This window comes from Mauremys mutica, chromosome 5 (assembly GCF_020497125.1).
Source record: "Mauremys mutica isolate MM-2020 ecotype Southern chromosome 5, ASM2049712v1, whole genome shotgun sequence".
Taxonomy (NCBI): Eukaryota; Metazoa; Chordata; order Testudines; family Geoemydidae; genus Mauremys; species Mauremys mutica.
The window spans coordinates 30,743,354-30,978,706 of NC_059076.1; the positions used below are offsets into that span (position 1 = coordinate 30,743,354).

A 235,353-nucleotide genomic window follows, 5' to 3' on the forward strand; every position below is an offset into this window, starting at 1 on the left:
TTCAGATGTAGACCCACCCCCTATGTGACCTAATCTGTCCACCCTGTACAGATTACACCCAGGTATGATGCAGTCCTAGTGCTCTGATGTGCTTGTGAAATTGAGAGTCTGATGGGGTCCCATTGATCAGTGTCATCACACCACAGTTCAGCAATGCATGTTTATAGAGTCATAGTCATAGAAATGTAGGGCTGGAAGGAACCTCAGCAAGTAACCTAGTCCAGCCCCTGAGCCACAACAGGAAGTTGGCAGGGTGGGGTGCAGGCCCTTTGCTCTTTCTGTTTAGAAACTGTTGTCAGCCAGGGGGCTGAGCATCTCCAGTGATCCTGTTCCCCACTTGGCCTCCCAAGAAGCAAGCCATAGTGGGCTTGAAAGCTGCTCGGCTCTGGCCTTTGTTCACCGTGCAACAGTGGACAATGGCTGAGAGCCTGGGGAATTAGCTCCAGTGGTTAAATGCTCACTTTACATGTGAGTGGCACCAGGAGAGCAAGTCTGGAGGAAACGGAGACAGACAGGGATCACTGATAAAAAGCTCGGTAGGAGTTGGGGTTCAATCTGGCAATCCTGAGGGGGGGTCATGGAGAAAAAGGCTCGAGGTAGAGAGGGTCATGCAAAGATCAATGAGGGTAGATGTGCAGGCAGTGGGGTAAATGATGCCACAGCAAGCAGCACTGGAGGTATTGGGGGCTTTCGAGAGGTCACTCAGGATCAACTCAGAAGCAATGGGGTCACAAAGAGTGAAAGACGGAGCCAATGGGGGCTGGCACAGAGGATACTAAGAATCATTTTAGCCTCAGTGGGGTCACATGACACAAAGAGGAGAGATACATACAGAGGTCAATGAGGATCAGATTGGATCCAGAGCGGGCGGATAACACAAAACAGGCTGGGGAAATGGAGCGTTCGCTGAAGTAACATTCAAATACAGAGCGTCCACAACAGCTCACAGACAGTATAGCGGGAAGGGGTGTGGAGTCAGGCAGAGGTCTATCATGATCAACTTTGATGCAGAGGGGGTCAAATGAGGAAGCAAAGCAATGCAGGGGTCATTGAGAGAACACGGAGGTTCAATTTGAAGACAGGGGGTTAACAGGAGGTCACCGAGAGTAGGGCTGCAGGTACAATGAGCTAATGAGGATTAATTTGAATACAGAGGAGTCAAATGAGTAGACACAAAGCAATTCTGGGGTCATGAAGAGGTCACGTAGGATGCATTTGAAGGCAGAGGGTTCACACGAGGTCACACAAAGCAGGGATGAAGGTAGTGTGAGATCCTGGACAAGTCAATGAGGATAGTTTTGGATTCAGAGAGGTCAAATGAGGACCCAGAGAGTGTGGCTAGGGTCATGAAACATTCATCTAATTTAATTTGAAGGCAGAGGATTCACACAAGGTTACAGATTACTGTGCTTCAGCTACTGTGGGGTCACACAAAGGTCAATGAAGATCAATTTGGATTCAGAGAGGTCAAATGAGGACCCAGAGAGTGTGGCTAGGGTCATGAAACATTCATCTAATTTAATTTGCAAGTAGAGGGTTCACACGAGGTCACAGCACTACTGCAGGTACTCTTTGAACAAAGGGGGGGGCAATGAGGTTCAATTTGGCTTGATAGGGGTCAAATGACACAGAGAGGGAGGCTGGGCTCATGCAGAGTTCAGTGTGGTTTCATTGGCAGCGGAGGGTTCACACAAGGTCAAAGAGACCAGGGCTGCAGGTACTATGGGTCACCCAAAGGTCAATGAGGATGCACTTGGATTCAGAGGGGTCAAATGAGGACACAGAGCTCATGGCTGGGGTCATTCAGAGTTCATCTAATTTAATTTGCAGGCAGAGGGTTCACACAAGGTCACAGATAGCAGTACTGGAGGTACTCTTTGGACAAACAGGGTCACTGAGGCTCAATTTGGCTTCATAGGGGTCAAATGAGGAGACAGAGAGGGAGGCTGGGGTCATGGAGAGTTCAATGTGGTTTAATTGGAAGCTGAGGGTTCACACAAAGTCACAGATAGCAGTACTGGAGGTACTCTTTGGACAAACAGGGTCAATGAGGCTCAATATGGCTTCATAGGGGTCAAATGAGGAGACAGAGAGGGAGGCTGGGGTCATGCAGAGTTCAGTGTGGTTTCATTGGAAGCAGAGGGTTCACACATGGTCAAAGAGACCAGGGCTGGGGGTACTATGGATCACCCAAAGGTCAATGAGGATGCAACTGGATTCAGAGGGGTCAAATGAGGACACAGAGAGGCAGGCTGGGGTCATGGAGAGTTCAATGTAGTTTAATTGGAAGCAGAGGGTTCACCCATGGTCACAGAGAGGAGGGCTGAAGCCATCATGGGGTCACAGAAAGGTCAATGAGGCTCCCTTTGGATTCAGAGGGGTCATATGAGGACACAGAGATCATGGCTGGGGTCATTCAGTGTTCATCTAATTTATTTTGCAGGCAGAGGGTTCACACGAGGTCACAGATAGCAGTACTGGAGGTACTCTTTGGACAAACAGGTTCAATATGGCTTCATGGGGTCAAATGAGGACACAGAGCGGGAGGCTGGGGTCATGCAGAGTTCAGTGTGGTTTCATTGGAAGCAGAGGATTCACCGAGGGATACAGAGAGGAGGGCTGAAGCCATTATGGGATCACACAAAGGTCAATGAGGCTCCACTTGGATTCAGAGGGGTCAAATGAGGACACAGATATCCTGGCTGGGGTCATTCAGAGTTCATCTTATTTAATTTGCAGACAGAGGGTTCACACGAGGTCACAAATAGCAGTACTGGAGGTACTCGTTGGACACACAGGGTCAATGAGGCTCAATTTGGCTTGATAGTGGTCAAATGAGGACACAGAGAGGGAGGGTGGGGTCATGCAGAGTTCAGTGTGGTTTCATTGGAAGCAGAGGGTTGTGGTCATGGAGAGGTCAATGTGGTTTAATTGTAAGCAGAGGGGTCACATAAGGTCAAAAAGAGCAGGGCTGCAGGTACTCTTTGTTCAATCAGGGGTCAATGAGGCTCAATTTGCCTTCAGAGGGGTAAATTGAGGCCACAGCCTGCAAGACTGGGTTTGTAGGCAACCGACTGGTGATGGCAAGGCTGACGGCAGTGGGAGTTCAGTGGGGGGGGCCCACATGGCGAAAGGCTGGAGGTAATGGGGGTTAAGGGCTATAAATTTGTCAGCAATGAGCCTCATAAGGGGGCTAGTTAGGGCAAGTAGCAAGGCAGTGGCCTTATGCAGAGTTAAATGAGGATAAATTTGGAGACAATCAGGGTCAAAGAGTGTGAATCTGGTGCTCTTAGTGGTCACATGTGGTCCCACAGACAAGCCTGAAGGTAATGGGGGGGCACTTAGTGGGTCAGTGAGTAAAAATTTGGAGGCAATGAGGCTCACTGGTGATTGAAGTGGGGGCACGTGTTGGGGTCATGCAGCGGTCAATGAAGAAAAATTTTGAGGCAGTTTGTGTCACAGCAGGGTCAATGACGGCAAGTCTGGAGGTAGTGGGGCATCTCACAGGGGTCAATACTTGAAGGCAGTTGGGTTCATGCAAAGAGTCAATGAGTGTGAGTCAGGAGGTAGTGGGGTCAGAGAGAGCAAGGCAGTAGGGTCAGAGAGAGCAGGCTGAAGCCCGTGAGGGTGAGTCTGGAGGCAGCAAGGTTGTGTAGGTATCACTAGCCCCATGCTCTAAACACTTGCTCTAGCCAGCCCACAAGAAGTATGCCTCCCTTTTGACAGGAGCAACAGGCTGCTCGGGGTTGGGGGGGGTCTTTGTGGCCTCTGGCACAACATGGGCTGGTTGGGGCCAGTGTCTCATCAGGGGGATTAGCGCTCGCTTTACATGCAAGAAATAGTAAGATTCATGCCTACATTCTTGAGGTGCTGGAGCAATGGATCTCCCCTGCTCTCTGGGGATGGGAGGGTGGTTTGCCCACCTCCTTCTCTTTTGTTTTAGCCCTTTGCCTGTAGCACTAAGGGTGAAGCCAATCTACAGGGAGCTAACAGCCAGCACAGAGACTCACACCTGCACTGCTGGTGTTATTAATGCTCTACACTTACCAACTGAGATGGGCTGCCTGTGTCAAAGGCCCTTCCCACAGCCATTTCAGGTACAGGAAACAGGCTGCAATGGGTTGACCTCAGAGTGGTATTTTTGTCAGGTGGCTTAGATGAAATGGCAAAGTGCTCCCTTTGCATCCGAGCAGTAATGGAACTGATGGCTGCATTTTCCAGCCTGCTTTTCTGTGCAGGGGGAGCCACACCTTGCTTTGCTCAAGACCCCAGAGCCATCTCTTTGTATCAGTGGCGTGAGGCAGGTTAACTGAAGGTGGAGCATTAGCTCACGCTGGGGTGTGTTGTCTAAGTACTAGGGTGAGGAGGACTCTTGCTAGCTCCATGTGAGGTAGCCAGTCTGCCTCCATCCCTATTTTTGGCCGCCTTGCTCAGAGCAGTAAGACAAAAGGGCAAACCCCACTCTCCTAAGGCCTGTGCCCACTATAGGGCTCAAACCTTAAGAGCACCTCACTCTGACCACCTGAGATAGCCAACCCACAAGAAGAATGCCCCCCTTGGCCACTTCAGAAAGGAGTAACAGGCTCCTCCAGGGTCCTTGCAGCCTCTGGCATGACATGGGTGAGTCAAAGACCTATTCAGGGCAGGGGAGTAGCTAGAGTGGTTGCTTAGCATCCAGGCAGTGATAGGACTGGAGACCAGGTGGTGACCCAGCTAGGCTGTGAGGAGAGGCTGAGACAAAAGGGATCATTTTACATTTTTAGAACTTTGTAAGGGAAACCCCCAACATTGTAATATAGAACATTACCAAAGACTTACTAGTTGTTGTTGTTATAATAATAAATTCTAGATTACAAACTCTTTAACCTTGTGAGCTTGTGCACACTGTGCAGTTAGTACTGGTGCTTTATTAACAAGAACAAAAGTGTTTCCTTAACAATAGACTGTGTCACTTCAGAGAAGAATCAGCTTTTCCACTCCTTGGCTGTAAGTCCAGCTCCACTCTTGCTGTCCTGTTATTTGCTTCTCTTCACCTTGAAGTGCTCCTTAGATTTGAAGTTCCTGTGGCTGCACCTCTTTTCACCGAGTTTATCCATCAGCAGAGTTTCTTCTCCTACTGGGCCCTCACTTCTCCATTTGGCACCTTTGAACTGTGTTCTGTCAACAGAGGTTCCAACCATCATTCTCTCTGTTCATATATTTCAGGTCCTTTGTGGATGGGCTTCTCATTTACCATTTTCAGGATCTGTTTTCACTAACAGCTTTTAGATCAATTCCTTTTTTCACCAACTATATTTCCTTCTGGGTTTTTTCCCCCTTGAGTCTCCCTCTCTCTGGTAAGTCTGCAGATTTTATTTCCCTCTACTTCCCTTCTCTAATAGTGCCTGCTCCCATATCCAAGTGTGAGAGAATGAATCTCTGTGTTTATGCCCTACATGCTATTGTAGTAATCTGTGTACAAAATATGCCTTGTGAGGTATAATTTGAAAACTAATAACTTCCGGCTCATGGTGAAATGTGTGCAGTAACACTATATGTAAAGGTATGAACAGAAGCTGAACTTATGACTGAAATGTGTTTACCAGACAACTCTGGGATTGGAGATAAACCTGTTCCTCAAAGACAAAGGACAAGCTGATACCTCTAGCCAGGTGTCATCAAAGTGAATTGGCAATCACAGGCCAAATGGCCATTCTTTGTCAGCAAAGGGGGGCAGAAAGAGATGGATCTGCATTTTTAGCAAACAACAACATGGAACCTCTTTTACCACAGTACTCCATATCTCCATCTTCACAGCTGGAAGGAACTTGATCTAGGAATAACCCTTGGTGGAGATGCCTTTCAAAGGGTGACTGGCCTATAAAAATGAGGGGCAAAAGCACCCCAGGTAGACTTTCTTTTTCTCTCATTTTTTCATCTAAGATGACAAAGGAATCAGCCCTTTGACTATGGGAGGCATCATGACCTGAGAACTTGCTCAGGCCAGTTGCTTGAGAACATGTGGTAAAGGGTTTTACCTTGAATCAAGTGCAGCTTCTTAAGCCTTAGTTATTGGTAAGTGTTTTATCTTTCTTGTTCTTGTAACCATTTCTGACTTTAATGCCTTATACTTAAAATTTCTCTTTGCTACTTTACTTTGAGTTACCATACAAAATACAAGTTTATTTAACTACAAACAGACCTCTAATATCTGAACTGTCCAGGTGAGCGGGGCTGGACATGTTTTGGGGGAAAATTTGGGACTGGGAGCATGCTGACATTACCCTGCAGCTAATAACCAAGGTTGCTTGAAGTCAGAGCGTGTCTGGAGTGTTGCAGACAGGCTGCTGGGGTCAGAGTTGCTGGACTAGGACTGCAGTTATACACAGACACTCAGGGTGTGACTTAAATGCTGTCTGGCTGTGTGTGAGCAGCCCAGGTTGAGAGCTACAGCAACAAAGCACTGTGAGGCACCCAACGTTTTAGGGCAGATAGTGACGTAGCCCTTCACTGGTCTGGATTGCACCCCACAACATCTCTATAACTATGTTAGGTGGTGTAGTCCCAGACAGCACCAGGCAGCACTTCCCATAAGACTGGAGGTAGGTCTGCCTGAGTGGACTTCAGGACTCTGGGACTACACTATCCACTAACACCAAACACATTGAGAGTTAGCAGATGGGGAAGGAGAAGTGACATGGTAAAAAGACATTTGTCTACTGGAAGTTCACACCCATGGGTAGGGAACCGAGTTAACAGACTATGTCAGAGCTACCATCAGGGAAAGTATTTTACTGGTCATTCACATAGCTCTATCCCTGGTGTGTTTTTCCAAGTTAATGCTGTCTTCCCTTTTCCTTGTTTCACACAGTCAGTGCTTGGGAAATATTGTCTACAGGGGCACCCAGGCAAGGTATTTAGTGATCCCTGAAATTCTGTATGGGGCCCAAGCCGAAAATGTGCTAATTTTAAAAAGAACCCTGCCTGCTTGAACCTGACTCATGTTGCTGCAAACAGATGAGTAATAATAGTAATCCAGATCCTAGTCAGTGCTTTTTCAACACTGACTTATTTAGTGGCAATCAGAAAAGATTCCTGAAAGCACAGTCCATTGGGCAGAATGAAGAACAATGTCTCCAATGAATATGGAATAATCAATGATTTCTATTTTCTGAGCAAGACTACATTCAGTTGTGTTGTAGGCAGAATTCCCTCTGGTTGAATGAGTTGCTGAAGTGGAAAATTTTATTTAGCTGCATTTAGGTAAGAGTCTCATGAGCCTCTGTAGAGTGATTAGAGAGGCACAAAATTCCTCCTTCTCTATGAGTCAAATTCTGGCTGCCCTCCTGGGGGAATACTGGAGGCGGAGCAGGCCTGTAGCAGCCAAGTGGAGGTTGTCTGACCCTTTTCGCCTACACAGACCAAATCCAGGCAGAATGGGTCAAGTGTGGTTGGGAGAATTTTCCCAGCACTGAGCCCTACCCTTGCTTCAAAACTAAACCACAAGCGTTCCTCTCACTGAGAGACAGAAACTGCGGTTTCTCCTGATTTACACTGGTGTAACTCTGTTGAAACCAATAGTCACTTCAGTTTAATGTCCGCAAGATCACAATAATGCCCTGAGTTGTTAGAAATGGCAGGTGGGTACGTCTGAGGCCTGGCCTCAACCCTTACCAGACTATGTGTGGAGCAAAACTGGTTACATTAGCTGGACTCCCCCACCCAGTGCTCAGGATCACTAAAGCATCTTGCACGTACTTGCTAAGAATGAAAGAGCTTCCCTGTGTTGTCCTCCTTGAGCACAGCAGAATAGATATAGCTTTATGTCTGACAGATCTGTCTGAGGAGTGAGAGTTTAAAAGCTTGTATGTGGTCTTTGTAAGAATGGAGACAATGGTTCTATTTGTAAATCATGCAGTAGAAGAAAGTGTTGTGTATACAGGCATGGGAAGTTGTGACCCTAAAAACCACTCAATGCCACCAGTCACCTGTTCACTGCTGTGTAACAGCAACTCTTAATAGGTCTGACAACCACACTACACCTAGAGCATTGCTTTCATGGTATTTATCCATAAATGATATCATGTGAAATCTCCAATAAAAGCTTTTGTCATAAGGATCCTCAATCTTTGTGATATACATACAGATGATATTTAAGAAACTGTGTATCTACTGAAAATATATTTTAAAAGTGTGTCAGCAACCAAGGAGAAAGTTTCAGACAGCATGTAAAATGGGTTCCTCTCTGTCAAATGTAAATTCAGTATTGTAAAGCAGCATAACCCAACATAGTGGTCTTTTACATATAGAGTCAACAGGAAAGGAGCACACAGGCAAAACAAGCAACAGGAGTGCTACTATCTCTGAGGACAAAGAACTTTGGGGATACAGGTAGAAGGCATGGAGACTTCCTTTATCCAGCAGCTGAGGAAGTAAATGGAGAGCATGTTTACATTCATGAAAACAGGGTCTCAACGAGGCTTGGGTGAAAGGCTGCGAAAGACATTTGGGGTGAGGATAAATAGCTTGAGATAGAAGGTTAGCGGGCTAAGTTAAGGTTAATCTTTAGAAAAACATGTTATGATGTTGTTTTATATAAAACCTTTGTTTCCATTATCCTTAATCACTAGCTATTAAATCTTAACCTTTGATAATAAACTTATATTTGCAATGAAAACGATCATATCTCAATGCGGTGAGGTTATAGAGGAGCTGATTGGGAGTTGAATCAACAAATTGATTTGTATACTGGTGATTTGGGGACAGCTGCCCTTGTAATTCTGTAAGTGTTCTGTGGATAAGTGACTGAATACTGTAAGGGAACACTTCAAAAGGGTTTAGGGACTGGGGTATACCTATGAAGGAAAAACCAGGGCTGACATAAGCCCAGAGGAGAATGCTTGAGTGAGTGAAGGGCTGGAGGTGGCAGGGGGCTGACTACCAGCTACCACAAGAGAGACTCCCTTTAGCTAGAGGCTGGGGTGTAACAAGGAGACTCTCATTCCAGGGCACTATGAGAACCATGAGAGAAGTACAAAAGCCACAGCTGTGAGTAAAGATGCACCTCTTAGGCTGATGAGAGGACTAAAGAAGTGGTCAGAGAGTCAGCAGAGAATAACAGTTGTGATTAAGAAGTGAGACCTTGGATATTCTGCACTTTTGTCCTGCTTTGTACAACAAGGGTGTTCCTGGTGTCTCTTTCAGGTTACTCTTTTGTTCGGGTTGCAGTAAACATGGCTGCTGTTCCTTTGTGCTAATGGAGAACACCACAGAAATGTGTGGTGGTATTTTCTCACACAATGCTAACTAGATGTAGTACTTTCTTGTCTCTGGATATACACCCAATTACTGTCAGAGTGAGTTATACTACCTAGGGCCTTGTGCTAGCATTATGGTGTTGCTTCTTTTGGGGCCAGATTGAGCCCAACTGAGACAAAGGAGTTAGCAAGAAACCACCTCCTCCTCCCACAGCAGCTGAACTCACAATAGCAATCCTTGTGCTCCCCTGAAAGCAGGCACTGTTCCCTGTTGACCTGCCCCGGGGACAAGACAAATGAGCGGGACCTAAGGAGTAATCTGCTTGAGTAATGAAGATTGCAGCTTGCAGGGTTAAAGGACAATCACCACCTGCATAAGAAAAGTTTCTACTGTGCTATATTTATCGTGATTTCTATAACATTTTGAGTAAAACTGGACATGAAAGGCCAATTCAAAATGTTAAATTATCTATCAGTCTAGTCCAGGGGTCGGCAACCGGTGGCTCGCGGCTCGCCAGGGTAAGCACCCTGGCGGGGCGGCCCGGTTTGTTTATCTGCCGCGTCGGCAAGTTCGGCCGATCGCGGCTCACACTGGCCGCGGTTTGCGGTCCCAGGCCAATGCGGGAGGCAGGAAGCGGTGCGAGCCGAGGGATGTTCTGGCCGCGGCTTCCTGCCTCCCACATTGGCCTGGGACCGCGAACCGCAGCCAGTGGGAGCCGCGATCGGCCGAACTTGCCGACGCGGCAGATAAACAAACCGGGCCGGCCCGCCAGGGTGCTTACCCTGGCGAGCCACGAGCCAGCAGTTGCCGACCCCTGGTCTAGTCCATGGTGTTTATATGGCCCCTATTATCCTACTGTCCTAAGAAAAAGGGTAAAACGAAAGAGATAATGGGAAGAATCCCTAATGAGTGATACAGGACACAAGTCTTTCACAATCTCAGTGTATTTATCATCATGGTATCCCATGAGGTAGGCAGGTGATGGTGGTATATCCTCTCTTGCAGATATGGACCTGATGCATAGACAGCCTAACTGAGTTCCCCTAAGTTATCTTAAAATAATGTGATTATATCCTAAAAAATGACAATGTAAATATGGCACTTTGGGTTCTTTATTTGCTGCCTATCAATGATTTCCAGACTAAACTTGCTCAGTTTGCCACCCCAACGAACTCACCTGAGATCTGCAGCTCAAACTAGGATTTTTTGGTGGGGGGCAGAGGCGGTTTGGCTTGTGCAACACCACCAGTAGTAAAGATAGGTACATAGGTAACTATTCTGATAGTCTTTCTAGCTGTGTTGGTTTCGCTGGGATAGCATGAGTGCCAAGTAGGAAAGCACTACATCAGTTAGAAAATATGCATATAAGACTGAAAACACATAGCACATGTGTGCAAATAAAAAAAGTACCAGGTGAGTTTCAAACGTGCTCAACATTGACCTAACTCTGCTCCCATTGAAGTAAATGGTAAAGCTCCTTTTGACTTCACGGGAAGACATGCCAACTCTGAACATTCGTTTCAAATCCCTCCCATAATCTATGTATCATTCATAACCTCTTTTTGGACCATAAGTGTGTTTTAAATTCTCCTCTCAAAATTGTTGATCCTTAAATTCTTTGGTGAGATGGGGTGGAGAGTTAAACTAATCTGTCTGGCCTTGGCTGTCTGCTTTATGACACTTTTATCCATTTTTATTTGTTTGTTTTACTAATCTATTTTCTAAGCTGTCCGTAGAGGTCTCCTAAATCTACCAGATGCCATGGTCACCAATAGGAGGCAGGCAGATTTACCAACAGGACTCTGTGCAGTTGGTTAAATAATATATCTCCTAGGTTAGCATGGTAATGCAGGCCATATTTCACAGCAACCCCCTTCACTGTTTGCTCTGTGTGGGAAGATTAGCATGCTGTGTTGCACAACTCCTCCCAAACGAGTATTTACTGGGGGCTAGCCTGAGCCTTTGCTCAAACCCCTTAATAAGGGTCAGTGTGTACCTCAGACTCGCAATTCCTTCTCTAATGTCCCCTTACACCTTAGACCAAGTATTTTACTGCAGCCCTTTACAGGATGCAGCTTACTTTTCCCTGCCTCCCAATACGGCCCAGCTCTAAATAAACCTTATCTTCCACTGAGCTATGAATATCATGAGGAGTTGGAGATAAAGTATCTTTCAATTAGACAAACCCATTGTTCATCTTCTGCTGCCAGTGTATAAGTACAGTTTTAACCACTATAAAGAGGCAAGACGGCATGATTTTAAATGTCACTGTAAAAGAATTATGCACCCTGCTAAAAACACAACCTGAAATGACTCTTGCTTTGGTCCTGTAATTTTATTTTCTTCATAATGAATTTCCGTGCTATCTGCTGCTGCAACCTATTCCTGTGGAAAAGGGCTTCTGAGCAACGTGTGGTTAGCTGTGGAAGATTATCCAAAAAGGCTAGAAGGGATCATAAGAATCAGGCTAGAGTAGAGTTTCCTTTTTAAAAGGGTGCGGGAGCACAAAATTCACCTGTTTTCTGGTTTGAGAGGTTAGAGCAAATCTTTTTACTGTTTGTCACCAAAAAGTGGGAAATTGATACTAGGTTTACCTGAAACAATATAGCTTTGTTACTGAATAATCTCAGTGGTTTTGTAGCTAAATTATTGGTACTCACCAGTTTCATGACTGATTTGAAATAACTCAGTTTCATGGACTCTGGAGCTGCAAGTGAAACTAGGGCATTGCAAGAACACATGTCCCAAAACTACCCAAAAGGTTGGCTGAAACTCATGCACGTTTCACGGCTCCACAGTACTTTCCACATAATGTCCCCAGTCGCTGCCTCAGCAAGTAACTGCTTTTGCCAGACTACACAATTAAGAAAAGATTGTGTTAAAAACATAGTTTATTTTGTAGGCCTTTCACAGGATCGCTCTTCTGCCAATATGTAAATAAGATGCTAATCAAGACGCGTGCTGGGAAAACACATTCTGGCACATTGGCATACAACATTTTCAGGCAATACACAGCAGATTTATCATTATGTTAATGTGAGATCCCAGAGGCAGCATTGCCTTTAAGGCATACTTCAGCATAGCAAGCTTTTTCTTTTTTCTAGAAGATAGAACAGAAGATAAATATGTCATTCATGAAAATGCAAAAGCTCCCTGGGTTATGTGGAGCATTCATATTAATACACTAATGTTGAGTTCACTAGCATGTTTTTTTTTATTTGCACGTTTCAAAGCAATTTGGAAAGCATTATTATTCCATTTTACAGAGGGCATAATTGAGGCATAGAGAGGTTAAGTCCAACATTTTAGAAGTGCCCTCTAAGTCTGATTGCCCAACTTGAGACACATAGGACCTGATTGTCAGTGGTACTCAGCACCCACAATTCCAATTGATTTCAACTCAATGTATGGGTGCCACTATGTCTGAAAATAAGACTTTCATGTCTCAAGTTGGACACTTGAGGGACCCAAAATCAATGAGAACATTTGCCTACGTAACTTGCCCAAGCTCACACAGCAAGTCAGTGCAATTCAGACAAGCATCTGAAAGCACAAATGCTGCTCCAAAGTTATACAAACTTCTTTAACACAGAAGGTGCAAATCTCTCAAGAACAGGTTTCATGGCAAAAACCCAGTACTCTTTATGCTATTTCCCTTGAGATAAGCACAAGAATGTTTTTTCACATGTTCTCCTTAGTGATGGACCCAATACATATTCCCTCATCTGTTCAAGATCTCAGCAAATAATTGGTTTTTCAGTTTGGGGGAAAATTCAGAGACCAAAAAATGTCTAAACTCTAAAATTAAATAAAAAATAAAATAAAAAAAGAAGAAGAAGAATAACTGATTTGACCAAAATGTTTTGAATTGACTCAAAACATTTTTTTCATTTAAATTCAGCCATTTGGGGTGGTTTTTCCTCCCTTTTTGTGTTTTTTCTTTGAAAATGGTCAAATTTGAAATGGAACATTTTGACATTCTCTAAACAGTGTTTTGAAATGAAGAAATCAGAATGAAATGTTTTAAAACATTTGAAATTAAATGTTTCCATACATTTGCATTTATTTTTCCTCAAGAGAAATTAATAATTGAACTTGACAAATAGTTTTTGGCCCTGAATAATGAATTTTTGAAGGAAAAAAAATCTGTCAAAATGTTGTCCGGCTCTAATCTGTACATATCCCAAACTTTCAGGTGTTCAAAATATGCATCTGACTGCAAGTCTTGAGGTTTGAGCCCATCTCTAATTACCTTTGTATGTTTGCTTCTGGATACACAGAGCTATATGAAAATAGACAATATGAAAATTAACTGAACTCTTTGTAAAAGCCTAGATGGTTCAGATCAAGTATCAGATAAAAGTTTGGACTACATTTTATTTTAGCTAAACCATTTTGTACACGTTTGTTATTAAGACCCAATTTACTATTGCTGCTAATTACGCACTGCACTCTGCTTTTGTTGTCTGTTGACAATGGGCTAAATTTTCAGAAAAATGCTCCTTAATGTCATGGACAAAACAGGTAATTGTGTGTCCAGCTGGGACCACTTACATGCACTTCTTTATTTTATTTTGCTCTGAGCACATACAAAGACAGACAAGATGCCTACCCAAAGGCTGTGGATGCCTGAACGATAATTAAAATCACACTTGGTAAAAACAACAAAAATAACAGCAGCCTAGAGATTAATGGGTCCCTATACACCAATCTCTACTCCCAACAAATAATTCTGCAATAGCACTTCCTGAACCCATAGAAGTTCTCAATCCCAAAGAGAGTCCAGTATCTCACCAAAACCACTCAGCTCCTCAAAACTCTATACCCAGCATATCTCAAACACCTGCTGAAATATATGGGATTTTTACAGTGGCCTGAAATTCAGAAAACTTAGATTATTTCAGACCAATTAAATTCTGAAGTAGATATGCCTTCTATAGGACACCTTGCCAACAGCTTCCTCTCTTTTCAACTCAGAGTTCTAGATCAATGTTCTCTGCTGATAGCAAGAGGCTGGTCACTCAGGGGGGAAGGTCCCAGGGTACTGAGGGCTTTATAGGTCAAACAACCCCTTAATCTCCATGTGACATTATGATAACATTTTGAAGACTCAAAATGCACTGGGTCGGGTTGGCGATTGCCAAATAAGACTGCCTTCTTTTTCTTTTCCCTTATAGTGAAACATTTGAATCAGTCCTTATGCAAAGCAAATGCTTTTGGCCAGATTCAAAAATAGAAAAATGTGCTAATATTCTTGTAGGTGGGAAAACTTTTAGTTTATTTTTTTATCTATATGTGTCTTATAGCTTTGATCACCAGGATTAGGTACTTTAGAAAGCTAAACAAACCAACCGAAAAAATAAGGTTTGAGGAATGAAATATTCACTGGGAACTTTAGACTGGATTCCTGTAGCACATAGGGAATCTGCACTAAAGCGAGACTTATTTATGAGACTGCCAGAAAGACTGCAACTGAAATTCACACCCCCTCTCCCCCCCCCCCTGTTAAATCCAAACAGAGAGAATGGCAGCAGAGGCCAATCTGGTTAAAGAGGGTTATAAAGAATGATATAAGCAGTGGCCAGTAGGAGGGTTTTTTAAATATATAAATAATCTGTTAAAGAGGACAGGAAGAGCTATAAAACCTAAGTAATAGAAAATTAATAAGATATTTGAAGGAGCATAAAATAAATATAGAATAGCTGATTGGACAGAAAACTGGCCCAGAAGGAGGTAACTGAGTGACTTTGATTAGTTGGGTCTTTAACTATATTGAGGTTACCCTGTCAACTTTGTTGCCCTAAAGGTGTTTTTGAGGCTTCTCTTATTTATATGTACAGTAGTATTGGCACAAGCTGCAGAACTTGGATCTGGATTTGAAACTCTTCAGTCTAGAGCTATTCAGATCCCAGATTTTGGTTTGGGCCTATTTCAGTTTATTAAAGCAAAATAAAGAAAATGGCAAAAAAAAAAGTGAATATCCTGGTGTATAAAACACACCAAATCACACTGCTGAGACCCACAATCCTCCTCATTCACTTATTTGTAAACCTTAGCATGAGTGAAATGTTATTCATCAGAACGTTCATAGGAAGCAAAAGCATCACAAATACCCGCGGAAATAAATATTCCCCCTAGAAGTGCTCTGGCAGCCATTTTGAAGGGACTGCATAAGGGCTTTGCTGCGGGGATGTCGGGCCTTTAACTTCCTCCTATACTTACCGCTCTACTGGATCCTGATGACGTTGCTGTACTAGATCTACTGCTTTACCAGCTGATGCCACACAGGTGGCAATACATAGGTGCCAGTAAGACCAGCCTCCCCCAATCAAGCCCACTCTTTGCTACTATTCAAAAACTGATCTGGAAGCACAGTATTTTTTTCTCTTGTATATTTATTTCTTCCCCTTTAAAGGCATATGTATTTAAATCTAATATTCATAACTGGCCTGATTTTTATAGACAATGAACACCACAGCTTCCTTTGCCTAATTGTTGAGCTGAAGGTCTGATTTGAGGTGCCCCAGTTTGAAAGTATTGAGGCAAGGTGGGGGAGGTAATATCTTTCATTGGACCAACTTCTGTGGGTGACAGAGACCAGCTTTCAAGCTTATACAGAGCTCTTCAGGGCTTCTGCAGTCACCCTGCAAATAAGGGGAAAGGAAGGGCTGCTTGTGCTAGTGAAAGTTTACTATGCAGTGTTCTTTGCTGCATCATAGTGTAGATCTTCACAAATTCATTGATGGGCAATTAAGAGTAAATAATTACACAAAGGTGTACGTTTTTAAGACTATTATAATTATTATTTGCATTACAGCAGCATCTAGAGGCCCAGCCAAGATGGAGGCCCAATTATGTGAGATGCTTATGTACACATAGTAAGAGACAGTTGGAACAGCTTACAGCCTAAATAAACCAGACAGCCAAGTTGGGGAAGGGAAACTGAGGCAAAGTGAAGTGTCTTGCCCAAGGTCACACTGCGGGCTAATGTCAAAGCCAGGATTTAGTGCCCTGACTCCAAGTCCGGTGCTGTATTCACTAGATCATGCTATTTCCCATGTAGTTATGCAAGACTAATTTTAGATATAATGTTTGGATATCAGGGCCTCGCAGCAAGAGACTCAATCTCAGGGCACAGGGATTAATTGCTAAGAATGTCAAGTGAGAAATGCTAATGATGGGCTTAAAGAAATTTCAATAATGTTGCAGAGCCAGCTGATTACTTGTGATACACTACGGAACTGTGCAAAATACACTTTAATGCCATCACCATTTCTAGCGGCATATAGTCAGAGGGGTTAATTCTTTTCTTATATCCTCTTTTTAGCAGCTATTGAGGCCTGAAATAAAACCCCCACTATTTCTTGTCAGTGCTGAGCTGCCAAGACGATGAAAAGCAGCACTATGAAAAGTTAGACTCTCTCAAATGGATTTTATCTCTCTGAGTGCTGACCTGGTGCCCATTTCCCTTAGAAACTGCTGAAGCTTATGAAGATTTTTAAATATTGCTGCTGCTTCACATATGTCTGGAAGGTTCCTGAATCTTCAGCAGCTTTGAGTTATTTTAGTCATCCCAACAGCAGTGCAGACATGCCAGTAAAAATGTTGGTACAGAAAAGCACTGTGGATTGAATGGCAAAAGTTAAAGTGATACTATGTACTTCTCAGCTGAAGACATTATGAGCTAATACATTATATACTTAAGCTTTCCAATTTTGTTGATTTAATGGGCATTTTTTAGGAAATATAATGGTCATATTATGCCTCCCCATATTCTGAGCACTTTGGGGCAGTTTTTCACATTGTTTGTGATTTGCATGTCTTCATCACTGTTCTATAATACTCTCTAACCAAAACATTGACCCTCATGACTCATTGCATAGAGGACTGTCATGCAATTCTGTTACACCGAATCCTGATTTGGACAGGACCACCTCCAAAATATACTACCTACACTCTTCTGGCCCTCCAACACCCTACAGTCATCCCATCCTCATAGTTACCAAACAAAAAGCACTCTGTGCAGAATAATGCATATGTAATGGAGAGAATTAATAATAATTATTACATGAAAGGCAGGGATAATCCATCACAACATTTATTACAGTAGCAACTAGATGCCTCAGAATCAAAATCAAGGCCCCGCTGTGTAAAGGCTATATAGGAACATGGCAAGAGACTATCCCTGCCCTGTAGAGCAGTCTATCTAGACAAAACAGACCAAGGGTGGTGGAATGTACCATCAACGTACAGAAAGACTGAACAACTTGCCTGCTATCACAGAGGAAGTCTGAGGCAGAACTGAGAATGGAAGCTAGATCTGAGTCGAGTGCCATAACCACACGCTTACCCTTCCTCAAGAGAGAAGCAAGGTGGCAATGTCACAAGTGGTACAGAGACAATCCAGCACTTGGAACTGCACTGCACATATTTATTTCTCATAATCTGCTGTTGACTGATAGCTGTCAAACAAGTTGCTTCCTGCCTTTGTCCAAAGAAACGCAGCGCTAATGAGAGAGCTCACAAATCATTTGACTTGACTGTGAAAGTCCTAACTTACTTAAATGTTGTGATTCTATTCTTTTCTTTTGAGAAAATATTTGTTCAAAGCTGTAATACAAAATACAATATTCTTTCCTTAATAGTACAGGGTTTTTATTTTATTTTTTTTAAAAAGACAGAATTGGTACACAGTACATATTTCTACCATGAATTAGAATGCTATGCTACATTTAGGGCCTTTCTATGTTACCTATTTTCCTAGTCTAGATAAGACCATAGAAGTCAAAGTTTAGTTCTATAAAATTCAAGAAATGTTCCCATTTATTGTCATTGCAGAATCCCAGAAAATGGAAATTCATGCAAGAGAAACTGGCAGGAAAGGAATTGCAGAGGGGATGCATAAATGATCTGTGCCTAGGACAGGGAGACAGAACCCCCACATTTGTAATCATAGCTTTTTCAATCCCTTTTTTTTTTGGTGTTGGGTAACTCTCAAACATTTTACCTCAGCTTCTCTACTTATATCATAAGGATAACAGTACTCACCGATTTAGAAGGATGACGAGGATTAATGACTAATGTCTGCAAGCAGTTTTAAAGATAAAAAGTGCTACGTATTTTCACGGCAACACATTAACATCAGTCCCAGGGCAATTAATCCTATTATAGTGAAACAAAATGAGCTAATATTCTATTCAACTCAGGGAAAGAAGCACTGAGGCTTACCTCGTACACAGCTGCAGCCTGTTCTAAAAGCAAGTTCTTGGTTACAAAATGTTACCACTGTTGATGTTTGTGGGTTTTCTGTCACCTTATGAAAAAGAATTGAAAAGTAGTTGAGAACCCACAACTGTAACCAGAAAGACTGGATGGAAGTGAGGGACAGGGGCTATTGAAAGCATAAACAAACTTAGGCTTCCGGTGGCTATTAGGTACTCATTACTTAAGGAGCTATTGCTAAGACCAGAATAAGGCGAACCTTACTGTATTACAGTTGATTGAGTTTGTCAGAATTATTCTGTATTTTATTAATGGGCAACAAGCTTCCTTGTAAATAATCATCCTTACAGGTCTTTTGTTTATTTCTCTGTATTACAAGACAGACAAAGGAGCATACCAGTCCTCCCTTCACCCCTTGTTTATCATTTGGAATTATCAGCTGACTTCTTACATGGGAACTGAGAGCCCCAGTGAACACAGTTACTTCTATAGACATTCTTCTGACAGCAAGGACTCCATCTTCTTAAAAATATCTGTAGAAATAAGGGAAAGCATTCTTTGCTGAAACATCTGGACCAGTAAATCATATCTGGGATGTTTATTTCACAGCCATCCTAATAGAGATACTTATAATCCACTTGAAAGGCTATGAGTCACTTCTCTCATATTAAATATTATTAATCACTTGCTACTGGGAGCGCGCACACACACACACAAGCTGGCTTTTTTCCTTAACTATACTGTTTCAACGGGAAAGCTATATTTCTTCATTTTCACATTACTGCATTTCTCAAGTTTAACTTATTGCTATATAATTACCAAACATATAAAAATAGAACAGAAAGGAATTCAGTCCCAGAACATATCACAGAGGAGTCTTAACCAGCATGAGACGTGTGTTTAATCACTACTCTGAATTGTTACAGTTCCTGCAGGAAAACCATGGAAAGATTTGCCTTAAAGTCAAACCACAGATAATGTCGCAATTGCCAGTGCCTGGCTTTCTAGAGGGAAAACATTCCCAGAACTCACAAATGAAACATCCGCTCTGTGACATCATCTTTACAACAGACACTTTCCCATCATGGTACAAAGGGATGCAGTAGTTTTTCATTATAAGCACTTAGCCACCTATTTTTTTAAACTCCTCTCTAATAATTTGCTGTGGCCTGAAACTTGAAGTTCAATTATTCATCACAAAGTTTGATGCATATTTTAATATAGATACCACGTGCCCTGAATAAATAACAGGGGGATCAATCAAAACAGTTCTGAACAGGCACAACTGGGGCTTTCTAGTGCCAGCGCTCAGTCCACAGCTGCACACAATAACTGTTGATTAGAGCAGAAGAGAGGAACTGCAAAGGAACCATTTGCTGCTACTTAATTCTGGGACATGTTTCTCCTCATGTCCAATGTAGTTCAGAGCAGCTTGAGGGCAAGTTATCTATTGCCGCAGGGGGGCTAATATGCCAGCCTAGGCTCATCACAGAGCTGTAGTACCTGGTCACAGCCCTTCCTTGTGGTTATGACTCTCCACACACCCTTTTTCAATGGGAAGGATTGGAGTAGGAGCCAGCTACACCAGCTTTATGCTATCCAGGGACATCCCCCACTGCACCCCCCCCCCCCGAATCAGGAGAATCCCTGGGTGGCCAATTGTGCTGGTTTTCTACACTACTTGTACCACCAGAGTGCATAGCCAAGGATCTGACTCACTGTTTGGTTTTTTTAAAGTCATAGATATGGATTATTCAATACTCTGCACTGGCTCTGCTCTCATATATAATACATGTTTCTAAAACCGCTTAAATGCTCTATTTACTCTAGAGGCTAAAATGACTCTGAAGTAGCCCTTCCCATCCTTCAGCAAATAACGTGCCAGCCTTCATTTTATGTTCAACTCTTAAAAGATTTTTTATCTAAAAGACTCTGTGTACAGTATAGCAAAGGTGCTTTTTTCCTGTATGTTACATCTATATCAGGTCTGTGATATCTGTTGGCTTCCGGGAGGCTCCCTTATCAGTGAAAGACACTAACTCACATTCTGTATAAGCTTGTCAGGATTTACCAGCAGTGCTTTGTGCAGAGTTTCTCAAACACCCGGTAGAGCACATAGGTCAAAGCTCATTCTCCAGGGAAAACTAGGAAAGCCCTTCTACTTTGCACTGAGAGGTTTATTTTGGCTGGTGTGCTGGTGTATTGGTGGTGGTGTTTTTTTTTTTTTATTCTTTATTAAAGTGATATGCAAATATAATTTTGGTTGTTGGGTCAAGCCTGGGTGTTGAGTTGTATTGGTGACCTGTGATATATACAGGTGGTCAGGCCTCAAAGTGTGAGTATATGATTTTATTATTAAAAAGTCACCAAGCAATGTGTTGTTATTGTTATTATCATCTCACTAGCGGTGGGTACAGTGTATGGCAGGTATGCAAAGTAGGATGCCCTGGATTTTGTCCTCTACACCAGTGCTTCTCAAAGCCAGTCCGCCGCTTGTTCAGTGAAAGCCCCAGTGGTCCGGGCCGGTTTGTTTACCTGCTGCATCCACAGTTTCGGCCGATCGCAGCTCCCACTGGCCGCGGTTCACCGTCCCAGGCCAAGGGGGGCTGTGGGAAGCGGTATGGGCCGAGGGATGTGCTGGCCACCCTTCCCGCAGCCCCCATTGGCCTCGGACAGTGAACCGCAGCCAGTGGGAGCCACCATCGGCCGGACCTGCAGACGCAGCAGGTACACAAACCGTCCCGGAACGGCGGGGGCTTTCCCTGCACAAGCGGTGGCCCGACTTTGAGAAGCACTCCTCTACACCACACTTATTTTCATTCTGCTTTCATCTTGTGGTAATAGAATCTGGGGCTCTACTTTCACTCCAGCAGGGGACTGAAGTGCTGAAGCTTTGGGACTGATCAGAGACTCATGTTTTCATGACAGCTGAGTCCCTTCCCTTCAGTTCTCACTGGGAGTAAAACCAGAGCCAGGAGGCCTCTTGGGAAGCAGGAGAATGAGGCAGTCCTCTTCTCCTGAGGAAATACTTAAATAATCCAAATGGGGAACGGCAAGGCCTGAGTTAGGCCTAGGTAAGGCGCCTCACACCTGGGAGATCTGAGGAAGGATGGGACAGAAGGGGAAAGCCTCAGCACAGGAGCACAATTTGGCAGTGGGTCCCGGGGTGGAAGGACCCCCCCACTGCTGAATCGCCGCCGAAGACCCAGAGCGGAAGAAGCTGCGGGGGCCTGGGCCCCGCATGAGTTTTCTGGGGCCACGGAGCGAGTGAAGGACCCTGCTCCAGGGGCCCCAAAAAACTCTAGTGGGGGCTGCTGCGAGGCCCGGAGCACATTGCCCCACTTACCCCCCTCTCTGGGCAGCCCTGCTCAAGGGACACCTGGGGACTCACAGGTTTCACTGTCAGTGGCTGGCTATCATCAGACCTGTTACCTCTGCTTGTGTTTCACCATTATTTAATTCTGTTCATTGTAATTTCATTGAACTCACCTACATGATCTCAGCCAGAGTGGGCCTAGGGAACCTTGCTCTCCACAGACCCTCTCCTCTAATAGATGAAGCACCTATAGTACTTGCCTCCAGAATCTGTGGTACAGTTGTCACTGTAGGGGACTGAGGTGTAGGCAGTCTTGTCTAGCGGTCACAGCTGGGCTGAGGTCTGCCCAGCAGGGATGGAAGATCAGAGGTAGCACCACATTAGAATCGAAAGGCAGGAACCAGGGTCAGTGTCAGGCTGGAGTCGCAGACTGGAGCTTAGAGTCAGTACTGGGTTAGAATCGAGAGGCAGGAAAAAGGGTCAAAGTCAAGTTGGAGTTAGGGACCAAAGATCAGGCAACAAGCAAAGTCTGGCATTGCAGCCAACCAAGATCTCTATAGCTGCCCAGACAACTTCCTGGCCCAACTCCAGGGGTTAAGCAGGGACAGTTGGCGAATCAGAGGACCAGAGGCTATTGTTACTCTGGGTCTAGTGGGCAGTACGTCCTGCGACGTCTACTCTCCACAGTGCTCCCCGGCTATGCATCTAGATGCCCTATTTGTGGCCCCATGGGAATATCAGCTATCCCAGGCTTTGCAAACCTGGACTCTAAGGACCTGGGGACTAGAATCAAGGCAACCAGCAGTAGTGAGTTTCTTTACCACAGCTCATGCAGTTTGAGTATATAGCCTACCTAGGTCACTTACAATACTGTCTGAGAACCAAATCCTGAAATACTTATTCTCATGGGCCAAAATTTACCCCCTTCATGCTGTCATTAATACTCTAATAAATATCTTTCTTATTTGTCATGTGGTTTGAGAGGTTGCCTTCTAGAGTAGAAGCTTTATCAAAATACGTGTCAAAGGTTTTCTTTACACTTTATGTTCACCTGACCAACAGGGCTGGATCTGCAGGCTACCCAAGACCATGGGTGTGCGTTGACCTCACACACATCCTTTCCAAGGGCATGAGCCACTGCCCATCAATAGTGATGGGAGTTGTTCCATTGACTCTAACAGGCTGCAGATTGGGCCCCCATCAGAGCTTGAGCTTGGTTGCATTCACTTCGCTGGTGACTAAAGGGGTATAGAGAAAACATGAAATTTCTTCTCACTAGAATATTCATGACGACAGCAAGGAGGTGGTGTTGCATGCAATTTGGAGGATATCTGCCTTGCTTTCTGCTAAGGCAAAATCAGCATTCTCGTTCTCTACTGAGGCAGAACATTGCTGTAATTGGAACAGAATGCTGTGAAGATGGGTGTGAAACCATTTACACCTCCAAATCTCTATAAAGCCTATGATTTGATGATATATTAGGATTTAATTTCCTTGTTGATGATCCACTGTAATACATGAAAAGAATGTGTGTGCGCGTGCCAATCCAATGCAATACAGACACAACATTTTGGTCTCTGGCATGGAGTCAGGGATACAATTGTACATGTAGGGGTGAACTTAACATAGCAGAAAACTTTCCAAACGAAGCAGCACTGTGGTTTGTGGCTAATGACCTCAGATTGTGACAATATATATTTAAATAATGCTAACCAAATTCTCCAGTGATTTATAGCCAATGGAATTCTTGCTTTCAGTGGGACTACATGGGTTAGTTACTGGAGAATTTGGTCTATTTTTTTTTAAACAGTTCACATCTTTTTTTAGGGTAACCAGGGGTATTTATGAGAAAAAAAGGTCCCCAAAGTGATTTAGCAACAATGAGTTTATTTTATAGTGAGCTAACATTTGTAAACTTCATTATGATCATGCGATTCTGCTAGCCCCTGTTAAGCGCTAGTTCTAATCCAAACTCATGTCCATTTGCAAAACTCCGAGAAGAAACTTTTCCTGTCCATTTCTGACGTGGTTTGCTTATACTCTCAGAATGTACTGTACAGTGTGAAAGAAAAATATTGATGCAAAAGCACAGTAATGTCTGTTGTGCTAGTTTGAATATAAACAGAAATTTCAATTGAAGGATGACTATTTTAAAATGGAGACTGTGAAACGGTTTTGGTTCAAACTGTGACCCACTTTAAAATTGTTAATATACTGGGGAATGCATCCTGGAATCCAACAACCAAACTCCTACTTATATGAAAATCATCACTTATGTGCTAAGGGCCTGATTTTTTGACCCCCTGCTCTTCTCTTGTACTCTCAACTTTATGAATGCCCAAGCTTACACAAACGCCTGGGCAGATAGATGACATAGATTTCATCACCTTGAGCAGGGAGGTGTTATTACTGGAAAAGCAAGTATGGAGGCTGGTCTGCAGGAGAGATGCTTCTGCACAAGCAGAGCCTAGATTGATGCCTCACTGAAAAATCAGACACTGAGTATTAGTGGCTTTTTGCAAGAGTGTAAAGCAGCAGAGCTGCTAGTATTTTGCTCTTTCATTTTCGTCTATATTTATGTCAGAATAGATGTGATTATGGGTGGAGTTTCCAGATATGTACGTCTATCAAACATGGCCAATGTTTACCCAGACCTGAAATTCTCCTTATCCTTTTTTATATCTGTCATAAGCCTCAGTCTGAACATCAAATTTAGAAAGGATTTTTTAAACTTCGCATAATCAGATATAATACAGATTACATCAACAACGCTTGAATCAGTGTGGTCCTAATAAATTGTTTAGTTTATTATGTATTGCTAAGAAATTGCTGATAATTAGACAGTTTACCTCTAATTCTTACATCCTAATTGTGATAGTTAAAAACACAATATATTTCTAGACATCAACATATGCTGTAATAATTTGTATTAGAGGTTGCAACGTATTGTATCACATAGCATATTCTGAAAAAATAAAGGATTACTGACACATCTGTTAGAAATGTTTAAAAGAAACCACATCAGTGGATCAGCATAATCTATTTACTGCTTTCTTAAGGGTGTTGCTTTAAAGGTAACACATTTTCTTCATGTCTCTGAGAAGGGCTTATCTTCTGTACTTGCCTATGTTGAATGGTGAAAGACTAAGGCAACTGGGAAATGAAAACAGAGAACTTTAATATCCTCAACAAAGGTAAAGTGTTTTATAGTTCACCATGTTTCTACAATAAGTAGACTTAACATCTTGAATATAAAACAAAGAAAAATACCTCCCTTCCATTACCTAGTAAGGTACAAGTTCTCTAGATGTGACATAAAATACACTGGCACCTCTGAGAGAAGAGGAATATCATGTATCACGTCCTGTCACATTTTTGTCCACTCCTTTTGGACTGGGCACTGTGAAAGTTTAGAATCAAGACCTTGGAATCCATTGTGAATGCCAGTAAGTAAAATCTAAGTAAAGGTATTTGTAACTGGGTGGCTAAGCCAATCCTGATGACAGGATCAGCCATCCTTCCGTGAGGAATCACCTGATTCCACTACAAAAGGAGCAGGAAGTTGCAGTGAAGAAGGAAAGCTCAGGAAACTGCAGCTGTAGAAATACTGCAGGGTGTAAGAAGGCTCTTGCAGGGCCCTGAGTCAGCAGTGGAAAATTCTCAAGAAGCAGGGGAGAGTGAGAACAGCTCTCCAGGCAGGGAGGCTTGGGAGAGACCCTGTCCAAGCAGGGGAGAGACTGCAAAGGCCCAGCTGGAAAGGTCTGTGGAGAAAGACAAACTCCAGGCTGGAGGTGCTGGAAAGCAGAACAACAGTTACTCGGGGAGGCAGGGCTGTGCCCAGCTGAACCTGGGATGAAGCCCATGTGAGTTTGTGTTTTATTTTTGAAAGACTCTTGGATTATCAGGAGCGAGAACTGAACTAGGGTTGCGGTCTAGAGGGTCAATATGCACCTGAGGACTCAATGAATTGGATCCCAGCAGGGGGCTCTTTGAACTAGCTTTGAACTGGATGAGTTCTTTAAGTGCCTTGCAGAGGGGGAAACAGAGGTAAGGTACTGCAGAATTACCTGTGGCCATGAGAGGTGCTTGCGAGGTGTCTGCCCACGTTACAGCTTTAATACAGATTTTTCTAGCTTTACTATAAAGCTGACCACCCTTACTGGATGGAGTGTGAACACAATAAAGAGCTACTTTAGGAGCTCTTCTGGTTAGGCTGAAATTGAGGCAGTTAAATAAATTATCATTTTCACTGCCAGATTTTTAGGACATGAGGAATGGGTCTCATAACTGAGGTGAAAAACCTTGGAGCCACATACAGGCTTAATTCCCAACCCCTCCTACTGTACAGTATTGCTTTCCAGGAAGTCTCCTGTAGCTCATATATCTTCTTAGGGATCTCCCATAGCATAACCATGTATCCAAGCTACCAGAGGCTTTGCTCAGATCTAGTTTTTGCTGGAAAATCCCCATTGTAAACCATGGCTTTGAGCTTTTCCCTGCAAAACAGCTGGGCAGCCATAAAGAGGTTTAAGGGCTTTAGATTTAAAACTGGACAGTATACCCCAGTGGACTTGGGAATTGAATATATACAGCTTAACCGTCCCTTGGAGTTTTCTGTTGGCGCTCACTCTAAAGCCTGAAACACTGGACTTTGTCTTATCTCCTTCTCTAAGGCTAACAAGGTATGTAGGTTTATTTCTGAAAGGGCATCCTTTGTAGGGGGATGGACTTGGAAATATAATTTTAGCCCCTCTGATACCCACTGTAGGACTGATAAGCCTTTCCCAGATTTGAGCACAAAGCTGAAGCCTCCCTGCAGTTGCTAGTGACTGGATTGGCAACGGGAAAGAGAGAACCTCTCCTAGAAACTGCAGAGGGACTGCCCCAGTGGAGCTTTGAAGGTTTGATTCTCATAGGAATTTTTGCATGGATTATAGATAATCTGCTTCTGTTAGATATTTAAAAAAAAATTCTTTGAAGTGCGATATGCATCTGATCATTAAAGTATCATTATAATGCAAAATGTCTGACTTTGGAAAGTATTGGTATGTCTGTGTAATTATATTGTGTCCTTAATTGATCAAAGGACTATATCTGCTCATTTTTAATCAAGCAATTGATTAAATCTAGTAAAACCAAAAATGTCCCACTCGTCAAACAAAAATAGGCAAACTCCTAGGGGAAACAGCAGACTGTCACAAAGTGAGGGTGAAGGAAGGGAGAATGGTAAGTACTCAAGAACATTAGCAACTTTTGTCCATATAACCATTGTGTGAGTAAAGTGATTGACTATTTTCATGAAGGTAAAATTGACTGTGAAAGAAAAGAGATTTATCCAGGTAGAACAACTAGGATTTGTGATTATTCCACAGAGATTAAAATAGCATTTCTAATTGCCAGCCCTAGAAAAACAACTTGGGAGCTGAAAGTGAAGCTGGGTTCTTTTCTTCTCATGCTTCAGCAGCAGTTATAAAGATTCTGCAGGCCAAATTCTGTCCTCGGGTTTACCTGATGCAATTCCATTGTCTTCAGTTTATACTCTACTCTGTTCAGTGGAATTGCACACATGTAACCGAGGGAAGAATTGAGCCCTAAAATTTGAATTTAGTTAACAATTCTTTTGATGACACATGAGAAGAAATAGAATTCAGCTCCCTCTCCCATTACTGCTCATTCGGCAAGACTACCTATTTTTTTATCAGGGACTATGACTCTGAATAAAGGGAGTGGTTCTCTTGTATAAGAAGATATCTGTTTTCATAGTAGAACTGACTTTAAGGATATAGCTCCACTGCACACTCATGTACAGTACGTACACTGTGTGTCTCACCCCCAGCAAGGGTATAAATAGCAGTGTAGGTGGTAAGGCATTGCTTAAGTCAGTAGAGCACAGATATGTCAGAACCTTAGGGCTTGTACCCTACACGGCTCTCTGTGCATACAACCAGTCCCTCCTCAGTTTACACTGCTATTTTTAGCAGTGTAGGGTCATGCTGCCACAGCCTTTCCAATGAAAATGAAAGAATCTGGCATTGGGGAAAGACTTTGGCAGTGGGGAGGCATTGGCTGCAGCAACACAAGAGGAGGAGGAGAGGAACAGGGGGCCAAACTGCTGCAGTCTCAACTGTAGGTTGTATAGTCCAGTTCTCTCCCTCCTGGTGCCTGAGGAGTCAGTAGTGGGAAGAAGCCTGGATGCCAGTTCCTGCAATGACCCTTCAATGTAAAACTCACTCCACACAGCATCCTCACTTGCTTATGCGCACTCTCACCGACTAGGGGAGACTGCCCACCTGGCCATCCACCCCACAGCCAGAGACCACACGATGACCTGACAACTACTAATTTGCCAGTAAAGGCTGCAGGACAACTACTTGCTGCTGCAGGAAAGGAATCCCACTAAAGGAGCTTCCATGAGATGTTAAGGATGGGGAAAGAATACGTCAAGGGTACTAGGCTGCGGGTGTGGGTGGAAGGATTAATGGATTCAGAGGGGGCACTGAAACAATGGAAAGATTGTTTTAGGGGAAGAGTATGGAACTGTTGGCTTTGAGGGGGATAGAGTATGGAATTGCTTCATGGGGGGCAGAGCGAGAGTTTGACTGAGGCAAAAGAATTTTGAGAGAGACCTTTTTTAAAAGGTTGGCAGCATATCATTACATCTTACTCTTTTTATATATAAAAGCATTCAAAAAGATCTATCAGTTTTGATACATTTCATTATTAATGCATCATACATTACCATTAAAATCTGGGAGGAAAACAAACCCATTCCTCCCAAAATAAAACGTTCCCAGCTAATGAAAAGTGTGACAGAGTCGTTACCGCAGTAGGGGTTCCAATTATATTTGTGGATAAAGATGGATTTTTATCAGCCAACAGCCATCTCTGCAGAGCAATCCACAAGCAATACCGCTCATGGGAGGCTATTTTAGAACCACTGACCAAGGTGGAAATGTTTGCTTTACTGTTTTTTGTGAATGATCCCAGACATTTTGGTGCCTGTGTAAGTACAGGGCTAGCCAAAGGCAGGCAATGCAAGTCATAAAATATTGTAACTAGAGGACTTCCATTTCAGCTGTGGCTCTCTCCTGACTTAAAGGTGGCTGATTCTGAAGCACTGTACTTAAGGGTGTTTATGATTTGGGAGATATTTTCAGCCCATACAGTAACTGCTTCTTTTATCTCTTCAGCTTTGATCTCCTCTATATCCTCAAATATAATGAAACCTGCCACAGCTTCTGCAGTCAATTTTTTTCTCCTCTCAGTCTCTGAAACAAAACATTCATGCACAAATTGGGAACATTAAACAAAAGAATTTCCAAGGTGCATTAAAATCAATTTTGGGCCACTTCAGCTCCATCTCAGGCAAAGTCCCACGGCAAACATGCTATCCTACCTCCTTCTTAAGCCATAACTTGTTGATTTAGTCTTTTTAGCATAATATATGGCATTTAAATGTCTCTCTATTTTGGCCATTGAAGAAGTTAGAACTGATTGTGAATGTTAACTTATTTTCCCAACTTCCACAGAGATAAAGGAATTTGATACTCTTGGTGTCAAATTACACAAACTCCATGTTGTATCTACCTTGGATTAAAGCTGTATGAAAATTTCACATACGGAATCTTTCCGGGTTTTGGGATTCATTACTAACCCAGATTTTGCTGTGCATTTTCACAAAGTTTTGATAAGTTCTGAGGTGACCTGGGCTGAGTTTTGAGTCAAGTTAAGCCTATTTATAGTTTGGGGTGGAATATTTATCCAAGTTCAAAAAGGAGGTACTCCTACTCTACTTTATATGGTCATGAATCAGAACCCAAATCTGGATGTTCTGACATGGACACATCTCTATTATTGTGTGCGAGTAATTGTGCACGTGTGCTCAGAAGAACACCTTTTTTTAAAACAAAAAAGGTATTTTGAAAGAAAGCATACAAAACCTGAATTTAAGTCCAGCCTCAGAATTTTTGCACCTCACACAAGGAGGTGGTCTCAACTTTGTATCTTCTATCAAAATGTTTGAGAAATGAGTCAAGTAACTGGAAAGTTAAAATCACTGGATACACCCTAGTTTGGAAAGAGAGAGTGGGTAGATGGGAAGCAGGATGGAACACTATATAACATACACAATTACCTAGTTTATAATAACTGACAATTCAGAATGACAAAACTTGGAATACTTATGGATCACTGTACTAACTGATAAATCACACAATGGGGTACTGTTAGGACTCTGCTAAATACCAACAATTCAGAGAAGGGAATAGGATCAGAACCTCTCTAAGCATCTGAGTAGAAATGAGCAGTTAGGAATGCAGATAATTGATAATGGAAGCTAAAGGTATCCATGAAAAAAATCTATGGCCAATAGAGTTAAGGACGTAACATTTTTGTAATATATAAAAATCAAAATTCTATTAATGGTATAGTCTGATACTAGGCATGGATAATATAGTTATCAATGATGTAGAAAAGGTAGAAGTATTTGATAAATATTTCTATATTGTATTCAGAAAGCAGCAAGATGATGTATTCATATCTTACAGTGATAATTAAATCCTTTCTATTCCATCAGTAATCAGTAGTGAGGATGTTAAACAGCAACTATTAAAGTTAAGCTATTTTAAATCTGCAGAATCAAATAGCTTGCACCCCAGAGTATTAAATGAATTTGAGAAAGGTAACTGTGTTGACATAATATACTTAGACTTCTGTAAGGCATTTAACTTAGTCGTCCATGACATTCTGAGTAAAAAAAAAAATTAGCACTATATAAAATCAACGTAACCCATATTAAATGGATTTAAAAACCGGTTAACTCTTACATTGCAAAAAGTAAATTGTAAATGGAGAATCATCATCCAATGGGGGTATTTGTAGTGGAGTATGTCGTGGGGTAGACACATCCTGTCATGGGATGTCAGGTTGCATATAGTCAATGAGGGGTTATGCCTCAGCTGGCTAAAGCCTATAAAGTGGGGTAGTACAGACTAGCAGCCAGAGTCCCTTGGGCCTGCCCTTGCTCTCAGGGCAGCATGACCAAGTGGCCAGAGTCCCTATAGTTACCCCCCTGTGTGGGGCTTGTGGCCTAGCAGCCAGAATCACTATGGCTTCCCTCCTGTGTGGAGCTGCGGGGCCTAGTTGCCCGAGGAAGGTGATGGCTGAGGTAGGGTGACCTAGGCCCTCCCTACTCCACTGGGTCTACCCAGGGCCCTGACAGTGGCAACTGCATTCACCATTGGGTCAGCAGGGATCTGCCAAAACACACTGTCCTATTTCCCGATCCTACAACCAGATCAATGTCGATTTCCCCTGGGCTACCTCCTACCCTGTCTTCCAATGTAATAGTCCATGGGTCCTCTGGGGCCGTCGACCAGCGAAATTCCTGAAGGCTCAATCCCATCTCTGGCTTCCGCAGCCAGCTGCGGATCTGTCTGGGGCTCAGCATGTCTGGCCTCTGTGGTCTGGGGCTCCAGCAGCTCCTGTGAGGGAACCTGCAATCCTTCCTTCTCGGCAGTCTGGACCAACTGAATGGAGCTACTTTCTCTTATATCTTGTCTCCAGGTTGAGCATGCCCAGCAGGGACAGAGGAGTGTGGCCTTCTCAGCCCACAGTGCACAATTAACCCCTGCTGGGCCAGTGTGTGGTAGATACACCCCGTCACAGGGTCCCACGGTCCAATGCCATTCAGTATCTTTATCAATGATCTAGAAGAAAATATAAAATCATAGCTGGTAAAATTTGCAGTTGACACAAAAAATGGTGGAGTGGTAAATAATGATGGGGACAGCTCAGTTGTACAGACCAAGCTGGATCATTTGGTAAAATGGGCTATTTGAACAACACGAGGTTCAAAACAGCCAAATGCAAGGTAATAATCTAAGAACAAAACAAGTAACTTGGGGTAATGATAAATAACCAACTGAACGTGGGCTCCCAGTGTGTTGCTGTAGCTAAGAGTACAAATGTGGTCCTTGGATGTGTAAGCACAGGAATATCAAGTAGGAGTAGAGAGGGGTAGAGAGGTGGTAGGACCTCAGTATATGCCATTGGTGAAACCATTACTGAAATATTGTGAACAGAAGGGTTTAGCAAAGAGCTCCAAGAATGATTCAAGGTCTGGAAAACATGCCTCATAGTGACAGACTTAAGAAGCTCAATCAATGTAGTTTATCCAAGAGAAAGTTGAGGCGACTTGATAGCAATCTAATTGTACCTATGTCGGGTAGAGATTTCTGATAGAAGAGGACTCTCTAATCTAGCAAAAAAGGCCTAATGTGATCCAATGGTAGGAAGCTGAAGCTATACAAAATCTAGTATTGCCAAGGCTTGCAATTTTAATGCAAATTCCACAATGTGGGTTTTTTTCTCAAAGCCAGCTTCTGAAATCATCTTATCACTTGAGAATCTCAGCACTTTTTTTAGTAAGCTTCTAGCCCTCAGAGCTGCAGAGAAGGGCTTGAAAATGTAAAACCTAAAGTCTCCAACCACAGAAGAGAAAAAACACACACTTCATTTAATATTTTAAAATTCAAGATTTGAGCACCTAATTCATGAATTTTGAAAGCATGGGGTTGGCGATATTGAAAATTAAACTGGAAATAAATTTTAAGTGAGGGAATTAATTATTGGAATAACTTACCTCCAACTTTCCATAGTGGTTCCTCAGGTCCTATCCTTGATTCCCTTCTCTTTGCCCTCTACACCTTACCTCTGGGTAGTCTTATCCACAAACACATTCAGTCACTATGGGTATAATAGGCATGGAGAGGCTCAGTCTCCCCTGGCGCTGCTGTGGCCGCCAAACCCCTGGTTGCAGGGTTTTGGGGGGAAGTTTTTGATTTATTATGCCTCATGCAGGTTCTGGGGTGGCTGAGGAGAATAGAGATGCACGCTTTTCTCCCGGCAGCTTGGGGTCTGGGGAGGGGAGGCGAGGCTGGGGGCTCCTCCGGGCAGGTGTGTATGGGGAGGCTCGGGGTTCCCCTTTTTTCTATTGTATCAAACATAAGCCACTTGTCTTCACTCTCAAGGCTGTTCACTACCTATTCCCACGCTACCTATACTTTCTCATTCAGAATCAAAAAGTCAGCTCCCACCTCGAACTGGCCCATGATACCAGCACCCATTGCCCACTTGTTAAATTTCCAAACAAGCATTTTTGTGTTCTCTGTCATACTGGCCTTCACAGTTGGGAGGACACCCTCATAACCATCCACAAAGCGATCTCATTATCTTCCTTTAAATCCCTCTTTAAAATTCTGCCCTGCCATGATGCTTACAAAATACTTGACAATGTTTGGCTGCTGGTGTGCTGAGACCACTACCTAGCTTGTTGACAAATACTGCCTCACTGTTTCCTTGTACTCCCCTGTCTGTAGCCCATCTGTTGTTTCTTGTCTTATGATTAGAATGTAAGATTTTGGGGCAGGGACTGTCTTTGTTCTGTGGTTTGTACAGCGTTTGGCACAATGGCATCTTGGTTTGTTGCGTAGGGCTCCTAGGCACTACAATAAGACCTATAACAACTACCTAGGGGTGTGGTGGAATCGCCCATCACTTGAAATTGTTAAATCAAGAGTGGACGTCATTCTAAAAGATATGCTCCAGCTCACATAGAAGTTATGGGCTTGATACAGAAATTACTGGGTGAGGTTCTTTGGCCTGTGTTATGCAGGAGGTCAGACTAGATGATCACAATAGACCTGCGGACCTTAAATCTGATTCACAGTCCCAGTCGCAATCCTCCATCTTGAGCTACAGCCACCTCTCTCACCTCAAATATCTGGTTACACAGCGGAAGTACATTCTTCAAGTACTTGCCATCTCTCTGTCAAGAGCAGGGTTTGTGATCCAGCTACTGATTAAAAAAAAAAAAAAAAAAAAAACTAGAGGCTTAGGATGAAGGGGTAAGTGAAAATTTAAGGAAAAAGGAGAGAGAGTGCACTTTCTTTTAAGGCTGCTGCCAGGTAAGCTCACTCACACAGCCCTGATTTACCTCTGAAACAAGGGCTCAGAATATTCGCACGTTCTCAAGGTATTTCTATTTTGAAGTGACATAATCCAGTCCTGTCAAGCACATGTTGTGTAAGGCTTTGTTTTGGTAATGCCAGACATGGTATGATGCAACAAGATGTGCTGGTGACATATCTTGATTGGCAGCACAACATGACATATCAGAACTTCAAAGCAAGTGATTGTTTCAGGTGTAATTTAGAAACACCTTTCACCAGTTCCACACTCTGAAAAACTGCCAGGCTCAAGGCTTCTATTTGCAGCTGATAAGCAGATTCAGTTTGCTTAGAGAAGCAGATTTTTTTTCCTGCACTGACAAGATGATGGTCTTTCTAGACACAGTCTGTGAAGCATCAGGGACTGTTGCATGCGCCTCATTAAATGAACTGATATGCAGAGATGGTGCATAAGCTGCTGTTTGTAGTAGCTTTTATTTCAGTTATATACAACAGGGGCCTAATATTATGCAGAACTGACCATATATTTCATAGCTATAGTATTGGGATGTATGAATTCTGGAGCGGTGAGTGAAGATTGGAGAATAATGAAGCTGTGATAAAGAAGCAGGAGGGCTGTTTGTGAATGCTATCTCCCCCCCCCCCCAAGGCAACTGGGGCACTCTTTTTGGGGGGGGGGCATACCTCTATTATGTCCTCTCATTTGTCTCTTATCTATCTTGACCGGGGTCCAGTCTGTTCCATCACTGCTCACCTGGTAAAATTTCCATGACTCTAATCACTGCCTCACCCTATCCCAGAAAACTGACTTAGTGCCTCTACCCTATCGCAATTTCATCCCATGCTCCCTGCCCTCCAACTTACCTCTTACCTTCTTTCTGGAGTGGTGTGGAGGCTGAGGGAGAAGACGTCTTCCTTTCCTTCCTCCTCCTGCCTGGCTACACTTGGGACATTGCAAAGCACTGATCCTGCTCCCTTTCCAGGCTCTAGTCCAAATATCACACCTGGATGGGATGTGGGGGGAGGGGGGGAAATAAGGCAACTAATTTCCTTTCCCCTCACACCAATGCAGCAGGGAACTAGTGGGGATGCTGCTGAGCTGTAGCAACAGGGTATAGAGAGCAGGTGCCACTTGGTATCCTCACTCACATCAAGGAGGCTTCAGAGCATTCCGGGGTCAGAGAGGAGCTGGTGAGACAGGATTGGAGAAGTTGTGCTCCCTGCTACCTTTCCATAGCGATGGGCCTAAGCTCGGGTTTGGTTTGTTTGTAGTACTTGGCAAAAGTTAATGTCATTTCTTAAATTGTCCAGCCCACTATACAAGAAAAAAATAAAAGGACGGTGTCACACTGGATGTGAATGGCACAATCTGATTGCCAATGTCTGTCATTATGGGGCAGGTTTATTTCCATTTACAAGGACAGGCAAAATGAAAGTCAACAACAGGTTAATCTATTGATCAAATAAGATTTAAGTACTCATATATGCAGTCCGTCTTAGTCCCATTGACAAGCACTTAGTCTTGCAAGTGGTCCATTAAAGTCAGTAAATGCTCATTACTGCGAGTAAGAGATGTGCTAACTAGCACTCAAGCTGTATGAAGAGAACACAATGACATTTAAGAACCTGCTTCTGATCTCACAAAGTGGTGTTAACCAGGAACACCACCACTGAAGTCAATGGTAGTTTTATAGAATTGGATCCAAATTCTATGTAGCTCAGACTGTTTCCAAATTGACTGGCCTACTAATCTACCAGGATCGGCTAAGTGAATGGGGACTAGATATGAGCAATCAGGTTTAAAATATATAAGGCCTGGTCTACACTAGGACTTTAATTCGAATTTAGCAGCGTTAATTCGAACTAACCGCTCAACCGTCCACACCAGGAAGCCATTTAATTCGAACTAGAGGGCTCTTTAGTTCGAATTTGGTACTCCACCCCGACAGGTGGAGTAACGCTAAATTCGACATGGCTAGCTCGAATTAGGCTAGGTGTGGATGCAAATCGAACTTAGTAGCTCCGGGAGCTATCCCACAGTGCACCACTCTGTTGACGCTCTGGACAGCAGTCGGAGCTTGGATTCTCTGACCAGCCACACAGGAAATGACCCGGGAAAATTTGAATTCATTTTCCTGTCTGGGCATTTTGAATCTGACGTCCTGGCTGGACATCGGGGCGAGCTCCGCAGCACCTGCAACGATGCAGAGCTCTCCAGCAGAGGAGTCCGGCCAATCCAAGAATAGAAAGAGGTCCCCAGCAAGGACAGACCGGGAAGTCCTGGATCTGATCGGTGTGTGGGGCGAGGAGTCTGTGCTGTCGGAGCTGCGCTCCAGCAAGCGGAATGCAAAGACCTTCGAGAAGGTCTCCAAAGCAATGATAGAGAAAGGATACAGCCGGGATGCAATGCAGTGCCGCGTGAAAATCAAGGACCTGAGACAATGCTACCAAAATGTCAGAGCGGCAAACGGACGCTCCGGAGCCCTGCCGCAGACATGCCGCTTCTACGAGGCACTGCATGCCATTCTAGGTGGGTCTGCCACCACTGCCCCACCAGTGACCGTGGACTCAGTGGATGGCATAGTGAACCTGGACAGTTCCTCCTCGATGTTCGCCGATGTGGAAGATGAGGAACGGTCTGTGGAGGACGGCGCAGGCGACAGCGAACACAATACCGCTTTCCCTGACAGCCAGGATCTCTTCATCACCCTCACAGAGATCCCCTACCAACCCTCCCCGGCCGTTAACCCGGACTCTGAATCAGGGGAAGGATCAGGCGGTAAGTGCTATAAACATGTAAACATTTATTTTTTATAAAACAGGTATAAAAAAATAGAAATACTATATATAAAATTTTCAATGAAAAACTATATGAAAAGTAGGTCCACACATATAGGGATTGAACAATAATCCTCCAGGGACAATTCAAGAAAGGTCTCATTTAGGTCCTCGAAAAGCCTCCGCAGGAGGTTCCTGGGGAGACGTGCCTTGTTGGGTGCTCCATGGAAGCACACTCTTCCGCGCCAGGACATCCTTATGTAGATGGGAATCATCGCCTCCACAAGCATGGCCGCATATGGTCCTGGTCTCTGCAGGGCTTCCCTTAGCATCCGCTCTTTGTGACTCCGAGGGATCCGCATCAGGGTGATCTCGTTCATGAAATGCTGCATCTAATTAGGGCAATTAGTGTATTGTTACTGTTGTGAATGGTTGACCTTTACTTTGCATAACAATGACCCTCGCTTAACAGCCACGTATTGTAGGCCACATAGGAAAAGCATACATTGATCTTTCCCGTGCACTGGCGGGAGTGGCTGGAAAAGGGTCAGAGTATATGATTTCCAGATTGCCTTTAGCGGGAGGGCACAGCTATCCATTAACTGATAAGCAGAATGTACTGTAAGGCTTACCAGGACTGTCTGCTAGACGGATTCAGCTGTCTCTCCCCACTTGTCCGCTCTCCTGTGCAATGCCGCAGCCAATGAGAGCGTATTCCGAAATCTCGAACTTGTCCTGAGATCTCGTGAGACTTGTTGCCCTGTATGGTCTTGTTCAGAGAAACTGACTAGACTGTGTTCACTGTTCGCAAACATGTATCTGTTCAAGGAAATCAGTTACTTTTCCCATCACACAGCTTCGGGTCTTTCCCGGACTGCCCCGGCATCCCCCTCGCAGAGGCTGGCGCAGATTAGGCGGTGAAAGAAAAAGACTAGGGACGAGATGTTCGCGGAACTGATGGCTTGCTCCAGAGCCGAGGCGGCAGAGCAGAGACAGTGGAGGGAGACCCTATGTCAACAGCATCCCACACACATCGAACGGGAGGACAGGTGGCGGCAGGAAGACCAGCAGGCGACTCAAACGCTGCTTGGGCTAATGAGGGAGCAAACGGACACGCTCCGGCGCCTTGTTGATGTTATGCAGGACCGCAGGCAGGAGGACAGAGCCCCCCTGCAGTGTATCTGCAACCGCCCTCCCCCGCCAAGAAGTCCTGCCCCCCCCTCACCCAAAAGTACAAGACGGCGGGGCGGTAGGGGCCGTGAGAACTGTCACTGCACCACTGCATAGCGCTAATGTAGCACACACCTCTCACGCTATACATTTGTAGAAGTGCTTCCCTTACAGGCTCACCCAGTCCCAAATCCAAGTTTCATCCCCCCAGTGTGTATTAGATTATTAAAAGCTGTTTGCTGTTATTCACTGTTTCGGTCACGTCTTTCGTGTCAGAGGATTTTTTTGTGTATGGGGGGAGGGGATTTATAATTGCACGGTATAGCCTACATTACCAGGGTACAGACTTGGGGCCATGATCAACTGCAGGGCACACACACACTGCAGTCAGTAGGCACCAGGGTCACTCTGTGTGGTGTATGCTGCCCCGGGTCATTCTGTGATGTGTATGCTTGTCCAGGGTCCTAGCGCCTGCCACCCCCTTAATGTTAAGGCACGCTGCCCTTACCATGAACTTCCACCGTAGCAACGAGCCTCTCCGCTGCCCTGAGCCCCAACAAGAGCCCTCATCCACGGACAGATACTCACCCTTCCCCCACACCCCTCACCCCTTCCTACGCCCAAACCCGCAGCCCACTGCCGTCATCCAAACCCCTATCCAAAGAAGGCACCACTCGCCCCTTCCTGCAAACCCACCCCTTCCTGCAATCCCTCCCCTTCATGCACAACCACTTGCAACCGTCCCCCACCCCAGAGACCTACGTAGGAGCAGGAGGATGTCATTCCTCTATGGAACAAGCAGTCTGTACATCAGTGCACACCGTGCCCAGCACAGTATGTGTCCATGTTTCAACACCTGAACAGAAATGCAAAGTAAAACAAAGATTTATTAATAATGAGTGTTACAAATAATTTGCTTTAAAACGTGCTTTGGAAGTGGGGGAAACTTGGAGAACGGGGTATGTAACCGCAGATCGAAATCGACACATACAGACACAGGCCCAGGGTCAGTTTCTCTTGAAAGCAAGTGGAGAGTCATAGGTTACCCTGCTCTCCGAGGAAACTTGCTTTCAAAGCCTCCCGGATACACAGCGCTTCCCGCTGGGATATTCTCTCGGCACGGGTGTCTGGCTGAGCGTAAACTGCAGCCAGGCGATTTGCCTCAACCTCCCATCCGGACAAAAAGGTCTCGCCCTTGCTCTCACAGAGATTGTGTAGCACACAGCAAGCAGCATTAACTACGGGGATATTCTTTTCGCTGATGTCCGAGCGAGTCAGTAAGCTCCGCCATCTCCCCTTGAGACATCCGAAAGCACACTCCACCACCATTCTGCACTTGCTCAGCCGGTAGTTGAAGAGTTCCTTCTCTCTGTCCAAGGCGCCTGTATAGGGCTTCATGAGCCAGGGCATTAGCGGGTAGGCTGGGTCCCCGAGGATCACTGTAGGCATCTGCACATCCCCAACCGTTATTTTGTGGTCCGGGAAGAAAGTACCTGCCTGGAGGCGTTTAAACAGACCAGAGTTCCTGAACACACGCGCGTCATGAACCTTGCCCACCCACCCAACGAAGATGTTGGTAAAACGTCCCCTATGGTCTACCAGTGCTTGCAGCACCATTGAAAAGTAGCCCTTTCGGTTAATGTACTCGCTGGCCTGGTGGGCTGGTGCCAGGATAGGGATGTGAGTCCCATCTATAGCCCCACCGCAGTTTGGGAATCCCATCGTGGCGAAGCCATCTATGATGTCCTGGACGTTTCCGAGAGTCACTACCTTTGAGAGAAGTTGCTCAACGATTGCGTGGGCTACTTCAATCACAGCAACCCCCATGGTAGATTTGCCCACGCCAAAGTGGTTCGCTACTGACCGGTAGCTGTCTGGCGTTGCAAGTTTCCAGAGGGCTATGGCCACTCGCTTCTGCACACTCAGGGCTGCTCGCATCCGGGTGTCCTGGCGCTTCAGGGCAGGGGACAGCAAGTCACAGAGTTCAAGGAAAGTGCCCTTACGCATCCTGAAGTTTCGCAGCCACTGTGATTCATCCCAGACCTGCAGCACTATGCGGTCCCACCAGTCCGTGCTTGTTTCCCGGGCCCAGAATCGCCGTTCCACACCATGAACTTGACCCATTGCCACCATGATCTCCACGGCGCGGCGTAACCTGCTTTGTGAGAGGTCTGCGCCACTCTGTGAATTCCTGTCCTCACCGCGCTGCCGGAGCCTCCTCGCACGATTTCTCAGCAGCTGACTGTGGAAGAGGTGGACGATAAGGTGCGAGGAGTTGACAACGGCCATAAGTGCAGCGATGATCGCAGCGGGCTCCATGCTCGCAGTGCTGTTGCGTTCGCGCTGTAACCGACAAGAGAAGGGCGCGAACAGATTTCCTGCCGGAGCTTTCAGGGAGGGAGGGCGTGATTGACGGTTCAATGACAACAGTTACCCAAAAGCACCCTCGACACATTTTTCCCCCAGGAGGCATTGGGAGCTCTACCCAGCATTCCAATGGGCAGCGGGGACTGCGGGAACTGTGGGATAGCTTCCCACAGTGCACCGCTTCCAAAGTCAACGCCAGCCCCGTTACTGTGGACTCAGAAATTCGAATTAGTGTATTTACTGTGGATACACAAATTCGACTTCATAAGGTCGAATCCACAAATTCGACTTAAGTAGATTCGAAATAGTCTTGTAGTGTAGACAAGGCCTAAGAGACTTGTTTGTGCAGTAAGGGAAGAAGGAAGTAAAGTCATTTACATGCTTAACAGTAAAATTTAAATAGAATAATCAGGACTGTTAAATATCTAAAAATAAAGCATTGCCTAATATCAGCCCTTGGGGCTGAAGAGAAATTCTTTAGTGAGATGCAATGAAATAACTTTTCAAATAAAAATCAGCTAGGCCACATTTCCATAATTTTATAACCAGAATTGCTCCTGAAGTACATTATATATCAGATGGAGAAAAAATGGAAAAAAATACAATTGAAAGCAGACAGCTGCCCAAACCTTAGAGAACCTGTATATCTTTGACTAGCTCCCCTGGAGAGAATTTCAGTGGGAGATTTATAAGTAGATACTTTTGTACGTAAGCTTTTCAGTCTAAATAGACTCACATCTTTCTAGTAATGGCTGGAGAGGTATGAGCATTACACACATTTTAGGCCTCATTCCAGCTGCCTTTTATGTAAGATAGAGGAAGAGCGTGAGGAATCTCCTGACCCATTTGTGCCCAACACAAGGGCCATCTACAACCAGGACTGATCCAGGCTACTGCAGCCAGCAGTGCTAGCCCTTCCAAAGGGGATCGAGGTGAAACAGGGCCATGGCCCTGTTTCACACCAGCCTACAGAACTGCACCACTGCGAAGGATGGTGGAGTGGTAGCTCCACCACAGACTGCTCTAAAGCTACTGGAGAAATTCTGCATGTCATCCAGAATTCCTCTGAATGCAGCACAGCCCCTTCCAACCCCTACAAGTGTTGTGGTTGTCTGTGGTTGTCCAATAAGGAACAGAGCTGCACGTACCTTGGGATTCTGGGGGAAAACTGTCCAATGTGCTAATGAGGGTTGCTTAAAAACTGGTTCTTGTTACTTTGAAACACACTGTTCTGGAGAGAATTTGCCATCTTAATTCCTTTAGAATTCTTGTAGTGGCAATAAACATTCTTTACACATTCACAGCACCCAGGGTTTTCAAAATTCTTATAGATCAGTGTGGAGAACAAGGTTCCAGAAATCCAAGAGTGGGATAAAAATCACTGCAAATTAAAGACGGACATTCTGTCTGTCTGTCTAGCTACATCTAGAGAAGCATGCAGCACTATATAAAATATAGGAGAGACAAATTATGAATCCTGACTAATATTTTAAGGTGTTTGCCTTACAACAGTATGATGCACAAGTAGGCATAGTATTTGTAAGTTGTCAATATTGAGCAGTGTCTCAAAGGGGCTGATCTTAAGCACAGCAGGCAAAAGGTTGCATGTTTGGAGAACATCAGTGCTCAGAAGAAGCCATTTCTGTATGGTATTCTTTACAAATTTATCTAGAGGATCAATATTGATTTATACCTACATTTCTTTTTCTTTCATTTTTTGTTTAAATAAGCAGGATTAACCGAGATGAAAGCACTTACGTAAAAAACCTCCATTACTAAGTGGGTTTTTTTCTAATCTTCCCACCTGTAGCCAGAGTCAAGACTTGCATTAATAAACACAGTCCTTATACAATCAGACTTGAAAGGACATAGTAAGTAGAAAGAGCCACTATAAAAAGCTGAATTTTGCTTAGGAAGTTTTTCCTCATTTTTTCCCCTAAATGTTTCAGAATTCAATATTTTGAAACTTGAAATTTTTTTAAATTGTAGCTGGTTAAAAATTGGACTGAAAACATAGTGCACTTTTTTTAAATGTCCAATTTTGACATTTGAAAGTCACAATTTTTGTCCATCTCTAAACATAATTGTTTTAATATAAAGAAACGTATTGTCATTGACTCACTACTTGTGGGCACTGCAGATGAAATGAGTGTGCAGTGGCCTGGTGAATTGGAACTGGGAGAGTGCTCAGTGTGTGGGGTAGAGTGGCTGTGATAGAAGGGGGTTAACAGGGCATTCAGGCTAGCACAATTTGAGGCACCTAGAATAGATAAAAGATAAGGCCAGAGCTATAGCTGGATGTACTGTATTTCAACCCAGTTCTTCTTCATATGTACGTATCTCCCATGATTGTTTTCTTGCATGCTTTGGTCCATTATCCTTACTTTTTTCCAAGGAATTTCTAAAGTAAAAGTGTATGGTTTCCACTGTCCTGTGAAGTGCTGAGCACCTCCTGTGAAATACTGAGTTCCCCCAACTTCATAGAAGCTAAGGAAGTTTAGTGCCTTTCAAGATCCGGTCCATGTACAGTAGTAGGAATTGATTATACCATACACAGATGTGCAGTGAAAATCCAAGGGGAGATTAGAACCTTTGTCCTCTTTTCTGAATCTAGAACTCTACTAGATGAGGTATAAAAGCAGCCGTTCAGATCCTTAAAAACATAATTGCTCTTATTTGTCAACCAAACCCTACTTGTTACTAAATCGGATACATAATTTTTTGATGTGTGACAAAATGTTTCCGCTTTCACTGACGAATGAGATCATACTCCTTATAGGGGAGGATCACAAATTAGGTTCTGTAAAAGAGAACATTACCGCTCTGTGGGGGTGTGGAGGAAGACAGCATGAGACAGAATAGGCATTTTTCCATTGGGACTGCTCCATTACAAACCCAGGAAATGACTGATCTGTGCTGAAAGATTTTACAATCATTATTAAGTATAAAGCAGTAAAGTTTACAGTCTTATTGAGCAGATTAACTTGCACCTGCATGGGGAGCAAGGTCTGTTCTTTGAATAATCTGGTCTTTTTAATATGTGAACACTGACAAATCATGCTTTCATGGCAGTGGCTGCATTTCAGTGCAGAATGTATTGATTGCTACCCTACATACATACATACATACTGGGACAAAGTTCCTCCTCTACCTTGGTGGGTCCTGCGCTTATTGGCAGATTTGCTCACCTCAGAGATCTTCCCCTCTGGAGGAACCCACAGTCTGGGTCAGCTCCTCCTGTGTCTGATCAGGAGTTGGGAGGTTTGGGGGGAACCCGGGCCCACCCACTACTACGGGTTCCAGCCCAGAGCCCTGTGGATTGCAGCTGTCTATAGCTGTCTTATAAAAAAGCTTGCCTCTTGTAACAGCTGCATGACAGCTACAACTCCCTGGGCTACTTCCCCATGGCCTCCTCCAAACACCTTCTTTCTCCTCACCACAGGACCTTCCTCCTGGTGTCTGATAATGCTTGTAGTCCTCAATCCTCCAGCAGTGTACACACTCAGCTCCTTGCACCTTTTGCTCCCAGCTCCTCACACACGTGCACCTTACTGACTAACTGGGAGACTTTTAACTAGTTCCAGCCAGCCCTTGATTGGCTTCAGGTGTCCCAATCAATGTAGCTATCTCCACTGCCTTCTAGAAAGATCTTAATTGGCCCCAGGTGTCTTGATTAACCTGGAGCAACTGTCATTTGGTTACCATGGTACCAGGGATTTGTTTAGCCTGGGGCTAACATACCTGTTCCTCACTACTTTACTGTAGCCATCTGGCCTTGCCCCATCACAATACATATATACACATTCATGAAAAAGTCCATTTTTTAAGTTAAAAATAATCACTTAATTTTATTTGTTGAAACTTCCTCTTTCCCTTGGGCCAGGGGTGGGTTGAGGCTCAGTATTCTGAAAAATCAGGTAGGCCAACTCCTACCACCTCTTCCCTCTTATCCTCCTGCTCTGTTCTTAAAACCAGTGTCTCTGGTTTTCTTACCACATGGATTTTTCCTGCAGAGGGCTAGTGTCACACTCCTGTTGAAGGTTGGGGTTTTAACTTTATTCCTATCAGCAGATTAATTCTACATGCCTAGTCAAAATATGTCACAGACTCTAAAGACAGTGTCTTCAGGAAGAAGATGGAATGGTTTTGTTTTTTAATGTATTCTTAATTTCCTCTACTCTGCATTATAAATCAAAAATATAATCTTTAGGCACAGTGCAGAACCAGAGGGGGAAGTGATTGAATGCCACCGTTAAGCTCCTCCCAAGCCTGGGGTTAGCTGGGGTCCGATTCGGCCAACCACAATTCAGAATAATCCTGATATTGCTCTAGCTTGTACTAGTTGTAAGTGGCCCCAAAATGTCATTATACCAGCTGGAGATCCCCTCCCATTGTCATGCCCCCATACTGTTCTGCCAGAAATGGAAGTGCACTGGAAATCCAGGGAGATGAAGTGTACTGTTTTGGTTCATGCTCATACATTTTTTGGTACCATTGCAGACTTCTCCTCCTTTCCTACATTTGATCTCACTCCTGCTCACTGGTCCAGGCTCTTTACTGGTGGTTCTCCGGTGGACACAGCTCAGGTAACCAGCGTTTTGCAAGGGATGAGCCATTTTGTTTTGATAAGTGGCCAGCAATGATCACAAAGGGCCTAGTGCTGAACACACGCAACTCAGATTTTCAACAGTAGCTAAGCACCTAACCAGGTAAGGGACTTTGTAAAGCCTACTAGCGCCTACTTGTATCTTTATAATCCTGCAACCTGTGTGAACGTTTGTCATGTCAGAATGATATAACCCTTCAAACAGCACATGAAACCTAGTGTTCTCTTTGTGACTTGATTAACAAACTCAGGGGACTTGTTCTTTTGCTTTATATTTCACACACACTATTTCTCTGATGTCAACGAGAGTTTTGACCCAGTGAGGAATGAGTAAAACTGAAAAAGGACCTCCGGATTTGTCCCATTGTTTACTATTGCTATATGCAGAGGAAATAGCCTCTCAGGCAAGGGGGTCACAGTGAATAGTTGCTGCTTCCTTTCCATCATTTCAGAGACGGGCTCACTTGAGTTTATGAATAGTAATAGAAGTGGATGGAAAACTTATTGAAATTGCCCCCATTCCATGATGTAGGATAGCAGCTGCCATGGCACACCACTTAGTGATCACCTGCATGATATTCATTAAGCTGTGCATTGTATTGTTCCCTCTTGTGCCTCTAGTCTAAAAGCCCCTTGAGGTAGGAATTGCGTTCCTCATCTGGCATATTTGAGACAATTATATGATGCTGTGCACACTTAATTACACTATATGGTGGCTTATAAGGATAATCTAATATGTATTCATATTTGGATGATAATTACTTTAGATACTTCAGAACTAATGTACAAGTGCCTACTTTTGGGGATAGATGCTTTCAAACTATATCAAAACAAATAAATACTATAGCCCTCGATGACAAATAGTACTACATTCTGCGTACAGTACACTGTGCTCAAAATGAGTGGGTAAGGATGCAAATACTGTTAGATTATTGCCCATCATACCAAACATGTGTAAGTAGATGAGATTCTTCATACCTATGTGGCACATTGGCTGTGGTCAAGTGTAGTGCCTGCTGCATCCTCCATCAGGGGACTGTCTCCTGCATTGGCAGGGAAAGGTAGTTGATGATGATCCAGCGGCGTCTCTTCTTCTTACACCTTCAATGAGCTGATTCTCAAATCTTCTTCTCCAAACACATTGCTGAGAACAAATATATATAAAAAAATGAATAATACCTTAACTTGTAATGAAGACAAGGCTGAGCAGAATAGCTGGGCTTCATGATAAAAAGCCTTAGCAGAGTACCTACTTTAGAAATGGGAGGAGGGAATGAACCAGATTCTAAAAATAAAAACAACCCCTTGACCAATTTGGTGGTGTCACCATGTCCCCATGACCACATTTCAAACAGCGCAGGAATGATCACAATGGGCATGAGGGCAAGAATGTTAATGGTAGGTTGAGATAAATGATAACACGGGCAAGGAGTTCAGAACTGAAACCTGAGCTTGGAGGGGCTTGCAAAATTAGTTGAAATGGGTAGCGATGATGCAAACAGAGGGCACGCTGTATCCCAGCCTCTTTATTGTTTTCTCTGGTGGGGATAAAACACTGCAAAAGTCATCCCATATTTGCCGAGAGGAAGTCTGAACCTTGGTGTTGCCGCTTCTCCCCCCTCCATCTCGAGGGAAGCCCGTCAGGTATTCTTCACCTGTTTGAGTCTCTGGGGGATGGAGGAACACGTTTGGGCAAAGAGAACTTAAAGCCAGGGATGCTTTGCAGCACAGTCCCTCCCACACTCAAGACAGTTGGGATTTTCCCATGAAAGACAGCCCTGGCCTGTCAGCATTGTCTTATGTGGATTCTTGCACATACATTGAAATCCCCCCATCAAGAGTTAAAGTTTAAGGCAATACAGGGAGGGAACTCAGCTGTCATGGAGTGGGGAGTAGCATGGAAGCAGCAGTCCTCTCTGCTAATGCCACATCCACCCACAGATGCCTCAGAAGTGCAGGATTTCACCATGGATTTGGGGATTCCCACCGGTCAGAAAGGCCATGTCCCCACCTTTTCTGTAAGGATGAAAGGCAAACCAGCCTATCCCTCCATTTCACCTCAGCATGAAGATACCAAGAAACCTATTTCCTAGGACTTCCATGTTTTTGTTTTTTTCCCCTAGAGAAAAGATGATTTGTCTCAGCCGTAAGCCCATATCTTGGCTTTGATCAGAGAGACTGTTCATCTCTGACACAAACAAGTCATTTTCTTGCCCAGTAAGGCCACTTGTTTGACTTTTCCTGCAACACCGGTCTTACCCTTGACATGTTTTTATTAATTCATTGCCAGTTTTATCACAATTTCCAACCCCCTACTATCTCTGCCTTATCTGAGTCCGAATCAATAAATGGCAAACAGTGGCTTCTAATGATTATTTACATAATTTTATTTAAATACCTGTTATTCTATTGTGGAGGTCAGGACTGAAATGCATCAATCTTTTAGGGGTAGAAAGTGCACGTGCAAAACACTAAAGAGTGAGGGAGCTCAAGGAAATAAATTCACAATGCAGTAATGACAGATTACACATTTGAGACAAGTATGACAGATGAGTTTTATCAGAGTAAAATTGCAAAAGCACTTTGCTGTCCTTCTTAAAGGGGATTATGGGTACTGAAAACCCAGATTTCATTATCCAGTTAGATATAATACAGGAGATATCTCAGGCAACTGTTAACATTGGAATAGCAACCTTTATACAGGAGGCGGAAGAGAACAGAAGGGAGAGGACAGAAAGCTTTTGTTTCTTTAAGAAGGGGATCTAACTTCCTTATGGGGTCCTGAATTGTTGCTGCGTAACCAGGAGAGAGACAAAATTACTTAGAACAGACAGACTAGATAAACAGGAAAATCAGTGGAGAAAGAAGAGCCTTTAACAGACTGGCTTGGAGAATACCTATAAGCTTTCGTAAAATTTTCGGCTCAGGGTGGACAGACAAGAGATGTAAGATTTTTGTCTGGTCTGGATTATTTTCATACTGGCTTGCCCAAACTATGTGCAGCATTTTCATAATTGGAAATATGGGGGCGGTTGTGTGTTTTAAGATTGCAAAGCTATAACTGAGTTGTTGGTTTTTGTTTTTAAGATGACCATTAGTGGTAAACTTCGTGACAGAGGTCACCATTTAAAAATTCAAAATTTGCCATTCTGCAACGATGTGGTACTAATGTTTTTGATATTCAGATACAGGAAGATAATCTGGTTATTGCAGGTACCTGGGTTAATGAATACTGAGTTTTTAATGGTGACCCTTGTAGATCACACACTGTCGATAGCATGGTACACCAATGACATAGCTATATTATGCATAGACTGCAAGAGGATCATTACAGCTTGAAAGCATAGGAACTCACTTAAATAGTATTGTACAAATGAATGCTATTCTCCTTCCTAAACACAGATAATTCATCTAGTGGAGATGAAATAAAAATTGCACCAAATCCTTGCCTAAAGTATAAGCTTAATCTGAACCAAACCTTTGGTTTGAGTTTTTGTTGTTGTTGTTGAAGGTATCAAAAATTTGATTAGCTTTTAGTTTTAAATTATTAATTGACAAAGTACTCATTTAGGGCCCAGTCCTGTATAAACGCCTCTACATGAGAAATATTTTTACTCTGAGTCCGACTGATGTCAATAGCACTATTCATAGTAGTAAGTGCTACAACGGGGATTTTCAAATGGACCTAAGGGGATTAGGCAACTGTATGTTATTAAAATTCAGTGGGATATGGGCACCTAAATCCCATAGGCTCCTTTGAAAATCTAAGCCTATGCCAGTAATAATCATTTGCTGGAGCATCTAGCACTTTTTTGTTTGCATGTTTGCACAGCTATTGATTTGATGGTATTTTATTTGAAAATGCTAAAGGATAAGTTACATTATTTTCTGCATTTTCATTATTTTGCACTTCTAACTTATTGCTGGGACTGAAAGCGAAAGTGACAACATGTTTTGAGAGGGGTTATTCTCTCAGCTTTTCCATTTAACTAAAAGAAGGAAGGAACAAAAATGCTATGAAAGTCTGTTCTCACAAGATTTCCAGTTCTGGGATTGGTTCTTTTTAACCACAGACTTAAGAGTTTTATATACACTTTTTATAACCATCCAAACTTTGAAATACTTTTCCAACTGAAATGTCATTATTTATGATTTGGATATATTTATTTAATGAAATATATTAGAAGCTTATAGTAGCTGCCTTTGTTTGCATTCAATTGATTAGCACTAGAATTGATATGTACTCACCTCTATTCCACTATATCATCCTATTCCTTATTTTTGTTCACCACAGAGGCATTTGGTTTGAAGGGAACACTCCCCTTGAAATTCTGTACAACAAAGGCAACACTAGACCACACTGATTACATTAGGTTGACAAATGACACAAGCATTAGTTACCCTCTGTCTCTCTCTGTGTGTCTAAAACCCAGGTGCGTTATGTCACTGTAGAAAACTGTATGAAATCAATAAACTCAAGGAAAATGGCTATAAAACTACAATTCTTTAACTCAAGAGAAAGTAAATTGCTCATGCTGCTCAGGTCGTTTTGGATTTGTCGCCTGTTTCCATAAGAGATTTTCTTTCCAATAACTTAAGTCTCAGGAATTAGAGTTAGTCACTATAAACCTAAAAGTTGGATGCATTAATCTTTATATATGCTCCCTTCCATTGCATCTTGCTTTATTTATGGAAATCATTTTGCCAGAGTAATACTATAAGCCATACAACTTGTTTTCATGAGGAATTGAAGTTTTAAAAAATAGCTCAAAATAAAACTAGACATGAAATATCATTTGAAAACCACCACATAAAATTTACAAATATTTATTGCCCCAGTTCCTAGGCAGGTGAAGATTTTTAATGTAATATCACTACAAGTCTGTATCCAAAGCCTTTCTTTGTAGTTAAAGCATGTAAAAACCTTTCAGTGCTGCCTCCCCAGTGTCAGAATTCACAGGCCACCTATATTATCTAACACACCACCCATTTTAAAAACCAGATTGATGGCCTTGGTCATGAATGCATACTACAGAATAAAACTATGCTTGGTGTATAAGACAGATATCTGCTTCATATTCAGACCTGAATGGGACGGGGGAAAATGTGAATTTGTTTGAAATATTTGAGTAAACAAATAACGTTGAGACCAGTTCACCGTCATTCACAAACACAACTCTCATCTGCTTGGGAGCCAACTACAATGTGGAAAAGCTATCTTTTATCCCACGACACTATGGAACTGATTCTGGTCTCTCACACTGGTTTAAAACCATTTTACTAATAAGTGAGATCAGATCCACATCCTATGGGGCCAGATCAGCTTATGGAGGTCAGCATGCCTTTGTTTCAAAGCAGTCAACAAATTGCAATCATGTCTGGTTCACGTATAGTAGGTTTTGTAGACCTTATAGATCCAGGTTCATAAACTATCTAGGAAATGTGCCTAAAGGGCAGATTATGAGATGTGTGCACAAGCGTCTGTGCATAATTTGCACATGCAGCTACAGTAGTTGTGTGTGCATATGGCCAATCAGATGTATAAGTAGTAATGTGCATGCACAAGCACCATGTCTATCTATGCAATCACAATACTGTGACTCAACTAGGCAAATATGTATTTTTGCACATACAGCTGAATGAAAGATTTTCTGAGAAATTGGACCTAAATATTTATGGAGCGCCTGATGCCAGTTCTTTCCTCTTCCCACCAATCTGTGGTTTACCTGACATCCAGAGGCCTCCATCCAAACTTTCCAAGTTACCTGGTGGTTTAGTGGAGTTGCAGTCTACAAGCCTCCCAAGCATCTAAAGTCACACTAAGCTATTGACACAATGGAGCCAATGTCATAGCTATGCTACAGTGTAGGCCCTATCGGGTATGTCTACACTGCAACTGGGAGCAAGCCCCCCCAGTTCAGGTCCACAGACTTTTGTGTTGGGGGCTGGGCTGGTGCTAATGTACCAATTATAGCTGTGTGGATGTTGCACCTCAGGCTGGAGCTAGGGCTCTCAAGCCTGGGGTGGTGATGGGGAAGAGGGGGTCCCGCCAGTACAAGTCTGTGGACCCAGCCTGGCAGGCTAGCTCCCAGATACAGTGTAGCCATAGCCTTAGTGTCACATAAGTGCAGCTTTACTACACCTACAGTACAGGACAATTTATTGAGTTAATCCAAAAGTGTGTTTAAGACCACTACATCTTTTGAAAATGACAAGTTTGTCATGGAAATGAATGATTTAATGCATTAGGCTTTGATCATGCAAAGATTTAAGCACACAAACAGTCATTGATGTCAGTGCACCTACTCCTGTGCTCATAGTTAAGTGTATATGGAAGTCTTAGCAGGACCAGGACCTTAGCGGCCTTGAATAAATATCACTTCCCCATGATGCTAACTGCATTATATTTTTCAGATACTGAAACACTCTGAACTCTGTGGTGAGGAGTTTAAAATAAAGATCATAATTAAGAAACAAACAAAACACGTGAGTGGGTGTAAAAGTGACTCAAAATCTGATCAATGAATCTTCTTTTGGGAGTTGTTTTAGAAAACAGCCTCAGGTCATTAATTTACTTGGGCAATTTTCAGTCTGTTTTGATGGATCAGTAACTTGATGGATTTGACTTTAACAGGCCTCTATAACGTGAAACAGTGGGGCTATTTCATCTTTGTTGGCTCACTTCCTACTAGTTATAATAAATTAGCTATTAGTTATTGGTTTAATGTGATAGCACCCAAAGGTGCCAATCTGGATTAGACTCCATTGTCCTGGGCATTTCTTAAAGCTACAGCAAGCGCTTATAACATACAGTCCTGATCCTGCAAGTTACTTCATGCAGGCAGACCTCTTTGCCCATGCATAGCCATGCTTGAGTCAATAGGCCTCCATGAGACACACCCGCATGGAGCAATTTGCAGGAACAGGACATAAAATTAAAAAACAAAACAAACCAACAAAAAACAAATGAAGGGTGGAGGAAAAAGAACACAACATACAAGCTGAGTTCTAACGCAGAAAGCAGTCTTCTCAAAATAACTTCCAATCCTATTGGTAGGAATGCAGACCTACAGCTGTATTCTTCCTTTTCAGCAGCTTTCATTTTGCTATCCTAGCGTATCTTTTTTCCCCTGCCTGTCCCCAGTGCACAACTCACCCTCCCCTATCAGACCATTTACAAATTCTCTGCTCTCGCCCAGCACTCTGCAGGCCTTGCCACCTGTACGTCCCTCTGAGGGAACCTGACCTGCTTTCTCCAGTCACTGTGCCCACCTGCCCATGATGAGAATTTAAGGGCTTTCAAGCTTGTGAGGGAAAGTACATATTGTAGGTATCTCTGTGGGGTTTTGCATGGACAGCATTTTACGGCTGTTCCACAGCAATAGAAACTTCAACCAAGAGCTGGTCAAATTATTCATTGTGAATTACATTTTATGTAAATTTAACCCTTTCTTCTTGTACCTAAGTCCTTCTGGCACTGATCCTGATTTCTGAAAAAGGATGTGTCACTCAGAAATATTTCCTGACTATTTTTGTATGAACAATTTTCAACTTCTGGGCTGTTACCAGATTGTTCACTTTGACTATTCACTATTCTTTAGTCATGGAATATGAGTGACCACCTAAGTTACATGCGCTTGTTTCTGTTCCCTGATCAGATGGTTAAATCTCTTTGAACTCGAGAATAATGAACGACAAATAGGAAATAGCACAAAATTCACTTTGGCTATAAATCTGCAGAAAATATTCATTTGTGATCATTTTTGCAATACTTTTTGGATAAACATCTTTACAAATGCCTGGATACTTGTGAATAATAACAAAGAACCGGATTCAGTGCTTTATTGTGAAATCAGATGCTAGTACTTACAAAAAGCAACATCCTTTCCTCATATTGTTAATTACTATAAACATTTCAGATAGTGTAATACTATAATGTTTATAGGCCTGATTCTGCTACTCTTACTCACATGGAATAGTTCTGTGCTCTGCAAATAGCACCATTGGAATGTGACTCTTGTTATCAGTTCACTTTTGATGCTTGATTATAAATAAATATTATGGGCCATATTGTCAGCTGAATCATAGCTCCAGTCGACATACCTGAAAAGTGATGAGAGGGGTAAAGGTGGCTTAGAGCCACCTTTGAGTTCTCCCAGTCCCCAGCATAATGTAGAGCAGCCTCGGGGCTTCTTTAAATGACTCCCATCTGCAACAGCCCCCAAAGGGCCATTTATGTAGCCAAGACCTGCTGAAGTACAGCAGCACTCTGGCCACGCTTCCTCCCATGGCCTTCCCCCTTGTATGCTCCTATACTAGGGCCTAGATCAAGGGAATCCCCATATTGCTGGTTAAGCTTGCCTGAAACAGAGGGCCAGAACAATTTAACATAGTGGTATGAGCAAAGTGCTTACAAAATCCTAAGAGCCTTGGCAGCACAGCTGCTATTCTGGTAATGAGGAAACATGTTTGGTGTGTGTGTGTTGTGTGTGTTTCTAGAGCATCATGAACAGAGTCTCAAAGTAATTCCCTATGTTTTTCCCCTCTCATTATCATGCATGGTATTTGGTTGCTTATTATCGCACAGTTTTGTTTATCTTGACAAGTGGTATTACAGCAAAGCTGTGTTTAAGCCACAAACTATCAATTCCACCTTATTTTCTCCCAATTTATGTAAATAATCTCAGTTAAAGAGAAATGATGTTTATCAAAGGCAAGCTGCACTCTAATTACATTTAAAAACAGAGTCCACCCAGCATGCTTAGAGGCACTACATTTTGAGGATATGCAACTATTTAGTTAGCATACTGTATGTCCCCCAGCATCCACAGCATGCCAAGTTGCTTCTTTATCTTTCTCTTGAATGGCAGTCATTGCAGCCAGAGGCTAAGCAATGGAAGATGTTCATTCAAAAGCAACATCTGCTTGCATTGCAGACTGTGCATTACATTGGTAGCTTTTGCTTTTCTTCAAAGCTTAATTATGAAGAACTTAGGCATTTTGTACAGTATTTAAGAACACGTTTTCATAAAACACACAAAACCAACTCAGCATGATATTTAGAGGCAAAATAAAATGCAGTTACATATTTTCCCATTCACATCTATATTTACAATGCACAGGCCGATAACCTACCACTTCCTACAGATTCCTGAGCTCTCCCTAATCATGGATAACAATTGCCAAGCTCATGCTCCAAAATGTCTGTTAGTCTATAAGGTGCCACAGGACTCTTTGCTGCAATTGCCACGCAGTGACATTTTTCACATTCAAGGTGTGCACCTGAAAAAGAGCCTTCTTGAGTTCTTGTGATTAATATTGCTGGGCAAAGTCCTCAACCAGTGTAAATCTACACAGCTCATTAACTTCTACTGTATGGAGTTACGTTAGCTTACATCATCTGTGGATCTGATTCTCTATCTGTACAGAACCTGCTAACCAGATATTAGCGGTTCTGGTCATTGACTTCACCAACTGTAGAAAGACTCAGATTCACAGCTCTCTGGCCAAATCCTCCAGTGGAGAAAATTGGGATAGCTCCACTGATTTAAAAGGAACTACACTTATTTACAGCAGCTGGGAGTCTGGGTGCTAGCTTCTTGTAATCAAAGCCAGCACAGGTATCATGGCATATCTTTAGGGGTTGGAGATGGTTTAGGTAAGGCTTATAGTTGATGAAAAATGATGTGTGATACTGATCAGGTTTATCCTTAATAAAGTTCTAATGGGAGTTCAATCTAGCTCTCCTTGAGGGGAACAGTCAGACCTGAATACTTGGAAGAGGCGAGTTGCAAGAGAGAACAAACCCTTCATGAACAGACTGAAAGCTCAGGAAACATGCACTGAGATTTTTCAAAAGTGACTCGTGATTTTGTGTGCCCAACGTGAGACATCTTACAAAAACTTGATTCCCCCACATCACCCGTCGCCCCCAGAAACTACTGAAAACACACCTCACTGAAGATTTCACCTTTATGACAATCTTGGTCAAGATTTAAAAAAAAAAAAGTGATTAGTGATACATTACTCACATTCCATTCATGCTTTAAAGCATATATTCCTGCAATGACTTATGTCCCTACTAATGAGGCTGTGGGAGGCATTCAGCACAGAAACAAAATTTAACTCATCTTTCTAAAATCCTTTTTAATTTTCACACTCTGAAATCCTTGTGCCACATCTTGGTTCACATAGAATATCCCAGAACGTATCATTCAGTGACATCACAAACATCAACTCACGCCCTGCGGAGCCATGCTCAGAGGGACTCCTTGTGTACCTATGTCCCCCTGAGCACATAGACATCACTGCCACATTGTATCTCTACCTCCAGACCTCACAGAGGGTCCTCCGTCGGAACCAGGGAGCTGCTTGGGCTGTTTTAACTTTCCTGTAGAGCCCTTCCATAATGTGAAAATCCCATTGGGACCACACTGCCAAAGAGCTGGAAAGAGGGTTTTAGGGAGGAACCCCAGCGCAGGTGTGGAGACCTCTGACTCATCCACAGAGATCCACATGGATTTCATGAAGTACCTTTTACTTTTATTATGGGTTGGGACAAACTCTGCCTTGCTCAGATGGAAGAGATCAAAGGAAACTCCACATGGGAAACCACGCGGAAATTCCCGGCCCCCTACACTGTTTTTTTCCACATAAGAACAAAATCTGACCTATGGGTCACACTGAATGCAATAAAAACTTAGAATGTATAATGAAATAGGAAGTGCCAATAAGATTTCACAGAGAGGAAACAATAATTTGAAAAAAGTTAAAATTATTTCTGCTCTGAGCCTTTTCAGAGGAGATGTTCAGCACACACATTTGTGCTTAATTCAGATTTTGTTTTGTTTTGCAATTCACCTATAAAGCAGAGAGCTATTGCTTTTTGTCATGTATGTCACAAGCTGCTGAAAACAAAGCTGCGAAAGCTCAGTGCAGTCTGTTGCAGATTCTTTCTTAGACTCAGCATTTGTGCAGCTACATCTCCATTGCTATGTCCCTGAGGATTTCTCAAGGGCAGATTATCTATTTTTTTTCTTCCCCAGTGTCTCTAGTCATCCTAATTAGTTTGAACCTGGCTATAAAGATTAACCCGATCCCTTCATTAAGAGGCTTGGAGAAAAGATTGACCTCATACCCTGCCACGTCCTTTGTGTGTGTGTGTGTGTGCGCGCGCGCGCACAAGTGCAGATATCTGAAGCAGCAATGTAGGCAACTGAGCAGTATATTCAGAAATGGCAAGTGAGACTATTATGATCTTTCCTCTTTAATCTCCAGCAAGCTGACACCCGATTCTCCTCGTGCGTTAGTTTGGCACCTGTGTAAACTCCACTGAAGTCAATGGAATTCTTCCTGATTTACATTGGTGAAAGAGAGAGGAGAATCAGGCCCCATATGGCTGTGCTGTGGCCTTTGGGCTTGGCATGCTCTCTCTGTATAATATTGCTTCATATACCTTTTCTCTAGGTTATCTGCACCGTATGGACAGCGATGACAGTAGGACAGTATCTAAGTAGGACAGATTTTTTTCCTCTTGTAATTGGTGATGGTGACGCATCCTCCCATGGCCTTAATCAGAATACCAAGAGGCACATACCACTGAAGTGGAGGCTAGAATGGCTGTCTGGAGATGCCAAAAGGGAATAAAAACATAATGGAAGCTTTCTGAAGCAGGAAGGAAACCCTGATGCTAGAGGTGATGACACAGAGGGAAAATGTGATGAAACTGTAAGTTATGTATTTGTTGGTGGAGTTTGACAAAAGTCGAAGGCTAGGAAAAGGGCATAAACTGTGACTGGAAAACACAGCATACCTCAGACTAATAGATTTACAAAAAGTAAGATTCCAGAAGTCCTGTAAAGCCCTGATCCTGCAATGAGCTTTATGGGCAGACTCTGGCAACCCATAGTGCTCCCCCCAGGCAAAGCCATGCACTGGTAGGGAGCTCATTGCAGAAGTCAGTGGGGTTCCAGCAGGGACAGGGAATCACCCCACACAGAGCTCATTGAAGGACTGGGATCTAAGAATGGTGTTCTCTCTCTCCTGTTTCCATAAACTTCTCATGGCAAAGATGAAGACTTGTCATTGACTAAATGGCCCATCTGTAGAACATTCAACTTGGGACTGACTCTGTTCTCATTTACTCTGGTGCAATTCTGGACTTCAGCAGAATTATTCTGGGTTTACACCAGTGCAAGTGAGAACAGAATCTGGCCCTTTTCAGCTGGCCTGAATGTTACTATTTTTAGGTAATTTTTTTCTATTTTTAGCTATTTTCTAACTGCCACTCAATTGTACTAAACAAATGAATGAAAAATGTCCCTTCCCTTCTTTCCCATTATTTTTTCCCCTGCTGAAAGTTCTGTTCTTGTTGACTTTCTACATCATTATTATTAAATGAGTAATTTGACTTTTGTGCCATTGATAAAAGTCTTTATTATTTAATGTGGGTACAGTAGTTACCTACCTCAGATTATACATACTGCATATGGATCTGAGCTAAAGCCCATTGGAGACAATGGGAATCTTTCCATTTATTCAGTTGGGCTTTTGATCAGGCTCTGTGTGTTCGGTCTCTTTATTATACAAGATATTATATATAAGGGTATCATATTTCCTCTTACTCATTGTGCGTGTGTGTGTGTGTGTGTGAGAGAGAGAGAGAATATCCCATCAACATCTATATACTATGCATCATATCCCCTAACATTTAGTTTAGTTGTGTTTTTAGTTGCACTCCTTTGAATCTTAGCTAACTTTTCAGTGTCATTTTTATAGTGGGAGGCACCAAATTGCATGCAGCATTCAAACTGCACTATACCAAGGCTGCAGAAATCTGCTACTGTTACAAAAGAAAGTGATTTATAGCAGTCACTCATTCTTATCCTCAGCAAACCAGGCTAGGCTGCACCAGGGACGTCTGCTTGTGTAGTAGGCTTATCCAAATGTTGAATCTCATATACCATATTACATTTGTACTGTAGTTATTACCACTTAATACTCCTGAGAATGGCAGGATTAAAGAGATATGATTGCTTTACAATACACAACGCCACACTATTTGTATCTACGTGGCTGTTGCTTTTGCTACAGTTAGTTCATAAGAGCCCTTTAACGATTTCATTTTTTATTGCTCCCACTGTATCTGTTATGCTGTCATCATTCATTAATGGTCCACTGAAATTAATGCCAGGGATAGGATGCAAGTGAAACATTCAGAAGCAGTTAAGTGACTAACTATTATATAAAGGAAAAGGATGGTGGTGTACATTCCCTCTCGTGGAGCCAAATTCTGCAGTGCTTACTCTGAAAAAAAAAATCTCCTGTTGAAGTCGGTGGAAATCTTAGCTGAGTAAACACTGCCAAACTTGGCCCTTGATTGCTCAGTCGGGGGGAAGGTGGAGCATGGGGGTGAGGAGGGGTGCTGCTTGTGTGCAATGCCTCTCACCCAAGTGTTTGCAGGCTTGCCCAGCACAGCTTTGCTCTGAAAATCAGTTCTCCATGTGCTCTGCCCACTTTGTGAGTGGATATCAGCACTGCTCCTAGACACACTAAAGTAATAATACAGACTCCCACCTTTTGCCTTAAAACTATTTCCCTTCTTTCTTCACCCAATAACAAAGATCTCTCCATGATGTTGGAGGGCCGAGCTGGGGTGACCGGATGTCCCGATTTTATAGGGACAGTCCTGATAGTCAGGGCTTTGTCTTATATAGGCACCTATTACCCCCCACTACCTCGTCCCAATTTTTCACACTTGCTAGCTGGTCACCCTAACTAAAAAAAAAGCCTCCCCCATCCCAGCAGCCCATGCATATGGACAGAAACCTAAGGATATAAGTAGAGGAGCAGGGTCACTTTTATCTCACTGGTCTTAGAGTCCAAGAGAACTGGATATCTATCCGCCGGTTCCAATAGCTCAGTGAGATAGAACCTGCCATTGAGCTTCATTGAATTTTTTAACCACAACTCTGGTTGTTGCCACAGCCAGCTTGAAGCCTTTCAAATTAAATTCATATTAGTATCTGGAAAAAATGTTTGGGACAGAAACATTTATTGATTTGTTACTGCACCAGGCACTAGCCCTCCTGAAATGTGGGATAAAGAAAGAGCAGTACGCTTGAAATTTACTCTCCCCATGATGGAGAGAAAAGGCCCCGTGGGGTAAAGAATGACATTGACCTTTATTTGTATCTTTCTCCCCAGGGGCCCAAAGTCCTTGACAAACTATATCCAAGTAATACTTCACCAAGCAGTGAGATGTATCCTACATGCCCCCTTGGGAGTGCAACATTGAAACTGCTTAGCTGTGTTGAAGAATATGATAGCCAACTGAAACTGCTCAGGGAATTCTATGTAGGATACAATTAGAACATGACAACCCATAGGTATCTGGATAGGATATGGGGTCAAACATCTTTACTTTTCTAAAAAGAGCTGGGAACCAATAACCTCTGGCTTTCCAGAGGGGAACTTTAATGACAAAGAGCCAGAGTTTCAAGTTTTCTGTCTCATCCAAAAAGTAGCACTTCCAGCAGCACAGGCAGGCTGAGGTATTGGTGCAAAAGTGACTCAGAGAAATGGGGGCCCTCTACTGAGTCCCCAAAGCCATTTCCACAAGCATCCTGCTTTCTGGGAGTGGTCCAAATATTGACCAGTTGCAACCATGCTTAGTTAATAAAATAGTATGGAAATCATAGTTGGAAGAACCATTTGAAGGAAACAGGTTCATAAAATTGATTCCGCGCCCCCTTGTCCCCCGCCAAAACACACACCAAGAAAACCAAATGTGTTATCACAGCAATAGTGGTCCTCAGCTTAGATATAGCCAAGGTAATTTACGACAGGTTAAGGGGTAATCGTCCCAGACTTCACATGAGGCCAACAAATTTCCTAGACCAGTGCTTCAATCACATTTGCCTGATGACATGTTTGATGTTTAGGGTTTTTTTGTTGTTGTTTTTTTTAAAATGTGAACATTGTATATAATTTATGACCTACAAAATAAGCCACCAAATAGCGTGTATTCCCATTTATATTGCAGTGAACTAGAGAGTGTTATATGACAAAGATGATTGAAATTCAAATATACCATAAATTTAAAATGTTTGTGTTTACTGTGAGGGTTAAGATTTTTACATTATGTAAAAGATATAATTGGATACTCTATGCTGACAGAAATGATAAATTACATTATAAAAGCTCCAGTACATGTAAATATGGAATGTTTCTATCCCCCCCCCGCCCCAAAAAAAATAAATTACATTGCTTTATATGAAAGCCACAAACATAATATCAGAAGAACAAATTTAAATTGTTTACTTTAATCCAAATTCCCAAGGCCGAATTCTAATTTGCTCTGCCAGTGGGATACAAAGGGGCCTTCATTTAACTGCGGATATGATTCCTAGGGTGAGATTTTCAAAAGTAGTTAGCTCCCATTGAAGCACCAAAGTAAGTGGCCAGGTTTTAAAAGAGGGCAACTTGTTGAATGTGGAGCACTTTGAAAATCTTGCCTTAAGTGTCACAGCAGGAGCTTCCGGAAGCTGACAGCTTTAAAAATCCAGCCCTTGTTTAGGTACTTGACTGGGAACTGAAAATCTTTTGAAAATCTTGCTCCCTTGCCTATGTTCCCTAAGGACCTGAGCCTGTTTCCATTGAAATCAACATCTAACCCAGGGGTCGGCAACCTTTCAGAAGTGGTGTGCCGAGTCTTCATTTATTCACTCTGATTTAAGGTTTTGTGTGCCAGGAATACATTTTAACGTTTTTAGAAGGTCTCTTTCTATAAATATATAACTAAAGTACTGTTGTACGTAGAATAAATAAGGTTTTTAAAATGTTTAAGAAGCTTCATTTAAAATTAAATTAAAATGCAGAGCCCCTTGGACCGGTGGCCAGGGCCTGGGCAGTCTGAGTGCCACTGAAAATCAGCTTGTGTGCCGCCTTTGGCACGCGTGCCACAGGTTGCCTATCCCAATCTAGGAAATAGAACCCAAATAAAGTTTGCCTTCTTAACCAAGTGTGTTTAAGCAAAAGTTTTCATATTAAAATATTTTGCATGATGGACGAACCAGGTTGTTGACACTTCCCTCTGGCAGCTTCATTTCAGAGCTGTGACATCCTTCACATTTACAACATCACCCTTACTGTGCTGGTTTTTTCACAGTATGTTGGGTTTATCACTCAGCTCAGTTAATCAGTTCAATGAAGGCAGGTATTTGTTTATCAAAAGCCTGCTTATATAGTGAAGTATTTTGCATTTTTAATATCTGATTTCTATCGTGTAGAACATTAAGCTGCAGTCACTGTGAAAGCAGTTACCACTCTGGAAATGAGAATTCACACAGTGTAATAATCCTTTTAGGGAAACAACAGTATTTAAGACACTTGCTGAAGCGTGGCTTATTTGCTTCTGTCATATACAATTTAAGAAGGGAAGGGAAGAATGAAAAGCATTGTTATCCCTTCCCAAGTGTTTTACAGAGAGCTTTTCCTTCAACATCTGCCTGTAGTGTTTGCCAGTCAGCAGGGACAGATCCTCAGTTGGGGTAAATGGGCTAGCTGTACTAGAGGTTTGCTGATTTACACCACCTGAGGAGTGGCACCATGTCTGCACTGCGTTTGGACACGGTGACCTACAGCACTCTGATCTCCTTCCCAGCACGCCGATCCTGCCCACCACAGAACAAGGTCTGGGACCATCGAGTGATCTCAGACACTAAAACTGAAACTCAGCAGCACCATTTCTTCTACTGATGCCTGCGTCCATTTCAATTGGCTCAAATAATTTAGTAATGCTACACTGAGTTCCACCCTGGCAACTACTCTCAAAGTCACAAAAACACAACAGAAAGCCCAAAAAGCCAAATGAATTTCTCTGTGGATTCTTGCTCAGAAAGACGTGTAGTAAGAGCAAAAACATGCATGTGATGGCTCACTGGTTCTAGGCTCTGTAGCCTACCATGGGCCACTGTAAACCCTGACCTCACAAGCTGAACTTGGCCCTTCTGAATTTTTTGTGTCACACCTATCCCCATTCCCTTCTATTTTTTTCCTCAAGGACTCTGGTATCCAGTGAATGCTGGAATGAGCTAAACCTTGTTCTTACACAGCCTGGCATGTCCCAGAACTGAGAGCAGCCTATGACACCAATGCAAATTCACATGTTGAGCTCTATTGCTCCATTGGCAAGTGGACATGACAGCTCTGATCCCCTGCTTAAGAAGCACGTGGTTACAGAGTCAGAAACGTTATCTTATCTAGATATTTATATGGCCTCCATCACAGTAGTGTCTGTGCACTTCCCAAGTAGTCATGAATTTATATTTGAAACATTCCTGTGAAATAAGGGAGTATTATTACCTCTGTTTTACAGTTGTGGAACTGAGGGATATGGAAATTAAGTGAGTTGCCCAAAGTCACACAGGAAGTCTGTGGCAAATGCTAGGAATTGAACCCAAAGTGGCTGAATTGCAGTCCAGGGTATTAACCACAAGATTTCTTCTCCTCCTGTATAGTACAAACTCAAAAATAACAATGTGATACATTCACAGCTCCTACAGGCTCAAGAAGTCAAGCTTACTATAGGAAGCTTGAGAGTGTTTTTATTGAGAAGTTTTTGGAGGAGGAATTTGAAAGGGAAGAGAAGGTTGTTCAGCATATAAGAGAAAGGCACCCATTCCAAATGTAAAGGGTGATGTGGAAGAAGGCACAGAGGCAAATGTGAAGATATAATTTGGATGATTAGGAGAGATGTGTAGGAGAAGCAAAGGAACAAGAGGACAAAGGAAGAATAGAGAGAAAGACAAGAGTGGAGCAGTTCAGGAACTTGAAGGCGGAGCATGAAGCTTGAAGCTGTTGTGAAAGGTGAAAGGAAATCAGTGAAAGTATTTGAAGATGAACATTGTGAGAACAGCAGGAGAAAATTATTTCAGCAGTGGTATTTTGGATGGACGGTAACGGCTTGAAATGAGCTCTGAATACAAGTAAGTAAATGAGTTTCAGAGAGGTAGCCATGTTAGTCTGTTTCAGCAAAAACAACGAGGAGTCTTGTGCCACCTTAAATACTAACAAATTTATTAAAGCATAAGCTGTCATGGGCTATGACCCACATCTTCAGATGTATGGAGTGACAAGTAAATGGCATTCTGGTTTACAGACAGCACAATAAGGTTTCTTGGTAATAGAAATCATGGTATTCTCACACACAGGCTGCATACCATAAATGCCATTAGCTAGAAACATTCCCTAATTCAAGGTCTTGTTTTGTTCTCTAAGAAGGTACAGAAATAAGGGGGCAGTATTCATTGCAGAAAAGGCAAATCTGAGGTGTCAGGCTAGTCATTTTTCAGCTTAGTGGCCTATTAGATCCAGGAGTTCAACAAGAAGGCCAGTGCCCAGGGCAATGTTGAAAGGTGCTGATTCAGTGCTGTAGGTGGCACTGAAAGATGTACAACAGCAACTTGATGCATTTCCAGGCCTTTTTGGATTTAATTGGAAGGCCACCCACTGTAATCATTTCCTGCTGTAATTACACAAAAGGGAGCTTCCTCCTTGTTCATTTGCATCTATTTCTTGTCCCGCTTTTTTTGAGCCCTATGATTAAGCACCAGTGTCTGCCGGCTTTAAAAAAAAAAAAGCTGATTAATGTGCAGCAGCTGACACTGTAGCACATGCACTTATGCAAGTGATGGAAGACTCTCATATAATTGGATCAGAAATTGAATAAAACAATGCAAAATTTAATACAGCGTTTGTCTTTACGTGTTTCGGTGGGACAGCTGGGAGGTCAGGGGAGTGGGAAACAAATAGAGGTGTTTTATATTCTCTGCTAGTAAAATTTTGTTCAACACAGTCCCATGATTAAAAGGAATGTGGTATCTCACTGTGGCAAAAAGGTAGAAAAGAGGGAATAATAAATTGGTGCCATTGACAAGGTGTCATTTGTTATCTGCTTTAAAATGTCAGGTCATGTCACTGCAGTGAAATATTTTCTGTCTTGATGTATGTCTTACAAAGCAGGTTCAATGTTTGGCACATTTCGATTTCAATAAAAGAAAACAGCTTTTAATCTGGAAAGCACTGTCACTGGGAGGAAAAAAAAAGGCCATTTCAGACTCTCATTGGAAAGTCTTTCCCCAACCCGCCCAAAACAGACTAATTCTAAGTGGTCCAGTTTTCCTGGATCCTGGTTTTTCCTTTTTCCTAAAGTATGACCTACCATTCTCATGGCAAAAGAATGCTAGCTTCCAAAGGAGCTTGGGAGTTATGACAAGTACCCCAGCTTTTCAATCATAATGTAACGTTTCTCAACTCGTCATGTGCCGTTCATTGGAAATACACAGGGGGAATTTAAATAAATTACGAAGTGACACTGATGACAAAATCTATTAAAGCAAAGATTTTTGCCCCGGGGGGGGGAGGAATGAGTGTTTGTTGGGTGCATACACGCTGCTTTTAGTAATAGATAGTTACAGTTGGGTGAAATATTCATTACAAAAGCTTTTTCTCCTACAGCTGATTCTAGACTTGTGCAGCTTTGCTTTTCCCTGACACAATTTTGAAATAAAATATTTTCCACTAGCTGGCTGTTTGAAAATTCACTTTCTTTTTTTAAACAAAAGTACTCGCAGAGTAAAGAAGAAACGGCAGACCTGGAAGCAACCCTGGGGCCTGATCCTAAGAGAGGCATCGATCAACTGCAACTCCCACTGCAGTCAAGAAATGCTAGTTACATCTCACAACTACTCGCCAAGGAGTGCTTACATTTATGACATTTGATAGATGGGGAAACTGCAGCTGAGAGTGTCAGTGACCTGCCCAAGGTCAGTGTCAGCAGCAAGATTAGGTTCCAGGACATGTGTGTTTGCCCAAGCCTGTACCAAACCCCTAGTGCGATGGTTCTTAACTTTTTTTAGGTCCACGATCAGCCAAAATATTGTATAATCCACAGTGTGTGTATAGGAGTCTGAATTTGGGGTCTGACTTCTTTGTGTGTGTGGGGGGGGGCTCCTGACTTAAGAGCTTATGGGGGTGCCTGAATGGTGTGTGTTTGCTGCGTGGGGCTGTGTGTGTGTGTGCTTGTGCATTTGCACCTACATCTGAAGGTTCTCTTCCTCCCCAGCATCAGGCCAGCACTGCTGCAAGAGGCTGTAAAACTGCCTTCTCGGCCTCTTGTAGCAAGGCTTCTCCTGCCACAGAGATGCGCATGGTGTGGCGAAGGCAGAAGGGGGAGACCACTGATGTGATCAGCTTAAGAGTGAGGAGGAAGCAACAGAATGAGGAGGAGAGGGAGTTACTCCTTCCCTCCCCTGCCCAGGTTCCTACAGGCTCATGCTGCCCTTGTATTTTGCCAGTTTTCATTCACCTTTCCTCAGTGTGATGCTTAAAACCCATGATGCCCTTTTATTTGAGCAGGACTATCCTCGATCACACTTCCTCCCAAGGAAGAGACAAAACATTTCAGAAGCTTAATTCACTCATCTTTGAAATGTGGGTAATGATATTTCAACCAAGCAGAATCTGGAAATATACAAGCTTTAAGACGTCCACAGCCAGATGTCGGTATGCTGTAAACTGTTAGCAGTCCTGTTTGGCATAAAGGAGAACTGAGGCTCAGTGCTGTTGGGTGGCTTCCCCGGAGACTGATTAGATATTGAACTAGCACTCAAGAGATCTCAGTTTTAAACTTTCTTTTGGCACTGACTTCCTGTGTGATCTTAGGTATGTGACTGGGCCAGATTCTGCTCTCCCTTTTCACCAGTATAAATCCAGAGCAACTCCACTGAAGTCAGTAGTTACTCTCTGTCTTTACATCAGCCTGACCAAAACCAAAATCTGGCCCAGCAAGTCTCAGTTTTCACACCTCTTAATACAAAGAAAGTCCAGCCACCTCTCCCCACCCCATGCACCCTCCTCCTTCCCCAATATTTCATAAAAAAACAATTTAGGGAGGAGATGAAATCTTATAAGATGAAAGCTTTCACATAGCTGTTCATAAAAGATTCACCATTTCCTCTCTGGGCAATAAAGCAAATAACTGTGCAGTCTACTTTTGCAACATTGTTGCAGATGTTAATGGCCAGATTGCAATACATAATATTGTGTGGGGATTTCAGAAAGCCTAATGTATGGTAGGATCTCATATCAGCAAGCTTTCATATATATTCCAACTAGATTTTTTTTCCATGTCACCCTGTACTGAATGTGAATTCCTTGAAAACACAAGACAAAGCAAACACTTTGAATTATGGCGCACCATTTGGTTTGCACTAGAAGATTAGAATTGTAGAATAGCAAAATAGTAGAAAAACAAGTGACCCAGTTGTTAACTGAAGTGTATAGAGTTGGGGAGGAGGTTAATTAATGAGATATATTAATTTAATGCCCAGTGCAAAAATTTACAAGAGGGACTGTTATGTCTGCATGGGTAAAACAGAGATTATTCAGATTACAGTAAAGAAGGAATATTTTATTTGTCAATAGTAGATTATATTTCTATATACAACTGGCATCAGATACTTTTTTTTTATGTATTCCAGTAGAGTATATTCCAACAGCTCCTTTTATGGACTGATCCTGTTGATGTCCAGGGCCGGCTCCAGGGGTTTTGCTGCCCCAAGCAGCCAAAAAAAAAAAAAAAGCCGCGATCGCGATCTGCGGCAATTCAGCAGGAGGTCCATCGCTCTGAGCGGGAGTGAGGGACCCTCCGCCGAATTGCCGCTGAATACCTGAAAGTGCCGCCCCGCTCAGGAGTGGCCACCCCAAGCAGCTGCTTGATAAGCTGGTGCCTGAAGCCAGCCCTGTGATGTCAATGGGAGTTCTGCCATTAACAATAAAAACATGATCAATCCCCTCCAAAAGAGATATAATAATACAGCCAGGCCTGCCTACTCTACGTTTCAGTATGTCAGTAATTTATATTATTAGTGAAATAGTGACTGGCTGAGAAAGATGGATATGCTGCCTTCATTTTGGGAGGTTATCAATGTTAAACACATTTGTGCTGCGAGGTAAGCTGTTTTAAAATGTAGGTATGTAGGCAGATGTGCATGTTACATAAATTCGAAAACACACACCCGATTCTCATCACTAGTAGCAACTCAGCAGTATAAATTAAAAGCTGCTGCCTTTCAGTTTGACAGGTCCTCTTGTTGTGCAACAGTTCACACGCTCAAACTCTTTACTTGCCAGAAATTCCCTAAAGGGTTAGACTCACCAGCCTTTCCTACATTAGCGTTTGAGAGGCTCATAAATGAAATTTAAAAAAAAAAACCAAAAACCCTAAAATGACCATGAATTACTCGTGTGTAATACACAACATTGGAAGCTGTTACAATCCCTAGTGCTATTGGGATACACGTATTGGAAATGCTTGATATGTTAACATGATGATGGCAGCCTTTTCACTGTTCATGCTGCCTGTAGGGTATGTTCCCTTTCCCCCTATCATTTGTCTGTCTGTTTTGTCTATTTAGATTGTAAGCTCTCATTTGTTTGTACAGTGCGTAGCACTACAGAACCCCATTGGCAATCAGCCTCTAGGCACTACTGGTACAAACAAGATTGATGATAATCATATATATATTGATAAGTAGAATATAAACAGAATAAGTTAATTTTAGCCAAAAATTTTACTTTTCTTATTGTAAAGACTATATTTTAGAAGTTTTAACATGCTTTCCAGCCTTTAAAATATAGATTAAGTGGGAGCTAGATCATTCCTAGGCTTAGTGTTGGCTCTGTGCGCTGAAGTGAATTTCACAGCCTGGGAATGTTCTTTGAACAGAAAGACATCCATATGAATGTTTGTGGAAGAGAAAAACAAGGGGGTTGAAATTACTGTAAAAGTGAGCTTGCAGTTCTTATTTGCCTGTCTGTGTGAATTCTTTTTTCCAGTATGTCCTCAATTCCAATTGTATGGGTTAGTTCAAATGCTAATTAGAAAGTTGGAGGAGAACCATAAATATGTTGAAGCTCATCCTGATCCGCGAATCTCCCTGCTGTGACAAAAATATAGTTTTGCTATTGGGCCAAGCCCTGAGGTCCTTACTCAAATTTTTAATTTAGTCCTTACTTGGGCAAAACTCCCATTGACTTCAATAGAGGCTTGTCTGAGTAAGCTATTGAGTCTTCACTGTAAAATGCTGATACAAAAAGAGGAAATAAAATTTCCTTTTCATGAATAATCTTCCCTAGCCTTCCCCAGATACTTTGGAATTAACTAACAGCAGTGCATCTTGCAGTTCATTGAAAATATGACCATTATTTAAAAAATACCACCTTAACCTTGCAGGATATAATGGTATAGATTCAATCTTAAATGCCTTCAGAAGCTTTTGGATTGGAATTAACACTACATTGCTGTAAAAGCAATAGGCTTTAATCAACAGAAGAATAATAGTGTTGTGTAATAAACTTCATGCAACATACAGTAACTCCTCACTTAAAGTTGTTCCAGTTAATGTTTCGTTGCTACGTTGCTGATCAATTAGGGAACATGCTCGTTTAAAGTTGTGCAATGCTCCCTTCTAACATCGTTTGGCAGCCGCCTGCTTTATCCTCTGCTTGCAGGAAGAGCAGCCCATTGCAGCTAGCTGGTGGGGGCTTGGAACCAGGGTGGACCGGCAGCCCCCCTATCAACTCCCTGTTCCCCTATATTCCCTGTGCAGCAGCTGCCCAGCAGGCTAGCAATTGCAGTTGTCCCTCCCCCCACTGCCATGTGCTGCTCCTGCCCTCTGCCTTGGAGCTGTTCCCTGAGACTCCTGCTTGCTGTGCGGGGTGGAGGGGAGGAAGAAGGGAGCTAATGTCAGGGTACCCCCTCCCCCCTGCTCCTGCACCCCGCTTACCCCCTCTTCCATAGAGCAGGGGAGAGACACGGCAGGGCTCAGGATGGCGGGAGCTTGCTGGCAGCAGCTGTGGTCTCAGCAAGCTGACCTAATTAACAAAGCAGTGTACTTAAAAGGTGAAATACACCTCTCTCTCTCTCACACACACACACACACGGTGTGTATGTCTGTCTGCGATGCTGTCTCCTTCCATTCCTGCTGCCTTGTAGAGTGTGAGAGTTAACCCTTGAGGGCTCAGCCAATTGCTAGTTCATCATTTAGCAATAAGGCATTCCCTGGGAAATATCCCACTTTCTGACTCCTTCACCTCAACCAAGCTTCACAATCATCGTCACTGTGTGCCAGTATTAAATTGTTTGTTTAAAACGTATTGTGTCTGTGTGTGTGTGTGTGTGTGTGTGTGTGTGTGTGTGTGTCTTTTGTCTGGTGAAAAAAAAATCCCTGGAACCTAACCCCCTCATTTACATTAATTCTTATGGGGAAATTGGATTCGCTTAACATCAAGTCGCATTTTTCAGGAACATAACTACAATGTTAAGTGAGGAGTTACTGTACTTGATTCCTTTAAAATTTCATTCCTTAAAGAGTAAGATACATGTGTTAGAAGCACAGATACTGCTGAAATGGTATTTTGTTTTAGAATGTCTATATCTGGCACACAGAAATTATCCCACTCAAAAGTATTTGGGATCCAGTCAGAAAAAAAAAAAAAAAAAGGACTTGATTTCCCTGTTCCAAATTTTTAGGCACATCAACCTCCTGCACATTTTATGATCAAGCTCAGCTAATTTCTTTCTCAGCACTTTCTTTGGAGGTAAAAATAACCACGTCTCTTTAAGAGTCTACTTTCCGTTTAGTTCAAATACTGACTTACCAATGCCCGTGAACAAGTGAGTTCTCTAACTTAATTTTCCAAAACATTAACCTATTTTTGAATAGAGTCCAGGTTTTATATTTCATCAAGGGTCAAATTAATGCCTGTGAAAAGGGCCAGCATGAAGCGTTTAAGCACTCAAAACATGGCCTAAGTAGGACTTGAATGGCATATACACCTTGTGCTGTACAGGCAGGGAATTTCACTCCAGTGAATATTTCTGTCAATACTTTCCAACCCTAAAAGGAAAACATTTTAATGTTCTTCTTTCTTGTTAGAGCAGAGCTAGGTGAATTCCTTTATCATTAACCATAGCCCACCTGAAATACACACATTAAACCCAGCAACACATTTCTCAAACCTTTCACACTGATATTAAGACCTGACTTAGATGGGGCACAGGAACAGATCAGGAGTTACACCACTGAAGTCAATGGATGAGAGACTGATACCAGTTTTTGTCAGTGTAAATCCAGAATAATTCCATTAGTGTCAATAAAGGTATTACAGATTAACACCAATGTCAGGAAACTGAGATCAGAATCTGGCCTAGGGGAGACATAGGGTATGTCTACACTACAGGAGTAGTTCGATTTAATTTAGGTCGAATTTGTGGATTCGACCTGATGAATTCGAATTTGTGTATCCACACTAAGGACACTAATTCGACTTTGTGAGTCCACACTAATGGGGCAAGCGTCGACATTGGAAGCGGTGCATTCTGGGCAGCTATCCCACAGTTCCCGCAGTCCCCGCTTCCCATTGGAATGCTGGGTAGAGCCCCCAATGCCTTCTGGGGGAAAAATGTGTCGAGGGTGGTTTTGGGTAACTGTCATCATTCAACCGTCACTCCCGCCCTCTCTCCTTGAAAGCGCCGGTGGGAATTCTGTTCGCGCACTTTTCTGGTCAGTGACAGCGCGGACGCCACAGCACTGCAAGCATGGAGCCCGCTGCGATCATCGCTGCACTTATGGCCGTTGTCAACTCCTCGCACCTTATCGAACACCTCTTCCACAGTCAGCTGCTGAGAAATCGGGCGAGGAGGCTCCAGCAGCGCGGTGAGGACGTGAAGTGTGAGAGTGGCACAGACCTCTCACAAAGGACGGTACGCCGCGCCATGGAGATCATGGTGGCAATGGGTCACGTTCATGCTATGGGACGGCGATTCTGGGCCCGGGAAACAAGCACGGACTGGTGGGACCGCATAGTGCTGCAGGTCTGGGATGAATCACAGTGGCTGCGAAACTTCAGGATGCGTAAGGGCACTTTCCTTGAACTGTGTGACTTGCTGGCCCCCTGCCCTGAAGCGCCAGGACACCCGGATGTGAGCAGCCCTGAGTGTGCAGAAATGAGTGGCCATAGCCCTCTGGAAACTTGCAACACCAGACAGCTACCGGTCAGTAGCGAACCACTTTGGCGTGGGCAAATCTACCGTGGGGGTTGCTGTGATGCAAGTAGCCCACGCAATCGTTGACCTACTGCTCTCAAAGGTGGTGACCCTGGGAAACGTCCAGGTCGTCATAGATGGCTTCGCCGCGATGGGATTCCCAAACTGCGGTGGGGCTATAGATGGCACTCACATCCCTATCCTGGGACCGGCCCACCAGGCCAGCCAGTATATTAACCGAAAGGGCTACTTTTCAATGGTGCTGCAAGCATTGGTGGACCATAGGGGACGTTTTACCAACGTCTACGTCGGGTGGCCGGGCAAGGTTCATGACGCATGTGTGTTCAGGAACTCTGGTCTGTTTAGATGCCTGCAGGAAGGTAGTTTCTTCCCGGAACAAAAGTAAGTGTTGGGGATGTGGAGATGCCTACAGTGATCCTCGGGGACACAGCCTACCCGCTAATGCCCTGGCTCATGAAGCCCTATACAGGCGCTCTGGACAGTGACAAGGAGCTCTTCAACTACCGGCTGAGCAAGTGCAGAATGGTGGTGGAGTGTGCTTTCGGAGGTCTCAAGGGGAGATGGAGGAGCTTACTGACTCGCTCGGATCTCAGCGAAACTAAATCCCCATTGTTATTGCAGCTTGCTGTGTGCTCCACAATCTCTGTGAGAGCAAGGGGGAGACCTTTATGGCGGGATGGGAGGTTGAGGCAAATCGCCTGGATGCTGATTACGCTCAGCCAGACACCCGTGCGATTAGAAGAGCCCAGCGGGAAGCGCTGTGCATCCGGGAGGCTTTGAAAGCTAGGTTCCTCAGAGAGCAGGGTAACCTATGACTGTCCAGTCTCTTTACAGAGAAGCTGAACCTGCCCCTGTTTCAGTTACTATTGTCTTTTTTCAGCGTTTACATACCCCGTTCACCAGGTTTCCCCCCTTCCAACAGACGTTTAAAAATAAAGTTATTGGAACATTTTTAATTAACAAAGTTTTCTTTACTAACGAATTCTCGTTCAAGGGTTACAACAGGGACGCAGACTGTGGTGGGTATGGTGTGCAGACTGTGGTGGGTACGGTATACCGCTTCTACACTCGAGGACTGACAGGCTCCTGCTCCTACAGCGGTCTCTGGGGGGAGGACGGTTACCGGAGGGTGTGCAGGAAGGGGTGGGTTTGCAGGAAGGGGTGAGGGGTGTGTGGGAAGGGTGAGTAGGTGTGGGGGGATGATGGCTCTGGCTGGGGCTCAGGGCATCGGAGAGGTTCATGGCTAGGGTGGAAGGGCATGGTAAGGGCAGCCTGCCTTGCCATTTGTGGATGCCAGGCGCTCGGACCCTGGGGCAACATACACCTCCCAGACTGACCTGGGGCAGCAGACACCTCGCACAGTGACCCGGGTGCCTAGTGACTGCACTCTGTGTGTGACCTGCTGTTGATCCTGCCCCCATGTCTGTACCCTGTTAATGGTGGCTGTCCTATGCAATTAACAAACCCCTCCCCCACCCTTCACACAAAGTCTTCTGCAAAGAAACATGACGGAAACAGTAATGAACAGCAAACTATTTTTAATACTCAACTACGCAGTTGGGGGATGAAACTGGGATTTGGGATCGGGTGAGCCAAGAAGGCAAGCAATTCTCATACTTTAGGGAATGAGAGCTGTTTGGTACATGAGCGCTCTGCTGGGGTGGAGTGACAGTTTTCACGGCCCCTAGCGCCCCTCCTTCTTGTGATTTTGGGTGAGGGGGGACAGGACTTTGTGGCGGGGGAGGGCGGTTGCAGATACAGTTCAGGGGGGCTCTCTGCTCCTGCCTGCGGTCCTGCAGAACATCCACAAGGCGCCGGAGCGTGTCCGTTTGCTCCCTCATTAGCCCAAGCAGCGTTTGAGTCGCCTGCTGGTCTTCCTGCCGCCACCTGTCCTCCCGTTCGCTGTGTGAGCGCTGCTGCTGAGAAAGGGTCTCCCTCCACTGGCTCTGCTGGGCTGCCTCGGCTCTGGAGCTCGACATCAGTTCAGAGAACATCTCGTCCCGAGTCTTTTTCTTTCGCCGCCTAATCTGCGCCAGCCTCTGTGAGGGGGATGCCGGGGCAGTTTGGGAAAGAGCCGCAGCTGTGTGATGGGAAAAAGGAAGTGATTTCCTTCCAAAGATACATGTTTGCGAACACTGAACACAGTCTACTCAGTTTCTGTGAACAAGACCATACAGGGCACCTAATCTCATGTGCTCTCAGGACAAGTTCGAATTTTCAGCATTCGCTTTCATTGCCTGGGGTCTTGCACTGGAGATCGGACAAGTGGGGCAGGACAACAGAATCCGTGTAGCAGCCAGGCCTGGTAAGCCGGAAACTTTAGGCTGCTTAACAGTTAATGGATAGCAGGGCCCTCCTGCTGCAGGCAATCTGGAAAGCATAAAGTCTGACCCTGTTCCAGCCCCTCGCGGCTGTCCCCGGGAAAGATCCCTGTATGCTTTTCCTCTGCAGCCTACAACACGTGGCTGTTAAATGACGGTCATTGTTATGCAAAGGAAAAGTCAAGCATTCACAATAGTAACATTAAAGTAATTCCCCTAATTAGATGCAGCAGTCGCCGAGCAAGATCACGCTGAGGCGGGTCTCCAGGACAAACAGAGAGCGAATGCTGCGTGAATCCCTGCACAGACCAGGGCCCTATGCTGCCATGCTGGTCGAGGCGATGCTCCCATTATACCTCCTGATGGCCTGGCACAGAAGAGTGTGCTTCCACGGAGCACCCAACAAGGCACCTCTCCCCAGGAACCTCCTGCGGAGGCTTTTCGAGTACCTCTCAGAGAGCTTCGTTGAACTGTCCCAAGAGGATTTTTGTTCCATACCTATATGCATTGACCTTCTTTTTATATAGTTTTTATTCCTGTTTTGTTAAGAAATAAATGTTTACATGTTTATAGCACTTACCGACTGATCCTTCCCCTGATTCGGAGTCCGGGTTAACGGCCGGGGAGGGTTGGTAGGGGATCTCTGTGAGGGTGATGAAGAGATCCTGGCTGTCGGGGAAAGCAGTATTGTAACCGCTGTCGCCTGCCTCGTCCTCCACAAACCCTTCCTCATCTTCCCCATCGGCGAACATCGCCGAGAAACTGCCCCTCGACACTATCCCATCCTCAGAGTCCACGGTCACTGGTGGGGCAGTGGTGGCAGACCCACCGAGAATGGCATGCAGTGCCTCGTAGAAGCGGCATGTCTGGGGCTGGGCTCCGGAGCGTCCGTTTGCCGCTTTGATTTTTTGGTAGCCTTGTCTCAGGTCCTTGATTTTCACGCGGCACTGCATTGCATCCCGGCTGTATCCTCTGAGTGCCATGGCTTTGGAGACCTTCTCGTAGGTCTTTGCATTCCATTTTTTGGAGCGCAGCTCCGAAAGCACAGACTCATGGCCCCACACAGCAATGAGATCCAAGACTTCCCGGTCAGTCCATGCTGGGGCCCTCTTTCTACTCTGAGATTGCATGGACTCCTCTGCTGGAGAGCTCTGCATCGCTGCCAGTGCTGCTGAGCTCGCCATGACGTCCACACAGGAAATGAGATTCAAACTGGCCAGACAGGAAAAGGAATTCAAATTTTCCCGGTGCTTTTCCTGTATGGCTGATCAGAACATCTGAGCTCGGACTGCTGTCCAGAGCGTCAACAGAGGGGTGCAGTGTGGGATAGCTCCCGGAGCTAGTAAGTTCGATTTGCATCCACACCTAGCCTAATTCGACATAGCCATGTCGAATTTAGCGCTACTCCCCTCGTCGAATTCGAACTAAAGAGCCCTCTAGGTCGAATTAAATGTCTTCCTGGTGTGGACGGGTGCACGGTTAATTGAATTAATGCTGCTAATTTCGAATTAAAGTCCTAGTGTGGACCAGGCCATAGTGGTATCAAAAGAATGAATGTGACATCAGCATCTCAGGGTATGTCTACACTACAAGACTATTTCGAATCAACTTAATTCGAATTTGTGGAATCGACCTTATGAAGTCGAAGTTGTGTATCCACACTAAATACACTAGTTCGACTGTGTGAGTCCACAGTAATGGGGCCAGTGTCGACTTTGGAAGCGGTGCACTGTGGGAAGCTATCCCACAGTTCCCGCACTCCCCGCTGCCCATTGGAATTCTGGGATTTCCCCCCAATGCATGCTGGGGGGAAAAATGTGTCGAGGGTGGTTTTGGGTAACTGTCATCATTGAACCGTCAATCACGCCCTCCCTCCCTCCCTCCCTCCCTGAAAGCGCCTGCGGGCAATCTGTTCGTGCACTTTTCTGCTCAGTGACAGCGCGGGCGCCACAGCACTTTGAGCACGGATCCCGCTGCAGTTATGGCCGTTGTCAACTCCTCGCACCTTATCGTCCACCTCTTCCACAGTCAGCTGCTGAGAAATCGGGCTACTTTTCAATGGTGCTGCGAGCACTGGTGGACCATGGGGGACGTTTTACCAACATCAACGTCGGGTGGCCAGGCAAAGTTCATGACGTGCGTGTTTTCAGGAACTCTGGTCTGTTTAGACGCCTGCAGGAAGGTAGTTTCTTCCCGGACTACAAAATAAGTCTTGGGGATGTGCAGATGCCTATAGTGATCGTCGGGGACCCAGCCTACCCGCTAATGCCCTGGCTCGTGAAGCTCTGTGCAGGCGCCTTGCACAGCAACAAGGAACTCTTCAAGTACCAGCGAGCTGTGAGCAGCGTGACCTGTGACTGTTCAGTTTCTTTACAGAGAAGCTGAACCTGCCCCTGTTTCTTTACCAAGTGACTGTTGACTAGCATCTGCAGTTACATACCCCGCCCACCCCGCTTCCCCAACTTCCAACACACGTTTAAAAATAAAATACATGTTCCACTGTAACTTTATAAAGGTTTCTTTATTGATGACTTTGCGTTACAGGGTTGAAACAGGGACACGGACTGTGCTGGGTAGGGTGTGCAGTGATGTAAAGACCGCCTGTAAAGTCGAGGAATGACAGGCTCCTGCTCCCAGAGCCGTCTGCAGTGCTGGACTGGATGTTTCAACGGAGCCTGCCATCCCTCCTTTTTGGGACTCTGTGTGCGGGGGCTATGTGGCCTTTTGGCGGGGGAGGACGGATACAGATTCCTCTGCTGCGTGGCTCTGTGGTCCAGGACGGGGACCGTTGCATGAGATCTGTAACCCTCCTCCCCCGCTACAAAGTCACGTACCCCCCCACCCACACAGAACCTGCAAACCACCTCCCATACTGACCAGGGTGCGTCCTGACAGCAGTGTGTGTGTGACCTGCTGCTGATCCTGCCCCCCATGTCTGTACCCTGGTAAAGGTGATTGTCCTGTCAAATTACCAACTCCCTTCCCCCCCTTCAAACACAGTCTCCTCTAAAAGAACATGACGGAAACAGTAATTAACAGAAAAGTATTTTTTATTATCAACTAGACAGTTAGGGGATGAAACTGGGATGGGGGCTTGGGTGAGGCGGGAAGGAAAGGACTTCTCAAAATTTAGGGTATGAGAGCTTTTGGGTACTTGAGCACTCTGCTGGGGTGCTGTGACAGTTTACACGGCCTCTGGCGCCCCTCCTTCTGGTTATTTTGGGTGAGGGGGGTATGGGACTTTGTGGCGGGGGAGGGCGGTTGCAGATACACTGCAGGGGGGCTCTGTCCTCCTGCCTGAGGTCCTGCAGAACATGCACAAGGCGCAGGAGTATGTCCGTTTGCTCCTTCATTAGTCCAAGCAGCGTTTGAGTCGCCTGCTTGTCTTCCTCACGCCACCTCTCCTCCCGTTCGCTGTGTGAGCGCTGGTACAGAGAGAGGGTCTCCCTCCACTGGCTCTGCTGGTCCGCCTCGTCTCGGGAGCACCCCATAAGTTCAGCGAACATCTCGTCCCCTGTCCTTTTCTTTCGCCGCCTAATCTTTGCCAGCCTCTGTGAGGGGGATGCTGTGGCAGGTCTGGAGACAGTCGAAGCTGTGTGATGGGAAAAAGGGAGTGAATTCCTTGCAAAGATACATTTTTGCGAACAATGAACACAGTCTAGTCTGTCTCTGTGAATTCTGGGTTGAGATCCCAGTGCCTGATGGGGCAAAAACCATTTTTGCGGGTGGTTCTGGGTAAATGTCGTCAGTCATCCCTTCCTGCGGCAAAGCTACAGCAGACAATCATTTCAAGCCCGTTTTCCCTGGATTGCCCTGGCAGACGCCACAGCGTGGAAACCATGGAGCCTGTTTTGCCTTTTGTGCCTGTCACCGTATGTGTACTAGATGCCGCTGACAGAGGCGGTCCAGCAGCGCTACACAGCAGCATGCTTTTGCTTTTGCATGACAGCAGAGATGGTTACCAGCCATACTGTACCATCTACCATACCATAAATTGGTAATAAGATGGGCATGGTTACCAGTCCTTTTGCACTGCACCATTTGCTGCTGTCATAAGTGCCCCTGGCTGCTCTTAGCCAGGGGCGCAAAAGCCAAAATTGGGAATGACTCCCTGAGTCAATCCCTCCTTTTTGGTATCTAAAAATAGAATCAGTCCTGCCTAGAATACGGGCAAGTGTACTAGAGAACCACTGTATCAGAGAACCAGAGAGCACAGCTGCTCTGTGTCAGATCCTGCATAGATTATGAGCTGTATGCTATTCACAGGGGGTGCTCCTGCAACAACCCCACCTGTTCATTCCATTCTTCCCCAGCCTTCCAGGGCTACCATATTATTGTCCCCCTACTTGTGTGATGAAGTAATAAAGAACGCAGGAATAAGACACAGTGACTTGTTAGTGAGAAATGAGTGGAAGGCAGCCTCCAGTTGCTATGATAGTCCAGATAGGACACTAAGGAGTGTGGAGGAGAGGAGCCCAGCATCCTGCTGCTAGTCCAGGGGCAATTGAATCTTTTCTTGACACATGAAGGGTGGGGGCTGATGAAGCTCAGCCCCCTGTTGCTATGATGACGATGGTTATCAGCCATACTGTACCATCTACCAGGAAAAATTAGGGCCAGGCGCCCTTGATCAACCTAACGGATGGTAGTCTGCATGGTTACCAGTCCTTTTGCACTGCCCCATGTGCCAATACGCTGATGATGACGATGGATATCAATCTTATTGTACCATCAGCCATCCATAGCGTGGGGGGAGCAAGGATGTTGGTGTTGAGTGCTGCACCATTGCGTCTATCTGCAGCATTCAGTAAAGATACGGTGACATGTAAAAGAGTCAAGAGAGGATTGTTTTCCCTTTCACTTCTGGGGGTGGGTGGGGGGCTGCGTAAATTGCCGAGCTATGCCCTGACCCACCGCGGACACTGTTTTTGACCCTAGAAGCATTTGGAGCTCAGCCAAGAATGCAAATCATTTTCGGAGACAGCAGGAACTGTGGGATACCTTGCGTCCTCAGTCCCCCCTCCCTCCATGAGCGTCCATTTGATTCTTTGGCTTTCCGTTACGCTCGTCACGCAGCAGCGTGCTGAGTCTCTGCTATGCCGTCTGTCCGGAGATTTTTTAAAAATACTTTGGACCAGGCGTAACATTACAGTAATTCCCCTAATTAGATGCAGGAGTCTCCGAGCGAGATCACCCTGAGGACGGTCTCTGATGGAGATAGAGAGCGCATGCTGCGTGAAAGCCAGCACAAACCAGGGCCCTATGCAGCCGTGCTCGGGGAGGCAATGCTCCCTGAGTACCTCATGAAAGCCTCGCGCGGAAAAGTGTGCTACCACGGAGCACACAATAAGGCAGCTCTCCCCAGGAACCTCCTGCGGAGACTTTTCGATTACCTCCAGGAGAGCTTTGTGGAGATCTCCCAGGAGGATTTCTGTTCTATCCCCATATATAGAGAGACCTCCTTTTCACATACTTCAGATTCCTGTTATATTAAGAATAAAAGTTTACATGGTTAAAGCACTTACCGACTGCTCCTTCCCCTGATTCAGGATCTGGGTTAATGGCCGGGGACGGTTGGTAGGGGATCTCCGTGACGGTGATGAAGAGATCCTGGCTGTCGGGGAAACCAGCGTTGTAAGCGCTGTCGCCTGCCTCATCCTCCACAAACCCTTCCTCATCTTCCCCATCCGCGAACATCGCCGAGGAACTGGCCGTCGACACTGTCCCATCGTCAGAGTCCATGGTCACTGGTGGGGCAGTGGTGGCAGGCTCCGTAGCGTCCGTTTGCCGCTTTGATTTTTTGGTAGCCTTGTCTGGGGTCCTTGATTTTCACGCGGCGCTGCGTTGCATCCCGGCTGTATCCTCTGTCTCTCATGGCTTTGGAGACCTTCTCGTAGGTCTTTGCATTCCGTTTTTTGGAGCGCAGCTCCGAAAGCACAGACTCCTCGCCCCACACACCGATCAGATCCAAGAGTTCCCGGTCAGTCTATGCTGGGTCCCTCTTTCTATTCAGAGATTACATGAACTCCTCTGCTGGAGAGCTCTGCATCGCTGCCGGTGCTGCTAAGCTTGCCCCGATGTCCAACCACGAAATGAGATTCTAACTGTCCAGACAGGAAAAGGAATTCAAATTTTCCCGGGACTTTTCCTGTGTGGCTGGTCAGAGCATCCGAGCTCGGACTGCTGTCCAGAGCGTCAACAGAGTGGTGCAGTGTGGGATAGCTCCCGGAGCTAGTAAGTTCGATTTGCATCCACACCTAGCCTAATTCGACATAGCCATGTCGAATTTAGCGCTACTCCCCTCGTCGGGGTGGAGTACCGAATTCGAACTAAAGAGCCCTCTAGGTTGAATTAAATGGCTTCCTGGTGTGGACGGGTGCGCGGTTAATTCGAATTAACGCTGCTAAATTCGAATTAAAGTCCTAGTGTAGACCAGGCCTCATATAGTTTGATTTTATAATAGTGTAATTCCACTTGGCCACATTCAGAGACCAGCCTCTGTACAGAACTTTGATGCCTGCAAGTCAATCACAGCAGGAGGACTGTAATTAAAAAGGAAAGGTAGAGGATTGTCAGAAGAAGCAGTTGTACTTCATCTGAGCTCCAGTTGGCTATCACTGCTGTATTAATAGCACAAAGACAACATAAATTGTTCTGAATGGCAAGTAACAAGTACACCAGGAAATAGGGAAAAGTAAAGACAAACTGGCACCAGAAGATGTCATCCATGTGGTGAGTTGTGCACCCGCACAGCAAGGCCCACTGAGATGTGGCCTGTAGCAGAGTGAGAGTCTTCCAGGAGATCACAAAGTCATTGGATACTGAACTGCTGAAAGAAGTAAAGGAAACATCAGGTGTTTCCCGGACTGGATGACAAATATGAACAGCTATTACGTAGGATCAATGAGATGGAAACCCACATGGTCAAGATGAGACAACCTGCAAAGAGCCTATAAAAGAACTCAAGCAGCAATCACAGGCAAAGCAACAGAGGAGATGAAAATTATAGTGGATAGAATTAAACCACTACAGAATTAAATCCCAGGGGGTATAAAGATTAATGAACTACACACATAGAAGGACCTTCTGAAAGCTTAATGATAACACCCTCACTGGCTGACAAAACAATATCTCCTGCCCCCATGATGAAGACAGAACATCATAGTGCAATGTAAGGAAAGAAATTCTGTATGAAATGCTAAGAATCACAGATGTTCAACTCCAACACAGGTTTGAAGATGATCCAGGTTGCCATTAAGAAAGTACTCCTTCTGGGGAACACAAAGGAACCTCTACTTTATTCTGAACCAACAAAGATGCTCATCATCCTGACAAATATTATCTCATTGTTTCCTTGTAATTTCCTGTTGGTCTGCCTATCTCCACCTCTCGTCTTACATTTAGAGTGTATGATCTTTAGAGCATGGACCATCTTTTAGTGCTGTGTTCGGATAGCACCTATTATAATGTGGTGCTATCCACGATGAGGGCTCCTAGGCACTATCATAAAACAAGTATTAGTAAAGATTAAACAATATTGGCCTAATTCTCCATTGCCTTATTCCTTGTGTTGTCATTTACAGCTGTAAAAATTAGTGTAAATTGTTCCCAAATCAGAATAGTAGCACTTTGCACAGATGTAAATGGTTATACAAAGTGTACTGCAGTACAGAATCCAGCTCTATTTTTTTGCTGGGATGAAATGGAGGAATGATACTGCAGAGGCCAAGACCTCTGCAAGGGCTACCAGAGTGACAACCGGAATGGGATTCTAAAACCGGTTTGGAGCAAAGTGACAAAACTGATGGTCACATTTTCAAAGAGCTGAAACTAATCTGTATAGGGACAAACAGGGAATGAAATTTAACCCCACCTCACCCAGGCAAAGGGACAGCAGAAGGTCTATGCACCCTCAAACATCCTATTTTGAGAGGTAATCTGAATTTCAGTATTTCATAGGTCTTCTGCTGGTCTTCTACACAAAAGAGAATTTCACCCTGTGCACTTACACAGTACACCCACATTTGTGGATATAAAAATGCTTTGTCATTTACATATTACCACCAATGTGTGTATGATTAAATGCCCATTTGCACATGTAATTACACAGAAATAGTTCTTTGTATGCAAAAGATGGGTGTATACATATGCACACATTTTTTGAGCATGAACCTAGCGCTCTACTCTTTGAAAAGTTTTTCCTGATTATTTTAGGCAGCCATGCTGCAGTTAGTCTGAACTTAAAAACGGAATTGCAGTTTTGTATCAGTTCAATTGTAAATTGTTTTAGGAAGGTAGTTTTGAAATATTCAGAATGACTGACATAAATGTAATAAGTTTCACTACAAAATAGTCTACTAGCAAATCACTGTTATAAAACTAGATTAGATATTTACATGAATAGTAAGATCATCAATAGTAACAAAATAAGCCATAAACCCTGATGCTTCAGCATATAAACCAAACACTAACTACCTGGGTTTAGAAAGAAATTTGCTCCATGGACAGACTTTTGGATTATGATCAATTGGCCCTGTGGGGGAGATGGCACTCTGAAGAATCTGAAACAGATTACCAGACAGGATTGAACATTTTTCAATCTAGTACATCAATCCAATACTCTTATGCTATTTAATAATAATAATAGGAGATATACCAATGTCTTAGAACTGGAAGGGACCTTGAAAGGTCATTGAGTCCAGCCCCCTGCCTTCACTAACAGGACCAAGTACTGATTTTTTGCCCCAGATCCTTAAGTGGCCCCCTCAAGGATTGAACTCACAACCTTGGGTTTAGCAGGCCAATGCTCAAACCACTGAGCTATCCCTTCCCCCCAACTGAGGTGCTATTGTCCCAAAGGACTGGTAATGTGTACATAAATTGCATTAAGTCTCACAATGAGGTAGGCATTATTTATCATCCTTTTACAAATGAGGGAACAGATACAAATAGGCTATATAATTTGCCCAAGGACACTGAGCAAGTCAGTAGCACAGTCAAGAATAGAAACAGATTCTCCTGACTCTCAGGTATGCTGTTTTAACTCTTAGGCAATGCTCCCTAAGGAAAATAATTGACAGTGAAATATTACCTATATACTGTTCCTCTATCAATAGCAGAGGACAAAGTGAGGCCTTATAAATGGCAACACATTGTAGTTGCTTTGTTGGAGCAATATGTACAGAGTTTGATATATGCTTGGCTAACATGCTCTCCTAATTGCCTCAGTGTAAAAGTTACATTTGGAAAAATATGTTTACATTCATAAATAAATAATTTGAAGAAAAAGAAAGGGGAAAATAATGCTATTAGTATTATTGGAGGTTTTCTAAAAGTATATACTGAAGGGTACTAAAAGGAAGAGGTTACAGTAATACTTTAGTATAATCTTATTAACAGGACAGCAGTGCAGGTGTTGATCTTTTCTAGACTCTGTTGCATAGTTGCAAAGTAAGTTCTAACTTAATAATAATTTTTAAACTGGAATTTCCACTATAGTAAAATAACAACAAGGAGTCCGGTGGCACCTTAAAGACTAACAGATTTATTTGGGCATAAGCTTTTGTGGGTAAAAAACCACTTCTTCAGATGCATGGAGTGAATATGACAGATGCAGGCATTATTCTACTGACACATGAAGAGAAGGGAGTAACCTCACAAGTGGAGAACCAGTGTTGACAAGGCCAATTTGATCAGGGTGGATGTAGTACACTCCCAATATTTATACCAGAATTTTAGTTCTGCAGGTTCTCTTTGAAGTCTGTTTGAAGTCTACCGAATTTGCGCCAATCCCTCAGACAGACAAAACACCTACAAGATCTTTATCAAGCATTTAAACTACAATACCCACCTGGGGAAGTGAGGAAACAAATTGACAGAGCAAGATGGGTACCCAGAAGTCAGGCCAACAAGGAAAATAACAGAACACCACTGGCCATCATATACAGCCCCCAGCTAAAACCTCTCCAGCGCATCATCAATTATCTACAACCTATCCTGGAAAATGATCCCTCACTCTCACAGACCTTGGGAGGAAGGCCAGTCTTTGCTTACAGACAGCCCCCCACCCTGAAGCAAATACTCACCAGCAACTACACACCACACCACAGAAACACCAACCCAGGAACCAATCCCTGTAACAAACCTCGTTGCCTACTCTGTCCCCATATCTACTCTAGCGACACCATCAAAGGACCCAACCACATCAGCCACACCATCAGGGGCTCATTCACCTGCACATCTACTAATGTGAGATATGCCATCATGTGCCAGCAATGCCCCTCTGCCATGTACATTGGCCAAACCGGACAGTCTCTACATAAAAAAATAAATGGACACAAATCAGACATCAGGAATGGTAACATACAAAATCCAGTAGGAGAACACTTCGATCTCCCTGGACATTCTAGAACAGCTATACTTGAACAAAAAAAATTTCAGAAACAGACTTCAAAGAGAAACTGCAGAACTAAAATTCATTTGCAAATTTAATACCATTAATTTGGGCTTGAATAGGGACTGGGAGTGGCTGGCTCACTACAAAAGCAGCTTTGCCTCTCCTGGAATTGACACCTCCTCATCAATTATTGGGAGTGGGCTACATCCACCCTGATCAAATTGGCCTTGTCAACACTGGTTCTCCATTTGTGAGGTAACTCCCTTCTCTTCATGTGTCAGTATAATAATGCCTGCATCTGTAACTTTCACTCCATGCATCTGAAGAAGTGGCTTTTTACCCATGAAAGCTTATGCCAAAATAAATCTGTTTGTCTTTAGGGTGCCTCTGGACTCCTTGTTCTTTCTGTGGATACAGACTAACATGGCTACTGATACTTTATAGCAAAATAGGCACCAAAAAGAAATGTAAACTTCAGTCTAAGAAAATCTTCATTTTCTCAGGATGCCTTGTTTAACCAGATGCTAATTTAACCAAAGTTGAGCATACATAAACAAATAAGAGGCACAAGATTTCAAAATTTTTTCCACTATTAGTCTACTAGGTCTTACAGCTACTTCTCCTCCAATAGAAATAAACAAAGACTAGTTGAAAGAACATAATGGAGCAGTGCTGGGATATATGATAAGATTAGTTTTCGATTTCTTTCCATTCAAAGACCGTTCTGTTGTTCCAAAACTCCAGCCGAAAACAAGAGAGAAATGCCTTGGTTGCATCATGGTGAAATTTGGCAGCTTTGAATTTGGGTTTTTGTTTTTTTAGTTTTGGGGCTGCAACCAAACAAAAATTTAGAGGGAAACTCAGGGAGTGCAAATCCACCACAGATTGAATCTGAAATAGAGGTTGCAACCCCCATACCAGCCAAAACTGCTTCATTTCATAAAGCTCTATCAAATGTATAATTTTTAAAAAGTTGCTTAATTCTGTTATTTCCTCCTAGATTACCCCCCCCTTAATTTTACTTTTTCACCAACACCATTCATATAAAGTCCCATCTGCTTAAAATTCTTCTTTTTCAACAGGATGAGATTCTCCTGTGTAACAAACAGTTAAAAAAAAATAGTGTTATCCTCTGAAACTCAGCCTGCGGAGAAGGAGACATTTCAAGTAGCCAGGACTGAAGCTACTTGAAATGTTTTAGCCTCTCTCAATCTTTTTTTTTTCCCCCTTTTATTAATTTGCTGTGGTTCATTTTGGGGGAAGCCCACTACCCACCCTCCCCCTGAAAAATAAGCATGTTCTGCTTTGGATGTGTTACAATGAAGCATTTCAATGTACTTTTGAATACACCATCACCACAAGTGGCTGTGTGTGTAAAGTCAAGAAAATAGCCAGACTTTGTTAATACCAAGAACAGGTCAAATAAAGGACACCATGCACCTTTCCAGCAGCACCTTTCTTCAGCAGTCTGAACACAGAAAGAGCCAACATTATTTGGCTAACAATTTCTCCTCCAGCTTTGACCCAGATCCACTGGCACTAGTGGCTGCTGTAGGTGTCCTGAATCAGCAATGCTGCTACACTCTTGGTCCTTCAAGCTGTGATTTTCACCTCTCTCTCTCTCCTTTCTGTGAAATAGCAATTCTTCAAACAACAGCCTTGACCTACCACCACGTTTGCTTCAGCAGGGACAGGTAGGGAAAGGGTTAAGTAAGTCTGAGAACAGTGATCTCCTCCCCTTCTCACGCCCTCACACCCCAAATAAAGATCTCTATTAGCTCTAACTGGGGCAGAAGTTTGTTTGTGGGAGGATCAGGAGGACATTAAACAAAGGAAATCCCAAGTTCAGAATTGTCAGAGATGGACAGCAAACAAAAAAACAAAACAGATAAGAAACAAAAATTCCAACCCCACAAACCATCAGAAGGAAATCAGAAAGAGGATAATAAGAGATTACCTTGTCCTTAAATAAACCTATCTACAAGTTTCCAAAGAGAGAGAGAGAGAGAGAGAGAGAGAGAGAGAAAATCCCAAAAACCAATTCTTTTCTTGTCAACAGCTTCCTGTTCTTCAGATTCATCTGTGCATCCTGTAACCCTTGTGAACATATCATGTAAATCCCTGTTTTTTTTTTCCCTTGGTGAAAGCTTATTAAACTTAGGCAGAGGCATCTAACACATTGTGAGCCAACACGCCAGCTGGTTATACTTAAACAACTGTTTCATTTTGGCACATTATATTCAGAGTGGGAGATATACAGTATCTGTATTATTAATGCAATGTAATCTTGCAATGCCTGGCCTGGCTCTCTCCACCCCCACCACCCTTTGTTTTTAAAATCTCAAATTCCCTAGCTTGTTTCAAATGGCTCTTTAGACCTTCACCCAAGGTTCTTTGTAGGGCATAGTAAGAATGTGCCTCCAACATGGTTAAAGCATATCACTTTCTCTTCTTGATGCTAATGATTAGTTTTTTCCCCCCGTCTCCGGGGTAGATTAACATATACATCCTGAAATTCATTATATTGACATTGATGATATGTGATATACCGTGGGTCTTGTTCATGTGAGGCCTGATTTTACAGAAATACATAGCAACAGCTGCTCCCATTGACTTCAGTGAGCGCTGCAGGTGCTTGCTTAGCTGTTCTGAGAATTGGAGCCACCTTGTATTGGATACATTGGGCATGATCCTGAGAGGGACTAAGCTCCTGCACCATTCCTGTAGTTCAAACAGGAGTTAATTCAGGGAAGTCCTATGGCCTGTGTTGTACAGGAGGTCAGACTAGATGATCTCAGTGGTCCCTTTTTAACAGGAGGAAGGATAGTGCTATAGTTAAGGAACAAGACTGAAAAGAGAAACCTGAGTTCTATTACCAGCACTGGGCAAGTCACTGAGCCTTTATGCCTCAGTTCCCCGATGGTATTATTATCCTCATTTTACACATCACATAGGAGCAATCTGAGGCTTAACTAATGAATGTTCAGTGCATGGTGAGATCCTGGGAAGATGGCTATGTAGAAGTTCACAATACAATTTATTTGTACTGGGCCATATCATAACAATTGTTTGCAAACAAAGTGATGCCATAGTTTGGGCCTTCATTATTTTAATTTGCAGTCAAACTGAATAAATTCTGCACTGAACCAAATTAAGATTTTTCACACATTTACCCCAGATGAAATATTCTCCTGGGGAAATTTTGTGGCTTCCTTCTAACCCCAGATCTTTTTAGATTCCAAGGCCCGAAGAGCCCATTGTGATCATCTAGTCTGACCACCTGTGTATCACGGGCCATAGAACCGCCCCAAAATAATCTTTACTATCTCTTAGAAAAACATTGAGTATTGGTTTGACTTAAAATTGGCAGTAATGGAGAATCCATCACAGCCATTGGTAAACTGTTCCAATGGTTAATTATGCCACTATTAAAAATGTTACGCCTTGTTTCCAGTCTGAATTTGTCTAGCTTCAACTTCTAGTCATTGGATCACATTACATCTTTCTATGCTAGGTTGAAGAATCCATTATAAAATATTTGTTCCCAACATAGGTACTTATAGTCTATAATCAAATCACCCCTTAACCCTCTTTGTTTAGCTACATAGATTGAGTTCCTTGAGTCTATCACTATAGAGCAGGTTGTCTAATACTTTAATCACTTTCACGGTTCTTCTCTGAACCCTCTTCATTTTTTGTAGTGAAATATGCATGGGGCCTGGGTGCAGGGGAAATCACAAAATGTTTCTCACTAATATCTTTTTGTTTTGTAAACACAAACTATAAAAAGAAAAATAGGAAAATCACTTGTGTTATCTATACAGGGATATGGAGTCCAGATTAGACAACCCTGATTGTTGGCCACTGAATTTCTAAGAGAAACAATAGGAAAACTCACATAGTACTGTTCTTTTCCTCCTGTTAATCATCATCATCTCCTCTGTAGAGATCTACCTACACCAAAAGATTGCTGCCTTTTTGTCCAGGCTAAAATATTTTGGCCCCTCTATTTTTTTTAATCAATTGGTCCAGAATATTTTGCCCTATTATACTCTCCAGGGCAGATTCTGATCTCATTTACCCTTTTGTAAAGCTGGAGTAGCCAGGGCCGGCTCCAGGCACCAGCCGAACCAGCTCGTGCTTGGGGGTGGCAGATTCTATGGGGTGGCATTCTGACCAATCCTAGGGTGGCACAGCCACTTTTTTTGTGGGGGGTTCGCCCATCCGGCTGCCCTATAGGGGGCAGCGGCGTGCTCTGTCTGCCCCAGCTGGTGGTAAGTGCCCTGCTGAAGCCCTGGCCACCTTTCTCCCTCCCCCCTGCTCCCTTCCCATCCCCTCCACTAGCTGGGGCACATCTGCAGCGCAGGGAGTCCCCCTGCACCCTGGCTCTGGCTGCCCCACAGGGTTCCCCTCCCCCCCCGGCTTTGCCACTCCGGCCACGCCGCAGGTTGTTTTTTGTTTTGTTTTGTTTTGTTCCCCTGCTTTGCTGCTCCAGCCGCTCCGGATTTTATTTTATTTTTTGCTTTGCCGTTCTGGCTGGCCCCCCCCCCCGCACTTTTTTTTTTGCTTGGGGTGGCAAAAAAGCCAGAGCCGGCCCTGGGAGTAGCTATCTTGGTTTCAGCTGAGTTACTCCAGATTTACACAAATAAACAGAGTAGGATCTAGCTCTCTACCTAATGTGAGCTATTTGAATTCACTACTGCATTTTAATTGGTACAGTAGGGTTGATGGCTACCCCACTCTATAATGAAAATGAATCGAATTATATTCTGCGTGGAACATAAGGGAAGAATCTTCCATGGGCAGGTGCAGCCACTTCATCAACTCTGCCTTTGGTACAATGTATGCGAGCCTGCTTTTCAGAGCTGCTGGACAATCTCAGTTCATCATCACTGCCCATTATTATGACATAAGCTTATTCAATATAATAATGGGTAGCTTGAAAGACCTTTAAATATGCTCTGCATGATAATTTTATTAGCTTTATGCATACAGCCTTGGAAATTTGATTACTGGTGTGGAAAAAAATATATAAATACAAATTATAAAACAATTACACTCAGAGGAGATGAAGGCAATATTTGGCTACCTCCAGTAGAATAGCCTGTGGTCACCTATTCTATAATGTGTGATCTTTTCAGAAATTTAGCTATCTGGCTTTAGGGTTCAAAAAATCTGACACTATCTATAAGTAACTATTGAAGGCAGAGGTTATAGCCCCAAACAGCTGGCATAAGATCCCAGTTCCACTAATCCAGACACACACAGTTTTAAGAAACTTTTGATCTCTTATCTCAATAAGCCTTCATTATAAACTCAACTGACATGGTGACTGCTCAGTGTTGCCATTTAGCATTGAGCATCCTGCCTTACATTGTCTGTATTGAAGTAGAACATGTTGAAATAAAATTGTAGAGCTACCATCCCCCTTAGGGCCCTCAAAAGAACAAGATGTGCAACACGCAATGCTATCCCAGTAAACAAAAAGTAGATACATTAGTGCCCACCCATCCAAATTCTCACATTTAGCACAGTGAGTTTGTCAGCTTCAGAATGTTCTAAAAACACTGTTTTCTCAAAGATCACCAATGCAATAAATACATATATATGTATAACCCGAAGCACATGATTTTAGAGGAGTCCTTGGAAGTGGGAAGCCTGCTTACTATGAAATTGGTTTGGATTGGGAAGGCAACACAACATCCACATTTGCAGTTTGCTAATGATGAGAGTAAAAAAAGTAAAAATAAAAATAACTGTAAGCACTGCTCATTTCCCTTCCATCAGAATAAAACCAGCAGAGTATTCCTTAATCTCACACACTTCTAATCAAATTTGCCTATTTTATGCAAAGGAAAGAGAGTGATATTATAAACACACCTGGAATCCTAAATCCTTTGGTTTTATGCATGATTCTACTTGGTATACATTTTAAAGAGATAATAGTAAGACTGTAGCTAACCCATCCATTCTGCATGGCTCTTGCCACCTATCACCTGTAATTTACATAATAGGGCATGTAATTTAAGATGCAGCTGAGCACTTGCTCCTCCTCACCTTCATTCTCAGTGTGACACAGTTTACTAGTCAGGTCGGGTAACAGGAATTTATCAGTCTTAGACAAATTGTCTTACCAAGGGAGCAAAATAAAATCTGAAGCATGAGTGTTTTGCTTAACATTACAAACTAGCACACAGATTCATGTAAAACTCGTGTATTCATTTTTTTGCAGTGTGATTATTAACTATAGAAAAACATAATGAGTCTGAGCAAAGATGAAACTTCTCTATAGTTGAGGCTGTGATGCTGTAGTTCCTTTACCAAATGAAGATTTTTTTTCGGAGGCATTAACGTCCTGATTCAAAGCCCGTTTAAGTCAATGGAAGTGGATTCTCTCACAGCAGTCTGCTGAGTGCCCAAGAACAGGTGTTCAACTAGATCTGCGACAGAGAGAGGGGGAATGGTTGATGTTTAAACCAGCCCTAAAGTTAATAGTTGACACATTGAGGTGACTTTAAGAAAATGGGGCTAGTATATAGCTATGCCTGAGGATTTCTGTACTTTCTCCTTTCCACCCTCATTAAGAACAGACTTTTATACTCAACTTACTTACCCTGAACTAAAGATTCCAAGCTATGTGTAACTTGTGGTTAAAGCAAAAACCAGGAAGCTAGGACTCCTGAGTTCTGGTCCTAGCTTTGTCACTCATTCACTATGTGAATCCATACAAGTCACTTACCTCTTGTCTCAATTTCCACTGTATGCAGCACAGATGCAATAAAATTCACCTGTCTCACCCAGATGTTGTGAAACTGGCTTGGTCAATATTTATAAAGTACATTCACTGGGACAGCAGGAAGATACTACAGAAAGCCAAAGTATTCATTGTAAATTATTATTATGACAACAAATTCCCTCAAAGAAAACCAAGGTCAACAGGAAAAGATTAAGGTCTAATCCTCGCTAGAGGAGCATTATGTTCTGATGTGCTTTTCTGGCATAAGGTAAAGTAGCCTGATTTGTACCTGCTCAGGGCATTGAATCAGTCATGGATTCCAGAGGTGCAGGGAAGCCCTGACCATGCCTTCAATGCCAGTTGCAAGGAGGGTCACATAGAAGCCACTACACTGGATCTATGTTAAAGAGGATGTTCTGAGGTTATATACACCAGGATTAGGGCCTCTTTGCACTTGCAAAACAGTGGAAAGTAGGCCCAGTGCAGTCAAGATTGGGGCATGAAGCTTAATGAGGCCAGCACTGAACAAAAGCAAGAAGACCTAAAATTGTGTTTCAGGAGAATGGTGGTAGTACTGAAAAATTAAGTTATATCCATGAATCAGGGACAGGTGGGAGAGGAAATATTGCTAGGAAAAAGATACTGGATGCCCACTGCAGATCTCATGGTTTGGCTCAGCACATCTACTGAACAAAAGAAGTCTCCGAAACAGTATAGGACCTTTAATGGGTAGAGATTGTAAAACTGTTAACGATGAAGAAAAGGCAGAAGTGTTTAATGAACATCTCTCTTCTGGATTTGGAAATATGCAGGATGATGTGCATGTATCACATGAGGAAGATGAAACATTTTCCAGTCCATTAGTAATTAAGGAAGATGTTAGACAACATTTAATAGGAATAAATATTTTAAAATCAGAAGGCCTGGATAACCAGCATGCGAGAGTCCCAAGAAGAGTTGGATGAGGAGATCTCTGGCCTTCTGATGTTCTAATAATAAATGCTGGAATATTGGGAAAATTATGGAAGACTGAAAGAATGCTAGCATTGTTGTGTCAGTATTTAAAAAGGGCAAGGGAAATAACACATAACTATACGCTGATTAACCTGACATCAGTCCCGGGGCAAAAACAACAGAAAAGCTAATATGGAATTAAAATGACAAAATTAAAAAATATGATTAATATAATTAATGCCAGTCAACATGGTTTTGTGGGAAGTATGTCTTTTCAAACAAGCCTGATTTCATTATTTGACAAGATTACAAGTTTGGTTGATAAAGTTAACAGCATAGATGTAATATACTTAGACTTTTGTATGGTATTTGACTTATTACAGCACATTTTGACTAAAAAAATAAGCAATATACAATATCCAAAGCATACATAAAATGGATTAATAATTGGCTACCTGACAGTTCCCAAAATGCATTTGTCAATGGGACATTATCATTGAATGGGAGTGTTTCTAGTAGGGTTCCACAGGGACTGGTATTAGACCCAATGCTATTCAACATTTTCTGGAAGTAAATATAAAATCACGGCTGATACTCGGATGACACGGAGATAGTCAGAGTGGTAAATAACTAACAGGACATGGCAACTGTACAGAGTGATCTGGATTGCTTGATAAAATAGCTTATTCAGATGAAATGTGTTTTAATACAGTCAAATGCAAAGTCATACATCTCACTTAATCATTTTCATGCCTTTGCAGGGGCCTCAGGCATGAGGGTCCCTCCTATCTGCTGTCTGTGGCACATAATATAGTCTCCTGTGGGCTGCAATACTTTGGGCTGATTTCAGTTATTGGGTTAAGCATGAGGGTGAGGTTGGTGTCCTGTGATGTATGGGAGGTCAGACCAGATGATCTGGTGGTCCCTTCTGGTCTTACATTCGATAAGAAAAAAGGAATATAGAATGAGAGGGACTGTATCCTGAAAAGCAGAGACTCTGAAAAGGATTTTAGGGTCACATTGGACAAACAACTGAATGTGAGCTCCCAGGACAATGCTGTGGCAGAAAAGAACTTAGATGTCTAAGGCAAATATGAGTAGGAAGATGATTTCACCTCTCTGTATGTCACTTGTGAGATGGATACTGGAATATTGCATGTAGTTCTGGTGTCCACATGTTTAAAAGGATGTTGAGAAATAGGGGAGGGTGCAGAAAAAGAGTCACAAAAATTATTGGGGAGCTGGAGAAACTGCCTCATTGTGAGAGACGTATGCTAAACACATGTAACTGTTTATAAAAAAAGATCCCCGGGTGACTTGGTTAGTGTGTAAGTACCTTCACAAGGAGAATGGTATAACCGGTGCCAATGGCTAGCAGCTGGAGACAGACAAATTCAAAATTAGATAGTAGGCACAAATTTTTAACAGTGAAGGAAATTAACCATTGGAAAAACTACTAAGGGAAGTGGTGGATTATCCATCTCTTGATGTCTTCAGATCAAGATTGGGTGCTTTTCTGGAAGAAATACTTTAGCCAAACACCAGTTATGCTTTAGTCAAACCCAGGCTATTGGTCTCAATACAGGGGTAACTGAGTACAATTGAATGTCCTGTGATATGCAGGAGGTCAAACTAGATGATCTTCCTTTCTGGTCTTACGCTCTGAATCACTGGCTGTTATCTTTATCAGCCATTGAAGTTTGCAGATTCTGGGCATTTATTTCCTAAAGAAAGTGCTATAGAGAATCATTTGCAGATTTAATAGCAGACTTACTCTCTCCATATCAAATACCTTAGGGATGAAAACAACCGGACATAGATAAGACTGCTGAAAATTAAAATATTGTGTTGCTATTACAGGAAGATGTCAAGAAATATATTCTGATTTTGATGTTCTTTTGCTTGAACCATATAACTCCTCTTAGCATTAATGGGAACTAGCAGCAAAGTCCCGTGCATCAATACGAGAATATACCCCCTTATTATTTCCAAATGCAAGATCAGTATAGGATTGCACCTAGTAGACTGTACAATGCTAATAAAGTTATAGTCAAAGACAGACTAATACCAGCTTCGGTTCTCTATTTTTTTTTTGAAGCCAAGCCTGTTTATAATCATTCACATTTGCACTAAAATTCATAGCCCTTAGAAGAGTTTGTATTCACTGACAGCTCAAGGCATTTGGTTTTGACTCTGAATAGCTGAAAGAGGATGTATTGGCACTCATTGTTTGATGCTGTAAATAAAAATTCAAGTCGGGGAGCAGGGGAAATCTTTCTTCTGTACTCTTTTTTGTGCTTTCCACCGCACATTGTAACATATATCCTGTCAAAATATTATAGCACCTAACTGAAGCCTGCAGAAAATATGAGCTAGTTCCTACTTATGGGTTGGGAGTGGGGGGGGTTGCCTCAAATCTCTAGGAGTCTCCAGAGAAATCTAGACAAATCCATAAAAGCTTTGGTTGAGTCGTTTTGTCATTTAATTATATACTGTAATGAAGAACCAAGGCTGTATCAGTAGAAAACTTATGCCAAGCTGCTTTCTTTTTATTTATTTAGTTGCAAAAATATAACCCTGCATAGCAAACTAGCCTGGTGACACACAAAAGAAAAATGAAGCAAGCTTCCAGATCCCCTTTCATCCGGAAAGTCAACACAGTCCAAAATCCTGGTATGTAAGTCAATTCTCTCAGCCAAAGTAATTAGCAGCAAAAAGCACTCTCTGGCAGTTCTAGGAGGACAGGAAAACAAGATGCCAGCAATTTGGAAGAAACTTCCTCTGGTTTGCTAGCACTATGGAGGGAGAAATGGTTTATATTAAATAACAAAGTGACGCTTTGTCCAAAATGATACTTAAACAGAACAGAGCTGCCTTTAAAAAAAAAGTTTGAAATAGTTTGGTTAATTTCTATTTTAATAATTGTTCAGTGTGTATGTGCGCACCCACATGCTTCAGGGTTGTGGCTACGATCAAGAGCAGACCTGCTGAAATACCATGACGGGATTTCCCAAGGTTCAGTTCTTCTTGTGCTAGATTTTGAGTGACAGTTTCAGAAGTCAGTTACTTTTATCCTGATCCAAGAAGAGATGGACCACTGGTGTTCCTGACCTGATGGGAAAGGGAGTCCTATAAGAAATCTTCAGCCTATTCTAGCAAGATTCCCAGGCAAATTTTGCAAGCCTAAGAGATTAGGAAAGTTTACTTACAATTTAGATAATCTTCCAAACACTTGGGTGCTTATCTAAACCAAATCTATTACTATGGGGGGGATTTAACCTTTTGGTAGCAACAGCAACTAATGCTATCAACATCAATATAAACAGTTGATACAAGTGCGTCCATGCTACAGAGCCGCAGTGATTTAGTTAGACTGTTTTTTAAACCAATTTAGTTAAATCAGTGCACAAACAGTGCGAGGACTTTAGAGACTGACAAGCAGAGAAAATTTGGGATTATCCTCCCCATACCTTTCTACAATATGCACTTTCAATACATAATATAGTAGGAGGTTCTACTACACAGCTATCATGTAAAAATATAACCCCCCAGAGGGAATTTACTTACTGAGGTAAGACTGTACTAACTGGGTTACGAGGGTAAAGTGCACAGAGGTTGGGAAAAAAACCCAATCCCAAGCCAGGACCAAAGACGAGGCCTTCAGTGCTTGGGCTGCTATTCCAGCTATAGCAGGAATGGTTAGCACAGAATGGTATGTCCACTGGATCCATGTAACTGCATATCCACTGACACCTGCCCTCCTGCCATGGTACCACCTATGTGTAGCCAGTGCGGAAATGCCCTTCACAGCACATAGATGACCAACTGTTACGTGCAAGCTGCACTACCGCAATACAAGTGGAGGATATTGCATGGACACACCACACCCGGGTGAATTTCATTTTAAGTGATGAAAACAGTAGCTTGGACATATAACCTTCACTCAGTGCTTTTGTCTCTTTTTATTTTCTCAGTGAATAAGGAGATCCCTTTTCCCAGCCTCTTCAGAACCCTTCCCCTCCACATGTACCAAGAAAGAAAAACAGCAAGAAAATTCTTAGTGCTGTGATGGGAAGAGATTTTGGGTCCTTTTAAAATAATTTCACAACCAGTCCATTAGACCATTAACAAATATTAAACTGCACATAGCTTTTAACATTTAACAGCAAAAATAACAGGAATTGCCAAGTAGTTTCTACCTAGAAGCAAGAAAATGTTAATTTTATTAGCAGGTAGATTCTGCTAATGAAACACATTCAAAACATTAACATGCCAGTATGTTAGCCTCATTTGCACAGCTCAATAAGAGTTAATGAGAACAATAATTATTTGAGTGCAAGTTGCTTTGGGCTTTATTAATCCTCTCTTATATTTTTGAGCTTCTTTGTTTTGGACACCCTAGAATGGTAAACTAACTATATGGCCTAGTAATTGAATTTCTCTTATTACACAAACATGCCATAAAGTGTTTGCCATGCAGGCAGGACTTGTACTAAATTTGGTTTTCTCTGAACCATTCAAACTCGTTTAGTGACTAGGAGCCAGATTCTGATAACAGTCACACTAGTATAAACCTGATGTAACTCCACTGATTTGTACAGTTACTCCACATTTACAGGAGGTCTGAGCAACTGAGATCAGAATTTGGGCCAAAGACTGCATATTCAAGCAGAATGGAGGTTTGTAGCAGGCATGAATTAATTAGAAAAAAATCACATTAACGCCTGATCTTAATAATAAACTGGTACTGTATTAACATTTTGGTCATTAAACCTGCTTAATTAAATTTAATTGAGCTCTCCCATTATTATGGCTACTGCAAGCTAAATAACCACATGTCATCTTGTCCCCTCCTCCTCAGACACCCCCCACCAGAGAAAAAAAGAGCTTCTTTCAGTGCAAGTCAAAGTTTGCAGGCAACCTCTTGTGTCAGCAGTGAGCACAATGAACTCATAGAATAAAGTCATTACAATCAGAGATGGAAAATATCACTCAGGTCACCTAGTCTAACCTCTCAAACCTACTGCAAGTGCAGGACTGTGCCCGTTAGTATATTCTCCAGTGCTTTGTCATGACCACTATTCAATTATTTAAAGTTATGGAGCTTCCCAACTCCCAGAGATGTGCAAATCCTAATTTAGGATCAAATTCTAGGAAAAGGGCTGGAAACATGAAACAGATTAACATTACAAATATTTATTGTCACAGTTTCTAACATTTGGTTGGCTGGCTCCTTTTGGTCATGTGTATGTAACCCAATTATTTTGCATTTCTGTAGAACCTTCCAACCTAGAACTCAGTATTATGGCAAAAATCTCAAAAGGGCTTAAGTGATTTAGGAGTCTAAGTCTTATTTTCAAAACATAGGGCCACATGTTCAAATGTTCACATGTGCCTAAAGAGGCAGATTTTTTAAATCAGCGAGAGTTATGTGCCTAGGCACTATTAAAAAATCACACTACGCACCTATATGGATCTTTAGGTGCCTGAATACTTTTGAAAATATGTCCTAAATCAGTTTTGAAAATGAGACTTAACTCCTAAGCTTTTTAGGTGCTTTTGAAATTTTTTACCTATGTCTAATTATTAATACTGGTTGAAATTTTTCCATTTAACTATTTTACAATGAAAAGGTAATTTTTTTTTCCACAAAAAGCATCTGCTTTCCATTGAGCATTTTGATTTTGTCAGAAAACCCTAACACACCCAAAAAACCAAAACATTTTCAGATTTCAAATAAAAACTGCATATTTTTGATTCAGGTATGCCAGCACAGTACCCCTAATCATTGTGGTATGGTGGGGAGGGATAGCTCAGTGGTTTGAGCATTGGCCTGCTAAACCCAGAGTTGTGAGCTCAACCCATGAGGGGTCATTTAGGGACCTCAGACAAAAAAAATAGTTGGGGATTGGTCCTGCTTTGATCAGAGGGACCTCCTGAGGTCCCTTCTAACCCTGATAGTCATTCTCCTCTATTAGTTGGGATCTCCACTTAGACTCGGTGTCCTATGATGCACTGCTCCATGGTGCTCTGCCTGCCCTCAGTAAGAGAGGAGTGTGATATTTCACTCCATATTCTTTATGAAAATATGCTTATGAAATGAATGACATAACTGAGATGTACTTTATGCAAGATGGGTCTTGTAAGGTATCATCGGAAAGGTTATAATTTACTAAATGTGATTATCCAATGTGTATGCCTGTATCATTTATGTATCTGAAGTTAGGAATATTGACTATGTATCTGTATTTCAACTATGCTACTTTGGGTGACACACTGCTAACACTTCAGGTACAACAATGAAAAAGCCAGACAGGGCGGATGGCCCATCAGCGAGGACAATGGACTTGAAAAGGCTTGGCCTTCCTGCGGATGCTCCATCCTGTCACTGACTCATGGACCCTGTGATCCTACAGAGTCAGGTGGTCTTGTCACCTGATACTAAATATTACCTGGGACTTCTTGTAACTTTCCACTGGAATAGAAGGGGGGGTCAAGGTTGGGAAACAAAGGATTCCCATCCTATGTAAATCCGATTTAAGGGTGGAGAGGAAAGAAAACAGGACCCCTCCTTTCCATGGACTGTTTGCCAAAGAAGAAAGACTGCTAATGCCACCTGAAGGGGGGGAGGGGAGGAGTCCAGACTGAGACAGGGATCCAGTCTGAAAAGGAGTATAACTGGAACTCTGAACCATATAAACTTTGCAACCTTCCTAAAATAACATTTAGAGTGAGAATTTACATTTTGTAACCTGTTTCTTAAGTATATTGAGCTTAGCTGGTATATTTTGCTTTATTTGGTCAGTAATCTGCTTTCTATCCATCTCTTATATTCCCTTAAAATTCACCTTTTGTAGTTAATAAACGTATTGTTTGTTTATAATATAAGCCAGTTTATGTAATTTCTGACTGGGGGAGGGGAGGGCAAGAAGTTGTGCATATCTCCCTCCACATTGAGGGAGGGGGAGAATTTCATAAAACCTTTGGGTTTGTCCCCCTTAAGAGGATTGAAAACCAGATTGTTGGAGCACGCCCCTAAGGCTGAATCTTTCCAGAGTGGATCTCTGCCTCTCTGTGCATCTGGATGTGGTCCTGCCTGTGTGCTTGGCTGGAAGAGGCTTCTGAGCCTAACCCAGCAAGGCCAGGTAAAGGGGACCCAGGCTAGCAGAACAGGCTGACTCAGTGGCATCCCAGCACAAGGGCCCAAACCCATCACAAGGAGATCCTGGTGCATCATGTCGTTTGACCGGGGAGCTCAACCTATAGAGGCTATTTGAAGGCTCCATGAGTCACCATGATAGCATTTCTGAATCAAAACATTTCATTTTGGGGTATAAATATTTCAGTTTTGATTTTTTTCTACCAAAAAATCAACATTTTCCATTGGAAACAAAAACTCATTTTTAAAACAGCTCTACTAACTTTTTGTGAAGTTAGATAATTATGACAAACTTGCAAGTAACTAGTTCTGTCAGACTTGGATTTCTGTGCACATTATTCACCTACCTCAAGTGCCTTGATAATTTTCAGGGACTTTCTTTGATAGATTTTTTTTTTTCACTAACCGACTGTGAAAAACCCTGAACCTCTCAGGAGAAAAGAGGATTTTTGTTTTTAAAGCTCACAAGTGTCATACCTATTCCTGTGTCCCACTTCCTTAAGTCTATTGTGCTGTTCAAAGCAGCTCAGGTTTCTGATTTAAACTTCTCCAAGAGCTAATGCTTTGCACAAAATGAAGTTATAAGAATGATTCCTTTCAGAATCTTGACACTTGCTGCAATATCTCAGAATGTTGGAGACAGACAGACACTTAATGGCAAAGAGCAATTAGCAAATGGGCCAGTTTTTGAACTGGGGGTGAGGGGGGTCATGTAGCCTGAGTATCCTGTTTCTCCTGGAAAAAAAATACCAAAACTCATTTATTGGCGACTAAGCATCATGATAAGAAACACAATATAAGTGTGAATAGAAAAGATACCTGCTTAATGAAAATAATGTGACTGAAAGCTTTACCACTCCAATTAACTGAAGGGGAAAAAAAGAGTATAATGTTTCTGAGTGGTAAATCAAATTTACAATAAAATAAGGACAGATTTTTGTTGCAAATATACAGCAGCTCCCTGAAGGCTTATAACTGGCCATTCTGAACAACTAATTCCAACATTTCAATTATTTGCGGAAAACTACATATTTTTTCTAGAATTTATTTTTTGAAAGCCAAGCACTACCACAATAAGTCTAGAATCCATGTACTCTACTGAATTTAATGAAACCCATTAATTGTTTCCGTCTCAGCAGTAATAAACTAATACAACAGTAAAAAGTCCAGATTTCAAACCACTAAATACGCAAGTTTTAGATCCTTCCCGGGTTGAAAGCAGCTCCTATATTACATTCATATATGACTGTAGCTGCCCTCTAGACTGTTTCTCCTTTGAGGAAACCTACATATGCTAAGGGGGAAAGAAATGATGGAGCATCTCAAACTGCTGCTTGAGATAAATTTATACAGTGAACCAAAATGTCTCCCTTATAAATATTTATAGGAGAAGATTTCACATTCTATGTTCAGCATTGAATAGTGCATAGTATTCTTATTAATGTTTCATAAACATTTGTACAAAAAATATGCTTTACTTTGCTTCTTAGTATTAAGTAGAATTATTGCAGCATCTGCTTCCAATGGTTGAGTGCACAAGCTATTCATGCTATGTCATAAATTCCATGATGCATTAAGATGTCATTAAATGTACCTTCTGTGGTTGTCTCCTAATTTACATACCTTGTAAATCATCAGGTAAAAATCAAATGAACTGGGGAGTAATCTCCTACACTCTTTCCTTCTGCCACAGAATCTAGTGCCATCCCTATCTCCCTCTATCAGAGACATCAAAATCCGGAGACAATGTCAACTGAGAGAAAAGTATAGTTAATGGAAAAATCTGATTTTATGTATCTGTAAAGATGTCTATCTTGTTAAATAAGTGAAATTTGAGCATCAATAGGAGCATGCAGGCTAGGAATATTCCTTCCCTCTAGCATCCGAACATAGTGTCTCATAGGGTTCCTACTAGAGCTGGGTAAAATTTTTTCACAAACCCTTTTTTTTTTGGCTGGGGGAGGGAGGAAGGGGGCAAAAAGTACACATTTGACAACAGAAAAAAAAATGCAGATTTGGCAACACCAAAACATTTTATCACTTTGTCAGCTTTGCCAAAGGGTTTCAGTACAAAATATAAATGTGAAAAAAAAATCAAAATATTCTGTTTTGACATTTATTAAATGTTTCAGTTTTTTTTAAATTTGACATGACATTGGTTATAATTTTTTTTAAATGTTAAGTACTCAGAGTGAAATGAAATATTTAGTTTTGGGCCAAACAAAATGTTTCATCTGACGCAAAACATTTGTTTTCAACTTGTGATTTGACAAAAAAAATTAGTCAAAAATAAAATTTTGCTAATCTCAAAATGACTTTTTCCAATTGTTCAAAATTGCCAGGAAACTAAAAAAATCTGGTCTTCACCCAGTTCTAGTCCTTACTCCGCTCAAGTACCAGGAGATATTTAGGAGAACAAGAAAAAGGAGGGAGGTGTAATAAATGCCCTTAATTTTTCTTTATGTTCTGTTTAAGGTGTTTTCCATCACAGCTGATGTAGCTGCTTTCCACTTCTGCTACTTTTATACTAGAATGATGAAAAGTCTAGACATTTTCAGAATTAAAGGGGATGTTTGAGGAGTGTTTCACTTTCCTTGCACACCATTATCTCTCCTCATTATTTCATATCTTCTGACCACCATCTTAGCAATTTCTCTGCAGCCTTTAAGGCCATAGAAGAGTCTTCCATTCCTCGATTCAGTACCCATGCTGCTTCCTACACTGGTTGGTAGGATGGTTTTGTGAGCATTGCATCCATAACTCGGGTGTCTGCAAAATACATCTAGCACCACTCTGGAGAACTTGGCCTCCAATAGTCCAGAATTTGGAAACAAAAACTGCACTTGGGTATCAGAGTTGGCAGAGCAACATACTGCTGGCTGTTTGATTTTTCTTTTTGCCCACATTCAAACAAGTCGGCCTCAGTGAATTAGTCAGGTCAACTTTTTACAGACGACTATAACTATTGCTATGCATTGCTTCTGATTTGTTCCTTTTATGGAGTCGGTTAAAAATCATATCCCGTGGAAACTTGTCGGACAGTTCTATTGTATTTCTCCTCTTTCAAGGGCACTACAATACAAGTGAATTGCAAGGTCTAAAGTCAGCAACAAAGGAAGAGTGCGGGAGGGAAGGAGAGAGTGGTAAGCAAAACAGAGTACACACATGCACCCAAGGTGAACTGCAGGATTGCCAGAGGTAACACATTTATTTCATTTTTAAACCTGTCGGCTTCCAGTGGAAAAATATTTTTAAAACCTAAGAAAATGAACCTTTTATTTCAGGGTCAGATTTTCACCTAAGGTATGTGACTTTCTCTCTGAGAGTATTCAGCCCATGGGAGATGTAGACATCCCTTCCAATTGCAGCAGCTTCTAAAGAGAGAGGATTATAGGTTTTCCTTCAGAAAGGAGGAAAGCAGGAGGAGGAGGGGTAGGGAGCTAATATCATGAAGCTCCTCACATTTAGTGACATACTGTAGGAAAAAAAACCCCACAGCTCTTTTGAAGTGGCACTTTCTCCTTGCCTTTGTCTTGGTTTATATTTTACCTATCAGTCTTTGTAACCCTTAGTCCTTGAACTACTGCTGAAAGTAACATGGAGTCTCTAATTACCAAACACCAAGATTCTCCTTTTTCCCTCTCTCTTGTTCTTTAGTCATTCAGGGAATAATGAAGCGGGATGACTGGAGTTCCAAACTTTTTCTGATTATTTAAAATGCTGAGTTGGGGTCAGGATGGCAAGGCTACCACCGAGCCCTGTGGCTACAGGGACCCTTGGTAGTTGGGTGAAAAAATCTGGTCCCACTGAAGTCAGTGGGGGTTTTGCCATTGACTTAGAAAAAGCCAGGGCTTCACCCCTGATGTTCAAGGGCGGGGAGGTCAGGCTTCCAGGGGATCTGGAGCGGGGTGCACAGTGGAGAACACAGCCCAGCACAGTGGAAAGCTCAACTTCTCTGAGATGTGCCTGCACATCAGCAGTGCAGGGGAATTTATAATTATTCAGTATTAGTAACATTGTTAATATGACTACTAATAATCGAGTGCTTAGTTTCGCAAACCAACAAAAGTTTTGTCAGTGTTATGATAGATTGACAACAATAGGGGATTTAATGAGTAAAGACAAGTAAGAACTTTGTCATCTGGCCCAGTAGTGTGTGTTCTGTAAGTAGCATTGCCCATAACTAACCCCAGTTAGCTACTACATATTCCTTTTATCAGGGATCAGTACGGGGAAGCTGAGGACCTGCATGGAAGGGGTTAGCTTTCTCATACTTTATTTCCCTAGGGTATGTCATGTCATTGACACTCTGTCTTCATGAGGATGAACACTAGGGAGGCTGGTTGGCTGCCTCTAAGCAGCTCTCTCCCCCTCTTTCTATTCATTTGTCATCATCCAGACACAAAGGTTGCCTTCATGCTGCACTCTCACCTTGAAAAGCTGGTATCACTTACAAATATTTAAACCCTTTTCACATCTTTCCTTTTGCTCCATTGCTACTGAGCTCTCTGGGTGTTACATAGATCGGCTAGTGCTGCTGAACCTAAAGTGTCTATTCATTCCCATCACCTCCCCAATAATCACTGCCACTATACCTATTCATCTGATCTTTTAGGAAAATTGCCAGTTTACTTGTTATCCCACTTTGTCTTGCTCTGGAAGCCGTGCTTGAACTGGGAGTACATTTGTCTTTTCCTAGTTGAAAACAGAGTAAAGGGACTGAAAAAAAAATAGTATGCCTTTGCTATTTGGGGAATAAATGGTCACACTTCCCTTCTCTACACCAATTTGAGCACTCCCTGTGTGCTCTGCAGTACAGAATCTTAGGACGACCTCGCAACTTGGAAAAATGCGTACCTATATCTAAATCTGAACTTTACAGATCTCTATTCAGAAGGTATTTATTTATATCCAGTTTTATTACACTACAATACAATACCACATATCTATTCAAACGACACCATCATAAGACCTAATCACATCAGCCACACCATCAGGGGCTCGTTCACCTGCACATCTACCAACGTGATATATGCCAGCAATGCCCTTCTGCCATGTACATTGGCCAAACCAGACAGTCTCTACTCAAAAGAATAGACACAAATCTCACATCAGGAATCATAACATTCAAAAACCAGTGGGAGAACATTTCAACCCCTCTAATCACTCAGTGACAGACTTGAAGGTGGCAATTTTACAACAAAAAAACCTTCAAAAACAGACTCCAACGAGAGACTGCTTTTTTTCCCTCCTGCTGATGATAGCTCATCTCAGTTCATTGGCCTCTTACAGTTGGTATGGCTACTTCCACCTTTTCATGTTCTCTGTATGTATAAATATCTTCTTGCTGTATGTTCCAGTCTTCATCCAATGAAGTGGGCTGTAGCCCACGAAAGCTTATGCTGAAATAAATTTGTTAGTCTCTCAGGTGCCACAAGTACTCCTGTTCTTTTTACAATACAAGAGTATCCATCCAGTGCCCTAAGCACCTTTGACAATCCTAAGAAACATGATCACAAACAAACAAACAGGTCAAAATACTGGGATAAAGCCACATCACCATTATAACTCTAACTATCTTAAGGCTAGATCCTGCCAATGGATCATTACTTCCCAACCTCTGCACCCATGCAGAGCTTGATCTAACTCAGCAGGGCTCCACACATGGACAGGGATATGCCCAGCTGGTTTCATCTGCAGGATCCATCCCCCCGGTGTTATATTACACTTGCTTTGGTAATATCTGAGCACAGAATCAACATGTATAAGATTATGATCATATTGTGGAAGATGTGTGTGTCTTTATAAAATTAACTCTTTGGGGCAGCAAACATGCTTCTGTTCTCTGTTTGTACAGCACCTAGCACAATGAGGTCCTGAGCCATGACTTGAACTTCTAGGCACCACTGCAATACAAATAAAAAATATCATCTGGAAAACCAAATTGAATCCAATAGCATAATTCTAATGCATAGTACCTAAACTACAGTACCTCTAATCACCATTTTCCCAGCCCTCTATTAAATGTGTTGTGACAAAGTTCCTTCTCTACCTTGGTGGGTCCTGCGCTTATTGGCAGATTTGTTCACCTCAGTGATCTTCCCCACAGACTGGATCAACTCCTCCTGTGTCTGATCAGGAGTTGGGAGGTTTGGGGGGAACCCGGACCCGCCCTCTACTCCGAGTTCCAGCCCAGGGCCCTGTGGATTGCAGCTGTCTATAGTGCCTCTTGTAACAGCTGCATGACAGCTACAACTCCCTGGGCTACTTCCCCATGGCCTCCTCCAAACACCTTCTTTATCCTCCCCACAGGACCTTCTTCCTGTTGTCTGATAACGCTTGTACTCCTTAGTCCTCCAGCAGCACACCCTCTCACTCTCAGCTCCTTGTGCCTCTTGCTCCCAGCTCCTCACACGCACTTCCTCTCCTCTGGCTCCTCCTTGCCTGACTGGAGTGACCTCCTTTTTAAACCCAGGTGACCTGATTAGCCTGCCTTGATTGGCTGCAGGTAATCTAATCAGCCTGTCTGCCTTAATTGGTTCTAACAGGTTCCTGATTACTCTAGTGCAGCCCCTGCTCTGGTCACTCAGGGAACAGAAAACTACTCATCCAGTGACCAGTATATCTGCCCTCTACCAGACTCCTGTACCACACTGGCCTGGGTCTGTCACAGTATCTTGGATTTCATGATTTCACAGGCACATATCAAACAATGTTTATTTACAGGACTACAAGAGGAGTTCTGCAACAGTGTAGTCTTTATAAAGAGGGCTACAGATCCTGTGCGCTTCAGAATTCTTGAACTTTCCCAAAATGCTCTAGAGTTTTGGAGAACAAAAATTTTCAGAATAGGAAAACACTATATGAGGAATTTTGTCTGAATGCACTAGACAGATATTTGTACAACTAAACGGATTACTTTGCCTCTCATGGCATGGAAGTAAATACAGTCTATTAAAAAAACCTTGGTATGATCTCATTTGACTGCTTAGATGTTCCAGAGCTGGACAACATCTGTATTGTCAGGGCCTTCACTATCACTTAGCAACTTAAAGCACCTGTAGTGGTGATTTTGAAGGGCATTGTTCTTTTTGTGCACAAATTCTGTTTTATTGGCTGTTTTGGGTGCCAAATGGTATCCAAATAAAGAACAAAAAAGTTACTAAAATAAATATTTTTTACCCAGACAAGGAGGTTGAAAAGAACTGATAACATGATTTTTTTTATAAAACAAATAAAATCATTTTGGATTTGGGATTGTTACCCCCCTTTCAATTTTAGATTAAAATTTAAATAAAAAATTTCTATTAGAAACAAAGATTTTTGTTTCATTTGTAAAACAAATTTTTGAAGAAAGATTTTTTAATGAAAATATTTTCCTTTGTAAAACTATGTTTTATCAGATAAAAATTAGGCAATTTTTTTTACCTGATATAATTAAAATGTAATTCAGATATATGTGTTACTCCAAAATGTATGTAGTTCTAATACTCATAGCTCTATTAAATATTTTTCAGATGCTAATCATCCTGCATTTCATTTTCTATATTGATGTTTAACTCAAATTGAGGTTTCACTGTCTGACATTTGTTTTTCTTTCAAACTATCATGTCATGTTTCTCCCCTCTAGTTTCCCTTCCTCATCTATTTACATTATTTATATACTCCCAGTCACCATAATGTCGAGGTGCTAAAATCTATTTATCTAAGTTTCATACTCCCGCCCATTACCAAAGTATCTGAGTGCCCTCCATGTATAATCGATAGCAGCAGGGAAGTCCCTAGTGGACTTCATGTGAAATACAGTAACTATGCTAAATGAGGCTTTGCTCTGGTCTTCGGCTGTTTGAGTTTAGATTTTTTTTTTCCCTCTTCTCCAGCCGCACTTCCCTTCCTGCTTCAAAACTCCTTGCTACCAACTCTAGGCTTGTCCTTCTGCTTCTAGACATTGTCCACAGTACTTCTTTATCATCATGATACGATCCATCCCAGTTCATGCTAAGAATTTGGGGAGCATTTATTTAGTTTAAAGGTAGAACTCCAGCCACTCTGGATGCATTTAAGCAAGGTGTAGTCTACATCTGAATAGTCTGAATACAATACATTTCTCAAGATACCAATATGCATATCTGCATTATTTTCAAGCAGCTGAAAATATAAAAAAAGCCCTGTTACCAGATATGAAAAAATGGTTTTCGTCATAAGTTAAACCAGATTTTTCATTGGTTTCTTGGACTTGCAGACATGGAAACATTTTCCCCATACTTGACTTGCATTGTTTGTGACATAAAAACACGAAGTCAAATCAGTCGTTTGAATGTGAAAAGCTGTTTTGCACACAAAAATATTTAATTAATGAAATTTGTGCTGTACATTTGTGCAGTTCTGTTCACAAAATACAAAACCTTCCAAAAGGATCAATTTACATGTTGAAGCCAGAAATTCCTACTTTATTCTACATTGGGCTAATATTCATAATTACGTCAAATTTTGGAGCTAACATTGGGCTAAAAAATTCACACAAATCTCCCACATTTTGGCTGGCATCCAAGGCTTCTCTTAAAATCCATTAAAATACTTGGTGGCTGAAACTACACAGGCAGGTCCTTCTCCCAGTCTCCCCTCTACCTCCCTCCCACCATCCGAAAAATAGATCAAGTCTTTTATGATGGCTTATGCTCACACCTCCATAAGGTGTCATTCATTCATTCATTCATTCAAACAAACAAAGAGAAAATAACCTACTATTTTGTGTCTATCCAGTCCAATGCCCATTTCTGTAAACAGGACTGTTGTATATCTAGCATGTGTGTTGTAAAACTCCTTCCCTCGCAAACACCCTAAACCCCAGATAGCCCAGGACTTCAGAAAAGCCAGGTAGGAACTGGAGGATGGGGACAGAATAATTAGTCTTCCCAAAGAAGTCTCATTAACCTTTTATATGGGAGGAAACTTAGGTCTCAAAGGCAACAGCTATCAAGGAAATTTGGGGTTATAGTACACTCAGATGTCTAGTACTGTGCTGTAGGTCCTGTGGCAAATAGCCGGCACTATTATGATGGGTCTCGCACTTTCTCTTCTTCGGGAGGGGTTCAGGGCACCATTTCTTGCCCTTAAATTGGAATATTAATTGCCCCACTAGTGTACTAGAAGAGAGGAGTGGAGAGGGAGGGAGGGACCTGGGCCCACCCTCTACTCCAGGTCCCAGCCCAGGGGCCCTGAGGATAGTGGTAAACCACTTGAACTGACGGTTCCTTCCCTTGGGTTACTTCTCTCTCCTGCCCTTCAGCTTGTGGGGGGGCTTCCTGCCCTCCCTCTGCACAAGCCAGGTGCCCCTTACCTAGGGTCTAGGACTTCTTAGCGCACCACAGCACTTCTCCAAACTGTCCTCTGCTTCCCTTCAAACTGTGTTCTGCTCCAATACCAATCCTTTCTGCTCCAACTCCTTCAAACTGTTCTCTGCTCCAACACCAATCCTTTCTGCTCCAACTCCTTCAAACTGTTCTCTGCTCCAACACCAATCCTTTCTGCTCCAACTCCCACACTGTCTGATTGAAGCAGGGGGGTTTTATCATGTGACTGACTGCAGGTGCTCTAATTGGCGTCAGGTGCTCTAGTTAATCTATAGCAAATTTTCTTCCCCTTACAGGGAATAAGGCTCCCTTCTAACCCTCTCCTGCTGCCCTCTGGCCATGCTGTATCACAGTCCCAAGGGTTGCAACACACGGTTCCCCAGGGAAAAATTGTTTTTTGTAAATAATGGGATATGATACTGATGTCTCCAAAAATACAAGGTGAAAAAAACAATTTTCAGGAATACTTTTCTTTGGATTCCAATACAATTCTCGGCTCTGAGCAAAATGGTAATTGGCTTTCTATAGCCATTCCAGAGTTCTTTGTGAATAGTGTTGTTGTTAAGCTTCACATTACTAACCTTCTAGCCAGGTGTACTAAAAATGAGCCTTTTGCAAAAGCCGGGGAGATGATGTCAGATAATAAATGGAGAAAATGGAAGTTCATACTTCACCTGATTAGAATACAAATCCTAGATTGGCTGATGCTAGGGCCTGGTCTACACCACAAACTTACATCAGTATAGTTTCAGAGGGGTAGCCGTGTTAGTCTGGATCTGTAAAAGCAGCAAAGAGTCCTGTGGCACCTTATGGACTAACAGACATATTGGAGCATGAGCTTTCATGGGTGAATACCCACTTCGTCGGATGCATATAGTTATGTCTCTTAGGGATGTGAAAAATCCACACCCTTGAGAGGCATAGCTATGCCAATTCTTCCATCAGCCTAGCTACCACCTCTCAGAGTGAAGCCTTCCTATTGATATAGGCAGCATCTACACTGAACTACTGCAGCTGCGCTGCTGTAGCATTTTAAGTGTAGACATACCCTCGGGTAGCCAGTGACCACTTAGTTTCCAAGACAACCAACCAGAGGGTTCTATGCCCAATATACAATTATATACATACCCTATACACAGGAAAAAGGGGTTCATTAAAGATAGCGCCAAAACATATAGATAATGGATGGATTTGCTACTTGTTGAGCTTTAAAGAACCACAAATTTTTATTTTAGATATTATACATATTTGTTTTTAACATGAACAGGGTTTCCACATCCTCCCAGTGCATTTAATTTTATTGGGAGTCAGCATGAGGGAGGGAGAATGACATTTTACTACAGCACTAAGATCCTGAAAGTGTCATTAAATTTACCCCATCCATTTTAAATGCTAACTGCTCAGTTAGCTCTGACTCAAAAAGAAAGCTGTTAGACTACATATTACTTGGAAACAGCTTTCTGTAAGGCTTCTCATATAAAAAAATGATGCAATAAGTTTAAAAATATTGTTGCCCCTTTTGGACCCAAGCGGATAGTCGGTTTCAGGGCTCTGGGTATGTTCCACTTGGAAACAGAAATTGATGCAATCTGGTATTTTCTTGGATGCAGTTTTGTTTAGTTACAAAGTTCTGTCTCTCTTAATGCAGCAGGAATCAAATAGCAGGAAATAGTTTCTTTTATTCACAGCACCAAGACCTCCCTTTTCAGTGTGCTCCCCTGACCCAAAAACCTCTTCTCAGATTGCTTCCAGAGCCAGCCACTATACTGTCAGCTGCTCCTTTGGTCTCTCTCTCTCTCTCTCACTTGTCTGGTCTCAGTTTCTGTATGTTCTCTCTCTCTCTCCCCTTACCCCACCCCTCACTCCACCTGATCACAATACCCAGTCAAACCATCTGCCTACTGGGTGCTAGTTTCTGGGTAGACTCTATTAGGCCTTATTTTAGGTGTGGGCCCTTAACTGTTTCTTATCACTGATTTAAATGGATGACTCATTCACACATCAGTTTCAAGAGGTTTTAAAATCAAATGTTTTTAAGAAGAATATTGGGGATGCATTTTTTAACTGTGCTCCTCTTCTCTAACTAGTAAGTTCAGCCATTAGATGCACATACAATTGTTTAGCAGAGTATTAGATGCAGAGTTAGTTTAGAATATATTTATTTAGTTTTGTGTCTCTCTACTTTATGGAGAGATACATACAAGAATCCATACCTGGTATCCCATGCTTCCAGCAGTTACACAATCTGGGGCCCAGACCCTCAGCTGCTGTAGCTCTTGTGACTTCAGTTTCCAAGGGGTTCTCTTTGCTGTTGTGGGGTGGTTTTTTGTGTGTTTCAGAAGTATAGACTTTTCCTGATTTAATTCTACCCCAAATCATGGTAACTCTCCTCTGTTCACAGACACGCATTCACTTGACAAGCCATTTAGATGGATGAAAAGTTCTGCAGGATGTCTCAGTTATCTATATAAGAAAATGGTGAGACTGACATATCCTACTGATTTAATACCGATCACATGTTGTTGCTTTTTAAAATGCAGCTTATTTTTTTTCCTTTTTTTATTTTCCATAGTATCTTGTATTGTTTTTATGACCCTACCTTCTTTTCTTACTCAACTTTGGGGTAATTTAAATACAATCTCCAACTCTGTGTAGGAGACGAAGGGGGGTGGGGAGATCTGTTGTTTCAATGGAATTCTTGTTGCTTTTCCCATAGATAATGGGAAAACAGATATTTGTAGTCCAAATGACCTCAGTTTTAGATGAGGAGAACAAGACAAACACAAGCAGTCTCCATGGGAGAGTACACAGCATGTCCCTCTGCAATGGAGTCAGAACAACATGACTGCTGAAATCTGTATTGAGAGAGACCGATTAGAAATTTTAAGGTACACCACACAGAAAACAAAAAAAGGTATTGCAGTTTCATAGCTCCACATACAGCAAAAGCCTGACCGCCTTATTCAGTCAAACTCCTACTGAAGTCAATGATAGTTTTGCATGTGTGAAAAGGGCAGGATTTGGTCTGTATGATCCTCATTACATCAGTTCTGCTTGTAAGTCTTTCCTGCTCTTATTGGTCTGGAGGGAGCCAATGCTTTTTGATGCCACAGGAATTAGATAAGGAAAATACCGTTCAGTTGCAGAAGGCACAAAAAAATGAGACACAAATATTTTAGCGTTGTGGATTATGATACAAGGATGAACAACTAAACCGTAGGAGTAAGAGAGTTTTACATTTTGTTCTTTGATGGAAGGCCTGACCCAAAGCCCACTGAAGTCAACTGGAAGACTCCCTATTGACTCCAGTGGGCTTTAGGTCAGGTCCTAAGGGTATGTCTACACTGCCTCTCGGAGCAAGTCTCCCAACCCAGGTCCACAGACTCGTGCTGGCAGGCTCACGCTAGCATGCTATTAAAAGAGGTGTGTAGCGAAGCCTGGGGTGGGGGCCTTGAGAGCCCACACTCCTGCCTGAGCTGCACTGTCAAAGTAACATCTGCACTCTGGTTTTCAGCATGCTAGTGCAAGCTCCAATAACACAAGTCTGTGGACCCGGACTGGGAGGCTCGCTCCCAGGTACAGTGAAGACATACCTTAAATGCCCAACTAAACTCCAACTACGTTACATTATTATTAGGGTTCTAAGCCCTGGAAGTTAAGTAAAGCTCTTCTAACCATAGTCCGTGACTTCCAGCAATATTATTATTTGCTAGAGTTGATCAAATAAAATGCAGGTTTCAGTAGAAAAATAACCTTTTTTAAATCCATGATCACACAAGCTGGTGCATAGCAAAAGCCAGGGCCATAGCCATGCATTTTCACATAGCCCCCAGCGTACTGCATGGAAATTGTACAGTTCTCAAGACTATGGTTCATAACCATAGGCACAAACGCATTCTGCTGCTCATCTGTAGGCCTGATAACTCTGTAAATGTTTAAATAGGGTGAGAGTCAACAGGCTTAATTCCTCTTGCAGTACTGAAATCCTTGGATTTCATAGAGCCAGTCCTTTGGATTTTAATAGTGTTTATCGGTGATTATAATGCTTGCTCACTTTTGTAACACATCAGAATAGTGCTACACAAGGGCTAGGCATTAATTAATCATTACTATATTGTTTTGTACCTCTGAGCAGGAGAACTGGTAACAAAAGAGTTAGAAGCAGCAACCTAACAATCCCTGTGAATTTTTGACTAAATACTGGAAATTCCAAGGCAGCAGAAAACTTTAGGGAGACATTACAACACTGATCATGCCACCTTACACAAGCAAACCCAGTGATGGCTTTACTTAAGAATCTGAACCCAATCCCAGATTTCTTGGTGTAGAGCTCTCTACCCACCACACCACTTCTTCAGCTCTGCCTTATATGCATCACTCTGTTTTAATGTTTGACCTAAACCACTGGAGGTAAATGGTTATATGATTTAAAGGCACTAATGCAAGGGTAGAAAGCTCTGCCTGGGCAGTCAAATTTATGTCCCTAATGGATGCTTCCTGTTTTATTTTAATTACCCATCTCTGAAGGGTATTGCTTTTTTCCAGCTTCCTTGTTGTTTCAGATTTAATTACCTTTTCATGATCACATGAAAAGTCATAGAAATGAGATGTAGATAAGACCTGTTAGGTCATATAGTCCATCCCCATGCTGGCGTAGGACTGTTCCCCATAGTACATATCCTATTGCTTTATGCAGCCTAGATCTAAATCCCTCAAATGATAGGAGTTCCACCTGGTCCCATGAGAAGAGGGTATTCCAGTCTAATAGCACACACTGTCAGGAAAGTTTTCCCGATAATCAGTCTGAGCTTTCCATTTCTTTTTTACACTTTGTCGTTCACCTTATATCACCCTAATTAATTAGTCTGTCTCCTTAACAGATCCATATTTTCATATGTGAAGGAATAAAGAGGATTTGTACAAGTGGTTTGTATATAAAGATGAATAATAATAAAATCTTACAACATTATTTGCCAAAAGCACACCTACTGCATCATTAAATTCATGTCAAACTAAGGATTTCCCGTTTTGAACATAGAATACAACAAGGAATTTCTCTTTTTCTGGAGGAAGCCCATTTCAGTTCAGAATAAAAAAATAAAAAAAAAAAAACACACCCGCCTTTGGGGATTATTCAGCTATAAATATTTTTTAAATAAAGTAACACCAATTTATTGTGCACAAAACAGGCTCCACGCTATGGAAGGTGATTTTTGAACCTTCCATATCGACTCCACATGGGCCTGCATGGTGTGATAGTCACATGAATATTGGTGATGAAATGCACCTTGTGCTTTTGATGTCCTTATAATCTTTGTTTCATAATTTACAATTGTTTGAAAGTATGTAGAGTATTGTGGATGGGCTAAAGTGTGTAATCTAATCTTCTCAAAATAAAAAACAAAATATAATTGCAAAGCACAGGAAAATGGTAGTTGAAACCAATAAGCAAATTGTTTATTCTCAACCATTTCTGAAGGTTCTTATTTTTTTTAAAAGGTGAATACTGTAGTGCCACACTACATCATTGCATTCAGTGGCAATACATGGCAAGGAATGGAGTAATACACTGGTGAATCAGTCCCTGTGTGTGTTGGAGGGTTGAGGTTGTTTTGTTTTTTAAAACAGTTTTTAGAAATTTCCATCTTAAAATTCATACCCTATTACACATTCCTCAGTGCTAATGGTTCATCTCCCATACCAGGTCCACGTATGAGAAAAATATCATCCAAATAAGAGAAGTGCTTTACTTAACTTTAATCCCCTTTATGTTGTACATTTGGCTGTGTACTGGCATTTGGTTCAGTGCAAAATAATTACACATCATGTGGATCATACCATTTAGAAACAATTATGGGCTTTTTACTGGATTAACAGTCAGAAGTTTTCCGAGAATCACATTGCATCGAATGCTACCTTTGCCCACTTATAAAACAGTCATGTTAAAGATTCAATCAAATGCAGAAATTTTGGATGGGTGAAGAACTGTGAACTCGCAAAGCAGGGGCATAGGAGTCAGGACTCCTGGGTTCTAATTTGTGACTCTTGGTCACTGGTTTGCTGTGTAATATAGAGAAAGTCACTCAGCTGGCACCCCTGTAAAATGAGAATACCTTACTGTCTCACAGCAGCATTATGAGGAAGCTATTTTGACTACCTTAATATTACATACACACACACACACACAAAATATCATTATTATGCCTAATTGAAGGCCAGTCTCTATAAGTACTAGGCAATAGTGGAGCAATAGTGACTCTCAGCAAGTTTCTTAATCAAAAAGAAAGCTTTCTTCAAAGTGCAGCTGTTTATGATTTATTATTGATCTGAAAAAACTGCATTTCTTTCCAAGTATTCCATCTATAAAGCAATGTTTTAATAGCTAGCTACGGGAAAGGTATTGGGATGCCAACTTGACAAAACATTCATTTTCTTGAACGTCATTAGAGTTTTCATTTCTCAGGCTTTCAGATGCCAATTTGCCAATTCGTACTGTGAAGCCTCCACTGTGTTTTTTGATTGGTTTATTTCTTTTACCCCAACATTTCTCTAAACAGAAGGAATGTGAGAGAAAACGGGCGGGGGGGGGGGAATGTAGAGTTTTGCAGATGCAAAGAGGTGTAAGCACAAACTCACAGAACAGCTGGCTTGTGGAGAAAAGTGATATGGGCTGGGGTGAAAGGAGGAGGCATGGACTCCTCTTGAACTGTGCTCCATAGGGTGTTCTTTCAGTACTAGAAAAGCTTGAGAATACGCAGCAGTGATAAGGCAATAGAATATTTAACATTTAGTGCAAAGAGGTCAAGTGAATGTAGGATTAGAGAGTGGCTATTACCTCAGCCTTTTCCCTTTAAATCTGACCCCTGGCCTGGATTTTGGATTTAGTGTGTGTGGGTTTTTTAAAAAGTTATTTAACATTCCCAGGAAAAATCTCACCAGCCATCTCTTTACAGGCCATCTCTCTCTGCTACTCACTGAAACACAGTGTCCTGTATATGTGAGGGGTAATGGGGAGTGGATGGAGAGAAGAAGAATCATAATTGCATTCATTAATCTTATTTCAGACTTATTGAATGAGAATTGCAAAGAACTGGTCTGCATCCAGACTTACTGTAAACACAGGTTTCCTAGAGGGTATGTGAAAGCTCTGTAACAATAGACATTTTCGTTTTCCTAAATTTCCATCTCTGTACAAATGAATAAACCAGGGGTTCTTTTATACAATTTTCTGGCATGAAACCCACCCTATATATAGACTAAATACATGGCATTCATTTAATTATGGAGACAGATGCAACGCTGATCACTGAAAGAAGAAAGGGGAAGAAAACAGGCAAGATAAAACAACATTTGAAAGCCAGGCAGGTATAAAATCTCCACCAAATCATCAGATTTAGAGTTTGCTATTCCTCCTGCCCCATCCCGAGTCAGAGTCCCGCACTCTGCGCAAGAGGCTTCTGAAGGCAGCTCTGTTTAATAAACTCAAAGATCCAAGAGAAACATTTGCCAAAAAGAATAGCAGAGAATCTTGGGTTTCAAAGTGATTCAAACACGTCTTTTTATTACAAAGTGCCTTTTCAATTAGGATGCTAGAAATCAAATGTAAGGTAATGATGGCAAGTATGAATGGCAGCTGGAGGGCTTTTCCCTTAGCATTTGATTCAGCTCCTTGGAGACACCTCGGATGAATTTGATACTAAACGCTTACATTTTTCCCTCTTGTCTGAGCTTTTAGAACCTTTATGTGCTTTGTCATTCCCTCTAGTCTATTGTGAACGTACTATTAATATTATAGAGCTTTTGTTTCCAAGAGTTAGGCAGTTTATTCTTTAAACAAATAAATAAAATAACTAATGCAAGCCTGGGCCTGTTTCTAATTATTGGGAAATTACATGCGGAAGGAGCGGGGGGGGGGAATCATTTTGACAGTCTCTGTATGTTGGAAACATGAAGTAATGACCTTTATTACTAATGACCCAGGCCCTCCGGCAATGAACCTAGACAACACTGATTAAGAGAGAAGTCTGCTGGTTTTTACAGCCCTATAAAATAAAAGAAGTCTTTGTGTTAATAGAGAAGGGGTCTGACACAGAAAGAAATGTAAAACTGAAAGAGCTATAAAAAGAAGGGATTTGTCCCCCCTCTGTGCAAGACAATAAGAACTTAATTCACAGATATAAAAGCTCAAAGAGTAATTTTATAAAACATTGAATGACTAGGTTCCTGTGAATAGGCAAATCCTTAATAAGCATTATTAACCCAATCTTGCACTAGAGATCTGCATATTTCCACTTCTTTCTCTCCAAGGGAAACACAGTGGCTTCCTTTTGGGAATATTATGGGTCAAAAGGTGGCTTAGGACTCTTTCTAGTCTGACCAAAGTATCAAAATAGCAGCTGAATCCATTAGCGTAAATAACCCATAATACTCTTTTGTATGATGTGCTTGACAGGATGCTGGTTGGTGGGTTGTTTTAGTTTCTAGGTTAGTTGTTTCTACTACTGCTTTGGATGGGGTATTCCACATGTTTACACCACCCTCTGTTAGAAATGCTTCGCCTACATTTCTTGCCCACACAGTTTCCTCATTCTCAAATCCAAGAGTTTAATAGCCATTTAGAAAGGTTATTTAAGACCCTTAACTTTTTTCTAATTCCTCAATGTATTTTTTGCTAATGCGGTGCCCCAGACTAGGTTATAACATTCTAAATGTTGACTAGCTGATTAGATATTATGTAAAATAGCATCATATGTATATATGTTGCTGCTACACATCAGCTTTAATTTGACAATAATACAGATTTGAGAGAGACAATTAACACAGTTGACAGGATATTATAAGAAAATGTGGGCCTGTCTCTATAAAAGCAGAAAGTGAACTGGATTTAGATTGACAACGCGAGCTAGGGCAATTAACCTGTGAAAGTATGCTCATTAGGATAGAATAGAGAGCCCATGGAGGAGGGAGGATGTGAATGAGAACTACAAGACAACTGTTCTGTGGATATGCCTTCAAAAGAAAAAGGTCTATTCTATTCTACACATGTTCTTATACTGACCTGATCACCCTAGTATCTAAGTGCCTTACGGTAGTGCATTAAGTGACATAACTAAAATTTGTCACGTGGTTCATTTTCTCTCAAAATGTGTATGCAGTGTTGTGTTTTGTTTTTAAATGTATACTTTTCTGTGTTTAAGATAAGAAGGCAGATCAAAGAAATGCACCTTGCACTTGGAGCAAAGGTAGTGAGGTTTGTGATGGTCCTTAGTTCCTGTGGGACTTTGTTCCACAGTCTCAGACTGATCCCCAGTAAATCTCTGTTTCCTGCACAGATGAGCTTTAAGCATATGGTAGACAGTTCCAGTGTGCCTTGAGGAGCAGAGCTGTTGACCACAGTGTTCATCCCACAGTTTTAGATACCCTGGGTCTAGGCCATGGAACACCTTGAAGATAAGAACTGAGATCTGGAACTTGACTGATTTGTTAATTTGTTGATTTAAGTTATCAAAGGAGCACAGAGGGAAAAAGGAATCCCAAATATCTTGTCCAAAGCAATGAAGAGACTCCTGAATGGATATGGGAAACATACAATGGTCATGTCAGGAGAAACTTGGAGAATACCTTACGGAAATACTTTTGTTGGGGAGGATGCCAGAAGGGCCAATCAAAGCAACCTGAAAGGTATAACTGGGGAACTCCAGAGAGATAAAGTAGGATGACGACACACATCAAATGCTATCAGAGGGGACAGATACCTACCTGGAAGCTAAAAGCTGGAGTTTAGATATGCTGCCTACCAAATGTTTGGTGAGAAAGGAACACAATGTACTCTCAGGAAAAGTATAATTTTGATTTTTTCTGTAACTACCTGGATTGTATCAATGTAGCTGAACGTTTGCAGAGTTCAAGTCAAGTTATGCTTACCAGTTCTTCTCTTTTATTAGTAGTATTATAGTAACATCCAGAGGTCCCACTCAAGGATCAGGACCCCATTGTTTTAGATAGACTAAGTATTCTCTCTGTTTTTAATATTTTACTACAACCCAGGTGGCCTTGTGTTTTTTAACTAGGAATTTCATGCAAACCATCCAGAAGAAGTGAAAATGTAGACTAGCTATTAAAGCTTTCATAGAAGAAGTGTGTTTTGGGAAATGTCTTGAGGGGGGAGAGTATAGGCAAAGCAGATCCAGGAAGGGAGGGTTTTCCAGGCCTAGGAACAGCAAGCAAGTTTGGCAGCCCAAGAGGGTGAGAAAGCATCAGAAAGAGAGTAGGGCAGAGAAATAGACAAGTTGGGCAGGGATCTGCAAAGAAGGACAATGCTATATACAAATTTCCTGACTAGTGTCCTGTCCCTCTACTTATGCATCCCAGTGTTCTCTCTGTTTTTTCAGCCTTGGCCTTACAACGAGCTGATAGTTTCATGATTCTGCCTAGCATTCTTGCTATGCCCTTCTCCTGCTCTGCTGTGTTCTGTAGAATGCACATTTATTATTAGGCCTTATACCACATGACTTGACACTTGTCTAATTTAAAACTAATGAGCAATTTATCTGCTCATGCTCTTAACCTATTTATGTCTCCCTGGATTTGACACTTTACCTTGACATCATTTGTTGGCTCACTCAATTAGATAGGGTCTGTAAACTTAGATACCTTGAGCTAAATTCTGGCCTTCTGCATAAATGTCACATTAAAACTGCAAAACCAGTAATTCACAGTTTAACCATCTCTCCCACTGATCAGTCCACATACCGATTACCCCTGCAAAGAGCATAAATAATGTGTGTTGGGGTGTTTGTGCATTTCCCATTGCCAGCTCAGGGAGTAGACACAGAAATGTAGTAGTACCCCTCCCTGGCTTTTAGCCCTGGTCTTGAATGCCCCTCCAATAGTTCCCATCATGGAAGCTTTGCAGGTTGGCTTCTCCATAAATTTTGGTGGAGCCAGAATCGGTGCAAGATTTTGGGGCTACTTTTATGCACACATGGTAGCCAGAAGTTGGTACTGTATTAATGATGTCCTCCTCATTCAGTCGTTTGGGTACTGAATGAAGAGTATCAGCATTGATCCCTATTGACTTCATACCTTTCCCCCTGGTAATCTGAACCTTTTACTATTGTAATGTGAACTCAGTCACCAAACCAGTTTTTTTGTCTGTCAGGGCAACAACTGCTAGGTCACACTTTATAAATAATCTTAGGCAAAATGTGGCACCATGTCAGATGACTTTTGGAAATCCAAGTAGATTACATTCATCCTTATCTGCTCTCTGCATTTATCTCAACAAACTTTTATTAGTTCTTAACCAGACTCGTCAGACAAAATTTACTCTATGCGGACTCATGCTGGCTCATTCTGACATTTCATTTTGTCTAAATGTCTTGTGATCCCACTTTTTGTGTCTCCCAATATCTATATCACTAATTTTATGATCCACATTTTCCTAGCTCTTCCCTATTCCTTTTCTAAATGGTTAAGGAGGGTGTTTGCTTCCCTCCAGGTTCTTGGAACTAGAGCTGGTCAGCAATTTATCAACAAGACGTTTCCAGTCAAAAAAATGTTAATTCATCAAAACCAGAATCGTTTGTGGGAAAGGATCCATTTTGACAAATTTCTTGACCCAAAAACATTTTTTAAAAAGTTTCAAGTTTACAATAAGTCACTTGGTTTTCTGATTTAAAATGAATTTCTGCTTTGAAATTTAAGCTAATTATAGTAAATAAAATAAATAAATGGCTGAAATATAAACAAATCATTTTGATTGACCCAAGATTTTTTTTCCCCCCAGTTTGTGAAAAATTTGATATTTCAACTTCATCCTGATTCAGAATGGGAAATTATTTCAAAATCATGAAAATTTTCCTGAGTTAAGGAAATGCTTTCCTGCCCAACTGTACTTTGTACAGCCTCTGTTTCTAAGAAACTGTTAGAACAGTCTTAGCCTAGTTTTCTTGTCAGCCACCTGACTATATTCTTTCACTGAGTACAGCAAATTAATGATAAAGCTAAGAAAGTAGGCAAAAGGACGGTCAGTGAGCAGACCTCTGGGGAAAAAGGGGGTGGAGAATTATATAAAGTTAAATAGAACAGAAGAGGAAATGGTAATGCATTTAAAGAGGGATAGAAATTAAGGCGTTCCAGATCTCCAGAAATGTTCACTTGCAGTGGTAAAGAGCGAGAAGCAAGAGCACGAAGGGATGGCTCCTGGGATAGTGGTAATGGAGCAGAGACTTTCACCTCCAGGTTGATGCTCTGAATGAAATCCAGCTAACTTGGACAGCATTGTCAGTGACAAATGTCATTGCCAGATCTATCCCCTGCTGTGACCTGCAGCAAAACTGAACATGCAGTTTCTGCAGAACATTCTCTACAGATCAATTGGGATTTTTCATTTTTGTAAATGGATTGATCCTGTTTGGTTGGCAGGAAATGTGGCTTCTCTCTTGCTGAGGTGGATTTAAAACAAGATACCGACAAGCAGCCAGTCATACACAAATCACTGATGGTCAAACATCTCTCTCCCCCACCCCTTCCCTTTAACTACAAAGAAAACTTTACAGATTGCTATTTATGTGTAGCTTTGGGATCGGAACTACTTGGTGGGAAAGTAAATTTCTGCTAGGTATTTCCTTCCTTGCAGTTACCTATACCAAGAAACCTCTGCTGAGTTTCTGAAAGTTCTCAGCTTCTCCAACCCTAAAGCCCACAAGTCCACTTCATGAGCTTGGCCACTTCTGAAAGCACCAGATGGATGGAGCAGTGACCGGTGCTGCACTTAGTTCTTTAAATATTTTTCATGTCTTCAGATATACATGGTGAGACGCATGGTGCAGCATGTCTGTAGTTTTTCATTGAGCTCTTTTGTCACAGATGTTTTTAGAAGTTTGAGTTAAATAGAGTTTGAAACAATGACTAAAATCTCTTTCCTTCACTATTGAAAAAATCTAAGTTTCTCATTGTGACCTAAGCCACTAACTCTGTATAGTCTTCAAGCAAAAACAAATCTAATAATGTTAAATCAATAACATGTGTAACAATATATACATTTATATAACCTCTCCCTCCCCCTCTCCAAAGGATCCTAAAGCGCTTCATAAACTACACGGGACTCACACCACTCACAGGCACCCAGGTGCAAGGTAGAGGGTGGCAGCCAGTCAATACAGAGGATGTGGTAGTGGGAGTAGAAGTTCAGCTTTGGTGAAGGACACTGGGGAAAGTCCCCCTCACCCACAATTACAAGAAGCATCATGGAATTTTGAATAGCCACATGGAGAACATATTCAAGGCCTCATCTAATTGACCCTCACACAGTCACTGGCATGGCACTTAGTATATTTTGTGTATGAAGGATGGAGTCATCCCTGCTAGGTTTAGAATCTGTGGTGCTAGGAAGTGCAGGGGTATCAAAGCTGATGCTTAGCCCATTATGCCCACCCGCTGGGCTCAGATAACGTATCTAGTGAGTTTATTTATTTTATTATTATAGCAGTACGTAGAAGCTCCACTCAGGCATAAGGCTCCTTCCTATTGGGTGGGGTTCTGTACAATCAATCAAAACAATTATAATCTCTGCCCCAGAAAGCTCACCATTTAGGCTTAAGACAAGATGCAAAAATGAATGAAATGCAGGGATGGAGAAGGGGGAGGAGACAGAAAGAATAAACTGGGCACATTTTACATCAGGCAGATTGCCTAAGCACTGTCAGAAGGTAATGTTTTGTAAGCATCACGGAAGACACATCTGAAAGAGAGCAAGATGGTGGCTTTATGAATTTTGACTGGAAAATTTTTCCATACGCTGGGGTTGGCCCTAGAGAAAATATAAAGTTGCATGTAGAAAAAGTGGACAAGCAGGCAATTGAGGCCAGCATCATTCACAGAGGTCAATGTTGTGATAAACTCGTAGATCTGACAGGTAAGGCAGGGCTAAGTTGTGAATGGCTTTAAAGATACAGGGGAGAAGTTTATGTTTGACATGGTGGAGAAAGGGGAGCCAGTGGAGGGATACAAAATAGGGGGTGATGTGGTTAGTCTGACAAGCCAGGGAAATGACACTGGCAGCAGGTTTTGGAATAGATGCAGGGGGGAGGGGAGGGCAAAAATGGACCAGTCAAAGTTCTGAGAGGAGGAAACTACTGTAATCCAAGCACAAGATAAGGGCCTGGACAAGACAGAAAGCATGGCTGGATGATCAAAGCAATCATTTAGCCCAATAGAATCATTTAGCCCAATTGGAAATATTAGAGAGAAAGAAGCAGCAAAATTCAGACATAGCCTGGCCTGTGGGCTCTAAAGATAGGGCTGAGATGCAGAGGATGCCCAGATTTCACATCTGCATGGGAGGAAAGTGATGTTTTGTACCATGATAGAAGGAGGCAGAAGAATCTTTAAAGAGAAAGATTACAAATTCAGTTGAGGCCATAGTCAACTAAAATAGAAGCTTGGACACCCAGGAGGAGATGTAAGACAGAAAGTCTGGCAGGCAGGTCAAATTGCAGGTTCTGGAATATTTTCACAGGCAAAGATTTGGCCTATAAGGCATTTAGCAGGTGCAGTATTTTCAGATGCTCCTAACTTTATTTTAAAACCAAATTTCTTGCAGTGATTTAGATTAGTTGGATAACCTTTTGGGACAGCAAACATTGACCGTTTTGAAGTTTATAAGGAAAGACGGATATAAGTAATCTAAGTGCAAAAAACAATCTGAAAACTTTCACAAATCAGGTAACTCAAAAATGGCCAAATGGATTTTTATTAAACTTTCCAATAAAAGTTTCTCCTGGGCTAAACATCAAGCATGACAAGATTAATCTAAAAAAGATACAGCTATAAGCCATTGAAAACAGGGGTTTGGAATGATATTCTTATCTCAAAGCTTTGCTATATAATATTGCTATACAAAGATTCTAGATAACATATATGTGCATACTTACAGATGCAGAAAGCTAAGGTGATAGCATAATCCATGAATGTGGAAACCAAAGCAGCGTGACTCATTTGTGAATTTTTATCCCTTATTGGTAACAAAAAATAAATAAAAATGAATATTTTATGCCTGCATTCTATCATGTAAGGTGTTATTTCTACTATGCTTATTGGCCTCTAGAAAATATAAAAATATTTTTAAACACATTATTTTCAGTGTTGACCATTAGTGGCTAAGCAGCTATTGCAAAATAAGACAGCAATGTTGGCAGGAGAGGGGACGTCAGAGGCTTAATGAGACTTCTCCCATTGCATTCTATTTCCCTCATTTACAAGTAAGTTAAACAGAGAGAGTCCCACATTCTAGTATCATGCCAGCATTAATCTGATGTAATTCCATGAAATTCAGTGGAGTTTCTCTGCTTTACACCAGTGTAAGCTTACAATAAAGTGCTGGGTCTGGATATGCATTCATGTTTAAATGGCACAATTAAAATTCTAAAGTACTAAACTGGCATTTTTATAGATACATTTTTAAGAAGGAATAGATTTCTTTTTGGTTTATCGATGGGGTTGTGATACCATATCAGAGTAACGAGATACAAAGAATGTGTGCAAGCTTACCAAGATTAACAAGTGACTCATGATTGTGGGTGCCTCAATTTTTGGAGTGCCCAACTTGAGACACCTTAAAGGGCCTGATTTTCAGAAAGTGCCACCCAAAATCAGGTCTCTTGAAAATATCTCAAGTTGGGCACTCAACAACAAGGGCACCCAAAAATCACAAGTTACTCGCTGGCCAAAGTGTATTGTAAAATTCTGCCTAAACTCTCAAACTCCCATTACGTATAGTCTCCAATAAAAAAAAAGATTTTTTCATTCTATTTACTAAAGTACAGTCCAGAATACATATCCAAGAGCTCATCAGCAGGGTTGCATTTTTCCCTTAGCCTACCTGGTCAGTCTTTGAAACAGTGGCTAACAACATTCTGAAAGTTATCTTAGCTGGAAGTACTGCCCTCAGGAATGCTGCACTTCATGAAATGACATCATGATATCAGCAAATGGCCAAAGCTCTGATTTAACTTCTGTATGTACAGCCAGCAGCATTTCTATCAATGATACAAAAACATAACTCCACCTCACAACTGTAACATCTCATGTGGATGGAAAAATATGATAGTGACCATTTTTACCATCGTTGTTTTGAACTCTCTCTGTTTTTAGGTTCAACAAAGCGTAACATAAACCTAAAACCACAGAAATCTTTGATACACAAACATAAGAGAACAGAGTTAAATCCAAAGCTGAAGAATACTTAAAAGCACTTTGGCGTATAATTTCAAAGCAAAGAACAAGAGGATTTAGCCTCACAAGTTATTCCGATTTGTCAATAGGAATCTTGCTAAATCTCTTGCAAATTGCTTTGAAAAGGTGCCCCAAAAGGTATTACACAGCACAAGCGTGATTTAAGTATTCTTTATTTAGCATGGTAGCTACCCAGTGTGAATACTATAGCAGAGTATGTTAAGTACATGACAAGTTTCTGCAAATTATCTGGTATTTACACAAACAGGGCCAGTCTCTCAGCTGGTGTTAATTGATGTAGCGCCATTGACTTCAGCTGTGCCGATTTACACCAGCTGCGTATCTGACCAACAGCGTCATCATTTTAAAAGTACTAGGGAATTTGCATTTGATCAGTCCCATGATATCTTGCCCCTTGAAATCATGCATGCTGTCATAAACAGATAGTTAAGGGTTAAGGTCTCTTTTACCTGTAAAGGGTTAACAAGCTCAGTAACCTGACGGACACCTGACCAGAGGACCAATCAAGGGACAAAATAATTTCAAATCCCTGTGGAGGGAAGTCTTTGTTTGTGTTCTTTGTTTGGGTTGCCGTTCTCTCTTTGGATCTAAGAGGGGCCAGACGTAATTCCAGGCTCTCCAGGTTCTCTTCTATTCAGTATAGTGAGTATTAGAAAGGCGGACTAGTCTTCTAATTAATTTCTCAAAAAGAACAGGAGTACTTGTGGCACCTTAAAGACTAACAAATTTATTTTAGCATGAGCTTTCGTGAGCTGCAGCTCACTTCTTCGGATGCATAGACTAACATGGCTGCTACTCTGAAACCTGTAATTAATTTCTGTATTTGCAAATGTGTGTTTGCTGGAACCCTATTTTATTTTACTTTTGGTTGCTGTATTTGTCCTGATGCTAGCTCTCTAGTTTCATAAGTTATATCCTGTAAACATTTCCATCCTGATTTTACAGAGATATTTTTACTTTTCTTTCTTTAATTAAAAAATCTTTTCTTTTTAGAAACTGATTGATTTCTTCCCTTGTTGGAATTTCAGGGGAAGGGGAGGGGGGAAGGTGAGTCCCTCTTTGTTTTGATTCAAGGAGTTGAATCAAGGTAATCTCTCCCAAGGACTAGGGGAGGGGGAAGAAGGTGGGGGGAATGGATTATTTCCCTTTGTGTTAAGATCCAAGGAAGTTGGGATCTGTGTTCCCCAAGGAAAGTTTGGGGGAACAGGGAGTGTGCTAGACACTGTAATTTCTAGCTGGTGGCAGCTTTACCAGATCTAAACTAGGATTTAAGTTTAGAGGAGTCCATGCAGGTCCCCATCTTGTGGACGCTAAAGTTCAAAGTGGGGAATAAACCTATGACACATGCACACACACACTCTCCATGCAGTCACTATCTCAGATCTCTGAGGGTGTTTTTTCACTGCAGAATTAGCTGGGGTTCTTATCTGGGCATTTTCTCTAACCCCACTCCCCTCCACACACAAAAACCTCTCATTCGAGTTTAGTGGTGCTTTCAGCCTGGCCTACCTGGGGGCATGGGCTCAAGCCTGGGTTTCACTTTCACTCGGGATGGTAATCCATCGCCTTTGTAGGGAAGACACAGGTTAAACCACTCGAGTGCCAATAATCCTCCAATGCCTTCCCACAATTCCCCCCCATGTGCAAAGAAGAACAGATGAGTTCTCCCACCATTTACTCGGAAAAAATCACAATGCAGCTCATCTTACTGCACCACAAAGAAGCCTGGGATGTTCCCCCAGAATTCCTAACAACACACACAGAGAAGACAAAGTAATTTGGATATAGCTTTGCAGTGTAGCTGCTGACACCTGGGCACTGCTCATGAAGACATGCTCTGCAACGAGGACATAACTCAGAGAAAACTGAATCCCTATCACTGTTTTAGAAGCTTTGAGAGCTTAATTTTGTTTGAAAATACTTACTTGAGATGATGGTTTATTGAAATCAATGGACATTTGTAGATTGCTGTATACGTGTTTGCATCAATAGCTGGTAAAATCAAATTATTTGGCCATTTTAAGGGATTTTGTTTTCAACTGATCAAACCGGATTGATATCAAACAGCCAAATTGCCTGTAGAGTTTTATAGCTAAATTTAGCACTTTCATGCATTAAAGAGTCAGAACTACACATGTGTACAGGCCTATTTTTGCACCTTCAGATACATCCAGAAATGGAAATAGGGAAGGATAAAGAAAGAATAAACATGGCACAGTTTGCATAAGGTAGCCTGCCTGCGCACTGTCAGCAGGTAATGCTTTTAAACATCACAGCACAGGCTTTTCTGAAGGAGAGCAAGATGGTGGCTTTATGAATTTGATTGGGAAATTTTTCCGTGTACAGGAAGTGATTCTGGAGAAAAAACAAAGGGGCATGTAGGAGAAAAACAGAAAGGCTGAAAATCCTGTACCCCTGGCACCCCATTTTACCATCCAGTGTCTGATGTGACACTGCTATATTACATAATATTCTAAGTAGCACAAAAGTGCGACAAAAACACAAGAGGTTTAAAAATATATATACTCAAGATTGGGTTAACAACACAGCCAGTGGGGTCCAGGGCCGCCCGGGGGAGGGGCAAGTGGGGCAATTTGTCCCAGGCCCCGGACCTCGCAGGGGCCCCCATGAGAGTTTTTCGGGGCCCCTGGAGCAGGGTCCTTCACTCACACTGGGGGCCCCAGAAAACTCTCGCGGGGCCCAGGGCCCCAGAGCTTCTTCCACTCCGGGTCTTCGGCAGCAGGAGGTCCTTCCGCTCCGGGACCCGCCGCTGAAGTGCCGCTGAAGATTCCAGGCCCCCTGAATTCTCTGGGTGGCCCTGGTGGGGTCTCTAACCAACTGGGTACTCCTACAGCTTGGGTAACTAAAGGAAATATCTTAATAAAGCCTCAGGGGCTTGATTCTGCTCCCACTGCAATCACGAGACGTTTTACTATAGATTTCATCTGGAGTAGAACTGGGCTTCTAGGGTATTGTCATGCAAGACAGACTCCCTGGAACTACAGTTGAAATGCCACTAGATTCAGAACGCATCTTCATCATCCTAACAGAAATAAACCAGATGCTTCATAGTTTAGTGAGTGTAGTTTATTTGGATAAGACTGCAGAATATTCAGTTCTGGGTGATCATTAATGTTCTTCTGGCATTTGTGTGCAGATTAGATTAGATTAGATTAGATTAAAATAGATATACACCTCTACCCCGATATAACATGACCTGATAGAACGTGGGTTCACATACAACATGGTAAAGCTCTGACACGGGGCTGAAGGGTTTGATAAGAGGCAGAGGGTCTCAGGGGCGGTCAAGCCCCCCTCTCCTCCCAGGGTCTGGGGGGCAGGAGCTGTAGGAGGTCACTTTTGGGGGCCCTGCAGTCCCAGAGTGGCCCGGGGGATTAGCGGGGTGCCGGAAGCAGCCCGCTCTGCTTCCCTCGCCCCAGCCCCAGCTGTGTCGCTTGGGGGAGGGGGCTTGGCAAAAGGGATCCCCCCCGCACTCACCACAGCGGTGGAAGCGGAGCAGCCCGCCCCCAGCCCGCTCCATGCTGCCAGCTCCCAGCCGCAGCACTCCGCTTCCTGCCACGGGTGAGTACGGGGGGGCGTACTTTCTCCAACCTCCCTGCACTCACCAGTGGCAGGAAGTGGAGCGCTGCGGCTGGGAGGTGGCAAAGTGGAGCAGGCTGGGGCCACGTCGCTCCGCTTCCTGCCACAGGTGAGTGCAGAGGGCATCCTTTCCCCAACCTCCCCGCACTCACTGGTGGCGGGAAGCGGAGCAGCCCAGCCCCAGCCAGCTCCACTCCGCCAGCTCCCAGCCATGGCACTCCGCTTCCCGCTGCCAGTGAGTGCAGGGAAGTTGAGGAAAGGACGCCCTCTGCACTCACCTGCAGCGGGAAGCGGAGCACCGCGGCTGGGACCTGGCAGGGTGGAGCAGACTGGGGCCGGGCTGCTGTGCTTCCCACCGCTGCCAGTGAGTGCCTGGCATGGGGTGGGGAGGGGTGGCTAGGGGTCGGAGCAGTCAGGGGACAGGGTTGTTGGGTAGGGGGTGGGATCCTGGGGGTGATTAGGGAGGGGGGTCTCTAGAGGAGGCGGTCAAGGAACAAGGAACGGGGCAGGCAAAGCAAGTTTGATATAACGCAGTCTCACCTATAACACGGTGAGATTTTTTTGTGTCCTGAGGACCACGTATATCGGGGTAGAGGTGTATTGGAAGAATAGGGGTTTGTCCTGCTTTTCTTAACCAACATTTCTTCTCTGTCTAGATCTTTATTTTTATTGGGTGCTGCTGCCATCCTCCACCCTAGACATGCTGGCATTTCAACTATACATGATTATGAATAGTTTATTAAATGCTTTGGATGAACAGTGCTATCTACTGAGTATACATTACTATTTGTAGGTATAATACCATAGCGTGTAAGATTTTTTTAACCCACAAACAACCTAACAGACTTTGTATATGTGTTATCTTATCTTTAGGTAAAGAGAGAATTTTAGCCTGGAACAACTTGCACTGTATATATGAATGTCATGCCAACGTGTGTGTTATCTAATAATAGTCATTGCTTTATAAGCTTCACAGTTCTATAGCCGATGGCCAGATTTTCAAAAGCACTCAGCCCAAGCAGCTCCCACGTTCTGAATGAAACCTACTGAGTATTGAGCACTGTTGAAAAGCTGACCAGGGATTTGTATCATTATTATGGTTACTTATTTGTATTTCAGTAGCACCTAGAAGCCCCAGTCATGGACCAAGACCCCATTGTGCAAGGTGCTGTACAGGCACATAGTGAACATGGTCCCTTCCCAATGGAGTTTACAGTCTGAGCCCTGGTCTACAGTAGAAAATTAAGTCTGCTTAACTAAGCCATTCAGGGATGTAAAATTACCCCGAGCGGGATAATTAAGCCATCCATGAAGATAGCACTAGGTTGACAGAAAAAGTCTTCCGTCAAAGTAGCTAGTGTCTCTCAGGAAGGTAGATTAAGTTCATCAACAGGAGAACCCCTCCTTTCGGCATAGGTAGCATCTATACTGAAGCACTGCAGCTGTGCCACTGTAGCATTTCAAGCATAGATAACCCCTACGTACAAGATGAGAGAGAAGTGGATATAACAGACAGATGGGGGAGAACAAGGAAACAGTGAGGTTATACAGTCAGCATAATAGGCTGTGGTCACAGCACTCCAGCTGCTTACCAGTTGTTTAATGGAGGTAGAAGTTTTATTCAGCTGATACAGTAATACAAAGATTACTGCTAATAGGAATGTAATGTGTTTTTTTCATGGTTATCTTTATTTATGTGCATTTCTATGGCATTGAGCACTCTACTACCTTAACACATCATTGTTTCTGCTTTGTTTCTGGCAAACTATGCAATGATCACATATAGGAATAGACCAGAACTGTAATACAGTATTCCAGCCAGTGACTGTCAGGAAGGCAATCCTCATTTACAGGCTACTTCCCTCAGATCCCACTGAGGAATACACTAAGAAACTGCACCATCTACTCAGGACACTCCCTACACTAACACCGGAACAAATCAACATACCCTTAGAACCCCGACCAGGGTTATTCTATCTACTACCCAAGATCCACAAACCCGGAAATCCTGGATGCCCCATCATCTCTGGCATTGGAACTCTCACTGAAGGACTGTCTGGATATGTGGACTCTCTACTCAGGCCCTATGTTACCAGCACTCCCAGCTATCTCCGTGACACCACTGATTTCCTGAGGAAACTACAATGCATTGGTGACCTTCCAGAAAACACCATCCTAGCCACCATGGATGTAGAGGCTCTCTACACAAACATCCCACACACTGATGGAATACAAGCTGTCAGGAACAGTATCCCTGATGATGCCACAGCACAACTGGTTGCTGAGCTCTGTGCCTTTATCCTCACACACAACTATTTCAAATTTAATGACAATATATATCTCCAGATCAGTGGCACCGCTATGGGCACCCGCATGGCCCCACAATATGCCAATATTTTTATGGCCGACCTGGAACAACGCTTCCTCAGCTCCCGTCCACTCACGCCCCTTCTCTACCTACGCTACATCGATGACATCTTCATCATCTGGACCCATGGGAAGGAGACTCTGGAAAAATTCCACCATGATTTCAACAGCTTCCACCCCTCCATCAACCTCAGCCTAGACCTATCTACATGGGAGGTCCACTTCCTAGACACCACGGTGCAAATAAGTGGTGGTCACATTAACACCACCCTATACCGAAAACCTACCGACCGCTATGCCTACCTTCATGCCTCCAGCTTCCATCCCGGGCACACCACAAGATCCATTGTCTACAACCAAGCACTGAGGTACAACCGTATCTGCTCTAACCCCGCAGACAGAGACCAACACCTAGAAAATCTCCACCAAGCATTCTCAAGACTACAGTACCCACACGAGGAAATAAGGAAACAGATCAACAGAGCCAGATGTGTACCCAGAAGCCTCCTACTGCAAGACAAACCCAAGAAAGAAACCAACCGGACTCCACTGGCCATCACATACAGTCCCCAGCTCAAACCCCTCCAACGCATCATCAGGGATCTACAACCCATCCTGGACAATGATCCCACACTTTCACAGGCCTTGGGTGGCAGGCCAGTCCTAGCCCACAGACAACCTGCCAACCTGAAGCACATTCTCACCAGCAACTTCACACCACACCATAGTAACTCTAACTCAGGAACCTATCCATGCAACAAACCTCGATGCCAACTCTGCCCACATATCTACACCAGCAACACCATCACAGGACATAACCAGATCAGCCACACCATCACCGGTTCATTCACCTGCACGTCCACCAATGTAATATATGCCATCATATGCCAGCAGTGCCCCTCTGCTATGTACATCGGCCAAACTGGACAGTCTCTAAGGAAAAGGATAAATGGACACAAATCAGACATTAGGAATGGCAATATACAAAAACCTGTAGGAGAACACTTCAACCTCCCTGGCCACACAATAGCAGATTTTAAGGTGGCCATCCTACAGCAAAAAAACTTTATAACCAGAGTTCAAAGAGAAACTGCTGAGCTCCAGTTCATCTGCAAATTTAACACCATCAGCTCAGGACTAAACAAAGACTGTGAATGGCTTGCCAATTACAGAACCAGTTTCTCCTCCCTTGGTTTTCACACCTCAGCTGCTGGAACAGGGCCTCATCCTCCCTGATTGATCTAACCTCGTTATCTCTAGCTTGCTTCTTGCTTGCTTATATATACACCTGCCCCTGGAAATTTCCACTGCTTGCATCCGAAGAAGTGGGTATTCACCCACGAAAGCTCATGCTGCAAAACGTCTGTTAGTCTATAAGGTGCCACAGGATTCTTTGCTGCTTCTACAGAACCAGACTAACACGGCTACCCCTCTGATACTCATTTATAACATAAAGGCTATTTTCTATCTCTCTTCCTTGTAATATTCCATAGTAATTAAAGTCAGACAAACACTAGAAATAGCCAGCTAGCTCAACTGCCCACAGGACCCAACTCAAGATACAGCTTTTCCAGTGGAATGTGGAAAAGCCAAACTTTCCACTTCCAGAAAAGCCACTACGGCAAGACAGGATTCACATCACACTCTCAGGTGTGTTATTAAACCCCTTGCTCCATAAGTCCCTCTTTCAGGTAGGGAATGGTGCTTTCAGTGATGATGTCATTTGAACTGGCTTTTTTTTTTTTAATCACATCATCTCTATTGCTAGGTCTTCAAACATCGCTACATTCATAGAGGCTGGCAGTTTAGAAATTGTGTTAGGCTCACCTTTAATAACAATGTTCAGCATTACATCTTCCAACTGAGCATAACACAAACAAGCCCTTAATTTCTGGGGCTAATAATCCTGCAAGGCTGTAATATTAATTACTACTGAGTAGGCCCAAGGTTGCTTAGATTAGGAGATCCAACTGGGAGGTTTCATGGCTGCAGGCACTAACATCGGATGAGATTATTCCTTGCACCTTGTGTTATTTTTCTGGCCACAAGTTAATATGGAGACACAATGAACACTGCATATGAAATGATAAACCTCACTTATTGCCACTCTAGTAAACTTTGCTCCCATGAATCAGCATTCCAGTTGTACAGTTTACGGTAGTTCAGGGCAGAGCAAGTTCTGTGCTGTGCCATAGGGCTGGTGCAGGGGATGTCGTCCTCCCCTGAGGACACTGGAAATTCCACATTACTCCTAACCCAGCCCCCAGCAGTAAGACATGTTTCATGCAAGTTAAGTCGAACAAGCAGAACTTTATTGAAACCCGTGGACTACTCTCTCGATATGGTGAGGTGGGGACAGCAGCTCTCTGTCCTCAAAATATGACTCCATCCTCCCCAGTCAGCACATCTTCAATTTGAAAATATGGTTCTGCTCCTACAGGGTTTTGTCTTCTGGCCACATTGCTAGTATCACTCTCTTGACTGCCTGTAGTTGGATGTCCTTTTCTGTAGCCTCTTTGATTTCTATCAGCTTTGCTGTTCAAACTGGGAAATAGTGAAGCATGTGAATAGATTCAGTTTCCTGATCCCTTCTGCCAAGTTGCTGATACTGGGCACACGTGCCTTGCTCAGGATGCCAGATAATACTATTAATCATCACGAACAATATCTGATCTCCACCTGGTAGCACTGGAGGTGTATCAATGCGTGTTGCAGTCTTTTTGGAGCACGAAGAAGGGGCTTTGCCAGGATTCTCTCTAGGGGCTTGTGGTATGATTGCACCATTAAAGGGTCCTAAGGGAATCACTCCAACTCCAAATACCACAGCCAGAAGCTCTTTTTCTATGTGGGCGTACCTCTGTTCAGTTTCTGCTGGCATAAGTAACCGGCTGCTCCTGCAAGAGCACTACACCCAATTTTTCCCCAGTGTATCTCACTGGAGCGTCAGTGGCTCTCCTGACTGTGCTACTTCAAGACAGGAGCATCTGTTATCTGTTTCAACATGTTAAATGCTTGCTCCTGGAGAACCTGCACAGTGCCACTCAACATCCTGCCTTGTGAGCTGACTTATGGGTTCTGCTATTGCATCCAGGTGTGGACAGAACCTGAACAAAAAAATTGTCATTGCTATGAAGCGCTGTACCCTTTCATCACATCCACTGGAGCTGGCATGTGTTTGGCTACCTTGATCTTGCTGGGATCTGCTTTCAGTCCCTCTGCTGTGAGCAGATGCACAATGTATGTCACTTCATACTGTGTCAATCAAATTTTTTTTCTGGAGTGAGTTTAATATTCTTGTCCCTACATCACTATAGAAAAGCTTGTAGTTTTCTGTCATGGTCTTGTTCAATTTCTGTATCATTGCTCCCTTCATCCATGAGGATATCATCTGCAATTATTCTTACACCAGGCAGTCCTTCTAGCACGTGGGTTAGTTTCCTGTGGAACACCTCTGGTGCTGGGTTTATGCCCATCCGCATGTGCAGCCATCTGTTGCAACCAAATGGTGTTGAGTAGTCAGTATGCTGGACTCTTTATCCAGTCTTATGAGCCAAAACCCGTGCCTCAAATCACAGACCGTAAAGATTCTGGCTTTGGAGAGTTCTGGCAAGATGTCAGCAATTGTGGGCAGTGAATAGTGGCTAGTTTTCAATACCTAGTTCAGTGGCTTTGGGTCTATACAGATGCGTAATTTGCATGATGGTTTCTTTTACTATCACCGCTATGCTGCTTACCTGGGCTGTACTGGCCTCTGCACGTTCTATGATACCCCTGCTCTGCAGACTTTTGTGCTCCTTGCACACTGGATTACATTACTGTTTTGTCCCTGGGGCTGAATTGTTTCCAGCCTAACTCAGCATCCTCTATTTTCCTGGTGACCTCTCAATAACAGTCCCTCCTGATAACATGGGCCCTCTAACTCCAGTTCCACTGATCATGATACAAGGCAGGCTCAGTTCTTACTGTGGTCAGTCTTCCTCTAGTCAATGCCGACGCCGGTGCTAGAGTAGCAGGGCAAGACTCCCTACTGCCATGGCAGTTTTACTGCTGCCAGTGGCACAGGTGTGAGGAGGAACTGGTGAAGGCTATGAATAAGACTGTTACTACCCTCTCAATCCTTCCTCTCACTGCCATGCTGTGCTGCTGATATTGATCCCAGTTACAAGGAGCTATAAAAGAGGTCGCCACTCCTTATGAAGGGTGTTGGCCAGCTCATAGCTCAATCCCCATAAATTAAGACCTGGGAGCAGTCTATTCCTCTCAGTGAGAAGGCATTAGCAGCTATCTTTAGTAGCTCCAGGCAATGTGTGCTCAATGTAGCCAGGAACTGGCAGAGGTAGTTTCCTAGAGATTCTCACCCTGCTCAGAATCTGAGTCTTTCCTCATTCCAGCCACTATAGCAAAACCATCTGAGGGCTTGGCTACACTTACAAATTTGCAGCGCTGCAGCAGGGTGTGAAAACACACCCTCTCCAGCGCTGCAAATTGCGGCGCTGCAAAGCGCCAGTGTGGTCAAAGCCCCAGCGCTGGGAGCGCGGCTCCCAGCGCTGTCCGTTATTCCCCACAGGGAGGTGGAGTACGGACAGCGCTGGGAGAGCTCTCTTCCAGCGCTGGTGCTTTGACTACACTTAGCGCTTCAAAGCGCTGCCGCGGCAGCGCTGCCGCGGCAGCGCTTTGAAGTGTAAGTGTAGCCAAAGCCTCAGGTGCAGCCTGGGCCAGTGCTAATGGAAAGAGTTATTGTGACACTCCCGCCATTGACTGGATGGGAAGTGTGAGATCACTGCTTTACCCACACTCGATAATATGCAAACCTCATTAATCTGCCTTGCACCTGCCCCTGCTAGGTTCTGCTGTGCTGCAATTTTTTTTTAAAGAAAGTGAAAATATCTGAGAAGCAGGAAGAGCTGTAATTTGATTCTCTTTTCATTTCAATCCACTATAAACTTTTCTTGCCAAACACTAAAATAATAAACAAACACACATTCTTCCTCAAAGAAGCCACATTAATCAAGAGCAAATGACTGGAAGTCAGGTGTGAGGCACTATGCATTAGGAAGAAATGCATTTGCATTTAAAGTGATTTTCCATTCAAACACACCTTTTAAAAATAAAACAAGGACCAGCAATTTAGAGGTCCCACCCATTATCTTTGAAGATAATGAAAACAAAGTGTTTTTATGTATGTAATGCCTGTGATGTTGCACCCCATAATGATTTATGGGAATATGCTTATGAATGTATATAACACATAACTGGAATATGTTTTATGCTACATATGCCATGTAACATCTCTCTGTAACGGTTATGATCTACTGAATTTATTCTTCCTGTTTGTAAGCATGAATCATTTTTGTGTTCAAAGTTATGAATATTGGCTGTGTACTTGATTTCTAAGTAGCCTTAGTAAAGCATTTGGTCAGCTTCTTGAGAAAGGAATGTGCAAATTAAGTGCCTAATCAAGAAACACTTAACGAACAATGGATCTTGGAAGACTTCAATCCACATAAGAAGTCTTCCTGGAGACATTCAAGATAGCATGTGGGCAATGGCTGCTGCCTGTAAAAACTGAGTCATGCATGGACATGTGACTTGCTGAGGTGATGTCAAAACTCCATCTTGGAGCTGGACCTTGCATAGGAGAGAGGAGGGGGTCTCCACCCCCAAAGAAAAGTCTATTTAAGCCCCTGGAATAACCTCTCCACGCTCAAAGGATACCTGAAAGAAGCTGGAACAAAGGACAGTAACCATGGTGATTGCTGGACCCAGACTAGAAGGAGACTAGTCTGTAAAAGGAAGTTTACTGGAATACCTCTGAGGGTGAGGTTTTATCTACATTCAGTTTTCTTACTGTATTAAGCATAGACTTGCGTGTTCTATTTTATTTTGCTTGGTAATTTACTTTGTTCTGTCTGTTACTACTTGGAACCACTTAAATCCTACTTTCTATATTTAATAAAATCACTTTTTACTTATTATTTAACTCAGAGTATGTATTAATACCTGAGGGAGAGAGAGGGGAAACAGCTGTGCATCTCTCTCTATCAATGTTATAGAGGGCGGACAATTTATGAGTTTATCCTGTCTAAGCTTTATACTGAGTAAAACAGATTTATTTGGGGTTTGGACCCCATTGGGAGTTGGGCATCTGAGTGTTTGAGACAGGAACACTTCTTAAGCTGCTTTCAGTTAAGCCTGCAGTTTGTGGGATGTGGTTCAGACCTGGGTCCACGTTTGTGGCTAGCAAGCATGTCTGGCACAACCAGGCAGGGCTCTGGAGTCTCAATCTGGCAGGGAAAGCAGGGGCAGAAGTAGTTTTGGCACATCAGCTGGCAGCCTCAAGGGAGTTTCTGTGATTGAACCCATCACAATGCCATCACTTTGCATGATGCTTTACAAGCAAAGCAGGTGGTTCTGGGGCAAATTTTCTGTTACACTAGTGCAGGGGTGTCCAACCTATGGCCCACCAGACTATTTCATAAGGCCTACAGCCTGCTTCAGCACAATACACTAATTGTCAATTCATTAGCATTTTGTTGTCACGTTTACATCATTTTAGTTTACACAAGTGTGTGAATAGACAATACTGTACATAGAAACAACCTATCTAAATGCACCTAAAAAACAAGATAAACTTAAAATATAAATCAATACAGGTGACTTTAAATCTTATTAAAATATGTAGAATCTCTTTGGCCCTCACAATCAGAATTTGGTCCTAGTGCCTGCCCTGAATTGCTTATATTTTTGGCACCAAAGTCAATGGGAGCAGGAGCAGGAATAGATCCTATAGCAGATAATCATAAATAAGTAAGACACATTTGGGTACGAGTATAGGTGTCGGGGGAGAAGACAACAAAGGGAAAAGTTCCCTTCAATGAGCATCACTTACATTATGTGGTGTTATTTTAAATTTTGCTACCTTTAAAGCTGCCAATGTAGACACAACTGCTAGTCTGTAATTAGCATCAGAACCTTATGCAAGATCTTGTAACAGTAGCCACTGGAGTCAATAACTACTGAGCCTGTCCACGCGACAGGAGTATAACCTTTTGTAACCCTGATCCACACCAGACGACTGGGGTTACAAAATACACATCTGTCTCTTTCCAGCACACCTGTGTGCCACACCTTTGCTACAGTTTAGCTGTAAATGAAGGGTACATCTAATACTGCAATGAAAGACCCATGGCACAGCTGCAGCTGGCCGGGGTCAGCTGACTCAGGCTCATGGGGCTCAGGCTGTGGGGCTAAAATTTGCAATGTAGAAGTTAGGGTTTGGGCTGGGCCCGGGCTCTGAGACCCCATAAAGGGGGTGGGTCTTAGACCTTGGGTTCCAGCCTGAGCCCAAACATCTATACTGCAATTCTTAGCAGTATAGATGTCACAGGCTCCGAGACTGGGGTTTTTATTGCAGTGTAGTTATACCCTTAGAGGCAAATAAAGCACGGTAGTAAATCGGTTCAATTCCATGAAATTCTGAATTTGGTCCCTTGTACCTACCTCAAATTGTTACCTAATCCTAGATTACATACCAAAATGCTCGGCCCCACCCCCCATCAAAAAATACCGTGCCCAGTGATAACCCCAAAATACCCACCCTGCCATCAGGGAGTGCAAACCAAAGGCAGAGAGATTAGACAAGATTCCAAACCTAAACAAACTAGGAAAACCTCTTGGGTCTCCCCATCTGGGCTGGGAATCTAACAAGAACAGCATTAGTCATATTTTAGCACTGATCTTTGCAAAACCAAAAGTCATGAAAATAAAACATTAATCATGAAAACGGTTTTGAGTTAAGTTCTGAGTGAAGATTTGAGGGGAATTGTCTTTGTGAGAGATGTTATTTGAAATGATTCACTGATCTCTACTAAGTACCTATTAAGAATTTTCTATAAACAACTTCTACCAAAAAATTTTGCCAAGGAAAACAGGATTTTTGCATAAACAATTTTTTTTTGAGGAAAGCAGATATCATGAAAAACACCTGATATTTTGCATCTGAAAAACAAAAAAATAGGCAGTAGGTTTCAGCCAAAAATGTTTTAGGTTTTTCAGTAAATTTTTCAGTTTTTAGTTACCTAAAACTGGGTAGGGGAAAAGTGATTTTTCAGATTTTTGATGAAAAATTGAAATTTTCAACTGAAATTTAAACAAAACTGATTTTTCTGTCACAATTTTCCATGGGAAAAACCACAACATTTCCAACCAACCCTAGTACCTAGCCATTGTTGTTCTAGTACAAGTTGGGCTGATCCAGAACTCTTATTCAGAATCTTTTGGAAAGAACTATTGGGGTTGTTCCATCAGCCCACATGTTTCCAATAGATCTACTATGATCAGTGGACTTTCCAATTAAAGTAGACCCAATGCACTGTATTTATTTTCACGCTATCTTCAGTTTAATGTTATTTCTCCCACTGAAGCTTTTATCTTAAATGAGGGATCATATTTTCCACTGCTACAGCAATAATCCCCTCACATATTTTGTAATTTAATAACAGAAACAGTGAACATCAATGTTTGTCACAGCCCAAAGAACAAACACACTGTAGAGGCCATGTCAGGCCTTTCTTAATCACCTTTCTTAAACACTGCATAATAGTCTGAATCACCAGCCTGCTGGAAGGTAACAAAATGAGAGAACATAACAGCTATTTTATGCCCCAGATTTAACAGCAAATACAGCATAATGTACCCCACTACTAGCAATGTTCCAGTTTTAGGTTCATATTTTGCAGTCTCCTGAACGAGTCTCAAGTTTACTTTTCATGTAATACACACTAGTGAGGCTTGTGATATGACTCTGCTGAGTTGATCGCTAAATGACTGCCAGACCAACTGAGGGCACTCAGCATCTCATCCCGAGTCCTATTATGGATTCTACTCTTACAAAACTGACACCCTGGGCCCCACTGGACGGTGAAAAATCGCTTTGGCCAGCCCTGATTCTGAGGAGTGCTGTTGACATCAATTGGATTTAATCCTGTTGAGCAGTTTTGGCTGGAAATGGCCTAAATTACAGAGGATTGGCCTTGAGTTATCTACACCATTTGGGTAGGGAAGTAAAGCTACTGTTGGAAGGTCAGGAGTTGTAAACCAAGTTGCAGAGGAAATGGATAAAGTTCTTAAAAATGGGGGTGACAGGATCTGGAGTATCCCCTCCCCTACCCCCCTCAGCTTTATTTGAAACATCTGCTTTTGGGTACATAGTAGATTCCCAGAGTTATGAACACCAGAGTTACAAAATTGATCAGTTACATCACACACCTCATTTGGAACTGGAAGTATGCAATCAGGCAGCAGAGACCAAAAAAAAGCAAATACAGTACAGTACTGTGTTACATGTAAACTACTAAAAAATAAAGGTACCGTTTAAAAAAAAGACTTGACATGTTAAGAAAACTGTTTCTGTGCTTGTTTCATTTAAATTAACATGGTTAAAAACAGCATTTTTCTTCTGTCTTGCCCAACAAAGTTTGAAAGCTGTATTAAGTCAATGTTCATTTATAAACTTCTGAAAGAACAATCATAACATTTTGTTCAGAGTTACAAACAACCTTCATTCCCAATGTGTTGGTAACTCTGATGTTCTACTCTACTTTGGTGTGTTCCATAGGAAAAATACCAAATCAAAACTTTGTTAGAAGTATATTCATCAATCAGGTTCTTTTCCCCCACCCCACTTCCATTCCCCCCAAATTCCATGTCATTTCTTAGACCAGAAAGCTTTGATCGCTTTCAGCCCCGACTCAGGAAATATTCAATCTTTCATTCCCCTCCCCAAAACCAAATGTCATCCCTTTCCGTCCTCACTTGACCTCAAATCTAATTTAATTTCTAGCCCTCCATACACACACCCTTCCAATCTAGTTCCAATTCTTTCCTTCTACCAAACACCTCTTTATAGCTGATCCGGTCATCATCTTATCCAGTTCCTTGACTGCTCACTCAAACTTCCACATACCTGACCTGGGAGTGGGTAGGTTTTGGGGGACTGTAAAATCCTATCCTGGGACTAGTGTATGAATTACATCAATCCATTCATTATGGAGAGGAACAGTAACATTAGACAAGCTGCCATTCCTTGCTTTTCCTCTTCATCTCTGCCCCCCAGTACCTCCCCACACATACCTGTTAATGCTGCCCTATTTAAAGCACAGGTCAGGGTTCAGTGTGGTTTGATTGTAATATCAGAGGCGATACACCTTCTGTCTCCTCCTCCCTCCATCTTCTTTTCAATATGCTGCCGCCCTAACAACAGCTGGTGGTTGGGTGGTTACATTTTTTCTAATATATTCTCTATTTGGCCTGAGAGATCAATGGTAAATCAACCAATCCTTTCTCTTTTCCCTCTTCTCATCCTCCTCTCCCCATCATTGTTCCTTCTAGTCTCCTTGGTAGGAGTTTGACAAGAGTAAATCAAGACCCACCCTTCCTCTTCCTTTATTCCTCCCCTTAACCCGCAGTGGGAATGTGACATCTGAAATAACATTACCCCTTGAAGTGATTTTGTCCAAGATTGTACAAGCAGAGATTAGCAGAGAGAGAGGAACTGAACGGAGTTCTCGTGCCTCACACTTCTGAACTGGATCCTAAAAGAAGCCGGTTCAAGTCCGGCATCAGAGGTAAGGCACGCTCTTGGATGATTTTGTGACCCATATGTAAAGCCAGCAGAACACGAAGTGGACTTCATTTTTAAAAATCTAGAAGATACAGTACAATTACAGATAGCTGTCTCTGGGATGTCACCACTACCTAAACCAAAACTGATATGGAAAAATGCAGAGCTGGAGCTAGGAAATGATATAAATTAGTTCTTGTATTTTGCCCATGATAAAACAATAATACTTTGCACTTATATAGCACTTCTCACCCAGAGAGCTCAAAATGCTTTCTGAACAAGAGATCAATTTCACAGATAGAGAAACTGAGGCAGAGATAAAAGTGACTTGAAGGTGACATTGGCAGTGAGAAAGCAGGGAATACATCCCAAGTCTCCCAACACTCCTTTATTCTGTCCACCAGGCCACATATTTGTAGTGATTTCCCACCTGCTGTACAAACTGTCTTTTGCAGGCAGCATGTATGGTTCTTGCTGTGCAGTGTGCTATGCTTTTGAAACGTTATAGGGATGTCTGCCTCTGTATCGGTTTTATAATGTCTGTCCATTTCATTGTTTGTCTGTCTTCCTTAGAGATCAAAACTACTGCGAATAGCAAAATAAACTCCCAAGAATAAGGGTAATACTGGAAAAGCCAGCCCTACATTGGCCCATTGTTGGACTATTTCCTCCTCCTTCTTCTTCCACTTCCTGCATAGGAAAATAGGAAATTGCTTTCTGACTTCCAGATGAGATGGAATGGATGAGGTGGCTACAAGACATTACACCCATTATGGGATTTGAACATTTTCTGATGAGACTGCATGCAGTTTAATGGCACCTAAAGTAATATACATTAGAATAATTTAGAAGTGAACAGACAAAGCATTGTTGTGTCACAGAAGCACTTTAGTCCTTAGTTAAAATATATTCTGAAATGTTTAAAAAGCTGGAAATATTAGCAGAGTGTACATGAAAAAAAACCTCATTTACTAATCTTACTGTAATGACTACATGAGTCTAAATGATGGTTCATTTGGCCCATGGGGAGAGTGGAATGTGATGGCCCAGAGCTGTTGAAACATTGAAGACCTGCCATACAAAAAGCCAACATTACCTGAGCTGAAGCCAGCTTCCCCTGTTTGTCACTCACAGATAGACTGCAGTTGTAATTCATGTCATTTTATGATGTTTCATGGAACATTTGGTCATTAGTACATTTATGATGCAATGAAATAGATCATAAAGTGTTGTAAATTGTTGTGAACAAAAGCCATGTTCCCACTTGCAATGGATACTTTAGACTCAATCAGTATGTTGGTGGGTTGAACTGAAACAAGTTGAATCTATATATTTTACTTTTTATTCACCCAGTGACAAAGTCCATATCTCTAACCCCCCTCTCCCTCCCACCCCCCATGGACTGAAAGAGAGTAGGCTTGTCATGAGGCCTACTGGTCTTTTCCTATTCAATCCCCCAAATCCATATTGGAAGCTTGGAGAAATTTGAAAAGTGTTTCAAATGTGAGAATAGCTAAATGGGCACTTTTTTCATCTTGTGAAGTGCATGAAAATGCTGAGGAAAATGAACCTTAATCACTATATAAACATATGCTTAATCACTGATATTTAAAGCGGGATCAGAGGTGTGACTGCAGTATATACCTAAGTTAGGTTTGATCTAGTTGACTCCAAATCAATAGCAGTGAAGCCAGAAGGGATGCTGAGTTGATGGCCCAGACTGCCACCTGTGCTGTCACAGCTTCACTGATGCTACTGTTATTTGAGCTAGTTAGATCAAAGCTACCCCAGGTATGTCTATAGGTGCTGTGATCACACCTGGGGTTTCACCGTAGACACACCCTAAAACCGACAAGCGTGAGCCAAAGAGTTCATCTTTTTTTTTTTTAAAGAACAAACTTGCTTATGCTAAGAAGTTAGTGCCTCCCCATTCCTCTATTTTCAACCCACAGGAGTGGGGAGCCATAAGATAGCTAAAATTCATCTTTGCCCCTCACCCTATTATACTTGTGCCAAGCTGTGTGTGGCTGGTCTGGAGGACCTGGGGTTTAATGTACACACATTAAGGGTACACCTAAGGAAATGCACTCCTCATGTGCACAAAACTAATTCTGCTTTACAGTCAACTATCTAGTCCTTTCAGTTGCTCTCTTGCTCAGACATCGTTCATAATATTTTGGGAAACCCGGGGTTTGGGAATCCGTCTGTTCCTGTTTTATTTTCTACCAAAATGCTTCCTGGTGAAGTGGAATGCATGGCAGGATTTGGAACCAGGACATCCTAAGTTCCTGTCTCACTCTTTTCTTCCACTGACCATTCTAATAATTGAGTGCACTTCAAAAAACTTAACTAACGAGGCCTCATTAAACCTCCAAGGAATAGGGAAGGCAAATTATCACCATCCCTATTTTATAGATGGGTGAGCCATAGAAAGCTTGAGTAACTTGTCAGACAGGAAGTTTGTGGTCAACTTGAGAACAAGACACAAATCTTTGTTGTGGTAGACATATGTCCTAGCCACAGACTCAGCCTTTAAGGCTAGAAGGGACCATCATGATCATCTTCTCTGACCTCCAGCACACCACAGGCCACAGAACCTCACTCATCCATTCCTGCAATAGGCCCATAACCCCTGGCTAAGTTACTGAAGTCCTCAAATCATGATTTAAAGACTTCAAGTTACAGAGAACCCACCATTTATTCTAGTTCAAACCAGCGAATGACTCGTACCCCACACTGTAGAAAAAGACCAAAAAAACCCTAGGGTTTTTCCAAATCTGACTTGAGGGAAAATTCCTCCTGGACCCAAAATGGTGACTATATTGTCTCTCAAAATAATTGCTTCAAATCTCTCTACATACTGCAGCTGTGTCACCTGTACATCAGGGTTCACAGTGCCTACCCACATTTTTAAAGGACTCAAATCTACAGAAGATAAAGCAGAATGTAAACGCAAAGTATTATTCGTATCAGATGTATTTTTCAGATGGGGTAATTAACACTACAGCTGACTGGAAAAGGGAATTTCCTTCATGCAAAAACATCTGTCCAGGATGCAAAATTCTGAAACATTCTATTCTGAGAGAACAAACAGATTTTTTCACATCGGTCCTGGCTGCCCATCACCCCAGGCGGCTGCCTCCTGAAGAGCTGTGCAGGACAAGGAGGGCAGCTGCCCCAGCAAGTCAGGCATCCTGCTTCCTGGGAAGCTGCCTCCAAAGATCCTTTTGCCAGGGGAATCAGGAAACCCCAGGAAGCAACTGTTCAGGGATTTGGGGAACCAGCTCCACAAGCCGCTGCCTCTTACTGCCCAACATCCCAGGAAGGCAGCTGTGTGGGGAGTTGGGCAGACCAGGACCTGGGCTGGGCAGCCTGCCTGGGTTCTGTCACAAATGTTGTCAGAATCAACACATTCCTATGCAATGTTTCAATTAAGCCGAATTAGCATTTTCCAAGGGAAAAAGTTGGAAAAGTTTCAACCAGCTAATTAACACACAAAAAAGTTCAGTGACTTGGCTGTGAGATCCTGAGTGGAATTTTCAAAGGCACTCACCACTGATCTCTTGAAAATCCTGCTCTCTGTTCTGAGTTGGCTTTAAAACAAAGTTCTAATTCACATATCATTTTCTTGATGTGTGACACCGACTAAGTCACTTTGCCTCTGTTAATTCATCTGGAAAAAGGGGCTCTTCACATATCGCCCACCTTTATTAAGGGCTTATGGTGAAATAATTGTGTGTGTAAGTGAGGCACTGTGGGTTGCTGGTTACGCATTGATTGAGAGGCAAGAGTACTAGGCAATTATTTACTCTTTGACCTTGGGCAAAAATCGGGTAAACTCCCTTTCTCCTTATCTGTAAAACAGGAATAATACTTATCTATCTACTTCACTGGGGTATCATTAGGGATGTTTGCAAAATTCTTTGAAAAGCTAAAGTTATATCATATGGAATCATTAAATTAGTCTCCTCTGTCCTTTGTAGCTTGGGAGAGGACTGAGCATGTATCCCTCCCTCTATCCTAGGCCCACTGCTTCCCACAGAGCCCTGGGAAGAGGAGGAGATACTTTGTGATTAGAGAAAGAATGACATGGTGAAATGTTTGGCAAAAACATTTTCTGCAGAGAAAAACGAACTGAGAGAAAAGATACCCAAAGTAGTAATGGAGTTTTTCCAGGGCAAGTTTCAAATAAGTCTCCTTGGAGCCACTGATTAAATCAGCTGGTGGAGAGATCTTCTTCCTCAAGGCAGATACTGTCCACATAAATTTCTAAAAATACATCATTGTTCTTTTAAAATCAAGTGAATCAGTCACTTCACACCTTTTCACTCATAGGCACTTTTCATGCAAAGACTTATGCATGTGCTTAACTTCACTCACTCTGAGTAGTCCCACTGACTTCAGTAAGACTCTTGTGTGTGTGTGAAATTATGTATGTTGCATACCTGTCTATAAGGGTGAAGCCTTAATTATTAAGCATGATACTTTCATAGTATTCCACTACATGTCTATACAGTGTGTGCATATGTATGTACATCCATATACAAATGCATAAAGTGTAGACAGACATTATGCCAGTTTTAATCACTCAATCAACTCTAGTTCAAATCCACATTGCTAGAGAAATAGAGGCAGTATTAGAATTTATAAGTACTATCAGAGGGAATGTAAAAATAAAAAGACCACTATATCTTTCCACAGCACCAATTTTAAGAAGCTGCTTCACACATTGCTTTAAAAAAAAGGCATAAAATGGTCAATAATTTTAGATAATTTTTCCCACAAAGAAATGGGAGCAAACTCTTTGCAATCATCCTTAATTCCATTGCTGGCCCTGCCTACCTAAGGTGATCACAATGTGCTGGTAGGTAGCAGATTGCTGTCTGGCACCCCTTTAACATTTGTCCATGGAGGACAGTGAATGATATGCCCCGGTCTCATTTAGCAAGTGACACATGGAGATGCATAGAGGATCTCTGATGATGATGTTGCCATTGGATGTACACCATTGTGTCTGTATTGCTGTTAACATTTGGCATGAACATCATATAGAGAAAGAGTTGATTGTGATGTCTTCTTTTTTGCTATGAGAGAGTGAGCTAATTATGACCTGGTTTTAATTATAGACAACAATTATATGCAAATGTCACACAGTACAATGGGGATGATATCTCTGACATGCCAATAAAAGGCAACACACGGCACCAATTAGTATTCCTTTGACTTTGTTGTTTCACAAATAGAGCAGGAGAGGAAAAGGCTGTTCTTCCCACCTTCCTGTCCTCCTCCCAGCTCCCTCCCTAAGGGAAGAAGCATTAATAGCTCACTGATTAATCACAGTTTACTCAGTGCTGCTGCAAACAGTGGACAAAACAATAATAATCCCTTTGCCTTATCTAGGGCTTTTCATCAGTAGTTCTTAACACACTTTACAAAGACAAGGTTATTGCAGGGGGAACTGTGTCAAAGGGAAACGAAGGCACTAGCCCATGGTCACACTGTAGGTCAGTGACAGGAATAGAACTCAGGCCTTGAAATTCCTAACCCCGTGACACTAAAGCTATGCTGCCTCCCATGCTATGATCTGTAAACTTAGTAGGACAGAGAGTAAAACGGGCTCTACCTCTGAGCTGTATTGAGCAGGGCCGGCTCCAAGCACCAGCTGAGCAAGCTGGTGCTTGGGGCGGCATATTCTATGGGGCGGCATTCCGCCCAAACCTAGGGCAGCACAGACGGGTTTTTTTGTTTTGTTTTGTTTGCCGCTCCGGCAACTCTGTAGGGGGCGGCAGTGCGGAGGAGGGGAGTGCCCTGCAGCAAACTCGGCAGGGCAGCCCCTGTTCTTCCCTCTCCGCCGACTGGAGCGGCATGGAGCCCTCCCGGCAGGCGGCACAGTGGTTGGGACCACGGGACAAGCGCCCCGCTGAAGCCCTGGCTGCCCCCCTGCTCTCTCTCTCCCCTGCTCCCTCCCCTTCCTCCCCGCTAGACTGGGTGCGCACTCCGCTGCACGTCTGCAGCACAGGGAGTCCCCCTGCACCCTGGTTCTGGCTGCCCGGCAGGGTTTTTTCACTCATAGGTTTTTTTCCCCCAGCTTTGCCGCTCCGGCCGCGCCGGGTTCTTTTTTTCCCCCGGCTTTGCCGCTCCGGCCATGACCCAGGTTTTTTGTTTTGTTTTCTTTCCCTGCTTTGGCGCTCCTGCCATGCTGCAGGCCCTTCCCCCCCGCCCCCGTTTCTCCGGCCACGCTGCAGGTTTTTTTGTTTGGTTGGTTTTTTCCCTCCTGCTTTGCCGCTCCAGCCGCACCACAAGTTTTTTTGTTTTGTTTTCTTTGCCGCTCCGGCCGGCGCTGCAGGTGTCCCTTGCGACTTTGCTCCTCCGGCTGCACCACAGGTTTTTTTATTTTGTTTTATTTTTTTCCCCTCCTGCTTTGCTGCTCCGCCCCCCCCCCTTTTTTTTTTCACTTGGTGCAGCAAAAAAGCCTGAGCCAGCCCTGGTATTGAGTAACTGATGGCCATAAAAAGTAGTCAAACATATGTGGGGGGAAAAAAAGACTAACATTTAAAAAATAATGAGCTATCTGGTTAAAGTTTGTCAATAAAAAACACATTTGTGTAGATTATGTGAATCTTCCATTTTTGGTTTAGTGTTTGGGGTTTGCTGGTTTGATTTGTTTGGGATTTTTAAGTGAACTTTCAAAGCAAATCCAGGAGCCAGAGTCCTGAATATTCAGATTTGAGAAGCAGGATATGTCATAGTCTTAGTGGAGCATTCATAAATAGCCACAGAACTCATGCAAAAGGAGCTACGAAAAAACTGGTCAAATTATTCATTTGGTTAGGATGATTATCATTGTCCACAGAATAAAGAAATGGGGCGGGGGAGAACAGTATGTTATCTTCTTACAAATGCTAGATGATGCTTTTGTTTTTCCTGTCTCTTTTCTGAACAGCTTCCACAGTCATATTTTCTAACCACTTTTAAGTATGGTTTGTATTAAGTAACTGATAATAGAAAGCTATTTTAAAATAATAGGATTTTTTTGTGTAGCAACTCAGAGAAATGTGAAGAAAAAGAAATGTCATTAAAGTAAAATTACCAAAGAATGGAATGCAGCAAGTAAAGTTCAATTTTTGCTTCATCGGTCTCTGTGGAATATTTAAGGGGTTGGAGGTTTTGTTTTTTCTTTAACAAAAAATTCTATTGTTCTAATCACCTCAAATCTTTTCCCATTCAAACTCTGATGCAAAAATATAGCCGCTCACCACTATATCCACCACTGTTTGGTTACTTCAAAGATAAGAGGAGACAAACTGTGGCCCTTATCCTGCAGTCTCACCAAGAGACCATCTTGGTCATCTAGTTTGACTTTATGCATGTCACAGGTCATAGAACCTCACCCACCCACTCATGTGATAGACCCATAACTTCTGGCTGAGTTACTGAAGTCCTGAAATCATGATTTAAAGACTTCAAGTTACAGAGAATCCACAATTTACTCTAATTCAAACCAGAAAGTGACCCATGCCTCATGTGGTAGAGAACAGCAAAAATTCCCCAGGGTCTCAGCCTATCTGACCCGGGGGGAAATTCCTTCCCAACCCCAAATATAGTGATCAGTTGGACTCTGAGCACATCAGCAAAACTCAGCAACCAGACACCTGGGAAAGAATTCACTGTCATAACTCAGAGCCTTCTCCATCTAGTGTACCCTCTCCAGCCTTTTGGGATATTTGCTACTAGCAGTTGCTGATGGAGTGCATGTCATCGTAGGCAATCTAATCATAATTTATGATAATCTATGAATTTATCAAAATCAGCCTTCAAGCCAATTAGGTCTTTTGCCCCCACTGCTTCAGTATTTTACTCCTCTGATGGTTAGAAACCTTTTCGAATTTCAAGCCTAAACTTGTTGACAGGGCCGCCCAGAGGATTCAGGGGGCCTGGGGCAAAGAAATTTCGGAGGCCCCTTCCATAAAAAAACTTCCAATACTATATTCTCGTGGGGGCCCCTGCGGGGCCCGGCGCAAATCGCCCCACTTGCTACCCCTCCCCCACCCCACGGGTGGCCCTGGGAAAAATAAACCTTCTGCATCTCGGCACAAACCCAGTTTTGAGAAAACTTCTTTACAAGGTATCACTGGTTCTCAGCATCAGCTAGTGCTAAAAGGCACTAAAGCTCATTAAAAGGGTTGGACAAATATTTTCTGTCAAAACTTTCTGGATCGAAAACTAGGGGTTTTTAAAAAGCAGAACAAAATCACGGACAATGATTTCCTTCAAAATTTGTTGTGTTTTTTTTTTTAATTGAAAAGCTGAAATTAGTCTGCCAAAACCTGAATATGTGTGTGGCCAAATATTTGCTGCTTGTTGTGTTTGATTGTTTAAAGAAACAATAAAAAAATTCTGCTTAAAAAAAATCCCAAACTTTTGAACCACCTCAGCTTGTGACCAAACGCCTGAGCCCATCCAGTCAGAGATTTTTCCAGGTTTCTGATACTCTGCTGGCTTCCTTGACTCATATCTGTCTCCATAACTTTGGGTTCATTTAGGTTAGAACATAAGAACAGCCATACTGGGTCAAATCAAAGGTCCTTCCAGCCCAGTATCCTGTCTACCGACAATGGCCAATGCCAAGTGCCCCAGAGGGAGTAAACCTAACAGGCAATGATCAAGTGATCTTTCTTCTGCCATCCATCTCCATCCTCTGACAAACAGAGGCTAGGGACACCATTCTCAAACTGGGGGTCAGGACCCCTCAGGGGGGTCTCAAGGTTATTACTGGGGGTCACGAGCTGTCAGCCTCCACCCTCAAACCCCGTTTTGCCTCCAGCATTTATAATAGTGTTAGGGGGGAGGGATAGCTCAGTGGTTTGAGCATTGGCCTGCTAAACCCAGGGTTGTGAGTTCAATCCTTGAGGAGGCCACTTAGGGATCTGGGGCAAAAATTGGTCCTGCTAGTGAAGGCAGGGGGCTGGACTCGATGACCTTTCAAGGTCCCTTCCAGTTCTAGGAGATTTTATATATAATAATAATTGGAGATATACCAAAGTGTTTTTAATTTATAAGTGGGGGGGGTCACACTCAGAGGTTTGCTATGTGAAAGGAGTCACCACTATAAAAGTTTGAGAACCACTGAATTAACCCCTCTGGAGCCTCAGGGAATGCAGGGGAAGGGGGTCTTCCTTGGTGGGGTTGGGAAGGATATTGCTCTTCTCATGTGATCCATCCCCCAGTGGCTAATATTAAATGAAGCTCCCCTCCCCTGACATGAATCTCCCTATGGCACTGAAATTAAATATAGACTATAATTTGGCATTTGAGAAGTGAAAGGGATGGTAGCCCTAATGGAAAAGCTAACAGCTCGACTCTTCTGCAAGCCTCAAACTGCTGAATGAGCTTTAGGGTAGGGAAGGCTGTGCCTCCCAAACAGCCTGGCCCTGCCCCCTATCCAACCCCCACCCACTTCCTGCTCCCCGACTGCCCCCCTCAGAATCCCCGACCCACCCTGCTCCTTGTCCGCTCACCATCCCCCAGAGACCCCACCGCCCACCACCACCCTGGGACCCCACCCCTGCTCCCTGTCCCCTGACTGCCCCGACCCCTATCCACCACCCCCCACTGAGTCTTGACAGACCCCCGGAATGCCCACAATCCAACCCCCCCCATTCCCTGTCCCCTGACCGCCCCCCCAACCTCTGCCCCTTCCCTGTGCCCTGACTGTCCCTGGGACTTCCTGCCCCTTAGCCAATCCCCCCGGCCCCTTACCCCGGCTCCCCCCTCTCCTGAAGCCTCAGCACATCCAGGAGCTTCCCTGAACTGTGGTGCAGCGTGGCTCCGGCGGGGTCCCTGAACTGTGAGCTCCAGGCTGAGCAGAGGGAGCTGAGCTCAGCCTGGAGCTCGCAGCCTCGCCCCCTGACCACGCGGCTCTGAGCGGGGCGGGGCTCAGGGTCCCCGCCGGAGCCACGCTGCTCCGCTGTTCAGGGATGCTCCTGGATGCGCTGAGGCTCCGGGAGAGGGGCGAAGATGGAGACAGGGTCGGGCCAGGGCGGGAGCCTCAGCCATTCTCATGAGGGCCCCTAAGGAGCCTGGGGCAAATTGCCCCACTTAGACCTCTGGGTGGCCCTGCTTGTTGATGGCCAATTTACATCCAATTGTTCTTGAGCCAGCATTGGCCCTTAACTTAAATAACTCCTCTTCCTTCCTGGTATTTATCCCTCTCATGAATTTAGAGAGAGAAATATCTCCCTTCAGCCTTCCTTTGGTTAATCTAAACAAAATTCCTTGAGCCTCCTCTCGGAAAGTAGGTCTTCCATTCCTCTGATTATACGAGTAGTCCTTCTCTGCACCTTTTCTAGTTTGAATTCGTCTTTCTTAAACACAGGAGACTAGACCAGAACTGCATACAGTATTCCAGATGAGGTCTCAACCAGTGCCTTGCATAAGGTGCCTTCCCTACCTCTACTGGAAACATCTTGCCTGATGCAGGAGCACTGAAACCTGTGTAGAAGTGGGGAGGCCACCGTGCTACAACTGTGGCCCCGCTCCCTGCTCCATCTCTCCCCCGAGGGCCCTGGCCAGGCCAGAACCCAGAACCAGGACCTGATAATAGCCGCCCAGGGAGCCCAGTGCCCCGTGGAGAGCCCTGGACCCTCCACCTGCTCTAAGTGGAGTGCCCGAAAGCAGCCCCCGGCCTGTCTCTTCACCCACCAGGGCACACTTACTCACCTTATCTCCCCTGCCATGAAGCACAGTCCCTGCCACCATTGCTCAGTGCTTGGCTGAGGCTACTATACTCAGGTTAAAAAGTGGGGGACCATGTGTGTCCCCCCACTCCAAGTTCCACTGCCTCTAGCCTGATGTATCCTAGGACTGCATTAACCTTTTTCATGGCAGTATCACATTGGTGACTCACTCATTCTGTGATCAATCAATACACCTAGGTCTTTCTCCTCCTTTGTCACTTTAATCTGATAAGGTCCCAGCAAATAGCAAAAATTCTTGTTGTTAGTCCCTAAATGCACAACCTTGCATTCTGCACTATTAAATTTCAGCCTATTTCTATTACTTCAGTTTTCAAGGTCATCCAGATCTTCTTGTGTAATATTCTGGTCCTCTTCCATATTGGCAATACCTCCCAACTTTGTGTCATCTACAAATTTTATTAGCGCACACTCATTTTTTGTGCCAAGGTCATTAATGAAAATGCTAAATAAGATAGGTCCCAAAACTGATCCCTGAGGAACTCCACTACTAGCCTCCCTCCAGCCTGACAGTGGGCACCTTTCAGTATGACCCACTGTAGTCTCCCTTTAACCAGTTCCTTATTCACCTTTCAGTTCTTATATTAATCTCCATCTTCTCCAATTTAACTAATAATTTCCCAGGTGGAATTTTATCAAATACCTTACTGAAATCCAGGTAGATTAGACCTACTGCATTTCCTCTTCTAAAAACTCAAGTTATCTTCTTAAAGAAAAAGATGAAGTTGGTCTGGCATGATCTAACTTTTGTAAAACAATATTGTATTTTATCCCAATTACCATGTACTTCTACATCTTTAACTACTTTCTCTTTCAAAATTTGTTCCAAGACCTTGCATACAATTGAGGTCAAATTAATGGGCAGGTAGTTTCCTGGATCACTTTTTTTCCTTTCTTAAAAATAGGTATTATATTAGTAATTCTCCAGTCATAGGGTCTGCCCCCGAGTTTACAGATTCATTAAAAAGCCTTGCTATGGGGCTTGCAATTTCAAATGCCAATTCCTCTAATATTCTTGGATGGAAATTATCCAGCCCACCCCTAGACTCCCATTTGGTCTATGCTGTTTGAATCATAGAAGATTAGGGTTGGAAGAGACCTCAGGAGGTCATCTAGTCCAACCCCCTGCTCAAAGCAGGACCAACACCAACTAAATCTTCCCAGCCAGGTCTTTGTCAAGTTTGGCTTTGAATTTGTCTTCCACCTCGGATGTGGTAATTTCTACATCCACATTCTCATTTCCATTATCCACCCTGCCACTATCCCTAAACTCCTCATCAGCCTTATTAAAAACTGAGGCAAAATATTCATTTAGGTGTTGAGCCATGCTTAGATTATCTTTAATTTCCACCCCATCCTCACTGGTTAGTGGTCACACTTTTTCTTTCCTTGTTTTCTTTTTAGTTATAAGGCTATACAGTTTTTGATGTTTACAAATTTCACTTCAAATTCCACTCCTCTCCCCCCCACCCCACCAAACAAACAAAATTTCTATTAACAATCTTCCCCAATGGAGGAAAAATAGTACAATCAGATAGGAATTAAATCCAAGAACATTTTTGAGCAAGTCACTTCACTTTTCTGTATCAGTTTTCCTTTTTCCACTGTGTCTGTCTTGTACATTTAGATGGTGAGCAATTTGGGACAGTGACCGTCTCTTAATTTGTGTTTGTACAGTGCCTAGTACAATATGGCCCTGATTTCAGCTGGGGTCTATAGGTGCTACCGTAATACAAATAAATAAGAGGTGTATTGCAAACAAAATACAGGCCAATGAAAAGGGTATTTTCTTGCTGCATAGCTTCCATGGAAGGTGAAGCTCAGCAATTTCTATTGGATAAGAACATGTTTCAAAAGTGCCTGTTTGAACAAACCTCTTCCCCGCTGGTTCGTCGGACAACAGAAGCCCGTTCCTAACTTTGTCCGTAATTTTTGCTGATAAGCAAGGCTTTCTGTATTCAGCGCTTTTCATAAAAGGCATGTTTAAGACCAATGAGCTTGCAGATTTATAACAATCTAGCGGTACTTCAATTTAACTGTCTGTGTAATAGGCATAACATACTCCCACAAGGTAGATGAAATAATTAATTGTAAGGCTCTGAGATTAAAGTCACTAATATATCTAATAGGATGGGTTTTAGTAGAGAGAGCTGTGTGTTCTGGTGGTTTGAACACAGCAGACTAGGAACCATAAACTCCTGAGTTCTAATGCTAAGCCTGACATTGACTTCCTCTGTGACCTTAGACAAGTCATGTCTGCTCTGCCTCATTTTCCTCATCTGTGAAGTGGGGATAATAACCCATTTCTCACAAGTGCCACAGGATGAGTGAGTAGTTAACATTCATAATGCTCTTGCGCTATGTGAAACAGTCACCACTTTCCACAATGCGGCATCTGAGATCGCAGCAATTCCCAATGCTGACAGTAGGAAACAACTGTGCTAGCTCAGGCCCCAGTGTGCTAAGTGTGGATGAATGCTGAGTTTTTAATGATGAGTACTACAAGTGCTAAGAAGGCCAACTATTAGTTACACAAGGGGCTTACTGTATCAGCCATGCGTTTTGCAGCTTCTGAAAACTGCCTTCTGAAAACTATCATCTGAGCCAGAATCAGTGCAGTCAACCTACCTAATGATATATAGCCTAATACTCCATGTTGTAGTTTCCAAAAGATACGCAATATGCACACATCTTTTCAGAGTCCCTAATTTGCCTCACAGAGTCCTAGGCAAGTCTCTGATGCACTCATTTCAAACCCTGTCAGCTATTTTCAGTTCAGATTCATTGCTCACCTGAATTCCAGAGACTACATGTCAGATGGAGGACCAAGAGAGATATCTGTGGAAAAGGAAACCAGCTATACAACCCTCCCTTACTCCCTAATAAGAAACGGCATCACATCTCTGCGCAGAGGCGGAGGTGTTTGCCTTCATCAGTGGCTCTATAATGTCAAAGAAAAGTGAATGTGGAAGCAGAGAACAAACAAATAAAATCCCTCATACAACTTCAATCTTGTACCCATAACACTGAACACATGAAGAAAGGGGAGGATTGCCTTGTCATGTTTCTACTTACATCATGCAGACATGAAAAGAAACAAATTCTTATGATTTGTTACAGAGAATTTACTTCATAGACTCTCAGCAAATGTTTCCTAACTTGAAAAAAAAAATCCCTTCTCAAAGTCATCATCTTGCATATATCTTATTACAGAAGCCCCCAGACTGAAATGCATGCATTCTGATTATAGGAGCTGGTATGCACATGTGTCATCTTCACTGTTTATAGCCAATCTCTCATTTAATACATTTCATCTGCCAGTTTTTGTGGGTTCTGTCTACTTTACTGGCTCACCGTTTAAATCTTTCTCTATAAATCACACTGATCTATAAACCACTGTCATCTTTTTATTTCAGAACAGATGTACAGTAAGTAAAGGATGCTTCCAAATAGGAAAGAAAACAAAACACAGGCTGGAATAAATATGGAAATTGCAAAGAAACAACATTGTTTTGTTATTACTAGCTGGTGACATGGTAGGAAGGTAGCACCTCTAAAATGAGAATGAGAGAATATTAAAAAGATGAAGCTCTTGAGGAGGTTGTGAACTAAGATATTTACTGCCAGCACTCTTATGGGGATGGCTTACTTTCTCATTGCAAACAAAGTCATGCTGACCCAGAATATGAAAATATCTATTACCATCATAGTGAGTAGACAGGAACATAGGATTGGCCATACTGGAATAAACCCAAGGCACATCTAATACAGTATCCTGTCTCTGACAGTGGCAAGTACCAGATATGTCAGAGTAAGGTGTAAGAACCCTGCAGTAGGCAGATGTGGGATTATCCCCCGCCCCACACACATTAGGTCTCATCCTGGTCTCTACATGTTAGAGATCAGTTTAAATCCTGAAGCTCTTCCAAAATTATAACAATGCTGTATAGTCTTATTACCCATATAAATGCCCAATCCTTTTTTGAATCTTCTTAAATTCTTGGCCTCAACATCTTCCTGCAGCAGTGAGTTCCACAGTCTAATCACTTGTTATGGGAAAACCATGTCTTGGCCAGTTGTGGTTGTTATTCACATTGTGCTCAAGTGTAAATTCAGGCATTGAGAGCCAGAAGGTGAATCCAGAAGCAGAGCTCACCAAAAGTCTGAATTTACTGTTCACAGGAAATTACGACATTTTACAATTTTATTTCATTCCAATTCAGACCAAAACCAAATTTTTCAAAATTTCAGCAAGCCAGAAACTCCATCAAAATTCCATTTTGGAAATACTGTCCCATAGTATTTCAAAAACAAAATATGCTCCCTGGGACCAAGGCAGTTGCTGAATGAAATTGACATAACATGTCTGTCAGCCTCAGGGCTGCTGTTCAGCCCTGAGCCCAGTGATAGTGACAAGAATCACATCAATTTCAGTCAGCAGCCACCATGGCTTCAAGTGTCTGTGGCTCCAAGGCATCCCATGTGTGTGAACTGTCCTATGGCTTTCAGACTCCCAGTCCAGCTGGGTCCCTGGGGTGCCTGACTCTTTTGGTAGCTTGCTCACGAGGCTGAAGGAGTCAGCCAACCCCCCTTGTAGTCTGGAGGACCTGAGATTCCAGGCCCTGGGACAGTCCATATGACCAAGCTACTTTGAAGCTGCAGATTCTGCAAGCCTGTCCCAGGACTTCCAAGCTCCCAGCTCCATGGCAGGGATCCTGGGAGACCCGAGAGCTTTGGCTCAAACCAGTATTTTCAAGGCTTCCAGGCTCCCTGTTGCAGAGCCAGAAGCTGAGCCCTGGTGAGAAGCCAGGCAGCCAAGCCCTTCTACAGGGAGCCCAGTACGCTGCCTGTGGTTCATTTAAATTTTTTGAACCCAACACATTTCTGGGAAACATTTCTGACCAGCTGTATATCCAGCAGTTGATTCCAAATCCCCGTGCTAATCATTACTCTGTATTAAGAACATTGTCCCTTCCAAACATGGTAAATAAGATACTCAGATCAACTAACAACCCTTTATCCACTGCTACACTAGAAACAAATCACGTGCACTTAATGTTAAGGATACAATTTAAAATAAAACCAAGGGAGTTCTGAGAATTTCCAGTCACTGGGAATAGATAGAAACAGCTTACTGGTTTCTGCTGCCTAGCACTGATTTCCTATGTGCACCATTCACTCCTTCCCAGGACTAGAATATTACTGGATTCAGACAGCAGACTGCTGTTGAGAAATCTACTTTGGAAATAGTTACTTTGCAAAGATGCACATTTTGAGGCTCCCCTCACTGATTCTCACCAGAGACCTAAGAACCTTAATTCTAACCTAGAGTTGCAGACAAGGCTGAAAATCCATCCTTAATTTACTCCACTGGGCACAGAGGGCCTGGTTCAAAGCTACTTAAGGTCAATGGGAGTCTTTCCATTAACTTTAATTGGCTTTGGATCTTGACCAGATAGAGTTCTGCAGCAGTAACAAAAAAGCCAGTTTACATAAATTTGTAACACTTATGCAGAATAGTGTGGCGTAAGTGCAGAATTTAATCTGAACTTTCAATTTTCTTGCTGTTATTATTTTAAGTCAAACCATTAATATTGTTTCATTGTATTTTTGAGAGATTTGATACAGGTCTTTGATCATGTCAATGGACTCATTAAGATTTAGGGAGATGTCTGACACTGTTCTTCTTAATATTCATTCATATCATATACTACATTGCCTACTTCACAATTTTTGTGTATTATTAGTCAGGCTTTATTATTTGGTCTTTGAGAAACTGATGAAGGATGGATGTGCCAAACGAGATGTATAATGGATTGACACATATTGTGTCAAAATAAAGATGCATTTAATATCTTCAAACTGTGGACTGGTAACTTCATACATCTATAATTTTCCCAAAGCCTCATTTGTAGACTCTTTTGTTATTGTGTTGGCATTTTATTTAGGATAAGATTATTTTTCTACCCTTTTTTGTTTGGTCATTTTTCTAAATTAATATATCAAAAAAATACAGGAGGTGCTTGTCAGAAAACTGACAAATGGTTTATAGCCCTTTGTACTTTTGTCTCTACATTTACTTAAGAAACATTTTTGGTATGATATATAGAAATTTCATTGTATAACTCCGATTAATGTTAAAGGGAATCATGGAAAAATTTCTACTCAGTGCACTGAAAATTTAACCCTAGCATGAGTCGGGAAAACAGTCCTTTTCACTTTTAAGTAACATGAAAGGTTGAGAGACTTTTAAAGGAGATGCCATTGGGACCATACTAATCTACAGTCCTACTGCATCTGGTGGACAACCTTGATTTCATGGAAGAAAACATCAGAAAGTTAGAAACATGTGCAAAATTTGTTCCACAGATTAAATTTAGTCCAAGTAAAGAGACATCGAGATACTGAAAAGAGTAAATGAAAAATGGGCATTCCTTAGTAATAAGATAAGATTTCATTTTTAAGACAAAAGTAAGGGTCACTAGATGACCTACTCTTCTCCTTTGCTAGACTACATTCTTTCTATGGCAGGGGATAGTTTTCTGAATCTTCTGCAGATAACGTAAATCTGCACAAAAACAACAGGCTCTGATTTGCTGATCCAAAATTGAAATCGGAAGTATTAAGAGGGGATAATTTTCCTCCTCTCCTTTCCTCCTTCCAACGTGGAAAACTAAGAATTCACCTGAAGAAAAGATGGTGAGAAAAATGCTTCATTTGAGCCATCATTGGACACATGTCTGAAATCAAAAGCTCTTCCAATTCTGGTACTGAAAACCAAATTTTTGTCTTATTTACGGCAATTTATATGCAGATACCACTGAAAACAATGGAGCCACTTCTGATTTATAACAGGGCCGCCCAGATGATTCTGGGGGCCCGGGGTCTTCGGCGGCGGGGGGCCCTTCCGTTCCGGGACCCGCCGCCGAAGTGCCCCGAAGACCCGCGGCGGGAGCCCCCCGCCGCCGAATTACCGCCGAAGCGGGACCCGCCGCCGAAGCGCAGCCCAGTCTTCGGTGGTAATTCGGCGGGGGGGGGGTCCCCGCCGCGGGTCTTCGGGGCACTTCGGCGGCGGGTCCCGGAACGGAAGGGGCCCGAAGACCGGGCTGCGCTTCGGTGGCAGGTCCCGCTTCCCCCCCGCCCCGGCCCCAGCCTCATACCCCCGGCTCCCTCCTCACCCAGAGTCTCAGCGCCTCACCGGAACAGCTGCAGCATGTGGCCGGCGGGGCCTGAGCTCCGTCCCGCTCAGAGCCGCGTGGTGAGGGGGCGGGGCTGGGAGCTCCACGCCGAGCGGAGGGAGCTGAGCTCAGCCCGGAGCTCCCAGCCCCGCCCCTGACCATGCGGCTCTGAGCGGGGCGGGGCTCAGGGGCCCCGGCGGTGACTCGGCGCTTGATGCGCTGAGGCTCCAGGAGAGGGGCGGAGGCAGGAGCCTCCGCTGTTCTCTTGGGGGCCCCTGCGGAGCCCGGGGCCCGGGGCAAATTGCCCCCTTTGCCCCCCCCCCTCTGGGCGGCCCTGATTTATAACAATGTAAGAGTTCAAAACCTGGTCCTAATGCACTCTTGGTAGAAATGTTCTTAACCTGAATGCAAGGCAGTCCAGATGAGTCATTTCTTGTAATAAGTCTGTGAATCTACTGCTTCTTTGGAGTGATAATTATTGATGTTAACCCAACCCCCAACATATTGTGCTGATACGTCTACCAGTGAAACTACGTGTGGATAGAAAACAATTAAAAAGCCAATCACACTACAAATGTTGCAGCCACATGCTTCTTAATGCCCATCTTAATAATAATATCCATATAGCACTTCTATCACCCCATGGAACATGCCTCATACAAATCACAATGCTCTCCAGTAACTCACACAGCACTGAAAGTCAGATGCCTGCAATAAACTCTCAGATAATCCCTTAATATCTGGAAACAGGTTGGCTGAGGTCAGCATATTTATACATACAAGGCCAGATTTTGAAAGAGAACTTCCATGTTTGAGGACATGATTTTGTACCCAAAAGTGAATTTCGCCCATACTTTTGCCCTCACAAGGTATTTGTGCTTTTCTGAGCATTTCATCGTGGATACAAAACTGTGCCACAAAAATGGAGGTTAAGTTGAATACTCAGGGCTCACATTTTACTTTAGGTCCTTACTGACATTTTGGGCCTTTCTAGAAAAATGGCTGCAGGAACCAGGCTATTCCTGAATAGGGAACAGATGGGAGAGATTGCCAGCACAGTGTGTAACAAGGGCAGTAGTGCCTGGAGCTATTCAAGCCTGGCATGGAGCAGCCATTTCTGCTACATTAATAGCCAGCATTGATCTGAATGAGAACACCACCTCACACAGTAACAGTCAAGGAACTCGAGAGAGAAGCTGAACTCAGCCTAGTAATTATTTGATTACAGAAAGGAAAATATCACTTATGGAGCAAGATGTCCTCACTGAACTGAGAAACAAAGGCATACTGGCCTCTGTAGGAGTCAATTAAAAAAGCTTCAATATTTGCTTTTCAGACACTGTGAGATACCCAGTGGTAATAAGCTCTTCTTGCTCTTGGCTATTGCTAGAAATGTTGTATCCAGCTGATGCAATGCAGGGTCCTTTTCCCAAGAAAATGTACCATCTTTTATCTCTGGAGCCCAAGTCAAAATACTGAGCTAGTCAAACTAAGAGGTCATACTGTATGTCTGCTCAGTCCACAGCAGAACTGAGAATAATCTTAAGTCCCTCACAAAGCCTCTGAAGCCTCTTCTCTTGCTATCCAAAAGCCCCACACCAATATGCCCAGCCTCCAGCCAGTTTGTGCTGAAAAGAAATGAAAGGAAGACAGAGCCTAATCACTGTGAGGATAGTGTGGAAACAGATCTGCTGTCTCATTTATGGACAGTACATTCACAACACAACAAGTACCTAAGAAATAAATGCTACTTTGGGTTAATTTCATTACCCACTTAATTAGATATTAAGCTATTGGAGCATGTTATGCTATAATCAAAAGCAATATTGCAATGAGGATTGTGTGAAGAATCAGTTTGTTTCTCCAAGTTGAGGTTTTGATTCTTTTGTGAACTGAGACACATTCAAACTTGGGATTAATTTTGCCCTTGATTGATTTCAATGAAAGTTATGCATAAGCAATCTATGGAGCTGCACATGTGCAGAGCCAAAGGCAGAGTTAGGCCTTTCAAGTGGGATTTCCAAGAATGCTCAGCAGTGGCCTAACTGCTGTCACTGAAGTCAACTAGAGTTTTACCATTGACTTCAACAGGGAGCAGAGTTAAGTCAATGCTGAATGTTTGTGAAATTGCCACCCTTTATTTGCAAGGGTTATACCTAATATGTCTTCCCATAGACTCAGACTTTAAGGTCAGAAGGGACCATCACGATCATCTAGTCTGACCTCCTGCACATTGCAGGCCACAGAACCTCACCCACTCCCTAACCTCTGGCTGAGTTACTGAAGTCATCAAATCATGATTTAAAGACTTTAACTTACAGAGAATGCACCATTTATGCTAGTTTAAACCTAGAAGTGACCCATGCCCCATGCTGCAGAGGAAGGTGAAAAAACCCCAGGGTCTCTGCCAAGCTGATCCGAGGGGAAATTCCTTCCTGATCCCAAATATGGTGATAAGTTAGATCCTGAGCATGTGGGAAAGACCAAGTCAGCATACTTCCATGTTATGATGTCACAATGTTTGTAGTATAACAGCTCATGTCTGTAGTCCACCTGGGATGCAATTTCATCACAAATCAACAGATGAAAGTGCCTGAAATTTCTTCTGTGGGAGTGGGGGTGGAGGGAGGAAAGAACCGATAAACTTGAGCTTACAGTAGCTTCTCAGTGCAACATGATGGACAATCCACCTGCTCTTTAGCTCTTAGAATCTTACATATTTGCACCACGTCCTTTCCTAAGATTATCATGTAGGGACAAAATCTGCCCTCAGTTGCACTTGCCATACACTGTGACCTCAACAAGAGGTGCATGTGACTCTGAGACCCTCACATGGCTATAGCCACTCACATAGTGCATCATCCTAGTTACTCTCTTCTGTGCCTTTTCCAGTTCCATCAGAATTTCCTGGAATGTAGTACTTCAAATGGTGCACCATGCTCTAGGTGAAGACTCGTCATCTCATGGTGCAGAGCAGTTAAGAGCCATGCTTATTGTGGCTCAATACTTCTAATGGCCCAGCCTAGATGGCATCCTCTATGGTTCATCCTGGATCCTTAGGGAAGATGTATCCTAGCTACAATGCTGCAACCCACAGCAAAGAAATTATTTTTGAAAGCCATTTGACAGGAGATGAGAAAGAGAAGGGAAAACTGAAACAAAATTGGAAAAAACAAACGTTTATCAATGCCGCCTAAGATGTTTTAAAGTGTTAAGTAGAAGCACCTTGTTAAGCCTGTAGCCTTCTGAAATTTCCCAGGAAAGTGAATTCAAGGTGGCAGACACACGACACAGACAGACTGTTTCCAGCAGACAGAGTGGGATCATTGGAGCAGAGGCAGCAGTGGGAGAGATGAAGGAGTTGCAGCCAGTGGGACACAGAGAACTGCAGTTGTACAGCATTTTTTTTCTTGGGAATAGCAGCGAGTCCAACCCAGGCAAAGATCTTCATTCTTAGGGGTATGTGGTGGTGGTCCATTCTTGATTTCTGTAGCTGGGGTCACTGCAAGCAGCCTGCAAGAAGATTCCTCCCATGAAAGTAAGTGGAGGGATTGTATACTCAGAGGTAGGAGAGGCTGATGAGAAGCGGCTCTGAGTTTGGAGGAGATCCACTACCAGTTATTGTAGTGTACCCAGAGTTGATGAGGCAAAGAAAGGGAGGATAAACAAGGGCTTTGTTCTGGGGTTCCTGGAAGATCTGAAGTGTTGTGACTGGTGTATGGGTAAGATCCCAGGTGCTGGGCAAGCATTTAGATGCAAACTTTGGTTGCTACAGACTGGATATGCAACTGGACAGTATTATATAAAACGTAGGCAGAAGAGGCTGTGATGAGTTAACTACATCTACTAGCAATGATTATGACCCATCAACCAGCCCACAAATCTTGTTTAGGTAGGGATCCTGCCTCTACCATACATGTAGCTACCTGATCCCTTGCTCAGTCTAAAATTATGGATTTCATAACCTCCCTTCCTAGTGAAGAGGATGGATTTGTGGGGAGTTGGATATTATCTTCTAAGAAGATGAACTTTGGGACTGCCCTACCTCTGGTCTGATCCCTTCAGGATTCTGTCCCAACTCATACAACGATTGACTCTGAGGTTGCTCTACAGGATACTGCAAGCTTGAAGATAGATATTACCGAGAACTAATACGTTAACTGTAGCATTTAATTTGACTGAAATAAAAAGAAGTATGCCACTAACTGGTCTGCCCTTCTTAACATATTTAACAGATCCTTAAAAAACAAAATCATAGGCAGGGAGATAAAAACATTCATCTTTGCTAAGCCAAGTTTCCTGTAATCAATCAAATTGCTGAAAAGAACTCTTAAATTCCAGATCACGGACTTTGCTTTTGTGGTCATTAGCATTCTGTGATATAATTTTAATAATATTTTAGTTGCTTTGAATGCTTATTTGCCTCCATAAGGATCCCCCTATTATAATGAACCTACATGGGAAGACTTAGAATCTCTTACTAAGATGTTGACTGGAAATTATCTAGCAGCAAATTTTATTCTTTTAGGTCATTTTAATGCTTGATTGGGTGAGGAAGATAAGGAATTGTCAAATCTATCAAGTAATACATTCAATGATGGGTTGCGTGTCCTTCCCCCAAGGAATTCTAAAGATAATGTAATAAATCCAGCAGGCTGGAAATTTTTGGTGATTTTGGACAGATTTAGGCTGGCAGTTCTAAATGACAGAGGCAGTAAGGAAGGTGCATGATTGATTATATTGCAGTTCCAATTTTAAGTTGGACCTTGAATCTTATAGGGACCATCATCTGCTCTTGATTCATTTTTGCCCCCCAACCCCATTATGTCAGTTGATCCCTGTTGGACAGTATCTCATTTCTAATTTTGAAGCCTTGTAGGCAAGGCAAATTAAATAGAATCCATTGGTTAAATCTAAAATTAAAGAGAATCTCTCTTCTAGTTATTTGCTAGGGTTAAAAAAAATCAGGTTTCTGATCTTAGTAATGCAAGTTTATCCCTTGATGTAATTAACAATATTACACATCAATTACAGGTTGATCTAACTAGCAAAAACGGTTATTCTTTCCCTTGAAACATAAAATAATTGGGTATGAAACAGATAGTTCTCATCATAAAAACTGCTATATATTATGGCAAGGGAAGTCAAGAAAGATAACTCACAGGATTCCATCCATAATCCCCACGCTATCCAAAACCTAGTTAATTTTAGAAAGCTTTATAAAAAATTGTTGAAAGGAAAAAAAAGTCAGATCAAATGGCATAGTTGAAGGAATTCGAATCTACTACCAAAATGTCAAATTCTGTACATTTTTTAAATTGGTAGCAATGGGTTCTGAGAACATCAGAAGTAATATTGAAGTTCAATCGCCAAGCATATTTGGGAGAAATACATGGCCTATCATCATAAAGTACATAAAAGTATTAATTTTTTTGGTTTTGGTAGCTTCCATTCCTTGTTCCCTTCCAGATAGGTCTGCAGAATCCAGTGAGGAAGTTAATTTTTAATTGGTCAACAGCATTGTAGTGAAATGCCAGGTCAGGATTTTTTTTTCCCTGCAGAAATAATTAAGGAGAACATTGACTGGTGGGCACCTGTTTTAGCTAAACTTTTCTCTATTATAGATAATACGGGGATTTTCCCCTCAGGATGGGTTACCAGGATTATCATTCCACTTTATGAAAAGGGAGATAGGAATGACCTATGGAATTACTGCCCATTTAGTTTATTGGACATTGCTTTAAAAATTTACATTTGATATCTTTTGGAGAGACTAGAGGACTGGGCAGGGAAAGGTAATTTATTTGCTGAAGAACAAGCTGGTTTCTGAAATGGCCGTTCCACTACAGATAGCTCTTTATGCTTTCTTATTTGATCTACAAATGTGTGTCTCCTAAGGGGGAAAACTGTATGCAGCTTTTGTTGGTCTAAAATTGGCTTTTGATTCTATTGATAGGGACCATCTGTGGGGCAAATTGGAGATTGCTGGAATAAATCCCCAGTTACTTTTTCTTTTAAGAGCTCTTCATAGTGGCCAAGATTAGAATAGGTCTGGATGGGGAATTAACTGATGCCATTCCAGTTAAAAGGGGATTAACAGAGCTGATTTTTAGCCTGTTTTCTTTTTAATTTTTAGATCAATGATGTTGTTTTAGCATTAAAAGAAGTTCAGTGTTTTCCCCCTAAAATCATGAATCACCTGGTGTCTGTCATCTTATATGCAGATGATACAGTTTTACTCAGTGATGAGCTGCCAAAATCTTAACAACTGGTTCCCTATAAAAAGTTCTGATTTAAGGGGGGGGAGGGGCCGGGGCGGGGGGAGACATACCCGTGGGGCCGGGGGCCCCTGCAGGGCCTGGGGCAAATTGCGCCACTTGCCCCCCCGGCAACCCTAGAGCTTTCAGCCCCCTCCCCCCTTACCTTGCCGGCAGCTCAAAGCAGCAGGACGACTCCGGAGCTCAGCTGAGCTGCCCAGCTGGTGCCGGTGGCTGGCCATGCTGCAGCTGGGGGGAAGCGGGGGAAGGGCCGGGAGACCCTCAGCCTCCCCAGCTGGGAATCCTGGGACCAACAGGATGGTCCGGCCCACAGACTGGAGTTCTTTGCCCACTCCCTGGCCCTTTAACAACCGGTTCTCCACGGAGGTCTAATTTTAGCAACCGGTTCTTGGGAACCTGTGGGAACCGGCTCCAGCTCACCACTGGTTTTACTTTCATAAACACCTTTGGGACTGAAGCATATATTAAAAACTGTCTATGGGAGGGCCTCTTGATAAATTATTCCAAAACTCAAGTAATTGTGTTTAGGCAGAGATGGAGGTTGCATAAATGGAGGATCAGTGGGCAAAATATTGAACAAGTTAGTTCTTTCCTGTACCTGGTTAATCTGTTTCTCACAAAATGGTCTGTGGGATAAACATATTCAGGTAACAAAAGAGAAGGCCTCAGATTCAATGCAAACTGTGTTACAATTTATTTTGATTCATGGGGGCAATTTCATTGCACCAGCTCTTAGTGTGTTTGAGGCCAAGGTATGGCTCAAATTTTGTATGGCTCAGAACTATGGAGACGAAATGATCCCTCACGACTGGAAGTGATTCAAAACAAATTTCTTTGGAAGATTCTTGGTCTCCCAAATAATAACCCAGCTGTACTTCTTAGAGCTCAGACACGCACGAATTCTATTCTGTCCAAAGTACAGCATCATAATATTAATTATTGGCTTTGTATTCATAGTATGCACCTACAGCATTTGCCAAGGTTATATTTTGAGGAACAGCTCAGCGTGACTTTCTCACATAATTTCCTTGGTTACAGCATATTCAAAATTCTTTGCAATCTCTAGGTTTCTGAGAATCAGAAATGATTAGATTTAAGTTTAAAAATGTAAAATTCATAATCAAGAACAGAGGGTATTAATAAGCAATTGGATACGGCAGTTGTTTCTATTTCAAATGTGTCACCTTGGGTTCCTCTTGTTAAAAAGACTCATGGGTATGCCAAATATTTAGACAGTTTGTGCATTAACACGCTAAGGAGGGTGTTTACTGCTCTCCATTTCCAATCCATGCAGACAGCTTACTAAGAAGGTTGATGTACTGGAATTGAGAAATGCAATCGCCTCTGTCCACACGGTTTAGAGCAGTTGGAAGATCTACCCCATTATTTATTACATTGTAACCTGTATTGCCTTTTGAGGTTAAAATGGCTTTCCATGTTTTTGTCCTGGATGCCTTTTTCCACGACCTCTCAGAAAACAGAATATTTGTTAGGAACCAACAAAGAATCTGTGATCTAAGCAGTGGCCTTATTTACACGGTCAGCTACTAAAATAAGGAAGGGTCAAGTTTCATAATGGTCATACATGGAGTAACGGTGTATGTCTAAGTTATAATTTTGGATTTAGTTTTTAAGTTTCATTGTAATACTTTTTGTTTTCTGTGCATTGGCTCAAGGCTAAGTCACTATTAACAAATTAATAGTAAATAGTTCACCCTCAATCTCTTTTACTGATCCAATGGATCTTTTTACCTACCCCCTTCATTTTTATATACAGTCCACATTACTTTATGATTCTTCATGATAGCAAAATAAGCTACCTACCAGCCAAGCCCATTTCATCCAGGTTCTTTTAGATCTTCAGTTTTGTGCGTCCGCTCTCTTTGGTGCTGACTGGCCCCAGATTACTATGAACTGCAAGTGTCAATACCTTGCTAGGTGTTCCCCTTCTCCCACTTTGAAATATAGTGTGAACAGGACTGGCCCTGACACTGATCTTTGCAGTCCTGCTTCCTGCCCAGTGGGTAGCAATTTACCACTATTCTGACTTTAGCTACTAAGCTCCTTTTTTATCCAAGGTATAATTTCACCATCCATATAGTACTTACTAACTTTATGTACTTGCCTTTTGGCTGGTATTATGCCTTTAAGCCCTCTTGAAGTCTAAATATATTTAGACTTATTTACCCCCATCATCTCTTATTGACCATCTCTCCTTCTCAATGAAGCTAATTGGATTTATGAAGCATGACCTCCCCTTTATAATCTATGCTGGCTTTTATTTTTGGACAGTCTGTACCTGTTGAAGTATTCTACAATTTTACCTCCAGTCACTGATTCAAATTTTTCCTAATTCCAAGGTTAGACTTGCACATCCATAGTTTCATCATTCATCTTTTACTCACACATACACACACACCCCTGCAGAGAAAGGACAAGAACCCTGTTTCTTCAGCTCCAAAAAAATCACAGGTTTCTAAGGAGAATTCCCTTATCTGTAGCAAGTCCCTAGACCTCTCAGTGAGCCAGCCACTAGTGAGCATCAGGATTCAAAAGCTAGCATCTTACATACTCTTCCCAATCAGACCGTGCTGGTTCCAAGCACGAGAGGTTCACAGGAGTGGTGCCTAGCTATTGGCTCTGAAACCTGTCACAGATTTTTCACAACTTTAAGGAATCAAGAAGGAAGTTTTAGCCATTCTGGGTGCCAATGAACGGCTAGAATCTCTGGTCCCTTTTATTTAATCTGTGGTTTCTTAGAATTGTGGGCCAATATTTTCTAAAAATAGGGCCCTGAAGTTAGGCTTCTCAATCTATATTTTGGCATCTAAAAAAGTGGCCCTACTTTCTAAAGTGCTAAGTGACCAGCAGTTCTCACTTCTGTGGGAGCTATTGGTGGTTGGCACCTCTGAAAAATCACTGATTTATCCCACTTAATTGTGGCAATATGGATTTAGTTTCCCATATAAAAAAATAAATGAGGTTCATGCTGGTCCTTTAATTCAGAGCTGTACAACACTTTGTAAGGAAACCCCAAACCATGCAATTTCATCTGATATCTACTTTTGTTACCATCCTGAACCTAAGGCTAGGTTTGCAGAAAGATTTGCTGATTCACACATCTCCTAGAGAGCATGCACAAAGCCGTGAATAAACTTGGACTGGTGCAGATGTGGGTGAAAATCCTGCAAAATGCGGTAGTTTGTTGAAGTTTCAACTTTAACTAACGATGGGCTCAAATCAACCACTTTCCCCAAACCGTACACAGATCCAAACATTCCTTGGAACTGGATCAGAGATAGCAGTTCAAATTGATCTGTAAAATGGGCCAAATCTAACCAGTCAATCTTTACACCCTGAACTTTGCATTTGAATACAAAATTACAAACCCCTTCCACTTTACAAGGGTTTTGGTTCTGACTGTTCTGTTGGGAGCCAAAGTTCAAATTCACAACTGGACACCAGATCTGGAGTTTTGGTTTCATGCCCATTTCTACCTGATAGCAGATCACATTTGACAGTTCTGATTATGTTCTGGGAGTTTGTTCTAGAGTCATCTCTGCTTCCATCATTCATTGTTACTTCTGTTTCAATAGTTTCCCTTCCCACACAGCTTATCTTCCCCACCACCCAAGTAGCCATTACAATCATATGTCTGTTTCATATTTCCCTTCCTACAAGCCTCCATGCCAATCTGCCTGATTTAAAGAAGTCCTTCCATTTCACAGCAATATCAGCATCTTCTGTTACCAGTTTCCATTCAATATTCCCCCCAAGAGCCTGCAGTCTTTTTCATCAACCTCTTGCTCCTTATACTTTACATTTGTAAAGCCATTTATTATTCATCTTCACATCTTGCATAATTTTCCTTTCATTTTCAATCTTGGTTTTCTTGACCATTTTCTTACCTTCTTTTTCTTTCGTATGCTATGCCTTCACTTTCAGTGCTATCCCTTCTGATTTATCCCAGGGGACACCTTGGAAATGAGATGTTAGCTCTCAGTGGAATTTCCCTGGCAAGACATTTTAAAATAAATAAATTATATATGTCTTGCCTGCCTTTCTCCCAGCCTTGACTTCCTCCTGTATTTTCCTGGTCATCCATACTGATCATTTTTCCACCTCTTGAATATTTATTTCTTAGCTGTACACATATTGTATTTGCTGAGTTCCTGGTAATTTTCTTTTGGTACTTTGTACTCATTTCAACTTCCCAATGTGTTTTATTCTGCGACATTCACATCTGTATTATTGCAGAGATGCATATCATTCCTTTTGTATAAGAGAGCCAGTATGACTATAGGTTATAGCAGATTCTACATTCCATGTCTGATAGACTGAGTAGTGTAGGACCAAATTTTCACATACATGTCCCCATGGAAAATCTGAGTAAATGGGCTTTATGCTGTGGACATACACGGCGGATGGGGAATAAACTCCTCCTATCCCCTCAGTATAAAGACAGGCTAGAGTAGCTATGCAACAACTCTGTCATTTTTAGTACAACCTCTATGCTATGGTAGCCAGTACCCTGTACCTCAATTCACCGATCTGTAAAGAAGGTTTGGGAATACTACTATCAGGAAGGATTTGTCCCTCTGTGTTTTCCAGGACTGGAGCCTAATGTCTTTGAGCTAGGACATTAGGACAATTTTAAAAGGAGGATCCAGATCTATTTTGGAGATACAAGTTGCCTCCCTTATTCTACCCCATCATCTCAGATATGGCCCACAGGATCCCCTATGTCAGGGGTTCTCAAACTGGGGGTTGGGACCCCTCAAGGGGTCACAAGGCTATTACATGGGGGGGGTTGTGAGCTGTCAGCCTCCACCCCAAACCCTGCTTTGCCTCCAGCATTTATAATGGTGCTAAATACATTAAAAAGTGTTCTTAATTTATAGAGGGGTGGGGGGGTCGCACTCAGAAGCTCGCTATGTGAAAGGGGTCACCAGTACAAAAGTATGAGAACCCCTGCCCTATGTTCTGTGATTCCAGAGCTGCTGAATTTGCCCCCAGAACCTCAACTTACATGTAAAAAAACAATGTTCTAACCCTGATGGTTGTGAAGAAAGCCTTGAAAGCATACCCAAGTGTATCCAACACATTGATGTCTGCCTGAGCCTACAGACAGTCTGCAGCACTAGCCCTGGGAGGTGAACTGCTCCCCAGGGTGAATGTGAGGTAAAGAATGAGGAGAAGGAGTGTGGCAGGGAGCTTGTGCATGCAAAAGAGACAGCTGGGTGGAAGGAGTGAGAGCGAGAGAGCACAGTTATGTGACAGGTAGAGAGCGGGAATTGGGAGCATGAGCATGCATACAACGGGTGAAAATGGAAGGAGAGAACAAATTGCCTTAAAATCTTATAAGATAGATAAAATAGCACCTGGTATTTCAACATTTTACAGGGAAACAGAAACTTGCCCCACCCTGCTGCCCCCACTTTTTTTATTGCTTCCCTACAGCTCTCCAAAGCCTCCCCATTTCTCTTTGGCTGGCTACAGACTCATATATGGCACCCTTTTCTTGCATACAGCTGAGCAAACTGCTGACGCACCACAGAGTCTACATATCCCAGTATCCGTTGTGGCAGAGCTCTGACCTTGTTCCTGTGGGTCCTGCGCTTCTAGGCGGTTTATGCTAGCCTCAGTGGCTCACTGTGACCCTCCACATAGCCCTTCTCTCTCTAGGGCCAGGGTTACAGTCTACTGAGCCCTTTTCATCATAGGCTGCAAGGAGGTTGGTGAGAGAACTCCCAGTCTCTTGTTCAGCCTCCTGTCCTGACAGGGACCTGACTTCCCCTTCCAGGAGCTGTTCCTGTAGTGGTGGGTTGGGGGGAACCCGGGCCCGCTCTCTACTCCGGGTTCCAGCCCAGGGACCCTAATGGTAGCAGTTGTTGGCAGCCAACCTTTCACTGCCAGAGTTGCTACATTTCCCTGGGCCACTTCCCCACAGCTCTCCTGCTTCTCCCTTCTTCACCCTTACCTTAGGGCTCCTTTAACGATGGTTTGAGGGTGTCTTCAGTAACCAGCCCTTCAGCCACACTTCCTCTCCTCTGGTTCCCTGGCTCTCCTCTGCCTGACTGGAGTGAGCCCTTTTTATAGTATCAGCAGGGCCTTAATTAGAGTCAGGTGGTCACATTAACTGAATGGCCTCACCTGACTCTTTACAGGTTAATTAGAGTCAGGTGTTTCTCATTAGCCTGGAGCCGCCCCTGCTCTGGTCAGTCAGGGAACAGAAAACTGTTAATCCAGTGGCCAGTATATCTGCCTTCTGCTCTTCTGCTGTACCCAACTGGCCTGGGTCTATCACACCACCTTGTGCCACAGCCAGCTGTTCCTCTTTCTAGATTGGGGTGGGCACATCTACATTTGGAGCCTGATCCAGGAAAAGAAGTAGAATTTCCGTGAAGGTGGCACATGTGCCCCACTTCCACTGACGTCTGGGGAAGTTAAGGGTGCTCAGCATGATACAGGATTGGGCCTTTATTCCCTCCATGGTGCATTTTGGCCACTGTTGCTATAGATTCTAATACCAGGCTGCGTGCTAAGCTTCCCCGGGAAGATAGAGACAGGCAGATTACAGATCAGCAGACTGCAGGTGAAGGGCAGTTTTTTTGGGATTTGGTTTTACAGTTTGATAGACGCATTATTTTAATGGATGTCAATGAAGCAGCTATCCTAGAGCAGCCAATTACAGATACGAAAGCAACTGTTTAAAATATACAGAGTGTAAAGACAAGAATGATCATCACTAAACAGACATCTGGGTTTTAGGGGTGTTTTGTCTGGTTTTGGGTTGTATTTTTGTGTTTACTTGCTTGATTTCTACTTTGTTTTACCCAATGGCACCTTTGCTGCCTTCTTACAGCTAAGCAGGGCTGGCAGGCAATCAGTCCCACGGCAATGATAATATTGCATCACAAAATTTAGCTTTTTTAATGTTATATCAGTCACTTCCAGTCCTTGGAGTGAATAACATTGTAAATATTACAAACAGGAAAATTCTGTATTATCACTGGCAAAGGTTGTAATATACTGACTGCCTTTGGAATTGGATAATTCCGAACGATATCATGTGAATGTCATGATGATATTAAGGACTTTCATATTGAGTGAATGACACAAAGACAATAAAGTGCTGTACTGTATCATTATCACCTAGTTTGAATGAGTATGTTCTTCTAAATTTTGCATGTTATGAAGAGCAATCTTTTCCAATAAATGCACTGAACATTTTTCAATCAAAGAAATGGCTCAGTTTTTCACTGAGGGAGAAGCACGATGTGTGAGGAATCAAAAGAAAAAACCCTTCCCAAGGGAGACATCAGTATCTGGTGGATAGGGACCCAGACTAGGAGTCAGGAGGTCTGAGTTTTGTTTCCATCTCTGCCATTGACCCCCTGCCATATGGCTTTGGGTGAATCACTTCATCTCTCAGCTCCTCATCTCTACCAAAATAGAGATAATGACTCCCAGCTTTAGAAAGCACTTTCAGATTAAGAAATTACATATTATAATTGCTACGTATTATAATTCATTAATTATAAATAGACATATTTTTAACAAGACCCTCCCTCATCAGGGAAATACAAATGACAAGAAGGCCTCTGCAGCACAGAACACGGGTTACTTGTTGGTTTCAACTAGAGTAAATGGTGGAGTCTCTGTAACTTGAAGTCTTTAAATCATGATTTGTGGACTTCAGTAACTCAGCCAGAGGTTATGGGTCTATTAAAGGAGTGGGTGGGTGAGGTCCCATAGCCTGCGATATGCAGGAGGTGAGACTAAAAGATCACAATGGTCCCTTCTGGCCTTCAAGTCTATGAGTCTAAGACCAAATGCTGCCCTCCACTGTGCAATAGAGGGAAGAAACCAATGGCTGGATGGCACTGCAGATACTGTGCTGATGGTACTGTAATGTGTGTATGAGCCAAGATCTGTGATAAGTGGTCCAGTTGCCCATTTGGATTTCTTTCTGGCATGAAAACGGGCAACCATGTCCCTTGGTGTCTAAGTCCAATGCCAGGTCAACCTCCAAGGGATGATGCCACAGTGTGGAAGAAGCCCAGGTGCCATGAACCTTCATAGGAGTGACTTCCCACTACCTTCTAAGACTTTTCAGAACAAATAGGAGACCCATGTCCTAAAAAACAATGAGAGCCCCTCAACCTCATCTCCACTGCATCATCTGCTCAGTGGAGCATGGACCTCAGGGAAAGTCAGTCCTTCAGTGTTCTTTTACTCTGTGGATTTATAGGAAACACTGTCTACACTTCTCTGTGAACTTCAAGTCCCCTTTTTAGGAGACAAACCTCACCAGTTTCCAAAGGATCCCAAATATACATGGTTCACATGGAGAGGTGGCCACTAATTCAGAGGAAGCAGCCAATCCTCAGCACCCTTATTTACATATGCTCTTCTTGTTGTCTCACCACTTAGGTCCTTAAAACAGAGTGTATGCGTGACTTAAGCAGTCCATAGTCTTTGGGCTGGCCTTCTGCACAGGGGAGAATGTAACTCTTAGCCAGATTTTCAAGGTTGATAGGGTCTACTTTAAGGGGGTTTCTGAGGAGAATGGATCTACTAAGGTTAATGGGTTAGCAACAGAAGACATCCGTGGTTCCATCTTTACCAATCTACATAACACCCATGTCATAAGTAAGGAACAAATGTTTTCTCCACATGACTGAATTTTGGTAAGAGTATTATTTTTATATTAGTTCTCTCTTGGAGACTAGCCTGCTAGAATCCCAGAAGCACATCATGCCTTAACGCCCAAAAGAGTTTCTTCTGAAATCAAGATGCTGATGCATACGACACATATACTGAAACTAAAACTCATATCATTCAAAATCATTCAATATTAACCAGGGGCGGCTCTAGCTTTTTTGCCACCCCAAGCACGGCAGGCAGGCTGCCTTTGGTGGCATGCCTGCGGGAGGTCCGCCGGTCCTGTGGCTTCGCCGTACCCGGCTGCCTGACTTCCACCCTTGCAGGGACCAGCAGGGCACCCCTGCAGCTTGCTGCCCTAGGCACGCATTTGGAGCGCTGGTGCCTGGAGCTGCCGCTGATATTAACACTATAAATCATGCTGATCACCAGCTGGGCCTGAAAAAATTTCCCATCAGAGTATAGTTCTGCATTATAGTTTTTAAAAAATAATACTTTGCACATCTGAAGTACTTCCCATTCATAGATCTCTTTACAAGCACTAATTAAGCCTCAAGCCCAATCACCACCACCCCATCCCTGCTGGTAAAGAAATTGGATTTATCTCCATTTTACAGATAGGTAAACCAGAGCAGTTATAACTTGTCCAAGGTTGCACAAAAAGTCAGGGACTGTGCTTGAAAGAGAACTAAGGATTTCTGACTCTCAATTTCCTACTCTAATGACTAGGCCACATTACACCTAACCTTTTATCAGTGACTTTAAAGTATTATAAAGAGACAAATTCTTTCTTGAGTCTCATTTTTAAAAATTATAACTCCTCTTCTATGTTCCTAGTGTTTAGATCTTGAAGGCAAAATTTCTCAATCCTTTCACAATCTTAATGTCAGTTTTGAAAGATCTTAAAGAAAACCTTTCAAAGTGAGGTTTTGCTTGATTTGAAACTAACTGATACATTTTGCAGTTAACCATAACGGATGTAATGTTACTGCAAACTACTGATCCTGAAATTAAGAGAGGTCTGAGCTGTAAATTCAGGTCTGAACCTAATTTCAAACTTCCAAAGCTCAGGAGTGTTTGGACCTGGGATTTTGACTTGATTTAGACCAGGGGTCTCAAACTCAAATGACCCCGAGGGCCACATGAGGACTAGTGCATTGGCCCGAGGGCCGCATCACTGACACGCCCCCTTGCTGCCCCTGGCCCCACCCCCAATCCAGCCCTTCCATGAGGCCCCGCCCCTGCCCTGTCTCTTCTCCACCTCCTCCCCTAAGCGCGCGGCTCCCCGCTCCTCCCCCCTCCCTCCTGGAAAGTGCTAAGCGCCACCAACAGCTTTTTCAATGCACTCTTCCAATCCTTGAAATATGTCACGTCCCGTTATGATACCCTTCAGTGGCATTAAGTCTAGCAATTCTTCAGTTATATTCAAATTGCAGTCCACACCTCTAATGAACACTGCACACTGTGCGGTATCTGATACATCTGTACTCTCATCAAGAGCAATTAAAAATACTTCAAAGTCTTTTGCCATTTGAATCAATTGTTTTTGCACATTATCAGCTAAATCCGTTATCCTGCAGGCAACTGTATTTGCAGACAAGCTTATGCCTTCAAAAACTTTCTTCCTATCAGGACATAAAATTTCACTGGCCTTCATAAGACATTCTTTTATGAATAAGCCTTCTGTAAAAGGTCGCGATGATTTAGCTATCATTTTGCTTATCACAAAACTTGCTCTTACTGAATCTTCGCTAGACTTGTTAATCCCTGAAAATAAATTTCTTTGCTTGGCAAATGCTGCTTTAAGTTGCTGAACTTTTTCCTCTCGGATTTTTCCGGTGAATGCATCATATTTTTCACCGTGCATCGTGTCATAGTGCCGACGCACGTTATACTCCTTGGGAACAGCAATCGTTTGCTGACAAATAAAGCATTGAATTTTATCTTTTACCTCTGTGAAAAAATATAAATTCTCCCATTTGTCTTGGAAAACTCTCTTTTCTTCCATGAGTGTTCTTTTTTTTGACGAAGTCATTTCCAAGCAGTTTTAATAAATATATACACTCAGTAATGCACCTCACTCAAAGGACAAAACACGCACTTAGATTTACTGCCTAAGGCTCTGGGAGGGAGTTTGGGTGGGGGAGGGGGTCTGGAGTGCAGGCTCTGTGCTCGGTGCAGGCTCCAGGCTGCGGCAGGGGGTGGGGGTGCAGGCTTTGGGACGGAGTTTGGGGATAGGAGGGGGTGCAGGGGTGAGGGCTGTGGGGCTGAGGGTGAGGGGTTTGAGGCATTGGAGAGGCTCGGGGCATTGGAGTGTCTCAGGACTAGGGGAAGGGCAGCCTGCCCTGGCCCTAGTGCAGGGGGGGCGCTAGGACCCTGCGGCAGCAGGTGATGCCGGAAGCCGGCATAGCGGAGGAGGAGTGGAGTCAGCGTGAGCTCCCGGGCAGGCTACCGGGCGGTGAGGGGGCAGCAAGTGGGGGCTGGTAGACACTGGGGGGAGGCGCGTGGGGGCGGCAGGTGGGGCCAGGGGAGAGACCCGGCCCCAAACATTGGGGAGCAGCGCGTGGGGAGCTTAGGCACAGAAAATAACTCGGGGAGGGGGGCGGGGGTGAGGGGAGTTTGGCGGTGACAGGAAGTAACTGGGGGAGCTCCGCGGGCCGCATGTTTGAGACCCCTGATTTAGACCATTACAGACAGCATCAGTTGTGAAATCTGAGCTCCAATTTGCGATCCAAATCTAAATTTGGTTTTCAAAGCTTCTTTTCTAGCCATACCTCCAAGTGTTTGTTTTTTGGGGTTTTTTTTGGTTGTTTGGGTCCATATTTCAGGTTTGAATAGGGTGACCCAGGACAGTCCCTGCAGGGGAATATGCAGGGGCAGGGGGGAGTGGCGATGCCAGCCCCAGCCTCGTGGGGGCAGGGAGGGGGAGGGCAGGGCTCAGGCAAGTGTCTTTGGTAGAGGAGCTCGGACTAGCTTCACACACTGTCTCATTTTCCCTTTGGTTTGAATCTCTCTCTTTCTGATAACACACATCATTTCTGGAACTAGAGGGACAATTCTTCATCAGCCATTGGAGTTTCACATGACAATGCAGAGTTAACGTGTTACTCGTATACAAAAATAAAAAGTGTAAAATCAAGAAATATAATAACTAACAGAGCAAAGTTGGCCTCGTGTGCTTGTCTGCAGGTGGCATCTTGGCCGGGCATAGTAATAATGTAACAGAGTAAAAGAGGGAATAAGAAAAGATTTTTTATTTGAATGCTTCAATACTCACCCCTCCCACTTTCTTCTGTAGAATCTGGTTAAATGATGCCTGCTCAGGGCTATAGGCACACACAGCACAAGCAATACTCAGAGTACATTTAAAGTTCTGCCTGGCTGTGCAACGATGCTAAGTGCCTGTCACGTGCTGGAACTGACAGTGTGGAAACTGACATCTGCGGGCCAGTAATGGTGGTCATACCTCACTGCTACCCCAACTGTTACCACTCCAGCACAACCTACCACCCTGAGCTCAACCCAGCTGTCAGGGCTGTCACAGCTGCCATCATATTCCACTGCCATAAGCCTCTTGGCGTAGTGGACTTGACCACTGCTGAGAAAATGCCTGTCATTGGCTGGAACAGACACAGGAAATGAAGACACTAAGGAACCCTGGGAAGGTGCAACATGTTCCAGCCACTCGACAATAGTATCAATCCCTGCTTGAGTCTCTGAGGTTGTTCTTTGTTGACTGATAAGATTGGACAAGGCACAGTGGGCCTCAGAACTCATATTCTGTGTTGTTTTAATTGAATGTGTCACTGACAAGGGACAATCACTTATGTTGCAGTATCTATTCCAAATGAAACAATTGTTTTAAAATAATTGTTCTGACAAGAGGGCAGGCAGCCATTGAGGATAACCTATATACATTACTACTGAGACAGGCAGAAAACACGCTCTCTGTAATTGCTTGTGCTCAGCTCCTCTAATTTCCCCCAAAACACACTCAAAGTGAACGCTGCTTTGCAAATCTGTGATCTGAATAGCACTGAACAATTCTAGTGACCCCATTTCCATTGTGCAGGGTTTTATGCTCCTTGAAAAAGGCTCATTTTATTGTAAAAAAAAAATCTGGTTAAAAATATCTAACCCAAACTATTACTAATTAATTTAAATCAAGTGGAAGTGTGTAGACTCAGGGCCAGGTGCTTGGTGGGTGTAAGCCAGCATAGCTGCACAGACTTACCCTACCGGGGGAATCTGGCCTTTAATTTTTCTGGTAAAGTTTGCAGCAGATCAGAGTGCTTAACGAACCCTAATGAAAATCTGGGCAATTATTCAAGATAAAGCAGATGATCAAAACCCTCTGTGTTTCAGCTGTTATTGTTTGGTATAAGACACTGCTCCTAGCTGCTTGTTTCAAAAACAAAAGTATAAAGAAAAATTATAACAGAACATGAAAACACCCATCAAAGGCTTGTGTGTACTAAAAATCTGGGAGACAAACATTAAACACCTTGAAGAGTTCTCAGGGATAGTGAACGTGAGAGCAAGAATGTCCATGAGGGGCTCCATCCTGCATGGTGCTGAAGACCCTCACTTCCGATTGAAGTCAATTGGAACCGACAATGTTTGTCACCTCCAGGAATTGCTTAGTACCTTACCAGACAGAGCCTTAAGTGCAACGTCTCAAATACAAGTGACCCCTGAGATGACTCTAAAGGAGTTCACCCATAGCAACCACACATATATCTGAGATTCTTGAGGAAAGCCTATCTAGAAGTGCTTAATATCATTACTGTGTGATTTTTCCTTTTCTAATTAATTTTTGTAAAAATGTGCCATTTGAGTACATCAAGCCTCTTTTCATTGTTAAAATGTAGCTGTTACAATGTTTAATTAGTGTTCTTTTTTGTTTTTTAATGTTTCATTTTAAACAAAACAGACTGGAAACTAGAAGCCCTATATATGATATATTAAAGTGTATAGACAACTCAGTTCTTAAAGTTTTGGAGGATCTGATTTTTAAAACCTTTGGATTAATGGAAGCTCTCAGAATAATATCTTCTCAATTTCTCACCATACACCACCTGTATATTCCCCAAACCTGGCATTCCTTACTCAGGCAAAATGACTCCTCACGGTAATAGACTCCTGGCCCTGACAGTGATGAAACCGCATCATTCCTCATAACATGCACATTTCCCCATGGGATCAAATGGTAGGCTCCTTTATTAAATAGTTGCACCTAATTTCCAGATATAGAGCTTGATCTTCACCCAGTCCACAAGCCCTTATGCATGTGCTAGGCATCCTGCAGGACTGAGCCCACAATGAGTTCATTCTGTTCTCACACAGCTATAACTCTACAGACTTTGGTGAAGCTTTAGCTGGTTTATACCATTGTAAGATTAGAATGAGGGCCCAATTATTCATTGTTTGTCCTCTAGTGGGGTTTGCGGATGAGTGACCCACCCCCAAAAAAGCTGGGCATGCACAGAGCAAGAAAAAAAGTAAGGCAGCAGAGAGGAAATATACTCCTGTCTTAATTCAGATTCCTGGCTACAGACAGAAGCAGCAGCTGGCTCTGGGTCCACTGGCTAAAGAATTATGAGGTCTCTCTGGGTGGACTAGGCAGCTGGGAAGGAGGAGTAAAGCGAGATTGTCTTATAGGCAATTCTTTGGATGGGAAGCCAGAACTGGGCGAGAGGAAACAGGAGCGAACAATAGATTGTTCCTACCTGAAGTGATGCAAATCTTTAACTAAGTTTGGTTGGGGTTTAGGTACATAGACCTGGGCAGTTCAGATTTGTAGAAGGCACAGATTTAGGGGTCTGTATGTGAGTGGGTGTATGTACACAAGTCTCTCTTTTCCTCCAGGGTGGGATTCTTGTAAGTATTAAATCGGATAACTGACTGGTCTTTGCATATTTTCTAATCTGTTTTGGTGGGTACCACAAAGACTTGGGTGGAACAGCAATATCCAGACAAGTCAGCTATTGCAGTATATACCACACATTGCAAGACTTTATCCTTTCTTCTGCAGTAGGCTATTGTACTGAAGGTTTACTGTGAGAAGTGGGACATATTTGTCATCACTGCATAGAAGTGCAGTTTTACCCTCTGCCCATAAGATAGCCATCTCTCAATAAAACACCACATACTCACTGTATTAGATACTGCATTGCTGTGCCCTTAAAGAAATAAATGAAAGTCTGGGACAATAGACATTTTAAAAGAGATTAAAGCCTGTCACAGTTGGTCTAAGCAAAATGGGAAAATATACAGTCATTATCTCTTCTTCTCTCATATTTTTTCCTAGCATTATTATTGACATCTGGTCAGCCTGTCAAGACAGAGTCCAATTAAAATTATATATCATTGCAAGTTTTCTTTTCGCTAGTGCTGGTACTCCCACTGGACAGGAGATCCATTTGATAGCACTTTGATGTCCACTACTAGGTGTTTTAATTTCCTGACAAATCTATCATGTGTAATTTGCCATCGGGACATTCAATCTCATGATGACAGCAAAAAGCATAGAGCTTGGAGTTTTCTGTAGCACTTTAACAGGAAGGCCATTTTTTACCCATATTAAGATTTCACATTTCCATATCGTGTATGTGCATACATTCACGGCTAGTTTTGGGGGGTGCTTACCAGTGTTTGCACTGGTCGGACATGCACTGACTGTATGTGTATATTAAACAAGACCAAGATACCATATTACTATGATTTATCATTTGTTTTACAGCACCAGAAAGCCCACACCGAAATGAAGGCCCCACTGTGTTAGGTGCTGTGATACACACAGTAAGAGACAGTCCCTGTCCTAGAGACCTTGCCATCTAACTTAAAAAAAAAAAAAAAAGCCAGACAAATTGCTGGAGGAAGAAAGTATTTTCCCCACCTATAAAATGGGGAACAGAGGCAAAGAGAAATTAAGTGATTTGCAGAAGGCCACTCCAGGAATCTTGCGGAACCAGAAAATGAATCCAGATGTCTCAGTCCAGTGCCTTAACCACAAGCTCATCCTTCCTCTCATAAATTTTAAATAATGCTACTGAGAGTATACGACTTACGTGACATATTTAAAATCACCATATTGTATTTCCTCCCATTGTCTCCTCACTCCCTGCAAAAATAGAATACGGCACACTGAATATAAAATAAATACGAGGTCATTGGGGCCTGGAGGCTTAGATCACTTACCCCCTAGTTCAAAAAGGGTAAGAGAAATTGTTTCTCTCACGGACTTTCTTAGTCATTGTTTCTGAGGTTAACTGATGTTTAAAACCATGTCTACCTGTGCTGTAACTTTTGCCCTGCCTCTGTGGTATCCTTTAGCATGCAGGATAGAATGTACGTTGAAACTAGAGATGATGAAAGACAATGATGAATCCAAAAAAAAAAAAAATCAATACATTCTACAGGGTTGGTGATTCACAAAAGAAGAAGATTAAAGTCTCAGAATACAATTCTGGATATTATTCCTCTCCCAGCATGTTTAAGTTTAGTTTAAAGGTTCTTTAACGGGAAGATCCAAAGTTTACATAAACTATTTCCCCTCTCTAGACAGGAGTGTGTCTGTTCTCTCATAACTGGTAAGCCACAGATCTCATCTACAGTGAAGACAAAATATCATATACCCTAGGACAGCTTTGGGAAATTTATGACAGCTTTTTTTTTTAATATAAATATAGTTTTACACACACACACACACACACACACAGCATATTAGAGATGAGTGAATAATTCACAGCGAATATTATCTGAAGAATTCAGCCCCATGGGATGTCAGATCATGATTGTTAAAAATTATTCACCACCTGTTATTGTATTATGCATTCTACAGCTCTCCCCCCCCCGCACATCTTGATAAAGAACAGCTCCCTGCAAGTATTCAATTCTTGATAGTCTGTTTTCAAGATGTCGTTTTAAACTTTAGTTTCCACGAATATTCATATATGTGACTGCCATTCACAGCACTAAAACTTGATTGCTCAGCTGTTCACAGAAAGCAGACAGAAAAGAGACATGAACTTGGCTACAGCAAATATTTAAAAATTTCAGCTTCCCATTGGCAGGAAATGTTTTGCATTATTAGTCCAGCTTTCATATATGTGGGTATGTACATGATATAGGTACACTCACTCATCATTGACCCCAAAAGAATACCTGTAAGTGTATGGGGGTAGTTGAGTCTCTGTATTCATTCAGTCTGATAATACTTTATATTGGACTTGGACAGCTAGGGCCCAGATCCACAAAGTTACTGAGGCACCTAAATCACAGGCTTTGTGCCTAAGTCCCAGTTTTTCCCCCACAGCCATCCACAAAACTGCAGGAGGACTGGACCCAGATCTCCCCACTGCCTGGGGGGGGGGAAAAGGGGGCCTAATCACTGGAGTACAGAATTATTCTCACTCTCTCGGTCCCAATGTCTCTCCCAGTCTGAATACATACTTGCTCCAAACACACTTTCATTATTTATCCACAATGGAACAGCTTCAACAGGACAGACTGAGGGAGCCACATCAGACTATCCCATAGGTCAGTGGTTAGAACGTTCTCCTGAGAGGTGAGACCCCCCTGTTCAATGTTTTCCTTCCCTTCTAGCAGAGAGGAGGGAATTGAACCTGCATCTAACACTTCTCAGGTAAAGTGCTCTAACCACTGAGCTGAAAGTTACACGATGGGCACCACCACTTCTTGTTCTTCCTTTTGTTAGGTGTGGAGCTAAGCAGGCACTTAAACTGCTTCTTGAGGGAACGAGTTAAGTGCATAAGCCACCAGACGCCGGGAGACAGGCTCCTGTCTGTGGGTCGCTAAGCAGTGCTTAGGCACATCCCCGAAGCCTACATTTAGACGCCTACTCCCGACAGAGGAACAGGGCTTAGTATTCATCCCTCTAAGTGGCCTGTCTCACTGGCTAGGTTAAGCAGCTCCCAGCTTTGTGTGCTAGATTTTGTGGATCAGTCTTAGGCATCTCTCTCTTCCCATTCAGAGTCTAGGGAGCCTAGGGCCTAACTCAAGCTTTGTGGTGCACCGTGTTGTTCCTATGATTTTCTAGGCACCTAAAAGTTAGGTGCCATAATGCTCAGCATTGCAAGGTCTAAGTCCCTTTGTGATCCCACCATTGGACCTGAACTGAATCCACCAACTCATTTCACATAGGTTATCAGACCAGCCGTCAAAGAGTAACAACTTGCAATCACTATTGAACCAGACTGGAATTCAGAGAGTAGAGGAAAAAGTCTTCAGATCCAATTACCAACCCCCTCAAGACACTTGTCAACTTTTTCTACCCCAAATTTACATCTCTATATTTTCTAGATGATGCTAGAGCCTTGACCATGTCCAGACTATGGAGACTACAGCAGCATAGCTGTGTCAGCATAACCCAGTCGTGGAGATGCAGCCTGCACAGTTGAAAAGCACTTTTCAGTCGCTGAAGGAACAGCACCTCCCTGACCGACAGTTATTAAGTCAATGGATGCATTCCTCCATTGACCTTGTGACATCTACACCAGGAAGGGTGACCAGTAAGCAAGTGTGAAAAATTGGGACGGGGGTAATAGATTGCCTATATTAGACAAAGCCCCTAATATCCAGATGGTCCTAATAATATCGGGACATCTAGTCACCCTAACTCTGGGGACTAGGTCGGCATAGCTATGGTTCTTGGGCAGGAGGATTTTTCACACCCCTAAGACCATAAGTACATCAGCCTTAATTTTAAGACCAGACCAAACTTTATATTTGTTAGCAAAGCCTCACAAGACATAAGGCCATATGGTTTCTCTCTTACTTAGGGAAAGAATTTTCCAAGCGTGCCAAAGAGAATAGATTGAAGTAGCAATTTTACAATTAAACTTTATTTCTCAAGAGAGCTTATTGAGGTTGAAGGCCTGTAGGAATTTCTTTTTATAAGCAACTGTTAATTTTTTTCCCCCAGCCCTGTGATTATAAAGGATCCCAAGATGTTTAATTCCTACGCTTTAGGCATGACGCTATCAACAAAGTTCTTTTTGCATTACATTCCCACATTAGAAAATACAAACATTTCACATGCAAGGCCATTTTTGCTGCCTGGGGAGAGGAAAAAAAAAATCAGAGCCCAGAACTGGATGCTGACATGAAATCCCTGGCAAAGGGAGGCCCATTATTTTCCTTCTCCCATTTTGGTCAATTTAGGGCCTGACTCTCCTTTCATGTGTGTCAATTTTACTCCTTATTTAAGTTAGTGTAAGTGAGATCAGAATTAGATCCCTGGTGTATTAAGGATGTTATCTACACCTTAGAGTTTATGCAACAACCTAGATACAAGAATCCCCATTTGCCCATAATCTGTCAGACCTACTGCATTAAGTAGGAAACAGAAATTCAGCCCCTTCATCTGGTATCTATGCCTGCGTTTAATTATTCTGTCGCTTGTGAGGGCCACAAAGGGAAACTTTGATGGCACAGTGGTCTAGCACACTAATGTTTTCTGCTTAACTGCACCCACTCCCTGCTCTTCAGATCTGTGGGTTACCCCACACCCTTCCTCCCTCTTGCACTTGGGTGATTCTGTTACCTAGTGGGATTGTGGTGCATTTCCAGATCTTGGGAAAGTCTCCAAGGTCATTTTTCCTGACAGAAAAACAAAGAAAAAAGAGCAAGAGCATTTGGCTCACAGCAGCTGCTGCTGACTTAAGGACCAAACATTACAAGGCAGCAAACGTACGGGAATGTGTGGTATGTCCCCCATCTATCTTCCCCCAGCAGGCAGCCACTGAAAGGCTATGAGGGTTCTGATGATAAGTATCAGAATGGCAGGGGGTGAAGGAAAGGGAGGAAACCAGGAAGAAAAATGGATGAAAATGTAAATGAAGGTGAGGTAACGACCACCATTACTAGGCTCTGCTGCATTGAAAAGCCTGAGTGCTTTCAAGAAGATGGATTTTCAGGTCATACAGAAGACAATGCAGACACAAACCGAGGTACAGGGCTGTGACTGAGCTGGGAACTGATTTCAAGAAAAAAATCCCAGTGGGCAAAGAAACTAGGGGATCATCTAATCCAATTCAATCCAGAGTGGAGGGGGGGAGGAGAAAGGGAGGAGTAAATTGGAGAGACTGATATGACTGACACAATATAACAAGTGCAAATCTTTAAAATGCCATTTCTTTTCCTGAAGCTAATTTCTCTATTTCTTTCTCTATGTTCCTAACACTTAGCTTTAATCTGCCTGTGACGAGTTGATGTGCTGGGGTCCCACTCAGCCCTCCAGCCCTGTCAGCCTGGGTTTCCCTTGCACGGCGTTGCTGTGCAAGGCTCTCAAGCCGCTTTCCAGCACACACTCAGGCAACACCACACCCACCTGCAGGCACCGACTGCAGTCAGATCTGAGAGAGAGGATTCACCCCGCACTCTCGTGCACACCCACTATGGAAAAATCCCTTCTCCAGAACATCAGTTTTCTCTTCCTTCCTTGTGTTCCCTTCTCCACCTGGTCCTAACTCCTACATCTTCCCCATATTGATTCTAATAGCCAGGGTCCTCTAATTCCCCACACACACACACACGCTGCCCCCTTTCTTCTCTTCTCTTTTCATACTGCAGCACATGCCTGCCCCCAGCTATACGGCTCCATGTACACTCTTGCCTCTCCCTTTCCAATCATTCCCTCCCCACACCCTGGGCAGTGCAGATAACATCTACTTCCACACTGTACACTCCTGCCCCGGCCTCCTGAACTGTCCCTGGAACCTGGAGCCTGGCTGCCTGTGGAGAAGTTGGGGAGGGAAGATGGGGTTAAAGCTGAAGAGCGAGCTGGCAACTCATCTGCTCCCCAGCTTGCCCTCGGAGACCAAGGAGATGCAGTAGGGCTGCCTGAGCTCTGCTTTTGCCCTTCTGATTACAGAGCAGGTAGGAGGAGCAGTTGGTATTTGCCATTCACAATGTCCCTTTACTCCACTGGGGTGGGTGATTCCATTACTTTCAATAAGCCATATCAGCAGATCCATATGAACACAGCCTTATCTTAGAGGAGGAATTCAGAAAGAACAGAACAGAAATAGAGCTGGAGCTAAATTCTACCCTCAGTTACACCTATATAAATCTGGATTAACCCCACTGAATTCACTGGAGTGACTCCAAATTTAGGGTCTGATCCTGGAAGGTGTCCAAGGCCTCCAATCTCCCCTTGATGGCAATATGCATTAAGGGTACTCAGAAACTTGCAGTATGTATTCAGTACACTGCGGACACAAATAATCCCATATGCATTGCAGTGTCTGGCTTTGAAATGGCAGGATGGTCACAGCTGACACAGTGTTAACTATTCAAAATTAACCTGGAATATATGGCACCAAAAAGGGGAAACAAAAGATACAACTGAGTTTTCTCCTGACAGCTTCATGACAGGCATCTTGAGTGGCAAGAGAAATAATTTATAGAAAAATTAGGTACCAATTACCATTTATCCTCTATTTTCAGAAGTTTAAATACACCCAGATCTACATGATAATGAGTTTTTGCTAATTCTTCCATTATAGGTAATTTTCCTGAGGTTTGAGGAAGTCACTTACTGAGTTATTCTCTCAGAAACAAATGGAAATAAGAAGTGATTGCATTCCCACCCCGTTCCACATGAAGTCTATATAAGCCATAGAAGGTCAACTTACCCCTTTCCTGGTGTTTAGCTTTGTTGGTAAGTCACATAATAGGAACAGAGCATAAGCCACCCAGTTCTTAGGACTTTCTACATGACCTCCCCATCTCTGCCCCTATTTCCCTCCAACCAGAGGGTCACACCCACATCTCTTAACCAGCTGCATGTGCAACAGCCAGTCAGCGGCATTTACTCATTTACTCAGCAGCTTTATGCAGGAGTCTAACTCCTACTAACAGGGTGGCTCAATGGAAAAGTCCCACACTCAAATTATAGGTAATTTTCCTGAGGTTTGAGGAAGTCAATGGAAAAGTCCCACACTCAAATTATAGGTAATTTTCCTGAGGTTTGAGGAAGTCACTTACTGAGTTATTCTCTCAGAAACAAATGGAAATAAGAAGTGATTGCATTCCCACCCCGTTCCACATGAAGTCTATATAAGCCATAGAAGGTCAACTTACCCCTTTCCTGGTGTTTAGCTTTGTTGGTAAGTCACATAATAGGAACAGAGCATAAGCCACCCAGTTCTTAGGACTTTCTACATGACCTCCCCATCTCTGCCCCTATTTCCCTCCAACCAGAGGGTCACACCCACATCTCTTAACCAGCTGCATGTGCAACAGCCAGTCAGCGGCATTTACTCATTTACTCAGCAGCTTTATGCAGGAGTCTAACTCCTACTAACAGGGTGGCTCAATGGAAAAGTCCCACATTCATATGAGAGGGTCACAGATCCGGCCATCTTGTTATAAGAGGACATGCGTTTGTTTTATTTCAAAGTGGATGCTGACTAAAGATTAATGCCCTTGAAATGTTTTGAATCATGGAAAAGCAGGACTTGAAGGCACCTCAATTACTCATCTAATCCAGTCCCTGCACTAAGGCAGGATGAAGTATCATCTAGACCATCCATGACAGGTGTTTGGAGGGTTGTTGTTGTTTTTTTTTTTTTTAAACAGGTTAGACCAGGGGTGGGCAAACTACGGCCCGCGGGCTGGATCCAGCCCATCAGGGCTTTGGATCTTGGCTGCGGGATTGGAACCCCCATGGTGCTGCGAGCCCAGCACAGCTGCTGGAAGCAGCAGGCACCACATCCCTGCAGCCCCTGGTGGAGTAAGGGCAGAGGGCTCCGTGTGCTGCCCTTGCCTCCAGGCACCGCCTCCCGCAGCTTCTATTGGCTGGGAACGGGGAAACGTGGCCAATGGGAGCTTTGGGAGAGGTACCTGCAGGGGAAGGCAGCACATGGAGTCCTCTGTTCTCCCTCCCCTAGGGGCTGCAGGGACACGGTGCTGGATGCGGCACGGCGCCAGGGAGCCTATCTTAGCCACGCTGCCTTCCCGGAGCCACTCCAGGTAAGCGGCGCCAGGCTGGAGCCCACACCCCGAACCCCTCCTGGACCCCAACCCCCAACCCCCTGCCCTGAGCCTCTTCCTGCACACCGTACCCCCTCCTACACTCCATCCCGCACCCCAACACCTGCCCCAGCCCTACATTCATGGCCCTGCATGCAATTTCCTCACCCAAATGTGGCCCTTGGGCCAAAAAGTTTACCCACCCCTGACTTAGACAATGACATAGATTCGAAAACCTCCCTAGGTAATTTGTTCCAGTGTTTAAAATCTTACAGTTACAAAGTTTTTCCTAATGTTTAACCTAAATCTCCCTTGCTGCAATTTAAGCCCATTATTTCTTGTTCTGTCCTCAGTGGCTACAGAGAACAATTCATCACCCTCCTCTTTATAACAATCTTTTAGATACTTGAAGACTTATGTACTCTCAGCCTTCTCTTTTCCAACCAAACCAAACCCAATTTTTTCCCCAACTTTCCTTGTAGGTCATTTTTTTTGGCCATTTTGTTGCTCTCCTCTGGATTTTCTCCAGTTTGTTCACATCTTTCCCAAAATGTGGTGCCCTGAACTGGACACAATACTTCAGTTGAGGTCTAATCAGTGTGGAGTAGAGAGGAAGACGTATTTATTGTGTTTTGCTTACAGCAATCCACCTAATACACCCCAGAATAATAATCCCTATTTTTGCAACAGCGATATAGTCATATTTAGCTTGTGATCCACTATAACCCCCCAGATCCCTTTTGGCTGATGTGATTGCAGAGCCATTGGCCATTATCTTTGAAAACTTGTGGTGATTGGGGGAGGTCCTGGCCGACTGGAAAAAAGGCAAATATAGTGCCCATCTTTAAGAAAGGAAAGAAGGAGAATATGAGGAACTACAGACCGCTCAACCTCACCTCAGTCCCCAGAAAAATCATAGAGCAGGTCCTCAAGGAATCCATTTTGAAGCGCTGGGAGGAGAGGAAGCTGATAAGGAACAGTCAACATAGATTCGCCAAGGGCAAGTCATGCCTGACCAACCTGATTGCCTTCTATGATAAGAAAACTGGCTCTGTGGATATGGGGAAAGCGGTGGACATGATACATGGTATTAAAAGCTTTGCTAAAGTCAATGTCTCCCACAGTATTCTTGTCAGAAAGTTAAAGCAGCATGGATTGGATGAATGGACTATAATGTGGATAGAAAGTTGGCTAGATCATCGAGCTCAATAGGTAGTGATCAACACCGCAATGTCTAGTTGGCAGCCAGTATCAAGTTGGGTGCCCCAGGGGTCGGTCCTGTGGCCGGTTTTGTTCATTAATGATCTGGATGATGGGATGGATTGTAGATGACACTAAACTACACCGCTACACAGGCTGGGGATCGACTTTGCTAAACGACAGTTCTGCAGAAAAGGACCTGCGGATTACACTGGATGAGAAGCTGGATATGAGTCAACAGTGTGCCCTTTTTGCCAAGGTTAACAGCATATTGATCTGCATTAGTAGGAGCATTGCCAGTAGATCAAGGGAAGTGATTATTCCTCTCTATTCGGCACTGCTGAAACCACATATGGAGTATTGTGTCCTGTTTCGCTCCCCACCCCCACCCCCAAAAAAAAGGTGGTGGACAAATTGGAAAGAGTCCAGTAGAGGGCAACAAAAATGACTAGGGGGCTGGGGCACATGACTTATGAGGAGAGGCTGAGGGAACTGGGCTTATTTAGTCTGCAGAAGAGAAGAGGGAGGGAGGATTTGATAGCAGCCTTCAACTACCTGAAGGGAGGTTCCAAAGAGGATGGAGCTCAGCTGTTCTCACTGGTGGCAGATGACAGAGCAAGAAGCAATGGTCTCAAGTTGCAGTGGGGAAGGTCTAGGTTGTATAGTAGGAAACACTATTTCACTAGGAGGGTGGTCAAGCACTGGAATGGGTACCTAAGGAGGTAGTAGAATCCCCATAGACTCATAGAATATTAGAGTTGGAAGGGACCTCAGAAGGTCATCTAGTCCAACCCCCCTGCTCAAAGCAGGACCAATCCCCAGATTTTTACCCCAGTTCCCCAAATGGCCCCCTCAAGAATTGAACTCACAACCCTGGGTTTAGCAGGCCAATGCTCAAACCACTGAGCTATCCCTCCCCCCATCCTTAGAGGTTTTTAAGGCCCAGCTTGACAAAGCCCTGGCTGGGATGAGTTAGTTGGGGTTGGTCCTGCTTTGAGCAGTGGGTTGGACTAGATGACCTCCTGAGGTCTCTTCCAATCCTAATCGTCTATGATTCTATGACCCCACTCAATATGTCCTTCCAGCTTGATTGTGAACCACTGATAACTACTCTCTGAATACAGTTTTCCAGCCAGTTGTGCACCCACCTTATAGTAAGTTTGTCTAGGCTATATTTCTCTAGTTTGTAAGATGGCCATGCGAGACTATCAAAAGCCTTACTAAAGTTGAGATATATCACATCTACTGCTTCCCTGCTATCCACAAGGCTTGTCACAATCTATCAAATATAAGCAAGATGAATTCAGTGACTTATGTATCAGGCTTTCCTAAGTAAAAATACCCCAATTCTACTGCTACCAGCACTTCTGTTAAAGCTAGTAAGTTAAACGAGGGCAGACCTAGTCAATACTCGTTTTGGGAAGCCTCTTTGCAGCTGTAGGTGGCAGTGGCACTCTTCTGAGTTTGTACCTACTTAATGGCCCTGTATAGTGCTACTATGTATTGGGCTCTTTTAAGATGTCATCTTGTGGATAAGATGTGAAAACCAAGGCCCTCATTACTTCTACCCAATAAAAATCACAAGGCATTTGTAACCAGAGTAGGTTATTAGCTCAGATAGCATGGCCAAACTCCAAAAGGATAATTGCATTCGACTGTACCTACTTACATTCCCACCGCTATTTCAACACATAAAGTTAGTCTTAATTCATCTCCTAACATCTGTTAATTAATATTACTGGTGTAGAACAGCTGCCACATTCTGTACAGAAGTGGCTGAATTTCACAATAGGTGAAGTAATCCCTATATAACCAGTACATCGTAACTTGTCAATTTATTTGAGACCCTTATGATGACAGATACTAAGGGTGAAGTTTATGGGTGTACAGAGAACCAGCACAAGACCTATCCATCACTTGAGTCCCATATAGGCTGTGTGCAGTCTCTTTGTATTGGGGTGAACATTGTCCTCCACAAATATAAATGAATTAATGTTAGTATTATTTGCCACCCTTCTGCTAGATGCCAATGGTTGCAACAGGGGATGGATCCGATCTGTCTGGGGAAAGAGAGGGTCCTTTTTCTAAAATATTTCTGTGGCCCCTTCCAGTACCATAGTCCTATTTCTGGTTCTGAGAAATTAAAGTCTCCCTGGTCACCATTGCAGGTGGCTTTTTCCCCAACTTGTAAGCACTCAGAGTCTTTGGAACAGGGAACCACAAGTTTTTGTTTTGTTTTTAAATTTGGAGAAAAGAGGAAATCAAAAGAAACATCAGAAATTGTGCAACCCCAATCAGGAGTGCAAAGGAGTTTGAGCAACATGAGAGTTGCAAATAATAATTGTTCAGCTTATTGAGTCCAGAACCCTTAGCCCTACCATGAACCCACCTACCAGAACCCCCATTCTCACATGTCCAACTAGATTCAGTAACAGTCAGAGGCAGCAAGAGGTGGCTCTCCTCTGTCAGTCTCTCCACTCCAGTGAAAACAACTCTACCACATCCCACTCCAGCATGCAGTTCAGTGATACCAGATCTGGCCTGGGGTGCTATGAACTCAGCACTGCAATCATTTGTTTGCTTGCTGTACACTTAGCTCTGTCACTGTTGGTCCAATCAGTTCTTGGTGCAAAGTTACTTTATACTTGCAGCACTGCTGGTCCAGTCTCACAGATGCCCTCCATGCAGGGGGCAGAATTTCCATGCAGGGGGAACCCAGAACAAACCAGCCCCCTTAGATGTAATCCATAACTCTTGGGATAGATTGCCTAGCCTCTGTGAAACAGCCATTGGCCTTCTCTCTACTGAGCTTGAATTTCATTACCATCCCAAAGTTCGCTACCTGTAAACTCAGGATGACCAACATACTCCTGGGCATACCCCGTAAAATCCCTATGTCCTTTCATGTGTACAGTAATACTTTATCATTTATAGAATCCAAATTCCAACCACCAACAAAACTCAATAGGTGGAATTATGGGTAAGCAACATAATTAATGTAAATGAACCTAGCCAGAGAGTGCTTTTCCCCTTCTTCTCCATAGAGGGAGCAGAGAGTCGTATCCTTCTCAGTCTTCACATTGTTGTTTAACATTCCTCTTAATGATGACCTAAACCACATCTTAGCAGAACAGGAGCATACTAGAAAGCCATAACCCATTCCCTCCTTTCTCTCTCCCAATGTTCTGATATTTGTCTCTCTGAAGAGGCCTCTTAAAATGGTTGACTTTGGCAATAATATTCTACTCTTGGGGAAGTGTTCTTCTGCCAGTGAAAACTAAATCAAATATTAGTTATAAAAGAAAAAGAAAAAATAGAATCATATGTAGTTTTTCAATTTTATTTTATTTTTACTTTGAATGGGCTTTATCTGTTTAATATCTGAATTATTAATATTGTCTGTTCTGTTATTTTATCTATTCCTTTTAGTTATAATTTATTAGTTTCATTTAATTAAATGAAAGACTGTGGAAGTTGAGTTCCTAGACTCCTTTGAAAAGCTCACTCTATATGTTAGACATCCTATGAATTATATTAGCTATATAATGTAATATTATGACAATAGGTTGAGATTTTCAAAGCAGTGCAGGAGGGGATGAAGGCACACATCTTCCATTTAAAATTAATGGATAATGTGCCACTAAATCTCCTGCACTGTTTTGAAAATCTCTGCCACACGTCCTATAGCCTACCTATAACTCTAAATATAGAGACATAGGTCACTATATAGATAGATAGGAGGTGAATCAAGTCTGGTTAGAAATAATAAGCAGAGGCAAAGTAATGGACCAGAATCATTTATAGCTCCACTGGGAGCTGTCTATGAAGAGGAAATGCTTAGTACTGGCATGAGACTGAGGCAAAATAAAATTCTTCTATTTAGCACTGGTATCCTTCACCTGGATAGGATGGCAAAAAAGTGCAAATAAAAAAAGACATCAGAATAACAAATAACTGCAGAGAGTCACTCCGGACCTATTTTGAAACAACAGAATACGCTTTAAAAAGCAGTAAAACCAATAAAAATCCAGTCATCTTGAAAAAGGAGAGTCTTAGCAGCAATAAAGGCAGTCAATAAAGAAGCTCTCTCATTTAAACATCAAATGCACATTGTTTTGCAACACCTGTTATTCAGCCATAATAGCTTTCTTAACCTGTCAAAGTGTTTAAGCTGAGGAAAAGAAATGGGCCTCCAGCTGTGCACTTCAGTGGAGAAAGCCTGTGCAAAGCGATATTAGTTTAATGAAATGTGTACAGATTGTAATTGTGGTAATAAGAGGGCAATTCCCCAAGGGGCAATAGGAAGGCGGTGAGTGCAGTCAAGCAGAAAACAGAAGCTGCAGATTGGAGGGAGAGAGAGACAGAGAAGCAGCAGGGAGAAACTAAAATCCTGCCAATGGGCCCCTGCCCTCCCATGTGCTCAGGTATAGTGGAAGGGGTTAAAGGATTCACCTTCTCATAACACTAACTGACCCCTTAGCAAATCTCAGAGTTAAACCCAGAGCTGCCTGTGTGCCTCCTTCATATAGCTATGGGAGAATTCCTGGAGAAGGAGCTATCTAGACTTGTGAGAACAGCCCAAGTTGCAGATCATTGCGGAAGGTCTATAACATGCACTTGTAAATACAAGCCAACAATGAAAGGTGGAGAAGTGGGTGGGGGCTTGTTGGGAGGAAAGAAAGAAAGCAAAGGGATAGTTCACCTTTCCTTTTACTGGCTCATGTTGAGGTGACTCAGTGCCTGAAGACATATTTCCTATGCCATGATGAGCATTTCTCTGGGAGAAGGGAATTGTCATTGCTCCAAAGTAAAGCGTACCGGGGGCTGGAGGGGAGATCAGGAGGAAATGAAATCAAAGAGAGCTTAAACACTGTGTATAGAGGTTACTTTGCTTCCCCCCCTTAAAAAAAAAAAAAAAAGACAGATCAGACTTAGTCCTTAAAGGCCTATTGGCTTTAACTAGAGGCACTTAGCACCTCACTTGGTCTATTTGAAAGACAAGTCCAATCCACAGCATTGGCCAAAGCATGCACTGTTCACACACATACCTCAAATATCTACACAACTGCCCTCACTTGATCAAAATGTTAAAATAATATGAACAGCATGAGTCTCCAAAGCCATTTTCTGACTGGCTGAATGTGACATCACTGACAAGGCCCAATGATGAACTAGTTCCTACGGGGAGGAGAGGGATGGTTCTTAAGTAGCTGAAGAAAAGCCAGCAGCAGCCCTGAGAGAAGTGAGCGACAGGGAAGCTGTAGAAGGAGAGAATAACTGGGGAGAATAGTACAAAGATATGGAGAGACCCAGAAAATGTGAGAGAAAATAGGCTAGAGGGAAAAGAGGACAGAGATAAACCCCAGCAGGTGAAACAGAAAGGTTGAGAGAAGCTGTGTGGTGAGAGGAACAGAAAGATTATTGGGACTCACAGGGAAAAAGAGAGGAACCAAGACCTCAGGGGAGTCACACAAGGGACTGAAAGCTAGGGTGACCAGAAAGCAAGTGTGAAAAATCAGGACACTTTTTTCAGGGGGGAGGGGTATAGCTGGGTTTATAAGACAAAGCCCATAATGGGGACATCTGGTCACCCTATTCAGAGCAGTAATTTTTGTGGAAATATGGAAGAGGGATAATAGAGACCAAAGAGGTCTGGTGGTGGACCAAGGAGAGGGATAGAGGGATTGGAAGGCAGAGGAAAAGAAAGATGGTGGGGGGAAACCTGGGGAGAGAAGGAATGAGATGGGGGACTGGAGAAGCGGCAAGCAAAGGAGAGCTAGGTAAGAGAAGGAAAGAAAATAGTGAAAGGAGAGTAAAAGAATAAAATATCAGAAAAAACTGACATGAAGATGAGGGATGGTATGTATGAAAGAGGAGAAGAATGAAGACACTGAAGAAGAAACCAAGAGAAAGGGATACACAAATAACTACAGAAAGCTAGGAAAGGGGCACAACTTTAAAATTAGACAGTCAGTATATTTATACAGTCACATTTCTACATCCTAATTTACTTCCCAGGAAGAAATGGAGGACCTGAAAAGAAGAGAGGTTCATTTTAAGCTGGGGAGAATCCTCAGGCTAACTGCTGTATCTGGGGAGGAGGGAGAGCATTTTTGGCTAGATCATGGCTCAGGAGGATGAATCTTTAGGCTGCGTGTGGTACAGGCAGCACATGGTGCTCTTAATACTTGCTTTTGCCTCAGTTAACTATGGGACAGATCATCAGATACCCTTACTTAAGCAGCAGTTACTCTGTCTGTAGGCCTGCTGACTTCAGTAGGACACTCCTGGAATAACATGCTACCCACCATGAGCAGGACCAGATTACCAGATACCCTTGAATACATATCTGTGGTTAGCATTTGTAGTGTGCAAAGTATGTCCTATAGTGAGAATAAGGAAGTGCAAGGGGACACCATACACACTGAGGCAACCTCATCTAAGGTATAACTGGCAAGTTAACCAGGGCCATCATTGTTCCAGCCCTCTTTATTTCAATAGTGACCAGTCTTATTTTTGCTCCCCTTACATTAGAGCCAGCAGAAATTGTCTTTTACAGTTTAGGAACATTAGAGAGCAGCGGATCTGTCTTTAGGCTATCAGATGGCACTTGAGAAAAGCTTCTTCTCTCCGCCCCTCTCCCCTCCCCCCAACCATACTCACACACAAATAATACATAATGTGATGGTATAATTAGCCAGGACAACAGTGAGGTCATGGCTATAAGACCCATTGAATCAAACTAAGTCTATTGGCCCATGGATAAATCTATGCCATTGTCACAGACATCACAACGCTCCTTGCTACATCCCTTCATAACTTTGGTGAGGAAAACGCTTGAACCAAATCTAATTTGGGCAGCACAGCTAGCAAAACTTTTAATTTGAAAGGGACTGCAGATAGGGGAGAGATATGAAGGGAACATTCTCTTCATCCCAAGTCTTTTTTTTTTTTTTTCCGGTCTTTAAACAATGTTTTAGAGAATTGTTCAGACTTCCCCAGCTGAGGCCTCGTATTGTGATGTGACACCATCACCTTTCATCAGTCATGTCCCCCTCTGATCCGTGATGTCATGTAGAACAATGTGACTGATGCAACCTGACACACCATGTCACAATGCCAGACACGCCAGCTGGGAAACTATGGAAAAAAACCAAGCTGAAGAAAAGGGCAATTTTGATGAGAAAAATATCTATTTTTGTTAGAAAGGTTCCACTGCCTGCAAAAAACAAACAAGGAAGCAAAGAGACAGAACAAAACAGAGATTCAGGCTGAGGGCCCCTCAATGAACAAATGCTCTCCTGTTTTATTAGTTGGTTTGGCAGACCCTTCAGTATGAAGAGGAGGGACAGAGTGATGCAGTTACCCCCACTCTCTGCTGTTTTAGAGACCATGCTTTTCTGCCTCTGCAAAAATAAGTAAATTTAGCATTTCAGAAAATGAAAGACTAATATCCCTGGCTTGAGACACATAGGATGTACATGCACCCGCTTGAGGAGAGACACTAACTTTACTTCATTGTGACATACCTCAGTTTTCTGAAATGAACAAATAAGGACTAAACTGAGACCAATTAACTTATTTTTTTTACTTGAGATCCGTGAAAGAATTAACTCCAGACTAGTGGTGCAAGTCTATTCTACTTCACTACCTAGTCCCCTCCCATAAGTACCTGCCAGACAGAGGGCCCCCCCAGAGGATTCAGGGGGCCTGGGGCAAAGTGGGGGAGCTGCGGCGCTTGTACTCACCCGGCGGTCCGGGTCTTCAGCAGCATTTCAGCGGCGGGGGGCCCTTCAGTCGCTCCGCATCTTCAGCAGCACTGAAATGCCACCGAAGACCCAGAGCGACTGAAGGGCCCCCCCGCTGCCGAAATGCCGCCGAAGACCTGGACCCCCACCAGGCCAGGGCTCGCAGGGCCCCTGTGGGGCCCGAGGCAAATTACCCCACTTCCTCCCCCTTCCCCGTGGCCCTGGCCAGAAATTATCTACTTATATGATGTTTTTGGGAATTTTCCACATTTCCCACTACTTCCTTGGTCCCCGAGGAGTCATTACAGCCACAGGGGGCACCCTGGTAGCATGGGTTCATGGGTTCCCTTCTCCTCCCTGAGGACATGCTGTGAAGGTAATCTGCACAAGAAAATCCTTACATGGTTTTCCTTGCAAAAATCTCCCTGCCTGCAATCTGGGCCTGGGTTAGAATACTTGAAAAAAGGCCTCCTACCAGCAAATGCCTCAGCTAACCATGCCTCAGTTAAGGCCACTGCAGCTAGTCACGTCAGCGAAGAGAGCACTGCTAAAATGATTTCACATAGCTGAGGTGGCTATGTAGACACTTAGGTCTAGTCTATACTACCAGCCTATATCTAAGGTGACCATATGTCCCATTTTTAAAGGGACAGCCCCATATTTAAGCCCTTCTGCAGGTGTCCTGACTTCTTATAAACGGGCAAATTGTCCTGTATTTTCTCTCTTCCCTCATCAGTATTGGTGGATCCTGCTGCTCGCTGGATCCCTGCTCACCAGCCACCTGCCCACCAGTGCCGAGGGGTCCAGTGAGCAACGATGGAGATGGGTGTGCAAGGCTGGTGGTGGGCAGAGCTGCAGAACTCTGAACCGGCCACTCCCCCTGCTAGTCTGTCAGCGCAGGCTATTGGCTAGCCAGGCCCCGCCCCACCGTCCTGTTTCCGACTGGCACTGGCTGTGCACTGCGAGCTGCAGTGGCTGGTGAGTGCGGGCAGGCACCAGGCAGCGTCCAGTTACTTGTCGCCTCTGCTGCCCACTCAGAAGCGATTTATGTGCTCCCCCTCTTGCTGTCCTCTCCCTGCTTTGCCTCTTCACCCCCTCGCCGTCCCACTGCTTCTCCATACCCCCCCAGCAGGGCACATCCCACTCCCAGCACTGTGCGGGGAACCAGCCCCTGGTCGGAGTGTTCAGCTCACCAACAGCCTGGTCGGCAGGCTCCTTCCTTCTCCCACTGCCTCTGGCTAGGCCGGCATCGTGGGAAAGCCCAAGCCCCTCCGGCCCCGGGTGCTGGCCAGGAGGAGCCAAGCCCTGCATGTGCCAAAGCCCCGCACAGCGCTGGCCTGGGAAGCCTCTCCACCCCTCAGCTAAGCTCTGGATTGGCCGGGGGAGGGGGTGGGAAGAGAGAAAGAAGCAATTTCCAGCCTGTTCGTGCCCCAACAATGCAGGCTCAACAGCAACACCTGGGCAGAAGCTTAGCACCCTCTTCATCCACCCCCGCAACCCTGCCCTGGGTCCTGCCCCCATGGAGCACGGGGCTGCTCCATCCCTTAGGCACCCTGCCCTGCTGAGCCACCTCTCTGGCTGGGTTCGCTGAAGCCCCTGCAGTCAGGTTCCCTAGGCCGTGGTGCACAATTCATCCTTACGGTTTAACCCCCTCCTGCCTGCGCTGTAGCCAGGGGACAGCTGGGTTATGTCGGTGGCCGGCAACAGCCTGGAGGTGTTAGCTGCCTTTTGATACTGCGGGCAGGAAGGGACAAGTTGCTTCCAGCCAGAGGGGAGTGAAGGGGCGGGGTATAGAAGAGATGAGCGCTGCAAAGACACAGGCCAAGTCATTCCTTCTCTCCCACTCCTCTCCTGTGACTGGAAGCAGCTCCCGTCCCTTCCCTCCCGCAGAGTGCCGAAAGGCTGCTGCTGGCCACAGTCTGGTGTGAACCCTGGCAGAAAGCTGGGGGAGGGGCATGTGGCCCTCCACGCCTTCCCCCCGACACGTGTTGCCTCGGAAAGGTACCAGGAGAGACTGGTCCATCCCAGGGGCCTAGCCAGGCATGGAGGACAGAGAGCACCGGGCAGGGAGGGTCCGGTTGGTTGGTCACCCCCAATGCATGAGAGAGGTGTGTGGGTGTGGGTGTAACCTCTTGTGTGTGTCACCCCTCCCTGTGTGAACCCGAAAGCCTTAAAGATAAGAAAGTAAATATAAAGAATCCATCTGCACAGTACTTTTAAACAGGGCTCAGTCAACTTGATGTTAATTTGAATGTTTGTACTGCATAGTACTGATTGATTGCTAATGAACCCACCTGAATATGAAAATTTTTATCAGATGTCCCATATTTAGCATATGGAAATATGGTCCCTCTACCTATATTGGTATATCTACTTTGCTCTGGGGTATGAAAAAACCATACCCGTGAGCAATATAATTATGCCGACCTAACTCCCCCAATGTCGACAGTGCTATGAAAGCAAGAGAGCATCTGCTGCTGACATAGTTAATACACCTCCCTGAGAGGCAGTAGGTAAGTTGAAGGGAGAGATCTCTCCCATTGGCTTAGAGTGTTGTCATTAAAGTGCTGCAATTACACTGATGCAGCATTTTAAGGATAGACTTGTCCTTAGCCAAGTTAATGCACATCTGCAGCCCCCAGCCCAATTGCAATGTTCAAGCAGTGCTTATTCCTTTCATTCTCTCCTTGGCTTCTTTCTTTGTTTAACCACCTTGCTCTGCCACCCTTCAAATAAATAATAATAATAATAATAATCCTGGAAATGGAATGTAAAGGTTTGTATTAGAGCAACACTAAAGTTGAGAAATCAAACTCTCAGATGTCAGGAACCTCCTAAATTTAATGTTTCTAGCACAACTTTAACTAAGTTGCACTTTACAAGCTTAGCCACATGTTCAAAATCTGAACCCCATTTTTTCACCCACATTTGTTTGGCATAGAAAATGCTGTCACTTAGATGCCTAAATGATTATTTGTGGACTCAGATACTTAGACATGGAAGTGACAGAGATTGCACCTGCTAATAATCACCAGTACAAAAATAAATAGTGATAAGATCAGGGAATTTCAGGCTAAAAATTTGTCCCATTGCATGTAGAAATTTCTACTATTTTCCTTATTAATTGTAAAACAACATACAGAGGAATCTATACTGTAAAATTCACACCAAGTGCAGTGTGGCTGGGTTAATGCTGCAGTACAGACTTTAACAAAGGGAATTTCCAGATTTTTAGCCCCTTCATTCTTCACATTTCATTGACACTAATTTTTTGAACTTAATAAGCATCAAATGCAAATATCAGGAAAAACAACAGATCTCTCTTCCATCCTCCCTAAATGGCATTGAAACACACCATTGTCCTAAACTGCCACAGCATGTAGCTTGGTTCTGACAGGCAGGCATTGCTATCCAGCCCTTCTCACTTATCGCTTGGCTTTGGCTAGTTTGAGCTGCTCATGCCAATCACTGAGCGAGAGGTTCTGTGGTGGCATCTGCCCGTCAGTGGGTCTGTCTGTATGTGTCTATCTTCCAGGACATTTCTTTTTCTTTTTAAATGTCAATTTGTTTAACTATAATCCAGCCAGCCAGCTACAGCTGCCAAGCCTATTACAAGGCACCGCTTCCAGTAGAAAATAAGGCAGTGGAAAAGGAAAAAAAATCTATTAAAAACACACACACACACACACACACACACACCACAGAAGCATTAAACTCTGGCTTTGCCTTGGGCTACCCCCTGCTCAGGGACTGACACAAGCTGATGGTTCACTGCTGATATCAGATTTTTTTTAATAGTCTTGTTGCTCTTTTGTTTTAATTGATTTTGTTGTTAATGTTAATATCACACGGTTTGTAATTTGTTGATGACCCATAGCTACAAGCAGGGGTGGGCAGGAGCTCAAGTATCTCTCCCCTCTCCATTGACAAATTCCTGTCTAGATGATTTTCAGCAGCCTGCTTTCAAAATTAAGGCTGAATCTGCTTAGTGGTAGAAATCCAGGTCTTTTCCTTGCTACAGAAAAGCTTTTTTCAAAAGAATTTAGGCCCTGACCCAGTAAAGCACTTCTATACCTGTGCTCACTTCGCAGCATGTGAGTAGTTCCATTGACTTCAGTGGGACTACATGCATACCATACTTAAAAGTTAAGCACGTTTTCACATTTTGTTAGATCAGGCCATTGGTGATTGTGGTAGGCTGTCTGCCCTGAAGACAAAACAGAACATGTACCAAAAAATAGGCATCAGTACAGCATGCATGATAGGTGTCTATCTTGGCCAGGGGCGGCTCCAGGCCCCAGCACGCCAAGCGCGTGCTTGGGGCGGCAAACCACGGGGGGCACTCTGCCGGCGCCGTGAGGGCGGCAGGCAGGCTGTCTCCTGAAGCTTGCCTGCGGAGGGTCCGCTGGTCCCGCGGCTTCGGTGGATTTAATCTGGGATCTTAAACTGTTGCAGCTCATGCTTTTATCTCTGGAGCCAAGGGACAAAGCTCATATCATCTGCAGACTGGGCAGGGGAACCTACCACACACACTCACCAGTGGGTTACAAAAGCTTCCCACAGGTGGTCCTTATCAATGCATTTCAGTGCTGTTCTGGAGAGTTCAGAGGATGTCTATCTATTCTATCTCATAGAACTGGAAGGGACCCCGAAAGGTCCATCAAGGTCCAGCCCCCTGCCTTCACAAGCAGGACCAAGTACTGATTTTGCCCCAGATCCTTAAGTAGCCCTCTCAAGGACTGAACTCACAACCCTGGATTTAGCAGGCCAATGCTCAAACCACTGAGCTATCCCTCCTATCAATGTTGAGCCACTCTGCAGAGATTGCCAATACAAACCAGTTATGGTGGTGATTTTTGCCATGTGGAACAAGTTCACTAGGAACAGGATCACCACCAAGTGTATTATCACATAGACTGCTGAATAGTCATCCTGATCAGTTACAGTGTTCCATCATGAACTGAGCAATTGCAGAGACATATCCATGAAAAGTCAGATGAATTTTTAAACAAGTTGTGTTTGTGCCCATTCAATGTGAATATTTTAGCAAACGAGTTTACTAGCAAGAGCAATCACTAAAATAGAGAATTTAAAGTGAAAATTGCAGAATATTCTTAGAAATTGTGCTTGAGGGTTATTTGTGACAGAAGCCTGGTCCAAAGTGACATGCTGAGAGAATTTAAACATATTATGTGACTTGCCTATCCAATAAGAAAAAGCAGAAATTGCAAATGTTGAATAATCACAATTAACTTTTTGCAATAATTATTTCTAGAAATTATTTGGCAAATACCTATGAATGATAAATAAGTTACAGAAAATGGTGATTCATTCACACACAAGATAAAGAGGCATTATGGATTGAATAAATCATTTTAATTATTTGCCCATCTCTAGATATTACCAATTACAGCTGAGTTAATTGGTTATTAAATATCTGGGGGGAATAAATAACATGGCTACTTATTGCTGTTGTACATTGCCCAAATATTCTGGAAGCAAGGTGGCAGACCTGGGCCTGTTTGGAATATGTGAGGACAGGTCCAGGTAATACTGGTTAGAATAGGCCTGTAGGGAAGAGGATGATATTCAGAACAGGTTTCAAGGTTCAAATATCAGGAGCCCCAAATATAATTATCTTACTCCATCATTACCGCTGACTTGGGGCTAGATTGAAGCCAGCAGTCTAGGTTGAGGCATCTAGTCAGATTCGTTTTTGGTTTTCCTTCTCTTCTACAAATGTTTTGCCCACTTTTCTTTCATATTTTTTCTTCCTCCTTTGTAAAAATCTATGCTCTAGATCAAGTGAGGTTTGTTTGTTTGGCAGCCAGAGAATTCATCTGCTTGTGTATTTTGTGCTGGACTGCAATGAAAATAAAGTAACCTGTTTGAAAAACGTGAATGTGTGTCTGTAGGCCAGAGAGAGAGGGAGAGGGAGAGATCTTGCCTGACAGAGTTGTCTATCAGTATTATGTAATTAGTGAACTATTTTCCCCAGGTTGTACTACTTTTTTAGTCCTATTCATTAGCAGACTTACATTGCTCATTTTACATTCCAGAACTATTGCTCAGGGGCAAACAACAAATGTGGCCCCAGAGAGAATGCTGACTGCCAACATACCTGTGTGGTACCTTCCCCATCATTAAGCCATTCACTCTTTTCCCATTCCGCTGTTTATGTCACCACTTGGATTTACTTAGCCTTTTTCTTTAGGAAACCGGCTATCTAAGTCTTCCCTCCCTGATTCCCCATTTTTTAAATTCTCTCTCATACCAACAAATGCTACATAGCAGACAGATTCATTCATCTCTACCACCTTATCTGGTGGAGCATACGTTTCTTTTCTTTGAGGTCAGATTAACTATTCCTTATAACATGGTACAAAGAAGAAATGTGTGTTGGCAGCAAATTCTGCTGCTCTTAGCCATCATTTCTGTCAACTGCATTAAGCCAATTTAACATGCTTAAACATGCCTTTTGTCAACAGCAACAAAAGCAAAACGCAGTTGAACTCTTGTTAATAAATCATCTTCTGGAGGTAGAGACTGGCTGAGAAATATGATGCCAGACAGTTACTGCAGCTATTCTTACACCAAGGAGGAAAAGATGGAAAGTAAAAGTTCAACCAACTTTCTGTCATTTAAAAAAAGCACTCTGGAAGCAACTGTAGCTGTTAAAAAATACCCCACCATATCCCATACTGAAAGAGCTAATGGCCATTCGATTAAACCTTTGCCTCCTGATACTCTCTTCCTTTCCCCTTTGTTTATTGACATTGCTGCCTGCATTCAATCTAATTTAGGCTTCAATGAATCAGAGTGTGGGATTGGAGCCCAAAGCACCTCGGGGCAAGGACCTGTCAATTTATTTGTCTGTAAAGTGCCATGAATGCCTGTAAATTAAACTATAAATAATTACAATGGTAATTGATAGTGAACATGTTGTCGTAATAAGGTCAATTGCCAGTGTTGCCAACTCACAATTTATCGCAAGTCACATATTCGGTGGGTTTTTTTTGTAAAGTTCCTGGAGTCAGGTGATCATGAGAGAATTGCTACTTTAAAAAAAATAGAAGTTTCTACCCCTCCTGGTTCCAAAGCAAAGTTTGAAAACATGAATCCAAAAGGTTCAAAAATGAGTAAGCAAATAAAAAGTACCCAAGATTTATTATTTTTTGAAAAAAAAAAAAAAGATTTGAACCCCTTTTTATGATTCTATAGGCCTCAGTCATGATTTTTGATTGCTTGGGGCAGGCAACATTGGGATTTACCCCTGTGCAGAGGACAGGTACAAGGTCTAGACACCTCTGAAGCCCAGATTCAGGTGCCAGAAAGGTAGTTAAAAGCTACTTTGGCCTCCCCCACTGCCCGTCCTCCACTGAAAGCAGCTTGGCTCAACCAGATCAGAGAATCTGGCCCATAATCTTTTAGAAAGTCCATCCCCTCTGTATAACCCTCAAACCAATAACCATGAAATACACTTTCAGCACACAGTTCTCTGCAACAGACATTACTAATAATGCTCCTCACATGGCACTAAGGGCCAAATCACCACATGGGATTTTTCCTACCATACTACACAAAATGAAGCAAATTAGAGTGAAAAATGAGGGGAAAATGCAAGTGGAATAAATATTTTACAGTGCGTCTATAATCCGTGCTGCATATCCAAAAATAGTTAGAACAATTAATCCATATGTAGAATATGGATAAAGTCAGTGCCAAAGGAGAAGGAAGAGATGAGAATTATTGTAACTGCCCCTTTCTTGTCCCAGATAACCCATGTGAGAGATGTACACAGAAGTTAGTCAGGGTAGGTAGCCATGACAGCTGAATCACAAGCCCTGCAGGGCAAGTGCTGTATGTGCTCCACTCACTCACAGCAGTCACAAAAAGAATAGCATTCCTTACACCCAGTCTGGGGGGCATCATGAAGGAGAATTCAATGGAGTTGCAACAACAGAGAAACACAAGCAGAGGTAACAGGGCTGACACAGCCCTCCACTGACAATGAAACCGTGTGAACCCCCATCAGTAGAACTGGCTGACATTTTTCAGATGAATAGTTTATTAACAAAAAATCCAGTTTGGGGTCAACCAAAAATACTCATGAATTTGGGTTAATTCTGCAGAACAGTTTCAGCAAAAAAAAAAAAATTCAACGTTTTATTTTGAAACATTGCATTTTAAAATTGAACTGATTTATTTTAAAAAGGGGGTGAGGTAAAAAAAACCTAAACAAAATGGAAAAAAGTTGTTTTGGGTCACACAAAACATTTTGTTTGACCCAAAACACCAGTTATTCACTCCACTCTCCCCATGAGTTCCCAGGTACCTCCGAGGCAGTGACACTGTGTCACAAAGCCCTTCCCAGTCAGGAATTCTTATGTCTCTAGGCTCAGGCTCCCCACTCTCCTCTGGCCCTTTCCTACTCAGAGCCCCACCTCTCCTAGCCAAAAGGCACCTTACTCAGGCCTAGCCTTACTCCGGCAGATTCCCGAGGCTTCGCTGCCCCCCTCCAGAGCAGAGATGCTGTCCAGCCTTCCTTCCTTCCCAGATGGCTCCTATCTTTTGTTTCACTCACAAAGTGATCTGATTGGCTGAGGAAAAGGACTCAGCTGTCCATTAAGTGTCAGGCTCTGGTAAGTCCCAAAGCTGCTGCAGCTGAGCCCCTGATGGAAAGAGACCGTTATTTTGTGCTGTCTGGAGCTGGTCTAGCAGCTCCAGATGATGAAACAATCCTTCCCACCTTACCTTTTGCTGGCTATACTGCTAGGCGGCGAAATGGCTCCAGTACATTGTTAGCACAAATAACTGAACTGGTTCCCAGTAAATCCGCAGGACTGCATTGTACCCATGCTGTAGGGTACCTAAACTGTGCCAACTACCTGGGCTCACATTGTATCTATGCAGGTTACTTTGCTGCATTCCTCATATGTGCTACATCCCCTTTGTGGAGCTTTTAGGCCACGTCTCTTGACTAAACCTGCTCTCCTTCTGGGGTTATGATGCATCATGACTTGCAAGGGTTCTAAGCAATGGAAACTTTGCATTCATTCTTCCCCTTCCACAAGTTGGCCCTATACATTTACCATTTGGCCTCTACACTAACAAGTGAAAAGCAGATTGTAAGGTAAGGTTTTAAAGGGTGCCAAATTAGTCTTTACTAAATATATTAATTTCCAAAATCCCACAATGCGGATTGGATAAAAGTTTTTATTTTAAAAAAGAAGCATCAAAGAAAAGGATTTTGTTTTCATCTGCATGGGAAACCACTTGTATCTCTAGCTGCAGATTTTCCCCTCAGCTGGTCCCTTTGCAGTTTGGAACAAAATTAAAAATGAGAAAATGACGTGAGCACTGATAAAAAAAGAAAGAGAGAGTCAAGACATTTAATAATCTGCAAGCTCAAGGCTTTTTCATTAAGCATGTCTCCTCCTGTATATACAGCACTTTCACGTATTTTATCCAGGGAGAAGAGTGCGTTTTTTCCCTGCAGTTTGCCATTCCCTTTCTAAGTGTATCACAGCTGCACCACAGAAATGATTGGTGCTACAAAGCTGGGGTTCCAAGCAGGGCAATTATTTTGGTGCCTACCTGCTGTACCTGAGGGAACAAAATTCACGCCAGTACATCAGCATTTCCAGATATGAATCTGAAAGTCCTGTCACCACAGAAGCAGATCTTGGAGAAGATGATTTATAGTGGAGGTTCACCTAGCAGCTGGGGGCAGAGATGTGCTTATATATGATAAAAATCAGATAAATTAGAGCTACAAATGCTATTACTGGCCCAGTTTCCAATCAATGCTCATAAAGTCGTTGGTACAGCTCAGGAGAAGGGTGTGCAAATATGGTTTTACACACCTCTGTGCTTCCATCTTTCTGGGGCACTGTGCACCAGGCTGGTCCAGTGTAAATCAGAGCAGGTTTACCTCTGGCAGCTGGGGATTCAGCAGAGTTAAGAGTGCCCAAGCCAAGCTCCCTTTTCTTCTGTGGCCAGTAGTGGGAGTAGCTACCGTGCCTCCATGATGAGAAATCCTCCAGTGACCAGATACACCAGGTTTAAAGTGTCTTTGAGAATCTGGCCCAATAGTCAGACAGTCCATTCCCAACCAGTACATTCTACAGTGATTGAACCAATTTAGTTTTAAATTACTTTAGCAACAGGATTCAGTCAATCTCAGCTTTTTTTCCCCTCCTCCCACAGTTAATTAAGTGATCACTGCCCAGTTGTACATCACTCATTCAACATGGATCTGTCAATCTGTGCTCCAGAGATGCCTCAAAATGACCACAGCTGCATAGTTGTAGCAGGCCAGTTTCTGAAATGCACTGGTAGATACTTGTCCACAGTACCCACCTGAAGCATGCATGATTATGGGCACTGTTATCCACCCACATCATTTTTACGTGATAAAAGAAAACATACAAATGAGGGGAGAGTCAGACACATTTCTAGGTCTTACACGCTGTACTTAGACAGATCTCATTTAACAATGCAAACTTGCATAAAGGGTTAGAAGACGCTGCAGAGGAAGTTACTGCAGCAGAGGGACACCAGTAAGCCATGTGTCATCAAGTTACAGCCTGTGCAGCTCACAGGGATCAGTTTACTGTGGTTTCCGATAAAAAAAATGATAATCATTATGTCAGCCCCGTGTCACATGGCTCATATACAGTCTTTATGAGCTACACACAGAAAGTGTGTGTATACTGATGCATTACGTGGTCTGAAGGGCAACAGCTACAAGGGCTACTGCTAACTCCATTTCCAAGGCAGAAGTTCAGCTGCACTTCAGAGTGATTTCTTAGCCATGTCTGTAAGGAAGATCACAATAGGAGGACAGCTCCATTTAGTTTTCCTCTCCCCACCCCTTGCAAAACACAATCCAGGATTCATTAGGCAATTAGGAAAAAAAAATACCTTCCCTTACACTGCTGTAGAGTCTGGGGCTTATTGATATTGTTCAACATTAATTGAGATCAAAGCTGGAATGGCAAGGGGCTATTTTATGACGCATGTCCTAGGTCAGTCATGGAAGGTTAGGATAGATGGACATTTTATTTTTCTCAGCTCTAAAATCCAGCCTTTGATGTCCACATTTAATTAGTGTTACTCTGTTGTCAGTTGCCTGCCTAGCCCAAAGGACATGTATTAGGATGGCAGTGTGTTGGCCAATAAATCATCTACCGGCTTGGCTAGCGAACAGCTGGATTTGTGTGGGTAGCCTAGATAACACTACATTAGGTGCCATATTTCCTGCAGGAAGTTCTCATGCTGTGACTAAAATGCCACACTGACAACATATTCTCCTTAGATTGTGCCACACCTGTAGTCACTAATGTGCCAAAATACAATAGCTGAACAGTCACGAACCCTTGGGTCAACCAATTACACAAGTTCTGATTGCAGAAAGCACTTGGGAAACCCATGAAAAATATCATTATAGCAACAGACAGGGAAAGCATTGGACACAGACCCATGACAGGCTGTCTAATATAGTCACAGATAATGCAGATGACATAAAAACCCCAAAGATAAGTTGTATGCTTATTCTGGGAGGAGGACAAAAGGACAAAAACATATCATTCCAGCTAGTCCCCACTCTTGATATTATGTTGATCATTTAGGAAGAAAGGGCGTGGGGAAATGGATGGAATTTTGAATATACTAGCTCTGAATGATATCTTCACTGCTGATTGTGTGGTCACGAGCCAGAGTTGACCCACAGTCAAGCAATCAATGCAAGTGTATAATCACAGTGTCACAACCCTTATGATTCAGAGCCTGTTAGCAGAGCTCTCACAGCAAACCTATGTTTTTCTTTTGAAGGGTTATTAACAAATCCACTACAGTCTGTCTCCATGCTTCTGCTGAGCAACTTGTCTTCCTCAGCAGCACATGCTCAGTTCAAGTATCCTATCTATGGGGCACATGTCACAGTAGCTTAGGAATGAAGATGTAGCCAAGGGAAAAGTAATATCCTGGGTTTCTGAACCAGGATGTGGGTTTGTGGCAGCAAAGCACCTAGAAATCCTTGTAGTCTTTGCACTAGTAGAGTGATTTTGCTGGAAAGAGTCACATTTTTTCAGCTGAGGTAACTCTGGGCACATCCTTACTGACTGGAAATAAAGGCATTTGGTGGATATTCTGGTCCTGACACACATCTAGTGTTACTGGAATCATTGTCCCTAACTAACCTTTCATTTTGATCTCCATCTCTGTCAAAGAATTATGTATTTTCCCTCATCCAGTTTAGCTGATGTATGTATTTGTGAAGAACATCATATTCCTTTGGTAGTGCAGACCAGGGAATATTTGCAGGTACTTCTAGAAAGCAGGAACCCTCACAGATAATAAGAAGAAATAAAAGATAATTGGTTTGCAATTTTCATTCAAGCCAAGATTTTTAAAAGTGACTTAGCTGTTGGGTATTCAGCTTGAGGGGTGTTCAGATCTCTGTTGAAGACATAACTATACACCTTTATTCTAAGGAAAATAGCAGCACTTCAAAGGGCACTAATCTATACTGCCATCTGGGATCACAGTTCCCATTGCCCTCTGTGGGAGTTCCATACACCATTTGAGAACCACTGCTTTAGATCCCATTAAAAAAAATTCTTTTTTTTTCCTATTGTCAATGTTGTGGTTGAAGTGGGTCTGCAGAAGGTTTTTACATTAGATAATAGTGAGGCCTAGGGCACTGGGATTTTGAGTACATTTGTGTTTACACTGTCAGAGTTAAGCCATTTATTTGAAAATGCAAATTTGCTTCTTTACAGCAATTCTCAAAACCTCTTTTGCTATAACAGACTTGAAAAACTGCCCTATAGGTCATACTGTCATAACCCTACACCCATTTCCACCTCTCTGCACTGAGGTGTGGCTACATGAATTTATACCATTTATTTTAGCATTCCAACCTTTTTTTCTCTCCAGTTGACCTCTGAATAATTTCAGTCAGGCTAAATCATCGCATTGAAACTGCCTTGGAGTCATAAACAATTATCTCCTGGGTTCTGCTGTGTCTCTGACCTTTTCTGGACATCATAGTTGTAATTTATATACTTAACCACAAACTCCCACTGCAGTCTCATGAATCCTCATTGGTTAAGCATTACTGTCTCTGGAATTGAGGTCCCAACCAACTGGCAAGTTACAGTAGATATCCTGCAACTGAATCCATGCTGATTGCTATTACTGTTAGAAACATGTCCTATAGCACATAATAGGAATGAAACAAGAGAGATATTCAGAGAAATTTCAAATCATGTTATAGAATAGGATACTCTTTCCAGAGATTTTTAACCATCATATGGAATTTAATAATATCTCAGCTAGGGAATCCTGTGGGTAGGTTTATGAATTATACAGAACGATTCTAATACTTCTCAATAAAATTTTAATAGGAATTTTCCAGAGATTTGGAGAGAAGAGAGTTGTTCTGCTATTAAGACTGTAACAGCATTGCACTACAAAAGAAATGTTGCCACCCCACTACAGTCATCAAGAAAAGGCTTCCCAGGCTACAAACTGACAAGCAAGCAGTAGAATTGGAGGATATGTCCAATTCCACTCAAATTTGTCCCCAAAATATTTTCACCTAGAAGAGGATTGTAAATAAGAAATTTGAGATGGATTAATTGAGTTCAGTGCAATGATAACAGAGATGAATTTGGTCCTAAGTCGTCATCATTCTGTCCTCCACAGGGCTTCGAAATAAGGATTTTCAATTGCATTTTCAATACATTTCTATTCAAACAAATTTTGAAATCTAGGCAAGATCTTTCTATCTGCTGAAGAATCCAGAATTCTGTGCATTTTGTGTTCATTATACCATTAATGGTATATCAATTTGCTGATGGATGGTGTCTCCATATCCTTCTCAAATTTCTGATGGGCCTCTGATGGAAGTTGGTCCTACCCACATCTGTCTGATACATAAACCATGCAAAATCCTTTGAGGGGGATTTTTTTAAATAAATCTCTACTCACTTCTGATGAAACAGACAAAAGTGTGTTCATAATGGTGTGCCCAATGGTGATTGAGAGATAATTTTGTCACTTTTAATGGGCTTCTATAATTTCTCAATTCAGTGGTAGTTACTGAATGAACTTCCAGTGAAAAGCTCTACTGTTTTTCCACCAGTTGTGTTGTACATACGTTTTTCAAAAGCAGAAAAATAATGTTTTTTTTATTAAAGGCCCAACTGTCCCAAATTTGCTAATAGTGAGTGGTACCTTTCTACATGAGTAGCCCTACTGAAATCAATGGAACGGTGTGTGTAGTAAGATACTATTCAAGGTGAGTAAGGGTAGAACAACTGGGCCCTAAATCAACTGGTGATCGCTGAGAGCCATTAACTTGTGATCTGGTAAATAAAAATAAATAAATTAAAAAATCACAATGGTTTTCTTAATGGAAAACATAAATGTTAAAAAGTTAATCAAAAGCCAAAATGTAACCTGGAGGCAAAATCACTCATGTGGCCCTTCATTTCTATTCTATTATGAAAAGCTAAAGCCAACAATGAAAGAAGTTCATCCCCCATTCCTCCTACCCCGGTTCCTTGAATGAGCAGCTACCTGATATCATCCAGTTCTGCACACTTAGACATTTTATTATCCTAGCCCATGGTTCTCCCTGTTCAACACTTACTGTTGCCATACTTTACCCTGCTCCAGGGAAGCAGCAGAAATGGGCTGCTGAGTGGCAAAATTCTGATCCAAATTTCCCCAAGTTCGGGCTGTGCAGATTCAGAATTCTGGTTGGGCTCCTTATAGAAACAGGAGCTAGTTCAGAGGAATATCTGAATGTCCCCAAAATTCAGAGATATTTGATTCCAGGTATTTTTGTTTGGGCTCAGAGCTATTAGAGAAGTAAAACATTACAGATATTACCATGAGGAGAAAAAAGAAATAATACAAGTGGAATTTACAGACACTGGAAGGACAAACATAGACATGCTCCAATGGTAATACACTGCTGGACTTGATTTTCAATGGATCTTACACCTGGTTTCCATTTATGCATGAGCCACTTTGTTCTAATAGAGTCCAATATGCATGGTTTTGGTGCACCAGAACCCATATGGCTTTTGCATGGAATCCCTTTATTACCTGTGGACATAGATGTGTGTGTGGAGACATGAGCTTAGCCAAAGTTATGCATACACAAGTGGACGCTTCCACCTTGGGGGGAGGGGAGTAACCAGAATCCATACTTATCTCAGTCCACTTTATAGTCAGCTAGACTTTAAAAAAAATACAGTCAGCAAACTAAGGTTTCCTATTATTGAGTGATTTAAACACTGAACATCTTTCTACTCCCTTTCTGTAATGGCATAAAATCCCTGCAAATTGTGTCACATCCATCCAGTGGCCCTACTAATTACCTATTGTACCTTTACAACACAATGCACAAGAGAGACATGCAGTATCCAAAGGATTGTACCTCAGAGTGCAAAATATTAGTTAATATCTGCTGCCTTTAATTCAATTTGAACCTTTTCATAAGGAGACCAAGGTTAAACAAACTCCTCTAGAGTCAACTTCTTTTCTTTACATTCCTTCCTCCCCCACACTAAATTATACCTTTTGTGTTTCTCTTTATCTCAGTGCAAGGCATCTAGGGAAATTTATACCAGTGTAAATGTGAAAAGCCTTAATGAAGGACCTTTTTTTAATAAAATCTTTCTTGTAATTTAAAACAGTTTAACTTTCTTAACCTTTCCTCATAATTGAAATATTTTCAGTACCAGCCTATTTCTCCCTATTCATAACCCTGGGGTAATATCCAGTGCTGTGTGCTTCATGTCCCAACGAAATCTCGTCTCTTCAACTTCAAGTCTAATTAGAATTCATAAATGGCACTAACTTACTTCCAAAAGTAATATAAACACAAGGCTAGGTACTACATCTTGAACCTTTATTCCAAAGCATTGGAAAAAATAGTATAGTATTGTCTGTCCAAGTTTTGGAACAAATTTAAAAATGTAACAGTAATAAGTCACCTGAACCAGATGGTATTCATTCATGAGTTCTGAAGGAACTCCCATGTGAAACTGCACAACTATGGTATATAACCTATTGTTTAAATCAGCCTCTGTACCAGATGGCTAATGTATAGCTAATGTGATGCCTAGATTTTCAAAAGGCTGAGAGGCAATCCTGACAATTACATGCTGGTAAGCCTAACTTCAGTACCATGCAAATTGGTTGAAACTTTAGTAAAGAACATAATTATCAGACACATAGATGAACACAATTTGTTGGGGAAGAATCAACAAGGCTTATCTAAAGGGAAATTATGCCTCTCAAATAAGAATTCTTTGAGGCTGCCAACAAGCATGTGGACAAGGGTGATGGGACCTCATCAAAGGATCTTAAGCAAAGTAAGCAGTCATGGGATAAGAGGGAAGGTGCTTTCATGGATCAGTAACTGGTTAAAAAGACAGGAAGCAGAAGATAGAAATAAATGGTCAGTTTTCACAGTGGAGAAAGATAAATAACAGGATCTGTACTGGATCAGTGCTGTTCAAGACATTCATAAATGAGCTGGAAAAAGGGATAAACAGTGAGGTGGCAAAGTTGGCAGATCTTACTAAGTTACTCAAAATAGTTAGGTCCAAAGCAGACTGTGAAGATTTACAAAGGGATCTCCCAAAACTGGGCAACACAAAGGCAGAAGAAATTCAACATTGATAAATGCAAAATAATGCACACTGGAAAATATAATCCCAACTATACATACAAAATGATACTGTCTAACTTAGCTGTTACACCCAAGAAAGAGATTTTGGAGTCATCGTGAATAGTTGTCAGAAAACATCTGCTCCACGTGCCGCAGCAGTCAATACGCTAACAGAGTGTTGGGAACCATTAGAAAAGGGATAGACAATAAGATGGAAAATATCTTAATGTCACTATATCAATCCATTATAAGCCCACAACTTGAATACTGTGTGCAATTCTGATCACCCCATCGCAAAAAAAAGCTATATTAGAATTGGAAAAAATATAGAGAAGGGCAACAAAAATGATTAGGGGAATGGAACAGATTCTATATGAGGAAAGATTAAAAACACCAGGACTGTTCAGCTTAGAAAAGAGATGACTAAGGGAGAATATGATACAGGTCTATAAAATCATGAATGGTGTAGAGAAAGTTAATAAGAAAGTGTTATTTACCCCATCACATAAGACAAGAATCAGCTGTCACCCAATGAAATTTGTAGGCATCAGGTTTAAAAACAAACATAAGGAACCACTTCTTCACGCAATGCAGCGTCAACCTGTGGAATGCATTGTCAGGGATTCAACCCTACTCACTGGGTGTCCCTAAACCTCCGACTGCCAGAAGCTGGGACTGGATAACGGCAGGTGGATCACTTGATAAATTGCCCCATTCTGTTCACTCCCTCTGAAGCATCTGGCACTGGCCACTGTGGGAAGACAGGATACTAGACTAGATCACTCTGACCCCGTATGGCCATGCTTATCAGGGGTGAAAGTAACATAAAAGACTTACCAGTGCGGGGGCCCGGCTCCAGGCCACCAGAAGGGGAAGGGCCTCGGGCAGAAGCAGCGGGGCTGGGTAATCAGCCTCCACCAGCCAGCCCATCCATGCTGCCTGGCCCAGGCCGCCCGGGGCTCCATCGGTGATTTAAAGGGGCTGGGGCTCCAGACACTGCAGATACCTGGGCCAGCCCCCGGGGCAGCTGCTCCTTTTGCCCTGCCCCTACTGGCAGGGCCACTAACGGGGGGGCACGGAAGGGCAGTGCTTTAACGTTGGCCACGTATGGGCCAATACAGGTGGCCACTTCTTCCCGGTACGCCGTACTGGCCTATTTTCACCCCAATTCATATGTTCTTAACCTACAGGCTCTAGTTTGCTGGTACTGAAACACTATGAAATGGTTAGGGGAAAAGCTAAAGGTGTGAAAATGCAGCAAAGAAAGTGTGCTAGACATTAGGAAGGAGGAAGTGGATTAGGAACTAGGTAAGGCTTATTCAAATTTGTTAGGATTATGCATAAGGCTTCTGATGGTCGGTCCAAACTGATAAACACCACCGACAGAAAAACAATTAAATCAGTGTTTATCGGATAAACACCAGAAAAGGTTACTTGTATCTAAGTGCTTGTCTATGTCCACATACCCACAAAAATAAACCACTTGTTACTGTATATACAAAGAGAAAGTCTCCCCCCAAACACAATTTTTGGACATCTACATAAAATACAAATTGCTAAAAATAAATCCCAAAACACAGAAGCCCTAATTATGTGCTAAGGCCCAGATCCTCAAAGATGTATAGGCACCTAACTCCATTGAAATCAGAGAGTGATGTGCCTAAATACCTTTGAGCTTAAAGCCCCGATTCAGCAAAGCACTTAAGCAGATGCAGAAAGTTAAACATATAATTAAGTCCATCCCTATTCAGCACAGCACTTAAACATGCTTAATTTTAAGCATATGCTTTAAGTTCTTTGCTGAACAGGAATGGACAAACATAATTTTAAGCATTAAATTTGTGCTTAACTGTTTTGCTGAATGGAGGCCTAGAACTGGGGAAAAAACAGGGTTAGGTATGCTCCATCCCATATTTTCCTTATTTCAAGCAGCAGTAATTAGAAATAGGAGTATATCATATACACCTGTGATCTACTATGGAGGTTATGGCTACTACCCTGTTGGGGAAAAGGACAATGGTGAAGAAAGAACATGAGAGCGTTTCAGGGAAATGTTGGTGAAAATATACTACTATGCATTGCCACAGATATTCTGAATTCTCCAAAAAGTAATTAATATCAAAGGGACGTTTCCAACTACTGTTAATATCTGCATACATCAAAAGGCAATAAGTCCTAAAAAACTGAAAAAGAAACAGAAGGAGTGGCCATTCCTTCCTGCCCTATTGACCTTCTGAGAACAAGCGCATAGCGATTACCTAATTAGGCAATGCACAGCCAGACATCTCAGGGCTTTTTATATTCTTTATTTAGAGAGCGAAAACCTGAGAAAGGAAAAGCCGAAATTGCTAACCTCTTTCCAAGCTCACTAGTTATGCTCCACTGATGGGGAAACATGGCTGGACCTTCTACAGGCTCATTTCCACAGTAAGCAGCAATTATGGCTGGATTGTCAAAGGGAGCTAGGAGATTTAGGCACACATCTCCTGTTAACTTCCAAAGAGATTTGGGTGCATGACTCCCTTAGGTCCTTTTGAAAAGTCTATATGGATCTGTTTACATCATTAATGCCATTTTTACAATGCAGGCATTTGTCATCACTATTGACATGGACATGAATATTCTTATTCGCCAAGAATTTTCGGTGAAAAAACATAGGTTTTACGCACACAGTTATTTGGCTCCACCTTAATATTTGAAGCAGAGAGGGTGAATGGATGTGTCTGAGAGTTGACAAGGGAATACATAGCATTCCACCTCCAGATCTTTGGTTCAGATCTAGTCTAGCTGGTTGTTGTAATGGAAAGTCATTACTATTTGATGAGACAAGGTGGGGTGAAGTAATAGCTCTTATTGGTGAAAGAGACAAGCTTTTGTGCTTAGACAGACCTCTTCTTCAGCCCTTTGTTGAGGCCATACAAGATATTACCTCAGCCACCTTGTCTCTCTAATATCCTGGGACCAACAGAGCTACTGCAGCAGTGCACATTACTATTTGATTGCTGTTCAGTGGCCTTGGTGAAATGATTTGGTGATGTCTATTCAGTTGGCAAGAATCCATAGCATAATACAATTGACTCTGCCTCAGGGCAGAACCCAAGGGCTGAATGGTCCGGGGGCCTGAGTTAATCACCTTCTCACCCCCCAGAGGTCTAGCAACCTGGCATTTTCAGGACCCCAGATTTGCCCAATATGTTTTGATAAATAATTTTAGAAACCCTCAGACACCCTCCCTTGCTCACTTACAAAAGTCACAAGTGATTGTCTATCTCAGTTGTGGCAACAAAGCGAGGATCAGACAGTAAAAAATAAACTATATTTAAAAGTGAATTTGAAGGCAAACAACCTAACAGCAGCAGTTTAAAACATTTTTTTACAGTATTAAGCATCTCAGTAGCATTTCTTAACACATATGGGCCTGATTTTTAAACCTTGCTTCTATTTGTGAGAATACAATTTTGCACCCAATCAACTGAAAGCACAAATGCTACTAACATTTAGATGTCTAAACTGAACTGCAAGCACAATCGAGTAGTGAGGTACCCAACTGCTGACTTACATCCAGAAAAATGAAAGCTACATTTAAAAGTCAGGCCCATAGAAAATCCATAACAATATTTATGTCTATTGACCTTATAAATCAACTAAACCCAATCAACCAAGAACAAAACCCATTAAAGAAAATGAGCATTAATATATGAAAACAACAGTATCAATAAGGCCAACAAACTCAAATTCAACCAAGAGAATGCATAAGGGAAAATATATGCTTAAATTGTTTGAAAATCCTACATAAGAGTGAAAAATAGTACACTGGCAAGTATGCAGACAGATATCACTAGCTGCATAACTCATTGCATGACAACTACAACCTTTCAAGAGGGCACACATTTTTCAAACACACACACAATTATATATATACATTATGCATCCTGAGGAAGCAAAACAACTTACCCACAAGCTATAGCAATGTCGCTCCACCTCCTGCAATAAAACACATAGAAGGAGACTCCAGGGGATGATGTTTCCATGAGATGTTCTTCTCATCATTCGGGTTGGGAAGTGACAAATCCTTCACCCCTGGAATAGGATGAGAACCTGTTAGCAAACCTGGCAGAATCTCTTGTGACCTATAGGTGACTAAGGACATCTTCACAATGGCTATGCATTTCCAAACTGGCTCTAGCCCCAGGGCCTGTCTTCTCATTCACAAGCAGTGCAGTTTGACTAGATTCACTCAGTTACAGACTATCTCTGCGCAAGGCAGATCCCAGGATGCCACCTCATTGGCATAAGACAAGATAAGGAAGAATGGTCCAGTGCTTAGGGTGGTAACCTGAGACCCGGGCACCTTAATTCTTTGCTCTGCGTCAGACTTCCTGTATGACTTTGGGCAAGCCACTAGTCTGTGTCTCAGTTCTCCATCTGTAAAATGGGGATAATTGCACTTCCTCACCTCACAGATACTATGATAATGGGGGGCCTACTAATCTGAGCACCTAAGGTAAATAGTAACTTTCAGTCACTCCCGAGCCAGGATAGGTTCAAACAGGCAACCCAAATTCTCATCATCATTCTCCTGAGCCTTCCACCCTCTATGATGTCATTTTTGAACATTCTGCCTCTAGGGTGATGATATAAAATAATTTCCTTGAAGCTTGCTGTTTATAAAGGCCTATCAGACTAATGAGAAGTTGTTGATATTTAATTTTGCTTATAAAGCACATGTGAACAGGTGCATTTGAAAGCATGAAGCAAAATATTAGAGGCAAAGTATCTGTTATTTATTACCAGAAGCTTTACCAGATTTAAGAGATACCCACTAGCGTGGAGCTGGAATCTTTGTCACTCTCCCCAAAGAGCTGGTAACATTTAGCTAAGCTCTAGGAGTAACCTTCAAGATACTGCTTGCAAAAAAAGTCACCAGGGATACCTTGAAGATGTTCAGGCTGGAAACTTTTCCTTCTCTAACAAGAGAGAAAAGCACTGTTCATTATTTGGAGTGTACTATGAGCAAAAGACCAGCTAAACTAAACCAAGACATACTGTAGCTAAACATTTTAATTATGTCTCCTAGGTATGCCTCTACAGACACTCAGGGCAAAGACAATGGTACCAGATTTAGGAACAGGAATAATCACTAACCGAGGCTACACAGACACATGCTGTTTAAGATAAAGTTTCTTTTGCAGGAAATGTTCAGTTACGAGACAAATGTATGAGCTCTGTAAGTCGCACAGAAGAAACAACCCCTCAGCAGAGGATCAGACACAGGCAAGGAGGATTGATCAATCAGTTATGGTACAGGGCTTCAGTCCATTTGTTGCTTCACTTTATTCACATTTTCAGATGCCTCATCTAAACTTTCCTGAAAAATTTGCACATGCAAATTCAGGTCTAAATTTGGCCCAAAGAGTCTTTGCTGTCATGCAGGTTGGAGAGTTCATTTTGTTGCTGATGATGAACAAATGTTGCAAATAAAAGTTATTAACTCAGCTTGTAGAGCTACTGTAACACTCTATACTCTGAGGGAGCATCCTGGAACCCCCACATTTTTCATTTTTATAGAATTGTGATCTTACATATACAGCATGCCTTGTAAGGTATCGGGGGAAAGGTTATAATCTTCTGAAAATCATTTTGCTGTCCATATATGTATATCATGAATGCATGTGAAATTATGAGAATTGTATTGTATGGCGCTCACTAAAACATACTCTAAGGTAAGGAATCAGCCAGATATTAGTTCCCCAGAGGCAACAGCAAGGAAAGTAACCAATGCCCAGGCGGGGTGTGAATCCCATCACCAGCCATTGTCCAGCAAGCTACAATTCAATGATTCACCTGCATGAGGCCACACGGTGGGTTGCTCAACCTTGCCTGGAAACACAAGAATGCCCTCCCCAACATGCCTAGACTTGTGCTCCCCAAGCACATGGACTGAGGTTATAAAACAGACACAGTGGCCACATGGGGGGCCTTTTCTCCTGTCCCTACTATGCTTCAAGCAACTAAGACACTGAGGAGAAGACAAGACTCCAACAGAGGAGATTGGCCCAGGTTTAAGGGACAAACCTGTATATTAAGGACTGCAATATCCAGTGGGGTGAGAAAAAACTGCTTAATCTGGATGTTGTCCAGTCTAATAGAGTTGAGAGTTTAGAATGTGTTTACACAATTTTATTTTGGTAACTAATTCTGATTTTTTGCCTAACACTTAATATCACTTAAAATTTATTTTTTGTAGTCAATACATTTAACTGTTTATCTTTACCAGGGAGTTTTCCATGAAGTGTTTGGTAATCTAATCAGGTTTGCAAAGGCTGGTGTATATCCACTTTCCATTGATGAGGTGCTGAACCAATTAGTAAATCTGCACTGCTCATCTTGAGCAGTGCAATATAGTATATTCCTGAGGTGCAGTGCTGGGAGGATTTGGCTCTGGTGCCTTTTTCTGTGTGATTCATGAGTAGCTCTGGGAGCATTCCCGCAATATAGGTGGGGGTGGGGTTCACGTGCTGTTGTGCTGAGTGATCAAAGCACCTGGAGGGGTTTGCTGCTGGTCACTAGCAAGGCATTGTGAGAGACAGCCTACCCTGGAGAGAGTTCAGGGGGCACAGCAGTCTGCACCCCAGGGAATCCTATCACAGCTACTATACAAATAAGAGACATAATTTGCCCTTACATAGTAGCTTTCACCCCAGGAACTCAAAGCCCTTCATAGGTATTAATTAAGCCTTGCAATACCACCGTGAGTATTGTTATTCCCAGTTTACAGAAGGGTATACAGAGGCACAGAGGTTAGGGCTGAGCTTTTCAAAGCCATCTCTTGGATTTGGATGCCAAATTTCCATTAAAATTAATGGGAAGTACATGTCAAAGTCCATTAAGCAATTTTGAAAATCTCAGCCTGAATGTCTTTCCAAAGTTCATGAAAAAAGCAAATAGCAGAATTGGGAATTAAATCTAGGATGAGCTACTGACATTTACTCATCTTCTCTGGCCTCCAGGCTATACTGCCTTTAAATTTATAAAATATAATGCTGAGGAAAGGCCATTAACATCTTCTATACTCTTCAAGTATGCAGGTAAGTAACATTCTTAATGAAGGTGAGAGTTTAGTTTCTGGCTAGAGTTTATATGCTGGAAAAATATGTTAAGAAAATGCCTTCCTTGGGGTAAAGCAAGCATTTCACTGCCCCTCCTCCACCATGCTCCCAATGTCAGAGAGGGCTGGCTAACCTTTACAAAGCTCTTGTAGGCCTTGTCTCATCAGCTGCATGTTCTCTCTCTGACTCTCTGGTCATTTTGCTTTATACCAAATTGCGGGTATGTCTGCACAGGGATAAAAAAAAATAAAAATAAAAATACATGGTTAGCCTGGGTCAGCTGACTTGGGCTTCAGGGCTGAAAAACTGGTGTGCAGACTTTCAGGCTCAGGCCGGAGCCCAAGCTCTAGGAGCCTGTGAGGGTGAAGGGTCCCACAGCTTGCGCTCCAGCTCAAACATCTACACAATGAATTTTAGCCTGACAGCCAGAACTTGAATCAGCTGACCAGGGCCAGCCACGGCTGTGCCATGAGTCTTTTATCCTTGTGTCCCCCATGAGACAAGTAGCATTACACCTGTGGTGTTAATGTGTCTACTCATTGTATCATTTCTTGTGGTTTCCATCCACCCCACTATTCACAAAATGAATGGCCTTCCTCATTAACTCACAAGGATTTTACTTGCAGTATATCCAGAAACATGTATTTGAAAACAGGCATAAACTGGCTCATGCACATTAAGGGTAGAATTCATACCATACACCCACACCTTCCACAGATTTAGTTTATTTAGTTGGGGATTGGTCCTGCTTTGAACAGGGGGTTGGACTAGATGACCTCCTGAGTTCCCTTCCAACCCTGATAGTCTATGATTCTAGAGAGGCAGTAATGGATTTGTTTTCAGTAGTGGACTATACTCACTCTCTTTCTGAAACAACTATGGGCCAGCCTCATGTCACTCCTGGCTCAGAAAATCTCTCTGCTTGCCAGGCTACTTCACAAAGTGAGGCTTAAACACCTGTGCCTCAGATACACACAGCTGTTTGTGTGCAGCTTGCTGGGGCTGCTCCTTCTGTAAAACATGCTACATGCTGACTTGCTTGACTTGCATGCCCTAGAATGATTGCTAGACCATAGCCATAGCAGAGAGACAGCTACCAACCATGTAACCTGCCCTTGTTTTTGTTACCAAGCAATCAGTTTGTTCCATTCCCTACCAGCTACACTGATAATACATACAGCATAGACTATTCAGGCAGGATGGATGTAGCAATATGCTCCTACCTTAATCAGAGCCAGCCTTGGCAACCCAGAAGTCCCCCTTCCTAGCCTTGATTTGGTCACAAAGCAGGCCTCTCTCTGCACATAGTCCTCACACACTCCTGCACAGGTCCCCCCCGTGTGTTTTTTTTTTTTACAATGTGCTGAATGAGTCCTTATTCCCCCCATTACATAAAGCTTTTACCTTCTTCTTAGAGTCTAAACACAGAAGGAAATCTCTCATCTCCCTGAAAGCCTAGGCTTCTAGTCCTTTCTTCTAGGCTCCTCCTGCCTTCCTGGCTCGCTTTTAATTGTCCTCAGCTGAGGAGCTGAATCACCTTAATTGGTAATTAATCAATTATCTCACGAATCTGTCCCATGTGGAAACACAGCCTTCAGCTACTCTCACTCTGCCACAAGGAGTAAGTTGCTGGCCCTTTTTGTTGTGGAGATCTCTTTGACAACATAAACTCTCAGCCTTAGCAATTGGTTTATCACTGGCATTTTTCCTAAAAATCCCAAGTTATTCATGTTCTTTCCAAGAACTATCTGTACTGGGGCCCTCAAATTTATGGCTGTGAAGCCCTTGATTTTTCAGGAGACCTGAGACCTGTTTGCTGTATGGGGAGCCGTCTGGACAGCCACTATAAGCTTCAAACACCAGACCCCAGCTGATCGCCTAGCAGTGAACCAGCCCCTCTGCTGAGCAACCATTTTTTAGTGTCTAGGCACGAGGAGAGACAGCTCAATCGCCTGAAAGGCAGAATAATCTGGGGGGACTAATGACAGGGCTGAGAGCAAGGAACTCCTGTGTTCTAAAGCCAGCTGTGATGCTGACACCCTCTGAGGTCTTGGTCTAGTCCCCAATCCTTTCTGCCTTAGTTTCTCTGGACAAGATTCACTGAGGAAGCCAGTACAGACTCTGGCAGAGTGCCTCAGTGGCAGCACTTCCACCTACAGTGAGGGTTGTGATGCTGTACAGTGCCCAGAACCTTTTTCTTGGCCCATTAGCACAGACCTCGACGAAGTAGTGCTAAAGAGGGAGACCGGCCAGGGCACCACGGTACATACACTGCTAGCACAGTCCCTGAGAAGCCTATAAAACCAGGACAGCAATGCTTACAGGTGTTGTAATTAGTTAGGGACAGATTATCAGCTTCTCTCCCTTTGTGCACCTCACGCAAACACCAGTCACAATTACAGCCCATGAACTCACACCCAAGCACAAGGACTGCTCCTCATTAGCAACCCCCAAATTGGGTCAGAAGTAAGGCTGCAAACCTGTCACGGAGCTCATGACAGTCACCACTTAGTCATAAGCCACCCCAAAAAAAGAGAGGAGGAGTGAACCAGCCATGGGTAAGGCTATGTTGTAGTCACGGGTATTTTTAGTTAAAGTCATGGACAGGTCATGGGCAATAAACAAAAATTCACGGCCCCGTGACCTGTCCCTGACTTGTACTATATACCTCTGACAAAAACTTGGGTGTTCTGGGGGCACTTCTGATTCTCAGGGCCCCACCAGGGCTGGTGCTGGGGGGCTCCAGGGTGCCCACTGGTGCTTGTGGAAGGCTTTGGGGTGCCCACTGAAGCTCGGGGGTAGGGAGAGGCCCAGGACCACTGCTGCTGGCAGGGGCTGCCAGGGACTACCTCCGCTGGCAGGGGACGGCCCAGGACTGCTGCAGCCACTGGTGGCAGGGGCCGGCCCAGGACCGTCGCATCTGGTCACCACCAGCCCCGGAACTGCTGCCACTGGCCACTGCCAGCCCCAGGACCATCAATGTTGGGGGGGGGAGTGGCCCGGGACCACTGCCGGTGCTGGGGAGTCAGGGGGCAGGGGCAGCCCAGGACTGCCGCTGTTGCTGGGGCGGAAGGCAGTGCAGCTGGCCCCAGGGCTGCCTGAGCTGCTCGAGCAGCCCTAGGTTCAGGCACACCTGCAGGCTGAAGAACTCATGGAGGTCCCAGAAAGTCACAGAATCCATGACTTCCATGACAGACTCGCAGCCTTAGCCATGAGGCAGGGGAGTTTGGGCTACATTGCACAGGCTGCTCCTATATAAAAAGTGGTAAGTATTATCAAGTAGAAAATGAGAGAGAGGCTGCATTGACACAAGGGAGCTCAGGTGACAGCAAAAGACTAGAGACCAAAGTCCGAGGACCAAAAGAGACACAATTACTGGGAGGGGAATGAAGCACTGGATGAATATGAAGGAAAGCAGATGAGAGGAAAAGAGAGGTTGCATTCAAAGAAAGAAGGGGAATGATATTAAAGAAAAGAAAACAGAATACAGAGAGAAAACATTAAGGAGACAAACAGAATGGGTCAGCCTTAGACAGAGAGAAGAGGAAGGCTTTAAGAAATAGGGAGGAAATAAGGAAGAAAAGCAACAATTTTAGATCACTGAATTTTATTTATGCTCCTTTATTTCATTGTACTTTTCTGGCAGACATCCTAGATCTCTGCTTCTGAGGGGAAAAAAAGTATAACTCTTTTGAACCCTTACGTTATATTAATACTGCTGGTAACTTAGGATTCTATAGCTACTTCATTGGAGACAAAGAGACACTGAAACCCAGCTCAGACTCCCTCACCCTCCGACTGGGACACGGCCAAGCCTCCAAACCTCCAATTAATTCCAAGAATGATCCCTTAAAAATGCCTTTCCAGCACTGGCACTCTCTCCCTAGATGTTTCGATGGCCAACATCAGTCTTATCATCCCTATTTTAAATTTTAAATGGAGGAACCAGCCCTGGGAGCCTGATTCGTGGCTCAGTGCCAGTACAAAGATCAGTACATTGCCCTGGGCAATGGACCTAGCACAAAAGATCTTCCCCACCAGGCACAAAACCTCTGGGACTCCTTCCCACTGCGGGAGTGCTGTGGAGGAAGCAGGGGGCATTCCAGGTTAGGAAGGGGTTGGTCAGAACCTATGTAATGTTCTAGCTATTGCAAGGCCCATAGGGGAGCAGAAATAGCCAGGCTTGAATTAGGGAAATCCTTCACCCTGAACCCAAATGTCTACTAAACAGCCCTGTAGCCTGAGCCCTGCAAGCCTGAGTCAACTGATGTGGGGCAGCCACAGGTATTTAATTGCAGTGCAGACATACCCTCAGTCCCTGTGCTGGATTCTGCAACAGTAGGAGGATTAATATAGCACAGAGTTTAAGTGACTTACCCAAGGCCTCATACAGGCTGTGGCAGAGCCATGGATTTAAACCCACTTCTCCTAAGCCCCAATCCAGTGCCTAAACCATAAGACTGTCCACACTCATGGACACTGGAGCTCGTGGGGGTGACCCAAAGATTCTTCCCATTTCTTGTATAAAATGAGTCAGTGACCTTCTGAAAGTTCCAGAGAATCTTCTTGGTAGCTTCCCCAAAATCGTCAGAGAAGTCTGGAGCATGGTGATTGCAAGGGATGTGAGTCAGTTAGGTTTGGGAGTGGGATGGGGCAATGGAGGAACTGATTCACAGCCTCCATACAAAGATTACCATAAAGACCAGAGTAGTGAAGAAGTGAGTATGCAATGATATTATAAGCACCAGGACCATCAGATCAGCTGCTTAACAGCAATGCATGGAAAACATGTATGTCTATAAAACATGCAACCAACATGTTCTGTCACATCAGATAACATGCATCATCAGAGTGGACTTTACTATACCAGACAGCACAATAAAATGTAAATTGCAATATATTTTCAAATCAGCGCTATCAGAGTCACAGAGCCAGAATCCATTTAAATTAAGGTAATAAATAATGGGATGTGCTTTTTACTCCCACTGTAATTCTTTATCAATAAAAGTACCCTAATGCAGCTGGATGCAGAAGACCAGTTCCTCAGCTGGCATGAATGGGTGCAGCGTCATTGCAGCCTATAACTTTTAAGCATTTTCTTTTGGAGGAGTAGGGTGAATTGGAATTTGTGCACTTGGCACCTGATCCAGAACATCCTGGTCGGGTTAGCCTAGAGATTTCCTTTTTTCCCCCTCTGTGACTACAGAGTGTCCTGATGTGCAGATAACTCAGCACTCCAGCTAGCTCCCAACACCATGATCAGTCTCAGTCACTGCGATCCTTCTTGTAACTCCTTTTCTAATAATGACTGAATGAGATTAAATAGTGTCCGCTTTACTTGTGACGCATCAAACAGGGCTAAGTCATCCATCCACTATTCTCCTACTCAATCTGATTAACTGGCTCTTTAACGCCATCTTCTTTATCTTTTCAAAAGCTTCCAATGTGATCGGGGTTACGAACAGTGCAACACACCAAGGTGATTAAACATTTATTACTGTGCCCCAAACCTGAATCAATTCTTCCCCAGCGCTGCCCACCCCCACACACATACTCATTTTTTGTTAGCATTCTTGCTTGATTTCCTAGCTTTAAGTCCATTGTATCCCTTTGCATTCCAGTAATCACATTACTGTATACGGCTATCAAGCGAGACACACACCGGCATAATGGTCTCAAAGCATTGTTAGCCAAAAATATATATATCGCTCATTCCTTTCTCATAAACTGCTTACTCATAGGCTCACTGAGACTAATTACATCTGTGTTTCTTTTCAAACCAAGTTTGGAGTGGGTTGGATACCCCCATCCGCTTCCCCCCCCCACAAAAAAAATGGTTCACAGCCCCAATTAGGAATAAAAATTAACTATCATCATGGGATGGATAATTCTTTTCACAGAAGACATCATCTAAGTCAATTTGCATTGCAAATACTGAGGCCTCTAAAGAAAATGAAGGGGGAAAAATAAATAGCGCATTTCTCCATGAGCAGCATCAATTCATTATCAACCAATTAGCTTGTAATAAGCTCCCATTTCTCAGTTTAGGATATTTCCTCAAATATTGGTAATATAATTATGATAAAGGTTGAAGGCACAGTACAATACTCAACCACTAACAGTCTACAAACAATTTGTCTTCTACTAACAGACAGGAGAGGCTCTAATTACACTGAACATTTCACGAAAAGGTTGAATGTTTGCCAGACAACACTCCATTGATTGCCTTTAAAGCATAGTACTGGGTTGCTAAAGGGAAAATATGGATTCTTGGCTCCAGGTAATTAACTTTCACGCTGTTCCCGTCTTAAACCCTAATGAAGCCCCCTTGAAGTCTTCATTACCAAAGGGTATTTGTTAATGAAAAAGCAGACAGTCAGCCAAAAGTCCACCCCATAACTTTCTCCTTTTTCATTTCTTAGGGCTCAATAACATCTTTGAAATGAGTAATGATGGACTGAAAAGTGCAAAGGGTGAGAGCTGCTTAATGAGACAAGGCCAGACAGCAGGAAAGGAAAGCCCAGATAGAAGAGAGAATACGGGAAAGGGGGGGGGGGGAGAGACCATGATTGAGAAGCAGGTGGGAGGAGGAGAAGTAAGGGGAAGAGAAACCAATATCAACATTTTTGCCACGTGACATCACCCTTGAAATCCAATAGAGCAAACTGTAAAACTAAGAGGGTAAGAAATATCCGTTCAAAAAAGAAAAATACAGGCGGACCCATGTTGCTGACTTAGTAGCTGAACCTCCTAGAGACTAGAAAGGGGGACTAATCTGATATTTCTCTGATATGACAACTGGATCAAATGCACTCTTCACAAATTAGGGAGCAAGATCCAATCTGCTTGATACTGGTGGAAGGACTCCAAGGCACCATCTGCTCAGATCTGTAAACTGCATGCTACTGTCGGCAGGGTCCTTCACAACAAAGAGTCCATCCTAGGATGATAATATTCTGCTATAGACGGAAAGCCTTGCGCCAGTAGAGGTATATCAACCATCTAAGGAAATGTGATCTGTCTTGTTGGCTCTATTAATGAGGAAACCTTGGGACTGTGGTGTCTAGACTGAGACATATCAACATATTCTTGTCCCTTCCAACAAAGCACCAGACTGCTTTTTACAAGGCTTCAGTAAAATTGAAACCACAGTGAGAGTGTGTTTCAAGATGATCTTCTAGTTCCTGGGCCAGACAAATATACAACAATCTGACCAGTCTGCATCACAAAGGCCTATAATAATACAGCTGGAGAGCATGGCTACCGGTGCTCCTTTGCAGAACTAAACTCAAGATTTGCCTCCTCATTGCCCAATTCAGGCTCAGGGCCAATGGTAGCAAGCAGCAATGATTTTAGTGCTCTCACTTTGGCCAAAAAAGGCTGCTATATCAGGCCTTAGAGGTTATTAATTCACATTCTTCATCGCATCCCAGATGTGCATAGGGAATTAGAGATCATCTTCATCCCCTCATAGTGCTTCCATTGGAGAATTTGGCATTTGCAGAGTTTTAGTTTCTGAAGATTTTTTTTTGCACCATTCATTAATTAGGAAGGGTCCCAGGTAACTAAGTTCACAATAGTGGCCTGGTATGAGGAAACTTGCTGAGCTCTGTGGTGAAAACCATGTGGGTCCTGCCTAGGCAGGGATCCTCTCAATAACAGATATTTAAAATTTCTGAAACTCCATAGGACCCCTGATGACTTTTATCCTGTGAACTCAGCAGGTAAATTCTTGATAGCACATGCAGTTTGTAAACAAGCAGCATCCAAGTGATTTATGAGAGAATTCAGTATACATATAGTCCTGAAACCTGGCTATTAAGTGCTATAGGCTGCCGAAGAGCCCTTTGAAATACTAAACATTTGAAGGAAGAACAATGGCTCCAAGTTTTGAATTAATATATTGCCCAAACTAGTTAGTGGCTGCTTCTAAGACACCTTTGGGTAACACCAGTGTTCCATTTGCACTAGAAGAGGTTGCATTTTTAAAATGCTAAAGATTGTCTCTAGCTCAGTGGTTTATCCAGCTTTTGAGAGGGTGTCTGAACTCTCCATGGGTAAGTGTCTTAGGTTTCCTGAGGTTTTATGTCCTATTAAGATATAGCAAAGAATGCAATTATTGATTTCCTTTGTTAAGCTTCTGCTTATGTCTATGGTTTCTTTCTATAGCTTGCTAGAGTAGTTAAATCCTTCTAAAGCTGGGATTTATATTTCTAATTTCAGGACTCCTAGGCTGCAGCTGTCTCCAAAACAGTAACCCTCTTGTGTTTTTCCTTACAAGAATTTTTTAGGGTAAAAGACTGATCTAAGCCCTTTACCTGTAAAAATGCTCTATTAGAAATACAGAGGGAGTTAAACTGATCAGCTTCAAATTAGAATTAGAGCAGGATCATTCATCTAAGGATGTATTACAGATTACCCTGATACAGATTCCAGCATGCCACACAAAAAACAAACAAACACACACATGCATTATATGAAGTCCCAGTGCTAGCAAGAGATAAGATAAAAACTGAACTTGAGTGGATGGTAAAATTAGATGTGACCAAATGAATGCAGGCACCAACTGACTGAGTTAATGGTATGGTGGTCATAACTAAAACCAAAGAAGTTAAGGAGTTTGATACATTCAAGAGATTTTAATAAGACCATCAGATGTGAGCACTACCCCATGAGAACACAAGCGGAGGTCACATTTTGACTTTAAATTCAAGATCTTTGAGGATATGGATGAGATAGAAGTAATTATTGATGACCTGCTGATTCTTAGGGAAGAAAACGTTCAACCACAATGAGAGATTTCAAAATATTCTGCAGCGTCCCAAAGGCAAGAGACATAAACTGAACAGGAACAAATACTGGATCAGGCTGAATGAGATTAGCTAGGTATGACACACATTCTGTGACAATGGTATTCAGCTGCACCCAAGAAAGGTGAAGTTCCTATTTCTACACAGTGACAGAAATATAATGAACTTAAATGGAGAAAACAACTGGACATAGGAGGAAAATATAATTAAGTCTACTTAACATTATTAAGCCACCACACACCCTTTTAAAAGCAGTTACAGTCGTTTCTGTTTTCAACAACATGGGATTTGGATGGCCTCTTACATTTATCTGGGTTAGGAAACTAGGTTAGGGAGCAGTATTTTGTTTAATTATTGGGAAACCACTGAACTTATTGACAAAATATTTGATACAGGGGATGACACTCAAACTTTAAGGTTCAGTGTTTCAGGATTTTCCAAAGCAACAAAACATTTGAACAGGGTAGCAGCAATGCGGACAGAATAAGTACATTTTTCTAAGCACTCGTTTTTTTATTAATGTTCAGAAGAAAACTGTTTTGATCCCTCAGTCCCAGCAGCACAGCTACTATCCTTAGCGCTATCACCATCTGTACCTTTCAGCCACAACCTCCATCACTATCACCCACCTGCAATCAGCAACCACAACCCCTAAAAGTACCATCCATCTGTTCCCACCACCACTCACCAAGACCACCAGTAGCAGATGGGGGAAGAGGGTGGTTATCTGCCATGGGTATGAGATACATCCACTGTGGCTTGTGCTTGTATCACAGCATCTTGATCTGGTCCCAGACAGTCAACCTCAATACTGCTCATAGTTGGTTTCTCAGTAGTGTAACACCCCAGTAATTAGAGTATAATAGTGACAAATGGACCTTTAATATGTGCCTCTCACAGAACACTTGCTGACATCTACAGAAAGTGTCATGGCAATCTGGCTGGACAGTTCCATGGCTGGTGGGGAAGAGTAGATAGAGCAGAGCTAGCTGCCTGGTCCCAAGAGAGGAGTGATACTGTAGATTAAGGAGATGGAAGGTAAACAAACAACCCATCCCCCTCTGTCAGATGGAATCAGAAGTGCTTATGTATTTGGGATTAGTTCTCTTTCTACTAGTTCTACTGTGAGGAGGAAACAAACCTTAGTGACACTGACAGCTAATGGACAGTCCTCTCTAGATCAAGTGGTAGAAACCTGTGCTTCTGCAAGCAGAAATGCCTGAGTCTTGTTACACATTCTGCATGTTTGGGTTTTAACTGCAGGCTGTCACGGCCACAGGAGGACCAAGTGTGAAAATTAATGAGTCTTGCATCCCTGGGGAGGGTACATCAATAAGATTATATAAAGGAGACATGTTCCCTCACACACCCACTCCCTAGTGATTGCATTTATGCCCACAGATTGTTACAACAGGGACCGAGACAATCAAATCTTCAGGCTCAGCAAAGGGAAACTGTTCTGTTTAACAGAGAGTTTGTGCAGTTCCTCAGGAATGCACTCAGAGGCTATTCAGGTCTTAATGCCAGGGTGTGACATTAAGCACCACTATATCACACCCTACACACTGCTGTAATAATCTTTGTACAAAATATGCCCTGTGAGGTATCATTTGAACACTAATAACTCACTGATCATCAATATTCTTGCATGATGTATGTATGCAGTATGTATTAAGAGGTATGAATAGGCTGGAATCACGACTAAAATGTGTGTAAACCAGGTATGGCAGATGTTCTGCTCACCACTGGAGTGCCTCCTTGTGGCCATGGCTGGGGATTAGCTCTGCCAATCTGATGCCCCTTCCTGCAGGTACTCACTCTGTCTCTCTTTCTCTCTCAGGGCTCAACTGCTCCCTCTTCATGGCTCGGCCTTCTGGCCAGGTCACTATAGTTTTGCCCTTCCGAGGGTGTGTGTACCAAAGTCTCTCTGTACCAACTGTCCCAGGCAGTCTTCTAATTCACTGCCCCTCAATGGTGCCACTTCCCCAGTGGCTGGTAGGGGAACATGGGCCCACCCTCCTCTCTGGGCTACAGCCCAGGGACCAGCAGCTGAGGTATGCACAGTGCCACACCTTGCTGCTGTTTCCCTGCACTACTCCCTACATTGCTTCCATGAGGCTCATTCTCCACCCTCCTCCAGGTATGCCCATCTCTCCCTAGCTCAGAGAGACCTCCTCCCTGAAGGAAGTCTCGTATTAGAATTACTACTGCATGTTCCCACCCTACCAGCATCTCTCTGTTTTCCCATATAGTGTTAAATAATTCCAAGATAACACTCAAACTGCTTTCAGAAAGATATTTAAATATTATGTTAGATATACTATCTTTACCTGGGAATATATTCTGCAGATATCAATGGGTTTCTCAAGTTCTGAGAACTATACTGAATGGTTTTGCATCTTCACGTTTACCCCAACTACATAATAGATCATGATTCTCTTCGATGAATCGTTTTTTAATCCGGTGGAAAACTTCACTTTGGTTTTCATCATAACTCACCCCTCAGAGAGTTTCTGCTAAAACTTCTGCTTTCTCATTATCAGAACTATGTTGTCAGTCCCAATAACACCTGGGATGTGGCTCTTAGTTTGAATTCCATTCATTCTTCTAATTTTCCTGCATATTTCTGATGTTTTGGTAGCTTTGTTTATCTGTCCACAGTACTTCCTCTGACTCTCTTTCTTTGATTTTCTTATCATTCCTTGTGCTATTGCCTTACTTCTTTTATACTTCATTAGATCTTCACCATTCATTCTTTCTTCCTTTAACTGCATTTTGCACTCCTCATTCCAGCCTTGGAAGTAAGTTTTTAGTATTGGGGTACTTTAATATCCTAGGTATGGCTGCTGCTATTAATCCCTTTGTGACGTTATCATTAAAATTCTCTGTATCATCACTCACATAATGAAAAATTCAGTACATTTTCTTGTAAATAGCTCCCAGTTAGCTTTCTTAAAATTCCAGGTGGGTAATTTTCCATTACTGTCAACCGTACTTTGTCCTTGAAAAGTAATAAGTATAGGGAAATGATCACTCCCCATTCCTTCTTCCTTGTATATTTCCCAGTTGCATTTACTTGCTGTATCTGCTTTTGTAATTCCCAGATCTAAGCAGGAAAAAGTACTATCTGCTGCATTAAATCTAGCTGGGTTACCATCATTTAAATCCACTAGATTGTTCTCATCAATGAACTTTTCTAAGCATGCACATTTTTAGCAGTTGTCTTACTTCCCTGCAATTTATTATGACTATTTAAGTCACTGTATATAATATATGGTCTTTTAGCATTCTTCACTATTTCTTGTAGCTCCGAAGTTTCTAATTTCCCACATGGGTTATAGATATTATAAATCCTTAAAGAAATATTCCTCTTCTACAATGAGATCTCAACAGCATTATCGCCTAGGATTACTTCTTCATTCTCTACTGCTATGTACTTTTATCTTTCCCTTATAAAGTACAAACACTGCCTCCTCCTCTTCCTAGTTTTGAGTCTTGCCTAAAGGCAATATATACTCTGTGATTTTAAACGCGAGCTTTTCAACCAACCATTTTTCCTAGATACATATGACATCTGGTTTAGCTTTCATTTCCAGGATATTTTCTTTTAGTTCTCGACCATGAGCAATCAGACTGTGCTCATTCCAACAGAAGATTGAGATCTCCATACTAGTCATATTTCACCATTAACTTCATTAAAAAATGCATGAATATGGTTCATTGACAAGTTGCCAATATGTCAGTATTTTTCCACTGCCCTTGCTATAATTTTCATTTTTTCAGATTTTTTCCCCGGTTTGTGAGTGTAAGCGTCCGGTGTGGGGGCTCGGCCGTCTCAGGTGCGGCCGGGAGCCAGGCCGCGTCACTACACGGCCTAAATCCACAAATCAGTCTCCGAAGGTCCACGGGCTCAGACCCTCAGGCAGGGGCTGAGCAAAAACAAACAGAGTCAGTAGATTAGGCCCCAAGCCCTCAGTCAGGGCGGGGCAACCAACAGCAGTTCTAGGCTCAGATCCTTGGCAGGGGCTGAGCACACAGAGTCAGTAATTTAAGCCCCAGGCCCTCAGTCAGGGCGGGGCAGCAAACAGCCGTTCTAGCTCAGACCCTCAGGCAGGGGGCTGAGCAAACGGAGTCAGTAATTTAAGACCCAGGCCCTCAGTCAGGGCAGGGCAGCAAACAGCAGTTCTAGCTCAGACCCTCAGCCAGGGGCTGAGCACACAGAGTCAGTAATTTAAGCCCCAGGCCCTCATTCAGGGCGGGGCAGCAAAACAGCCGTTCTAGGCTCAGATCCTTGGCAGGAGCTGAGCAACAGCAATAGTTCAGGGCTCAGGTCCTTGGCAGGAGCTGAGCGACAGCAATAGTTCAGGGCTCAGTGTCTGAGCGCTGGGGTGAGGGGGAGACTGCCACCCGTGAGTGGGGTGGCAGGGGGGACACAGGCCCACCCACTCCACTGTGTCCCAGCCCGGGGCCCTAGCAGCAGCAGTTAGTCTGCTGCTGGGTCGGTGGGGTCCTGACCGCAACACACCGACATCGGCTCAACGTCTGCTGTAGCCAGACTGGGGTCAGCTACCCCCGGGCTACTTTCCATTTCCCCCTCCATGGGTACCTGCTCAGTACCGGTGTCCAGCGCTGGGTCCCACACCATGGGCTCCTAGTCGTGCTGAGTGTCGGCTAGCTCGGGCTGCTCCTCAGGACGCGGGTCGGGGTTACGCTCAGGTAGCTCCTCGGGGTACCAGGCCCGGGGAAGGCTCGGCCAGTCCTCCTCGGGGTACCGTGCTCGGGGAAGGCTTGGCCAGTCCACTTCAGGATACCGGGCTCGGGGAAGGCTCGGCCAGCCTTCTTCAGGGTACCTGGCTCGGGACAGGCTCGGTCCAGCAGGAGCTCGGTCAGGAGCGTCTGTCCTCTCCGGCCGCCGGGCTGCAACTGAGCGCTGGGCCTGGGTTTTTATACTTCCTGTCCCGCCTCTTGACTTCCGGGGGGCGGGGACAGGCAGCAATGGCTCCGCCCACTGTGGCGGCTGTTCTGGCTCCTCCCTCTCAGGTGCGGCCGGGAGCCAGACCGCCTCACTACAGTGAGGTACAATTTATCACTTCCATCATAAATGCAACAAACCTTTTTATTTTCATTACTAGTTTAGCATCACATATTTCTTCCCCACTGTCTATGATATTCTTCATAGAATGAGACTCTGTCTGCAGTTCCCATTTTCCTGTGCTGATTGTCTCTTCTTTCTCCATCTGATGCTTTGAGAGTCTCCTTACAGCTTCCGCATAAGATATGTTGTTAACAATTTGTGTCTTTTGTATGTCTTTAGCTTGTCTTCCTCGCTACACCTGCTGGATTCTGGAATGCGGTTACCACATTTGACCTCTGTCCCTTCTGTACAATTTGTCTGTCCAGGTGAGCTACATCCTTCAGTCAGTCCTCATTACTCCCTGGTTCCTCCTCCAGGTGCACCCTAAGTGGTTAATTGTCCCACCTAATCATTTTAACCCCTTAGGGGCTGGTATAGGCTGAACACCCCATCATACACAGGGTTATTAAACAGGTCTATCTTAGACAAAACAATGTGTATTTGATTCTCGGACCAGCCCAATATTCAGGTAAACACAATGAAGGTCCATATTTATATAGAAGCAGAAACAGGACCTTCAAGACAGCGGGGGAGAAGATGGCAAGAAACAGAAGAATTTGTATTTCAGCAAATACAAGTAGGGAATAAAGAGCATGGTGCTTCCTTCATTACCAAACATCATGTTGTGTTCCTCACAGCTTGAATAAACTTTAACTATGAGGGGTAACCCCCAGAAGAACCCATTTCAAAAGTTTACTGGTCTATAAAGACAGAGGATCTGAACCTGAAGTAGAATGCAATTGATTCAACTGATTGTATACAATATTACTGTATTAGAAGAGTGTATAGAATGAGGTCTTTTCTGAAGGTAATGACACACCGGTGATTGATGACACAGTGAAATGTCAGTAACATTATAGGAGGAAATATGGACACTTGAGATATTATGTTTTAGCGTCTGTGGCCAAAAAGGGAGAAACAGGTTCCCTCCCAGACAGGAGAGAAGGCAGCTATTTACCTTCTCCTATATAAATTAAGCATGGTGGTAGAAGCTCCATTTGTATACAGGGGGAAGAACAGACTCTTGAGACAAAGTCACTGAACTTTGGAATATATAAGCAAAGAGAGAAGCCATCTTTGGCATCCATCACTAGACTGACAAAAGGGAACAGTGCTCTTGCAAACTGAGGAAAAATGCGTTTTTCAACCAAGAGGGGGTTGAAGTCTCTGGAAACTGAATATAGGTGAGAAACCATCTTGATCCAAGTCTGAATCTTTCTA

General features: G+C 43.0%; 1 long non-coding RNA gene across 2 annotated transcripts; it reads right to left on the minus strand.

The window, feature by feature from the left end:
• Nucleotides 1-22,043: 22,043 nt before the first annotated feature.
• LOC123370690 lies at nucleotides 22,044-220,377 on the minus strand. 2 transcript variants are annotated; one of them, XR_006579508.1, is made up of 5 exons: nucleotides 220,322-220,377; nucleotides 217,034-217,159; nucleotides 45,644-45,809; nucleotides 31,104-31,482; nucleotides 22,044-22,205 (listed from the first exon to the last, which is right to left on the minus strand). It is a non-coding gene; the product is annotated as an uncharacterized LOC123370690 (long non-coding RNA). The 2 variants fall into 2 exon arrangements; XR_006579507.1 differs by lacking the exon at nucleotides 22,044-22,205 and having other exon boundaries at nucleotides 30,601-31,482.
• Nucleotides 220,378-235,353: the final 14,976 nt, after the last annotated feature.